The 244,804-nt window shown below is 41.8% G+C and overlaps 3 protein-coding genes across 3 annotated transcripts; all 3 read left to right on the forward strand.

Annotated features, from left to right (window-relative positions):
• Window positions 1-102,699: 102,699 nt before the first annotated feature.
• Window positions 102,700-162,531, forward strand: LPCAT1 (lysophosphatidylcholine acyltransferase 1). The gene is made up of 14 exons (XM_086469313.1): window positions 102,700-102,816; window positions 109,475-109,617; window positions 111,116-111,330; window positions 120,999-121,111; window positions 122,658-122,718; window positions 125,201-125,259; window positions 129,766-129,800; window positions 131,970-132,024; window positions 135,491-135,573; window positions 145,708-145,833; window positions 152,818-152,971; window positions 153,873-153,971; window positions 157,114-157,252; window positions 162,347-162,531. Exons 1-14 carry the CDS (start codon window positions 102,700-102,702, stop codon window positions 162,529-162,531), a joined length of 1,584 nt encoding a protein of 527 aa, XP_086325439.1.
• A 12,146-nt stretch (window positions 162,532-174,677) lies between these two features.
• CLPTM1L (CLPTM1 like) lies at window positions 174,678-203,047 on the forward strand. The gene is made up of 17 exons (XM_086469300.1): window positions 174,678-174,863; window positions 175,665-175,765; window positions 177,892-178,081; window positions 179,281-179,423; window positions 181,394-181,472; window positions 185,405-185,522; window positions 188,209-188,303; window positions 189,790-189,874; window positions 191,597-191,700; window positions 194,268-194,333; window positions 195,495-195,545; window positions 196,172-196,254; window positions 198,077-198,111; window positions 198,407-198,462; window positions 198,544-198,588; window positions 201,889-202,004; window positions 202,812-203,047. The coding sequence occupies exons 1-17, from the start codon at window positions 174,678-174,680 to the stop codon at window positions 202,894-202,896; spliced, it is 1,638 nt and encodes a 545-aa protein (XP_086325426.1). The 3' UTR covers window positions 202,897-203,047.
• An 8,841-nt stretch (window positions 203,048-211,888) lies between these two features.
• TERT (telomerase reverse transcriptase) lies at window positions 211,889-243,537 on the forward strand. Its single transcript, XM_086469588.1, has 16 exons — window positions 211,889-212,116; window positions 213,333-215,232; window positions 217,921-218,116; window positions 222,401-222,590; window positions 225,945-226,127; window positions 227,465-227,626; window positions 228,009-228,104; window positions 230,160-230,245; window positions 232,998-233,111; window positions 234,873-234,944; window positions 236,816-237,001; window positions 237,830-237,956; window positions 238,282-238,343; window positions 240,077-240,201; window positions 240,537-240,674; window positions 243,434-243,537. Exons 1-16 carry the CDS (start codon window positions 211,889-211,891, stop codon window positions 243,535-243,537), a joined length of 3,969 nt encoding a protein of 1,322 aa, XP_086325714.1.
• Window positions 243,538-244,804: the final 1,267 nt, after the last annotated feature.

Raw genomic sequence — 244,804 nt, forward strand, 5'->3', positions numbered from 1 at the left:
ATTAATATTTGAAAATGAGTATTGCACAGCATTTTTTTTTTTTTTTTAAGTTTTTAGAATTTCAGTAAAATAGCCCGGGCCTGATCTAAACCCCACTGAAGTCAGTGGGAAGAAGCTGAGTGACTTGGAGGAGCAAGGTGCCATGTATACGTGTCCGCAGAGCACACCCTGTCAGAGGTCTCTCCCCAGAAGAAGGGATAAAGTAGGAGCTGGGATGTGTGAAGCCTGTCCAGTGATTCATGCCTGTGGAAAAGAGCTGATCTAAGGGTCTAGAGAGTCCCTCAAGGGCAAGCAAGCTGCATTTCTAATACCATTTTGAGTGAAGAGGGTTTCCTTTCCAAAAGTCTTCTTATTCTTAGCTCCAAATAATAGATGATCCTGCCAAAATTATATAAAAATTAGATGTCTTATAAAGATGAAAGGTATGCTTTGTAGGATATCAAGTGTACTCCTCTTAAACAGTCATATTTTTAGTGATTCCCTCAGAAATTTTATGCATGTTTGTATATGTGAAGGTTTGACTGGACTCACCAATCTTCCTTTTTTTTTAATAAACCAGCATAAAGTAGAATTTATTTACATAATGCAATGATCCATGAAGGTTACCATAACATCAAGGGACCATATTAACCGCTTGAGTGGAATTCATTAGAAATTAACTACCACTTAAATTAATTTTCCCACATTCACAAGGCTGTAATGGTGGAAAAAGGAACCGTCCATCAGCATGTACTGACAGGAGAGCTGTCACTGCTTTTATTTATAGGTGAATACATTAACCCGTGAAGCAGCCTTTTCAGACCAAATCTTGAGCTTCTGTATGAATAAGCTCCTTCAGAGGACTTTTCTTTTAATAAGTAATCCAGCCTCAGTTAAACAGGAACACATACTGCCGAACGCTTTTACCACTGGCTATATATATTGTAGTCTTTTCATAAGAACAGTAGACAAATCTGCTCCTAAAAACCCAAATTTGACACTGTACGTAGTTTATTTTCAATGGATAATATTATTGATTAGATCTAGTTACAGTGACACTGTGTCATCAGTATTGGTAAAACAGTGCAAACAGATTCTTCTTTAGTAGTTTGTTACATCGTTTGAATTTTTTAACTCTCTTACGAGTGAGTATATGTGCAAGTCTCCAAACCGTAGGATGAAAATGAATGAGGCTGGTACCCATCTGTGATCTAGGTATGCTTTGGGCAGATTTAGTGTAGCACATTGCGGAAATCAATTTGAATAAGCTACGGTGGGACGGAGCTTTGTGGCACCTGTTAGATGACCATAGTTGTCACAAACCAATACAGCATGGGGGGTGGGGTGGGGTGTGTCTTTTACCTGTGTAAACCTCATAGCTGAAATGATCTGTGCAGTTTAATCCAAACAAATTTTTTCATGAATAATTATAGCTCAGAGCAAAAAGCTGGCCCTTACCAATTAGTAACGTCTTTCGTTTTCTTTTTAACAGAGAAAGTTGAGCAAGACACTTACGGGATTGTTAGTTTTTAAGAAATGCCCCCTACCTATGACCGTTAATATTAAAATAACTAAATAAAATCAATTTTACATATTTTTCTTTTGGATGCTACCATACGTTATAAACAGTGGTAACACAACAACATCAAATGCGCCCGTGTGCCAGCAATATTCCTCACTGAAATGTTTCATCTCATTGCTGTCCAGAAAGAGAAAATACAGACGTTACAGGGAGTCTCCTAGTGTCGTGAACACTTTCTCTTCATGTTTTCCATACCAGTGTCAAAGGAAGGTTCACCACACAGTTTCTCATGTGAGGACTTTGGAGGGTGAGTGGCCTTCTCAGGTGTGTCTGTGAGTTTGCTGCTGTGTTCAGACACTTGGCAGGCATAGCAAATACATGAGCTTTTCCTGGGTTCCCCACAAGTCCCTGTATTCCAAGGGAACTAAAAGCTGTCCTGTTACTCCAGCGATAAAATTGCATGTTGTTATCTTTTTTGTTGTCCCCTCCGAACAGATTCTTTTCAACAGCTTCTCAGGGCTAAAAATATGAACTCAGTAAGTGAAGAGAAAATCTTTTACAAGCTTGCCCCCGATAATATATGTTGTTTTCCATTTCAGTTATTTAAATAAGGCTATGTTATGTTATTCAACTATGCTGAATTAAAAACTCAGTGTCAGTGTTACCTAAAAAGACTGTTGTTGCAGTTATGTCAGTCTCAGCCCGGTGTCACACATTTTAACATGTTTGTGTTCACTTTTCTTATTTTTCATAGTTACACTTTAAATAGTTAAACTGAAAATCCGTAAAAACTTCTACCAGTGGCTTGGGATGCTATTTGTTTAGAATACAGGCAAGTGATTCTCTGATGTTCTCATGGCAGCCTAAGGAAAGCTTGTAGCTGGGAGCAGACTAGCTACTCTCCTTCAAAAGTAGCAACTGTCACCAGTACCAAGTATGATTTATTTATTGTTTAATGGATTTAGAGCATTTAAAATCCTTACAAACACTATTTTGTCTGATTCTTCCACATTTTATGTGGCACTGCCTTTTAGTTTGTCTGTATACACTAATGTACACACATAATGTATAATGTGAGTGAGTCAGACAAACTAGAAAATTATGCCGTTCTACTTAGTTCTCATCAGGGACTACGGTTAATTTGGTTAATTGATACAATATTGACTAAGTAATGACTCTCATTTCTGTCAACATTTTTACATTTGTTAAATTCCCCTGCCTGATTCTGCCTTTTCTGCTTTATTTCCTTTTAAAATTTAAACATCTTAAAAAAGCATCTTCTCAATTAATGCATTTCATGATTGAGGAACACTGAAATTAACTTTTAGCCAATTAAATTTTTACGAGTATTTGCTATTGTCGACAGTAGTAAAAACTTCTGTTTCAGCCACATCAATAATTAATTTAGAAGCACATGCCTGAAATACTTCCCCACATGCAAAGGAGTTGTTGTTCTCCCACAGCTTCCCTCACAGTCGTCCTGGTGACTCCCTTGGCACTAGTACGCCATTATTTTGTTGGCAGCATTTTGATTTCTGCATGGTTATGATTAACCTGTACAATGTGTTCCTCTTAATGCAAAGCTGTTTTCTTATCCCTTCAATTCTACAAACTGGAAAAAGCATATAGCCGGAGGCCACACAGAATAATACCAGTGTCAAGCTTTAAAAACATATTTGTTTTGTGTCCTCTAAGGACAAATGATAGACATGTAAAAATGTTTTCTCTGCTTCTCTTTCAGGGAATACTTACTTTAGAATTAACTTCTGTCACAGAAAACATAATTTGAAGCATCTACTATATATTATTTCTGAGCATTTCTGCTATAAAGAGGGAAAATAGTACATTGTGTATGACATGTGTGATTACAAGGTTATAGAAACTCTTTATGTTTCTCTTGTTGTTATGGTTTCTCCTTAAGAAAGCTTGTCACTGGAAACAGAAGACCATCCTTCCTTCAAAAGATGCAAGTATATAATACTATCAAACAGCGTAGTGTAATGAATGTAATTTTTAATTGCTTTATAATACTTTAAATTCCTACACCTCTGAAGCACTCCATGTTCTTCATGCAATCCAGTCATGTATCACTTCTGAAATATTTCAGGCGAGAAAAGAGATTTTTATGTTACATCCTTAAGTGTTCTGATGATTACACATGCTGTGACCTATTTCTTCATAAACACGCTCCCTCTTTAATTTTGTCCTCTTCAAGATACAATCATCCTAGTGTCCTTTTATTCATAAAGATTGTTCTTTTACATACTTTCTCTGTCTTACCTATTTGTTAATTCTGTTTCTCTGTGATATCAAGCATACTTCATTTCATGCTTCATTGTCCAGGTTTTAGTTTCAGCTCCAGTATATTAAATGTTCCCACCCTTTTGCTCCATATTTTATAGTTGACAGTACAGAAGTGTTAAAAGCCTTTCTCAAGCAAAGAGAAAGATGAGTGTTCTTACTGTGGAATTCTTTTCCTTCAGAAACTTGATTGACCCCAAATCTTATGACTCCACAGCCAAGAAAAATAAAACTCATTCAAGGCAAAAAGTATCTCAGCAACACTTCTCTCAAGTTAAAATATTGGAAATTTTCTTTTTATTTCCCACCCCTTCCCCTTAAAATGAATCCAAAACCTAGATATTTGTCTTGGTTTGAAAAGACAGGTGTCTGTGGAGGAAGGCAGGAGCCTCCCTTGAAATGGAAAGTGCAACCCCCTTCCCTCCAAATTATTATAATTTTGAAATTAACGGGCCTTCAGGCAAAGATATGGGGAATAGGACTAACAGTTCTTTACTAATATATATATATATAACACAAGGCAGGGAAAAACAAACAACCCACTGGTTTACACTGACAGAGTCAGGAATACAACCTGACACCCTGTTAGGGTGGCAGTAGCAGTCCGATAAGATGCTGGCTGCAGTCCTCCTGAAGTGATGGATGTAGTTCTGTGGAAGCAGCGATCAGGTAAAAGAGTCTGGTCTTCCTCCGAAGGTCCAGTGGTAGGTAGGTAGCTCTTGTCCTCTGGAACTCCAGTGGGGGGAAAAGCTCCTCTGGGAATCCAGTGGAAGAAAGGCTGCTAGGGTGTTGGAGATCTCAGTTTTTATTTGGCATGGACTGCTTGGCTCCTTCCCCCCGGGCGGAGCATCTCACCATGGGATGGGGAGTGGTGAGGCCGTTCCTTGATGGGCCATTAACAGGAGATAGCCCAGGAGCGAGTTATCGATGGGTCAGGCGATAAGGCATTGTTGTGCCCAGTAACAGGAGATAGTCCAGAGGGGGGAGGCAGGGAGCACCGCCCCACCTGGTCTCAACAGCTCCTGAAGATGGTAATAGAATATTTTTTTTTTCCTTTTGGCACATTTTACACTGTAACCCAGGACAATATTAAAATGGAAAAAAACCCCAAACCCTAAAGGATTAGCTGTATAATTTTTGTCTAAGTCTACATATTATTGGGAATTTTATACACCCTTGTTTCTGATGCCAAAATGTTCTACTTCATTACATTGAAAACTTTACTTTTTGTTTGAAATCCTTAATTTCCTGGCTCAGTTGTAGTGGACCTGACCACAGAAAAGGATCTCCAGGATCTGAGGAAGTCCTGATAAAAGGGGGGCAGCTTGGAAAGGTCTCTTAGAAAACCCTGTGGGGGATGTAAAAGAGATCTTAATTATAGCAGAGCCCTTGGAGGCTGAGGAGATGGTCATAAAATAGTCATGATTCAGCCTGTCCATCACTTCCTCTTGCTCCAGGGCTAGATGGCCGCATGAAAAATGATCCTGATAAGTCAATTAGAGAAGATCTTGGAAGCAGCACAGATCATCAAAACAGGTGTGATCTGAGAAAGTACAGGTTTGAATGGATCACATTCCCCAAACTGGATCCATGCTGCAGTGAAATGACTTCCCTATGCTTTTGAAAATCATGGTGCGAAGTCGTAGGTGGCACCCGGTCAGCTCATGAAGGCTGGCCTTCAACTGCGGAGTGAGCCCAGCCCGCCTCCCTTAGAGAAGGAGCATGCAGTTTCTTGAGGGCTTGGTCAGGAACATGAGGTGCCCTGCACTGAAGATCCATGGTCAGTACCCAGGGATTTACTAGCGAGCACCCAAGAGAGCACCTCCAAGGGTTTGGCCTGAGAGAGAAGTAGTCCCTTCAGCTAGTCCTGGTCACACTGAGTCACTGGGCAACCAAGAGCCAGCAGTGAGAGTCCTTCTTCAAAGTCTCCTCTTCACAGGACTCAAGCGGGGGAACTACAGCAATGGCTTGGCCAGCTTGGCCTGGTGGATCTCATCAAGGTGTGTGGCCCAGTAGCAGCCTCAGCTGTTGTGCAGGGTGATTCACTCTCCAAAACGGAGGGAGGCCGAGCCCTGGTTTGTGCTTTCCTTCCTTTGCCTGGAAGATGAAGTCTCTGCATTTGTTATCAGAGGGTCTGGAAGCAGTCAGCCAGGGTGCAGCATGCAGGGTAAGTGGTCTCTCCCTTCAGACTGCCTGCTCTCAGAATTCCTTACAGCCTCTTCCAGCCATCGCTGGCACCCTCATGTCAGTAGGGTGAGCATCTGTGGGCTAATGCCCTCCTGCACGTTTTGGGAGCCAAGCGCTCCTCTGCTGGCCCTAGCTAAGGACTGGTGGTATCTGCATGGACCTGCCTCCAGGGGGGGAAACCCCTGCAGCTGAGCTAAAGGCGACTGGAAGAGGAGCTCATGAGGGCAGTACTGGGAAGGAGGAGTCGGGCAGAGGTGAGACTTCTCTTGCTGTTTGCACCACAGAATGGTTTCTGTAGCTGTGGTTCCCTATTCCCTCTCTAATGTCTGTTATATGATGTGCTGGCGCTTCTCCAGAGCAGAGGATAAAATACACAGAGGATGCTTTTGTCTGTTTTGTCTCCTTTGCCTGGTCCGTAACATCTTTTTTCCCTATAACAATTGAATTATCCTCATCTTTCTCTCTTCAGTTGCCAAATATCCTCCAGATTTTCTGCCTAGAGTGGAATTGCGAGAAATTTCTGAATGTATTTGACACAGATATATTTTAATGACATGTAAAATTCCAGCAGTTATTATTGAAATATTGTCTAAGTCTTGGTTTCAACTGGGTTTTGGAGAACACACTGGAAAACAATGGCAAAGAGCAGTTAAACAAAAATGAAACACCAAGAATCCCAACAAGTAACAAAAAAATAGAGAAAAGGTGATAGTAACAGAAGCGAAGCTAAAAATATCATCAGCATTAAACACTTAAAATAAAATAATTTTAGTACAGCAGAATGGAAAAAGCAAACTAACCAGCTATATAGATCTTAGTTGTCAGTTGAAATGCTTCAAACAAGACTGTAGAAAATGTAGATTTTATCTTTATTTTGCCCTGTGAACTAATTGCTTCAGAATTAAAAGAAGATGATATCGTACTGATGGAACCATGATAGAACAGAAAGAAGCACATGTGTTCTCCCTGATCACTATCCCATAGTAGTAATTAAAAACAAAGAGGAAAGGAAAGAATTTTCTGCCTATAATAGTTGGCCTCATTAACATATCAGCTACTCCTTCTTTGATTTAATGGAATATCAAACAGGTTGTGCTCCCACTTACCGTCATTAGGCTTGAACTGCTGACTGCTGCATGTTCGAGGCCTCCGGCTTCTCTGCGGCACCGTCACGAGGAATACCCACAGGTGTCTTTCTTTACTGTTCAACAGTCGTGTTGGAATGTGCTTTTAAAATCTGATGAATTTGTCAATGAACAAAGCTGATTTCTGGGCAGGTTCAAAAAATTTTATTTTTATATATATACACACACATACAAGTATAGACTTTTAAAAATTCCTAGGTCAGAACTTCTCCGTATAATATATTAATGATTTAAAGCCACACTTAACACTTTTTAGCATTCTTTCTTTCCTATACACATCCTTGAAAATTCTTATAGATAAAGAATTTATTTAGGTTGACAATGCTTTTTAATTATTTTGGGACAGCAACTACGAAATTGTGGTAAATTGTTACTTGTAATTATGGCTGCTCTTAGAAAAATAGAATTTATCAACGGAATTTCTTCACAGATCAACTGTTTTGTATGGGCTACACTGCTGTCTGCTGACCAGACATTTTAGTTCACTTTGATGGGAAATATGTCACCCATTTCGGTGACAAAATAAGAGTTACTTCTCTTTAATAAAAGGGCTGTGAGCCTTGTTTCTGCTGTTTGTAAGGTGAACTAAATGGTACGCTTACCTGTTTCTGCTTGGACCACCATGCTAAGGTGTGGCACAGAGTTTAGAGCAGTGAGGTCACAGATAAACACCTTCTGACGAGCGTCATCTGTAGGTGGCTCTAAAAATCCCCCTTTGTTTGGAGGCACAGTGGTCTCTGTCAAGGAGCCACAGAGTTCAGAACCCAAAAATACCTTGAGCCCTAATTCATGCATCTGTTGAATGCACCAGCAAAAGAAAATTGTGGAAGCGCTTGGGTGGTGTTTTCATTTGGCTTTTATGTGATTGTAGTGTGGCAATTAGTAATTTTAGAGAATAAACAAGATGACAACTGCTTAGCAGCAGAAGGCAAGAAAGAACTCATCAGTGCCGCCATACTCCCACTCCTGTTGCCCCATCCACATTATCTCAGTCACACACCGTAATTGGAAGTTAAGGCAGCAGCTCTTTTTTGCACAGCATAAAGATATACAAATAACAAGCATTAAATAAGAAACATCGCACCACATCGAGATTAACAAAAGTAATAATGCTGACCTTGCTAGCACTCAAGTCTTTTCAACCGCGAATAATCTTCCATCCTGACAGGGAAGAGCAAGACACCTTATCCTCTAGCGTGTTCGTGACAGAAGAATTGCCACTCCTTCCCAATTAATCATTATCTGAGACAGTTGCCTTATACTTGAAAAGATTATTCCTCAGCCCTTTTCCAGCTAAGGTTCCCCTTGTACAGCGAAGAGCCAGCTAGAGGTCTCAGCTTTGCTCCAGCGATAACCCTTGCATTTCAGATCCAGCATGTTGTATTTGCCCAGGCCCAAATGCCCCTTAAATGGCTGTCGGGTGCCCTTGCCCCAGTATCTTAAAGAAAAGCGTATCTAAGTATTTCGGGGGTTTTTTACAGAGCCAAACTAATGTCTGTTTGCAGTTTTTGTAAACACGCTTTGGGCAGACCTTTAGCGTGGTATGAAGATTAATGACCCATAAGAGGAGTCCTGCAGGTTTCATTTGTATTCTCTGCGCTATGTTTTCACACTTTCAGAGAGCAGCGCTGAACTTCTGAACCACTTTGTCAACCTTGTTAATTTGACAGTGATTTACATCTCTCTTAATTCATACTGGAATATCTTCAGCTGTAGCTATTTGTTAGTTATTCCACTCAGGAGGGGAAATCCTGGACTCATTGCCACAGCACAAGGTCTCAGCACACCCAGCTGTGCAAATGACCTTGACTAAAAGCACCCATTTTTTCAGCCCAGGTTAGTATCCAAGTGTGGGTGTAATAGAAGTCAGGTGCATTGCGTATTCTGTTTCCATTTCTCACTCAGGACCTAGGTGTCTAAAATCTTCCTCTTCCTCCCCAGAGGAGAAGAAACAGGACCCCCCTTCCTAGAGAAGTAAAGAGGTACAGGCAGATGAGAGAGTCAGCAGTGTTTATCTTCATGTGATACATCCGAGGGCTGCAAACTTGGTTGAACTGTGTTTCATGGTGGAGAAAAGGGTAAAGCAGGGGCTGGCTGCCTCACAGGGCACCACTGATTTTACAGAAGCGATGTTTGAGGAGATTTCTGTTATTAGGCTTGTCAACATACCTGTTGAGACCATGGAGCACTAGAACGCAGTGGCTGTCAGCTGGAGGGTGGTCTCAATATTGCACCTCCTTAAACTCACTGAGTATCTCTTCCTTTTTTACATGTGTTGAAAAAGTAAATCTCTCCCTCCAGGATCAGATTAGCTGTCCGTAGGATACCATCACATTCTAATTTTTTAGGCAAGGATGAGCAAGCTCAGCTCCACTTTCCAATGCACCTTGTGGCCGTGTAGCTCTAGTTAGTGCTTTGTTAAGAGCAGACAAAAAGCCTTGAGCAAGGCAAAATGTATTGACTTTGTCTCAGAAGTGCATTAATGCTGCTAACTGATTTTTGCTTGGTTTGGAACATGGGCTAAGTGATATGGGTGATACCCGTCTGTGAAGGACTATAAAGATATGCTCTTAGCCTCAGCGTTGGGCAGGAGGGTTCAAGTTCAATTGGTTATTCATAGCGGAATAGAAATGCTTCTCAGCTGCTGCTTCCTAATACCCAGTGTTTTCCTTTCCCTTAAAATGACACTGTACCCTCCCTGTCATATTGTATGTGATAAGTGATGTACTTCTCTGAATCAAAACATATAATGATAATTTGCACCCAAATTTGTAAGAAATCCAGTTGTTCTATGCAGACACCTTAATATTTGCAGTTCCACCAATATTGAGGTAACCTGTGTTACGGAGAATATATCCGTTTGATTATGTATTGTCACTTACAATTACCATTTGAGATCAACAGACTGTAATCAATTCTTTTACTACTGTTATATTGATATTAACCTTACCAGAAATCGTGTCCAGCTGCTGCTACAAACATTAACTTGTCTTAAAAAGGTTTGGGATGCAGCACTAAAAAATCCCCTGAAATTTATCACGTCATCTGCTGCTTTAGGATGAGGTAGCCAAACCCTCTCGTGTCTTTAACGTGATTTTATTCTAAGCAATCTGAAGCTTGTTAGATGATGTGATCTACTATGATATTGAAAACTTTCAAGAAATTCTGCTATTAGTTCAAATATGATTAAGATCTTTCATTTTTATCCTTAACCCAGTGTATGTAAATGGAAATTTTTTTCACTTTAAGGGTCTATTGGTAGATATGCTTTCCCTTTCCGCATACTTTGACAGGTGATAGAACTCCTGGAGAGGCCCAAGCTGCGGATGATACGGATTTAGGCATTTCAGTTTCCATCTATAGGAATTTATGGCACCTAGAGCCTTGTAGACTTCCATGAAGTTTGTCCTTAGAAATTAGTGTGTCCTACCAAACCCTTGCAAGGACAAGAACTGAGGATGCATCCGGGTGAAATAATTTTATGAACTTCTTTGTCGTGTGTATATCTAAGGCAAACAACATGTGTGTCTAGGGGTTTTTTTGGATGTCTAAGTTGCTGGTATAGATCTACCACCAAGACCAGTAAAGAAAGGTGATCTGTCTTCACAGACCAGCTGAAATGGTTGGAGACAACTGACATCTTCCGTCTCAAACCCTTTAGCCAGGTGCGACGAGAAGGAACAAAGCCCCAACAGGCTCCGGGGGAGAGACAATTGCTGTTCTGCTCTGGTGCCTCCACTGGAAGTGTCCAGCGGTGGTACTGGCTTCGGGACCTTCTCCTCTTCTCTCCCTTGCCGGATGCTGTCCTGCTGTCTCATTTGGGTGGTGCTAGCCCAGCTGGGTTTGTTTATGGTACGAGAGCTCCCTTTGACGGGGAAGGATCAACAGGAACCTTGTGAGAGGCAACCATAGTCTATAGTTCTAAGCCTACAGACTTAGATGATAAATGCAGTCATTTTGTTGTGTTGACAGCTTCCCCACAAAAGGAAAGAAAATAACTTCTGAATTTTATATTTTTTCCACTTGAATTTTCACAACAGTGAAATTCTGATAGCACTACTACTGACACTGACAGGTAAAAATTCATAGGGTGGTTCACAAAAATGGTGTGTGAACTGAGAATAAGGCAAAGAGCTCTGGTTTGGATAAAGGTGTCACCTTAAAAAGAATAATTTTTATTCTTTGAAAGAAGTTGCTCTGCGTTAACATTCCTTAGAAGTGTGGACTTACATAATGAGAATGTAGTGTTTGTTTAAAGGAAACTGCTTTCCATATACTCTACTGTCTGTTACATTTCTCTAGAATAAGCATTGTTTCTAGTGTTCAACTATTTAAATTTCTGTGAGAGTTAGGGTTATTAGCACTAGTAGTAATTATACGAATTTGTAACAGAAAAGTAAATTTTCACGAAATACACATTATTTTCCTGGATTGTATGGGGTTTTTTTAAATTTAATTGTCTTAGTGGAAATTATAAATATTCCTGCAGATCTTTTTCTTTATTTGCTGGAGGGGATTTGCACATAAAAGGCTTACTTACATCATTATTTTTTAAATCATTATATTTTAAAAGAACTCAGTCTTTAATAAGCACCTCTCCCTTTAAAACAACAAAATCAACAAAAGTATTATTTGCTTCGTGTGATATATGTGTTTCAAAACCGTAAGTGTATATGAAGTTGCTTACACTTACAGTTTATGCTTTAGCAAACTTTGCAGGAAACAGAGAACAGAGAAGACTCTGCAGGTTTGTTTTTATTTTAAACATTACGCTATTTTGTATTAATCTTAATCAAGCATTACACAAAATCAATGACAATTTGAATTAAGAAATTGGATATCAGAAGAAAATCTCTGTAAGGGCCCTTTTCATCAATAGGAGTCTGAAGGCATTGTTAGTAGGCAAAGAATGGCATAGTTGGTTGGTTGGTTGGTTGGTTGGTTTTTCATACATTTTTAATCTATGAGAGAAAGAATCCTAGTTTCAGAGAGACTGCAAATCAGCATAAGCACTGATCACCAGGAACTGTGGATCCAATTTTGAAATTCAAGTACCAAACCAAAAATACCCATAACTTGAGAAAGCTTCTCTACGTGCTTTCAGAGAGAGGTGAAAGACACATCCACAAGCAGAAAAAGAGTAGGTGTTCCAATATACCAAATCATTATTACCTTTATTTTAATGCATTGCATCACCACGGGCCAAGGATAGATTTACAGCGTTGAGAGTGGTAATAACACCGTAGAAAAGGCAGAATCGTTCAGCAAATACTTCTTATCTGGTCTAACAGGTAGGGCATCCCAGCCTGCCTATGGTTAGCATGGAGATCCCTACTGCCATCCTTCTTCAAGCTCCTCCCTACTTCTCCCACAAGCCCTCTGAATCTTTTTTTTTTTTTTTCTTCCCGAGTACAGGTTGACATCCCACTAAAATAGGAAGAACAAACTTGTGCAAAATGCTGGTTTAAAGCCTCCTGGGCTGGGGAGGGAACTGAATCCAACTTCCTTGTACTGGGTGAATGCTGTGTTTGCCAGATTAAAAAAAAGCTCATAACCAGGTGATAATTTTTCTTAAATGCGGCTTCTTTTTTGTCTGACTGCGTTTCAAATGGATGCGGCTATGGTTTTGGCTACTGAATCCAGGCTGTAGAGAGGCCCTGAGACTACAGCTGATCAACGTCCCATGTGACATGGGCAGAGAAGCAGATCGTTTCACCGTCCAGCTCAAGCATGAGCATAAACAAGCAGAGCTGGAGCAGGAAAGTCCCTCCTGCTTGAAGAATCGGCAGAAGTAAGGCTTTGCTCCTCAAAATTTTCAAGGTCAAAGACCTTGGGGGCATCTAGGAAGATTAATTACTTCGGGAAGGAAGGATTGCTGAGCAGAAGTTTATGGGATTGCAGCTTGGCTTGTTGTCTATCTAGCACCTCTTCCAATCGTTCATCCTCCTTCTGTGCGTGACCCAAACCAGCTGAGCTACGGTCGCTCGACTCACCTTGTTACGCTGACCGGTTTGCAGTGTGACTGCTGTAGCCAACAGAGAAAGCAATGCCCCTCTGTAAAACGGGAATAGTGATTCTCTTTTCCCTTCTAGAGGTTTTGAAATATACAGATGAAAGTCTTACATGGGAAGCAAGTTCCTGTTTGAGAACAAGCCTGCAATATTGTTTGCCTGCAAAGAAACAAAGGTTACATGTTTCAAAAGTTTGCACAGTAAGTACTTACAAGCTGCACATTGTTTTTCATTACCAATGATTTGTTTTCTTGCAGAACAACTTCTTCTAAAATATTAAACATAGTCGAAGTGACTAATGCATTTTTTTAATCTAAGAATTGCTCAATTAAAAATTTACGAGGCACGCAATTTTGATTTCTGCCGACAATAGTCAAAACTTGTGTATAAAGATTAATTACTTATAAAGTAAAACGCATCTTTTTAAAACTGACATTAAATTTGCATCTGCAGTGTATGTTGGATTTTATTCTACTCTCCTTAAGCAAAGGACTTTTGGTGGACTTTTGGTAGCGTTCTAAACTGCTGATGGAAATGCATTGTATGAATTGACTACTGCTTGAACCAGGTAAAACCGAGAGGCAAATCGTATTTTGTACTTTTGGTTCTGATGCGTTCATTACACCCAATGGATATCCTACTTAATAATATAAAAAATACACCGATTTTTTAATTACATTATATTATTACGAATTATTATCTTACGTCAAAAGTCTTTCATATGTAATATAAAATCAAATAACTTTGTTAAAATCTTCTTTAAAAATAGTTGCACTTTTTAAACTATATTTTGTACTGACTCTACACGATTGAGGTTTCCAATGACGGAAAATATCTATTTCTTTTACTATACCAAGACTGCCCTCTAGAGTCTCATTGGGCCAAATTAATCTCTGGTGTAACTTCTCTCCCTCCAGGTTAGCTTTGAAATGTGCACATCTTCGCAGGCCCCATTATGCAGTGCTCCCATTTGAATGATACAGTGCTTGCCTGGAAAAGTAAGTAATACAATTTCCAGACAAAGATGGGGATTTTTTTCATTTACCGTGAGCTCTGGTAAGTCATCGCAAAAAAATTACTTGTAGCCTCTTTACTGCACGTTCCAACTGAGTTGTAAAATCTTAGGAAAATGATGAAGAAGAGAATAGTTTTAATCTCTTCCTACAAACCACATGAGAGCTGTGTCTGTCTATAGAAGACGACAGAGGGAATGCATGCAGGAAAACTGAATTAGGCTGGTACTTGTGCTTTCCTTACAAGTGTTAAAAAGCAGCACTTCTCCCCTCTGAGGGTTGGATGAAGCTTCCACTGAAGCCAATGGCAAACCTTAAGTAATCAAGGAAACAGAATTATTGCACTGATTGCCAGGAGCGTTTGTATTCAGTTGTTAAATTAATAATGGGTATCTGGTTCAATAAACAGTTGTGTTTCCCATTAAATTGTAGCTGCAGCGCTGCTTCTTATTACTTACCAATATATTATGCAAAAAAGGCAAGGCAAAGAGGACAAATGTGAAGTAAACAGACTCACACAATATGGTTTTAAAATATACGATGCAATGAAACGGACTCGTGGCGCAAACTTTAAACCATGCACCATCCTTGAAAGAGAGACTCATTTTCAGAGTAAAATAATGTAATTCTTAATTACAACTCTACAATTTAAATGAAAGAATACAATAAAATAGTAAGATCTTCTTTTTCTTCCCTCAAAGAACTGAATTTTCACATTTTTCCTGTTTCCCAGGAGGGGAATGGCTCATTCAAATCAGGTTGCACTTTGCATTTGTTATACATTGTGAGGCGACTCTGGGATGCGCAGCCCCAGCAAGCTACCTGAAATTGGCTTTGCTTAGATCAAGTCAGAAGGATTTGGCCCTACATTGATATTTACAGCAAATGTGCATGAGACTGAAATATGACTTAGTGAATTATTTACTGGAATCTGCATTTAGTCAATAAACTTTTGCTTTATTCTGATCTTTCTGTAGGAAGTAACAACAAAGAAAATCAATGTGGATCACAATGAATGGTGCAGAACCAGTAACTGATTTTTTTTCGCTATAATTTTGTTGAGAATAAACCGCAATTACTTCGTGACTCTGTAATGTATAATCCCAAGTTCTGCTAATGTAACTGCAGCAGTACCTGTCTTACCAGGGAGATCCGAGGCCGTTCTCTCGCGAGCAGCAGTGTGTGGTTATTCTGGGTCACTGCGAGTGCCACGTGAATAGTTACAGTCGGTCATTTTGGACATCTAGGAGCAATTTCACACACTGAGGGCAGGGCATGCAGGAGAAACACTATCCACACAGAATACACAAGAGTCTGTTTGGGTAGTTTGCAGGAGCCCTGGGAAATATTTCATTAGTATAACAATGCAAAAAACTAAAAACTTTGTGTTATACCTTACAAACCTAAACTGACAAAAACACTTAGCAAATAAACTATTTTTTTGGCATCTAAAAGAAATTTTTGGAGTTTAATCTGAAGGCCACTGCAGCCAGTGGAGGTGAGTTGACTTTTAACCTATTTCTTCTTATCCTCTGTGTACTTGAGATGGCAGGAATCAATTTAGACCATCTCCTAAACACATCTACACAGTCTAATGATCACAGGACACTGGATGAAGAATACAAAAGCCTCACCTGCTGTTTGGGAAACCAGTTTTGATATCACTTTCTTCAGTACTTCCCGTGGCAATAATGGGAAAATATTCTACGTTACTGATTATCTCTTTTAAATTGGAATAGGTTTCCTATCATTCTTTGTAGTTTGGATCCTCTTTCTGACTATGCCTTGGAAATACTTGCAGTCATTCCCAACATAAAGATATGCTTTTATCTTTTAGGGAGTATTGATTTTTTTAATCTTCTAATTTTGTAGCCTTCAAGGTGATCATTTTTCACTATTAGGCCACTTTTTCACTAAAGCAGAAACACAGAGCAAAAAAAAGAGGCATTTTAAGGAAAAAAGCTCACGACTGATTTTGTTGAAAATCGCATCAAACATTTTCCCCAACCTAGCCCTATTACAACCATGATTTCACAAATAATGGGGAGTTCATGGGATTTGAGTGCTAAACAAAAGAGTTGTTATATTTGCACTGTTTAGAAAGGTGAGAGGCATTTTATATAACCACCTGCTGTAATACACGCATGAAGGATGTCAGCTAGAGTTTTGTACTCGACTGAAGAGCATCCTAACCACTAGCCTACAGCTCACTTTGCGGCACTGCTTTCCCAGTGTCCCCAGTTGGAGCAGTTTCACTTTGTCTGAAATCACTGTGATAAAGAGCAAGCTTGTGAGAATGACTCCACTGCTTCGTCTCAAGGGTGCTTGTCTGTATAGCGGGAGTACATACAGTGTTCATAGCGTTCTCGTCTGCTTTTAAAAACATTTGATTATGCTAGAAAAGGAAATGCTGTGAAGAGAAGAAGTCAAGAATTTGTCCTGTCTCCTTTTTCCAAATATTCCTTCTCTTAGTGATTAGGCCAGTGTTTTAAGATTTGTCTGTACTCCCCACAGTAACAGATGGGAATTGTGTGAACGTGACCCGTTGCTGAAGTGAATCACGGAACCACTGCAGACGGGTGTCCGTGGACATTTCATCTGACCTGGTGCTGATGCAGAACCCAGAGCACATTTCTGCTCTGTGCCTTGCACTGGCACTAACGCAAACAGGCGAATAGCCAGTTCCAGCCGAAACCTTACAAGAACAGTGATTCAGTTTTGGGCAGATCACCTTGCAGGAAAGGATCACTGCTGCATGTGCAAAGGAGTGGGAGGGAATGCACGGTGTACAGCTGAGGTGGAGGGAGGTACAGTAGCCCTGAGAGATGGCAGCTTTGGTAGAATAGTGCCCCAAATATTTTGAGCAGAATCAATAGCCTGTGGTTGGTATGAGAAGAGGTCGTCTTCTTCATAATATTTGCCCACAGGTAATTTTCTAATCCCATGTTTCAATACTGAAATAAGTAACTTGCCTTTAAAAGTGCTGATGATTCAGATGTCCTCAAAGCCATGCTTGGATTACATTAGCAATTTAACCAGAAATTTCAGCTAGAAATTAAACTACAAACGTGGTATCTGTGGAGGAACAACACCAAAAAGGTTTTCAAATGGGAAAATCACACATTCCCCCCCACGTTCACTGGAACTAGGACCTTCCTTGAGTCCTAGACCTTGATATCACAAACAACTGTATCCTAAAACTGATTTAATGAATATATTTGGTTTCATTTCAAAGTTAGGTCTTTTTAACGGCAATGACTTCTCTGGAAGAACTAGGATAATGCTTAGGAACCTTCTCCTAATTTCAGGTCTAAATGCGTTTATAGTATTTTTATGTCTCCTTTTTCTTATGCCAACATTGTCTTTTAATTTAAAAAGTTATTTCCCCTCACTGTGTTTACACCCTTGATATATTTACAGATCACAATCATAACCTCCTCCGCACTACAATCTACTTAGATAAACAAGTCAGCCTTCTGCAGTGTCCTTTCCATAAAGATGGGTTCTCTGTTTTTCTACTCTTCTCAGTAGCCTCTCGGTGCACCTGATCCAGTTCCAGTTCATTGCATCTGGGCATAGGTGAGAAGAATCGCCTGCAGCACGCTAGGTAAAGCCTTGCAATGTCAACGTGCGATGTCCACATGTGATGTCACTAGCCCTTCTCCATCTCTACTCCCCATCCCTGTAGTATTCCAGAAGTCTTCAGGATTGACGGAGCTTTCGACTTTATACCAGTGTCATCAGACTAACTCCAACACAATTTGATGTCCAATCATGAAAATATTAAATAAGGTTGACTCCAAAGTTCATGAGCCTAACTAGTAACATCTCAGCCTGTTATCCCAACCTGCCCTTTTCAGCACTATCCATTCCACTCTTTGCTCACCTGTTTTCCTTGCTTCCTACCTCTCTTACACTTTCTCCAATAACCCCCATTTACTCAAATTTGCTTGAGGTTTCCCACATGGCACTTCTTCAGGTCCGCTAATGCAAACCAAACTGACAAAATCTACCCCCTCTGTTTGTTTATATATCAGTCGCAACAGGCCAGTCCCACAAGGCTTTGTTTTGATTTGTTCTTATTGCACTTCGTATCATTTTCTCTTTTCTTTCTGTATTTTTTCACCTGTTCTTTCAGAAATTCTTGTAAAGTATAATATACCCTTGAGATGAGGTTTCCAGGCCTGCGTCACATTTTTTTCATTCTATAAAACAAGCATTACATTTGCTATTTTTGATCATATTCTCAGTCATGCCAACAGCAGTTCGTACCCCAATATCCTTCTGCTCATCTGATTGCAAGACCATTTAAAAATCTCTCTTGTGATGCTTTAACTGGAGATTCCTTTGCCAGTTCTTCAAGATTATTTAATCTCCTCCAGGTTGAATGCAATAACGTTTCTTCAGCGTTACTCCTGTCTCAGTTGAAGCTATTTATGTTTCAATAATCTTATTAACATTTTCCATCTTCCTTTTGCTCCCACTAAAACATCACATTATTTGAAACTGAATCAAAATATTCACTTAGTTTTGGGGCTAAGCTGAAAACGCCTTCCATCTAGGGGCTGAGTAGCCACCGTGCAGCAGCTTTACTTCTCCTTTAGTCCTTTGTCATTTGTTTTACTGTACTTTGCAAGGTCTGCTTCATGCCGAATCTCTGCTTGTTCTTAGCATCCTTCTTGAAAGGACTATTCATCCAGTTAGCTCTGGAGTCCTTTCCCATGACTTTTTTCCCATTTATTTGAGACAAATTTAAATAACATCGGCACCCTGGGTTTGATGTTCAAGGCCCTGACACTTCATCCTACCTGGATTCACTATCCAGTTCCCTTTGTTTATTCAGGTTTACCTTCTTACTTAGCCACAGGTCTGTTCCTGTTCAGCCTCACATTTAGCTAAAACTGAATTGACTTGTGATCACTAAGTTTTCTTTCCATTTTCTATTTCGCTTAAATGTCCTTACACTACTCAAAATGAAGCCAAAATGGTATTGACTCCTGGTTTAGCAGTGACACTTTGGTGGAAGAGATTGTTTGTTTCCATGTAACATGGAATATCTGTATCATGCCAATTTATTACTGTTTATTTAGCTATATCTATGTTTTTGTTGTTCATCTTCTGCAGAACTGCTCAAACCACTGTTTCATCTCAATCACTGTTGCAGTAGGATTTAGCACCACTGTAGCAGATGCACGTAGATACTGTGGTTCAGTAAGAAAATCTTATTAAAATGTAAGCACATTTTAATTTACTGTTTTATTAAAATGCAAGCACGTGTTTAATTTACAAGTGTGACCAGTAATGTTTTTTAAGATTCCCACTTCAGTTGCACAGGAATAACTGAGCTCCTCATCAACTATCTCAACTCTACCAAGCTCAGAAGTGTTAAGACTATAGAGGACTACGTAATGGTCATTGTTCCCCCTCCACCTGTAACATAAGGTGCTGAAATTTAATCCACTTAACTCTCTCCCAAGATGTCTCCTGTGTAACAACAGAATATTTTTAAGGAATCCGTAAGTTTTGGATGTGAAGATGGAGAACCTATTGCTTCCCATGGTAATGTGAATTTGCCTATTTTTAACTCCCATTTTTTATTACATGATGATACACTGAATTTTACAAAATCCTTTATTATTGGATATTTTCTCCCTTTAATCGTACTGCCTTCATATCACTTCTCAGTCTTCTTTCCGATCAACTAATTGAACCCTTCACATTTCATATTTTACAGTATTTTTTCCCGCACTTGAGTTTGATTGTTTTCTCCAGTTTCCCCACATCCTTTCGATAATATGGACGGTGTGAACGGAGATAGTAATTTGGTGTGAGTCTTAGTGCCACTTCCATTTCTAGTGCAACTTGCTCTCCTCCCATTCATTTTTACTGAACAACCTTATTAGGTGTTTTTTTCCTGGAAGATTCATAGGAGGTGAGCAAGTCATTACCACTATTGGCATGGGTGTGAGAGGGGAGCACTAGAGCTGTCAGCATGCCCAGATAAAGAGAGTGACTTTATTTTGGCCTTGTCCCCCTGCAAAGTGCAAAATACCAGTCACAACTGGTGCTGATGTGTGGTGTCTCCCCGCTGATCCCGACTCTCTGAGGTTTATTTTCAAACTGCGCGTGCACACGCGTGTCATTTCACACGTACACACACGCACGGACACTGCTGCTGCCTTGGGGGAAGAAGGAGCAGAGTGGGAGTCAGAGGAGGATCAGGAGGGATTGTCTCTCTCTTGTGCAATCTGAGAGCAAAGTTAGGAATCAGATTTAGGAATCAGGCACCGCACCACCCTGCTGCTTGGCTGCACTACTGACTATCATATTCTTGGAAGAGAAACGTTAATGTGGTCCCTGATAGGTGACTCACCTGAATGAAGGAAAAATACTGTGACAGTAACAGCTAGTGAGTGTGAGTCAAAATTAATATTGCAGGATGAGATGTCTACTTTCTTGAATTTATAATTACTTAGCAATGGAAATATGAGATTATAACTGTCAGATACTCTGCTTTTCCTGGCTCGGTCTTCCTATAATTTTTAGTCCTCACAATTTGTTTGACATTGAAATTCAAGAATTGCAAACCTGAAATATCAATGAAGTTTTAAACTGTCCTGTAACTAAAACTACATAAACTGTGATTTTAAGAAAGCACAATAAAAAGAACAACAGAATAATCCTGGAACAGAAAACCATTTGTCTGATGATTCTGTCTAACAGAATGTTACTTCTGGACACACCAGTTTCTATCAAATAGAAACTCTTTAAAAAAACAACTACCGTTTTATGAGAAGGTAGCACTCTGGTCCTCTCTAATAGGTTTAACAGGGTAAAATTATCAATATATGCAATAGTGTTTAAAGCCTTCTGCAAGAAAACTTTGTTTGCCACATGGATTTTTTTATTGACCCATGTCTTTTGTTTCAAAGCCCACAAGCTTGATACACCTTTTAGTACTTAAAACATTGTGTTTGCATGTTCTGGGCACTACAGAAAGCTGTCGCCACACGGAAAATGCCCGATCACAAACAAAACCCTTAACCCTCCCTAACCCCTTCTAGTGGAAATGGGGGGGGGGGGGGCTCATCACAAGAGCTACGTGTCACTTCCTTACCGCTACATGTGCCCGTGCCAGTACTCAAAACAGGGCAGAATGATTTTCACCAGCCCTCTCTAGGGGCTTCGTTTTAGTCTCTAAATGCACCCACGCAGCCTCCAGTTTTTCTGGGTGAAAGAGGTGAAGTTCTGTGAAGCGTCTTTTGAAGTTTAGGTAGGATATCGCTGTTTTAACAGTTAAGCGATGTACGGCACCTTCTTCATTCTGCAGCTGTTGGAAAATCTCAGAAACAATAATGTTTTTGTCCACTGCACTTTTCTATGTTTTCAAAGAAGCAACATGACTTACCTTATGTTTAACTGCGAAGTATAAGTGCAGTCTGTAACAAATAAATGTAAGCGGTGTAGGCTGGAGCCCTGGGACACATATTACTTATACATCTCTTGTTGGTAGCAGAACATAAATACTTCACTAAAGTCTCCATTTGTAATTTGTGCTGAACGTTTCTGAACATATGAAATATGAATTACATTTTGTAATGGCCCTTTGTGTTGAGGTCTAGCGGGAAAATATTGTTCTCCATGAGACAAAGTAAATTGCAATGATTCCTGAAGGGACTTGACTTTTGTACAAGAAAATACATTTAATCTGACATAGTTACTCTAATGATCTCTCATGTTATCTTTTATTGAACACAAAATGAGGTACAGCCATCAAAATTTAGCATGCTACTGAGTGCACCATCATTAGATTACCAATATGGGGCTAAAGGGAATTTACTTAGCTCCACACACTTTTAGGGGCTCACAAGTTTAGTAGAATGGTCTGCACCACCTGCTGTCTAAAGGAGGAAGGCTTGCAAAACGCAGTTTTAGAAACGTGTACACTTGAAAGAAGTTAGAAACAGGCTCTCTTCACATGTATGAGGCATCAAGGGATCTCTTAAGAAGAGAGGGCTAAGAGGGGAACTGTTGCTGCCTTCAACTACCTACTGGGATGTTACAGAGGCAGCAGAGCCAGACTCTTTTCAGAGGTGGACACCAGAAGGGCAATGGGTGACAGGCTTGACTTGAAAGAAGGAAAAGTCCAATTTGATATTAGGAAAACAATTTCACAGTGAGGTGATCAGACATCAGAAGAGGTTGCCCAGGGAGGCCATGGAATTTCCTTCTTTGGGGGCTGCTCCAAACTCAACCAGAATAGGCCATAGGCAACCTAATCAAACTTCAGAGCTAGATCTCACTTCAAAGTCAACCCTGCTCTGAGCAGGGGTTTGGGCCAGATGACATCAGAGGCCCTTTCTGACCTTCGTTATTGCATGATTCTATGATCTTAATCTAGGTTTTATCATAATTATAATGTATCTATATGTGAAACCTTATTTCAGCTGTAAAACAGAGTATATTCATCTGTGACATGTTCTGAAGAATACAAATATGGTAGAGTACCGTACGAAGAATACAAAATTACTATTGTCTTGTACTATAAATATGACTAATAATACTTCTTTATGCTTCCAGAATCTGCTTCCAGTTATTTATATAAGAATGAATCAGCTTCAGCAGAGAGTTTTATTAGCTTTTAACAGAATAACTGGCAGCATAATCAGACTTTTTATTATTTTGATATTCCTAATATACAAATGATTGTTGTACATGAACTTCATAACTATTTGGCTATGTCCATGATTTCCCTTTTTCATCTGATCACTGTTCCTAATCTCAGCACTGGATGAGACAGCACTGTGGGGAAAAGGTGGGGTGGGGGGAAAATTATAACTTATATAAATGAAGCCTCTGAAGCTACACTTTAGAGTCTTTTGTTTACTTTGTTCAGTTTGGTTTGGTCTATCTTTCACCTTTAAGAGAGATCAGATATTTTTCTTTTTTAATATTCTCATTTGCAAAGCTTTTGCAAACAACATTTAAAAAAAAAAAACACAACAAAACCCCAGAAATGTCTGCTCCAACATCAAAGCAAGCTCAGAGGAAACAGCTGCACCCTGTGCATTGATTTTAGTTAAACTAGCACAGAGAAAAAGTGTTCCTGATATTTGCAAATGCCTTTTGCAAAACACAGCATTGCACGTTCGATAGTATAGTTTCTTTCTAGGTTTTTGATGCTTTGAAAAAGATTCTGTGAAATTATATAGCATGTAGTGCTGTTCACCACAACATTAAAGATTAATCTCATTTCTATCATGATACTGTAATGCAGAGCCCAGCAAAGGTTTGTGGCATTGGTGTATGTTTCGATGCCTTCACACAGCTGACTTTATTTCACATACAATAGTGGTGATTAAGTGGTTTAATCTTATAATCCTTGTTTTCATTATTATATCCTTTTAATGTGTTAACTATACTCCCAACTTTAACTTTTCATGAATGTGGTTTTGGGGTGGAATTGGTTTGGGACCTTTATTTTCATTCTAGGAGATAAGGAAATGCCTAAAGTAAAAGTTTTCAAGCATAGAAAAGCTGTTTCTGGTGCAAGCCTTTGTCTTATTCAGCCTGGACCTTTTGAGAAGTTGGGAGTAGTTAAAATCTTGTTCTTTGTAGCTTGATGTAGCTTTTTGCAGTAGCTGCTTTTCCTCAGTTACTTTTCAAGACACTAAGGAATTTCAAGGGTTAGAATGAACACTGAAAGAAAAGAGAGAGAGGCAGGAAGCAGGTGTCTCGGTCGAAGAAATGTAATTAATTGAGGAGATGGACAACTTACTTAATCCTGGTTTTTAATATAAATATAATACTCCGGAGAAGATTAAGGAGAGGGAGAAACCTTTCTATTCACATTGCAGTCTGTTTCCATAATAAAGCTGTATGTAGGCTTCTTTGTAATATTGTCTTTGACTACTTATTTTAGTTCAATGTTGTTATTTCTTAATCTGAAGGCGAAAGTAAGGAGTTTTGCATGTTTAAAAAAGAAATTAAAACATGATATCCTGGTCTTTTTTAAATTAAGCTGATTTTAAAGCTTCAGCTATCTATATTTTTCTTGGAGGGATTTTACTCAGAAAATTGCTCATTAATAATTTTCTGAACTTTTAATATAAATTACAGTAACAGCTTTTTTTCATGTTTCCTCCAAATTTCATATGCCAATGGCATGCAGAAGAGGTTCTAGTTAAAAAAAGTATAGTGTTATTTAGAGATAATTTCAAGGCCCACTCTGCTGGTACTGAAATGTTACTTGGAATTTTGTGTCGGTATTCCAGCAAGATGAATCTGAGCTGGATCAGGTGCGTGCTGGGTTGTTTCAGGAAGCGTAAAACCAACAGAATGGGCTATAAGCCACCGAGTGATCCCTGCCTCTTAGGCCAAGTGACACAGCATGACCTGCATCACTCTGCAGACTGTTCCTGTCCACGTGCCGTAGCCCTTGGACCATTGTCCACCGGGGTACATATCCCATGTTTCTCCAGTGTGGAGCATCACTCGATGAAGTTATGCATCTGTGAAGTAGGACCATTGGCCTAAGACCTCTGGGACACAGAGTGCTCCTGCCAGAGACTTGGGAGGCCAGAGGCTGCAGCCTTCTGGTTTCTGTGTGCCCAGTCTGGCACCATCACCAGTACAGGATCAGGAAGGGAAGATGTCAAACAAGTGCATGAGGCCAGCAAGTGCCAAAAGAGCACCAGAGCAGAATTTCAGCAGACGCTTGCCCCTACGAAAGTCGAAGAAGATGTGATTTACATCTGCTTTTCTCCCCTTTCCCTGCGCTCACTTCACACAGGTAATGACAGTCTCACCTTCTTTCCCTGCACATTATCCAGGCAGGCAGTGTCTGTCCATAGAAAAACCACCAGTAACGAAAGATATATGTAGGTTGCCCCTAATCAAGAGGCTCATCGCACTCCCAGGGTAGGACTGTGGACATTGACCATGCACCTCCAAGAGTCTACATCTGCACTCCTTTCTCCTCACTCCTGCCTTCCTCCCACCATAGATCTCGGAGCTGCCCTGCCTGGGGTGTTCCTGGTTTTGGCACTGGTTTTCCTGCCACCTGACTCATGTCTCTATGAGAGTACCACTGCCTCACCCCAAAAGGGATCCCGGGAGGAAAGAGGGCAGTACGGATGACGGTGGAAGCAGACCTGGTGAGTGAAACGGGGAGTGAGCCAAGCTCACAGCACTGAATCGCCCGACAGCAGTTTCTGCGTGGATGCACATGGTGAGTCCTGCAGCCACGGAGTCACATTAATGTGGTATCCAGCTAGTGGCTGCCTGCCCAATTTAGTGATGATTCCCCTGAATATTTCCCTGATATCTTAGCATTTGCAGCTCAGAACTTTCATGAGCCAGAGGTGATAATTTTTTTACTTAATGGCTCCCTTGAGATTTTTCCTCCATGACTTTGACTAAAAACTTTTTGAACCTGTGCAAAATTTTGGCATTTACAACATACATCCATTCACACCATGTGGCAATCTGTTCAACAGTTTAAGGGACTTCAGCATCTGCCAAGTAGTTGTTTGGAAACTGGAGAGTTTCTCTACCTACATCATGATCGTGACCTGTTTACTCCCATAGCCAGCTCAAAAAATGTTCTTCTTTTTATATTTAATTAAATAAAATTTTTTAAAAGTAAATTGGTAGTTTAATAAGTATTTAATCTTATTTGACAGTATTGACAGAACAATACTACTTAAACCCAATTTATACTTTACTGTAACCCTGACAGCCTAGCAACACAGGCAGGACAAGGTTTGTAGAACCGATACAAACCAACTAATCTAGACTCCCTGTTCTAATAAACGATATTACTTAAAAATCTTATCCTGCCAACTAAACTAAGTATAATTTAAAATTTTATGGCTTAGGTCACTTCTAGAGTTGTTCTTGTAGCATCATGTTTGTCTCTTATTCTAAAACCTGACAGACTTTTCTGCCAATAAAGTATGATAGAGAAGGCAATATATATAAAAGAGTATTTTTCTTTTACCAAGAGTAAAATGAAGCTTAACTGCTTTCTGAATACCCAAAAGGCAATCCAGAAGGGTGCAGGCCTTTTTCACCACGCATTTCTGAGATGGAGATAACAAGAAACAGAAAGTTTGTGGTTCATCATATACCATGCAGCAAAAACCTCACAGATCTTGAAGAGCCATCTTGCCAGAAGATACTAATTATCCACAAGAGAATTCACGAGACTAACTCGTATTTCTCAGCTTGGTCCAATTCAGCAGCCCCTCGTCTTGTCCACAAAGCACATATACACTCAACTTCACTCACATGTCATATTATGTAATTCAAATTAAGCACATGTCTAAATCACTTGGGACTTTAATTAGGCAAAAAGTAATAAAACCCAGCTATTTAATTAATAATGTAGGTTATATACTAAGAAACTTAACTGCCAAGGAATACAGGTAGACTAAGAACGTATCAATGAAGTTTTTATTACGATCTGGTTTCAGGATAAAACCTTACAATTTTAACTATCCATCAGTAGCAAAAGAAATCACATTCACCATTACAAATCCATTTCTGTCAGGTGACAGAATTTGGAAATGTCGATGAATAGTCAGAAGTGTACCACTTAGGGGCTTTGTTTTAAAGGCAGAAGAAAAATACAAATTTTTCAGTTCCTGTCCTTATTTTTAATATTATCTAAAGACAACATTAAAAAACAGTATCTACTGAGCTTAAGTATTAAATCAGCAGCTCTGTATAATTTTCACGTAGCTTTTCAAGGCATTGCCTGGAGAGCAACAGCTGACACTATTTTTATTAACTTCTGAAACTGTAACGAAAGTGCTGGGAACAGAGGGAAATCCACCTTTGTGTGCTTATTTTCAAAGGGAAAGTGTAATGATCTTAATAAACACAGACTAATAAGTCTGATGTTGACACCAGGCACAATGACACAGCCATTGGCGTGGGAGTATTATCAACAAGGAACAATAACAAGACATACAGTGGGGAAACATCTCTGATACGGCACCGGTCTGCGTCACTGGTCGGCAGCACTGCACGATTATGCCAACATGAGCTCAACTTTCTTCACTTTGTAAAGGTTTCTGTCACAGAAGGGTGATCAAAGCCCACCAGCAATCAAACAAAATAACCCTGAAATAAAGCAACCTGGAAGGAGCCAGTGGCTCCATACGGTTTGGGAAAAGCAATCTGACCTGGGGGGGGTCCCAGTGACCCTGCACAAGTGCGTGTCGTGCACCGTGGGATGCTGAAGCCGTGCATAACCGCGGCTGGTGGTTGGTCCATGGAGGAGTGGCGACAAGATAAAGCAAATTAAATACCAAAATAAGCAAAAAGATTTCATCTGCAAGTTCATAAAAACATCTTTTTTTTTTTTTTTCTTTTTACCTCTATTAAAGTACTAGAAACCAAAGTGTCTGATCTAAAATACCACAGGCACAGGGAACTTTGTTACAGAACATAGTCAGGTCCCCAGCTATTTGGTAATATCTGACAGTTCCACAAAGGTTCTGTGCTTTTCCCCCTGGGCTAACAACTGCCGCATGGTAGCTGTTCTTACAGAAGGAAGGACTTTGGCTGTAAACACTTCCAGAGACGCTCTTCTTTCAAATAGGCAAAAGCCAATGCAAAGTGATGCATGGGGTGCCACATCTCAATTTGACTCATTTCTGCAGCTGCGATGCTTATACATAAAATCTGCTTTCAAAAATAATGAGATTAATACTGTTCTCTTGCAACACTTCATCTAGTTTGGGTTGCTTTTTTTTTTTTATTTGAGCTAGAAGAAATGTTAAGCTGGTTTAAAAATGTAATCAAATTATTTGGAGGCAGTGGGAAATGCTTTCTTTTGTGGTGGAAAACTTAATATTTTACAGAATGATTAGGTTACAGAAATAACAACAAAAAAAAGACAACAATTGTAAGAATTTCATCCGTGTGCTGCCACTGGTACCAGGGTTACTTTAGGCAGGCATCTTTTGTGCACTCTACCTGGAGAGTTATGCTTTGGAATCCAAAAGGTTTGACCATCACTTTTCATTAGTACTAACAGAAACTTTAAAACAATGTTACAAATATGATCAGAAAGAGAATTTGTCTCAATAAACCAATCTGATTTTTTCAACAAGATATTTGCAATGTCTACCTGCACAGCAATCAAATTAGGCATGTGGCTCACGGGGTTCAGTTCAGCTACAGGAGGGCTCAACAGAGCAAGAATTTGCATTTCCTTAGTGATAAATACGTATTCTGACCCTCTGTTGTCTAGCAAAACGCACAGAGGATGGATAACATTGCATGTAAATGCCTAATGACAAGTGCCAGGATTAATGTGACTAAGCCTGGCAGTGAGATAGACCTACTGGCTGCACATTCTGCTAATGGATCAAAAGAAGAATTGTACTTGCGCAGCGAGTTGCAGCAGAGGTTAATGCATCTTGTAGAGAAAGGGAAGATCCCAATCTCCTAACAACAGCTCATAGGAAAAACTCCCTCTTTGACTCTTCCTAGGACAATTATATCTACAATCTAATTGTTGGGGTTTGCTTTAGTTCAAAATATAACATGGCTATCTACATTGTCTGCAAGCAGATTGTTGTTCAACAGATATATCACTTGTTTTATTAATTTTATCTCATCAAAAACAATTATCACTGTAGCTGTGCATTTAAGGGTACCACGAAGTTTGGGTTTATGGTTTGACTTGTTTATAGGCAGCCTTCAAATGCTATGTGTGAAAGAGGTAGGTGGTTTTCGTTTTGTCATTTTTGTTTGCTGAAGAGTTGTTCCTCAGTCTTTTAGTACAAATGAATATTCAATTTTTTTCAGCCTAACTTTTTATTCAGGACATGATCCATCTCAGTGAGAGAGAACATTTGTTACATTTAAAATTTATTGCCACGTTCTTTGTGGGAAATGCAGCCCTGCTAAGAACAAACCATTCTGAGCACCGTGCCAGATCTTTCTGCACTTTCTTACCCTTCTCGATGCAGAGGAAGGCTGTGAAAGTATGGCATCCTACCACAGCCATGTGCAGTGGTCTCAGGAGGGGCAGCCAGATTGTATTACCTTCCTGAGTGGAGACAGAGGCCGAAGGTCTGTGAGGATGGAGATGAGCTCTGCAGGGATGAGGATGCTAGTGTGGGTTTGGGGACCTTTACTGACCCCAAACATGCCCACGCCTTCTCGCTCCTGTGCTCAGTGCCCCACAGCTCTGCCCAACAGCCTGCTTTGCCCACATGCCCTGCCCCAGGCTGAGAGACCCAGGAAGGTACTCGCTGACACTCCGTCCTTCATCTTGACCCGTCACAGGGGGCACACTCTCACAGAAATGGCTCTGAAGATGATCTTCTATGAGTTTTTTATGTCACTTGACCTCAGCCAGAGGGAAGATTCATCGGGAAAGCTGGCAGCCTCCTGTCAGGGAAGGCCTGTCTCCCTGAAGGGAGAGGACCTTGCAGTGTGTACTGCAGGGATATGCTGCATTTCCAAATGTGGGACTGCCCCCCATAGACAGGAGCCTGGCTTCATGAACCAGCTAACAGAGCAAGAGAGAGATGGGTAGGCTGAGACACCATGCCTCCGAGAGTCAGCTCTACATGACCTAGACACTTTTGGCTATGGCAATTCAATTTCCCTTCTTTGTCCCTTAGAGTACGACATCTTTCTGGACTCATACCTCTGACTTTCCCAGACTAAAACTTCTCAGTCGATGCTGATGTTAACTGCTGTTTATTTGATCTCTCTACTCTGTTCCCTTCAATTCCAAGCCCACCCGTGGCTCACAGCCCTCTAGCCAGACACTGCTCTGTCCTGGCATCTGGCAGCCAGTCAAGCTCACTGCTGGCATTTGCTGGCACGAATGTACTTCAACGTTTTCCCAGGACAAATGCCACTGTTTCAGGGCCACGCAGGAGCTCATACGGCTAAAGAAAGATCGCGTTTTCTTGTGGTTTGGTAATGTTTTAATATTGCTGGAGCCCTCTGACAGGCAGCATCTGCCTTCTCCACAGCTGACTAATGGCAGCTCTGCTTTCCGGAGGAGTGCCAGCTATTGCTTTCAGTTTCTTTGGTCTCTTTCAAACCGCACATACCTAAAACCCAGCCAGCAGAGGGGGTAGGGGAAAGAACCCCGCATTAGGTACCTGAGGTTGCCAGTCGCAATACAGTGTAAACAGTTCTGCAAGCCCCAGTGCTAGCAGTTTCGTATGCTGCTTCCCTATACGGAGCAGGATGCACAGACAAATGGCTGCACATGGGCAGCTTTATGAAAATCAGTCCTGGAAGGAGGCCCAGTGGCATTGCTCACAGTATCTGCAAGAGCTACCAAATACTCAGCATTTGCAGAAAGATTTTCCAGTTGCTACCACTGAACATTCCCCTTTCAGAGCATGTATACTTTGATCTGATCTCTTACATTACCTGAACACACACATGTTTCTCCCCATGGGTGAGAAAGGCTGTGCAAGGAGACTTTCTGCTCCTAAGAACATCTTCAGAGCTTCAGACCAAAGGCCTGTTTCACTCTGTATGGTGCCTCTAACTGTGTCCATGAATGGGTGCTTAGAGAGAAAGCATCAAAGAAAAGCATGGGGTAGTATCTCCCTGCACTGTCTCACCCAGCTTCCAACAATTTGCAGAACAAGGTGATTTAATCTCTTCTTGTATAGAAATCATTCCTTACTTCAGATCCCATTCCTATCACTGTTCTCTGCACATTTTCTAGTATTTTTTTTTCTAGCTCTCTGTAGATTTTCTAATATCCTTTTTTTTTATGATGAAGAGGGCCAGAACTGCACACAATATCCCTGGGCACACCAGTTTTTTATATAATGACATGGTAACGCTTTCTATGTTGTGGTCTATTTCTGTCCCAACGGTTCCTACCATTCTGCTTGCCTTTTGCTAACAACTAAGTACTGAACAGATGTTTCCAGAAATTTTCCACAAAATCCTTTTCTCACTCATATTCAAAAAATAAGCAACAACCCCCCCAAAAGGCCACAGGCAAAACAGGAGAGTTATTTGTGTGTAATTATAAAGATGTAAATTTTCTTTGTCCAAAGAATAAAAGGAAAATCTTGCACAGTACAGTCCTTAAAATACAAATGAGTTCATATTCTTTCTGGAATATTTTTTCTGGCTATTCACTAAGGTTGGATGAATTCATTATATCCATCTACCAACCTCTAAGTCTTGAGCATTGAAGCTGTCATTCTAGATTTCATGTGCACTGTCCTCTGTGTGCTTCCTGCTCACACTGTGAACTTACTGAAGTGAAACAGTCCAATTAAGCAAGAAAGCCTCTTACGTTCCCTGCACATGTATTATTAGGGGTGTTGGTATTAACTTCATACTTACAACTTTCCATTAAAGAAATACTTGAAACCTTTCCTTGAGAACTCCAACATTTCTAATGTTTGTAAGAGACCTTCTTTGTAACTGAGTAATTGAGGTGGAGAAGATGCTTTTGAAATAAGTTAATGTAATTAAATCCAGCTTTGACTGGCTATGAAATATTGAGAAATTACCTGTCACTGGCTTTGAACAGCTTGACAGCATCAACAAGGTAAATACATATATATGTACATACACACATATATAAAAATATATTGTTACTCAAAGGAGTGTGACTGGGAAAACAGGTAGTGGAGGTTCATCCTTGTAACTCCGGGTGACTTCAGAACATCGCCTCTCCTCCCGTCTGGATTTTGGTGGTGTCGTGGGAGGTGGGTTGAGGAGCAGCCTTGAAACTCAAATGAAGATGACAGCTTTCATCAGGGTTTTCAGGCTCAGTTTGACTAAACCTCCAAAATCATGCAGCATCCGGAGGAGCCCCGCTAAGCAGAGAACAACCACAAAACAGCTGCCTAGAACAGGTGAGATGTTCCTTATCATATGTTATTCTGGTCAACGAGGAGAACTCAACTCTGTAAACTAGATGTATAAGGTGTCACATTAGATGTCAGTTAGTAAGTTTAATAGGGTTAGGGATACAAGTTGTCTTGATGGGGTGTTCCACCTCCACTAGCACAGACCAGACACAGAGATTGCTGTCATCATGATCTTCTACTCCATGCTGAAGAACAAGGCAGAGGACCAACTCCTAAGGTTGCAACACTCTGCAATTCTTTGTCAACCAGACATGCAAGACCAATGAACCTCTGTGCCTCTTGGACACATTGGCCTATTAGCATGGACAGTTTAGGCGAGTCCTTGGCCAGATTTCCAGCACAATATAACTCCCTGTCCATCTCAGCAATTGTGTGATATTTATCCAGTATGAGCTTTTGAAGTCCTCAGTCAGAGAAGATGGTGACCACACAGCCTGTGGTATCATGTTCATTTTATGAGACCTTGAGACATGACTGGCGACTCTTTCTGAAGAGAACAGGTCTTACTCCTTCCTCCATCAAGTCCTCATTTTTCTAAACAACCAGTCACTCTTGCTTGCTGTTTGGATGCTTTGCCAATTAAAAAAAAATAATAAAAGAATATACTTAATCTACCTTCTGTTAAACAGCAACACCTAATCAAATGCTATATATATTTTGCTACATAATTCCATTTGTCTCTTTTCAAGGTCCAGAAAAAGCAAATCCATATTTCTGCCTAGACAAATAAGATTGTTCTGGACTAGAAATGCCTTCCTGAACAGCTTATTTCACATAGAAAGTATCCTATTAGGACCTCCACCTACAGTACACAAAGGGGAAACAAACAGTAATAACTTCAGCAAAGTATTTATGAAGAAAAATAAAGCCTCTTAGGCTAGGCTAAAAAGTCGAAAAGACTCTAAAAGGGTCAATATCAAAAATTTGTAAGCTACTTGGAAGCCATAAGGAAATACTGAAGGCCCCTGAACATCATGTAACTTCTCCAAATAGCTGTCCCAGTACTTATGTAATGTTTGGGTCCAAATTAACATAATCAAGGTGTGTGTTACAGGGATTTGAGCTGACATACTTAACTTCACAAGTAAAGAGGAGAGGAACACTCAGCAGTCACAGAAAGCTAGAAGGTGGTATGCCTTACTTTCGTGTTCTTTTTCTGACCTTCGTGTTGAATTTCTGCATAACTTACTGTCATCATGTCCACCCGGCATACAGAAGTGTGAACAGATCAGAAGAGAAGGTGGCCCAGGAATCTGTTTTTTCTTGAGGCCTCATCCCCAGTGCAGAGGCACCATAGTCCAGATTTGGGCACCTGGATGTATGAGGCCATATGAGAATCTCAGCCTTAACTTTAAACGAGCACATTTCCATGCCTCATACTATGGGGAATTAATCAAATGTGTCCTCAGTTCACCCTAATGTTTCCAAAATTAGAGTTTAGGTAACCCCCAAATTCTTTCATCCAGCCCCTTACTTTTTAAGCCAAAGTCATTGTTTCTGAGCAAGCTAACTCATTATTTTGGATTTCTATTGCTAATGCCATGCCACAACAAACAGCTTAGGGCTTGGTAACAAGGCTTTAGGAGCTGAGCAGAAACCTTCCCCAAAACAACAGCAGCAAGGACAGGAGGACTCAAAGCAGTTCCACAGAAATAAGTGGAGGGCAAATACTTGTCTTTTTCTCCTTCTGTACCAGGCTGTTCCTACAAGTGGGATCACAAAAAACAGTTTTACCCATGGAACTCAGGGCACCTTCTTCAGAGATCGTGAATGGACTCTGTCTCAGTATTCAGGGTGACAATTCACAGTGTCACTGACTGCAACTTCTTAAAGCTCTGAAACTACAACCAAAAAAAACCCCTCACTAAAATGCTAAAATGTCAATTATATGTTTGTGACTCAATTCAAGATCAATAATTGTTTAATAAAAGCAAAGAAAACTCAATTTTCCACCCAGGAAAATGAGAACCTTTTGAAACTTCCTTAATTTCTTTTTTTTTTTTTTTTTTTGGAAGTAATTTTTTTTCATTTATTTGACTGGCAAAATTTACTTTGTCAGAATTCGACTACTTTTGCCAAACTTTTCACTTTAAATGCAATTTTTTTACCAAAATCATATTGAAATATTTCAGCCAGGTCCAATAATTTGTTTTTATGTCTGTGATGGTGCTTGTTGGCTCTAATTACATTGCTCTAGGCATTGTACACACTCATAAATAACAGTCCTTTCCCCATGTCTGGTCTCCACCTTCTATGTTCACCCCCAGTGACGACCACCCCTGTGATGAACACAGCAAGACAACATACCAAGGCTGTCTAGCACTGTCATCCTGTAAGACTGGGTGATGAAAGAAGTAAAATATCCAGGCTTTTCCTTACCATTCAGCTTCCAACAAAGAGAGTTCTTAGAAACTTTAAAAGAAGGGACAAAAAATATTCCTAGGGAAAACTTGGTATCAAGAGTCTCTAGATTTTTTTCTGAAGTAGAGAATGACTTCATAAACATAAAATGCATGAAGCCAACTCAGCTCTTTAGAAGAGAAGATTTAAAAACTCACTCAGGCCTGACCCAGCCCAGCAGAGAGGAAAAAAGCATTGAGAAAACCACACCATGAAAACCGTAGCCACCACACAGACGACTGGGCCCAGCAGAACTAAGAAGTAAAGCTGAAGTTAAGGTTTCAAGACTCATCAGTCCTTGTGGAGGCCAGATACCAACCCAACTGGGTGATCCTCTGTGAAGTTGTTTAAGGTATATAACTGGGTTTTACGACAATATTGGAATGACACCCACCCACTGATGGAGAGACCGGCAAGGCCCAGAGCCTTGCTCCTTTGTTCATGATCTTCTCCACCTTGATTTTCCCAAGTAAGAAGAGGACGTGGTTTTATTGGTAATGTGTAGGTCGGGGAAAAAAAGCAAAACTACTGGACAAGGAAACCAGGAGGATTTATCTGCAAAGAGGTGTTACCTCAAAGGAGAGAGTAGCCCTCAGCGAGTTTAAAGACTACATTTGGATTGTGAACAAAACAGTCTGTATTTGGAGAAAGATAATAGGAAGCAAAAGTTGGGGAAGAATTACTTACTCATAGTTTTATTGCTATTATTTAGATACTTTTATTCAGAGACATTAGACAAAGCAGCATGTTCTAGCCTGCAGTATTATGAATAAACAAATAATTTTTGACAAACTGAGCAATCTCTTTATAAAGCAGGGAAGACTGAAGGAAAATTGTCCCAACTGAAGGAAATGGCACAATTAGGGAAATTTGATGTGAATTTTAGAAGCTTTCTGAGTCCTGAGAGGCCTTTCAGAGATTAAAACAAATTGCCTTGGCATACAATATGCACTTTATTAAATTCAGATGACTGGAGGGAGAAAATCTGGTTTTTGATACCTGCATTCACCCAAAGAAATGTCTTAGAAAAGGGATAGCAGTCAGCTTTAAAGGAAACAAAGTAAAAGCAGCCATCCTATGTATGTAAAATACTCATAAGCCTGCCAAAAAAAAAAAAAAAATAAGCCACATATTCCCTTGAATTTGTTTAGTTGGAAGCAAATTCCCTAAGCATAGCTTGAAAATGTGAAATGGTTAAGAACTCCATTATCATTCATGCTTCAGCAACTTCATTATGTACACAGGCCCAGTCTTTTACAGGCTAAAAGAGCAATCCTGATCCATGCTGCAAGCCATCTATAACGTAGCCTGCTGAAATACCCATACCACTAACATCTGTCTTGTGCAATGTTAAAAGAAAAAAAAAAAGGGGGAAAGATTCCCATAGATAAAATGCACATGAAGATGACAAAAAAAGAAAATACAGAAACCTATGACAGACAAATTTTATTAATGGCTCGACCATATGCATCCAGGGCATAATTAACTATTCACAGGTGAAATTAGCAGATAGGAGTGTCTGTCGTGAGCAAATTGAATAGACCCTGATTATATCAATAGTTTTCAACCAGTGTCCCCTGGTTATCAAACTATCAAATAAATTTGTCCACTCTCTCCTTTTCTGGGAGGAGGGGGTTAGGAGGGAGGGAGAACTTTAATTATCCGGCCACGGTATATGGCAGGTCATTAATAAAACCTAGTTATCTGCCTGCAGGTTTTATAGTTTTACTGTTATCTACTTTTTATCTAAATAAACATTTGGAAAATGTCCTTAAAATTACTGGAGATACTTTGCCCCTTCTCCACCAGATATTTGAAAAGGAAACTTTGCTGGATTTTACTATACAATACATGGCGTCACCTCAAAGGCTGCCACCTTCTTCCTCCTACCACTGTAATGGAATTATAGAGTTTGCCAGTACATACATTGATGGATCTAACCAACCTGCAAATGCAGATAAGGGTAAAATCACTTGATGGGTTAGTTCTCCTTAATGTATATTTACTCAGCCTTTATGTTATGTATGCATTTTTTACTTTCATGCCACATATATCAATGACAAATGTAAGAATTGAAAAGCCAATAATAACATAAAAAAACCAGCATTTTTTTTCTCTATGGTGCAATTGCCAGAGACAGTATCTTTTCATTTGAATAAAGAATAGTAGGAAATTAACATTTTGGGGGTCTTGGTCCTGATTCTGTTCCAAGTAAATCCAATTTCTAAACTCAAACTGAGTTCTACGGTACAACAGAGGTTTCCAATAATAAAAGCTTTACACTTAATTTACACCATATTTTCCAATAAGGAGTATTATAATGACGCTTTTCATAAAGGAATATGACTGTTTATTCTACATACATTTATACAAGCTCAGTATAGAAATGGCCCACGTAAAAATGTTTCTTTTGAGGATAACCAATTTATAGATAAACTTTCCATCTGACAGTTTTCAGTATTTTCTCTTCTGTCTACCAGATAGAATATATATTTTCTGATTTTTAATATTACCTATTTCCTTTTCCTATTGGCCTTCAGAAACATGAAAATCGTAGCTTTCTATTAATTAAGTAAGATCTTAGTTACCCAATAATTTAGGTGGGCATATATATTCCAGTGTATTTTTTTTTTTTTTTTGCATATATATTCTTTCATAATTCTGGGAACATTTTTCTACAGCTTTTAAGTTTAAAAAAAAAAAAAAGAATCTAAATCATATGGCAAGTTGGTGAAAGCAACTTAATTCCCATTTTTAAAAACTGTAAGCCTCAAGCACTTATATTGCAGGTTTCATTAGCAGAATTATTAACTCTGATGAGTACTCCCCATGTGACCAGGAGCAAACTGACATAGGGCACACTATTGGGATGGGAAATGAAAGGAAAGCTGATGTACTGAAGTCCCTTTAGAAGTAAATCAGGGTTACAGAAAACCCCTATGCTAATGCTCTATTAGCTAGAAGAGGAAAAAACATAGTGAGACCTTTTTATCATTTTACATTTACAGCACTACAATCCCTTTCAATACAGAAGGATTACTCCTGATTTAAAGAGTAAAAACATTGATGAAAGAGTGGAAAGTCTCTATTCCTGATAAATCTCTGCAGTGAAAAGAGCTTGTGCTCACAGCAAGTCCAAATGGCCTTGGTAAGAGCAGAAGAAGGGGTCTAGTTGGAGGAGTCACACTCCTTTTTTGGAGTGGAATGTGGAAGAGGGTTTATATGCTTTTCCCAGCTGCCATATGATGGTTCATATCTAACATCAAAGCTACAGGCAAATGTAAGTAATAAATACTTCAGAATTAATGTAGTTTCACTGAAGTCAAAGGAACTGCCAACTTGTTGAAGACTCAGCCTTTTGGGAGCTTGTAATCTACATAGTATAGAAATGCAGAAATTTGAAAAAGTACGTGAATGTCACAAAATAATAGGAAAAAACATCCACCAGTAAAGTGGTATTTAAAAAAAAACCCACACAAAACCAACAAACCAAACAAAAACCAATACATTATTTACAGTTTCTAAAGACTAAGTAAACCCCTTAGTCTGCTCCTTTCTGATCAGATGTAATAATCTTGTAATTCTTTGTCGGCTCAGGTAAGTTCATCACATCCCTTTACTTTTTGAAAGAGATCAATCTGAAACACATCTTTAAATAGTGATTATATCAGGGAATTCACCCTTATATCAGTTTTTCCAATTATATCTTGGCATTACTTTTATATTTTCTGCATTAACTGTATATTATAAGCAAAGATTTTCTTCCTTTGCAATTACAGTTGCTCCATTTTCCATACATTGGGCTTTGGTGGTGATATAATTAAAAAGTGGTGCTTTGCACAGGCAGTATTGCACATGGTGAAAAATGGCAGCTATTTCCACACTTCATAGATCCAGCTGCTATGAGCATTAAAAATTACTTAAAACACAAATTTATCGCATTGTGATTACAATGGATTGTGTTGTTATATATTAATTGAATTGTAAATTGCTGTTTTAAATTAAAATGCAGCTTATTAGGAATGGCAAGAGAATAATAGAGGATGAAGTAATATTTCATGTAATTGCCAAAATAAAATAAAAAATACGAAGAGAGAGAGGAAAAAGGTATGTTCCAGACAACTACCTCTGGTGAAAAATTGCCCTGGAGCTACTGATGGACTGTATGTTTCAGTTTCTTCAGCGAGTAATAACAGCCTTTAGTCTCAGAACTTAAGGAACTTTCTGTGGCAAAAGAATAATATTAGCAATAATAATAAGCCTGGAGATGAACTATCTGCAGATAAAACACCATATTACAAACATGTTATTTTCCCATGTAAGTTCCACCTCTATAACAAAACAGAACCACTAAGTTACAATTACGTAAGCAGTCAGGAAGATTATAGGAAAGTGAGGGGAAAATACCAGCAGATGCAAAAGAAAACACTTTCAGGATGACATATCCTCTGCAAGTGATGTTATCCACGAAGAGGATGACAAGATTGTCCAAAGAAGGGCAACGAAACTGGTGAAGGGTCTGGAGAACAGGTCTTATGGGGAGCAGCTGAGGGAACTGGGGTTGTTCAGCCTGGAGAAAAGAAGGTTGAGGGGAGACCTTATCGCTCTCTACAAATGCCTCAAAGGAGGTTGTAGTGAGATGGGGGTCGGTCTCTTCTCCCAAGTAACAAGCAACAGGACAAGAGGAAACGGCCTCGAGTTGCACCAGATCAGGTAAAATTTCTTCACTGAATCATCATCCCTGGAGGTATTTAAAAGACATGTAAGTGTGGTGCTTAGGGATTTGGTGCATGGTTTAGTGGCGGATGTGCCAGTGCCAGGTTTATGGTTGGACTTGATCTTAAAGGTCTTTTCCCACCTAAAGGATTCTATGATTCTATATACACTCTGTAAATGTGAAAAAAAGGTGAATCTCAGTCAGTAAAATTCAGGAACTGTATCAATAAATAAAGTTCCTTTTTATTAGAAAACATAAAAACAGGACACTAGACTAGGCCTGAATATTATATATTTCTGTACAATTCTAAGGAAAATGAGGGAGATGAACCAGGATTGCCAGATTTTAAACAACCTAGTAGAGGAAATATCAGTAGGCTATTGTAATTAATTGGATGCAGATCAAGCTAGCTTGTGAAGGAGTGGCTTTCTAGGTGTAAAGTGTAGAGTTAAATAAGGCAAAAACATTAAATATATAATTAAATATTATATACATAAGGATTTGAATTCCATGTCTGTCTAAAAAAAAAATATTTGGACTATATTACAGACAATCTGCGAGGATGTTCATTAAAGGTGATGTGCTACGGAAGATTAGGGAAGTTTTAAAGAGAGAAAACTTGGAAATAATGGATGAGTTCACTTACCCTTCTGTAAATCAGATGAATTGTGCACGGTGTGATGTGTACTGGATTTTGGACACAAAGGGATGACTGGTTCTTGGTGCAGTTAGTCAGAGAATGCACAAGACAAAAAAAGGCCATGGAGTAATAGTAACCATAATACATTCAAATTCAACATCCCATGGGAGAGAACAAGCCCAGAATTTCAGTATATGAAAACAGAAGAGGCTTTTCAAACAAAAGCTTCTAAAGCAGAAATGTTTGCAAGAGGCAGGTGTATTGTTTTGAAGACATCATATTAGAATTCTAGTGTAAAAAGGAAAATATCACATAACTTAAAAACCGTTAACAAAAAGCTAAAGCTAGCAGGGCTACCAGCCTAGTGGTTGTGCATGAAGGTGTCCAAGCAAGAGCCATTCTTTGGCAGATTGCCTTCTAGAAAGACTATTTGGACAAAAACTGAGAAGAGACAATGAAGAAAGGTTTAATATGTATATACACACATCTATGGATGCATTTAGATAGTGAAAGAGCTAAAGTAAAAGAGTTAGCTATAAATGACAGAAAGGCTCCAGGTCTGCAACTCACAGATTAGTTTTGCTTGAAGGAGAAAGGAAAAAGATGATGAAAAGACTTGGTCACATCACCTGTATGAGATGTGCTAGACTTTGACTCAGTATTTCGAGCAGTGAATGATCAAAACCCTTGTGCTGTTTTCAGTGCCCCTCCCTGGCATGTTTGGGATGAGCAGAGAGCTGAGCCGCTGCTGATGGCCATCCAGTTCCTCAGCCATACCTAGGAGTGTGTTGCTTGGTGAGCTACCAGCACAGGTCAGATAGACACGGACTGCTCCTACTGCTGCACACTAACCTAGAGCACTTACCACTAGCAAAGTAAGAGTATTTCCTATTCCAGGCAGGTCTGCATTTGAGTTGCCATGGTCAGAGTGTCTCAAATTCAGAGTCCAAAAAGCCTTGAGAAAGGGTAGAGGAAAAGGTTTCATGTTTTCTGCTATGCCATACCTAATGCCAGTCCTGGGTCTGCAGCTGGCTCTATACGAGGAAGCAGCAAAAGATTCTTTTGTCTCTGACTATAATGACATGTATATTGTGACCTTGATGGGTCATATGCTAGAACCTACTAGGAAACCAGCCTTCTGTTGATGAGGGAAGCCACCAGAGCATGTGGACATTTTCCAGGACTGGATAAGGAAGGTGGAAAAAAGTGAGTGGAATGGAAATAGGTCACAAAATACAAGGGGAGTGTTGAGAGCACAGTGACATGAACACTTACTTCAGCTCGGTCACTAAACTTCCATCACTCTAGCTACAAATGATGATGCTAACAACATGTCTGTCAAGTTGTATTCCTAGCAAGCATGGGCAATCTCATTGTACCACATAGCTGAGAAAAAAGTCTGGCTACAGAAGTTTCTCAGAGCTGACTTTTGCTTGAGAAGCATTTATGCATTCCTTAGTGTTATAGTCATGCATCCCAGTAGTGTCTACCCACAAGTCAGTCTGAAGCACTACCAGTTGGCATGTGAGCTCATAGAATCACAGAATGGTTTGGGTTGGAAGGGACCTTAAGGATCACCTAGTTCCAACCCCCCTGCCATGGGCAGGGACACCTTCCACCAGACCAGGTTGCTCCCAGCCCCATCCAACCTGGCCTTGAACACTGCCAGGGAGGGGGCAGCCACAGCTTCTCTGGGCAACCTGTGCCAGAGTCTGATCATCGTCACAGTAAAGAATTTCTTTCTCATATCTAATCTAAATCTACTCTCTTTCAGTTGAAAACAGTTGCCCCTTGTCCTGTCATTACAGGAAGTGACTTGTGCTGAGCTGTCAGTGAGCAGAGCATGAATGCCCTCGTGCTTGAAGAGCCATTCTCTTTGTGTGTGGGTGGTGCTTGGCAAGGAGACACAAGTTGGCATGGTCATGGAACCGCCTTCAGACTGCCAGGACCTTGTTATCCCCAGATTCAGGCTGCCAATGGCTTCCCACGTTACGTAGCTCATGTCCCCCAACACAGATGTGTTTGTCCCATCTCAGTAAGTGTAAAAAAATAAGATACTCAGGTGAAGGTCAGCTCCTATTGCCTGCTAGGGAGTTTTCCTTCAGAGGCCCTTAGAGTGTTGAAATACAGTTGCAGAGAGAAGGTAAAGTGATGGTGTGGCTTTGTGGGGGTGGACTTTCCCAGCACAGGTACCCACGATTCAGTATATTAGAGGAACTGAAAGTCAATGCCAACATTCTAGAGGTGGGAAATGCTCTTCTATAGGGACACAGAGCAGCCTACACCTCCAACAGATGCAGGGCTGTTACGAGGTCATACCTTTTAATATGTCAGTGCTCATCACTGTACCTCACTTCTGTGATGATGAAGCCCACTCAGGAATGGCATTTCAACTTCCTTCTCACAGATTCGAGTTTGCCATGGTGGATGTTTATCTTGGCTGGGAAGCTACTCAGTTGCCTTTTGGGCAGGGTCCTAGGAAGATATAGAGTGGTACAGATGACACAGAGTGATGACCTTCTCCCTCCAGGCCAAATAAAACAATCTTGTCTCTTCTGTGAAGAGCCATGGTGACTGCTTGTCCATTTCAGCACAGAAATGTGGATCCAGATGGCTATCAACCACCGAACATCACTCCATAACATGAGGCGGGATATTCTTTATTATTGGAGGGATTTCATGACACTCTGTTAATGAGGTAGACCTGTTTTAAAATAAGATCTTTTCACCCTGAAGTGGAGTTTCCTCAATTCCAAAGGTTACCTCTCCATTCAATTTCCCATGCTGTAATCTCAGCCAGTCTTCTGCCAGTCAGTAGCTTTTGGAATACAGAATTAAAGTGATTCAAACAGTGACAGACTTTGTTCTCCGGTCCTGTTTAAACATACTGCTCAGGATTCTGGTAGGACTCTTATGTGAGTCTTTGAAGACTTGCTGTCTGGGTTATCTTTCCATTTAAGATGGCTTTTCGAGTGGGCAGTACCTCAGGACAGCAGGGAAAATCCTTCCTACTGTTTTCTCACTGACTTCATATTCAGAGCTGCTGCTGAGTTTCATTTATGGCAGATGATCAGTGCCCTCACATGTTTTATAAGTAGACCTGAGGTGTCAAGCAGTGCATATGGAAAAAAGTCTCTCTTTGCACAGACTCAAGAAACATCCATTTATATAACCTCCCGCGTCTTATTCATCATTAGCTAAAACCTCCCAGAGCCCCACATTCTCTACGTGAGAGGAGTCTAGCAGGAAACTATCTCAGCATACACAAAGACACCTGACAACGTGGGCTCACTCTGTCTCAGCTCAGCCTTTAGTAGTGAGATCATGAAGAACAGCTCAAGACCAGATGTGTCTAAGGAGGTATTTGTAAAACTTGTCATTCATACATATTTCAAGCATTAGACTTTCACAAGGGTGCCTAGGTTTGATGCTGTATTTGATCAATCACCTGAAGACTTTAAAATCCATTTACAGATAAAGGAGGGATTATTTGGATTCCCTATAAAGTGATTGTGCATCTGTTGAAAAATAAATTAAAAAAACCCCAACACCCCCCAAAAAACCCCCAAACCAACCAAAATCAACGTCTAAAAATAAAAGCTGGCTTTGAAAAGAAAGTGATGCTATCTGAGATGTGGTTGTCCTTACGGATATTCATCAGCTATCCTCATTCCCTCTCCCTCAGTGTCCTTGTACACTAAGGGGAGGTGCTTTTTTACAGGCTATACATGAGTTTCCTTAAGCACACGAAAGATTTGAACCTTAGTCCCTTACAGTTTGAGTGCTTTAAGACACCTACAATCTAAATCTAAAAAAGGAGGACAGCCCCTTCTTGACAGCACAAGGCAAATGGAAACCCATATCCTAAGTGGTTGGTACCTCCTGCTACAGAAGGGAGGTGAGTGGAAGGGGCCAATATGCACATCTGTTTTCAACTGTTTTTCACGTTCTGCTGTATTTGAAGAGGCTTCTCCAATAGCATAAACATACTTCAGGAAGTTGAAATGGCAATGGCAGTAATGTATGAAAAGCACAGGCAATAAAACTATACCTGGACTTACCTCTGATGGGCAATCACCCTAACTCATGCAAGAGTTCACACCCTGGGATGCCCTGGTGAGACCCTCCATAAATTATTATACACATTTCTGGCCACTCATTGCAAAAAAAAAGGAATGATTTAAATAGGAATAGGAACAAAAAAGGTTAAGAAAGATGGCTACGTGAGCAGACAGACTAGAGTGCAAGAGGAAATATAAAAGAAGTTGCCTTGTTTAGGCTAGAAAAAATGAAAGGTAAGAGGAGTTAAGACTGTACTGTATAAATTCAGCAGGTGGCTATACGCCATAGAAGGAAATGAGCTATTTAAGAAAAAGATAATGTTAGCAAAGAACAAATTAGTATAAACCAGTCATGAATAAAATTAGACTGGAAATTAGAAAAAGGTTTCTAAGTACCAGAGAAGCAAGGTTCTGGAACAGCCCTCTAATAGCAGCTGTGGAGGGCAAAACACCTATATAATGTTAAAACAGAGTCTGAAATAAGTGTTAATAAGGGTATCCGATGTACTTGTCTACAGCGTGGAGGACTCTCTCAGTGACCTGTCAGTTTTCTGCCAGCTTTTGACCCCATGTGGCTAAATTATTTGCTGAACTCGGTTCTCCTAGGTCAAAGCTCAGTACTGCAAATTTGTGATTTTCCTTTATATTCCATTATGGTTTTAATTTAAAATAGTCACCTTACAGAGACTGCAAATGTATAAGAAATCTTCCTTTCTAGGAGAAAGGAAAAAAAAAAAAAAAAAAAGTGGTTGTTTCTAGCCTTTCTGGCTGCAGAAGAGTTTAAAACCTCAGTGTACCTTAAAAGCTTAATAAAACAGGAATATATAATCTAACAATTCGTGCCTATAAATAAGTTCTCATTCAATTCCAGCTTCCTTCACTGAACCATTACTTTCCTCAGTACTTTATAGCATGCTATGAACTTCTTCTCCCCCTACCCCCCCAAAAAAAACCCACCTCTGTGCACCACTCAAACCATGGCCCTGAGCCTTTCTCATCCCCTCCAAATGACAGACTTGAGCTCTAGACTTATTTTGCTGGTACGTGTGTCACCTGTACCACCACGTGCATCCTCTCAGATAGTTCATTGACAGTTTAAACCAAAGAAAAAGAAGCTTTAGAACCAGTCTGTGATAAAGTGTTGCCACTTGTTGTTCCTATTTGGTCACTTGGTAGGGACGGATGTGATAGCACTTCACCAGCACCCACCTGGCAGCACTGTCTCTTACCTGTGGGCACCACACTGCAAAGAGTCAAGTGTCACTGGAAGCCACCAGCCTTGTGGCTGCACTGAACAAGTCAGTGATGCTTCTGCTTGGTTTGCTGGGTTGGCCAGCTTTCAGCCAGTCTCCTGAGCTCCGGCTGTTACTGAAGTCAAAACCAGTGGAGTCATAGTCACCTTTGGCCACCTATCTCAGACAGGTGCCTTCTTGACAATGTATCTGGAACCGGTGGTTTTTACAAAGGAGTTTTTTTACTGCAGTTCTTCAACCATATGAATCTTCTCAGGTTAAAATTGTTTCTAATCAATAGTGAGGCAGAATTTGAGGTAAGGCACACCAGGATATGCATGTCAACTGCTTTCCTCCATAGCATCCACCACACACCACATTCTTAGCAGGTTAGACACTCAGTGACTTACACTATATCAAACCTTCTATGGCTGTGTCGTCTTGCTAATCTGAAAGGCTGACTATAATCTTGGGATAACTGTCACTGTTAGGATATGTCAGGTACTGCCTACATGAATAGCAGAACCCCACCATGTGTCTTGTCTAGCTACAGTGATTGCTTTCAGCTATATTTTTGACCCAGTGCTCTCACACCGCAGACCCTCTATTGTCTCAGCATGCCAGCCACTGGTGGAGCTTCGCTATGACTTGCAGTACATCTGCAGTACGACTCACAGCTCCATGGTAAATTCTTCAACAGGGTCACTCTCGGCATTCTGAGAAAATATGTATATTTCATAAATAAAGTTTCAGAAGATCAAGTATTTAGCGGACTTTTAGCAATTCCATTGTATGGTTTTGTTTCTTTAGTCACCTGGTTTAAAGCACAATCCCATCCCTCAAACACAGAAAAGTGCCAATGTGTTCCTCTCCCAGGCTGCTCCCAGGCAGCAAGCCTGAAAAAAATAATCTCAGCTACTGCATTCCTTTGCAGTTCAAACAGGAGTCTTTCCAGTTGTTCACAAAGCTTTGTCATCTCTGTGATCCCCATGCCATGCTGTCATCCTTTGAAAAACAAATAAAACTTCTCTGCACAGCTCTGTCTGTGAAAGTAGCATCCACTCACCTCTGAGTCACAGGGAGAAGATGGTGAAAAAAATTGCTTTCATGGAAAAGGAACAGGTATAAATAGAAATAAAGCATTGTCAACCATATATGTTATCAGGATGAATATACAGTAAAGGTTTTCTCACTCCAGAGTAGGAAAAAGTCTGAGTCATCCTATATTTGTAATTAATGCCCAAGAACCCATTAAAGGTATAGCAGTATCTCCAATGATCCAGGACAGCCTGTGTGGATTTTAGCTAAGTTTCCCATGAAAATCAGGCTTCTATGATCTGTCCGTCCATCAGGTTGTCCCTCCTCTCACAGGACACGTTATTGACTCATAACTTCCATTCTGCTGTCTGCAAATCAGCAGATGCCACATAAGGAAAAAAAGCCCTGATGATTTGATGTAAGAAAAGATGCCTTTCTTGCACAAAATGTAACAGTAACCTAAATACTTCTACAATATCATTTCTACCTGAGCCGCCAACTCTCTTGTTAAAATATTCATATTCACAAATCAGCTCACTAATCTTGATAGTGTGTTTCTGAATTCAATTTTTATCTTCTACAATCCCCTACAGCGATGCATTCTAAAATTTAATTACGTGTTATGAAAAAAACCTTTACTTTCCTCTGAATTCTTCCCGATAACTTAGTTTGGTTGTCATTGGGTTCTCTGGATACGATAAACCAATAATTTTTCCCTGCTATGTTATATCTTCTGCTGTCCAAGCTGAAGATTCCTAGTCTATTTTTGTCTCCCTTCACGTAAAAGCTGTTCTAAACCACTGATTCACCTTGTCAATTTTCTCTGGAGTATTTCTGGGTCTCCTGGATTGGCCCCAGCACACTTCTGTTGCCACTTTCCTGCTCTTGGGAACCAGTGCTCTTAGGAGCAAGAGGCAGATGATGTACTCATCTCATACAATCACGGTGAAAAACGTTCTCTTTATCCATTAATCCCAGGGGATTCTAACAGCAACTTTAAAAATACCCACAGATTCAGCAAGTCTGCAGCACGCGGCTTCCAGGAGTTGTGCATGGCAAAGCTAAGGAACCCCCTGGGTCATTCTCAGCAGCAGCTGGAAGGCAGTTTCCTCCCAGCCCTCCAGCATTCCCAGCACTGTGCTGCTGCTTAAAAATGGGAATCCAGATAAATCAGTTAACAGGCCTGTTAGTCTGACTTTATCCCAAGGAAAATAGAGTGATTGAAAATGGTCCTTTGATAAAGATTTTTCAAAGCATGCTGCTCTGGATAAATTTGCTTCAGTTCCTGGTGCCCTTCTTGCATCTCCTTGTTTAAAATGGTATCCGCAATTTTTAAACCTCAGTTGTTGCTATGCGCTGTCTTTGTGAGTTCTGTTAGATCGTTGTAGGTGAGACAAAATGAAGCTGCATAACGTCCCGTTCTCGGTACCTTTTCCTATTCAGAACTCGTCCAATTCAAGAACGAGGAGTCAGCTCTGAAATCTGATGACAGCCCCAAACATTCAATGGTGTTTGGGACACAGCTTTGGTCTGGACTCCTCTCTCATATGAAAAATGGTCTGGGGAGTGCCAGTCTATAGAAAACCATGTTTGGCAGAGGAATGGCAAGGAGTCTTCAACCATCAGAGTTCCTGGAAAGCCATCCCTCAGCGGTTTGAAACCACAGAGGTGATGACATCTTCCTGAGCTCCAGGCTCGGCATGTGCCAGGGATCTCTCGGTCACCGTACCTTTAGCAGCTGCAGTATTCACACAAGGTAACTCACTAACCAGTGGTTAGGCCCAGTGGCAGATACTAATAGCAGCAGCCTCTTTCCATTTCTCAAGTCCATTTTAAATTAATAAGAATGTTCCCCTTCTGTTTTTCATCCACAAAGAGACCCCCTTCGCATATTAATTTAATGTTAAATTGATGGATTAAATTATACCAAGCTCAAAATCAATTCTGCACATATTCATTAGAATGGACTAAATCCCTTAGTAAGGATAAAGCACAGAAAATGCATTTAGAAACACTGATAAGTCCAGGTCCATTATATGTCATTTTAAACAAAGAGCAAAAAAAAGCCCCTTTGGAGACGCTCTATCAGCTATTAAACAGAGACATTGCATGCACAGGGAGATTGATGATTAGCATTTCCATTCTCAGAACGGCTCTCCCTGGGCTGATGATAACAAGTAAATGCCTCTTCATGTCTTTGTCACAGTTCACAGAGAAGCAGATGCCTAGACTAAGCTTTTCTCCTTTGTCTTTCCTCTTGTGCAATCAGTTAACAAGTGCAAAAGCACAACACTTTCCACTGTTTGCTGGAATTCTTTGATCTCTGGTAGGATCAGGTGGCAATTTTACCTCTCTTTCGTTTTTCCTGCACTGGCTATTTCTTTTCTGTAAGCCTCCCTGATTGTAAGCTCATTACATTACTCATTAGCACAGGAGGTCCCTCAGCTGATAACGTGGGACAGACCATCTTTCACACGGCTGCTGGCCAGGAGAACCTTCTCAGTCTACAGAAACCCAAGCCCAAGCCGCACGCCTCTCTTCAGCTTTCAGCGTTGCAACCAACACTCAGCTTCGAACCTGAATCCAGGTTTCGTAGATGGGTCCCCTTTCTAAAAATGAATTCTCTAAATCCGAATTCTCTAAAACCAAGAATTTCAGAAACTTGTACACATCTACATTCGCACCGAAGGTCTCCTACCTACTTCAGTTTTAACAAGGTTGGGATTTTTCTTGAGATTTTGGCTCATCCTGCGGTCAATGTCTACCACGAAAGAAATGCTATCCTTCTGATGAATATTGGGCTTGATTTTGATGAACGTTAGGCTTGTCTGAGGACAGGCACTTTCCGGGTGCCTGTCTTCTGGACAGAAGCAGTTATCTAGGCTGCTTAGGGAGCAGGCAGGGCAGTTCTGCTTGGCAACTGGAAGTGCTCTCAAAGAGTCAAAGAAAGGAAGAGGAGCAGCACCCCAGTGTTCACTGCTGTCTGGAGTTGTGCATTTCCCACACACGGCCCCAGCAGACTGCCCTCCTTGGACTGAGCTATGGAGGCGGAGAATGGAGCCATGTTAGAGCAGATCTGTTAGGTACAGGTAAATCTCAAAAGGAGGCAGGACTACCTTACGCAGAGAAGAGGGCAGGGAAACAAGGTAAAATAATACTAAGAAATTACCTAAGATGATTCCTCAAGGGTTTTTACATCTTTCTGGTTTAGAGACAACAACTTTTTATCTTTTTTTCTTTTTTTCTCTGTTATGCTCAGATTCACAACATTTGATGTCATGAAACCGGCAATACTTTACCTCTAGTCCAACTCATTACTTTAGTCCCTGCAGCCTCTCCACAACAGAAGACTGAGGGTCATTATCACAGTGTAATAAACGCTCTATATTCATTGCTTTAGTTTAACCTGCAATGATTTCCAGTACAAAGGGGAAGAAAGGAGACTATAACTACATACAAACTGACTTAATAATGATAGTCAGTGGATAGAAATGTTTCTAAAATCTTGGATGTTTTCAGAATGTGTGTAAATTCAAAGGGTTTGATCCCATTTTACAGGTATGGAAGTTCATAGTGATCACTCCTACAGCTCTTTATGTGTGAAAACAGATTTGATAGGAAGAGAAAAGGCATAGACTATTGTGTGCCTTACATCAAATCATGAAGTAGTTACAGAGATCTTCCTTTTATGCACAACATTTGAAATTTGTGTAAGGAAAGGCACAATTACTTTTTGACTAATGGGCCACTTCTTGGAAAATTGTGTGGTATGCCCAGAATTGGTCAGTACGTAAGGCAAAATATCAAAATTGCTGACTCAGTTTTATGCCTAATCCCTGCTGTGGGAAGTGAAATTGTGACAGATGGTTGCCATACTCATTACCCCTTTATTCACTCTGGGCAATGATTTAGCATTAAATCCCACTAAAGAGAACATATCTATTCACGTAACAAGGTTTATTCCACGTAACCAAAGAATTTGGTCTTTATTTTGTCAAGGGCCTTATATTTCAAATCCATAAGACTGAGCTAACAGTATTCATTTACCTATAAGCCCAAGGCTGCAGACAACCTGGATCCAATACATTTTTACCTGTGGTAAACATAATCGCCTGTCTTTTATACAGAAAAAAATGAGAGCATTAAGTATGGTCTTAGGCAACGAAGGTCTCTCTTCTAGACCTGGCTCTAATGATAACTTGCTACGAAATAGGATGGAAGTCTCTAAACTTGACCTCAGTGAAAGAAAAAGGTGAACTTCTATCTTATAACTAAAAATGACTGGGACATTCTAGTTCAAAACACTACTTATGATAAAGGTGGGAAAAGTAACCTTAGTTCCATAAATAATCCAATAGACCATGGGGTTTCATGGCATGTTTGGTCTTATTGAATTGCAATGCTAATGGAGAAAAAAAGCATTCTGATTTTCTCCATTGAGAAAACTCCACTGTTTCTACTATGCAAAGCATATTTTGTACTTTCCAATTTTTTATTTTGAGAACTGGCAAAATTAATCCATATAATGCATACTGTGTCACCACAATATTTAATACTTCTATTAATTATTTTTATCGATTGAAATATAGTGGAAAAGCAATTACTTTTGCTAGACAGTTAAATTTTGATTTAAAAGAAATACCTAATCATGATTTTATGTCTTGCTATAAATATTTCAGTGTTTATTCTAAGTGAGTAAATATAATCTTTTTCTAAACATACAATCTTTGTTGCTACATTGTAAGGGCTGTTAATCACTCAGGACTGGGCTTGGTTAAACAATTGCTGTTAAAACAGATTGAGTTGAAAGAAAATCAGTTGTTCAAAGAAACAAACTAAAAGCAGAAACATCAAATCTTAAATGGTGTATTTCATCAGAAACTTTAGCAGCTGATGATTGGAGGAAGAACTAGAGGAGGGCTGTTCTTTGATCTCCAAAAAAAGGAATGCATTGTCCTGAAACCTTACTGCTTCATTTCTCAGGTCTAGTAATTTGGTGTCACGCTCCTGTTTTCCTCTTCCTCATACACCACCTCCCGTGAGGTACCACAACAGACACAGAGCTGCCTACTGTTTACCTCCCATGTGAAACAGATAGCACTGTAGAGCACAGGGTGTGAACTTTTGCAAGCAAAACCTCAGCTATGAAGGAATTGAAAAGGCAGGAAATACTCAATGTATAATGCCCATCAAGCAATACCTCAGCAGCAAATTTTCATGGAATTTTTCTGAGTTTCAGTGAAAAGATGATAGACAAGCTTTTCCTGACTTACCTCCTCACAGAATATTACTTAGTGTTAGGATTATTAGCAAGTGCCTTGTTCTGTTTTCAGCGAGATCTTTTCATTTAAAATTTAGTGTCTACTTAGTAAAGAAGTAAATTGATAAATCACAAAAATTAAAGAAACAAACCCCCTCCTCTTGCAAACTTAGTGTTTAAAGAAAATGTGCCAGTCCATTTATTTAGGTGCACAGGAAAAGCAGTATTTCATGACCAGCTTTTTCTTCTGAAAAGAACAGGTTGTGCATCTTTAATTTCAGAAATCAGATCAATATTCAATGTGTACAAAGGAGTGTATCTTCTGGTTTTGTATTCAAAGACGATCATTCTGGCTTGGTCCGTGAGGGTCCTCGGACTCTCAGTGCTGCAGCATTCAGCTTCCAGGCAGTTTTGGCTAGCGAAGCTCACAGCTGTGAATTAGGCAGAAGGAGGTTCTTTGTAGAAAACAGAGTGAGACCCAAGTGTCTGGGAATGGGATTTGCAGAAAAGAGCACACCAAACAAGAAGCTAGAGATGCTGAGGAAGGCAGTGCTGATAGGAAGGCTGTGGGTTATGTCCTGTTCCTCACAGGATTCTTGATGGTTTTCTCCATTTGGTGTTCATAACCATGGCCTTTCTCCTGGCATTCGGCATTGAGGCTTTCTTCCAAGCAATATGGATAGTGTAGTCCCTTCTTTCCCAACAAACCAAGAAGTGGTAGAGCCAATACTGCAGAATCTCTTTCTCCTCTGCTCCCTTTCCCCTCCTTCTGTCCCCCTATTTCTGTTTAACTCAGTATCCCTGTGGTTAGATCATCTTCCAGGGTCAGTGTAAGCCAGCTGAAGCCTCTGCACAAGGATAAGCCTGAGTCCAGGTTTCTTGCTTTATATGAGTCAGGCTAGCACATGGTAGGAGCAGAGGAAGACACACTTCTAAATCTTAGTGGGACCCTGAGCTACGCACTACGCAATTTCACAGCCCCATGGCTTGTTTAGTTGTGCGCATCACTCATGAAGTTTCTGCTGATAACAGAATCTGCTGTTCAGCCTGAGCTGGTAGTGTGACTTAACCTGTCTGGTTTTCACTGTGAGCTGAGTTAATTCCAATTGTCTTTCATCTACCTGAAGGTAAGAGTAAACGTGAATGGTTACAGATATTTGGATAGGTCTACATTGAGCCATACCCAGGGCTAAACTGTAACAGTCACTCTACCACGCAATGAACCCTCAGCAGCCAGGAAGGGGATTTGGGAAAAGGAGAGGAGACCCATGGGCTGAGGTAAAAACAGATTTAAGGAAAGAGCACCAATACCAACAAAGGTGTGCAAAGTTATGCTCAGCCAAATGAACATGCAGCAGTCACAATTGACAGGAGAGAAGTCCTCAGGAGCTGGGAGAAGCCAGAGGAGGAACCCTCCCAGAGCTCCTTCTCCTCATCACTCCTTCCCCTTTTATAATGTCCATGACATGATGGGATGGGCTACCTCTGTGGCTCACTCAGGTCAGCTGCCCTGGCTGACTCACAACTGCTAACAGCCTGCCTGGCATGGCTGGGCTGGGGTTCTGTCCTAGCCACACCAGGACAGGCTAACGTGATAACTTGATCATGGTTTAAAGCAGTAAGTCCCCAGATATTTGTTAGTGAAAGCAGGGGTTTTTTTTGTTTTCATGCTGTGGATTGCAGAAGGGTGGTTGCCTTCCTACACTCAGTGGTGAAACACTATATCAATAAAACCCTGACTCTCTTGTATATATCTTGTACAACACCAACTAATGCTTTCATGTATTTGAGGGGTTTTGGTAGAAAGTTCAGCATTAACACTACTAAGGCAACTGTATTTGCATCCTCTGTTGAAATGGATGCTGCTTCTACTTTTAGTTCTTAATGTAAAGAGATCATCTGCATCTTTGAATTACTTCTGAACAATTTAGCACTGAAAGAAATAAGCATTTCTTTTGTAATATTCTCCTTTTTAAGTTGTGATTTTCCTGCAGGTTTGTCATGTAACGCTTGTTGTTTTTTATGACGATTTATCGATCAACACTTATGTCCAGCAAGACCTTGGGCACACAGTTACTTTGAGACACTGACTGGAGTCAGCAGCACTGCCTGCAGTGAGGAGAGCTCTTTGCAAAACTGGTGTCCTACATGTGATTTGCCAATGCTTATCTTCTTTCTGCATTGCTCTTAATTTTTTCCTCTTATAATTTATCTAATAATCCGCATGACAAATCGGTCCCATTTTACCAGCTATATGCAAACCAGTCATTGCATCAGAGTTGCTATGAGTATTCATAAATAAGAGCTGAAGAACTTGGCCGAACGCATATAATTTTTACAGCAGCAGCAAACAAGCTTCTAAGGAATAATTTTGAGTATCAGATTACTTGGAAAGTCGTCTAAATCAAGATTTGGGAACAAAACATTAAGCTGCTGCTTTTCAAAACATTAGTCTCATTAAAAGTCCTCCAGTCTCGTAAACATTTTATACCACTAGAATACAGGGAAATGCGCAGAAAGAGCCCTATACACTCTAATACAATTAGGACTTAGCTCTGTTGTGATGATCAGCGAATCCTATTGCAATGTTATTTCATTTTGTCTTTTGAAATGCCCACTAACAGCTGTTTCCCTCTACCCAAACCTCTCAGTCATGACTCAAAGCTGGGAAACTCGCTAACAGTAAATATATTCACCAATATTTTACTTTTGCATTGGATTTGTCCATGTTTTATAAGTAACTTGATTCTGCAAGCGGTGGTAGAGGCAATATCCTTCAGGCACATTAGTGCTGAATTGCTTTCCCAACAGTTGATATATTGCCCCCAATACATAGTCTTTGATATCTGTATGTTAGTTTTGCTGATTTTTTTCTGATATTCTAAGGTCTATGGATACTAAACTGTGTAACACTGCTTAACACAGCCATAAACTGGCAGATTCATGATGCTAGCACTGAAAAGTTCAAATTCCTGGCAATATTTTAATTCTTCGGCTATTACATAGACCTTTGGCAAGTACCTGAGTACTTAGACTGTAACAGGAATAGGGTTTGGGATGATTAGACACTACATTGGGAAGAAGCATTGAACCCGTCTCCATTTCTGCTGATGCCAGAAGCACAATCTATCGATTTTTTGCTGTTTCTTTTCCCATTTCTACGCTTGTGATTTAGGTGATGGATTTATGAATCTTAAAAACAGGTTAAAAACCAGCTTATACTGAAGTAAAGCATACACTATTTCTGAGGTTGTGTTTGGTTTCAGATCTGTGATATTTTGTCTTCAGCAGCTCATATGCATTTATTGGCCTACTCTCTCAAGTCCATTTGTGACTGATGCAACTACAAATTTCCAAAAGCAGGATAACCGTCAATTGATTCTGACAGTTAATTTCCTGATTCAATCCTGACTGTAATCATACTGATTTGATGCATCACTTGTTGGCAGGAACATGAATCAGTATTCAATCGTACTGCAACGTTTTGATGAAAAGTTCTCCATACAGTAAAATATAATTGTAGTACAATGTATTTAACTGCCCATTGCTGTTCCAAGCATATGTTGTCCTAGGATTTCTCCTAGGAAAACTACTTAGTCAGACATACGGAATGATAATAACCGCTGCTAAATCAAGACAGAGTTAACATCATTGTCACTTAATGTGGATTAATTTAACCAGTGCTAATGCATGTAAAAAATAATTAACCAGAGGTTCAATATGTATAAACTGTATGCTTTAGCCTTTACAACAGAAGCAGCTAAGTAAAGTTAAATCCTGTAAAGTTCAGTCATTGTTCAATAGACCTTAATGAAAAGTAAAGGATTTCTGAGGTTCATTATTCAAGGACACTTTGAATATATGAGCATCAGCTAAAGATTTTTTGTCCATCTTTGGAATGGCCACATTTGTAACATTCTTTACTTGCATAAACAAATTCCTTGCCTTATATTTTCAGTATCTATGAATATTTATTTGCAATACACCTTATGAGAAACCAGAGTAAAAAAAGAGCGCTCTGGGGTGTTGGTTACAAAGACATTGGGTACCTGAGAGTGTGAAAATAGCAACTACTATTTACACAATCACATTCTGTTTCTCCAGTATAGCCTGTACAATAACAACGTATTCAGCAGTGCAGTGTGGAAGTTTATACAGTCCATGCGGAACTTTTTGCTGTTTTCTGAGTTTGAAGGTCTTAATTTGTGTTAACTCTTTTTTTCAGCACACAAAGAGAAAATAGACTAGATATATGTGCAAGCCTATTTATAGCTTATCAGTGTTGGTACTGCATGTAGAAGTCTTTGCAAACTAATCTCCTCTTCGAGCGTTTATAGGGCTGCATTTTCAGCTGGAGCACACTATCCACTTTGCATCAGTGTAAGATCAAGCCCTATATATTTTACTTAGGAAAAAAAATTATGAAGTGAATTATCTTAATAAATGTTGAAGAGACTAGAGAAAGATGTATCATGGGTTGAAAAGGCATAGCTAATGAGGTTTGACAGCTTAACTTTCCCAGAATATGCCTAGGGTATTCCCTCAAGAAGTAGATGATTTCAAAATCAACATCCTTGAGTGAGCTTTTGCATAAGCTTTACCTTTCTCCTCCTAAGTGTTACAGGGGAAAAAAGTTAAGTGTCTGTAAAAGCAAATAAAGAGAAATTTTAAGGGCAGATGAAGAGATCCAACAGCACGGTCCCAGAGGAAATATGAAAGGAGAGCACAAATGAATCTTTCTGTAGGCAAATGGAAATGAAATTTTGTCTGGTTTAACTAGCAGTGGGTATAGCTGGTACTCGTAAGAGTAGCATGGTGCCAGCTTGTCTCTAGCTATCAGTGCGTATATATTGCAGTTAGCATGAATGTGACAGCCAGAGAGTGCCCTGTGGTAGAAAGAAACCTAAGCCAGAATCAAACTAGTTAGCTTAGTACCAGTAGCCTTCTATCATGGCAGAACAGACATGAATGGAGTCTACAAAACCAACATAACAGGAAGGGAAAATTCCCCCAAAATCAGAAATAATTGTCCAAATTAAACAGAAAACTAAAAGGAAATTGTTTCTCCTCTTCAGGAGAACTGAGCAATTCAATGTAGCTTTTGGTCTCAAGCTTCTGTGGACCCTAACAGCTGATAAATGGCTTGGTCCTGGCTGCCAGCCATCAGCAGATCGATCTTGCTAAGAATTCCTACCTGAGAACTATGTGAAGATATTTGCAGAGATACTGGTCTGGCAAAAGTTGAACAGTTCTCACGTCCGTTTGCTCTGCTTTGTAGCACTGCAGCGTCAAAGTAAGTTAACCAGCTATTTCCCATCTCTCAATCATTTCCATCCATTGTAAAAAGTGAGTTAATATGCAGAATACTGTTAAAATAATTCATCAACCTGAAACCAAAGGCTCAAGCGCAGCCTCAGAAATAATAAGATATACTTCAGTTTAATATAAATTACACTTAGCTGCATTGAAAACTTCATAATCATCTAATTTAAAGCACAGCACCACAGGGGGAAAATCTTTCTAGACGGCTATTTAGACTGGTTTTCTCTGACATTAGCAGCAATGGAAACTGATGGAATGGATCTAAATGCCTCCTTCCAAGCCACTGACTCTAATGAAGATCCCAAATCCACTTCCAACTAAGCACCTTCCAGTTATAATGTCGAATTACATTTCAGTCATTTTTTATAAAAGATGAGAAATTTAATTGAGGCATTTTATCACTACAATATAGTATCTTATCAAAAGGAGTTATTAAAATCATGGTGCAGTCTGCTCTAGTAGAACATTTTGAAAAATTAGAAACTTCAGAGCATCTGAAATCCAGAGGCGCCTTGAGAGCGAGCCCTCTCTCCAGCACGGTGCCTGCTGCTCCTAAGACCAGACTGCAAGTGCTACCTGGGAATTCTGCTGTAGCATTAGGTTTGCAAACATCAGTCTTCTTTGCAGAAGAGAAGTTTAAATGCTTTCCGAATGGATTTTGTTTATGAGATACGAATTGAAGGCTTTGTCACTAGTTCAGTTTAAGAGTGGCAGAATCCTCCTGATATCTACCCAGGTCTTTAGAAAGGATTCAGCAGTAATTTTCAAGTTCTACACGTGTCTATGCAGCTTTCTGGCACCGTCTGCTCACTTTTTAAATCCTGCCACACCACTTATAAAAAGTTTTCTCCCCCTTTGCTTCAGCAAGCAGTCACAAAAGTGACAAATAGTGTGCACTGATTGATAGAAGCTGTTTTGTGGCAAGTCACTCAGAGACTCAAACTAAACCAAGTATTGAAGTTAACCTATTCCAATCAGCTTCAGGACGGCACTTGAGCTGAATCGCCGAGGTCATCGCCTCTAGGGGTACACACTGTGTGGGAAGTGTTACCTGGCTGGCACAGTGCTACAAACCCTGCAGCCTCTTTAACAATGACCCTTTAAAAAACCCCCACGCCTGTAGTTACGACTGCAGTAAGACTAAAGCACAAATCACATGCTGCTTCAAAGATAATGGCCTTTCAGGAAGTTATAGAGGTAGATCCTTTAGGGTCTGAGAAGACCCAATGCTAAAGCCCCATCCATTACTCTTGCCGAGGAGTAACGGAGGCAGGCCGTCACTCCCACCCAAAGAAAAACAGAATGGCAAAGGGAGAAACGGAGAGGGAAAGCTTCCATGCAGCTGCTCAAAACCAAATCACACTGAAATGCTTCACGTTGTTTGGAGTTTCCTTCTAAGTTGGAAGGCTGGATTTGAGGGCGTGTGGAGTTTCTATCTTGTTGTGGGTTTCTGCTGTGTGGAACAATCACCAGTCAAATTATCAAGAACCTTGTGCAATGGAAAGGCCAGGACATACTAGTTAATCTGCCACATAACTAGCATCTTACTAACTATTGCATGGTGGTAGTATACCCCAAGCATAACTTACAGGCAGATGAGGGATCACTCAGATCTTTTGGCCCCAAATCTCTAAGACTGTCAGGAGCTGGGGTGGAACCAGCTGGTACTGAGGCTGTGGCATCGGCAGCGTAACAAGGTTTGTGCTTTTGTATATGTACTGCAATGGCGGGGGGAAAGGCTGATCTGGGGTTTTTCCTGCTCTAGGCACACGTAGCTGGGTAGATATGTAGACCTGCACACACACATATATTTCCCACAAATGTATATATTAGCATGATTATGTGTAAGGATCTAAAAAAATAAATAGCACTAGTTGTGCACAATTTTATTCCCTATGTTCCAAAACGGTGTCTGCATGGGATAAATTACTTTTGACTCTTTTAACCCTGTCATTAGTGTCTCATCTGAAATGAAAAAAATGCATAATTATTAGGAACAGATCTCTGAAAAGTATTCAAATAAACATTTGTACAAAAGCAACTCTAGGAAATGTCACTGAAATTCTGTTTTGAATGATAGAATAGTCTTATAAAAGCATTTATTTTTACACTTCCTTTTCTGACATAGTTTTGTAAAGTTCTATGAGTGAGCTGAACTGCTTTGTTGAAAACATCTCAAAAACTGAGTGCATTAGAAAATCCACAGCCTACTTTTTCTTCTAAGAATTAATATTAAAATACAAAAGTGATTTTTGTTGTCTTTACAAAATTAAAACATTCTTTTCTACACATGAACAGAATTTTTAAATTAAAACAAACAAAACAAAACAAAACACGAATGACCTATGTTTAACTCTAGTTTATGCCAATTTCAGAAAACGAAGGTTATAGAATCAGGAGCATACTTTAGCCATCCTTTTTGATGTCTTAAAAATAAATAAATTGCCCTTTTAGCTCTAATGCATTTCTATTCTCTGCTGGCATCTGTCTAACAGACAGAACTGTTCCTTCAGCAGTCCTACAGTGCACAACAGACCTGTGCCTTGCCAGCTCCTCTTCCCGCCTCAGTTTGGGAGCAGTGACTGATCATCCCCATTCCTCAAAGCAACAGCTCCACCATTTGTTGGCCAGGAGCAGTGCATCCTACCCAAGGAGAGACACACAACTGAAGCCGGAGAGTTTTACTAAAAGACAGGGTCACATTTCGGAGGCGATGTGTATAGTGTTTCCCAGATTTAACTTTGCAATAGAGAGCTGTAGCATTGCTGCTCCCAAAACAGTGACTCACAGCACCATAACGTCTCATTTTTTTTCCACAATGCTAAGGAACAGGGGGTGAAAAGGCTGAGGAAGGCAAGCAGGGCACTGAGACTTCCATGTCACTAAGCAGCACATGCAGCAAGAAAGAGTCAGGAGCATCCTTGCCTGGCACCAAGTGACCGGGACCACGGTGGCACACAGGGAGAGGGATGCTGGCACTGCCATGCTCCGGGTAGTAGTAGCACGGAGCATGTGTATACCAGTGGCAATGGGAATTTCCCAGTTCTATGGCACTTTGAAATGTATGCACAGAACAAAACTGAAAGGCCAGCAGCCAGTTCTGGAGGTTTTTTTTCTGTAAATCCATTCACATTTCAGCAAAAGGTACAGGTTGCAGAAACTGAAGAGCATGAAGTTTTAAGCAGCGATCAGAGCAAATACAGTGTTGTGGAAAACACTGTTTCAAAGGAAGAGTGAACTCAGGACAGCACCATATAATGTACACTGCGTCTGCCTTGGATAGTAAATGCAATTGAAAAACGACACACAAATGCTAGAGGATGTTTTGAGCAGTTTTCCATTGTCCTGACAACATTAATATTACAAAAATACAGACTTTGTAAATTAAACAATTGGGTTTGGTGCTTAAGGAAGAATTGCAGTTTCTCCAAGAATAAAGGACCCAAAGTGCACCTTCTGCCTGTTCACAGTTTCCAAGTTATGCATGCCTGTATTGCAGGATCCTACTTTTATAACCTCACATTTTCATCAAAGAGCAGGAACGGATGCAGTGATCTCCTCAGGCAGCTCCAAAGCTGTAACCTCAGTTTCTCAGGAATCCAGTTCAGGTATTTGAAGGACTGAAGAAACTGTGATGATCACCACGCCTGACCCACACAACTCGAGCCACAGAACTTCCCTCAGTAACTTCTCCTGTCTCCTACAAAACATTTTCCTATCTATCTGAGACACCCTGTGCTTGTACAGTGGTACAGGCTGAACTTCACGTGTTACGGCGCGAACTTTTACGGGCTGTGGGGCGGGGAGAGAGACACTGACAGACAGACACAGGGGCAGCAGGAGCATATGCCCACTTCTGCCTTTTCTGCCTTTGCAGGAGTGACCTGTGTCCCTTCCTGAAGTCTTCACACGGTCTTCTGATGGACACCAGTTGATGACTACTGCTTGTTTTTGTAGCCACGTGTAGGTACAGACATGGCTGTGTGCACACAGCCAGGCACGTGTGCGTACAGCTCTGTGTACCTCATGATGTAAGTACGGACATTGTAATCTACCTGTGGATCATGCCTTACATTACGTACTACATATTACATACAACATGGAGTATTGTACAAGTCAATGTTCATTTAAAGCTTACAAGTGGTTTGGGCATGTCTATTCTGAAAGCCACAGATTTATTTACGTTTATTTACAAGAGTAAGGGTCTGTTGGAGGCCCAGCAGCACTGGTCGCTGCTGCACCCAGACTCCAACAGCTTGTGGTGCCTCTGAGGCCATAGTGCCATAGGACTCCTCGCTCTGGCCAGGATCATGTCCTTTCCCAGGTGACAGTCTCCCGTGAAGCATGAGTAAGCATATAGTGCATTCATTCTTCTTATGGCGTAATTGAAAGCATATCTGAAGCCCTGTACATCAGCAATTCAGAAAGGATGTTTTCAAATTCAGTGTGATGCAGAATAAAGGTACAGAAGTTGCCCTACTTCTGGAAATCTTTTACTCCAGTGAGAAGCTGAAGAAACTGCAAAGAATTGCAAAAGCTTTTACAAGAAAATTAATGAGAAAATTCTTACTGAACTATCTATTCCATAATTAAAGAAATGATAAATGTTTTCTTTGGGCATTGTCTAATTAAACAAAATTTAAAATTCTGTAAAATCACAAAAGATTGTAATACAAATACATTAGTAATTAAGAAACCTTAATAATACTTTACAAAGGAGACAAGCGTGATCAGCTTAAGAGTACTTACATGTTTCTAAATGTTTAAAATAATAGTAATGGCTGTAATAGGAACAACAACAAAAAATCATTCTCTTTTATGGACATGCCATGATATTCTGGTATCCTGGAAAGACTTCTAGAAGCCAACAACTTTGAGCAGATGGTGAATCTATGTGAGGACATCTAGATTGTTTTGCCGTTCTAGTGCAGGAAATATACAGCACCATGATCTTATACTTCTCATTTGCACCTTCAAGCCAGTCTTCTGGTTTTGTGATACACAGCAAGGATTCAGAATTGTTCTCACAAGACTGGCAGGTCACTTAAACTTGCATAATACAATATAAGAACAATGCATTTATTACCATAACTTACTAATAAATAAATCAGAATATTTCTAGAGTCAAATTCTGTTCTGCTTTTTTTTTCCTCTTGAGAGAAGGAGAAGGGTGGAATGTCACACTGTTGTGACAAATGAAGATGACCTGAGCCCTTCTGCATTTATGATCTGTCAATATCTTTCTGTTAATAAGATGCCCATAACTGAACACAGCATTGCAAGAGCATGTTGTGCATCCTAAAACCACATAAAGACAGACTATTAGCTTCCTGCTCCAATATATGATGGTAGGTGCCTGGTGAATGCAACCCAAACCCACATTGACCTTTTTTTCATAGGCACAACGTGCTGGAAGCTCATGTCTAATTTGTTACTTAATATCCCTTGGGATTTTTAAAATTGGACTGGAAAAAAATACAAGGAAAGCTATGAGTCTCACTTCAGCAAATGGATGGAATTTTTGTTTTAAAAGATCCTTTCCGTTCTGGTTTCTATTATCTTTTATTATTGTTTCAAAACAGTAATTTTACAAATATGTATCCACACCGACTGACTGACTGTTGTCTTTCCAGTGGACTGCTTTATATGACCCAAATCCTGATTGCTTTGGTAATATGAGGTGAGCCTTAAAATCAAAGTTGCCAGTTCAGTGCGTTAGGTAATCAGGAGCTGACTGGAGACTCGCAACAAATACAGAGGTAAGATACAAGCAGAGAGTAAATAATTTTTTCAGAAATTACGATTTCTATTAAATGTGTTTGAAAAAAAAAATCACAAATTAATTAAAGGGACAAGCAACATAATTAAAGTGACTTCATTTTTTCTAAATTTAGCCAGCTGGAAGTTTATATCCAAGTTGAGCGTTCATCTCTATTAACTGCTATTGCTGAACTCTGAGTGTTCAACAGAAGTCAGTCACCTTGTTTAATGTTAGGAGAGCCTGGTGCCCTAACATTGTTTCCCTAAAGAGAGGGTGTAATGCAGCTGGAATGCTAATGGGTGACATGTTGCAGGAAAGAGGAAGCAGGTTATCATATTCAGGACATTGACAACTCAAAGTGTTGGGTGATATTAAACAATACTCACTTGACTAGCGTGATAGCATTAGAAAAGCCAAGTCCTGACCTGTAACTAAGATATGTCATGCTCAGAAAGTGGATTAAGTTCAAAATGAAATCTTCTGAATACAAAAAGAAAACCTCCCAAACAAGAAGATTCAGGGTCGGTACTACAAATACAGAATAATAAACCAGAGGATGCATCTTATCTCTGCAGTTGCAAATGCAGCCCTGCAACAGCCATTCCATCTACTTTCTTACTGGTATCTTTGTTGATACCTTCCTCTTAGGGAACAGAAAATAAAAGACACAGTTCTATAAGATACATAAAACTGTGAGATGTTAGTTTTAAGCTTTCACACGCAGACACAGCAGGAGAGCCAAAGCAGTTGTAAGGCTCCATGAGCAGCACCCAGCACGGCACAAGCGTGCTGTGACACAGACAGGGCAGCGCAGCCAGGGAGATCTCAGTGCCCTTCGTCTCGGAGCTCCAACCGCCCTCGGAGCAGCAATCCCCCAGCGGAGGGGCTGCAGAAAGCTTCCTGCCTCCGGGAGGGAAAGAGCTGCTGTGGCCGATCTGCACCTTGGTGCACCTGGTGGTTTAGACCTTTGTGACCACCTTGTGAAGATGTCTACAGTGCACAAGCATCTCCTAGACACACCATAGGTTGTGATTGGCTTCTCGGTACCGTTCACGCATGAAGAAACTGCGCAAGAGTTGGGACAAAACAGAATATTTATTTTAACAGAACAAAACACTGGTTTGGGGTATTTTTTGAGGCTTATGTACTTTTTCGGTGAGAGGATTCCTTCTTCTCCCACAAAGTCAGACCAGTGTGTGTCTCCCTGCTTTTTTCTTGGTTATGTTTTAATCTTCTAATTACATAATTAATATAAGGAAAGGAACAGGACACAGATAATATGAGCAAAGCTCTGTCAGGAACCTGTGATTTCAAGGCCTGTGCACAGTAGTCTGATATTGCCTTAAGCTTTCATGTTTGAAAAGCTAGGTCACCCACTTCAGAAGGACATTTTGAGGTTTAATCCATTGCATTGCTTCATATTCTGTGAATTCTAAAAATATACATATGGGAGTTATTTTTGCTCTAGTCTAATGTACTTCATATGTATCATATGGATACAACAGTTCCTTTTTCACGAGACAGTAGTCCAGATTTTTATGTTGTTCTACAATAAAAGCTTTTACTTCATCATGGGACATGTGCCCTTCTTTTTATGCTACCTACACTTGCATCAATCCAAACTTCAACCACACTTGCACCTTCTTCACATGTCTGTCTCATGAACCCGAAATGTACAGCAACAATGACTAATTTGGATGATTATGAATTATCATTAGACCTCAAGTGTCATTAATGGGAAAATATTATAGCATATGTTGTTTTCCCAGTAAAGTAAGAGAAGGATCAGTGCTATGTCTGATACTATTTAATATCGTCATATGATTAAAAACCAGACTCGGCAATGACAAAGGTATGGTGACTACAGACAGCTTGGCAGTGTGATAGGTGACACAAAGGACCAGTCAGTTGCACAGTAATTGAGATTGCCTGGCAAGATCATAAAACTCAGGACCGGAAAGGTTTTCAAGAGGTCATCTAGTTTGTTCCCCACTCCCAAACCAAGATCAGGGATGCCTGTGTCACCCTCATAGAAGCCTGTACAATCTGAATTTAAACACCTCCCAAGAGGGAGGCTTTCTAGCATGATGAGGGAATCTCTTCCAGGTCTCACCATCCTTACAGCGCAGAAGCTTTTCCTGGTATCTAAGCTGAGTCTGCTGACATGCAATCTGAACCACCGATTCTCATGCAGTTCTCCATGCATTTGCTATCTATCTCCCCTGTAGCCATCTTTAGCTTATTTAAAGGCTGCCAGCAAAGCTTAATGCTGCCTTCTTTTCTTTAGGCTACCCCTGTTTGTTCAAACTTCCCTCACAGGGGATGTTTTCCAGACAACTGATCATTTCCAGTTCCTTTCTCCAGTTTGTTAGGACCCTTATGATCTCAAACTGTGCCTTCCTTCATCATCCTCTCCTCTTTATACCCTCTGTGACCTTCAGAGACAACTTTTTTATCTCATCTTCTAGGTCATCTGTAAAAATCCTGAGTAGTTTTGGGCACAAGGTGGACCCTGTCCATTTTGACAGTGGTATCAGCCATAAACCATCTTTGAGCATAGTTTTTCAAACAATCTCTACCATTTTATTGCAGTTTGTCTGGCGTGTGCTTCCCTATCTCAGCTGTTGGTGTCACACAAGGCAGTGACAAACACCACCGACCACTTCTCATCCACCCAGGAGATTCATCATCTTGCTGCAGAAGTTTAACACAATGACAACAACTTCTTTCTGACAAATCTGCGCTGTTTGTAACTCATTTTATTGCTTTCATAGAGGTGCTCACACATATTGGTGCCCATTTTTTGGGGGGTAAATCATTGCCCTGGGGAAGGGCAGGGCTGTGCGGAGCTGGAGACTGGGGTCTCTTCTGACATTGCCTGCCTTGTTTTCCTCAACAGAACAGTTTGTGCAGGTGCCATTAGTACTGCTTCTAATACAGCCACTGCCATCTCCAAAACTACTCTTCCTGAAGCCACTGTTTGTGTTCTGTGGATCTTCCTCCATCCCTTTCAGGGGATTGTGAATCCCCCTGCTCTCGATGAAGTTGTCTTCCACCATCGCATCCTCAGCCAGCTTCTCCCTGTGAGTGAGGATCAGCCCTTGGAGACACTCCCCTGGCTGCTTGCTTTTGCTGGCTCTCAAACCGAGACATCTCCTGCTTCCAAAGGAGAGCTGGGTGCTCTGAGTCCTCTCCTAGTCCTCCCTCGGCAGCTGTCTGGCTTGCTGAAAACCCCTGTTATCTTCAGATTGCCTGCTTGGCTTGAATCTGCTCATCCAGTTGTTGTCATTCCTGGTTTTGTTGCTTGTAGCAGATTTCCTCCGTGAAAGTAGACATGTGCTTGTCCCTTCTGCCACTAGGCAGCGATTTCTTACCGCGGGTCAGTGTCAGGGTAAGGGCTTCAAAGTGTTCCTCTTCAGTAAGTCTTTCTCTTACCTGTTCTCACAGGACAAGCCTTTCGTATTAGTAGGCTAATTGATGCCACTGCAAGACAGAGACAGCAATGTGAGGTGATCCAATACAGCCACTGCTTTTCACCCTGTTCTCTCCAAGCAGCTGCTTGGATGTCAAAGAGGACTCCTGCCTATGTCCTGGCAATGCCATCGCTGAGGCTTTATACTCAGTTACTGCCAGACCCTTCCTTGCCCTCCTCCCCACTCCCACAGCCAGTCCCCGGCCCCTCTGCACCCCTCCTTCCTGCAGAGGAGCCCTCCTCCTCTTTCACCCCTTCTCCAACTGCTGCTCCAAAACCCATCCTTGACCAGGACAGAGCCCTCTGCTCATTGCTGCTAACAGGAGCATCAGAGAAGGAGGCAGGTTGGGCCATGGCCAAGCCAAGTGCACTCAAAGCTGGGCTGTCTGTCAGGCATCTTGCTGCTCAGGGAAGACAGTGTCAGAGAAACCTGGTCTGATGTTCTTGTAAAATTGATTTTTGTTAACTCTCCATGAACAAGGAAAAAATAAGTTACTTCGTATCGACCTTGCAAACAGCAAAATAAGATTTGGTCTATGCTACAGAGGAGTCAGCTGGAGCCAGTTCTCTATGAATTATTCCAGCGACTCTCTCACACCAAGTAAATCATACTTTTGGGTGTTTATTAAAATTTTCCGCTATTTTTATTTACTCTTCAGATGTCTTGCACTAGTTTACAAGTATCTTAAGATGACCCGCTGTCATTTTACTTGTTCCTTCCAGTATTCTATTAAAATAAATGCGTGCTTAACAGTTTTACACACTTGTCTAGCTCACTTGTAATCTCACTTCCTAATAGGCTTATTGCACCTGTGCCTTATCCCGGGTTAAAGCTCTTCCCACTAGATTAGCAAGCTGATATGTAAAATTCTCTACTTCTTCTGTGTGTGTTTGGGTGTGAGGTCGTCTCTTATCTTTGCCCCTCAGCTTTTGGAACAACATCCCACCGCTGACAAAATCCAAAATCCTGCTGCCAACACCAGATACGAAACCGTGTGCTTCTCTCTAGGATGCTTCCCTCCATGCCAGTGCCTTGACTGCAAAGACTGGCAGGAACGACATTTGTGCCACTACATCTGCGCCCTGCTCCGGCCAGAGACATTGTGGCTCTGCCAACCAGCACCGCCACGCATCCACGCAGGGATGTGCAGCATGGGCTCCTGATCCGGTGGGGGCTGAGCCTCGGTTACTGCTCAGCAACATCTCTGCTACCTCCTCCTGTGACCTTTCAGCAGCCTCTGCCCAGTGCTTACACCCATTCCTCTGGGAACCCATCTGTCACTAGAAGCCGGTAGGACCCATCCACCGCCATTGCCCTTATTTACCTTCAGGGAATGCTCATCATCACATTGTGGTCCTCAAGACGTGTACTTTCTCCCTTTCTTTCTAACTGGGTCTGGAAACTCACCACCTCGCTCACTGCAGTGTGCTTAGTTTCAGCAGGAGACAATCATGGGTGAATGTGGAAGCCACTTGGCCTCATCTGCTGAAATGGTGACAGAAGTATTTTGCCATGATGGCCAATAGCCACAACTTCCTAAGAAACTTCTGCTTTTCTAAAGCAGTTCTGGTTTTTCTCAGCTGGTAGCTGTGAGTAATCCCAGCCAAGCTTCACGTTGCTTCATGTGATTTTTCAGCTCCATCGTTCAAAAAAAAAAAAAATTACAAATGCAAAACAGCTCATTCAGTTTTTGAAAAGCAAAATAGTTCTAAGAAGCAGAGGAGATGCACAGGCTTAGATAAATCTCATTTATCTTTCTAAAGAGAAAGGATGAAAGTCCATGAAACTGAAAAAAAAACCCCTAAAATGTGAAAAAAAGAGGTAACAATAACTTTTGGATTTTAATTTTTACATTTTTTGTGTGCGCCATTGAATGCAATATAAATTTATTGAACTGTTAGGTTTTTTGACAAGGCTTATATTTCAGGCCATTTTGTAATGCAGCAAGTTACTGCAGAGCAACTAAGTATGGTGGTGAAAAGTCATGTCTTTGGTGACTGCAGTAATCAGCCTTATGCCCAATAAATCTAAGATAACAGACGAACTCATGGTGCTCCGTTACAGCAAGAGATTAGCCCCGTGCTCCGGAGGTACCACATCCCGCCCAGCCGCCCGGGTCCAGCCCTGCTTCCCAGCTCGCAGTCACGCTGGGCTCTGTCATTCGGTCATGATTTATTTAGCCAGGCTGTTCAGTTGTTCTGGCGTCGCCACAAGAACTTGTAACGGATACGTAGCTGGCAGAGGGCACGTGTACCCAGCGCAACGCGGCGCGGCGGCAGAGATACCCATCTGGCTGGGAGGGAGCCAGCACGCCTGCGTGGCACAGCGGAGCACACTGCAACAATACACACCTGAAATCCCCAGCCAGGTTCAAGCACATGAGGGAGTGGGCTTGGCTCAGCTCTGGACACGCATGGCTTGTGTCCCCCAGCCCAGCAGGACCAGGGCCAGCAGAGAGATCTTTGTGGCGATCGCTGCTGGGCAAGGCTGGCGCTCCCGCAGGGGTGGCTGCGCTGCCTTCTCCCAGGGGCAGAGAGAGCTCTTCTCTCAGCCTCTTCTGTGCAGCAAATGCAGAAACACCATCTGCTCTTGCCTCCTCCTTCTCACTGAGCACTGGCTACAACCAAGATGACCTCTGTCAGAATATACTTATGATACTATTTAAGTCTTGAATTGTTGACATACCTTGTCAAATAATGGATTTACATCCCGCCTGGTTGATGTATGAAGTCTAAACCTGATTTATAAGTCATGCCACTTTGTACGCTATTGCACTCATTTAAGAGTCATTGATCTGATTTATGGCTTGAGCTTTTGAATTGTAAATCACACTTTTATTCTACATTTCCTGTAATTTATTTGTAATCCAGCACTTTTTACTTTGGTTATAATCTTTGCTTTACTAATTTGTCTACACAAACAGCAAAATGGTGCCATGCTTAATGAGCTAAAGCTCCAGGGTACACTCTGCAATGCACAGGGCACCTTTAGCACCACCGGCCTCATCATCCCAGGCAAAACTGTTCTAGCCCTTGTATAACCCCACCACACACAATCCCACAAACCATTCTGCAGCCCTGCAAAGGTCACTGCCTAACTCAAACCACTACCTTTGAGGCTGGCCTGCTCTGAACCAGTTTCCCTAGGTCTGTGCTTGTGCCTGACAACCCACATGGGACAATCAGCCAGCATCCATTCGTGCAGGCTCAGCACACCTGAGCGGAGCCCTGCATGCCTTTTGTCAGGATGAGCTGAATCGCTTTCTGTACAGATTAGGTTTCATTGACCATTTTTGAAGCTTATTTTTAATCTCATACTTTTCACTTCAGACTCTGGGGTTCCTCCACTGTATCAAGGGTGAATCCTTGCGATGCTGAGGAAAGCTTAAGTGCCACATTAATGTCCTGATCATCCCCACCTAAACTCTGAATTTTCTCGCCCCCAAGCACCATGTATCTATCAGCTTTCAGCCCACAAAACCATGCAGTATGGCCATTGGCATTATTTCTCGAAGCCGTGCCCTGTAGCCCTACACACAGGGCGGTGGAGGATACAGCAGAAGAATGCCCTTGCAGCGGATGAGTCCCCCCTTTAGGACAAAGAGCACCTCAGCATTCTTTTCTTGGCCTTTTGCTCTGTTGCTTATGTGTGCCCACCCACTGCTAGCCCCAAACTTTCATCTTACCATGGAAGCAGGGAGATGAGGCCACTCTCAGCTTTGGGGTTACACCACAAAGAGGTTGGGAAAGCAGGAGAGCGTGGGCTGGCAGGGCAGCTTGGGCTGAGTACGGAGAGATGCTCCAGCAAGGCAGGTCTCACAGAGCAAGGCTACCAAGCTCAGCTGGGTACAGAAGGGGAGGGCTAGCACAATCCTAGAAAAGTGGGTAAGCCACTTAAACTAGAGGTTTTTCATGAGGGGGGCATCAGACAACTAATACTGCCTATATTGCACACTTCAAATGTTAAATTGTGAGTTACCATCTGAGTATTTCTGTTGTTACTTCCGCTTACGAGTACCCCACGCTCTTCACTGACACAGGATAGGTAATAGTCTTAAAGAGAAAATAAAAGGAGTGCTCACAGCCAATTCAGGTACAATTATCTTCCCTAAATTTTCTGTTTACAACAGTAGTAAAGCTCAGCAGGTTACTGAAGGTGAAGGCGTCTCTGCATGTTTGATAGTACAGTATCTCTTGGGAGCTAGGATGGGAAACTCAGGCATGCATTTGTATACTATATATTAACTATACATATATTAACAGAGATGTCTTCTGCTGATGTACCCTGAGTCTTTATAGTGGTTAGGCGTTTCCTTTCAGGAAAAATAGCTTGTGGCACTCATTTGTGGCTTTGCCAATTATATTCCAGAAAAAGTTGGAAGATTTTGACACTAGCAGATTACAAAAGCGGGTTCAGCTACAACTCATGTGCAAAGAAATGAAAAGGAATCCTCTGTCATCAGTTTCAGTAACAATCAGCTATTTCTTTATACAAAGCAACAAAATTGTTCCTGTGCATGAGAACTGCCAAAGCCCTAACGTAGGTGCCTGCTCCCTTTGCTCCCTCTGTACTCGGTGCAGCACAGAGCCCTTGGCTGTCCTTTTACAGCAGCTCAAGATTTGTGACTGTGCACTGGGGATGGAGCAAGCACAGTAGGCAAAGTCACAGCAAAGCCTTTAAAGAAGAATATCTATTCAGCTCTTTACTTGGATCCTGTGACTAAACCAGACGTGGGAGCACTGACCAAAAAAATAAGAATTGCCAAAACTTCTGTTCCAAAGAACAAAGTGATGGCTGAGAGATCATTTTTGTCACCGCTTTGTGATTGACATTTCCACTCCTGCAGAGTGCTTCTGTGAATGCTTAACCCACGTGTTGAGTATCACAAGCTTGGAAGTGGGCAGTTTGTGTGTGACACAAAATAGCCTTCCACATGTCCCCACGACACACACGAGTAAAATAAGCAAATTGTTTTAAGAGTACTGCCAGGAGCAAAGGACAGGCTGCAGAAGTTCAAGTCACGGTACTTTGTGTAACAATAAAATTTCCAGTCTATATTTTCCACCCTCCGCTAACTCTGCAGAGAGCTAAGAAGGAGCCATTCTCGCTGTGGTGTTGTCAATACCATCCCCTTAACACACACAGGTGCCCTGTGCTTGGAGCCACTGCTCTGGAGTGCCCTGAAAAGGCTGCAACAGCAGACTGTTTCATACAGATGGCAAGGAAAGTCTGTCTTTACAGCAGACCGATGATTCTGGCAATGAAAAGTAATGACCTTGGTGTATACGTCAGCCCTGTTGGTACCAAGTAGCTTACGGTGTGTTCTGCACAAGAGAGATGTACCACGTACCGTGTCTGTCTCAACCCATATGCTACTCCAGGGCACCATACTGGAGCTCTTCAGCAGGAACCAACTGGTGGATTCAAAAATGGGCAGAGGACGCAAGGGACTTCAATACACATAAAAGCTACGTGTATAGCACGTTTCTAAAAGGGAGGCCTTACCTAAGGCAAACAGTTACCAAGGAGGGGATTTCTAGGAGAGAGAAAGTAGATAAAGCAGAAGCAGCACAGACGTGGGCAATTCCCCAGACTGTAGCGGACACAGTGCTTTACAGTTCTCTTTTTCTGCAACAGTGTCTGGGGGTGGGTGCTGCTTTGGGGAGTTTTCTGGTAGGTATGGCCAAAAGGCTGAACGGTCTGAATGAGGAAAGGATTTCAAAGAAACCTTCCTCCCGTTCCTTTCTCAGCTAATGTTTCAGACTCCTTTTATTGAGGTGCAGATGGCAGCACTGTTAGACGAGGAACAGTACTGACATAAGAGCAAAGGTCGTGAGAGGCTTGTGACTTGTTGGAGCAGATGCCTGAAGTCTTTTAAGAGAAATTATTCTGCCAGAAGAAACATATTCTTTAATGATTACACTGATACATTTCATTCTCCATTCTCCATTTATGCAAGTACTGGTTTAGAATCACAGTTTGCGAAGTTCCAACTAGAAAAGTGAGTTGTTACATACTCAGGGCCAGCAATGTTTCTCTTCTGTGCAGGTGTCCCATTTTCCCTGGGATGCTAGTGAATTTGGCCTGGTGTTTGCTAAGATTAAAGGAATATGCTGAAATGGTGTTTATACAGTCTAGCCTTTCTTTTTTTAACTGGTAACTAGTTCAGGCTTGGTATAATGTTTGGCAGCTAGCTTTGACTGTACAAACTCTTTAAGAAACTAGAAATAAGACTGTTTTGCCTGCTTTGGCCTCTTAAGGAGGAGTTGTTGCCTGGGAACTATACATTCATATGGATCTAAGATTTCTGAAAGAAAGCATTATCCAACATGCTATTTAGTCACAACCAGTCCTCAGCTGGTGCTTATGGTTAAGTAAATCAAGCTGCATACAAGTTTGCACACCCTTTTTTCTACTTTGGGCAGCTGCCTGCAAGGACTCTTGTTGGGTGCCAACCTCGCACAGGAGCAAACCCAGAATTTTTAGGTGATTTTCCTTGTCCCTAAAAATTCATTAGAGGAAAAACAGTGAACAAAAGTTTGAAACCAAATAAATTGCAGCCATACATATTTTCAAATAAACATTTTAAAATTACTCATTGTATTACATTCATTCTGTGCTACTTGCAGCTGCTGTGACCTACAGGCTGAAGGTCAGCTCTTTTCTCAGATCTGTGACAAGCAGCAGAGGAGAATTGGGTCTTCTCCATGTTTTGACCCAAATTTTTTCTGCTATGCCCTGAAATAAACCTGCTGGAGGTGTTCCGCTGGAGATATTTACCTCTCAATATGCAGAGACAATGACCACTTACATCACTGCATAGAGTAAAAGCTGGTCCCTAGACCAGAGAAACGGGCACACATCCCAGTAACACCCACAGCTCGTTTCCTTGGCAAGCCAGGCTGGCGTCCTTGTTTGGTGCAAGCACTAGGCAGCACTCAAAAAGGAAAATCAGGGCCCATCTGTTGACTAATGAAAATAAAAATATATTTAAAGAGCAGCTTTAGTCAGCTAGAGCTATCACTTTTGTGGGGGAGATGAGGCAGAAGCCCTGTGGGAAAAAAGAAAGTGTGATTGTAAACTGTGTCATAAATCATTGTGCTAGGCACCCAAATTCAGCCTGCATTGCAAATAAATAAAACCACAAGCCCTACACACAGTACTTCTTAACACACTTAAGAGAAACATTTTGCTGTTTGTTTCATTAGAAATTACTTGTTTCATCCGTAGCAGACTTCTTATGTTCATGTGAGAGCCTTTAGGCCAAAGGAGTGCCCTTCCATTGCCTCGTTACATTTCCTTTACCTCTAATAAGATACAAACTGTTAAATATCACCATACCTACTAGTCATCTTTTTGTTGCCATGATAATTTTGACATTATCAGGCAGTGGTGACGGAACACCAAACCCTTCCAAGGAAGAATCTATGTCAGTGTATGTTTCATGGCATGATCTTTGATTACAGCTACAGTTGTATGATTCGAAAAGGATTGGGAAATTTAGCTTTCTACCCACAAGTGATTAATTTTCAGAAATTATCAATTTTAAACATTCTGGAGGTGATGTTTTATGAAATCCAAAGTTCTTTTGTATTTCTAATGATCTCAAAGCTGTCATTAAGGAGTGTAAATTTTACAGAATAAATGTTTAATGTACAATGTTATAATACAAAATCTGCATTCTTACGTGTGCTCATCACCAGAATACAAGATAATAGCACAAAATGAAAGATTTGACAGGCTGTGCCTTGCTGAGCCAAGAAAAGCTGAAAAGTACCCCGTGTTTACAAGCATCAGTTTGCTTGGCTGTCACAACTGCCATTCTTCTGTTTTGCTGGACTGCTGCAAACATATTCCCATCAGAAGCACTAATTCAACAAGCAATGAAATGCTTATTGATGTAACAACCTGGTTTAAGAGTTGGTACTTAATTCTCAGAGCTGCACATAAAATCTTTCTGTGATATTTCATCCTCTTTGGTGAATCCAGCAGGATGCAAACTGTTGGCAGTCATGCTTGCACCAAACTCCAAGTTTCCTTTTTGGGTTAGTTTGCCTGCCAAAGCTGGAACATCTCACTTAAAACATGCTTCACCGTTGCTGGCTGACAAGATCTTCCTTCCCAGCAAACAGCAGCTGTCCCTGCCTACTGGCTGTACTGTGAGGTGATAAGAAAAAAAATTCAAGCACTAACATTTGCCATAAAAGTTACATCGTTAACCCCAGTGACACTTTCACCTCCCGAGAGGGCATCTGAGCATCTGAGCGTCAGACAAACACCCTGCAGCCAGCACTGCCAGTCTGGGTCTTTTTATTTCCAGTGTAAGAGATGGGCAGGCACTTAGATTTTCCTTTTTCCAAGTGCAAATCCTTTCCTCTACAGATCCCAAATTGTTTCCATTCATCAGCTCAACCCAGATGGGCAGTCTTGCTTCGCAGTTTCACCCAGTGCAGTCCGAGGTGGTTTGCCGTGCTCAGTACCGACGGTGGGACCAAATCATGAATCAACCAGAGCCTTGAGGTGGACCTGCTCCACATATCTCTGAAGTGAGTAAACAAGAAGATACCATCTGCCTCCAGCTTTTAAAGCAGGATTTATTAGAACTCAGCACAAATTATTGGTCCAAAGTAACTTGTCAGGTAGAAAAATTTTATTAACTGAATCACATAAATTCTGAGATGCAAGTATTTAAACAGGTCTCTTGCTCCCTGCAGCCTTGTAGGGAAGGTCCCTCCTTCGGGACTGCTGCCTCCCTCACCCTGCCTATCTCTCCACCTGCTCAGGCTCACTGCCCGTGGGGCAGCAGCCCTCTCCCTTCCCTGTTCAGCAGAACATACATAGGAAACACAGGCCGCCCCAGACCGCCCCAAACTGCAACCACACAAGTCAAACAACAAACGCTATGAGCAGTACTGTGTTCCTCATCTCTCAGTGACAGCTTACTATTAGGTGGCATTCTATAAACAAGACCTGTCTTCTTCTCAGCACAAGATAGACATGGACCTGCTGGAGCGGGTCCAGAGGAGGCCATGAAGATGATCAGAGGGCTGGAGCAGCTCCCCTGTGGGGACAGGCTGAGAGTTGGGGAAGAGGAAGAGAAGGCTGGGGAGACCTTATTGCGGCCTTCCAGTACTCAAAGGCGGCCTATAAGAAACATGGGAGCAATCGTTTTAGCAGGGCTTGTTGCAAAAGGACAAGGCATAATGGTTTTAAACTAAAAGAGGGCAGATTTAGACTAGATAGAAGGAAGAAATTTTTTACAATGAGGGTGGTGAAACACTGGCACAGGCTTCCCAGAGAGGTGGCAGCAGCCCCATCCCTGGAAACATTCAAGGTCAGGCTGGACGGGGCTCTGAGCAACCTGATCCAGCTGAAGATGCCCCTGCTCACTGCAGGGGGGCTGGACTAGATGGCTTTTAGAGGTCCCTTCCAACCCAAATTATTCTGTGATTCTCTGCACTGTAAATGTTCCCAAGGTTGGATTCATGGAGGACTGAAAGCAACATTTCCAACCTTGAAGCTCCTCCTCCAGCACTGCCTTGAGCTCACCAGGGTCTTGCTTCAGCAAAGATTCATCTGCTGCAGTGAAAGCCCAAGGTGCCAGGAGGAGGACAAGGAGCCTCACTGGCAGACTGGGCCAGCCTGAACAGGCTTTGCCAAACTCCTAAATAAGCACGTCTCCACGTGATGGCTCAGTGCCACATGCATTTTTTTCCAGTTAGCTCAAAATGTTGTTTGGTTTTGCACCAAGCATAGCATCAGGATGCTTTCCTGACTTCTCAGCAGACCACTAAAGGACATGTTCAGCACACTAGATTCTTTCATATATCAGATTGCTTATCTGTAGGTATCTCCTGTTCAGCTTCCAATTTCTTGCTCAGTGCAAGACTCAGATAAGCCTTTCCACTCATCATTACTGCTGTTAAAAGATTAAGTCTTTAGCTCGTATCAGCCCCACTGACTGCTTGCCATCTGACTTAAGGCGGCCACTGACACGAGGGCTTTAAATCCACAACATGTCTGCAGCCTGTAACCCAGTGTTTAAGCTGACATATTGGTCTTTTAACAACCAAGGATTCACTGGGAGGAAATTCCGCTGTGATTTCGTATGTGTGCACATTTGTAATGACAAGTTCTTCTTTAACAAATAACCAATAATCCAAAGTCTCTTATGTACAAATCAGAAAGGTTGTGGCAGAGTGTCTCTCTACCAAAGAATAAGGCAATAATGGAGAATTATCCCAGAGACAAATAAACCAGATTTACTATATGTGAGTATGTGCAACTTCTCCTGAATGACTCCCATGTCATATACTGTACAGGTCAGAAGTGCAAGAGAGCTGACACGAAAGCTAAACAGTAACAGTAAAACGGGCATTTCCTGACTTGTGCACGGCAAGCCACAACTATCCTTTTAATCATTTTGGCATGTGAATTTATTGATTTAGCCTGACATCCTGCATCATCCTTGGGGAAAGCAAGCTAGGTAAAATTCTGGTTTGCACCACTTCATATCGCTGCCAAATCTGAGCGGAGTTTGGTAAGACAAAAAGAAATGGCTGAAGTTCGTGACTTGAGCAGTGCAGGAGCTCTCAGCACACATCTACACTCTGCCTGTATGAGTTTGTAGTCTTACTGCAAGAATGAAAGTAGTGCTCAGGCATCTGGTCTGTGTTGGGAGACTGAGGTCAGGAGGCGTGTGTGTTTGTGTGCAGTGGCACATGGCTGACCATCTGGGTCTGTCTGGGAAGGGAGTGACTTCTTAATAAGCTTCTTGATTAGCAAAAACCTGAGCGATGAAGTAGCTAGTGGTGATGTGGAAGTGTTTTTCTGATGATTCAGGGTGTCGCAGTGCAGGAGGCTACATCAAAGCTTTCTTCATTCCCCGGGTGGGCATGAGTGGGGATGAATGGGGAGAAAGGGTCTTCTGTAAGCGTGAATGAAGTGTTGACAAAGGAGAATATGAACCAGAGGCACTGCCTCATTCCAAGTGTCCCTCTAATCCCTTCAGACATGATGGCAGGAAAGGCAGGTTGAAAGGCATCCCCAGAAGGCGGCTTTTCTTCTCCATCACCATTTCCTCCTTCAGGGGTGAAGAGGATCGAAATATAGGTCAGGCTGCTCCAAAGCTTAGTACAGAGCACTGGCTCCAAACCTGTAAGACTGTGAAGCATGAAGTACTCCTTCCTGTACCTGACTTGGCCACTTTAGCAGATGACTGTGATAGTCCTGATTTCTTTAGATGACCCCATGAGCCCAGGTGTTGTTTCACGGGTTTATCACAAAGGCAGAAACTGAAAATGAGCCAGGTACCTGAAATCATACGAAGTTAGTGACGCGCTAACTTGGTCGCATCCTTATACCAGGTGGTGGAAAGTATGTCAGAAATATGTTGGGACGTGTTTGTGAGGTTGTATGGGAGTCTGTCAAAGCGAGATGCAAGCGATTAAAGCACCTTGTTTTCTCTTTAAGGGTATGAAGGATCAGGTGTATCTTTCAAATACAAGTCCTTCCTGGGGTGGGGAAGAGTAGATCACAGGTGACTCATGGGACTGTTATTTCTGTGTCTAGAGAAATAACCTTGCCAAAGTAAAACAAGTCTCATAAAATAGAAAGGAAAGAAAGAGATAAAATATAACTTAGAGCAAAGATGTGGTGGATGTGGTGTTGTTAAAAGGAGAGGGGGAATATGGGTGTCTGAAAAGGACTTGGAAAGTGATTTGATAGAAAAATCATTTTCCTAGGAAAAGTGGACACGGTACAGAATTTATCTGGGTAAAAGATGTGTCTTTTGTGAAAAAGACATATTTATAAAAATAATACACTAGGGAATATCATATTTATACCACTGTGTTGGATAATCGTCTGTATCTGCTTTTTACTTTATGTACTGTCAAGCAGGGGAGACTGAACTGGGAACTGATGATGTATTCAGTGTCTGAAAGTCCATCAAGCAATACAGAAATCCCAAGTTGAACTTTCATAACTTTTTCCCAAAATGACTGAATAAAGGTACTCAATAAGACTCTGGGTGTATGTAGGAGTGTATTTTCAAACAGTTGTTTCTGGAAAGTTGGTTGGAGATCTGGAAGCGTGGTTGCAGACACATAACAGCTATTCATGTTGTTAATGCAGAGAATATCACAGATTCATGAGGAAACCCTGGAGCAAAACAGTTAATAATATCGTGTAAACATTTTCCATACAGAGGTCACATATGACTGACACACAGCACTACCGATTTGATAAAACACTTCTGTAGACTAAAACAACATAAACCAGGCTGTCACTCATTTGAGCCTTAGCCTCAAGGCTTATTTAAGATATAGAAATGAAAACGAAGTGTGTTTTACTGATACTTTCTCCTGTTTCTCTTCCACTGGTGCTGGAAGGACCGGTAGGAGTTCAGTACATGTTGGAGAAAATTGTGGTACCTATTGGTGAATGACACTGCTATTTGTACTCTGTGCCCTACATGACCCAATCAATTCTCAGTTGCAATAAACACCAGTGCCTGACTAAAGAATTTAACCTGAGAAATACTGAACCCAAAACAAATGTCATTTGACCCAGATTGGATTTTTTTGTTTGTTTGTTCATTAAAATTGTTCATAAGGTTCCATTTCCTGAGGCAAACCAAGGGCAACAGAAGCAGAGACACGTAACTAAACATAATCCTTGATGATCTTACATTGAAACATCAGTGCTCAGCTACTGCCATACAGCTTAACTATCCTGCTCTACTCAAACATTCAAATTAACCAGGAATTCATAAATATCAAACCTTATTAAAAAAGCCTATCTTCTGAGTTTATCTCCGTTGTATTACTGTATATCAGGCACTCTGCCCCAGCTCAGGATTTAGAAATGATGGGATTGCATCTAAACTCAAGAGTTTCGTTTGATATGACAGCAGGCTATTCCTGTCTCCTCATGCCCTTCTTGTAACAAAGACCTGTTCCCAGAGGGAAACATGCAGTGCTATCACAGTTAGCTGTCCGAGTGAAGAGTTTCCTTGCTGTGTCTGTTACAATCAGCTTCTCAGGATACTTCTGCTCATCTAAGATAAGAACAAAGTATTAGTAAACTTGAGCTAGGCAGAGACTAAAACAAGGGTAATTTTTTCAGTCCTTGCTAATGTAGGTATCTAGAAAGGTTCAGGAATACTGCCCTTGATATCAGCTTGCAGACTAGATGTTTAACCTCCCTTGTTGAAGGGAGAGCTGGCTGACTGACCTATGAGCAAAACTAAGTATTTTGTCAACCTACTCCAGCAGTCTGAGGGACCATAAGCCCTAAAAAGAAACCCATATATGTTCTAGAAGGCCAGAAGGGTGCCAAAACCTTCCCAGGGAGACTGAAGCACATAATGAAAACTAACAGAAAATTACAGTTGTAGCTGAGTAGTGCAGGGGACCACACCTCCCTGGGCCTACTTCTGGAATAACAGCAGCACTCCCAGTCACGCCAGAGGGATGGACATGGGCTTTCCATACTGACACCACTAAGAAGGGAGCAATGCCTACACCAGAAAAAGACTGTGAAATTTATATGGTTGTAAGTTGAGTCAACTCCCTTTCCAGACAAACCCTCAGCAATATTTGTGTCATCTGCCAGCAGTGGAGGGAATCCCATCGTGGTACTGAAAGAAATATGCTGAACCTACAACAATTACTGAAAATATTAGATTACATCGATGCAGATGAATTAGTCCTTGAAGAGAGAAGGTACGTGCCACAACTGATATGCACAATGATTTTCCTTCTTTACTGAAAACTTCTGGAGAAACTGCCATTGTATTATCCATCAGGAGGCCATTTGTTCCAAAGATAGTGTTTTATTGTATGTTTCAATCTATGCTAATTGCCTCATCATCTGTTTCATTAAACCTTGAAGACTTTCACAATTTATTTAATGAAAATTTAGAGTAAAGATCAAGAAGTTCTATTGCAGGCCTCACTGATTATCAGAGAGAAACGTCATTAAAAAGGCTTGAGAGTTGAGAAAACTGGTGTTTAGGTGGTGTGCAAAAATGGGCTACATTTGCTGATGATTGCCAGCTACCAAAAGACAAAGGCTGGCTATATAACCTTTCTTTACAGATAGCACACACACAGTATTTTGATGTTATGGTAGCTCTGATTGTCTAAGGACGTAAGCATGGCAAGATCTGTAACCTTCCCTTATTCGATCAACTCTTATTTGGAAAAAAATGTTTGATTTCTGGGCACAGAGGCTCTCATGTACATAAAAGCTTGTCTTCATTTACCATAGCATAATAATGCTGGTGATATACCCTATGAAAAACACAACAATGCACTTTCTTCAATTTTAGAGTTCTTTTGCCAACCTCATCACTGTTACAACCACTGCGACTGATTCTGGTTGTCAGCTCATTTTGATCTTGGGGGTAAATCCAAATGAGTGACACGAGTCCACTTTGGATCAGGACTTGACACCATTGTGAAGATTTGTCACGAAAACGGATTAGCCTTCACTTTAATCTTTGGCATGAATGATGAAATGATATTTGTACATACAGCAGAGCAATTCTGAGCGGGGACTTTCTTACAAAAAGACAGAATCCCATGGTCACAAATTTTGTATCTTGGTGACTCCCTCTAGGGTCAACAAATCTGTCTTCAGGGACTGATGACTTCATGACAAAAAGGATAATGAGGAATTCCCTTAGATTGTCATCACAACAAAATGATTATGTCCAGTTTCAATTTGCATTGTTGTGGTGGGAGTTTTTTTCACAGAATGTTAGGGGTAGGAAGGGAGCTTGAAAGATCATCTAGTCCAACCCCCCTGCCAGAGCAGAACCACCCAGAGCAGGTCACACAGGAACGCATCCAGGCGGGTTTTGAATGTCTCCAGAGAAGGAGACTCCACAACCTCTCTGGGCAGCCTGTTCCAGGGCTCTGCCACACTCACAGTGAAAAAGTTTTTCCTTATGTTAATGTGGAACCTCCTATGCTCCAGCTTGGACCTGTTGGCCCTTGTCCTGTCATTGGCCATCACTGAGAAGAGCCCGGCTCCATCCTCCTGACACTTGCCCTTTACGTACTTATAAACATTAATGAGGTGACCCCGCAGTCTCCTCTTCTCCAAGCTAAAGAGACCCAGCTCCCTCAGCCTTTCGTCAGAAGGGAGATTTCCACCCCCTTAACCATCTTTGTGGCTCTGCACTGGACCCTTTCCAGAAGTTCCCTGTCCTTCTTGACCTGAGAGGTCCAGAACTGGACACACTATTCCAGATGCGGTCTCACCAGGGCAGAGTAGAGGGGGAGGAGAACCTCTCTCGACCTACTGTACTAGTATTAAGCATAGCTATAAAAGCAAGCTTTGCCCATGAAGATTTCTGTTTAGTAATGCACAGCATTTTAAGAAAAAATCACTACAGAAATCATTATTCATATTAGACTGGTTGCCCAAATATAATTATTAATGAGACCTCATTGATAATGAGGGTTTTCCTAATAAAATCTCTCAGGGATCAGCTGTATGGATATTCCTCAATATTTCCATGTCAGCTCTGAAGGAAAATACAGGAAGATTATGTCTGTGCAAGGAGCCCAAAGATCAATCAGCAGTGAGAAGGAACGGCCATTTACACAGCAGGGACCATTACTCGGTCCGATGGTGGAATGTGGCCAAGGAGAAAAGGGTTATGTATAAATTGTGAATGTTTTTTCTGGCTCTGGGTTTGTATGTGTCCTTCAGCAGCAATAGCATGTCTGTCTGGTTCGAGCTCTCCCAAGCAGAAGGCAGGGAGAGGCATGGGCTTCTTGCTGCCAAGCGATCTGCAGTGATCGCTGGATCGCTGTCATGGTCAGCCTGGAGGACTGGTGTAGGCGAATGGGGAAAGGGTAGCAGCTTCAAGAGTGGCCCTGGCTACACACAGAAGGGACTGGTGGAACGAAAAAGGCTGCTGCTGAGGATGAGAACAACTGCTGCCTTTTTTTTCTTCTTTATTATCACCCTCATCTCAAACTCAAGGCCTGATGTTTCTGGGAGGACCAAAATCAGTAACATTTTTCCTTGTCAGAGGACTCAGTTCTCAAAGAAGGGTGTTCGGATGAAGAGGACAGACATTGCTTCTGGCTTATAGTAAGAAATTAGGAAGTCTCACAAACAAGACAGAGCTATCAGTAACGAAAGGACGGTAAAGCAGCAAAACTCAAGTGCACTTTGAAAGAACAATAAGCCTTTCAAATCCTTACCTTGTAATATTATAGTATATTGTGGTTATATCACAGTGATTTAAAATGTTAGAAATATTTGTAATTATGCCATACAAAGTTGTACTAATAAAGATATATTCTTTCTAAAAGGAAAAAAACCACAAAAGCAAAACAAAAACTTGCAATATTTTTAAGATTGAGTTATAGTTTTGTTACCCAAATTTTATAAGACATTTTGGGAAAAAAAAAAAAAAAAGTTGATTTTTACTCATGCAAAGAACAAAGTCCTACAATAGCTTTCCGGAAAAAACAAACCTATAAACAAATAGAAGTTCAAATTTGAAAGAAACAACTAATAGTCTAAGGCAGTAACGAAAGTAGATACAGTATAATTTTCTGTTTGTTGTTGTTAATCAGAAAAGATCGCCACTTCACACAAAGTCATTTGGAACCGGGCAGTGGGGCTCTGAGGAGCAATTGAAGTCAAGTATGCTTCACTAGCAGTAATTAACAGCAGGCGAGCTGCAGTATGCTGCTGCAGTGAGACAGGATTAAGCAGGATGAAGGAACTCATTACAGTACTTTGAGAAAGATTCCACTTTCTTTTAATGCTGATGTAAATCTGCAGTAGCTTCAATCTCTTTAGCGTAGTCACTGATGTTAGACAATAGCAGAGAACAAAATTTAGGCCATTGTCCTTTATCAGAATTCACATTTCATGGATATGAATCCGAATGCTCATTTTCAAAACTACTGATATCAAAATAAGCAGTAACTGCCTGCATACAAGAAGTTTTTGTGCATGTGATTATTCCATATAATTTTTTCCAACATATAACTGAAATTACAACCCAGAGAAAGAAGGCTTCTTTAGTCACTTATTTACAGTTGTTATTAAATGCCTCCCAATGCCAGACAACTATTTATTTCTGAGAAAACGCAAGGTCTATATCCAACGGAAATATGTTTGCTAACAGACCACATGGAACAGGATAAACATTTAATTATGTCATTTTGAAACTCCAAGAGGATCAGCTAAGCTGTAATTTGTCATGTTAGTTTGGTTTTGAATACTTTGCTGTAAACTATCTGAATATATAAATTCATGTTGGCTCTCATGTTAAAGGCATTTGTGCTTTTGAGCAATACAGGTCAGAAAAAGATTTTCTCTCTAGAGATTGGGGGGTGGGAATTTTTCTATGGAAGCAATCCTGCTTTGCAAAAAACCATCAGTTTTCAAAACACTGCAGGTGACTCTACTGTGAACTAGTTTTCTTTGCCAAAAGACTCAAGTATTCCCCTCTGCTTGCAGCCGTTCAGAAATTATCCTATGATTTTATTTTTTTTTTTATCAGTGGGTGAAATGGAAATGATAGAACTGTTTGCTAAGGAACATATAACCTATAATTGATTTTACTTCCCTTAGTTTGAATAATACTTTCCTTTATCTAAAATGCATGAGCCCATTTACATCTGTGGTTCCTTGTGGCACAAAACTACATTAAAGCTTCTCTCTGAGAAGGAACTGATTTCTGCCCACATTGTTTACTGTCCTCTCATCCTTCTTCAAATATTAAATCAGGACCACAATCAGTTTCAAACTACTAAGTTACAGACTTTGGTATTCTTGATGGATGGTTAGGTCATCCTGCTCAAAAGTGACATACAAAACCAAAAAACCAAATAGATGTGATGAGCAAACGTGTTGCAATATATTGATGCAAACATGCTGGTGGGAAATCTGCTCAGTTATCAACGTTCATTAGGCTTTTTGAAGTCCGTAATCACGGCTGACATATGTAAAGTCAAAGGAAGCTTTAAAGAAGACTGCCTTTTAGATTATATACACTAGTTTTCTGGAATTGCTGTAACATTGTTGGAATACTGATCTAATAAATTTTTAAACTTTCACATTCAGCACTTGAAAGCCTTGACTTCACTACAGGGCAGAACTGATTTTTTTACAAAAGGAGATCTCCTGGTGATTTTGTGTACTCCCTTTGAGTCCCCAGCCTGCACCCTACCCAAAAAAGAAGATGCATGAAGGCCATTTGTGGAAAGAAGACTGATGTTTCTGTGTTTCCTGTATTCTTACTCCATCTTCCTGTCTTTGCAGAGTCTGGTTCATAAATACTGTGTTCACACATGTTCAGAAAATTATTTTATTATTACACTACCAAAACGATTAAAAATTAAAATATTTAAAAAAAAAAAAAAAAAAGGCAAAAAAAAAGCTAAAACCCAAACACATCAGCTTTGTCCTGGAGTTTTTAATAAAACATTGTATGTCTTGACCAAATGGCTCAGTCCAGAGCTCTGAATGCATACAGGCTGTCAGAGAGCAATGGGTCTAACCCAGACGAGAGATGCATCTACAGCGTGCATGGAAGTACCGGACCTCGCAGAAAAGGCAAGATGTTCATGTTGGTGCTGATGAAGACCAGAGAGATCCATCATTTGGGGGGAACTGATCTCAAACTCAAGTGAGAGTAGAAAATATTTCAGAATATATTGATCCAATGGATAGTAAAAAAATCACAAGGACTACCTTTCCTTTTAAATAAATCAGTGCAGTGAAAGCATTGCCCTGACACTTGCAGTGCATTATTTGGAGATGGTTTAAAGGCTCAAAAAATATTTCAAAACTGCAAAAAAAGCCTCTAAGAGTGAGAGACTTTAAGACCTCAATCTCTTTAACCTATCAAAGAGAAGACCAAGAGGAGAAATTATTACATTATTATTATCTCCATAAGGGAAAAATACAAATACAGGTATTAGGTAGCTTTTCAAAAGTGCAAAAAGAACTAAAGGCTGAAAGCTAAAGCCTGACATATTCACATTATTAAACAGGCAGAGTATTTTGAAGGGAGGGTAGTTTACCTCTGAAACACGGTAACAGAGGAAGCAGCAGATTACCTCTCTCTCATGGTCTTCAAATTAACTATCCTGCACTAAAACACGAAGGAACTACGGCTTTTTAATGAAGCAATTATAAAGAAAATGTTAACAGGTACAAAACAGGCTTCTTCTTGTAATCTCACCCTGGGAAATGACCGGACTGTTTCAGGTGAAAATCAAACATGCACAAACACAGAATCAGCTTGAAGCAGGCTCCTTAAAGGGGAATTTTTTTGCAAGGCTGTAGACAAATTAAATTAAGTCTTAATTATAAGAAGTAGTACCAGCTCATTCTTTTCAACCCACCTTTGGGTTTTATCGGTCTTCTGTACAGAAGGTCAGGCAGAAACAATTTCCGCAGCCCAAAGTGCTAAGCAAAATTATTGACAGCATCTAGTCATTGCAAAAGTGATCACCTTCAAATATACACAAAATTACTGTAGCCTCATAGCTACAGCACACATTTCTAATAGTGTCAATTAAAATTTCAAATAAAAAATTAGATTTTAGATTCAGAAAAAAAGATTTTATTCTTTTTTTGAGGACACTAACCATTTCAAAATGCAATGTAATATTAAGACAATTATCTAGTGTATTGCTTAAACCAGAAACAATCGGAAATACAATGCAATTGTAGGGAATGAGTAGGTATTTTTAGCGAAAATACATCCAGTTTTGAGAGCTTCCAAGTTTTTGAAAACTTTCTTTTTCAAATTTTTTTCATCAGTGCAGTACTAGGGGTAAAGTGCGCTGTAGCCTTCAACTATAAAATACAGAGCTAGTTCTGTACCAAAGCCAGACACACCGACATGCATACAGTAATGTGCACTCATACACACGGGTCGGATGCAAGTAACAGAGTTTGGCTTCATGTTTGCAAATTACATTTTTTCTCCCCCTCCCCTAAACTTCAACTGTTGTAATGTAAGCCTTATTAGATTTTCTACTTATTATTAACCTGGAGGCCCTCCAGCCTCCTCCCTACTCTCTTTCTTATTCGTTTTTATACTTCTGACCCGATGCAATCTGCCTGCAGGGGCAAATACAGTTATCTCCTTCTAAATTAAAATTGTAACTCATTTGGTACAGTTTACACAAGGCCTCAGCTTTGACACATGCAATTACTATGAACATAGGAGGAACATGATTGCTGAGAGCCACCAGAAATAGAGTTTAATCAGAAAACATGGAGTTGTTCCAACAGATTTATAATTTCACCACTTGCTATTCTTTTATGTTCCTGAGTGTTCAGATAATTAGAAACACTGGTTTTTTGCTTCCCAAGAGGCCAGGGAAAGCAAAAAATCCTACTTTTACATTAACAAGATGAAATTATAATACAAACAATCCATAACTTTTTTGTTGAAATGACAAATTCATACAACATTAATTTGAGTACTTACAAAATGTTACAAATAATTTGTTCTGCAGTATCAGTGTGTATCTCATACTGTAGACTTACGTAAATTAATTACCCATTCAGACGGATTGCCCAGTCTGCCAGCTTTTACTCACATAAGAACCCCTAGGTAGCTCACCCCACCTGTCTTAAAAGGCAGATTTTTTTAAGTAGGTCACTAAAAAAAGTAAGGTTCACATTTTGTGCCACTGTGAGGGAATGATCCTCCAGTGTAGTGGATCAGACTGCAGATCTAAAAAAAAATGGAGATGTTACAAAGCCAGATTCATAGCCCTGCCTGATCTCTGTGCCTCAAGCTCATCTCTGAAAAAAAAGGAATTTTAAATGTATTTGATCAAGTTCAGTGAAACATAGAGTTGAATCAACAAAGAGACATCACTCACCATAATTAGAAAGGAAGATGCAGACTTCAACTATATGCTGCCTGGCATGATGGCATTATATTCTGCCGAGGATAGGGGTGTTCATGACTCGATTGCTTTTACAAATAAAAGCATCTGAACAGTAAATATAAATGAACAGACATGTGCAACATTGCAGGGTTTTGCAGTCTTTTTACCGAGGTCTGAATGCATTCATTTTAATATCAAGTTTCCCAGGCTGATGGATGGGCCTCTGGGAGGACTGTGGGTCAAATAAGGAGTAAGGTTACAGAAAAAGGTTACAGAAAATACTTCGGGTAAAGAAAATGCATAGCTGATGATGTGCTCTGTAGTACAAATGTGGTCCTGGAGCTCTGGCTGCTTTTTCAAGAGGCCACCTGCTTTCTATTTCTCCTTTTATGTTAGCCATTAATTTTGCTGCCACAGGCACAATTCATACTTACAAGGTTGGAGGCTCAGACAGGAGCAGCTGCTGTTTCAAATGGCACTACTCCATTCTCAAGACAGCCAGCTCAGCTGCAACACCAGTGACCTGGATACACCAAATTCACCAAAAGATAGACTTTCCCGTCCTTGATGTACTCTTTTCTACTGAGCACGTAACAGCAAGGTGAATCCATAAGGCTGGAAGGAAACAAATTGCAAGTATGACAAAGTTATGGAAGGAAAGAGTCTGGAAGAGCAACAAAGCGAAGCAAAGGGAAAAAATAAAAGGGGAAAAAAAAGATTACATAAATATTAGCACTGAGGCTGCCAATCTGTCTCAAGCAAACTGGTCTAAAAGCTCTTCTGTGTTAGTAAAAACCTAACAACTCAGGTAACAGGACTGGTTATCAAATTTATAAAGAGATGGCAAAACAGAGACTTGCAGTACCATCTTGTTTGCTTAAGTCTGGGATGGCCGAGTCCAGCTCCAAAGGCAGATTTATTTCATTTGGCTCCAGGAAGGTGCTCTGAGCCATTGGGATATGCTGCTGTTCCGGCAGCTTGTGCACCCCCAGCCCTCTCCCCAGGACCTCACACTCAGCGGGCTCAGGTCTTAGAGAGTTTATGAGCTGAGACATGGTCCTGGGCAACCTGTGCTTGATTTTTTGTTTGGGGTTTTTTTTTTTTTTTGTCCCCCAAGCCCATTTGGTTTCATCTCAGCCCATTCTGGGAAAATCCAGCCCAGGGATCCCTGCACCACAGTTCCAGAATTGGAAATACAAGTAGTACAGCTCAAAGCAGCCCAATGCTATTACAGGCACAGCTCTTAAATTGCACCAATGCTGGTACAAGGACACAAGCAGGCAGGGTCCTGCGGCCAGGAGCAGGGTCAGGGAAGAGGTGGGGGAGAGAAAAGGACCACAGCAGCCCCAAGCAGCCTGCCTTATGTCGTAGTGGAAACACTCCCTAAATCAGCTGAAATTTCATCATGCCCCAGTGCACCAGGGAGAGTTAGAGCTGAGGAGCAGTGTTCCAGTAACATACGGGGACAGCAAGGGCTCACAGTGAGCGATTTTGCAACATCCTGAATGGAGAAGAGGCTGACCGTTCCCTGTACCGTCCAGTACAAGCAGCAAAAGCCATCCAATTAATTTAGTAGCAGCCACGTTCAAAAGAAACAAAGGGAAGCAGCTCACTGCACCACAGATACGAGAGCTGAGAAACTCCTTACCTAAGAAACCGTGGCTGCAAGAAGTCCGGTGGGGCTCAAACGGAGGCTGCAGAGAGCTTAAAAGATCCTGAGTGTTGTAAAAGAGACCACAGCAGACTCAAGAAATACCCTTGGCCGCGGAAGTTTTAAAAGGGAAATATTTTATACATTTGCTTTTACTGTTCCCAAGCCATCTCCTTTTGGATACCGTTGGAGACAGGATAATGGATTAGTCAGCCCATGATCTGTACCAGTCCAGCCACTACTTCTCCTCTTAGGACTGATAAATCCTACCAGCTTCCAGTCAGCAGCAGCTGGGAGATTTCCAGGGCTGCAGCCAAACGGCTGTGTTCAACAGCCACATTAGGCCTATCCTCCAAAAATATGCCTAATCCCATTTTTTAAGATGTTTCTGGTGTCTACAATGAACAATGAATTCTAAACGTTATCATATTCTTTCTCACACATTCATACAGCCCTTCTCTAGACATAAGCAGTTCATTTACTTATTTATATTTATTTATGACTCAGCACAAAATTTTTCTCACGAAATGTTAGAAAATACATATTTTAGGAGGTAACTTTAAGAGTTTAATGTCAAAATCAGCTACAGATAAAGCATAGGAATTCAAAGGATAAACACTTATTTCTATAGACTATTTGCAATTCCTATTATGGTCTTCTGTTGTGCTGATTTTTCACTGAATATAGACTTCACACTCGTAGACTCTTGTGTACCTCTGTATCCTAGTTCAGACATTCACAAGCAAATAAATTGAGTCTACGGGAGTTGGTTAGGACACCGAGTACTGTGATATGAACGTGAAGACACCAAATGTTGAGTATAGCAGTGGCAAATCCACACCACTTGAAAAGACTGTGTAAATGGATATGTTGTATTTTTACGACGGCTGTGAAGATCGATAGTAACGGTGGCTAGCTAGGAATGAGGATAGAATAAAAACACTTTTGCAATTCATTTGATTTGTGATGTTGGACTTAAACTATTGGCCTGTGTTTGCAAATAGAGACAAAAGCAAGAGACTTCTAGTGTAAAGACAGAATCTGTTACCCTCTAGGAACAGTTCGAACCATTTGCTGGACCAGCAGAGCTTTCCACTAGATGGTGCTCCTAGCTTTGGAAAAGCCATAAACGGATTAACCTGCTGCGATGCAAGGGGAGGAACAAGTTGTTTATTGGGCTGGTGAAACAACGAACGGGAAGCGGCTTCTTGCAGACCTCTAACCCACCTTCCTAGATCCCCAGGCTGCATTGATTTTGCTCTTTCCTCATGTCCCCTAAGAACTCGCAAGCATAATACTTTCAATTTTATTCTCCTTTTCCTACAACTTCTCCTCCTGGTAACCCTCAGCTCCTTGCTATGAGCTGGCAGCGTGCCTTCGCCAAGCTGCGTGAGTGCCCACCGCCCTCGGACGCCAGGCACAAGCCCACTGAGCCCATGCTCCGGCCCTCCACAGCAGAGACTGGCCTTCCTGCCTCACGCTTTTCTTCAGCTGCAGAATTTCGCAACGTCTGTAAGATGTCTCCAAAACATCTCCTCTGAAGCAGCCTCCTGTAGAAACACCATCTCTCATAAAGCCACTGTAGGAAAAAATACATATATATGCATATATTGTTCAGCTTCTTCATCTGGTCATCTTTACTCTTGCTGCAGTTCTTTTTACCTCCTCCACTAGTGCCATAAGGATTACCATCATCTTCATTTTTGACAGGTACGCACACAAAAAAAACCCCATGTTTCCTAAATAATGCTCCACACAGACACTCACTTTTGCTATTCCATTTACAGACATTGTAGTGTAGATTGAACTCCAAAAAAAACATTAATTACTTTGACTTCTTGGGGAACACCTGCCAATAGCTTCCCCTGTACGCTACGCCATCTAAGTAGCAGAGCACCTTTTTCATCAGTCCACCCGGTATCAGCAACGTACGTAAGAAGGATGTTGAAATACTGGAGAGATTTCAGAGGTGAGCTGCAAAAATGACTGAAGACACAAAAAAGTATGAGAGATTCAAAGAGTTTGAATCTGCCCACTTTAAAAGTGCTTAAGCACCATCAAGTCCCAAGATGGGAAAAGAAAGGTAAGAGTTCGTGCAGAACAAAAAGATATAGTTAAATCCAACACAGTGGGTTCACGTGCCTTTGGGGATACCTCATGCTGACTGGGTGCACAAAGAACAACGCAGCCAGCTCCTGGGAACAGTGCACTTGCCGGGCTGACACAGAGCAAGCCGGCATTGCAGACAGACTAGGTGGTAACTGAAAGCACCAGATATACCTTGTGTTTTGTACGGCCACCGTGCACATGTGCCACAATCCTACCGAGGCTTTCAGACACACACAAGCCTGGTCAGAGCTGCTGTTGTGCAATTATCTGAAGGGCTGACAGCATAGATTTGTGAGGTGGAAGAAGTTAAAACTGAGCAGAGAGGTCTATATGAAATCTTCCCAACGAGCCTTTTTTCGCAAGAATTGCCTGTATCTGGCTCAAAACAGCCACCACTGGTTAGTGGAAAAGACCCATAGCTGGCAGCACCAGCAAAACTTCTGTCTTAAAAGTGTGTTGCTACAGCTCACTAAACCGAGATTTCTCTTTGGCATGTAAGATTTTCCTCTTACATCTGGAAGACCAGCATTTACAATTGCTGTAAGTGGAGTATGGTTGATAAACCAGTTGTTGTGACGGCAGTACACGCTGCCATCATGAAGGAGCACTACCCAGTGTTGCAATGCATCTGGAAACAACACATACTCATGGGCTGCTGGTGAGATTCATGTACCAAATACACTGAGTTTATTTACAGAAAGAATACTTCTCTGCTGTTTGTCAGAGTTACAGAGAAATCTGTAGTTACAATAAGACTGGTTTATCACTCTTAATAGGGAAAGGCAGTTTGTTTCGTTCTCTAGGCTTCAAATCCCTTTAATAATTACTTTGCTAGAAGAGAGGAATGGCTGAACTCGGCCCTAGGCTGTCTAACTGAAATCTGCACTGACAGACAAATGAAGAAACCTGAGGTTGAGGCTGACAGATCTATTTAGCCAGTTCTGGCTGAGCACGACGTATAGAAGAAAGGGACAGACAGAGCTGCTAGAAGTTTGAACTGTGGGTGTCCCTTCTATGGAACTCTGTGACTGACGGGGGTAGCCCAATTTGCCCCGCCGCCAAGCCTCAACTCCATGCTACAGATCGCACGCCTGCGCGCCTAGTAAAACGGTGTCCTTAAAGGGAAGCTCCATGGACATTGAGTGCTCAGAACATCGCCCAAAAATAAAATAGCTACACCACCTCTCCCAGATTTATGGCTCGCACTACTGAGTCTCCTCCTGTGCCAGTCTTTTCCCCTGCCCCATACCCTGGTGCTACCTTGTAGAGCACCTACTAGGGGAATGGACAGGTGGTAGCAGTGGTCAGAGTGGTCCTGATGTCCTCTCAAGCCCATGTCCCTCACAGCAGCAGTCAGGCTGCATTCTCCTGTCCCACAGAACAGAAGAGGTGTTGAAGCCGCTGTTGCCATGATGTATTTCTGGCTGCAGAGATGGCAGCCAAATACCTTTCATTGCAGCCAACAGTGGGCAGTCTTATGCTCAGCCTCTCTTCACCAGGGATTTGAGAAGGTGTTGGTCTCTATTCCACAGCAGAAGACCTTGAGCTCACTCCATTACCTCCAAAGCCATCAGGCTCTCCAACATATCCTCTTCCACCAGATAGCTACCTGGTGTATTACCCTGGTCTGAGGAAATTACTCCTCAGTGGAGCAGTCACCCTGTGCTGAAAACACGGCACAAACTCATCAAGCTTTCCTGAATTTGAAGGCCCTCCCAAGGGCCAGGCAGCCTCCCCCTTGACTGCTAGGTCAATGTAAATAGGTTTGTAGCCTCTTCAGTGACTGCTGACAGCTAATCCGAATTGCTAGCTACCTGAAATCCACCAAAGGACAGATACACACTTCCTGGCATCTCCTCCTTTCAGAAGCTGCCACGTGCAGATGGAGAATTCAGCTCCTTTGTTTGTTGCTGCAGAACAACCCTGCCCCAACTTAAACGGTAGTAGGTGAAAACTGTTGTGATTTAGCTGTCTGTCTGGGCTACCTGTATATAGCCACTCTGCCTGGAAATCACACAGAAACAAGGAGATAAACCAAGAAATATAAAGAATTTTGAAATTTATTGAACTTGGTGCAACAAAAATGAAATTCTATCCATCCTACCAACAGATTTGTGTCTGTAAAAAATTCAGCCTCCAAAGAAAAAAGCTTGAAACCAAAAGCTGCACACTCCATGACTTATGATTAAACGTGGCAGAATATAGATCGGCTAAAAAAGATACACCAATAAAACTAATGCCTATTGTACAATTTGTCAATGCATCTTTACTTCAAAATCCAAAGAAGTTGATAGTCTTCGGGTTCTTTTCTATGAGGAAAGAGCACTATGCAGCAGCCCCATGTGATGAAGAGCAACACACCAGTGTAACAGAAGTTTGGGGGGATTCACAGAAGAACACAAGGCATTGTAGGTTAACTGACCTGTGTCTTTTGCAGAAGGATATAAAAATACAATTTTTGTATGTGGTCTGTGGCAACAAATTACCTGCGTGTCCCCAGTTCCTACATGGTAAATGATTCAAGACCAAGAACTGAAAGTATGATGTATACAGCTGTGTGCATGAATATATATAAATTATTATTACATATTATAATTTTATAAATATGATGCAGTTGCAAAGCTTCTGCTGGACTAGGAGACTACTAAGCTATATTTCTGGCAAGTGGGAGAATAAACGGATGACTATGAATTCATCACAAGGGAGAGGGACAAGTTAAGTCAGTGTTCCTCACGCACTGGATTCTGGCATGGTTCATTTTTGGAAATGCGGTATAGAAGATTATCTTCATCGTGTCAGACATCAGAAGGCAGTGAGTCGATGGCACAAGAGAGGCAAAGTTATGGGAATAAAGTTATCCTGTGCTTTCTGAAGGATCCCAATGAGCAGTTAAAAAGGAGGAAAAAAAATCTTTACACCATAGCAGCAGTTCACCTGAAGAACAAGCTGTCTTCTGAGAAACCTCCTTTTCATTGTTATTCCCCAACTTTTTACAAACACTTCACGCGACCACAACGGCCTCACCGATGCTACAGATACAGAACTTGAGATTTTAGGGCAGTTGAGCCCTGAAAGATATTTCAGCTTGGCTACCTGTCACACTTTGCTTTTTCTCTCTGATGCTGACCGCAACCATTGCCCGAGTCCCTGGCTGCTGGTGGATCTCCTGCACAGTTCATTCGTTCAACCTCCTAGCCAAAGAGGCGAAGTCCACCACTTCTGGAGCACTGGCCATTCAAGCAGAACAGCACATGACCACCTAAGTTGATCTCTACAACTTCTGCCCCAAATCCCAGACAGTAACTTTTGCATTAATTCTTCTATTAAGGCAGACATCAGATCCTTGCTAAAGGCGTCTAGTGGGAGAGATATAAGCATCTGAGAGGAAGCCTTTGAATGTTTAATTATTTTCTTCTCACTAGCCCTTCCCCAAATCTCCTCTTCTCCAATTTAATTTGAATCTGGATGCTTTTAGCTTCTACTTGCAGTCATTGAACCTTGTTATGATATTGTTTTCTGCAGGGTTTGAGTAATCTACAACCAGAAATCTCCTTAAGTGCATGTAATTATGAATCCCATGGGGTACATCAGACTCCAAATTTCTCAGTAGCTGTTTGGGTTTTTTTTTTCCAGACCATGGAATACTCTTTTGTGCTCTGGCTGAAACCTCACTTAAAGGCTGTGTCATTAATGAAGGGAGGATGCGATACTCTGGTAGCAACTTCACTCATGCCACAAGCAAAGGACTGCCGGGGCAGAGACATGTTTGATCCAAGCAGGACAGCCATATAATTGCATGCTTATGACATGAGCGGGAGCCTGAACATTGGGTTGGAAGGATCAGCTAATTCTGGGCTGATGATCCCCTTGTCCTTTTAATAATTCATCATCTCCGAATATCGTTTCCCTTCTCTCTGGCTCACTGTGATGTGAGTCAGAGAACCACAGCACGTGAATTAATGGATACAGATAGGGCTGCTGCACTGAGGGGCTGCAACCACCGTGCAGGCATGCAACTACCGCTGCTTCCCAGGTACAGCACGTGAGTAGCTCCGTATTGCCAGCAACACGCAGGGGCAATAATCTCCCTTGCTCCCTTAGCAAATCCTCTGCTGGCTGACCTGTGATTACTGGTGGTTGTGGGTGGAGTTCTGTGAAGTCACACAGATGAGCTTAAACCTCATGTAAGACATTTTGTTTAACAGGCGCTGTTCTGTGGACCATCAGTATGACTATTCCTCTCTGCCGCTGAGCAGATTTTCTAAGATCTATCCATCCTTGTCAAAGCTTTGGGAAAACAATCTGACCTAGCCAGCAATAGCATACTATGAACGAAGCAAGAGTCACTAGCAGCGAGTTCCTGCTAACTAACAATTGGATACCTAGTACTATCTTTTTCCACCTTACACAAGTGACATTAAAAAAAATCAGCTACCTTTTGGCAAGAGCCAATGAAAAAGTGCTAAAGTCTGAGCACAAGATTAGTATAGAACAGGGCTGTGCAATTTACAACTGAATCATTTCAAGTGATAATTACTACTTGACAGAGTTTTAAACTTTCACATTAAACAAACACATTCACTTTCACCTTCTTATTGTTTGTCATCATGGCTCACTGTTGTAAAATATTCCCACTGAAATTTTACTAACACAAAATGTTCTATTTTTATTGGCAAGATGATCCTGAATTTAAGAAAAGCTATAGAAAAGTTACATACAATCAGTCATAACTAACCACTCTGTTCTCCAGCGCCTAGAAGTCATTCACAGCATGAAGATCAGCCAAGTGATACTCAGCTCACCCAAGAGCCTATCTAAATTTAACTGCTGTATCACGTTAATGAGAGATAAAATGCCCTGCGTCCACAAACAGATGGTGTTAGCCCACATTAATAAACTCACTGGAGAACTTAATATGCTTAGATTTAGATGGGTTATTCCACAGGATGACGCAGTCGATGACGCATCCTGAAGCAACGCATCTGTATGTGGCAGTTCTTTATCGTCTTACTGGGTTCTACTGGCTACGCCGTCTGCTCTCCCTGTGCCCTGTCCTGCCTCTGGGTTACCCTGACTGGCACATATGCAGGTGCAGCCCTTTGTGGTTCTTATTTGTGGAAGCCAAATGCAGTCAGAATAAACCACGTACTGTTGCAGAGCCAGATTCTGCATTTTCACACAATCCCGGGATATTACTGACCCCAGGGAAGACCTGAGCAGTCAGCGTATCCCTGCCCTCCCCACCAACACACACACACGTACGCTTTTTCTTCCCCCAGCAGAGCGGGGCAGGGTACACAGGTAAGAAAGATATGACTGCCTGTTTCTGCCTTGCCCTGTCTCATTTGAGGGCTGCAGCTGCCAGGGAGCTGGCACGGGTAGGGGCATGAGCTGGGCATAAAGCCACGGGCACCACTGCGAGTCCCATATGGGCTCTTTTTCACTACAGCCTGTGATTTTGCCTCCCTATAATCTGCCTCCCAAGGCAACAGATTGAATCTGGACATTCTTGCCCAGGGATCTTTTGGCAGTTCATCTTATTTGCACTTCCAAAAGCATAAAATGTTTGTATGTTCCATTCTGCATATTTAACGAGTGTTACTGGCTTATAGCAAATAAATATTTAAACCATATTAAATAGTAGACTTCTTTACTTCAGAAAAATTAAATGAAGTATTTCATGTGACTGACAAGTGGTATTGGATGTGATTGGATCATGGTATTAATTTCACAAAGGCTGCTCCTGGTGAATTCATTTATATGAATTTGAGCCACCTTACCAGCAATCTCCATGATATTTTGTTATATGAATAATGCACAACGCTTCCTAAAATAAAACTTTTGGATTTCGCTTTACTCATCTTCTGAATAACGTTAATTTAGTGCTCTTTAAACAAAGGTTGCCTAACACAATACCTCTGTAAACACGTTCAGTAACTTAGAAATGCGAAATCATAGGAAGAGGGTGGAAGGGAACATGTGCAAACTGAAAGTTCAAATATGCTGGAATTCAAAAGGTATTTCCATAAGTTATTGTAATATTTGCACAAAGATACAAACATGGAGTCTGCAGAAAGCTTAAGATGTTCTTATCTAGTTTACAGAATGTGATCTGGAAAATGGAAAATGTTGGCTCGGTAGCTAGTATTCCGACTTGCAGAAATTACCACGACAGTCACACAGAGCTTTAGCTGCTGTACACCCGGGCAGGGGCTTTACATATCGGTAGAGAAAAATTGCTTCTTTTGAGTGTAAGTACATCTGTAGAATTTGATAAGGCTGCATATTCTACTTGCAAACCACAGATGTACCTGAAAAGTCACATAAAAGAATTCGAGGATTTCATTCCCTACCTTCCGAGATTATCTTATGTCAGGGAGAGACTGTTTAATTTCCTTACAGTTGCTTTTTCCTGTTCGGACTAGAAACATGAATTTCTAGCTAAGACATTCAGAGAAAGGAAAGGAAGGAGGTGTATATAGATGGAACACAAATTAACACAGATACAGAGGGCTACAAGCAGAGCAAAGCATTGAAAACATTTGCTACTTTATTTCGCACCTAGTCCCCTTTATCTGTGCTCTATTTTCATCTTCATACACCTTGTGTGTGTGGCCATTGACAAGGATGTGGTTTTCCAAATAAGCACTGAGAGGAGTTTAGTCTGGACCTGAACCATCTCTAAGAACCAACACATTTAAAAGCCAGTAAGATATTCCAGAATCACTGTGGCCTCTTTCTTCTGGGTTTCAGTCTAAGAACAGTAAGGGAGAAATAAAATACATCAGACAAATTGGGATACTCTTGAGCAAGTGATCAAGTATGAGGCAGATCTCAGATACCAGAGCAATTAGTTCCACAGTCTTGGATCATTTTTGAAAGAGTTGAGCAAGAGCCCAGCTGCCCAAAATTTCTTTTCATGAACTGGGGAAGGATGGAATCAGCACACACTCCTCTTAAGTTCACCCACCCTCCTAATCCCGAATATTTCCAGTGGTGTGCAGGGGCAGGGTTTGTGCGAAAAGTGAGGACTGCTCAGAAGCTGCCAAAGACTCTGTGACACCGAACACACGTGCCTTCTCCTGCTCCAGTAGTGAGAGGCCATTATCAGATGGGAACTGATGAGTTTCACAGAATCATAGAACAGTTTGGGTTGGAAGGAACCTTAAAGACCATCCAGTTCCAAACCCCCTGCCATGAGCAGGGACATCTTCCACTAGACCAGGTTGCTCAAAGTTTGTTTGCAACTGCTGAAGCCAAAGTCATGTATGAATTATAACACTGGGAATTCTGAGGTGAAAAATACATATTAAGTGAACATTTATTTCTTGAAAACCCTGAATTACGTTCCTTAATAATTCCTGAATGAGAGAGGTCTAATCATTTTTTTTTTTTTTTTTTTTGCCACAAGGGCCTCTTATTTCCTCACACATCCAAGATAATACAGCACTATCAAAACAAGAAACTGCTATCCCGCCCACAGACCTGTCGCTAATTCCAGACATTCCTTTCCTGATTGAAGAAAGTCAGATGGATTTTGCATTTCCTCACAAATCAGAAGAAAAACGTGAACACATTTTCATTGCAAAATCGGTACTACTGCTAGTAATTCAACTTGATTTTTCTCTTCACAGAATATTTTTTTTCCCAAATATTTTTAAAACCTATCCTAGTTTAAACACTGAATAGATGTGCAATGGGAGTCATGAGGGGAAAAATAAGGAAAAAAACCCTACAAAACCAGAAAAACCCCCCCTTTCCCTACGGAACATGTGAAATTAACTACGGCAAAGTTGTTTTAAGGGTGGAGGCGTATCTGAATTGTGCTTGAATAGGTATCAGCTGATTCTACCTGTCAAGGTAGAGCCTAAATTCTAGCCTGTCAAGGTCAAGAACCATCATAAAAATCAAAGCAAGGACTTTTCCTAGGCAAGAAATATTTTTTTTTGTTTAAATAAAGTTCAGTGCTGCGGTCAACATATTTGCTTTTCATGAACATGTATTTGATTTGTTTTAGAGAAAACCACTTCAGTTTAGCTGTTAAATATTGAATACTCCTTTTCCTACTTCAAGGCTCACAGAAGCGTATTTCATAATTAATATCTGTACGCTTTTTATATGAGTCCTCTTATTTGTACAGCTCCCTTAAATCGTATAAACGAACGACAAAAAGGACCAATTAGAGCTTTTGCACACCAGGGTAGAATGGCACTTACATGTTTGTGCAGTCGCATTTAATGGTTTCAAGTTCCACGGTTTCCCTGAGGAGATTATTTGAGAGCTTACTGCAATTTATTCTCAGGATAGTCAGCTTCAACGTTCCCTTTTCCAGTCGTATCCTAATACACTTTCATTCAACATAAAGTGTCACACATTTGCTCCTCTGGTGAAGCAAGGTAGACTCCGTAACTCCTGCAATAAATTCATCACCTCTTCTTGTGACCTTGTAAGCCCTTCTTAGATGAGCTATGTAGCACATGCAGCCTTGACAGCAACATCATAGTTGCGGCTCTTTTGTGATTTACACAAAAAAGTAGCAATCAAACCCCAATACTACAGATGTACTTTATTCAATCTCCAAATCAATTCACAAAAATGGTACTTGCTTTTAAACAATTACATGGTACTTGCTTTTAAACAGTTACATTATGCTACATATTTAAGTATAAAACACTGCCTTTTTTGAATGCACATTTTCAGAGCCTTACCCCCATCTTCTCACAGCTGTATAATAACGTTCCAGGAGCAAGTTTCATCATGTGTCTCTGAAAAGATCCAAATAAACTTTCCCATTCACTGCATGGAAAGCAGTAGCGTCATGTAAGCGTGGCTTATTCTGCTCTGCCACGGGGGCTGGTCCCTTCGCCCCTCTCTTTATCACATGCCAAACTGGTTTGCTTGCAGACTCCCAGTCTGCCTTTCCCGTTCAAGCCCTGCCATGGGATTGCCCCTGTTCCAGGGCTCACGCTCAGCTCCTTCACTGGGCAAATTTTCTTCCACAAGAAACAGGGCTTAGACCCATCTTTTTACAATTGCAGATTAAAGGAATACAGAGATGGGGAAACACATTCCTGCTAATTTAAGAAAGCTAGGCTGTACATTTCAAGTTATCTGTCTTAAGTCATACTGATCACAGCAGAATTTTAAAGAAAACAAATGAGAAAACAAAATCCAGCACCTTTTAACCTCCTAATAGTTCACGTACGTTCATACAGACTCTAAAACAACCTAGAAGGTTGCCATCAAATCACAACTCATGGAACATTATTCCTATCCAACAAATGAGTTCTGTAAAGCCACAAAGTCACCTGGAAACTCTTGCAGGCGGTACAGATGTGGTCATTAGAAAACAATAGACTAAACCCATGACAGTGGGTTCGAACACTGCTTGTGCACTCAGCAGTACAGGAGGGGTTCTCTCACAGTGAAGGTTTAAGAGCTAAAGGAACCAGCAGGCGTCTAATACTCCACTAGATTTTACAATTGTGGAAGACTTGGTTTTGGAATACTGAAACATCTGATACAACTAATAATAATAATATTATAATATTAGATCATTTTTGGAAGCTGGCTTTAGAAAACTAATCAACTACAGCTAGCAGAACCAAAGAAGCCTGCTTGCATCGCAAAGCTGAAGCTGTTCCAACACCCTCACCGCATCTTGTGGTTCACGGCCACCGGGCAGGAACGACTGCACGCATTGGACCCCTCCGATGGGCTGCGTCCTGGGTAGCCGGTGGCCACCACCTCCTGCCTGCTGACCCGCCAGGGCAGCTCCACCGGCTGGCAAGCCGGGCAGATGCCTGGGGGGAGCTGCAATGAACTCCTCCCTGCCCACGTTAGAGGGAGTCTCTGCTTCATCCTTCAAGAAATCTGTCGTTTATTATTGAAATCAGCCCCGTCCCGCTGGACTAATCACTGGCTTGAAGGCACTGGAGAGGGAGAAAAGGAGAGGGCAGCCAAACCGCTTGGAATGCAGCTAAAATACTTTAGAGAGTTTAAGTTTAAAAGGGATCATTGGATCACACACTCTGACCACGGGCCAGTTAAGCCCTATCACTAGTCCCAAACTGAACCAAGGAGCTTGTTTATGATTAAACCCGCTACCTTCGCGTTAGGTTATCTCAGCTCCCGACCACTCGTTCTTCTTCTGCACTTTTTCCACCGCTTCAAAAAGCTGTAGCACACAGTGCTATATCCTCGTCAAGGTACCTGAACACTGCAGCAAAGCCAGCTCTTGCAGATCTTTTTGACAGATTAAATCGATGTAGCTTTTGCAATGTATTGTTGTTAAGAGAGTCCCTCCAGTACCGTGCTATTTCGGCAGGTCTTTTCTGCACCACCTGATCTTTAATGTCAGAGCTACACCCTTTGTTCTAGTATCAGTCTTATTAAGAGAGACACAGGAATTGATTTCCTCTTCACTAATCCTGGTAGTACATCCAACAGTCATACTGGACACACTGCATTGGGACCTTATCTCTAATAGTTTGCTTCAAATTGGTTTTAGACCATCTTTTCCAAGCCACAAGCTCTCATTCCAGAGGTATGGCTTGTATTCTTGGAAAATATACACACATTTGGCTGTAAAAGCCTGTTTGAAAGTGTTAATTTTACTAAGCAGGCCAGATGACATTGCAGTTGCTCTCACAGTAGTTTACCAAGTTACCATTTAGCACATCCACAGATTTAATTAACAGCGAGTTTGTTTTGGGTCTTTGGTAGAAATTTTGAAAGGCGTCGAGCCTGTAGAACCTTGCAAACCCCAATATCATGAAGACTAACCTCTGAAAATTTTTCTGATCTTTCAAAAGTCAAAACCTATTTATCTGTTTAACATATTAATAGCACTAGCCATTATAAGTATATAGACTATTAACCACAGGACTCAGAGACCATTTTGCAGTTCTAAGCCTAATAATTAGGAACTGTAGAGTCATGATGGCTTTGCAGTTACTTTTATTGGTTTACCTTTAAATCTCATGAAACAAGGCTATCAAAATTGCTTTTTAAGAGCTGTGAGATGACTGATATTAAGGGTATCTTATGTATTTCTTTATCAAACAGTTTATCTTTTCTACTCTTTCACCTGTGGTTGATGTTAAAGTCAAAAATTGCCCAGGTTATGCTGCGTGGTCTTTTGAAAACGGGCAGAATACGAGTGCTTGTTTATTTCTCAAGAACTTATTTTAAAGATTTATTGAGCCCCACACTTAATACTTCCTCAGCCAACTCTGTCAAGATCCCAGGGTGCAAATCACCTAGACTCTTCATTAAAGAATGTCTGGGTTTGCTTGCACCAGAGGGTTCCCCCCCCGAGCTGGCCAACACCTCGCCCCATGATGCGAGCACAGCACCCTCCTCCTCCTCCTCCCCGGCAGGGCAGAGATGGCCGTTCCGCACCGGCCATCACCCGTGTCCTTGCTGCTACGGCACCCCACCCCCACCTCGGAAAGCCTCCCCTCAACCCGTTTTATTTCTCCGTCTGGTTAATTCCCAGCAGTACCCCCGCTCTGCGGCCCGAGCCAAGGCGCCAGCCCCGGGGCTCACCTGAGGCGCCGGCAGCAGCAGCAGGTCCCCGCCGCCACCCCGGCCGCCGGTGCCCCCTTCACCCGCCCCCCCCGCCACACCCCACCCCGGTCCTCCCCACGACCCGCCGCCAGCGCGGCCGCGGAGCCCCCCGCGTCCCCTCCCCATCCCCGCCGAGGGGGGGGGGGGGGGGGGGTCCGAGCGGCGCCCCCAGCGCCCGCCGGCAGCGGGGCCGCGCTCCCGCCATGCCCCGAGGGGAACGGGACGGCGGCGGGTGGGCGCGCGGGCGGCGGCACGCGGCGAACGGAGGGAGGGAGGCTGCGCGCGCCCCCCCCCCCCCCCCCCCCCCCCCAACCGACGCGGAAACCGGCGCCCAGGCGAACCGCTGTAGCCGGCGCGCAGGGCGCATGCGCAGGCCCCCAGGAGGGCGGGGGCCGGCGTCTAGTGGCGAGCGAGCCCGGCCGCCGGTGCCCGCCGCCGCTGCCGCTACCCGGGGACGGAGCGGTCCCTGCGCAGCGTCCGCGCCTTCTCCCGTGCTGGGCCGCGCCTAGTCCTACCCCGCCATGAAGTTGAGCAGCCGCGGCCGGGGATGCTGCGTGGCCGGCAGCCGGGAGCGCGGGCCGCCGCCGCGGAGCCCCTTCGTGCACCAGCTGCGCCTCAGCCCCCTGGAGAAAGCCAAGGTAGGGGCGCGCAGGGCCCGGCGACACCCCCCTCACCCACACCCCCCTTCCACCGCTTCCCGCCGCCGACTCCTTCCGCGCGTCCCCCGCGGCGGGCCGCGTCCTGCGGCGGGTGGGGACACCGCTTTGTGAGCCGCCGGGGGCGGCGGGACCGGGGAAAGCGGAGGGGGGGGGGGGGGCGTGCGTTGCGGGTGGGCGGCGGCGGCGGCGCGGTGCCTGGGGCGGGCGGGGGGCTGGGGGCCGCCCTGGGGCGGGCGGGGGGCTGGGGGCCGCCCTGAGGCGCGGGGGTCGCGGGGCCGAGGGCTGCTGTAGCGCCCGCCGCCCGGAGGGCGTGTTCCTTAACTTCTTCACCGCTGCTTTCTTTAAAAAAAAAATTTATTTTTTTTTTAAATGGCTTTGTGTTGCTTTTTTTAAACGGGGGGCAGGGGAGCAGCCCTGCGGAGGCACTCTTTTCCAGCGTCGAGTTAAGGTATGCCTGGGCCGAGGCATCCCGTGCGGCTGAAGTTTGGCCCCTGGGTAAATAATCCCTGTGGCATCATTTGCGCGATGTACAGGTAGCGTGAGATGACAGGAATCGGTATTAAAATGCAAATTTGCAGTCGCATGGCTTCTTATTTGTGCTTTTTGGTTCCTTTTGTTTTTTTAATCATCCGTGCCCCTGCCTCGCTCGCCTCACACAGCGAGCAATAGGTGGTTGGTTGGCTGGCTGTTCAGATATTCAGAGCGCATAGCCCTTGTCTCAGGCTTTTGGCAAGATCTGGGTCACTTGCTGGATGAAGAAATTCCATCAAAGGCTCACCTGATAAGGGGTTGGCCATTTCTGGTAGTTTCATCTCTGTGATGCTTCAGTTCCTTAAAGCTGTTGTTTTGGGGGCCTAACAACCTGCAGTACCTATCAACGTGGAAGTTAAGATCCACCGATATTGAGCCTCTTCGATCAAGGTGCTTTAGATCCAGCTTTAATTTACGTGCTCAGTGAAGTTCAGTAGTGCATTGCCCCGTTGCTGTCCATGTAGTTGACACAAGACATGTATGGCCTGACTTAACTAAACATCAGGATGTGCCTCATGTTAAGCATCTGGCGGCCAAGGCACTCGTAGTAGGCTCCACTGGAAGAGGTTTTTATTTTTTTTAATCAAGTTTCCAAGTTTATAGTCGGTGGTTACTGAGAAGTTGTTATTCGAATGGGAGAAGGGAGAAAAGGTTTGCGTCATTTGTTCATTCAGTTTATACATAGAGCTTCCTCAATAAATCATGTAGTTGTAATGATTTCTTTTCCATGTAACCTTACTTTGTTCCTTAAGTCGTGTCTTCTATGTAATTAATGAGGTGGAAGCCTTTCAGGGAGCAGAGGAGCAAAGATAGCACGTGTTCATATGGACTAGGATTGTATCTAATCATAACAATAACAATGCTTTATTTTGCAGTGTTAATGTATCCCTTTAATGTTGCTTTCTACCTGGGTGTGTATAGGGAATTTTAAAAATACTATTGGGAGGGCAGAGGACCAGTTTCACAGATTTTGCAGTATTGAGTCTCGTAGGAGCTACTACCATAGGAGCTACCAGCTGCTTCAACAGAGAAGTGGCTGCTCATAGAACATACTCAGCTTCTGTGTGGACTGCCCTCTACGTCTGTACAAGGCATCAGCTTTGCCACTGGATTTCAAGGATTTGTTATTTTCAGTGAAAACTCTAAAATGTGTTAAAGCTCTAGTTTTTCACAGCGCTCAGACCAAAGGAATAGCCTCACCAAAGAGCGTGGCTCTGTCTTGCTTTTTTAAGCGAGCAATCTTTTATTGATGTACAGCGGCACAGAGCCGTGTAAGCCAGCCTTTCTTGCAGTCTTGTGCGAGCAAAAAGCACACAAGCTGACACGAGGAACTGTGGCAGATTTTCTTCTTTGCTTTAATCATGCTCTCCTCACCTCTTTGCTGATTAAAAGAGGAGTTGTGCTTGAGTGAAAGGCTGTTAAAGAAGAGCTGTGGGACTGTTCCACCTATGAGAAATGCTGCCCCCCCCTAGAAAGGGAGGCTTCTTGAACAGGGAGGCTGCTTTACAGTGAGTTACAGCAGCGTGTGTTCCCCTCTGTACAGCCCTGGCCTGTTACTGGGGGTTCGGTGTGAAGTATTACAGCTGAACTCGCTTCCTGTGCAGCTGTAGGCGCGTATTGTGTCACAGGTTTTTCTCTCTGCCCTGTGAATCTAAAGGGTGAGTTCCTGGATTGCAAAGCCTATAGAGGAAGGTTAGGAACTAGAGATACGTGAAGTTGGTGAGCACAGGGGACTGGGAGACAAGACTGCTTTGTCTGTTGCTGATGGTCTGCCAGATAGCCCCATTATCTCCACTACCACCTCATCCCTCTCTCATCCTGCACTCTTCAAGAGTTAGATTAGCTTTTTGGCTCATTAGTGTGACTCAGAGTAAATGTGTTTTAGACCATTTCAGCCTGAGACTGTGGGAGTGAAAAAAAAAAATAATAGAAAGTAAGAGGACAAAACAACTGCAAAGAGGAATAACAACAGCAAAAAGAAATCCATTTGAGTGCTGAGGAATTGTTCACATCATCTTTTATTAGCTTTATAAAAACTGGGAGCTAACAGGAGTGTAAAAGCAGTAAGGCTATTTGAGAACTAAGTCTCATGCTTCCTGTAGAAATGGTGGTTATTTTACTCTGATCTGAGGGTGACAGTGGGGGTCATTCTTGAAGCTACCTTTTTTTTTTTCAGTGCTGTAATAAAAAGATCCTTTCTGCAAGAGAGGCAGACATGATTTCATTAACCGTGAATTTTGTTCATCTTAACATCTTCTGGGCAGCTATCACATAAGTCAAAGCTCTTGATTCTAGTTACCTCTGCAGAACAGGCAGAAGCATTACTGGAGCTGTCACAAAGTGTTCGTGGCTTTGTTTCCCTGCCACATAAAAACACAGTAAGATTCCATTTTCCTTGCTTTCAGTGTTTCTGGCCCTTTTATTGCACCAATGCTGGTGTTCCTTTGGTGCCTTAGTGAGCTGATTTGGCTCATTAAACCAGGATGTTATTGTGTTTTTCTGTATTCTGATTGTTTTCTTTTGCTGGGATTGCTTTTCTTCACTCTAATGAGCTGTATTGGCTCATTGCAAGCTCAGATAAGTGCTAGAGCTGACTCAAGGGGAGGGTTGAGGGGAGAGTGAACGGGAGCACCCTCTTTAACTGCAATGTTCTGTTAGACTGGCTTAGTTGAAAATTTCTACTCCTGTATTTATCTCCAGTTGTGTCAATCGGGAAACTTGCAGAATGGGAAGGCAGGTAGTAAGAGGATTGCTGAGGGATGAATTCCTAGCTCCTTCAGTGCCTTCTTCGGTGAATTGAGGCATAGGGATGATAATAGTGGAAGCGTGGGGCAAGATGTTGTCTCTGATACGTTTAAAAGAAAAATCCTCTACCATGTTAAATATGCAGTTCATTATTCTGTTTTCTTTGTTCAGTATGTGACCATTAATTTGTAATGTCATGGGAATTTTGTGGTGAAAAAAGGGTTTTTAATGATGTTTCTGTGTATAGCTGATGTCAAAGATGCGGTTTTTCAGCTTCTCTGTGCATGAGAGGTACAATACTGACTTTCAAGAAAGGAAATGGAAACGTACAGGAGGAAAAGCAAGGGTACTCTGTGATTCTCTTGCTCAGTGCTTAGATATATAGGACCTGATGTTTTGGAGAACTTAAAAAGAACTTATGTTTGTATTTTACCTTCATTGTAAGCTCATACTCAAATCCAAATGCAGAGTCTCTAAATGAGGAGATCATATCTATTTAGTTTTAAGTGCCTTACATCAGATTGACGACCTTCCGATGGAAGAGTGGAGTACCACTTCCCAAGGCAGCCTTCTGTTACAAGCTGTAAGACCATCCTCTCCCTTCCTGCAGTCCATAGGTCTTTCACAGCATACACTGCACTTCTGAAAAACTAAGCAGGAGCCTGTAGACCAGCAAGTGTTAAATGAGTAGTCAAACCCCTCTTGAGAAAATTGGTCATGAGCTGAACCCCCCAAGGTGTAGCTCCAGGTAGATCTTTAGGGGTTTTTAAGTGTATCTCAGAACACAGGTATTTACATAGGACTGACTTACCAGTCTGAGTGAATGTCCTAAATATGTAGAAATACGATCACAAAATAAGATGTCTGTACTAGGACAGACCAGAAGCATATGTCTCATCTTTCTGATCTCTGACAGGGGCCAGTGAGGACAGGATCTTCTCCCTTTTTCTGTCTGACACTGCTGCTGTACGTACGTTTTACAGGACGGAAGCTTTCTTACCCAGGAAGGTGTCTGAATGTAGATGTAAGCTGAACTACTTTTTGAATGTTAGTGTCTTTGTTGATTCCTAACCTTCTTCAGGGGCCAAACATACTTCTCTCTCTTACCAAATTTCTTGCGTGGACAGGCACTGTGCTACCACTTGCTAAAAAAGAGGCTGGCGTCACAGCCAGAGTCCGTACTCCTGTGTGCTTGGAACTGCTTCTTGCTGGCCACTTCCACCGCTGCTGTCTCTGGACACAGAAGACCGAGAAGCTTTTTCTACACGTTTATGCCATCTTTCCTGACCTTATGGATGCAGCTATTGCTTCCGTTCTGTGATGTGGCTCTAAAGTGATCGTGATCCAAAGGATTGCTGTAGAGAGACAAAGGACTGAACAGCTCCCCCGCCACCTGCCATTCAGCTTTGCTTTGGTATAGGAGGAGACTTGGAGGAGTGGGAGGGAGAGGGTGTGAATCCCAGAGGACTATGTCCTCACCTGCATTTTGTTTCCCTTTTTTCTTGATGGCTGGTCCTTCTCATTTTACGAACTTAGAAGGCAGCTGCTCTCTCTTCTCCAGTTTGCAGGTGAATGCTGCCCTGTTTGCTACCAGATGTAGTGGTCTTGTTTATGGATGTGGAGTTGCACAAGTTGGTATGACTTCAGAGCTCATCTGACCATTGCAGTTTAGGAAGTTGTACTCCTTAATCTGGGAAACCAACCTATCTTAAAAAAAAAAAAAAAAAAATAATTAAAAATTCCTTTTTCTTTTGGTTCTGCAAACTGAAGCAGTCTACCCAGGGACTGGAACCAGGTTTTGGGGAGTGGGACCACGGTTGTTCTGAGATGATGGTGCCAGCCTGAACCATCATTGTAATATGTGGCATTGCAGTGGGCTGGTAGCTTAGGCTTTTCTCCGGCTGCGTGTTCCCTGCCCTTACCCTAGATTTGCAAATTTGTGTGGCTACAGAGCGAGTTGGTGATTGAGCTGTTTTGGGAAGTGAGAGGAAGCAGGAACTGATCAATGGAAAACTGAGCTGCATGTTGACTAGATCTGCATCAGGGAAGAGAAGAAGAATATGAATAATGTTTTCCACAGCAGCCTGGAGATGCATCAGATTAAGCACAACATGAGACAGCACCTTATGCCTCATTACTCATCCTTGCCCAGCCATTTTGATGCTGAAAAGTGCGTTTCTACCTCATCTGGTACACCTGTGAATATGTAGCATATTTCCTTTTGAATTACCTTTCTTTACATGGCACTTCTATTTCATAGTGTCTACTTCATCTTCTGCTTGCCTCCATTGTGCAGCCTGAGGAGTGTTGGTGCTACCCCAGTCAGCTTCAAAGAGTTTTCAGTTCCCTCTCTCTCCCTTGGCCAGTCATCTGAACCTGTACCCTCTTCCACTTTAAGACCTTTTTTTCTTTCTTCCTGTCCTTTGAGTGGGAAAGATGGGATTCTTGTCTCCTGGAGGTGTATCCTGGAGAAAAAAAACTATCTACCTGCACAGATAGTTGCCAAGTTATGTTTTCTGGAGGACACGTAACAACTCCAGGCAGCTCAGGAAAGGCCCTACGTTTGGGAGAATGCTTCAAAAGACTGTGGGAGAAGTTCCAGTGTGACGTGTTTTTCAGCAGAGTTGAAGGCAGAGGGCTGACTGGCTGGGAATGGGCTCTCTGAGAACTAGAGTGCTGGGCGGAGGCACAGAAGCAGCTAGGTTCATGGTGGCTTCCCAGGGGAGGATAACTTCTTGAAAACCTCTGCTTTCCAGGGGGCTGTGCCTGTTAGCAGAGACCTGGAACTTAAACTGATATGTGTGTCTGGATGTTTGTCCAGAGGTCTCTGCACAGTGTTCCCCACTGTGGTTCTGCACAACCTCTGGTTCCAAGAACATTCGACAGAGGAGCTGGTGCCTGCCCAGTCCTGGAAGAGCTTTCCAGGTTGGGTGCTGTATTGCCATGTGAATGCACCGCACCCTGCTGAAGAGGTACACGTCACTGACGGGGAGCTGCTGTGATGGACTGACTTCTCCGTAGGGCAGTAAGATTTACAGCACACCCATGCTAAATATTTGCTTAATGTGAGGCTGAGGAAGGGAAGAGAGCACGTGGATGTATTCACTGACAAACGTACTGTCTGAAGTGTGGAAAGCTAAGACTGCATTAGCTTTAAAGAGTGTGCTATATTTCAGCTATGATTAAGATTGGTGAATACATAAGTTATGCGTACACCACGATTATTTGTTTGGAATTGAACCATATTCTGCTGGTTTTAACATTGGATATTAAGTTAAGACTTCAGATCGGTTTCTAGGAATCGCTGACCTTTTCAGTCCAAGATTGTGTTAAAGTAATGCATTTGTTTTGGATTTTTCAGATTGCCTTCATGACCTTGACTCTGTTTCCTATCCGACTCTTTTTTGCTGCTTTTATGATGTTGCTGGCCTGGCCTTTTGCATTCATTGCTTCAATGGGATCTGACGAGCAAGAGCTTGAAAAACCACTCTCCTGGTGGCGAAAGTGAGTCACTGATGTGGTGAAATACTGAGAGTATCATTATTTAGTTCAGCAGTATGAAATAGAGAAGATTGGAAATACCCGATGACTGCCCCACAGACCTTCTTTTCTCTTCAAAAGAAAAATACAAAAATTATTACTTAAACGCTTTCCTCAGATGGGAAACTAAAAAAATACCTCAACCACTTGATTTACCAGGTGACCCAAGAGTTAAAGGGAGAAAACTTGATCATCTCTGGCCTCTTTTCTTTGTTGAGGATGTAGTGTGAAGCTTCATTGTGACATCCTTCAATTTCAATTATTCCCCTAATGTCAACTTCTTGTTATGAAGATTGACATGACGGAATGTGCCCAGGTTTCATATTCTAAATTGTTGTTTTAAACTGCTTCACCCCATTGTTTGCTACCCTGTGATGAATTGACAGAACTTCTGTTGATTGTCTGAGGGCTTGCCCCATGCTTTGGTGCTTATTAATAAGTCTGTGCTTGCTTTGATATTGAAATGCTAATGAAGGTAGAACATAAGACAGTGTTCACCCATCCGTGAAAACTGCTGTTGGAGAAGCAAGAGAGGAGGAGTGTATCACCTCTTCTGTAGAGAAATTTAAAATTAGGAGTGGGCGCTGGCATGAGGGAAGTTGATTGCATTTTGCATCACAGGAGGGCGGGAGGTTGAGAACCAGAGAGGTGTGTCCCTTTACATTTCATTTGGAATGATAACAGTATAATAACGAAAGGAATAATGGAGTGCCTTCAATCTTGCATACAGTTATTTTGAAGCTTTTTAGTTTGTCCCCTGTTTCGTCCAGTTTTCAGTGTCACCCTGCTCTCCAGCCTCCAATCCCTGTGAGTGTAACAATGTGTGGTGTTTGGTTTTTGCACTCTGTTGGTTCAAAGTAAGCGTTTCTCTTTTCATGACTGTCACACGGATTCAAGCAAACGAAACGCCACAAAAACCAAAACACTTTAGGAGGAGATGGGGAAAAGGGAAGAAAGCAAAATATTTCCAAAGCTCCCAGATGTGTTCTGTAGGCATCCCCATGTTTGGGAATCTCTGTCCTGCGTTTCTCCCCTGTTTTCTTTGGGTAACTCAAACCCCAGAACCAGGATTGTTGCATTCTAGCAATATCCTAATGACATTTTTCAGGACTGGGTTTCTTAGAGCTTTTTTGGTGTTACTAGAAAGCATTATAGAAGAAACTCAACAGTTATAGTCTGAATCAAAATTAATTTAGTGACAAATTAAATGCCAATCTTACTGTGATTAAAAACCACTTATATTCAGGCATGAAATGAAATCGAATGGCATCTTACCTTGAAAGTGGTCTTAAGTCTGCTGGGAAAGAGGAAACAAAAGGTCTATGCGGTGTTCCTGCTCCGTTTAAGCAGCAGATCCTATCTGTACTTTTGTCATGCTTATAAAGTTTTTATGTAACGTTTTCGTTTTCATCATTTTAAGGTATTCCTGCGGCAGCATAACTGTTTTCTCAACTCTTTACAGGATAGTGGATATTTTGCTGAAAGCAATCATGAGAATGATGTGGCTCGCTGGTGGATTCCACTGGATCAATGTGAAAGGCAGACGGGCGTTGCCAACGGAAGCAGCAATATTAACTGTGGCTCCACATTCTTCCTACTTTGATGCCATTCCAGTAACTATGACCTTCGCCTCCATTGTGATGAAAGCAGAAAGCAAAGATATTCCTATTTGGGGAAGTAAGTTGGTAGATACTTAATTTTTCAAGAGCAATTAAAAAATGGTTACTTGAGAGGTTCACTGGTTGTTTATGAGAAGGCCTGAAACACAAAGAAAATTTTGCTATAATATATGGTGAGGTTTTTTCTTTTACTGGTCTACTTTGATTGTCAACAGAAAAAATTGGGTGGGATGTTGTGGGGTTTTTTCCCTTTCTACAAAATTGAATCATTGTACAAAGTCAAAACAATCCTGCAGAGCTCATGGTTAAATTTGCAGTGAAATTGCAACATTTTAAGACCCAATAAATAGAAAAGCAAGTTAGGATGGGGCTGTAGGGGAAGTCCACCAAAACTTCTTGGTGCTAGTTGGTGTGCCATCCCAGAAATACGTTTCAGGAGTGTTGTCTGCTCTGAACGGTACCCTGCCTTGAGGGATTGCTGCTAATCCTTCACGCGTCCATGAGTTTGTTTCAGGCAGGGTGTGGGAGATGAGCAAGAGCAGATTGTTGTGCACGCAGGTTTAGTCGTAAGAAATGCAGATGCCCCACTCAGTAGTGTTTGAATACTGTCTTTGAAATTATCCGTGTAGATTCTCAAAGGCTTCAGAGAGACCCGTGATTTTTGGAGGTTTGACTTCTAGCCAGTCAGTGTGGGAGCATTTTGGAGAAACCCACCATGTTGTGTCTAGGGACCAGTGAAGTTCAAAGAATCTTCCTGGGTCTCATTGTGTAGATTTTTAGGGTAGTATGAAATGGACAACAGATTTTACTTTGGCAGTGGGTAGGGTCTGTTTAATTTAAAAGTCTAACCAAACGCTTTGAGTTCCTTTGCAACAAAGTGGAATCAGGCTGTTGAGGTTGATGTCCTCCTAAAATTTCATTGCACAATGTGGTTTTAAGGACATATTCAAAACCAGAAGCTGAGGCATGGCCACAAGTGGTAAGTGATTAAATCTGGAGGCTTTGTGTAGGACATCCCTTGGTATAGAGGTCTCTCTGTATCAGGTGAAGCTCAGGCCAGAACTGTAGCTCTATCTTGATTTAATTGAATATCTGACTAATGGAGTTTAGTAAAAGTTTATGGCAATGGAAAATCTGTGTAAAAATGAATAAGTGCTTTGAACAAAAAGGGTGTAGGCAAGTGTTTTTAAAAACAAACGTATATAAGTAAGTATAGTGTGAAAACAGAGAAATGGAACTCCCTTGTCCCATACTGAAAGAAGATGCTGTTGCGAGAGGGTGTGTTGACACTGGTGTGCATTGTAGGTGTGTCCAGGCCAGCTTGGGCTTTAGGAGCAGTCCAGCCTATGGCAGGGCAGATTTATCTTCTTCCTCAGCTGACTCAATTGACTGTGTAATAGTTGCTAGCTCAGCAAAATCAAGTAGTCCATGTGGAAGCTCTCCTTTACTTGCAATTGGGCTGCTTGGAGCACCCAAACTAGATGAGGTAACTCCAGGCCATAGTGTGTTACTGAAATGTGATGGAATGGCAGAACGGCATTTACAGAATTCTGGAGTAGCTGCTTAACTACCCCGTGTAGTAGATTCAGTGGGGACTAGTAGGAAAGCCTGAGGAGAATCTGCAGGGATGTGGAGGTTGTAGTTACACTGAATATAGCACAAATAATGCACATGGAGTAGTTCAAACTATTTCCTATATATCTAATTTAATTTTAAGGTCACTTTTAAAGGATTCTATTGAAAGTCTAGACTTACTACAATAAATTTTACAAATGATTCACTTGTTTGGTTTTTTTTTTCATGTGTGAGCAAAACCAGTTACAGAAAACCCAGAAAACTACATATAGTGACTTGATGGAATGTTACTGGAACATAAAGTGCAGTCAAGTAAATTAATATTTTGTCCTGTATAGCTGCATTTGCCTTATGTCATGCAGCCACAAAAATTGTGTAGTCCCTTATGAAGTGTTCAGAAAAATGCCACGGAAATGAGGCATGGCAAAGGTCGTAACTGGGATTTAGAGTTCAGAAACCTTTTTTGATTTTAGAGGAACACTTTCATATAAGCAACATTAATTACAGCAGTTTGTGTTATTAAAGTAAATGGACCTTAGCAGAGAGGTAAGTAATCGCTGTGATGATTAGTTTGGCTTGAAATTTAGTGAAACCTTTCCAGTGGAGTGAAGTTGTGATTTTTTTTTTTTTAATTTTTTTTTTCTTTTACTGCTTGGAAGAGGTCTTCTGTGAAGCAGATGGTACTGACTATCCTCTCGTCCTTTGATCTAGTATTTTAATGCCGATGTTATTTACACTTCTCTACATACACACGCAAAAATGTATTTCATCTTATTGGACCACTGGTTTTATTTCTTTTATGCTAATTGTGAAAAGGCAGTCAGTTTCTTTTTTGATTGCATGGTGAATTGTCAACATTCTAGACATTCTTCTAGAATTTATCCCAAAGAGGTCAGAATTGGTTTTTATGTTCTTCGCTTTTGTAAATCTTGCAAACTTATACCATCTCCAGTGAAGTTTCGGAGCCGGGCATTTTGATAATCCTAACCTTGCTATCTCTTAATTGAGTCTTTTTAGTGGTCTTTCAGAATCTTCTGGGAAGTTTTGAACAAAGCACATTCATTTAACTCTGTGAGTAGACCTCAGCATGTAGAAAATGAAGCAGCAGAGGAAATTCAAAGATAATTTCCAAGGATGAAGACCTTGGGTGAAGAGTAGACCTTCACCCAGAATATCAAATATGAGACAAGTTGGCTTTTTGATGTAATGACAGCATTTATCAGGACGTTGTACACTGTGTACCGGTGGGATCTTTAGCAGGCACAGAGACATTGGATTGCTAGCTGTTACCGAGATTGGTTCCGAAAGTATTTTAATAAATTTCTGGAGCAGCTGCCTGTATTATTGTACCCTTAGTTTGCCAGTCGTGGAAGATTAAGCTTTTGATCCACTTTTAAGTCCAGATGATTAAAAGCCTGTTCTTCCACAAGTGTCTTTGTGTATGAGTGCTTTATTACTTTCTAACTTGAAGGCAGCTCTCCTGGACCACAAAGTCCAATTTCAGAAGCAGACTTAAGTCTTGTGACTTTCAGGTAACTTCCTTCTTTTTAGGAAAACAAAGAAAAGAAAAATTAAATTTAAAAAAATGCTCTTTTTGCTCTGACAGAAGAGTTACCACCTCTTCAGTTAGTGGTCAGTAGTGAAGAAAATTACCCGCTTGGCGCATGTGCTAGGTTAACAAGCTCTGGAGAGGAACTGCTTGGCCAAATACAAACGACATTTCAATGATCATCAAAAAAAACAGTATCTGGCAAGTAGAGAATGCCAGAACAGACAGAGCACATCAACACGGTGCTGAAGAAGGATGTGTATATTTGCACAGTGGCTTTCCAGAGTTTTGGTAGGTTGGAGATGTGAAGTTTGCTGGACCACTTTAGCATAAAGTGTGCAGGCAAGGAAAGATGACATCTAGGAATCTGTTGAATGTCATGTTGGCCGAAGAAATTAATGGGTTCATTCATCAGCACAGGTTCCTAAACTTTGCAGTTTTGTCTACTGGATGCTACTTCAAGTCAGGACAAGCTCTGTGTGTACATTCTGGATAGTTATGCTTCACTGCCTGACTTTTGGCTGGTAAAGCAACCTGGATAAGAGTTGGTTTTCATTGCTGAAGTGGTTGGTGCTGCTGCAGAAACACTTCAATAAGAAGAAGGATTTGTCAGTAAATAGGATTTGGTGGGGATTTTGTTGGACAGCTTTTGTGATTTGAAGTTCTTCTGTCATTTGAACTTTTAAAAACTAAATTTAAGGTGATAAGCCAATTTAAACTTTAAGCAAGTTCTCAGTGTCCGTAACCTCACCCTCTGAATAAGAGAGGAAGTTGGTACCTGTGAAATGAATAGGGGGTATGTTAGCTTAAGTTTAAAAAGGAGAAGGAGGTCATTTGTGCTTGGCAGAATACAGCAGAGCTACAGAGGAAGCAAGAATCATACTGTGCTGTAAAAACTATCAATTCTATTGTGGGCATTTTTTCCACATCTTGTAAACATATGATTTTTTTTTTTTTTAATTCAAGCTCATTTTTTGAAAGTGCTTTATAGGCATTTTGTGAGCATCATGACTAAAAGACAAGAAATAAGTAATTCAGTGGGAAATATTTTATGCTGTGGTAGCTGGCTATGTTTTCATCTTGGAACTTAAACATCCTGTGCTATGTTGGCATTATAGCCTGCCTTGAGTACACAAATGAGCTCCCAAGTACTGAGTAGCATCTTGAACTTATTGCCAAGCTTATTAATTTCATCCTCTCCTTTAAAAACTTCCATTTCAAAATTCAGTGCTTCCTTCAGGCACCCAGATGGTCCTGCAATATTTCAGTCCTCACAGGACCTTTCTTGGGGAGACTTAAAATAGTTGCACTGTCACCTGTGTATTATAGGTATGCCTTTAGTGTTTGGGTTGGAATCCTGGACTCATTGACTCATTGGAAGTTTTTGGATGTTCCCCCCCCCCCCCCCCCATAAATTCAGTAATAATTACTTCTCATTTAAACTGCTGCTGGAATGCCGAAACAATCATCACTTTTTTTTTTTTTTTTTAAGCATCCCAGTGAATATAATTTATGGAAGTTACAAACTACAGTGTATAGGAAGCCTGCTAAACAAACAACTGCCTTCGTAAAATACTGGCGGCAGAAAGCTAAAACATACAGCCATGCCCTCATACAGGTACTGCAGGGGTGAGAGCGAACGGCAATCTTTGTGCTATGAAAGAGGTTCTTAAAAGGAAATAATCACATCTTGAAAGACCAGCCCAAATACAATGGAATTTACTCCTGCTAAAGCTAAAGAGAGCACTGATTATTTACGTCCCACTACTGACCTCTCCTTGTCCTACAGACTGTGTGATTCCTACCTTTCATTTTGGAAACACGGAGAACTTCATTCCCGTTAACGCTGCCTCTGTATCAGGAATGTTTGGTGTCTGATCTGTCAGGGGGTCCATCTGCTAAGCATTTAGTCAGACTCAGAGAAGTTGTTCTTGACACGTATGTAGCTTTAGTGATTGCTTCAGGCTTGGGTCAAAGAAGTGTATCTTTCTCTGTGTGATTGTTGCTCTAATAAGATACTACCACTAATTTTACAAGTCTTGTGTAGAGTGCCATAGAGTACAACAACACTATTTCTGTAAGAACAATATGACTCCAAGTGGAAAAGATCCTAATTTGGGTTGACTTCAGTTTTCTGCGTTGTGTATTTGTTATGTGTGGGTTTGAGGTTTTTTCCGTTTTTAATGTCTCTGTGTCCATGTACACAGGAAGCCATTTTATTCTGGCACCTTAATGGGGTTTTTTTCCCATAACCTTCTTTTCTTCTTTTCTTTCCAGAAAAGAGCAGTTTTCATATCAGATATTACTTCATTAGAAAAGGTGTGAGTTCAGAACTTCATGAGCATGTTCATTTGAGCAAAACAGCTTTTAAAAACTAAGCCCAAGACAGCACTTTTCAACCGTCAACTGTCAGGTTTTTCTAAGCCCTAAATGCAGAATGCACAAGAGGGCAAATGCTATTAGAAAAATAACCTGTGTTTTTTCCCGTAGTAGGAAAAATCAAGGAGTAAATACTATAAATAGGTATCCCACTGCAAGTCTACCTGTATTGCACAGCCTACCTCCAGGTTAAATGCAAGCAGAGCCAGATGCAGCGGGTCTGTAGGCTGCCGTCTCAGCGTATCAGAGGAACGTACGTGATGGGATTTTGTGTTGTTCGGGGGAGAGGCCAAGTGAAAGCCTCCTGTTCAGCATTCTCTACTTTTGCAGCAGATCTGTCACTCTATTTGATGCTGTTTCTGCAGTGGTAAAAGTGTAACTGCCTACTCAAAAATGTGTGTGCGGATACATTTTAGAACAGTATTTAGTGCCACACTGCCATTCGGTCACTTTGGGTGTTCTCTGATGCCTTGTAGACCAGTGGTGATGCTGCCAGTATAGCTTTATCTGCTGTATGGTTGTATCGAGCATGATTTAAATGGTTTGTTAAAATACTTTCTTCTATTATATGTTGGATAGCACTTCATGTCTGAATTTGAAACCAGGTTTCCTCAGCCATATTTGCCTGGAAATAGAGAGGTGAAATACCTTTTTTATTTTTATTTTTTTTCCCCTATTAGCCTGGAAAGTTCATTGACACCAATTGTGTGTGTTCAGCTCATCAGAAAAACTTGTTTTTGCTTATGCATCAGCTGACACTTGAAATGATTGCATGGGAATTACGGTTCTGAAATCAGTTGGAGCTGCCACCCTGAAATCAATTAAAGCAATACTGACTTTTTGCAGGCTTCCTTAAAAAAGGCTGTTTCATGCTAGAGCAAGTTTCCATCGGTTAACCCCTCTGTGGCATTCTGGCTGCCCTGCAAGGCAGAGGTTTTGATGACTTACTGGCAGTACTGCTTAAAGGCACCTACCTAAGAAGGTGGAGTACAGCGTGTGTCTTCAGGACTACTTGGAATGAGCTGAAATTGGGGATAAGACTGACTACATCAAGTAGGACTGATGCTGCTGGAGAAAAAGCTGGAATAATGATGCTGGCGAGGTCAATTTTGTGAGTTGAGGGATTGTCCACTCTCACCCACTAGAATTTATAATTTAAGGGGCGGTTTAATGGAGTGGGAAGAGATGAGCAAGCACATCTTTCAGCGTCTCTGAATACTTGAGCTGTGGTTTTCACTACCTGATTACAATTGGTCTCGCACAAATTGATGAGCAGAGAAGGTTAAGATTATGTTCTGTTTGTTAAGCATATTGCACAGTTCTGCTTGTTTCCTTCAGCTGCTCAGTACGCCAGCTGTCTGAAGCATTTTCACGCATGCTGCTTCTTGCTCCTGCCCTGACTTTGCTCTAGTCCTGCCTATTCCTTGCCTCACAGACTACCTTACAGTACTGTTTCCAGGCTTCCCTATGTTTCGACTTGACTTCTGACCACAGTCTCATCTTGTCCACCTCTTTGGTATGTTTCTCAGCTTCTCTTTACAGACCTTTGGCCTCGCTCCTGACTGTTTCTTGCACACATTGAGTTGGTACAGCCTTTGAATTTTCAGATTCCTGTCTGTTTACTGAACATGAAAATATGTGGTGAGAGTAAAGGTCTGTGTAGGTTTGTGCTCTTTAAAAGTGGTTGTGGAAAGAGTATAGAGGAAAGGCAAATACAAAGCTAGCCTTCCCTTGGTACATGCTTGCTGATGACTGAGAGTTTCAATTTCACTTAAATTGTTGGACTTGGCCTGGTAGTTCATGTCTTACAGGATCTGTTGCTGTTTAAAGTTAAAACAAGAATTCTGTTAGCTTTTTAGTCAGATCCCTAGGGAAGTAAGACTTTATATGATCACCCTGTCTATTAGGGTAAGAGTTGATGTGATGGGTTGAAGTAGTGATGGCTTCACGCATCTTTGAAAGCAAACTGATGGTTTAAGAGATACCAAGTTCTGCAAGCTGCGTGACAATAGTGTCTGAACCATGAGAAATGAACTTACCTTGCGGTGTTTTGTATACCTCACCTATTTTGTCTCATATAATTTAACAGGCAGGACAAATCCATAGGACACCGGACTTTCAGTTGTCTCTGTTCTTTGTCGGCATACCGTAGTAGTTTTTCTTTGCACATGAGTGTGTTGCTGTTTATGGTGGTGTCCATTTGTAAGATAACTTGCAGTGTTTTATTTCAGAGGTTGGTAACGTTGCAGTAGCTTACTTTCGGAAAGGTTGTAATAGTAAGGCTCCCAGGTTAACACTGCTTGCCTGTCCAGTCTTCAGATTTAGATGACATTAGTGGTTAGAGACTCAAATTTGGTAAGTTGTCTATAGACTGATGTCTTTGTCATACCGCCCTAAGTAAAAGCTATCTGCTTGCTTGATTTCATGTGTTACAAAGAAGACCTTGCTTGCAGCATACCCTCAGATAATTCCCAATCTCTGAGGCTCTTATCTTGTTCATTCCTTGGCCTGAAGTAACCTGAATTCCATCATTTGGGCCTAATGTAAAAGAAACTTCAGGGTGAAGGCTGAGGATGTTTGAGTCTTTTGCTTTCTTTTACTTGATAATGTTGTTTTTGCTACAGAATAGTAATTTGAAGCGGTAGGGGAAGGTCAGGGCTAGCATCACTAAGAAACAAAACAGAGAGAGTTGTGAAACCAGTTATGGTTTCTTTTGCATTTTTTGTTGCTTGTTCTTTTTTTTCGTTGTTGGGTTTTTTTTCTAATTTCTGTGCATAGTTGTTTTGTGGCTTGTTTTTCTTGTTTTACCTTCCCACAGCCATAACCCCAGCTGGGCTATGATGATCTTTGCTCCCCTGGAAAGCGTTGTTCCATGGATATTGTCTAAGAGCAGGCATGTAGGAAAAAGTGCAAGAGTATAGTAACTCTTCTCTGATACTCCTAAGCTTCATCAGTTCGTGGGGTAAAAGCAGTATTTCAGAGGCTGGCTGAATAGTTGGGAATTTGCTGTAAGGAGTGATGGATCAGCTTCACAGAACCATAGAAGAATTTTGGTGAGTTGCTGGCTCAACACCCAGTGGGGTAGCACCAGAACCAGCAGCTGTTGTTGAGTACAGGATTGTAATTCCTTACAGTGGTTGTTTTTTCTTCACACTTTAAGCACTGGCAGATCTGTTAATGCAGCAAGTCGGTCCTTGACAAAAGAAGATTATACAACTAGCATCAACAAGCTTATATCGTGGTGTTTGGAAATACGAAAACTGTATTTTATATTTGTATTTTAGGGAAATAGAAGAGCGAGTGATTTAGTGACTCTTGAACCTTCAAATAAGATTACAAGATAGGGAAATGATAAAAAGGTAGTTGAAGACAACCTGCTTAAATGAAAGCATGAAGTAGTGTATTTGCAGATGCTTCTCTTGTAGTGCTTTTTGACACTGCAGAAGAGTTCTGTGCTACTCTTTATTTTGTGAGTGAGCCTTGGTGTCCTTGTGACAGACATGAATGGAGAGGATATTTTGGATTGATTTCTGATTCTTGCTCAGGCTCATTTTGGGCCTGGCTATGTATAAGAGCTGTCCCACTGAGCCAGGAAGAGGATGCCTAAGACCCGATTCATCTAGGACGAGGAACAGGCAAACAGGTGACAGCTCAGAAAATAAGTATGCTTTTTATTTTGATGATGCTGATTCCCCAGAAAAGGTACCGTAATCCATATATGGCATATCTTTGGTGGTGTACCTTCAGTGAAGCTGAGCTGTCATGGAAAACAGAAGCTCTAAAGAGAGTCATGGTTGGACCCACAGGATGTCTTTTGGAAGCACTTGTATAGTGAGATTCCTGTTACTTTGGGTTGGGGGTGGCTATAGATTTTGTGATTTTTTTTGTGGTAGGAGGAAATGGCCTATAGTCAGCCATGGCTATGTACAATCATGTTTCAAATTATCTGTGATGTATGTGTATTGGTCTATTAAAAATTGAACAAGTACAAAGTGCCAAAGTTGCGAAAATAATTTTCCTCACAGGAATTAATGAATATGTTTCAATAAAACTGCAATAATTCAGCTGATTATTTACGTTTGCAGAGTAATATAGTAGTTACATACTTGTACCAAAATTTTTGTCCAGAGGACTATTGGCAGGGGGGAAGGAGAGGGGACTCTTTTTCAAACAAGGGAGAAATAAAGGCTGGTTTGCTTGTTTTTGTTTTCCCTTCTCTTCAGCTCTAATCAAATACATCCGACCAGTATTTGTCTCTCGATCAGACCAGGATTCTCGCAGGAAAACTGTTGAAGAGATAAAGAGGCGTGCTCAGTCTGATGGTAAATGGCCGCAGGTACTGTATACTACTACTGGGTGACAGGTGGCATTTGGTGTTTCCAGGCTTTGGATCTGCAGTTTACTTTTTTCCTTGTGGGATGCTTTAGATGGTTTGTGGGGCGTGGGATTCCCCACCCCCCAATTCCAGAAGATGCAATGTAAGAATCTTACCTATACACAGCACTAGCTTTTCATTACGGTGTGTTTCACGGGGAGAGTGGGTAAGTACGTGGGAAGACAGCTCTATTAAGTGATGCTAAGTGGACAGACCACAGCAGGTTTAGAAAATCCTCTAAGAAGAAAGCAATCAGGTGCTTAGCAGGATACTTGGGGGAGTATTGTGTGTTCTTGCCCTTCTTGAGATTTTGCCATGCTGTCATTGTTGGAGATGCGATACTGGCCAAGACATTCAGATGTTCCAATCACCGGAGTTACTGGACCACACGATGAAAACATTGCTAAATTAAGTGGCTCATGGTTTTTATCTGCACCTGAAAGGTGACTGTTTATAATGTGCCTTGGAAGAGGGTAATGGGAAGGAAGGGGTGACTGCCTAAGGTCTCAATTTTCTAGAAGCATGTGATTATTTTGAAAATGTGAAGCTGCCTCCTTGGGAATTTCTGAGATTAAGATACAGCATGTCTTTCATGGCATTGTTACTGCTACAGTGGTTGTGTCTGCATACAGGACTACAGAAGCATTATAAACAGTTATAAACAATGTGACAGGAAGGTAATACAAAGCTTTCGCATCATGATTTTCATCAATAGATTTTGAAACCCTTTAAAAAGTAAACATTCTTACTTTCAGATGAAGAAACTGAGTTGCAGAGCTGAAGTGATTTCCAGAATGCCTAGTGAGCTAGTAGCAGAGTGGGCAATAAAACTAGTAATGTTAATTCTAGTCCATTGCTTTGTCCCCTTACGATATGTATTTATTTCCTTTAAATGTCTTGTTCTGTAGCTCAACAAAATTTCTGCAGTTCTTGACTTTTTGCTGTCTGAAACGCATTTATTTTTTTTTTACAATCTAACCTCTTCCTCTGAGTTCAGTTCAACTTGAGCATTTTTTCCCATGTTAGAATTCAGTTTAGATATTTTCAGCCTCTGTCATTCTGACATCTGTGCACATGCCAAGTAATAAATGCAGAAGGAAAGTAACAGTCTTCCTTTTCTTAGCCTGTAAGCAGGTGGCTTGGGAGCAGGTATTTTGTTTTGGTGCGAAACAGAATGTGGTTGTTTACCAGCACCAAAACTGTTTCTGAAAATTCTCTTGTGCTCATAAGTGTTTCTGGTCACTGTCAGTGTTCCAGTCGAATAGAATTATTATCAGAGGTCAAGAAAGAGGCAAATTCACAGATAAAGAAAAAATATTTATACTATTAAGACAGAACTTTACTTGACTTCTTTATTGAGCACTATTTTTTTTTTACTCTAACTGAACTGTTTTTCCCTGAAAACTTTTTTTAGTGTAATCAGTTAATGTTAGCTTTGAAAAGATGTGTTTATAAATAAATCCACATTGAAATAGTTCTTAAAAGTCAACTTTTTTTTTACTTCAAGATAATGATATTCCCAGAGGGCACTTGCACAAACCGATCCTGTCTAATTACATTCAAGCCTGGTAGGTATGATGCTCATTTCTCTGTTCTCTACAGAATGTTCTTATATCTTCGTTTTCTGAAATACCACTTGCATTGTAATTTACTTGCTGTTGCTGTAGTTGAGTGAAAAATCTTACAGTAGGGTGGAATTGGAAAAGAAATTTTCTGATGCTACAAAAGGATTGTAGTTCCACTGTTGAGCAAAGCATTTTAGATAGTTCAGATTTTTTTCTTGGCTTCTGAGATGCATGTGAGCTGGAGGACTAATGTTTCTTACTGGGTTTTTGTTTGTGGTTGTCTTTTCCTTTATTTTTCTTGCCCCTTCCATTTCCTATTTTGGGTCTGTCACGCAGCATTTAGATACACTATAAAGCTTAAGGTGTCAGCGTGTATCTATTTCGGGCTGCTGCAGCATTTGTTGCTGTGTTGTCTGTGTTTGATTCCTCTCCAACTCTTCTGTTGAGTTGTGTTCTGGTGAAGATGGCACAAGAATCTTGCCAGTATAGCACTGTTACAGAGGCTGTTGCTTTTTTGTACTATTTTTTTATTTAACATCCACATTCTAAGCTCTCTTCAGTTAGCATCACCCTTTTAACATGTTAAATTAGCAGAGGGTATAACACTGAACATTGCAGCTGTGAACTGCAGTTACAAGTAGGAGAAATGCCAATACTGCAGTGAACCACCAATGTTTAATGTAAACTTGCCTTTATGATGTAGGTGAATAAGGAGGCTGCAGTGAGCAAGGCGGTTGTGGATGCATGTTTTTGATTCTTCCTAGGTTTCTGCCCAGCTCATTGTGTTCTGGTCTTACTGTGTGTCTTATATTTCATGTGGCTTACAACTTTCGTATCGCTGTTGGAATACCATGCAATGAGTCAGCATTGTGATTCCTTGCACTGATTCATTTGGCTGAAGGAATCTGAGTATCGTCTCCTGAACAAACCTTCCAAAAGCTTTTCTTCCTCCCCTCTAAACTCTTTACCTTTTTAGATGAATGAGTGGTGGTTAGGAGAACATTCACTTCTCTTGCTCTTTACTTCCCCTCTCTCTCCACCTGAATCCTGGCCATGCTTTGAAAACCAGCCTGAATCCTTCATTAAAGCCCTGATTTCCTGCCCTCCCTCTGTGCCATAGACATTCCAGGCACCATATACTTTCTGCCTCAAATCCCCATTCTATCTTCTTCTCCTCTGGTCTAGTACATGCTGCTGTCTCCCTCTTGATTGTCTCACTTTTCCTACTGGAACCTGCTTCTGTATCCATCCAGCCTCCCAGAAATCCTTTGCCTCAAAATTCCTCACTTTACATCAAATTACTTTAGGTCTCTGTTCAGGTAGCTGCTTTCAGGATGCTTTCCCCCGTTCCACTCGTGTGGCCTACACTCCTTGCTCTTACTACACAGTGTTTTGGTTTTGTGTTTGTGCAAGCTAGTGGTAACAGGGCCAGCTAGTCTAGTTTTGTGTGAATGGTGATGTTGTCATTACCACTCGGGTTTTGTCTTCTTCGGATTCTTTCATAAGCTGCATAGACTGTTGTTCTTGAAGAATGAATAGAAAGTACCACTGGGCCAAGAACCAAATCTCTGCAGGATCCCATTCAGACAGCCTTCATTTAAAGATGTTTGTATTCCAATGACAATTACTACTTTTACATCTGGACAATTATTCTGTAAAGCAGATATAATGCTAAGAATACAGTATGCTTCCATTGTTCAGTTCTTAATTTTAATTGAAATATTAGACAGAGCTTAGTAAATTGCTAAAAGTAACATAGTTTGAGTGAAGCTGTCTTTATTAATTTTTTTTACAACTGAAGTTGTCTAGAGAAAGCTTGAGCAAGATAGTTATCATGCTTACCCAACCTCTGTGCTGGAAATCAAGAAAATGATTAGCAAATGACACTTACAGATCTTATTTATCAAACTGTAATTTTCATATGAAATGAAGTGATACTTCTGTACAGTAGCTCTAGTACAATACTTTTCTATTACATTTTTCCATAGCTACAAAATAGAAGTTAACATTAATTCTGTTATTTCAGAGATGATATATTTCCTATAAATTGATGTTGCTCAGCTAAAAATAGAAAGCCTCTTTTGCATAAGAAAGCTTATGTTCTTCACCAAAAAATTACTGTTGACCACAGGGAATATATTGACTTAACTATCCTGCACGTACTCACATTTTTTTGATCATTTATCAAGCTGAATTTCGTACTGGGCTTTGATTTATGTAGGTGGTAGAGGATAATTTAGTGAATGTAAGCAAGCATTCTTAATTATTTAGCGGCTGAAAAGTTGGGTTATACATTGTCATTCTCCAGTGCTTGCTTTTTAGATTACTTTTGAGGCTACTTTCTGATCTTACTTTTTTCCACTATCAACTGATTCCTATGCATATCAGCCCACGAGTTGTATAATTTTTTTTTCTTTGCTGCAATAAATTTTTTTCTGTACCACAATGCACTGTAAAGTAATTGTGTGTCATATGTGCTTTCTAGGAGCATTTATTCCTGGAGTTCCTGTACAGCCAGTGGTTCTACGTTATCCAAACAAACTGGTAAGTTCAGCTTGCGGTGTAGTTGGAAATATGGGGCTTTTTCCTCTAAATACATTGGCACTTCTGTAATCTTTCAGGTTAAATAATTAGGCTTAGAAATTTGGAAAGCATTAACAAATGCTTATTGGCCAAGTATATATTCATTTAGCTTCTAGCAATATAAATCAATCTTAACTGAGACTGCTTTTATTAGGCTAGTCCTGAACAGTGCTCTGAGAGTTACTCAGGTTGTTACAAGAAGTACTTCACAAATGGCAGTGTCTGTCTAGGATCCGTGTTCCCATGTGCTCCCTGTTACTGCAGCGTGTGCTGGAGGGTTTTCTTTGTATTTTATTGCTGTAAGATGCTTCTGCACCTCCTGTGGGGGTGTCTGTCACAAATTAATGCAGCTGGCCAAACAATAAGAGTAATGTGTTGATGACCTCGCTACCTTTATAAGGTGTCTTGTCCGTGTTCTACATTGACTGTGCGCTTGGCTAAGGAGTGCTAGACACTGGCTAGTTTGAGTAGTCCTTCAATATAAATCAGATTCAGATAAAATGCAAATTATAGTGTTTATTTGCAGTATCTAAATTAAACGATTTTTACAAATGCTTGTAAAGATACAGGCAAACAAATTAAGACAAACCTCACTTTATCTATCCAAGCCTGCAGGAAAGCAGAGGGATTCATTTTTTTAATTAATCTTATTATTATTCAGTTTACCTGACGTTGTTACTTTCCTGTCCACCTCCAGCCAGAATCCTGTCTGTCTGCATTCTTCGGTTAACTAGAAGATGCTTCCTAGTGAACTTTGCTAGTTTTTATACTTGAAGTTTCTTTTCAAGCCCTCTGGGACTGTTTTCAGGTCCAGTCTCTCCCCTTCTAAAATAGCAGGGTTTTTTAGGGGAGGGTGGGAGGAGTGTCAGAAGTAAAATAAGGACTACCATCCCTCTTTGCTGCTGCGTGTCACATCAGAAGATTTCATGTCATCTCTATTTGACTAGCCCATTAACAACCCCTTGATCTAAGGAAGGATTTCATTTCCTCTTAATACCTGAGTGCTTGTGTTTTAGAAGTGTTTCCATCCATTGTTCAGTCTGTCAATTTAAAGGTTGATGTAAAACACATGCCTAATTAAAAAAAAAAAAAAGAACCTAAGCAAAGTTAGTATATGTAGACCACCATTTGCTCTTGACTGAGACAGCGTGTGATGGCAGTCAACTAGTTTGCAGTAACAAACCCAAAAATTATCTTTGCAGATGCTGTGACAAGTATAGCAGACTGTTATGCTTGCATAATATTAAAGTGCATCATAGCAGGTTGCCTGGGACTTTTCATTACATAATTGTTTTATTTTCAGGAAGAAAGATTATTTTCTAAAAATATTTTTAAACTTGTATTGCACTGCCAGTTTAAATTGCAAATATGCACGTCTTATGTCATACTTAATATGTCGTATTACTTTTAGTTACTTTATATTGTTATAAGTAAGTTTTATATTATCAAATGTTAATTTGCAAATATCTTTAAAAATCCATTTTCATACTAAAATATCCTTACTGCCTGTAGTACCTAATATGCAATGTTTGTAAACTAATATTAAATGTTCCTAATACTCTATTAACAGAAATTGTGAGCTTTTTACATTGAAGTAAATCAGTATAATTTTTTTTTTATATTGCTGCAAAATGTCATAAAAGAAACTGTGAATATTTTATATATACCCATTGGAGTTGGCCTGAATCTGTGTATGGAATTTTACTTTTTCCTGCTGCTTTTGATTGCTGTAAAACAGTGTCTGAGTCATTTAAACTGCTGAGGTCTTCTTGCAGGAAGCCTTAATGAGGGGGGTGATAATTGCTATTACTGTGTGATTTTTAGATTAGCTTGGGGGCTGAAGAAGAGTTGCAGCAAAGTTAGAATGAGGAGAGGAAGGAGGGGTATGATGTGATATGTGAAGGTGAGGTTTATTTTGGTTAGGGTGCAGTTAAGAGTTAGGTAGCAAGTAAGAACAACAGAGCAGGGAGAGAGCATTGGTTTTCATACGCTTAAGACAGCATTTCTAGCAAACTTCAATTGTCTCTGGCTTCCTATTTGTTGTCGTTTGACCACTGCATATTATAATTTTAGGTTTAGAAAGGAATTTCTTAAGATCTTTGCTTAGCCAGCGAATTCCAGATATGCATTGTGTGCAGTCACCCAGTCACCCCACTGCTTTTAGCTAGAACTGCCAGCTCTTACCTGCCTTCAGAGCTCTGAGTTCCACAGTCCAAACGAGACAGTCTTGGACTTGAGTGCAGCTGACTGTTGTGGGAGGCTTTCCGAGGTCAGAGCCTGGGGTGAATGCAGTAGGTGTGTGCACTCTTACGTGATTATTTCCTTGTACCCCATTCAAGAACTAGGGAAAGCGCTACTGTTCTGCAGCGGACTGAAACGTGTGGCAAAAGTGATGATGTAACTTCAGGTCTTTGCTAACAAATAAATCTAGTTCTGCATGCCATGAAGAGCTCTCTAGTCAGGGTTGCCCCCTGAATTCTGTTCTTCTTTGGTTTTGTGATTGTTTGCCTCTGGTCCTCTATCAATGTTGCTTTAGGAGTAGTAAGTTAGTATGTTGCTCCTCTTGATGCATGAGCAGAAAGAAATTGTAAGGCTTAAAGTGTGGTTTGGGCCTGAAATTCAAAATTTTCTTCTGTTTATCTAGTTTAGTAGTCTTTTGCCTATTGGATGCTTGACAGCTATTACCTATAATCTAATTAAAATAAATGCTCTGATGTCTCCATAGGTTCTACAGCCGTTCTTTTTGCATTTCAATTTTATACTAATATTCTTTGTGTATACAGCTCTTCCTTCATTTGAATTTTCTGTCAGGGTGCTGGTAATTATGGAAGGCTGTATACCTGTTTAAATGTCACAGAGCCACTTTGAATTTATATTTATGTCCAAGTGTCTTCCACAGGTAACTGTGCTATTTGATAAGAGGTTTGGCAGCATCTCTTGGACAGCTTTGGTGTGTCAGGGTTGACTGAGCATGTGAAAACACAGCCAATCTGCTGTTTGAACCTTGGCGTGATTCTCCGTATTTTCGTGTGTCAAATACAAATCATATGGAAGATATGCTTCCACACAGTTCGAAGGATTCATTGTCTGGATACAAAAGTTTCGAAGTGTGCTCAGAATGCAGATGTTGACTGTTAAGGGATACAGTCATTCTTTATCATAATTTGTTTGATTTGGAATAATTGTTGAAAGTCAAGATTTAAATTTTTACTAGTCCTTCGTGACATATTGGCCTTACTCCAAGCTGTTGATCTATCACATTAATCACGTTTTTCACCTTTTGTGGATGTGTTGCTTGCTTTCATTTTTACTTGTGACAGACTTTTGCTCTAAATGGTAATTAAAACATGAATTTGACTTGATTTTTCAGGGTGATGGCTTGTGTGATCACCTAAACTCTCTAAAAGGGTTTTGGATGGTAGCGTAGAACTGAACTGGAACATTTTTCAGTAGGTTGATAGAAATATCTTTCTGATCCAATCTTGTAGAAACCTGAATTTAGAGAGGCCTCTCGTCTTTCCATTAATGACTTGCACTTTTTTTTTTCCCGGTTGGTCAGACAGTAGCTTGGAACTCATTTTCAGGTTTTTGGATTCTTTCTTCTATGCTTAAATCTCATCTCCAAGTACTGCAGTTTTTCCCTACGCTGTTTCTTAATCTTGCAGTTAAAAATGGGATGACCTTTACTGTCATATTCCTTCTTGTCATCTGTTATATACTCCTTTCCAGTTCTCTGTTCCCTTTTTGCTATTAGCAGTGAAAGAAGTGAACAAGATGCAATTTGTCCTCTCTTAGTGTTTTACACACTGTTCCTCTCAGCCATCTAAAAATGCTGCTGATCTTGCCCAAGAGGAGATTGGTGGGTTTAGATGTCTTACAACGTACCTTTTGATTCTTGGATCAGGCAGGTGGATGTATGCAGTCTGTGAGTAAAGACAACTGGAAAAATACTGTTTTGAGATAAGATGTAAGGTCTGTCTTGTCCTACTGCCTCATGTCAGCTGAGCAGGCTTCCTTTCAGTCATCTCCACAGGTCCCAAACGCTTCGGAAGTGTTACAGAGTGTTCGTATCCAGTGCTGGGACGTCTGAGTACAGTGTAGGGACACTTGAGAGACACCCTGTCAAGCAGGATGGGTTAGGAAAATAGACATGGACTATGGATATCGGGGAACATCAGCTTACAGTAAATAACTTTCTTTTCCAAGGCTAACAGCATTTGAAGAATCCCTGGATCTTAAAATGTTTTCTGAATGTAGATATTCTGCAATTTAAGAGCTGGGTTACTGGCTATTTTCTAGCTGCATAAAAGGCAGGCTGATTCCTACTGGGGCTAAGGACTTTTGCAAAGAGGGCCCTGGAGTTTCTATGAAAACCTTTTAGTCGTGTGTTGTCAGTTATACTGTTTATAATGTAACAAAAGTTTAAAGTACAATAATTAATTGCAACTGTCGTGCCTCTTTCCTTAGGATACGATTACATGGACATGGCAAGGGCCAGGAGCGTAAGTTTTATTGCTTATATCATGATTGCTTTCCTTTGTTAATTTTTTGTTTACATGTGTTATAGGTGTGTATGGTCAAGTAGTAATTGCTGGTTATTGGATTGTTCTCTGGGATTAATTTGTCTTTTATCTGTTATTCCCTGATTATGATAATACTCAGTTAGAGGAATCCAGGTATAAACAGTGTAATTCTGCTGCTATGATTTTGGTGATTTGCAGAATGGATTTTAGGGTTTTATTTCAAAGTTTTGGGTTTTGTTTTTTTTTTTTTTTAGCCAAATACCTGAATTAAAAAAACTTGCTTTTGCTCTATGTGTCTTATTGCCTGTAAATCAATTTGGTGTGTTTCTGTATGGCTGTTGTTTGAAATTGGTCTAGTCCCACGGAAACAGTCAACCCACTCAGGGAATTTGGAGATACATTCAGGCAAGATAAAGGAAACAGTAACTTCAATTTCTTTTTTTTTTTTTTTTTGAAAAACCAAGATGTTATGCTAGAGGTTTCTTAGCAAATTCATGTAATGTAAAATACTAAATGAAGCAGCTCTTGAGTTCGTACCTCTTCCCTTGCATTTGCACTGCAGTTCGTCTAGCAAATTAGCTCAGCCAGGGGGGAGAAAGTGAAGTAGCTTACTTCCTCCTTCTATGTGTGCTTGACTCCTCAGGCAGGACACTTAAGCTGGAAGAAGAGGGGAGGAACTTGTAGGTGTGTTGCCTCAGATCAGTTTAATGTGTACAAATCCCTTATTCAGAAATGCTGACCTCTGCTAATAAAGTTAAATTAAATTAAAGCTGAGGTAGTGTGTGATGTTATGCAAATTCACTGGGTCAATTTAAATTACAGCTTTACTTAGTTAGGATTAATTCTCCTGAGTGACCTAGAATGTATTTCTGGTGTTTTAGCAGAAAACACTGTTAAGACTGATACAGTCATCGCTTTCTCAGCAAATGTCTCTTCTTCTGTCACAGTGTTAGCTAAAACTTAATCTGGAAATACTGATATATCCAGGAGTGTTCTGTTTGTTTGAAGTTGTTATAGCCTATAAAATAGATTGAAAACTTATCACGTGGAAACTATACACTTTCTTCCACTTATGGAAAGTAATGTTTTTACTAGTTAGACAGTATTCAGAGCAAATCAACTGACTGCCTTGATGACAAAGGCTGACTATAGCATACAACTTACGTTTTCTCTACATCAGACTTGAGAGAGATACAGGTTCTATCAGGTTTTTTTTAATTGATACTTATAATTTAAGGTTTCGTCTTTGAGGATTACAGAGAGTTGGCAGAGAGAAAAGTTTCCTTGTACTTATTAGGGTTTTTTAATGCTCTTGTTAAGGACCTAGGAACCAGACACTCCGTTTCCTGTCAGTGACGTAAACTTCAAATCACAAGTTCCACTGTTGTTCTTGCTCCTTTTCTTGGCTTTAATATGTTGGAAGTTCAGTAGGAAAGAAGGAGGGGGGGGAAGTATTGCAGCCCTGAACAAGTATAGCAAAGTCAGTAGGGTGTTGCTTCTAGGAACTGCACTTTATCTGCCTAAGAGGATTTTGAGCAGCCCTTCCCTCCCCTCACAGTGATTGACTGCTCTAACTACCTGATTCTGTATAAAATGTGGCTGCTGACTCTGCTCCCTAATTTAGGTTTACTAAGTCCTTTCCCAGATTTGAATCTTACTGCTTTCTAAGGTCAAGTTCATTCCAGTATCTTAGGCTACTAAAACACATGTACTGAATTTCATTAACAGACTTCTGAAGTATAATGAACTTTGATTCCAAACCAAGGTAATGATAAAATCTTTGTGGTGATAATTAATTTTGCCAACCTTGTGCTGAATACAGCATTTTCCCGAAACACGCTTACTCTTTCTGTACACGCTATGCATACATCAAGTCTTATTGTATTAACACCTGTATATCGTATTATTGCTTGTCTTCCCGCTTTTGGGTATCTTTTAAGATGCCACTTCAGTGTAAATTGCTTTTGTTCCACCTTACAGAATGTAATGAAGTACTCTCAAAGACCTTTTCTGTTAATTTTGTATCTGAATATGATCATACCTACAAGTAGGAATGTTACTTGAAGACTTTGGAGCATAATGTACTGCTGTTTCACTATGTGTAAATTTTTTTCCTCCATCCTTTTCCTTTTTTTTTTCCCCTTTTAGGTTAGAAATTCTGTGGCTTACTTTGTGTCAGTTTCACAATTCTGTGGAAATTGAGGTCAGTAAAAAAAACCCAGTGTATTCTGAGCAGTATCAGAATACATAATACTGTACTTAATTCTGCAGTAGAAGTTTGTATTCAAACTTTTTATGTTAACACAGTCTGTAAAAACAGGTTAAAGTACCACTTACTTTTTAGACAAATGGCTTCTGTATCGGAAAATGTAGCCTAAAAATGGAATAACAAAATACAGTTTTCCACTTGACTTGAGAGTTTACTTTCTTATTCATTTGAATTGAGTAGATAGATTTCTGACTCTGTTTAAATAGTGTTTTGTGAACAAATTTATTGTCTTTTAATGGCCTGTTTGCCACACACACAACTTGTGTGTGTTAGATATCCAAGTGTGTGAATGCTGATGTACGAACTAAGGACTGTCATCCAGAGAAAAATCATTGTAGGTGGTTTCTTAGAGCATATTTAATATGTCTGGCTGATATTTTTTTTATTAGGCTGCACTGTTCAGAATGTGAAATCAGGAAACACAAAGAAAATCTATGTATTCTTAGCTTTGAGGAAAACACTGTGATCCTAAGGCTGAAGACTATTGTAGTGCAAATGAGAAAACAATTAAAATTTTTCCTTTTAAATTGCTGTCCTTATGCATTTTACGGAGAGTAATAACATTTTCATGGAGAAGTACAGTATTTTAAGGGGTTTATATGGGTTATTTGACAGATGTTCTGCAATTCTTTTCCTTATTTTTTTTTAATAATGAGGCAGCTATTTGTCTCTGGAACTGATGGCAGAGTAGATTAGTAGGAAGAACTATTATGCATTTACATACACAGATATGTTACTATTGTAACCTGTAACATGCTAATCGCAGTATTTGTCATTGCTGTGCTCTGTGTTTACTCACACTATAAATTCTTCTCAAAAATAATGAACACACCAAATACCGGCCACTGAACAGTTGGTCTGTTGTAGGAATTTGTGGTTTGTGTTACCACTTCAGTTGCGTGTTTTCATCTATTAATAGTAGATATACAAAGAAAATTTTAGAAGTCCTATTTCCAACATAGCGGCCTCTTTTCGATAGAAGGGCCAGGGAGCAACAGCCTCATGGTTTGTAAGACAAACCAGCTGTTTGGCAGGGTTGTTACTCTGTCTCAGGAACATGGTTCTCTGCCCTAGGCAAGTAAAATGGATTCTTTCTCACAGAAGTGAACCCTGCTGAGCCTTCTTGATTTTTGAGGATCTGCTGAGTTTCTGTAGCTCATACAGCTCTTGCACAAGGACAAGTTATGTCTTTGGTTGTCTACAAACAAACAAAGCTAGTGACTTTCTGAAGTACCCATGCTGAAGCAGGAGCTGGCAGAGGGTAGAGGAGCAAAGCTGTTTGCAAGGCTGCTCGCAAGTATGAGGCAGAGCCCTTGAGAGCTACTTGTTGAATCTATTTTTGTAGGGAAGTGCGGCAGATCTAGGAACGCAGAGGAAAAATTGGTTATTCTAGTTGTTCAGAGTCATGTTTTTCCCCTGGTCTCCAAAGTTTGGCTTTTATTCCTGCTTTGTTCTGTCAGCACCAGGATACTGTCAAATACCAACCAGCCTTGATACTAGAATTTCTGCTGAAGATCCAATAACTCAGGGAGATGTACAGCAAAACAACACAACTTCAGTATCTTTTTGATTAAATGATAGCTCGTAAGGTCTAACAGCCAGCAATGAGGATCTGACGTTCGTTAGTCTGGGCTTCTCTGCATATAATGTGTGTTCTGGCATACCATACATGTCAAGCAGCATGTATATTGAGAAGCAAGCATCTATGTAGATTTTATAATAGGTTCCTGTAAATACTGGCCCATCTATCCATCCATCCTGTACTTGGAACTGACATGCAAGCAGTCGTGCGAAGAAAAAGTGGTATGTGAGCACCTGCACATGATAGTTTGTTTTGGCTCATGTCAGTTTGTTTTGCTGGCCTGTCAGCTTCAGTGTTCCTACATCCATCACAGGCTGCAGCAGCTGAGAGTTCTTCTCTTAGTTTTGTTAGTGGTGCTGAAATGATTGTGCTATTTCTGTCCCTGTAGGACACCTGAAATCGCCTCATAGTCAAACTTGTCCTGTGTTTGGATGATTGACTTGGTAGCAATTTGCAGCTCAAAATAAAAGAGATAGAATTGGGCTTGGAACTTGGAGGAACAATCTTTCTGTCTGTTAGCTTCACAGTCTTTGTCCTTTTGTAGATGACATCACATCAGACTGGCATACCTGCTTGTAAACCCAGAAGACAAGCGTTGTTTTCAATTGCAGTGGGGCGTATAGGGAAACCTGTAACAAAACACAAAATAAATTAAAGATTTGGCCATTGCTGAATACTTCTAACATAGACGAACATCTAATGGCAGCATTTTGGATTCTGCTAATCATACCATTACGCCATTCTGAAAATACAGCTAACTTCATTGTTACTGAGAAGTATTTGCTTAAATGATAAACTTTTATATTTATTCCCCAATTCTTACTTTCTTTTTTAAAGACCAGTGTGAAATTTCTGGATTATAATTCCCATTTTGTATTACCAGTAGGTAGTGAAATGAAATACAGCTAAGCTTATTACAAATTTGGTTCACTTAGTGCGTAAGTTATCTCATTGCATTGCACTGCTAAGGGAATTGTCTGTCTGGTGCGGAGCAGGGGTGGGAACTGGAGTGATGCCTTCTTGTTCTTTCTATCTGAGAAGGTAATTACTTGGCAGAAATTGAATGTTTTGAGGGTTTTTGTAGGTGAGACTGGACATGATCTTGGGGCTTCCATCATATTTCAATGAACTCTTAAAAACATAGCTAAAAGCTGGAAGGTCTTTTAATATAGCCCATCCCAATCTGAAAGCTGCGCAGGTTTCCTGCAGTTCTGGTTTACTTTTCCGCTTCCAGCCTCAGCTGTTCTGTAGTTCTGATGTGCATTTATTTAGATTTTTTTTTTTTTCAATTGAGTGTTAATATCCACTGTTTAATTTGAGGGAGAAGTTTTTCAAAACCTCCAGCAACAGAAGATAAAAACACTTCTGATGTGTACATTAAACAGTCATATGTGTTTTCAGAATGTGCAGGGGAGAACAGTAAATACTTAATCCTGAGAATTTACACTCTTAATATGTGAGCTATAGAACAGTGTTCATGTAGGAGGTGCTTTTCTTGGTTATCTGCAAAGAGCTGAACAATACAGGATATAAGAGAAAAGTTTGTGCAAGAAAATGCTGATACTTTTAAATGATTTAAAAATTCGTGGTCCCACTTATGAAAGGAAGATAAAGCTCTACTTGGGTTCCATGAGGTAAGAAATGAGCAGAGTCACTGTTACACAGATTTCTAGAAGCACGGTGCAGCCTTCAGCATTTAAAAGTGCGATGTAATTTTGTGAGTAGCAACAAACTGTATACACTTTTCACTATAGTGCTATAATAGAGATTGTTTAGAGTGTTAAATATCCTTGGTATAATTCAGTTCTCTTTATGCAGTTTCTACCCGTGTATATTCCTTCAGAAGAAGAAAGAAAAAATCCAGTGTTATATGCCAATAACGTCAGACGTGTAATGGCAGAGTAAGTATGTTGTAATATGGAATAAAAATAGATGTGTGATTTTAATTTCAGGATCAAGAAAATGTCGTGAAATCAAGTCACTGTAGTTGCCTGCTTGCAAAGAAGCTTGTAGTCTGCGGTAGTGTATACGCAACTTTTTATATAGCAGTTGCCTTCCTCTCTGAGGAGGCCAGGGAGCCACAAATACAGCAGCAACTGTAGGAGTTGGTGGGTTTTGGTTTTGTGTTTTTCTTTTTTTTTTTTTTTTGTCTTCATATAACAGGCCAGTTCTGCTTGGTGCTGTGGGTATTTGGTCTTCTGGGGAGAAAAGTGTAGTTGAATTTTACAAAAGTTAATGTAACTGAATTTCATGCTATTAAGGTTGCATTTTAAGCTATGACTTTTTAAATGAGGTTAAGAACAGTTTTGTGTATTCTTTGTTAGCCTGTGGTTACTTCCAATAGTAAAGCACAGGAAAGCTGCTTCTGTTGGAAATGGAGCAGTGATACAATGCAAGCTAATTGAAGTTAGATGTGAATGTGAAGACACAGCACTTGTCTGTAGTGTGTAATAAAGCGAACATTGAATGCACAGACCTTCATTCTCTTCTGTGTTTTTGATTAACCTCTTCTTAATTGATTTTTTTTTTTTTTGTCCTTTCAGTAAATCTTCCTTTACTCAGTAGATGTTTTCTTCAGTATTTACAGAGAACCCTCAGGTCTATGATCATTAATAACTCCTGAAGGATTTATGAATCTTTCTACTCCTAAATTTGAAAACTTGTGAAATCTTAATTTCCTTTGTGTAGCTTTCCTTCCGTTTCTAAGTTCCCGGTTTCAGTCAAAGGACAGTTTGTAGATAGATGTTGGTAATTCTTCTCTGGTTTATAAGCAGAACCCAGCTCTGAGTTTTCTTAAGGATGTTGCGCCTATAATACAACGATAGATCAATGCTCGATCTGTTGTATGAAAGGACATTTCTCACGAAAGAAAAAACAAAAGGATCTGCATGAATCAACCTGTCTTAGAGCGGCAGTGGCCTCAAAGACTTTTGAAGGGAAGTGAAGACAGTCAGCTGGCACTTCATGAAAGTGTTGTCCTCAGACTTTGGGTAGAAGGATGTGTTATGAAATCTTAAATCTGAACTTGACTGCAATCAGATAACAGGGATTGTGTGGTATGAGAAATTTTGAAAGACTACAGAAGTTTACAACAACCTGCATGTTGAAAGCCTTCCCTTCTATGTGTGTGTAAGAAGAGACACATGATTTCCCTCTTCCTTTGGTTTCTCCCTCCCACCTCTGAAGAATTAATCATTTGGGGCAACAGAACTGGGATGCAGATCTAAAGGGAGGACTGTCAGAATGGGGGATAGCAAATGTGGCTTGCTTTGAGGTGAAGAAAGGGCTGCAGATGCTGTGTTGATGTGAAGGAAACATAAATGTGTCTGGGTATCAAAGTTCTGAAGTTAAAATGCAGATGGGAATAAAACAGAATGCTGACTTCTGGGTACTGTGGATTGCTGTAGACCAGTTAAAATAACCTCATCATAGTCAAAATTGATTTACTTCTGACCACTTCTAGTGGCAGTTCTCCAGACCCTCCCAGTTCATTCGTGTGGCTTTTGGTGTAGGAGATACGAGCTCAGCTACTGTCAGTCTGTCCTGGAGCTGCAGCAGTTACAGCTCTAGCACCTCAAGTGCTATTTGGTGCTGGCATTGAACCTGTATTGCTGAATAAAGGACAGTATTACTGCTTCATCTAGATTCGTTTCTTTTTCTTGAAGGCTGAATTGGTGACAGTGTACCATTTTGATGTCAAGAGGTCAATTCAGGATCTGTTTAGATGTCAGGTTTTCCCCTTCATCCCCATCATATTTTTCTGGAAGAAGAGTCTAATCTTACTGGGCATTTTACAGCAGCAGAGGTGGCAGTCCCAGACAACAATGCATTTGTGAGTCTAGAACCAGCGTTACAGCAAAACCATGTCTCTTGCCCCTGATTTCAAGGGGAATTGATAGAACTTGCGGAGTGCAACAGTAGGTATGATTTCCAGCCCTGAAGTCTCTTTGCCTTCATCATAATCTTGCCTTGTGAACAGCTTCTGTTAAGTGTTGAACGAAGGACTTGACAGGGTGTCTGATTCTTATGCTGCTTCTGCTTGTTGACTCTGTGGAGAATTTTTGGCTCAGCCTTATTTGTTTAGATTTTCTGTGGGCAGCCACAGATGTGAGTAATGGGCGTCTCTAGAGAGTTCCTGTTCACTTGTATATAAATTGAATATTTGACAAAGGAGGTGGTGGCAGCCACAGAGGTTTGCTTCCTTAGGACGTTCATTTCTTGCAGGACAGATGAATTTACTCACCCAAAAAGTGAAACCCAAAGTGAGCCTGGCCTTTTGGCTCTCTGTTTCAGGCCAGGGGCTTCAAGCATGACTGTTCTCCCGTGCTTCAGGTCCCTCAGGCAGCCACGCTAGTAACAAAGGAAATGTCATTTTTTTAACTGCTGTAGTGCTCTACATGCCTTTATTGTATTCCTTCTCATCTGGGATGACAAGGATCATATACTTTTGAAGATACATTCAGGTGTTTGTAACATTCATCTTTGCTGCTGCCATATACCATCCATTTGAGTACGAACACACTGGTTTATTTTTCCTGGACCATGTCGGGGATGATCATGTCAGTGATGTGAACGTTGTGACCAGGAGTTACTCGGCCCAGATGACTATTCTGTGAGCACCCTTTCCTGCTGCTTTTCAGGACCTCATTGCGCAGACTTTTTTTTCTAAACTAAACCTAGTTTATGTTTTTAATTAATTCAAATGTATTATGAGCTCATCTCTTCTTGATTGATGGTGTTTCAGTATTTGTCCACTGATCTCTCACCAAATTCCGCAAGAATCCAGGTGATACATTTCCATATTTTAAAAGACACTATCATGGTAGAAAAGGATATAAGGGTCACAGCTTCTACAGACCTTTCAGTTGTGCCTGTGGCTATTTGCTTTCTGCAGTGCTACCTTGTCGTGCTACCATTCATTGCAGTCGTCCTCATCAGGAGGATGAGCAAGAGCCAAGCCTGAGTTGCTGATTGCTTTACAGCATCTGTAAAAACCCAAAATTTCTTTCTAAAAGTTTCTTAATCTCACCTGTGCGATTGCCAGGTTTTTTAAATGTCCGTGGTCTTCAAACTTCTTTCTCACTGACAGATATTTGTTCAATAACATTCGGCCAAAATCTAGAATCACGTGCAGTTTCGTTACAGCCACTCAGCTCGCTGTTCCGGGGATTATCTCTGTAATCAGAACTGGAATCACTCATGCAGGATAGCTGCTGCTGCTGAATAGTTACTCCATGCTTGTCTTCCTTAGGATCATTTTCTTATTCTGCACAAAAGGTTTGTGCAGATAAGATGAATCTACTGTTTAAAGTATGGGCCCTGCTTCTTCCCTGTCAATGTGCTTTGGATTTGATTTTTTTTCACATAACCTGTTTCATCTGAGTGAGTCTGTCTTGTTTGGTCTTTCTGGCCTTGTGCTGACTGCTGCTCTGTTTGGTCGATGTCCACCTCACCCACAACATGCTATCAGGAAGGGTGTTTAGAGTCACTTTCAAATCACTGAAAATGTTGAGTGCTTTCAGGTATAGCAACAGACCATGCAGGTTCTCTCTTTAAAATAAATAGATAAAATTTTGACTTTTAATTCACTTCATATGTTCTTTATTGCTCTAATACAGTTCTGAAACCACCGTGCTAGTGAGTCATGCTGTGTTTCTTCTGTATATTTGCTAGCTGAGTGTCAAGCTTTCTGGCCTGTTGCTACTTTTGTATTAACTCATGAATTACTGGAACTACGGTAGTGTTGTAAAATTGTCGGTGTGTAGACTTCAGGCTTCAATCCCAGCTGTCGTAGAATTATTAGGAACAAGTCGTCTGACCTTGCCATCACAAAAATTTTCTCAGGTAGAGGAAACATCTCTACCACTGTTAAAGCTTTGGAAAGGACTTCATTTTATTTGTAAGATATGTCATCTTAATCGTTTCCTAATATAAAGTATTTACTGCATATGACAGCTTTTTTTGCCTCCTGGCAATTTTACTATCCTCGGCTAGTAATAAGTTATGTCACTGTTTATATTTTTTTCTTATGCTTTAAAAACAGTCTTATGCTTCTTAGCTGCATCAATTGCAACTTTTTCTGTCTTTACCTTTCCATATTGTTTTTATGCATCATAGTTTCTAATTTACAGATACCTGTTTAAAGTTCATTTGTTTTGTGGTTGGTTTGGGGGTTTTTTTCACATAAAAAGAAATGCTAGTTGTCTCTTTTTATTGTGAGATTGTAGTCTTTTACCTGTTGAATAGATTCTTGAACACCTAATTTTCATTAACAGTTTTATTCTGGAAGACATCCGATGGTTGTAAAGTAGTCAAAGTACTGTTTAGGGTACGGAAATACTGCTTTAAAGAAAAAGCAGGTAACTTCTCCACTACAACTTTGCAAAACAAAATTTGTTAGTTTGTTACCTTCCTATCTATTAGGGCTGAAATATATTTAAAAGGAGTGTGTAGTAGCTCAGCTTCTAGTTAGCTGCGTGTCCTCAGCACTAGGCATTTTGTACACAAATAAGCGAAGGGTAGTGCAGGCAGCTAATTGTGAAAATCTGCCCTGCAGGCTTTTTGTGCAAGTCTAAAGTAACCTCACCCCTAATTACAGGTCTAAGCTGATTAGATAATTATGCACAGACCTATTGGTCACTTACTGACATATAAACACGATTTGATTTGCTTTAGTTTGTTGGTTTCTCTTACAGAGACTATTCTGAAATTCAAAATAAGGAAGAATATGGTTTAGATAGTACTATGTGGAACAAAATGCGAGTTAAAATATTGCAACTGTTAATTTTTTTATGCATGTGGCAGATGTTTAGGCTGGAACCTTGTGGAAACTGGACACCTTTGCCCCTTCGCTTTTCAAAACTGTAAGCACCTCAGAACTGAAGTTCTGTCAGCGTTCCTGATTTGAGCACTTCATTTTTCTCATTTTTTTGGTGTTAGAACTCAGCATTGTAACTACATGCATGAGTAGCCAGGAGTTTTGAAGTTTCTTTTGTGGCAAGCCCAGAAAGGCAGACTTCCTGTAGAAATACAAAAATGTCATAGTCTGGTTTGCATTTGTCCGATAACTTTGTTTTTCTTCTCCACTTACACAAACACTTAAGGACATGTTTTTATATTTACAGTAGATGCTCAAGTCCATTAAAGTGCAGAGTGTTAGACATGGAACTTGAAAACATCTGTCTTCCTTATGTTTTCTCTGTCAAGTCTTTGCCAGGATCATTTCCCCGTGTTGGAGCATGTCATACTGTTAAAGCAGTAACTCTTATCAGCTTGACATGTGAGGATTATGTTTCTGCTTTTGAGAAATGGATCCTTTTTTCCAGTATGCTGGTGTAGGCAAAAGATATTACAGATAGTCTCCTGTGTCCGTTTCACCTTTTGTCATCTTCTACATAGCTGAAATCGGATTTTTTTTTTTCTCGCAGGCTTTGACAGTATCAGAATGTGATCTCTGCCACTGTATGTGATAGGGTAATGCTAATTGCTGCAGAACAGCCTTGAGGATGTGGGTTTACAGTAGCTTACTGGTCTGTCTCGCGGCTTTTTGTTGTATTTTCAGTGGCCAATTAAATCTAACTTTGGAAAGTGCTTTGTGCCTGTGCTGTCTGAAGTTTTATATGTGATTCCACAGAAGCACTAGTTGGATGCTCAGCACTCAACTTTGAAATTCAAGACTCTTTTTTTGGCCATTTTTATGCCATCAAAGGCATGAGGATCAGTGTAAGTGGAATTACTAAAGTGTTGGAGTTAACAAGCATCCATTTGTTTAGGTTTCAGGCCATATACAAAAATAGAGATGAGAACTACATTGTGCATTCTGTTTATTTCTGTGGATGCTCTAAGTGTGGCAGTTAGGCAAATGCAGTTACTGAACAGGGTTAACTATGCAGATTCTTGCCAAGTTTATTTTCTCACGGAAGAAATAATTTTTTTAAAAAGTTAAGTGATATTTTCCAACAGTCTAGTTTGGACTAGATTTTTGAATGTTAACACAGAGAGAACCTACTTCATTTTTCACCCCTTGAAGATTTGTGATCTACAAGCCCAACAATTGACAGGACCAAATTCCTTAACAAAAGGCATAAATGCAGCTGTTAGCAGGTTCTTCCTAAGTCTGAAAATTAAACCAGCACGAGATACTGTATTCTTCATGTGGACTCCAGACTCATGACTGGACCTTCATTTGCTTGGAGAGTATCACAAAGTAGGAGTTGTCCAGGGAGAGAAAAGGGGCTGTCTGCCCTGGCTTTCCAAAACTGAACAGGTGAAAGCTCTTCAGCTTGGAAAAGAAAGAAAAAGGAAAAAAAAAGGGGGACGGTGGGGAAGTGGAGGGTTGTTTTGAAGGTGAATAAAATTATGAGCGTTCTGGAAATGTGTAGTAAGGACAATCTGTTACTGTCCACAGCAGAAGAGAGAGAAAGCAGTAGATCAGCTGAAAGTAAATATAAATACTCATTAAAACACGTACAAAATTGTGGCATTCACTACGAGATGCATAACATGAATTCATCAGAGCTCAGATATACTGTAAATCATTTGGTCCATCAGTGATTCTAAAACAGAGTGGTACAAATAGCCTCTGGTTCAGGAAGTTCCTGTACAAATGGCTACTGGAAGCTGGGGTAGTTTGTCCGCCGTGTTTTGTATGTCTTTGTCCTAAACATCTGATAGTGAAGTAAAAATTTCATACCCTTTTAAGTGTTTTTTAAAGTTTTCAGTACCCTAAAGATCATAGCTGCTTTAAAGGAGTTTTTTTTAAGCAGCCTGTGGAATATTTTCTAGATTAGTTCACAGTTGCCTATTAACAATGTGAAATATTTTGAAAATGTTTTTGTTGAAGCGTAGATTCAGAATGTCACAATATTGCCTGTGCTGTTTTCTCTCACTTTGCTTAGTATTACAGCAGTCGCATTCTGTTTTATGTTCAGAATTTTCCGTGTGTAGTGGATTGGTATGCAGAAAATGAGAAAGTTGGTAATTTATTTTTATATTATGACTGCACAAGTGTTAGACATAGGAGCTGTTTGGTGTGAGAAGTCAGGATATAACAAGTACAACTGTTGTGTGTAGCAGATTGAGTTTGCAGGAAGGCTTTTGGGGTTTTGTGTGGCTTTGGTTTGGTTCGATTTTTTTTTTTTTTTTTTTTTTTAGTGACTTGCTGACTTCAGAATTTCATGTAGTGTGATATCATGAAAGGTAAATAGCCAGCGTTTCAGGGAAGGTAGGGAGGGAAAAAGCCTCCAGGTATGTCAAGCCTGACGTGTATGTCTGGCCATATGAAACTACTGACTATTAAAAAGGCCAGGCTCAGGTTAACTGACTGTGAAAGCAGAAATAGTATGAAGAAAAGGGGAAAACAAAAAAATGCTTCCAGGTGAACATATGGGAAAAGCTGTTATATTCCTAGTTTATTAAAAACATCGGGTTGCGCTTGCAATTTACATCTCAAATTGAATTTTTTTTTTTTTTCCTAGCAGTTGCATTGAAGTAGAGAAAGATTGCCCTGGAGATAAGTTGGAATATTTTGGTAACTGGTTCTGTAGAAAATCCTGTGATTTGCGGTTGCACCCAGGCTTTACAGTCAACTCTAGTATGCCAGTCTTTATTCTAAGAAATTCAAAAATTCACAAGTCTTAGCACAAAAAATGAATTTATATGTGTCACAGCTTCAGTTTCTTCAACATTCTGAGCTGAAATCAAGGTCCTTTTGTGTTGAACTGCTAGTCCTAGACAGTGTGTGATTTATCCTCTGCACTCAAGAGCCCCTTCAACTCTGGCCTTGGTTGATCGTATGACTGCACTTCACTGTGAGAAGAGTTGTTTATTCCCCTTCTTTACTGCTGATTTTTGTAATCCAGATAGTCTGGATGTATATGTAAACACACTGTTTCTGTTCATTTTGCTTTTTTTATTTTTGGAAGTCCAAAGGCTGGAAAATTGCTGACAGGTGAGCAAGAGAAGATACTTTTATTCTTCTCAGTCCTGGTTTGTGTACGTGTTGACACTGGGCATACATGCAGGCATTAACTGTAGTGAGGATTTTCCTGTGCTGTAAGTCTGGCCCAAATACCGCTCCGTCTGTAAGGGGTGCACGCAGCTATAAAAAGATGCAGGTTGTATTTTCCCCTTACGGTTTGGCTGAGTCTGAGATGATCCCTGCTTTTGATTGGAATTTACACTGTACCAGAAGTTTGGTTTTGGTTGTTTATTGTCTGTTGGGTTTTGTGGATTTGTTTTAATTCCTCTTTGGCTAGGCTCCTTCCACGTGTTCAGGGACCATTATTTAGAAGTTATTTAAACTGGCATTGGTTCTGGGATGGCCGTCAGTCAGGCTTCTACTCTCCCCTCGGGTCGAGTGGCCTAATCTTTCTTAATCATCTTCCTTTTGATGTGTTTGGAAAGCTTCTAGCTTTTAGTTCTAACAAGTTATTGTTTCTTTCTTTGATTTGCCACCTTATAGTTATGTTTTAACCTATCTGTCCTCTCTGTTTTCCTTGAGAGAACATGGGGGTTTTTTAAAAAAACTTTTCATTTTGATTGCCACCTTTAGTGAGTTGCTGGGTCATACTGGATTTTGTCTGCTGAGAATCTTTTTTGTGTCTTGTCACTTCTCCTCATTCCCTAATATGGTATGTCATTCTGTTCCACAAAGGAACACACTTTACCCTTTCAGTTTCTTTTAACTTATTTTTAGCCAGGTTCCCCTTTTCTGCATAGTTGCCCTGTGCTTGAGCTGATTGCCCTTAAGTTCCCATCAGGAACTTTAATGTTAAGTGCATGTCTACTAATGTATTAGAATTCCTGAAGTTTGACAATTAATTGCTGATAAAAGAGAACCGGCTTACCTTATTTACACTGGCATTCAAAGGCCTCGTAACGAGATTCTGGGGAAGAGGCTACTTAACAGAAATTAAGTGGTTATTGCATGAGGGGTAACTGCCATTACAGATCAAACTGTCCGTAATAAAGTGTAGAATCGAATGCAGAGCTTTCAGCAGAGCCAAAAGGACCGTGCCATGCCTCGGGGTTTTGTATCGATCTTGCCATTACTGTGTATTAACTTCACAGACGAAAAAGGTGGTTAATAGTAAGGTAGAAAAACATGTAGATGAAAAGAATGAAGGTAAGTCAAGAAAAAAAATTTGTGAAGACTTCATCAAACTAGGCAAGGCTGCACAAAGGAGAGAGTGTTCTGTACTAGTGTAAGTAGAATCAAGGAGAGTGGAAAGCACGGCAGATGAGTAACTCATATGGAGCAGTGTTTCCTTTCCAAATAGCCTCTTGTGTTTGTACGCTGAATTCTTAAAGGCCTCTTCCCAACTGAAGTGCCTTTTTCTCAACTTCAGCACAGCAAATGCAGGGCAACTACAATATCTAGATTTTCTTGAAGTATCTTTTGGTGCTGCTGTTACCTCAGAGCATCAAGTTAGAAGTAAAGCAAAAACGAGTACTTAATTGTTTGGCATATAAAAACTTGAGAGTATTTTTTCTTCTACCTTTGTGTCATACACTTACAAATAACTCGTGTTTGCTTGGACTTTAACTCAACTTGCTTTTATACTTTGTTCTAGCCATTCCTAGAGAAATGTTGCCTGTTGTATAATTTTAATATTACCTGAAGGTAATAGTGTTCTGCTGAGGTGATTATTATTATGCTACCATATTAAAAAATTGTTAGTATAAATACTTAATTTTTAATAAATATGTATTTTTGTTCTAGGTATTAATCTAGAATATAACCCTTATTATTCACTTCTATGAAAATATTAAGGAATTTGAAAGTCTATGCACTGTCTAATTTTTCCCTTGTCGTCTTTTATATTTCCACGTACTTGTAAAGTCAAAATAGATGTTCTGCAATGGGTTGAGCACCAGATTTCATTCTTTGCATGCGAACGTTCTTTTAAGGGCTCTTCCCTATAGCTCTTCAGAATAGAGAGCATAATTGTTACAGGATTTCCAGATATTTAGAAAAAAGTCTGCTCAGTTATCTCAGTTTCTCTTGCGTACTGTGTTTCTCTTGTTTATTCAAGGGCGTTGGGAGTTTCAGTGACAGACTACACGTTTGAAGACTGTCAGCTAGCTTTGGCTGAAGGACAACTTCGTCTGCCTTCAGACACGTGTCTTTTAGAATTTGCAAAGCTTGTGAGAAGCCTTGGGTGAGTACATACTATATTTATATGCAAGGTGCATCGTTGTTATATATCTATGTTTTTATATAGTTTTCCCTTCATATAATGATACTGCATTTATGAACATGGAATGTTGTCTTGTTACAACACTAACATAAAATTAAACGAATACAGTTCTCTACTTGCAAGCAGCATCCCTAGATCCTAATGAGTAGGTTGTAAAATTCATCTTTTCAGTCTGACAAGTGAGCAGAGTGTGTCTGAAGAGTTCATTCCCACACAAAACTAGAAGACACCTCCTGAAGAGGGTCAGGAATACTGTGGGATTCCTAATATTTGATACAGTTAAGAGTCAATTGCCCGTTCCTGTGACATCTACGAAGGGAGAGCAGTGCTGCCACAGCAGCCTTGTGACTGGATTAACATTAGAATAGTGAGGGCAGAGGGGTCACCCTTTCCCAAGAAGCACAAAGAAGTGGTTGACCTTTTGAGTAGCTTACTGCTAGATGGACTTTCTTCTGAAACAGTAGCTTGTGCAGTGTGGCTCTGCTCTCTTATAGCTTCAGCTCCCTCTGGCTTTACCTTTCAGAAAAGCTTCAGCAAACAGTGAAAAAAAAAATCACGTAAACCAAGTAGCAGAACTTGTTGCTGCTGTCTTCCAATTTTTCTCCTGTTTCTCCTCTCACCCTTTTGAACAACCGCAAACTAAATTTACAGCCTCATTCTGTTAACTGCTTTGATATACAAACACCCTTTTCCATTTTTTGTCTCTTCACCTAAAAGTTTACAGCATGGGTTCATGTTTCCATTCTGTGCTTTATTTCCTTTCACTGATTTTTCCTTTATCTTCCAACTTGTGTTCATAACTGAAAAAAGGAAGAGAATAAGGAATGTAGGACAGCATATATTAATTCCTTGTCGGGACCTCCACCTGAAAAGACTTCCAGTAGGATAGGAGAGGTTTCTGAAGGGAAACAAAGATTCTTGCTTTGTTCCAAAGCCTTTGAATTTGCAGTACAAAGGGGGGAAAAAAAAAAAAGAAAACAAAACAAAGAAAAAAAAAAAAAAAAACAACCCAAAAAACCCCACCCATGTCTCTTACTACGCAGCTGATGATCCCATGATTCAATATAGTCCTTTTGTTAAATTGTCTGGCTTCTGCTCGATTTAAAGCTGTTCTTTCAAGTTACGTGTTTCTGGGTTTTTGTTTTGGCCTCTGAAACAATTATGTGCATCTGTGAGTGAGGTTTCTCACAACCCAAAAGTTTTCTGACTACTTTGAGCAATTGTGCATTGGTGGAATATTATCCTGTCTTGATTTGGATGTGTGCTAGCAAGAAGGCTATTACAGTGGTGTTTTTCTGGCACAATTGGATGAAGGTTGTAATACGACTTCATCTCTAATGTATGTTTGATGGCGATGCAGTCATTTTGCTGTTTATTCAAAGGTTTTGAGGCCAGGGAGGCATTAAGATCATCCAGTCGCATCCCTAAATAACTGGAACAGTAAATTTTATCCAGTGGATTTTTACATCCAGTCTTAATACTTGGTTTTGTGCAATAACAGACCCTCAAGGTAATATCCAGTTTTAAATGCAAGATTTTCATAGTAAGGCAAGTCCAGGTTTGGTTTTGGTTTCGATTCTTTGGAATTGAGTTATACCTCAGTTTGCTGCAATGGAGGGTTATTTCTGTTTGCATTATGTACCTACAGGATTCATTTACGTTGTCTGTAAAATTTACTCTGTGCTCACCTGGGTGGGATCCAATGCAGAAGCCGAGCAGCCACAGCAACGAGTTCTTATGCTTTATCTAATGAAGAGCTCGGGCTCTGTTACTGCAGCTATACAGCTGCCAGGTCACAGCTGGCTGAAGCTCAGCTGCCTTGTCCTGAACTCTGGGGTAAAATGACTGCTGTATCAATGAGATCGATGGATCTTAGTCTCATCTCCTCAAATTCAGCATTCATTAGTCCTCAAGCAGTTACGCTTCTGTTGAGCCTGATAAGCTGTGTCTGAGCAATGAGCTGATTACTCAGCTATGTGTAATCTTTATTGTAGCTTTCATACGTTGTAAATCCCTGCTTTGTTTGATGATTTATTCCACAATTAATTACCGCCCTGTTGAAAGTGATTCTCTATTTGTACTTTGACTGGATCTATTACCATGTTCTGGATATTGCAGCTTGTTTGGATTTTGTGCCTTATTAAAGACCCCTTTGCTCCTTCAGAAAGTGTTAATACAGTATAATTAAGTCTTATCTCCATCTTTTTATGAGATACTTGTTAGGAGCTGCTTTAGGGTAGTTGCCTGCAAGGAAATCCTCAAGTTCTGATTTGAGTTTATTTGTTCCTATTGTATCAAACTTCTGTTCATTCTAATTCCTGCATTCACTTTGTGCACTAACTAGAAGGACCGTCTAACCTTAATTGTTGTTCCCCATTCTTATGGAACCGTGACCTTTAGGCCATCAGTAGCTCCTTAGAGAATTCCCAGTTTTCAGTCAAATGACTTTGTAATTTTTTTAGTTGTGATCATTCTCAGTTTTAATTGTTTTATTTTCTGAAAATTAGAGATATGTCTCCTCTCAGGGGGTTGGGGGGTGGAACAAGCCAAACCAAAACCAAATGTAGCACATACTGCAGTCCAAAGTAGAATTTTTTTAGTGACACTGTTCTGCTTGCTGTTAGATGAGGCTTCTGAAGTCAGATCTTGATCTGAAATTTTGCTCAAGTAATTCTAGCGGTCCTTTTGCATATTTTTGGGAAAGAAAAAAAAATAAAGCACTTTGATAGCCTCACCAAACTTTGAGCCAGATTAAGGATCATCTGTTTTGCTTATCCTGTGCTTGATATTTTTTTAACTGATCTCTTCTCTCTTGCTTTCTGTCTACCTTTCTATTTGTTAACACTCAGTACTGCGCCTTTGCATTATTTACTTAATTGCTTCCTCATTGGGTTTTTTTTTTTCCCATATCTTTCACTTTTAAAACCCCAGGTATGATTTAGAACATTTAGCAAGGCTGGATGTGTCTCAGATCCTTCTGGTTTAGTCACTGTTTTCTACTTCCTGTTTTTTCTTATTTGCTTGAAGTCTTTTTGGCAAATACTCTTTAAAAATTAAAGAGTTTTTCATCTGTTTCTTCTAATTTTTTTTTGGAGGCTAGGCAGCACTGATACTTGTACAAGATGGCACCTTTTCTCTTCCAGTATGGTAGCTGGCTTCCACTTTGCACATCAAAAAGCGATAAGTATAGAAAGTACAGCGAGAACATAACGTGGTATCGTGGTGAATGTGCCTTATTGGTATCTGTGTGGCACAAGACCTTTTGGTTTGGCAGGTTCTTGATCTGGTGTATGCATTTCGTACACAGACTGAGGTTCTTTGTACATTCACTGAAGACAGTATGGCTTTGCTGATTGCGTCCAATTTTGAAAGGTTTGGTTTCCAGCAAATCATCTTTTCCAGGTCAGATTTCAGAAAAATCCCCTGTTCTTGCCTTCTAGATTTTGTCGCTTTCTCAGTAGGATTACTCTTAGTAGTTTTTATCTTTAACAGTGGGTAGCAATTTGTTTTGGAATTCTTTTTTGGATCCTTAGCTATGTCCTTTGCTTTCCTGAGCCTGCGTGTTATTGGTGTCTTGTACTCGTGTGACGGGTACTAGTGATGCCTGCCCTGGAAGAATGTGCTGCAGCCTTAGCAAGCCTGCCAGGCTTCCCTCCTTATACACTCCCTGGCCCTGGTGAAATTCAGTGTTAGTTAAACCTACTTGTGTTGAATCAATTCTGCTGTCTCTTAAAAGCCATAGGATTTTGGTAAGAATTAACCAGCAGTTCCATTTTGACCACTGCTCTGCAATATTATCTTACCAGTTGACTGTGAGGATCCTACTAGGCAATGCCCCTGTAGGCTCCTAAGATCTGCAAGGAGGAGATCATTACCTCATAGGCCTGGTGCCTGTCTGTTCGTGCTCAACAGCCTTTACCATCCAGACTACGTGTGTGCCTGAAATGGTGGTCCAGACTGTAGGTGGAGCTTTGCATCCCCAAGGCAATAACCCCTCACAGCTAACTCACAGTGCCATGACTTCAGAGTGTTCAAAGATCATCTATAACATGAAAAAAAACCTCTGGAGGATGTTGTCCATCTGCATTCATGATAAAAGCAGTACTGTCCATTACAGGTGATCGTGGATCAGGCTTAGCATAGCTAATACCAACCACGATAGCCCCTGCCTTGTGGATCAAGGCAGAGTGTGCCAGAGTATTCAGAAGGTCAGTTATGCATCTGTTCAGTATCCTTTCTCCATTGTGACAAGAAGTTGCACAGAAGTACATCAGCAGACATAAACCAGAATGTATTGCACTTTTCTAGCTTAGGGCATGTGTCTCTGAGCTTGCCGTTTACAGTAGCTGGCGACAAGATCCGGCTGTTCTTATGCAACTTCCAGCTCTGTGAGACACTAGAAGGTTTCTGGCAGGTTCCCAGCATGCAAGAAAGGAGTTTGTTTTCAAATAGTCAAATGCAGCTGAATCTGGTTTTAAGGAGGTAAGACATGTCACTTGCTAAAAATAGTGGTAATTATGCTGAAAATATCCTACCTTCAGGGATCTGGTTTTCCTTGTGAAGTCTGCTGTGAAGGATTTAATGCTCAGAGCTGTTATCCTCAAAAAACATATTTTCCATCTTCAGGGACTCAGGAATGACATTTTCTTCTCTTTAGTGTGTGCTGGCCTAAAAAAATGAAGCACACCACCACAACAGCAAATAATGTTGCGTATCGTAAGGCCTGGATCCTGCATGGAATTGGGCAAGCAAATGTCATTTAAGGAGCAAAGGCATCCACTGTTGGCTTTCTAGCTTTTATAGCCTCCGTTGGGATAAAAATAACAATTTTAAAGGCATTGAGACATTCAAACCATTCATTTCACATTAGTTCAGAACCTATTGTGGGATTTGGAACGCTTGGCTTCAGAAGACTTCAGTAAGTTCACCTCGCTGATCCACACACTTTTTTTGACATTGGCTGACGTCTCTTTCCATATTTACAAAACCCAAACAACAAGACCCAAACAACAAGATGTCTGTACGATTTGTGGTAAGCTGTGCTACTTCCCTTATAAGGTTTTGCCTTCAAACTTTATAGCTTTTGGGGCTTAAGTGACTGGTGAAGAGGAGATCTCACAAGTCTCAAATACTACTCACCAAATGACTACTCCCTCAGTTCTAGACGGTGACTTTTGAGTCAATTTATTGCAAATCAGGCCTCTCTGATTTAGAGGCAGATGTTAGACTGCTTATTCTGTGTCAGTGGTGGCTTATCTCAAGGGAGGATTCGGATGCCAGCTGTCCTCATCCTGCGGTTAAAATCCATTTCAGCTGCTACAGTGGGGATGTGTTATCTGTGGACGCTTCTTGTACGCAGTCCTGCATGTGAGGAGCTGAGTTCTGTATGCGTCTCAAAGCCTCCACCAATTCCTTTATCATTGCTCCTGCTACTTTTCTACTGGGTTATGGAAAATGCATGTCTGCAGAGGAGAGTTTTGCTGCTCTTTTTATACAATCTAGAACCAAACTTGAATGTTTTCGTGCCGGGATGGAGATGTATGAATGTTCTGTAGGGGCCATTGGTTTCTGGAAGAATTCTTGCATGTCCAGGTCTTGTAATTTAGAAATACAGGGCTTGGCGTTGTTCAGTTAGTGCATTTTCGGTAAGTCAGTGTAGGTAGTGGCAGACAGCATGCTAGTTGTGTTTTTACTTAAAAGCAGTGATTGTTAGGAAGGGTCACTTTAGCAAGTGGTCAAGGTCTGGAGCTGACATACCAGATAATCTTCCTATCAGAAATGCTCTTATCTTTTTTTTCAGAAGCTCCTGAGAATGCTGATGTTAAGTATTTTATTCATTCTTGTCACTGAGAGGAAGCTGCAGAGGAGTCCCAGGTGTGGTCTGGGAACAATTCTGGTGTGAGCTCTTACGAGTTTTGTAAATAACTGCTTTTCCTTGTCTGCAGCAGTGAACAGCAGAGCAGACAACTGCAGAAGGATGTTGTAGAAGACTCTTGTTTTGTCTTCAGTGGAAAGTTTGGATGCCTGCATTACCTTAAGTCAGTTCAGAGGAAACCTGCTGATCAAGATTTGGTTGATGTTGTATTAGGGAGGGAATTTACTTTTCCCCACATACCTGCAGCACTCTTTATTGTGTTCATAGCAAAATGGGGTTTTCTGTAAAGCGAAAGCAGGAAGCTTGACTTAGGGGAAAGAAAACCCAATGCACACACACAAACAAACAAACAAACAAAAAAAACCCAAAAAACAAAAAAAAACCAGAAAAACCACAAACCAACCAAAAACACACCATGCAGTATGTATCTGCGTAAATAGAAAGCTCTTCATTCGTCAGTCAAAATCTGGTTTTGCAACAGAAGGACCGGGGGAATTTCTGTAGCTGTATTAACTGCTATAACTTTGCGTAAGGGTGTCCGGCTCCAGACTGAATGTGAAAAATGGGGACTGACAGACAGGATTAACAGTATAATCGCTGTTATGTAATCCCTGGTTTCTTTTAGGCGAGGTGCATCAGGTCTTTCCTGTTCAGTGACATTAGTAAATTTGGAAACGTAATTGGTTTATGTTACTGTCCTACAATACAGACATATTCAGGTGACCTAAATCCCACCTAGTTCTCCATGCCTGGTATTTGTTAGCTAGTTCTAGACTGTGTGTCTTGTTCATGTTGAACTGCTTACACACACAGCTTATAATCAAGGTAGAATAAAGGGCACAAGTTTATGACCTAGGGTTCCTAAGCCCTTGCAGTAATTTCTAATACATTTCGAGAACCAATGGGAGCCTTAAAATTACAGGAATACATTACTTTATTATGAAGTTGCTTAATAATTCTGATTCCAGATTTTGTAATGTTTGATACCATTGCCTTATTTGGTATATTGAAATTTGTATTGTTAAAACTGGGTTTATTTTTAAAAGGTGCAAAAATAATCTGCTTTCTAGGCTGAAGCCAGAAACACTTGAAGATGATCTTGATAAATATGCTGCAAGTGCCATGAAAATGAAAAAAGAAAAGGTTGATCTTGAAGAATTTTCAGCATACTTGGAATTTCCCGTTTCTCACACGTTAGAAAGTATGTTTGCGCTTTTTGATGAGGTAAGAAACGACAGCATGTTGAAACATTGTACTGCTTTTGGTAAACTCTGCTTGAGCCTGATTCTGTTCCAGCTGAATTCACTGAGGTCTGATTTGAGCCAGTGCTAAGTGCTTTTGAGCACCTCACCACAGTGTTTGCCTACTGCATTTCCCTTTCAGCAAGTCAGAGCACCTATCATCAACTAAATAAAGCATCCATTCAGGTAGAACTTAAAGGGAGTATCAGTTGGACAAAACTGATTTTCTTCCTAGATGGAAAATGTGAAGAAGAAGAAAGATGGATTCAGGCTACACCTCTGCTGCTGCTTGTTGCAACTGGATGCCGTGCCTCTTAGCTGATATGTCACTTATCTTGCAAATAAATCACTTGTTCTTCTAGGAAGCCTGAAACCCGAAGGACCTAGGAACTTGGCAGATGAGCCAGCTGTTTGGTCCTCTGGGAATCAGTCAGAATGGGGAAATGGCAATTACCTTTGCCTGGATGATGTGCTGTTTGGATTGGGAGGTGGATATGTCCACAGTGTTCTCTCTTAGACCAAAGAGCAGATGACGTGTATTCAGGGCTTAAATGAGGCTACCTTGCCCTCTGGTTCTCCAATTTTAATTTCAACCCGGTAATTCCGATGGTTTAATGTAAAAAGCTTAAATATGCAAGTGAGGGGTGACAGTGGCAGCACTGTCTTCCGAGAGCATTTGAATTACGACTTCTGAGACTGAGACTCTGAAAAGCTTTGGTGACCCAGGCTCTTGCCCTGACATAATGCTATTTCAGTGAGACCTTTTCTTTGCAGTGGCATATGTAATGATCTTTCTGAATATCCTGCATCTTTAGCAACTGTTAGTTATTTATGACAGTTCTCAGACAAATTGCAGTGTTTTGAGGTGAGGTTTTCCTTCACAGAATGAAGATGGCGTAATTGACATTCGGGAATTTGTCATTGCTCTGTCAGTGGTCTGTAAGCCATCCAAAACTCTGGAAACAATGCAGTTGGCATTTCAGGTAAGCAGCATTTCCGTCCTCTATGTAGTTTACTCATTTTTAGAAATTATTAATACTGACATTAGACTTAACAGAAGCTTGTTTCACATTCCTTTTTAATACTTAATTACATTTTAAAATAACATTAATGGGAAGTCAGATTAAGAGGACATGTTCAGAGGGAATGCATTGCAAGTTTAAGTTGTGTAAAATTACAGAAGTTTGCAGTTTAACGTTGTTCTCTGTGGAACTCTGGTAGAATCCTTTTCAGCACGTTGTCTCAAACCTGAAGTTCTTTGTATTGAGTCCTCTCAATGCTAATGAGTTGTGCTTACTACTTTTAAAATGTTTCAATCAAATCTTATTTTTCAAGTCAATAAAATATTTAAAAGCTTTTCCTACATGTTAATAGAGTTTTTTTGTGGGGTTTTTTACCCCCTTTCATCTTCTTGGTAAGATTTTCTTCCCTCTTAGTCCTACCATATTCCTGTGTTGGCCTTTCAGTCTCTGCCCAGACTTTATGCTTCTCAGCAGTGCTCCTGATCTTGTTCTAGCCTCAGTGGTTTGTTGCAGCATCGGCATAGATGACACCTTGATTTATTACTTTTTAATTGATTCCTTTAATATTGCTATTTCAACACGTAAACTCTGCTGCATCCTGCTTCATTTTTTTTCCTTTGCCTTGAACTCGCATGGTCTTTAGTATTACTGAAGCTGCGAAGTGCTAACTGTTGATGCTGTCTTCACTAGTGAATGCACGGAGTTGAGAACATTCAGTTGCATGGTACTGCCGTCAGCTTTATTTTATGAGTAGTTCAGGTTCTTCAGCATACCTTGTATCAATCTCTTAACTATGTTTTGACAAAGAAATGAGGCGCCTGTGAATATTTAGTGTCCACATCCATCATTCTTACCTTTTGGCCAGTATCAAACAAGTTTGACAAAGGAGGAAGGAACAAAAATATTTGGTTCCTGCAAATATGGGGGGAAATCTGCCTCTAATAGCTGCTGTTACTTGGAGCTACTTCTGAGGGAAAAGCAGGAAGATCCCTGCCCTTGCTTATTCCATTTGATCTATATAATGGCATAGAGGGATGGTCAGGTGCTGTTTGGTCAGCTCTGTGTCTTCATACTGAAATGAACAAGCTTAAAGTAAACTTGAAGGTGGCTTTTGGGCAGTATTTCAGTGCAAATTAGCTGTGATGATACATAGTGCGCAATATACTTTCACCGTTTCAGAGAAAGAAAAAAGCTCAGCTTGGGCGGTTATTTTCTTTTTTGGAAGCATCTAAATTTAAGTTAATAACTGTTTCTTCACTGTCTGCTCTATTCTTCAATTCATAATACATAATTTTGAGTTTCCTGGCTAATTGCAAAGTATTAAGTTAACGGTGGAACTGGAAAGAAGGTCTAGGCATGTATTAAGAAGGGGAGGCAGGTGTGGCTCATTTTATCCTGCTAGTGAAGATCGAAAGGGTTAAAAAAAAGTCTCCAGCTGAGGAAATTTTGCTCACAGTATTGCAGAAAAAACAGAAAGAGAAGCTTTTTTAATGCTTTCTTCCCCCCTGTCCTGGTTTCATGTACAGGACGATATTCCCAGAGCTTAGGGGGAGCTGTTGAAGGATCTAGCTGGTTCATGAATGTGTGGCTTGGAACGGGTACTGTCCTCTGCCACGTGCTGCTTTTTTGCAAAGCACTTTGTCATCTGTTTTCAGGGATAAGGGGCAACATTTCACATAGCTGAACAAGTTTTCAGAGTGGAAGTGTTTAGTATATGGCTGAAGAACTTGAAAAATAGGAGTTACTGAGCCACTGGAGTTGTAAAGCAGTGGGCAATTACAAGAGAAGGAGGGGTTATGGCAGTCAAGTCGAAGAGCAGCACTCCACTGTAAGTGCTACGCCTCCTCCCTGATTGCTAAGGAAACGAAAGGGTGTTGGAAATCTTACCAATATGATGCTCGTGAGCCTTACCATCAGGTATCACCTTCTGACTACTTGAACTGTGCAAATATAGCAGGTTTTATTAAACAAGTGCCTTGTCCTTGCCCCTGCTCCTTGTGAAATGGTGTGCAGGTTAGGTGCTAGGGAGGAAAAGGCAAGATTCCCGACTTGAGCATGAATGTTGTCTTCCACGGAACTTCAACTTTTTTTATTCCACCGAGGTGTGGTGTCTCGTGACAGCAGCTTGGGCTTGTGTGAAAAATACATCCTTATGCCTGTTTTGCTCAATCTCATCAGTTCCTACCTACTCAATGATGTAAAGAAACGAAAATGAAGTTTCTAAAACTTCAACATCATTCAATGTTTGCAGTGTTGTCATGCTGGAAAATGAGACAAGGGAGTTTCAAAAACCCTTCTGTCCCAATTTCCATTGCACAGGCAAATTGAGTTATTGTAGGAAGCTCAATGAAGCTGTATTTGGTACAGATGTTTTGAAATACTCAGGTCCTTTTTTTTCAGGGGAAAACACTGTACATGGATAGAATGAGACTCCAAACAATTATTTTTAGTTATCACTGTCCTGTCAGTAGTAAAGCTGACTCTTTCTGTGAGGAAGCTCCTCAGGACCTAAGAATATGCAAGTGGTTATTTTCTAGAATAGGTATTTGTAGAAAATTACAGGCCCATCACTGCATGGGCTAGGACTCTCCTGATCAGTACAATGCCATTTAGACGCAGGCACTTATGCAAATTGGATGTCGAATCAGTTGGATTTTGGTCAAAGGACTCTTGAGTTTTACATCTGACCAAGTGGAAACGATATCTGCTTTACGCTGACCTAAATATATCCCTGATTTCACAGACACTTTTGGAGTTTGGACGTGTAGCTCAATGGACTAAAAATTGCTCTGTTCATACATGCAAAACATGTTAGCATTAAACAGTTTTGTGAATATCACTGAAATTCCAGTGGTTAGGCGTGTAAACGTAGGGTTTATTTCTGAATATAGCAAGCCTTACTTTCTAAGCAGGCACAAGTGAACTAGTATCAATGCTCTCTTTTACCCAGACTAACCAGAAATCCTTAGTAGATCCCAGCAACCTGAGGCTGAAAGAATTTCCAGTATCAAATTTTAATTTTGCATAACTTCTCAGTGTGGTGCTGTTTATAGGAGTTAACATTCAGCTTTGCAATGGTTTATCTTGCTGTCTTGATTCATAGCTGTACCAGTCAAAAAATGGAACTATAACAGAAGAGGATTTAGCTCATATTCTGAAGACTGCCATGGGTGTGTCACAGATTAATGTTACGCATCTCTTCAGAGCTGTAGATGAAGAAGGAAAAGGAGAGATTACTTATGGTAAGTATTTTAAGTGGATCTGAACTGTCACACAGTGCCAAAGGTGTCTGAACTCATGTTGATAGACAAACCACTTAGATTTTTATTAAACTTTACCTTTTTTAGTTGACTTTTTGACTTTAATAATGATAAAAGCGCTCGCTGCGGCCAAAGTAAATTTCCATTTTAAAAAAAAATTTGAATTTCACCTTCAATGCTAACTGCCATGTTTACATGTTTTCAGAGGTTTTCCCTTCCACATTAAGTCAGGCAATACCTGGATTAGCTCTTTCTGCATATTCTGTTTTGTGACTTCCATGTATGTGAATACTGATTTTTTTTAAGAAAGCTATCTTAGCTTTGTCCTGTTGTTTTGTCTCTTGTATCCGTTCCCCACTGCCCTCCCAGAATACAGGGGGATATCAGACCTTCTGCTCCTAGAATCATTTCTCAGCCTGTTTGAAAATAAGTCAGGGGTGTGGGGGGTTGGGAAGTGAGGGGGTATTAACCAGGCTGCTCCATACGTAGCCTGTAACGCGGGTGATACGGAGGCGAGAAAGTTGCATTTCAGAATTGTGAGATCTGGGTGAATACATTATGCTGGAATCAAAGCACTTGTGTGTTACTTCAAATTCTTCATCTCTTATGCAGTAAGGTTCTAAATTTAGTTGAATCATTTAAGTATGAGCTGAGCTGTTGATAACCAGCGTATCACGTATCTCCAGTAGAAGTGCTGCTGACATGCCTTGTTTTAGTGGTTTTCCTTCAGGATGCATTTAATTTGTAAAAATCTTACAAGTAAGACATCAGTATTAGCAAATCACAATTTCTACACTAGTAATTCCTGTTTTTCAGTCAAATGTATGTAAAGCTTCAACTACAGAACTATTTTGGAGTTACTGGAATGAGAACCGTTGCCACTACCCTCCCTTTTTTTTTTTTTTTCCTGACTGCTGTGTCTTGCTCCTTGATTCCTGCTGTACTAACCCTTTCCCTTCTGCACCTCTCACCTACCCGTCACATCCCCAGCATTTCCTTGTCCACTCTACATTACTGCCTTTTTCCTGCCTGTCTCTGTTGCTCCTTGTTGTCTCCCAGCTCACTTGGGCAGTGACTCAACTCTGCTCCCCTCCTCCCTGCCCTCCCCCCCCATCACCAGATTCAAAAATACCAGCACAGAATCTGAGCTGGTAAGCCTAGCAGAACTCTAATTTTGGCGCACTTCATTGTTTAAGAATAGCTAAATTTGAAGTAGTGTGCAAGTGAATTCGGACCAGTTCATGTCAGTTACCAAATGATTCATATTTTAATATCCATCTTTAGTAGTTCTTAGTTGCATTTAAATCTGCACTTTACCCCTGAGCGGTCACGGTATGTTCCCATCGCAAGAACATCTGGACCACTGAGCCACAGCAGTGGCCACTGAAGTGCTTAGCTCTCATTTTTCTCTCTTTTATTTCCTGAAGTCAAGAGTAGACTTTTGTGAGGCTACACAAAGTAGGATGGTGTTCACATCACTTCTTTGAAACTCTGCTTGGATCCTTTTCTGAGAGAAGTGCTCATTTTCGAATGTAAATATTGCATGGAGATTTTTAAGCTGAAAGCTTAGTAGTAAGAATAAATGTCCAATTTATTGTGGTAGAGAATTGGAAGATGAAAATAAGCATTTGGTATTGTGTTTCTATCTTGAAAGTTCTTGCCATAAACACTCAAATCTCTTGTCTTTCCTGCGCATATGCGCAGCTTGCCACGTACTCAATTTATTGCACTTAAATACTGAGAAAGGAGAGGTGGAAGGTTGGCATTTTACATCTTTTACGAAAGCATTGTCCAGCCAAGTTCTGAGAAATCAAAACTTTGTATCTGGTGGAAGAGTACTGACGTGACTTTGGATACACACAGCAGAGGGGTCTGCTGACAAGCTCCTCCTTTTTGTGGTGTTAGAATGTGAAGCAGGAATATTAAGTCTTCAGTCTTGTAAGAACAAAAAATAAAATGTCCAAAGTATCAAACTAAATTGCTGCACATATAGCAGAGTCCCTGAAGCCAGAGATCTCGTCCCAAAGGAGAAGCTGAGGTTGCAGGTAAACAGAATAACTAATAGCAAAATTGAGATTTTATAACTACGTTGATAATGTTGGATCTGAATTGTTAGAAGACTGGATTTTTGTCGCATGTTAAAAATACACTAGTTGCCAGAAATCTGTGTATTGTTTCAGTTCTCTCAAGCAGTGAGCTGTTGGCTTCACTGTTCAGATCCACCTGGATTCCAAAGCTCATCCCTTCACTGTCATCTAGAGAGGGGCAAGATTTCTTCATCTTAAGACATGATTCAGGGGAATTTGAATAGGTCCTTTAGGTGGGCATTGCAAATTCCAGGAAATGTCCACTTGGTAGACAAATGATGACTGAAGGTGTTCTGGAGACTCTGCCGTGCTGGCTGGTAACGAGAAGAAAGGGGGGGATTGGCAGTATTGTGAATATCCGCGTGGGTGAACGTTCAGAGAAGGAAGAATTGTTTGCTCTTTAAAAATGTAGGGTCCTTACCTAGATCAACCACAGACTCATCCTGTTAAGTTCCCCTACGCTAATTTGTAGCTGAGGGGGAACAAAACTCAAGGAGATTCGTGAACATGCAGCTTCCATCAGGAGCATCAAGCAGCGGGAGGGCATTGCAAAGGCAGGAGAAAAACCTCTTGAAGTTCTTGTGGTACGTATGCATGCTTGATGCAGAAGTCTGATCAGCAGTCTTAAAGAACTTCACTTTGGGGTCTTTCCTCCTTTTTGTCCCCCCTTAGTAGGGGCAGGAAGGAAAATTACTTTTTCTCCAAGTGAATGACTCGGGTGATCTTTTCTTCCAGTCTAACGCTTTGCAGTTGCTTGAAGCTTGAGCTCGAAGCTGAGAGCTGTGATGAGAAGTAATGCTGGAATAGCTCGTTCTTCCTGCATCACCTTGTCTCTTGTTTCTGATGAATGGGGCAAACGGGATCCCAAGCACTTTTCTTTGGGCTCTGCTGTGTACAACTTCGATAAATATTCCTTAATGTCTTCAGGATTTGTTTCAGCGAGACCAAAAATGCCTACTTACTGAAATCTATCAGAAACATTGTTCTGTTCAATTCAGTCCTCCCTGGAATTGAGGATCCCATTCGGATCCAGTACTGATAAAACATTGAGGGTTGGATCCTGGTAGTGTTGTCAGGATGCTGATCTGGATATAGACTATCATACTTGTGTGAACAACCGCTTCAAGGGATTTTTCTGAATTTATTTTCTGAAAAAATACAGTAGCTATTTTTTCATGGTCATTAATACGGTGCACACGTTGTATGTGTTGTTACAAAAAGGACTAGATCCTTGGGGTGGGCTTAAAGCGTCCATGTGAAAAAAGGGAAGGCTTTCGTGGTCCTGCTGCAGGCCAGCCCCAGGCAGGGCTGACAGCTGATTGCTCTCGCCTTGTTAGCTGCAGGAAAATACCGTACTCGGCTGGGCTCGCTGAAGGTGCTTAGTTGTTCTGATTCCGATGAATCGGTTTGCACTCAAGTGTTTCTAATGTATTCTTGCAACTGCTACCACTGTTAAATATTTTAAATATAAATGTTCTACATTTCCTCACTGAAAAAGGTCAGGTGCGTTGCATTCTTTGCCATGAAAGTGATTTTTAAAAATGAGCTTGCATTAAATATCATTGAAAGAAAAACTTTTGCTCTGTGCATTTTCAAACATTTAAGATATTTCCCTGTCCCCCCCCCCACCCTCAAAGACTTTTTATCATTTACGTGATCATTTACGTGATCAAGCCTGTGGTACGTACAGGCTTTTCAACACAAATGATAGTGTTGGTTTTCATGGCCCGAGCATCATCAGCTTTTGTTGAAGTTACAGGATACTCTAGATCCATACAAACTGTGGCTAAAGGATACCCGCTGCGATGTTTGTGGACGGATGAAGTTACGTTTGTTGCTTTCCCCCCACCTATCCCTTGCAGCAGTTTGGGGGCAGGGCTGACCTACAGCTTCGGTGCCCCTGGGAGCCAAAGGACATCCTCTTGCCTTTGGCAATATTGAGAAAAACACGCCGTTGCCAACAGAGAAGGGTGGTGGAGAGGGAGAGCTGCGGTAGTTCCCTTCTTCCACACCAGCCCAGTTGTACCGGGAGGAACTGGGCTTCGCTCCTCCGAAAGGCTTCTTCAGCTGTCCTCTGCGCTGCGCTCCGGGGAGCTCACAGCGTCATCCGATCATGAGCTCTTCTGGGATGACACAGTGAATTTGGGTGGGCTGGGTGGGACACACTGTGGGTGACTGAGTTGGCGATAATGTTCACATCCAGCTCTTTCCAGTGTCAGTTTACGGTATAAGAATAGCTTTTTATGACTTGGATCCTGTAGGGTACCTTGAGTTCAAACCCTGCCAGCCGTATGGGCAAACTGCGACAAGGCTTCAATGTCTGATGTGTAACACAGCGTTACTTCTTGGTGCTAAGGATTCCCTGCTCCTCCAAGAACTTTTCTTGCTGTTTTTATAGCCTTATTAGCATCCAACATTAAAATTGTTTGTTTTCATAATGTGTTACAAATTAATTCTCGCAATATTATTCTTTAAAGTATGGGGACCTTTGAAACGCTGAAATCTTGAAAGCGGAAGGCGGCAATGACGGCTGCTGTTAGGTTGAGGAGAATGGCGGGTGCAAAGCATTAAAGGGCACGTTTGCAAAAGACTTCCCAGGCTTTGAGAAACGACTGCTCTTGCTGTTCGTTGTTCCTCGGTCGGAGGGCTTCTGCCCTCCCCGCAGTGAACAGGGAGATGCTGTGTGTCCCTCCTCATGCATTTTAATGCAAATCTGAGCCTGTTTACCCCGTCACCCTACAAGCTGAGCTCTGGGCTGAAGTGTTTTAAGAGGGCTTAGATAACTCTGCGGCATCCTGGCTCTGGGAACGTGGTAAACTTCTGCTGGGAAGCTAAAACAAGCCATGGGGAGAGCATGGAGTTAACCGCTGCTATTTTTCTCCACAGTGATCGTGTGATTGTTATATGTGTAAGCATTCAAATTTAGCGTCCTTCTGTTTCAAAGAGCTGATTCTGTGTAACAACAGTTTGTGGGTTTTTTTTTTTTTAGATGACTTCTGCAGATTTGCTGAGTTGCACCCACACTTTGCAGAAGACTATCTCTATGCTGATCAGATGGGAGCTGAGAGTGGCTTGGAGACTTCATCCCTTTCTGCTCCTAATGGTATCTGTACTGACTTCAGCCCTGAAAGCGCTGAAGACAAAAACAAGCCCCTGCAGAAGAAACTGAATTGACACTACAACTGTTTTCTTCCTCTCCTGGTGAGAGGATTGTCTTTTCTTGGGATTTTCATAAGTCACTCCAACTATACAGCAAATACCAGTTTTGTGTGTGAAAGTTCTTCTACCTTAATGCCGTTCTTTGAATCATACGTGCTATATTTAACAACATGTTCCAGGTTACTTTGGGGAAGGTGATTTTTTTTTTTTTTTTTCAAAAAGGTCTTTGAAAGGCAAAAAATGTGAATGTGCTTCATTGTTAATGTTCATATTTAAAAGGAGGCGGCACACTTATTTATATTCCATTGGCTAGTTTCCTGTACAAAGTGTCGCACAAACTGTGCATGTATAAAGAAACTGTAGCTACTCTGGTGTTAAGTGCACTTTGGTGATTAGTGTTTTCCCTAGTTACGGGGACGTTTATTTGGGGCCAAACTTTGCTGTCCATATTTGCATAGTCAGTCTTGTTGATTTCAGTGGGATTATTCCCTTGAGCAAGGCAAGCGTATTTTGGCCCTTTGTTTTGGTTTGAGTGAGCGGTTTGGAAACAGTAACTCAGAAGCTTGCTAAGGATTCCTTTTTATTTTAATCGTTGAATGACAACATTGTTTCTCTGTCAGTCTATTCCATGGTAGAATGAAAAGGAAAGGCTCCTTACCCCTCACCCCAACACTTTTCTACTGTAATCTTCCAGATGCAATTAAACATGAGGTTTTTTCCAAACTGACATGCCACGTACTGTTTGCAAATACGTGACAAATCTGCTTGTGCTTTTCTCTTCTAATCAAATCAAACCATGTCCACCCAACATTGAAATGGGAGATGTTTACACAATTCTATTTAATCCAGATTTATCAGGAATCACAGGTTTCTTTTGTGGCAAGCCTGTGTGTACAGCTAACCTAGCATGGAACGCGTTATGAGCGCTTTTTTGTATCGGCACAAGTTTGGAAAGGCTGCAGTTACTTCAGAGGCCAAGCCAGCCACCAGTTGCAGAACATCCTGAAGAAATGCTAGTTAAATCTCTAGAGCAACATCACATAGACTGCATATAATGTATATGAAGCTTAAAATATTTAAAACTGTTTAAGAAAATAACCAAACCAACGTAAAATACTTGTATCAGTAACATTTCTTATCTTTCCATTTCTAAAGCCAGGTGCCTTAATTACCAATGGAGGTCTCAGAGAAAAATTTAGGTTATGATAAAACCACAGAGCTTCACTGATCAGGAAATGTGATAAAAGCCTCAAGGAGTAGGAAGGAGGACTCTGTCACAAAGTCACTCTGATGGCAACTCTACTTCCAAACAAACAAAATGTACTTTTAGATCATTTCTATGACTAATTTTGTAGGGATGAGCTAAAATATGATGGGTTTGTGGTTGGAAAACTGTTGAGGTTTGAATCTTCCATGTGTTAGAGTAATGTAAAACTAGATTTGAAAGGGAGGAGTTTTAGCAGAAGGAAATCTGTTTGTACCAAATGCTTTTAGTACTATTTTTTAAATAGCAGGAGGTGTTTCAAAGCTCATTAGGGTATTGGAAGGTGTCCTTAGAAATCCCTAGCTGTAAGTGGCAAGTCTCCAAACTGAAACTGGCTTTAATAGAAAGCGTATTGGGGGGGAATGTAAGAAATTAATGCTTTCTGTGGGATATGTGGAGGTAGGTCCTCATTCGGAGGTAATAATTATTTTTTTATTTATCTAGGCAATACATGCAAAGCTGACAGGGCTGCAGCAGACTGGCAGACAAAATCTGAATTAAAAGTGATGATGAAAAATAGGAGAAATGGTTTGGAAAAATAAGGCATGTGAGGAACTACACTTAGGTAGGAGGAGTCAGCTGCAGAAACAGCGGAGGGTGTGGGTATTGCTGCTTAAAACACTTTGGGGCAGGGGTGGTATAGAGTACGACAAACTGAGCACTGTTAACTCGTTGTTGCGGAGAAGATACTCATCGTAGTGGGATGCATCACCAGTCTGGCCTGTGAGAAGCGTGGTGGTATTTCTGGGTTAGCAAGGTGTGCCAAGGTCTTGCCTGAAGTAGCTGCCCATGTTGGGGCACTTGAGGAAGATGGGGAGTAGCTGGATAGAGTCTGGAGGACAGAAAGTAGTTGGAAAAAGAGATCAAAAGTGTTCTTTAATCCAAAGAAGAGGAGACTGAAGGAAGAGGAGAGTCATCAAACATGGAAAAAGTTGCTGTAGGGAGGACAGGAACGGTCTTTTCTCCACGTTGATACAGGCTGTTCCTTCAAAAGGCAAGTTGAGCGTTAGGAAACGCCCTGACAACACACCCGGTTAAGGCAGGGGGAGTGGGCGGTTCCAGGTGGGGTGAGAGCCTTCCTTCACTGCAGGCTTTGAAAACAGAACAGACAGCTCAGGTGGAGACACGTGGGTTTGTGGATCGTGCCCCAGGGTCACCGGGGTACGTCCCGGGGTCTGCTTTCGCTGAGTGCGCGGGGCCTCTCTGAGGCGGTACGTCAGGGAGGCACATGGACTGCGCCCTGGGCATGTTGCACCTCCTCTGCCGGGCTTCTTGTGGCACGAGGCTCGAGCTGGCTGGCTAAGGGAGTTTTCTCTTGCTTGGTGTGTGTGCTTGGGAATTTGAGAGTTTCAGACTGCAGGGCATGAGAGAGTTCCCTGAGACACGTGTCTGAAAGGAAGAAAAAGGCCAGGTTAGTATCCCATGGGCAGCTTCGAGGTGAGTGAAGCTTCAGAGGAGGAGATGCTCTTCTCCGTCCACACCTGCGAAGGAGCAAAGTTGATGGAAGTTGGCCCGATATGAGTGTGCCTCATTTGGGTGTATGGGGGGTGTAACTTGGGCTTCTGCCTTCTGAACACCAAAGGGTTCCTTTGGCTTCACGTTTGTTTTGGCGAGGGAGATGTCTACAGTAGAGAGGCCCTTAAACAAACACCACACTGCGTGGTGAAGCGGCACGCAGCCGTGTGCGTCACTGATTCGGTCCAGAGGGGCTGCTGAAGAAGGCTGGTGACCAGCGTGGTGTTTGCTTGGTAAGCGAGTACTCTGGGTGGGGAAATAAACACAAAAACAACAGCAAAAAAAACCCCAAACCACAGAACAACACTTAGATTCTGGAACGAATTGCAATGCTCCCGCTTTTGGAGATTGTTGAACGAGGTAGAGACACAATAGGATGGACGATAGGACGAAGTCCTGACCAGCCTCCGTGGAAGCATTGTTAGATCACACACAATGTCACAAAAGCTGAGACTAATGAACACAGTTCAGGTGATTTTAGCATCTGAGGAGTATCAGGCTGTGATGTCAGACAGCTTTGTAGTGACAGAGAAGCCACGTTAAGGTAGGGTGGTGAACTCAGACTCCGTTGAGGGCTGAGCTGTGCCACACACGCTGCTCTGCTGCAGCAAGGTCCCTTACAGCTTGGCTGTCGAACTGCTGAAACGCTGTAGCGGTTCCACGTCAGCAGCCTTTTCGGAAGGCACCCGGCGGTGGGACAGCGGGGCTGGGACAGCCCGGTCTTGGGACACGCTGCAGTGTTGGGGTAGAAGTGAAAGCTTCCTCTCCCCTTCACCAAACATCGGTGTGTAGGTGCTCAAAACGTTACAGGCGTTACAAACGCATTGCTGTAACTGGGGATAGCAACAGCCCCTGAGTGCTTAAAAGGAGGCATAGGAAGAAATTACTTCAGTTCTTTGCAATAATTTAACTTAATAAATGATCCTGACACAAAAAAACGCAGGGCTGTGAAGGCATTTGACATTTTTGATGAGCATTTTACTACTTTTAGGTAATGCTGCTATTCTGACATAGCTGAACAAATCTACTCTGCGTTTTGAAGGTGTTTTAAAGTAACACCGAAAACAAGGAAATCCGAGAGCTCTAGAAAGAACCTTTTTTTTTTTTCTTTTTGCTCCATTTCTATTTCTTTAACCATCATAAACCCCACTAAACCCACACAAACGTTCAGGAGGTGCAAGGCATGTTGAAACCACTGTCTCTCCCGCAGTGAGGCACGTGCTAGTGCAGGGTTCTCGGGAGCCCGCTGCTGTGAGCAGATACTCTTACGAGGCGTTACAGGCAATTTGGAAGCCTTACGGAGAAACGAGGTGGAACACTTAATTTCATACCAGTTAATTACACGGTTTCAATGCATTTACTGCAGCTGGAATGACCTCACTGTGATGAAAGCAACAAGGCGTGTGTGTGTGTGTGTGCACTAATCCCACTCGGAAGGCACAAATCCGTAGGTCACCGAGGTTGAAGGGGGGACACGTGTGCAGCGGGGAAGCGACGCAGCCGCAGCGGTGGCAGAGCTGCTGAAGGAAATAGTGTAAAAGTTCTGAGCGTAGCTCTTTGTTAACACTTTCGTGCAAACCAAAGAGGTTTGTTGGCTACTTTAAGCATTGGGCTGGTTGGAAATTTTTTTAAATAATTTTTTTCATAAATTTCATAATTTTTTCATTTTTTATCATAAAATATAGTAAACATTTTTCTGGAAAAGGGATTGTCGCGCTTCCACACCTGCATAGCTTGATAAATGTTCTAAAGCAGCCGTGTTTTTATTAATTTATGAGTCCCCTTACAAGGTCTTGCCATTAAATTATTCTTCCTACTTCTCCATTACGATGCAGTAAGTACAGCTTTTCACGTGAACTGTTTTAATCACATTCTGCTCTCCGCTCCTTCAAAAATGGTATTCTTGTTTTTAAAGAAAAAAAGGAAAACGTAAAGAGTACAAGTTGCAGAACTTGAGCAGCGTGTGCTGTAGGTCCCATGATCTCAGAAAAACACCGTAAGCCCAGCTTCGCATGTGTTATGGGACTGAACCGGGGTGGAGAGGAAAAAAAAATAGATTTCTGATTAAAAACTCTGACCAAGTCAGATTACTTTTCCTTTAGGTCAGAGTGTGGGTCATAAGATTTTCTGAAATGCTGGATTCTGCTTCATGGGAAGCCTCTGGGTTTTTTAGCAGCACTTTCATGAATGGGCTGGAATTAAGACCTGACAAATACGTTGGCCAAGAGTTTTATGTGAGGAAAAGTGAAGTTTGGCTCCTGAACTCCTGTTGAAACACAGAAATTCCCTGTGAACCAGGCACTTGAGATGGTTTGTTACTTTTCAGGTATCTGAACTTCGGCTAACTTGGAAAACTTAAATTACATAATTAATACAGCTAGATGCTTTACAAAAAAGAAGGAAGAGTATGTCCAACAGTTTCGAAATGGAAAGAATTTGTCATCAGTGCCATTGATAATTAGTTATTAATTAATTATTAATTCATCAGTCCAGCAAAACTGCAAGATCTGTTTTGCAGATGAGCAGGAAGACTGAGATTGTCAGTCAGGTAGTTCTGCAGTCCCGGCTAGGTGCGAATTAAGCCAGCGGCTCTTCAGACAGAGGGTGATTTCTGCAGCATCGGGTACCAAGTACCGTCTCGGTCGCTGGCAGCGCAGCCAGTGAGGTTTCCTCTGCCCTCCCTGCCTTTTCCCTTTGAAAACTGGAAAAAAGTCTTCGGACCGTGGCAGGAACCTTAAGGTATGGCCTCCTTAAAGGTAAAATCCTCCAGCACCACCTCGGAGGAAGAAGCACAATCGTTCTGTGCTGTAGCCGAGGCAGCGAAGGGGGCGTACGCGTGAGTCACCAACGCGTTGGGATCAAAACGTGCACAGATTGTGTCGTGGGGAGCTAATACTGCAGAGAGAAGGTGGCAGCAAACAGGTTGCCCATTAGATGTGCCGGGGCTTGTGCGTGTGACTGTTTCGTGCATCCCACAGTGATTTCAGTTTAGGCAGTTTGTTTCTCTAGGAATCCTTTCAGGTTTATTTCAAGGTGATAATTACTTTGACTTTTAGAAGTGGAAGAGTGATTCGTTTTGTAGAAAACAGCTTCTTTTTCCCCAGATGGCGTGATGTGCTTTACCACGTGTAATGGGCTTAAACTGAAGTGGGTGATACCAAGAGAGCAGAGGACTTAAGAGGCTTATAAAGTGAAGGGAGTTTGTTTCTGGGAAATACGCCGAGACCTTTTTTGCAGCACTTGACGCTCTGCCTAGATCCTCTTCCAAGTTCATGAGGCAAAATAATTTTACTAGTTGTGTAACTTCACTAGTTTTCTTTAGTGAAGTGGCAGAGCAGAGCACTGCGGTGCAGGCTGACTTCAGGAGGCCCTCTGTGACCGGGAGAGACGCACTTGCAGTTTGCAAATGGATCAGGCTCCAGGGACGGGAACAGCGGAGTCGCCTTAGCACAGACTGTGCCCGCGTAAGGTATTCCCGTCGGTTAACTTACTTGGAGGGGTGTTCTGCCAACATAGCTGTCAGGCTTCCGTATCCTGAGCTAAATTGCACGGGGCCGTGTGAACATGGGAGCTCATTCGGGGTCAGCTTGGGGATCCTGGAAAAGGTGCTGTAGGACGATCTGTCGATACGGTGTTGAGTTTCAGTTGTTTCACTTTGACCGAAAGTGTTAGAAGTAAGACAAAAGTCATAGTGAACTCTTGTAACGTTCTCTTTTGATCTTACGGATGGGGTGTTACCTGAGAGTGCCAGTTCTGAGCCGAAAAGTCAGCTGGAGAAAAGCCAGACTGAACGCCTGGCACTGAAGCAGTAGAGAAGCCCCCGGAGGCGGGGGCAGCAGCAGAGCCCGCGCTGCGCAGCTGGCCGCTCCCCACGGCGAGGAAGGATCTTTGCTGCCTCTTGGGCTGCTCAGTTCCCTTTCTGTCTCTAGCTCTGGCTTGTGCTGGCCGCTCTTTGTAGGTGTGTGGCAGCCTGAGGGAGACCTCGCTGCCTCTTAAGCGACACCCGCGGACTTTTCTCCCTGAGCCGTAGGCGGCAGGTGAATATTAAAGCCTTGAAGCCCTGTTCTAGTAACACCACCCCAAAACCAGGGGCCCATGTGCTGCTTCAGCTTGTGCCTGCCGCTGGGTAAAGGATTGCTTTTGCTTTTCCCGTGCTTAAACCATTGCCGGTGCATCCAGGTGACAGCAGGTCTGAAAGAGCTTACGGCTTCTCCTTGTTCCTATGGACAGGAAGAAATTAAATTTAGAAATGTCGTAGTCCAATGAAACCTCAAATTGGATTGACTCCTACTCGCTATGTCGCTTTCAGTGTGTGCCTGTGTGCTTCCGAGTTCCGAGTGCAGCATCTGTAAATGGGACAGCAAAGTCTCCTCATGGATACTGAAGAAAGCCGAAGCTCTGGCACTTTTCATCCTACCATGGTATTGGCAATGAAATTCAGCTGACAATAGGTTATTTCTCAGTTCGTATGGGGAAACCCCAAATACGTGTCTTTTATTCACTATCCAGCATGAAGGCAATTTTGTATTTTAAATGCTAAAGAAATAAACTTGTAAAGATCTTGTATGCCCTTGTATGTATATATTTTTGTCCTATGTTTTCTTTTATAATGCAGTTCAAGCAAAATAATTTCAGAAGGGAGGTTTAGGTTAGCCAGTGCTGTCCTTTCCAGACCACAAAAGCAGTTTTTAAGTTCACATCTAAAAATTAAATTGTCTCTTTAAAATGTGTGGATTAGAGTTCCCGAAGTTAAACATCTCTCCTTAGCAATTTTACGTACTTGGGTAAAAAGCGAAACCGTTGCAGCTGCTTGTCGATGGGGTTGGTTGTGTTTGGTGATTTCTTTACATTGCTTTCTTGAATGCTCTGGGGGAATTAAGAGCTCCACGTAAATCAGTGATGTTAGAAGTCAGGAGTAAATTTCTTCAGAAGTGATAGATTCAGTTTCCTGGAGGAACTAAGCGTCTGCTAGCCTTGTGTTACGTACTGTACCGCTTCAGTGTTGCGGCGTTGCGCTGGAAGTATTTGGCATCTGCTCAACAGGACCACTTCCTAAACCTTTTTGTAATTCCCAGCGTCTCTCCAGGAGTGCGAGACGTTTCTAGTTTGATCGCAGGTGCTAGGTCATCTTTTTGGAAGGATAAGATTGAGTTGTCGCAAGCTGAGAAATAATTCAGGAAAAAAAAAAAAAAAGGGTTTGATCTCTTGAATTACTGTTAAACTTGCATTGAGGATATCATTGATATGTTTTGGAAAAAATATTGCTGCTTTTGAACACGCTTGAGATTGTAAATGCAAAAGCAGAAAAGCTAACCTTTTAAATGATCAAGTTTTGGGAATTTTCTCTTACTGCTACCCAACCCAAGTTAGGCACTGCCCTGAAGGGGATGCTTTTAGCTGAAATCCTGTGCGGCCAGAGCAGGAGGCCGTTCGGTAAGAACTCACTCGCACGTGCTCGTTCCGTCAGAAGGTCCAACGCCTCCTGTTGCCTCCGAGGCTGCTCAGGCAGACCTGGCGCGTGTAACGGCGCGTGTTGGCGGCAGGCTTTCCGCTGCACCAGCCCTCTGCAACGATACACCTAGTGCTGCTGGAGAATCGTCACCCGAAGGCGTGTTCCTGCTGTGCGTTTCCCTCCTCTGGCTCCCGTGGTGTGTGCGCGGAGACTGTTCCCTCCGCGCGGAGCTGGCTCGGCTGCGGGACGGAAAGGCGGAGACGAGCGGCGCGCTGAAGGCGGCTGGAGCTTGTGGTCCCAGTGGTGGAGGTGCTTGCGCAGGACGAGAAGTATAGCTTCCGCGCTACAAATTTGGGGTTTATATTTTTTATTAACGTGCATGGAAGACTGAGGGTGATCTTTTTTTAAAAATGAACTTGGTTTTGTACATTTCTCAACGTTTAAAACTCTATGATTTAACATTACCTCGGAATACCAGTGATCAGTCGGTTCTTAAAGGAAATACCTCAATTTGAACATTCTTTTCTCGGTAGTTGTCTGCGAGGTTGGAATGGACTGTGGCGTGTGATGAACTAAGCCAAATGATGCAGGCGCTTAAACGATGCTCTGGGAGTCGGGCGACGCTTCACCGAACTGGAACCAGGCGATGCGCCGCGAGCGGGGATGTGCGGTGCGCCATCGCGGCTCCTTGTGCCCCGCGGGACGTTGTCCTGACGAATGGCTTGTAAATGGAGCTTTCAGCGTGAAGCCAGATTAAAAATGAAACAAAACCCGTTTGGTTTCCTCTGGATTTTTTTGTTTAGATTTCAGGGTTTTATAAACAAAAAGGTTTACAACAAGGGAAAGGAAACAAGTCGTAACTGTGGCTGAGACTGAGTCCGTCTGCGTCTAGGCGTGCTTTGTTGATGTATGTTCTCTGTGGCAGCGCCTGTAGGAGAACAGTGTTTGTTTACCTGACAACTGGGAGTATAAAATAGAGGGGCTTAAGGGTGTTTGGTTTGGGTTTGGGGTTTCCTGTGTGGGTTTTGGTTTGTTACTGGTGTTTTGTTTTGTTTTGTTTCCCCTATGGATGGCAGGGGTATTGACTCCTGTTCTGTTTTCTGTGCTTAAAGAAGAATATCCGAAGATCAAAAACGATGCAGAAAAGGGGCTCCAGAAGTCTGGAGAACAGGTCTGTCTAAATTGGACTGAAGCAGCTCTGGCTCCTTTTATTGATCCCGAGAAGTGATCCAGCGCTCCAGGTACCGACATACGAGAGAAATTCGTGACGGAGGGTGGAAAAGGCACGGTGAGGCCCAGCGGATAGAAGCTGAACCATTAATGTGAACATTTTTAAGAATCCAAGTGAAGCACTGGGGAAGTTTACCAGAGAAATGACAGACATTCACCATGACATGAAGAATTCAAGAGAAGACATGCCAGTGGTTATCTTGACGTTAGTCTCTTAATTTCAAGTTATGGGGTGGAGGCAGGTTTTGAGTATGTGCTTCAGCCCAAGTCAGGTTAGTCATGCAGGGGTTTGGGTGAAAGAACAGACATCTGTAGGCAACGTTTATTCTATGTAAGAAAAAAGACTGAACACTGTCCAAAACAAAATTTAATCTAGTTATTTCTTCTTTCAGTGAAATCCTACTAGTCATGCAGCAGTGTGGCACGCTTTCTTCTGAAGAAAAGCTTTAAAACCTGAACCTTTTTCTGCTTAAATACATTTTTTTCTTCTTGTTCTGCTCTAAGATGCAGATAACTTCTCAGCTCTGTCCTTAGGCAAGTACACTACACTAGACAATGTTTTAGTAACGCCAGAGGATGCTATCAGAATGGGGTATGCTTTCACAAACACTTAGTCACTACAAAATGGAAGTAATCGACTATTAATGAAATATTACAGCTGTGTAAGTGCACAAAATGCATGCATTTTTTTTCACTGTGAGGGTGGCAGAGCCCTGGAACAGGCTGCCCAGGGAGGTTGTGGAGTCTCCTTCTCTGGAGACATTCAAAACCTGCCTGGACACGTTCCTGTGTGACCTACTCTAGGTGGTCCTGCTCTGGCAGGGGGGTTGGACTAGATGATCCTTCGAGTCCCTTCCAACCCCTGACATTCTGTGATTCTGTGAAGATTTCTTTCTTCCAGGGGTAAAGATTCCCCCACTTGACACCATCTGGTTTTAACCCCGTTTCTCCCTGCTGCTTGCCAGGGTAGCGTGAGGGCTGCCGGAGGAGACGGGCCGTAGCCCTGGCTTTGCCCTGCTCCACCCTGTGCTGCTGGGTTTGACAGGGAGCCGGCGCGGTCCCGATCTGCAGCCCGCCCTTCCTCGCTGCTCTCGTGTGTCGGGGTCTTTCCAGGTGACGTGGTCTCTGCTCAGGTTGCACCCTGAGCCATGAACCCTCACGTCATGCCGCCTCCTCCTTCCCCACCCTTGTCTTCCCATCTTTCTCCTGTTACTCTCCACCGCTTTCTTCTCTGAAAGAAGATACCCATCTTCACCTTCCACCAGTATCTCCAAGCTCCACGCATCCTGAAACGTGCTTACGGTGACGCTGCGAACTGCCTGGGCCCTTCCCTGCCCCTGTGCCCCTTTCCTTGCTGGTCCATGTTGCAGGGAAGCTCCGCGCTGGGCCGCCGGGGCAGCTCTCTCCAACCCACACTCTCGGCTAAGGTGTACCCGAGGTACATGCCCCTGTCACCGCTCTCTTCTGGTGTCACCACGCCAAGTGGACAAGTGAGGACCCCAGGAAAAGCTCCTATCGCTATTCCTTCTTATGACGTCCCAAGGTGTGGCTGCTGTTCTCTTGAGAGCTGGGCCCTGGCGGAGGGAGGGGTGGGGGCACAATGCTGCACGGGAGCCTCCTCTTGCCCCTTCCTACCCCTCTACCATGCCTCACGTCACGGGCCCTTCCTTGACCCGTCATTGTGAGGGGGCCAAAAAACAGGCTGCTGTCCCCTCCCAGAGAGCCGCTGCCAGGGCTGCATGGGCATGCTGAAAGTCCCCTGGGCAGGGGCTGGCGTGGGCTTCACCCGACCTGCCCCTCACCCAGCACGAATCAGAATCACAGAGTAGTTTGGGTTGGAAGGGACCTCTAAAGGCCATCTAGTCCAGCCCCCCTGCAGTGAGCAGGGGCATCTTCAGCTGGATCAGGTTGGTCAGAGCCCCGTCCAGCCTGACCTGGAATGTTTCCAGGGATGGGGCTGCTGCCACCTCTCTGGGCAGCCTGTACCAGTGCTTCACCATCCGCATTGTAAAAAATTTCTTCCTTATATCTCGTCTAAATCTGCCCTCTTTTAGTATAAAACCATTGCACCTCTTATCACCACCCTCCCTGATCCAGAGTCCCTCCCCACCTCTCCTGCAGCCCCCTTTCCGCACTAAAGGCCGCTGTAAGGTCTCCCCGGAGCCTTCTCTTCTCCAGCCCCCGATCATCTTTGTGACCCTCCTCTGGACCCGCTCGAGCAGCCCAGGATCCCCCCAGCCTCAGTTGACACCGGGGTTGCCCGACCCGTTCGCAGGGCCTCGCCCTCGGCCTTGTCGCGCCTCACGGGGCCCACACGGCCCCCGCTCCGGAGCTCGCCGGGGCCCCGCCCCGCCCCGCCCCGCCCGGCTCGGTGCGGCTCGCAGCCGCGCTCGCCCCGTGTCACCGTGCGGGTCCCGGACACCGCTGTCCCCAGCCCGGACCGGCCCTTCCGCCCCGCGCCCCCTAGCGGCAGCGGCGGGACGGGCCGTCCCCGCGGGGCGGTCGCCTTCACCGAGCGCGTTGCGCGGCGGCGTCGCGTCTCCGTCCGCCGGAAGTGACGGCACTGGCGGCGGGGCGGGGCGGGGCGGGGCGGTTGGCCGGGTGGGGGATGCGCGAGCGGCGGCGGCGGAGCGGCCCGGGTCGGCCCGGCTGATCCCGAGCGGGGCTGGGGCGGGCGCCGGGGCGGGCGCCGCCGCCGCCATGCTGAGCCGCAGCTCGTTCACCAGCCTGGTGGTGGGGGTGTTCGCCGTGTACGTGGCGCACACGTGCTGGGTCATGTACGGCATCGTCTACACGCGGCCCTGCCCGGCGGCGGGGGGCGGCGGTGGCGGTGGCGGCGCGGCGGGGTGCGTCTGGCCCTACCTGGCGCGGAGGCCCAAGCTGCAGGTGAGGCGGGGGGGGCCCTGTCTATCTGTCTGTCTGCCCACCCGGGGGGTGGGCCCTGTCTGTCTGTCTGTCTGTCTGCCTTCCCGGGAGGGCCCTATCCGCCTGGGGGGTAGCCCTGTCTGTCTGTCTGCCCTCCCGGGAGGGCCCTATCCGCCTGGGGGGTAGCCCTGTCTGTCTGTCTGCCCTTCCAGGAGGGCCCTATCCGCCTGGGGGGTAGCCCTGTCTGTCTGTCTGCCCTCCCGGGAGGGCCCTATCCGCCTGGGGGGTAGCCCTGTCTGTCTGTCTGCCCTTCCAGGAGGGCCCTATCCGCCCGGGGGGGGTAGCCCTGTCTGCCCGGGGCCGTCTCCTCCGCCGGGGCGCGGCCGGTGGTGGGTGTCGCGGCGGGTGGGCCTGGCCGCTACCCGAGCGGGCCCGGGGGGGGGAAGGGCAGGACAGGACAGGGCACGGGTCAGACGAAAGTGCGTGTCGCTGCGCGGTTCCGTGGATCTGCTGGGACACCCGCGGAGGTGGAGAGGTGGCTCGGCGTCCCTGGGGGTCTCTGGCTTCGAGTGTGGGTCGTCCTGTACAGGCGCGTGGTTAGTGGCGGTGTGACAACGCGTTTCTGTCCCCAGAGGGAGGGAGGGGACAGCTGGAAGCTGCGCCAGGCTGGCCTTGGGGACATCGGCTTCGTTCCAGATGTGCAGAACCGTCATGTGTTGGGGGAAAGCGGTGAAGCTGGGGCACAGCTCTGCGCGGAGTGTGCCAGTGCCCGAACCCCGTATTTCCGTGCTCTGATTGCTCTGTGCTGTGCTCTGGTTTCAGTTAAGCGTGTACACTACCACACGGTCAAACATTGGTGCTGAGAGCAACGTAGATCTGGTCCTGAACGTGGAGGATTTTGATATTGAGTCCAAATTTGAGAGGTAGGTATCCAAGCTATGAGCTCTCGCTTTAATTTTGAAGTGTGTATCCTAGCCAAGAGCTATTGCATGCACAAAGAAAAGTAGAGTGTTCATGATGGTTGCATTAGAAGAGCAGAGTTATTCCTACATTCTCTGTTTTGAGGTTAAAGCTATTTTTGCATACTCTGCAGGCTCTTCAGTTCACGCTTGTTTTCGTAAAGTAACAACCATTTTTGCTGTGTTAAGGCAGGAAAGGTGTTAGATGGATTTCAGCCTTAGAGTTGAGGACATAGTGCTGCCCTTAATAAAACGGTGGGTTTTTTCCTTAATTAAAGGTCCCTTCATGAGGTAAAGCGCCTGCCTTGATGGAAATGGTGTGCTAAGTTCACCTGGCACTGAGGAACAGGCTCCTGGACAAACTTTTCTTGCATTGAAAATCGTGTTGGACTTGCAAGAAACAAAGCTAGCGAAAGAAGGCTGCGCTAGTAAATACAGAATGCTTGTTTCTGTCATGTAGATTCTGCAGATCCTGAATGCTGTCCTGTGTTGTCGGTTGTAATTTTGCTTTGGATCAGCATCCTGTTTTCAGCCATGACAGCAAGTGTTTTACAAAAGTGTGCTTTGCTTATAATAGTAAAAACTTATTTCCGTTGTGAAAATCTAAGTTAGAGTGCCTGGAAATGCTTGAGGCTTTCCTCTAACAACATGTGTGGCCAGTGTACTAGCTATGTGATGTAACAGCCGTGGCTTCAGACCTGGACTAGAACTTGTAAGTCAAACAGTGTTCTCTTGTGTTTTAGCCACATGCTGTTCCATAACTGTTTCAGTGCTAATAATCGTAAAATAAACCACCTTTGTCTGGTAGTTTGGGGTTTCAAGATCTTCTGAAGGGATGTTGGTGCTAAGATGGAATGAGATTGTGCCCTTAGACAAATTTCCGAGTATAACACCGCACTCGATGTGTGCCTCTCCACAGTTAAAATTATTAGAACTATTAGTTTTGTGCTTCATATTTGCTTTCTCGCTTTTTTTTGTTTAAAATAGTCGCCTTGTTCTTGACTCCCTTGTCACCAAATCTCCCAGGTTCTTTCACATTCTGCATTTTCCATAATTAAAGAACATGTTGGTCTGCACTTTAGATGATACTAAACTTCATCTCTGGCAGACTTGAAAATACAAGAATCGTTTTACTGACACAGTCTGCTAAGCCTTTGAAAGCGTTCAGAGAAAAAGAACCTAGGACAAGGAATAACAGTTTCAAACTAAAAGTGGGGAGATTTAGATGAGATATTAGGAAGAAATTCTTTGCTGTGAGGGTGGTGAGGCACTGGCACAGGCTGCCCAGAGAGGCTGTGGCTGCCCCCTCCCTGACAGTGCTCAAGGCCAGGCTGGACGGGGTTTGGAGAAACCTGGTCTGGTGGAAGGTGTCCCTGCCCACGGCAGGGGGTTGGACTAGATGGTCTTTAAGGTTCTTTCCAACCCAAACCAGTCTGTGATTCTGTGAGCTTGAGCAAATTTACAGGAATAGTGGAGGCATTTTACAAGGTTGCAAGTAGGACGAGTTCTTGGCTAGCACAAGGGGAGTGACTTCGTGGTTTGGGGCTCTGGAGCTCTGTGCTTGGCAGGCCGCAGCTGAGGAGATATTTTATTAATGCAAAGCGCTTGGCAAAACTCGGTCATTTTCTTTTAAAACTTTTTGTCGTGTATGCAGTCTGTGACACGCGTTCAGCACACGGAAGGCTGTTTTCTGCAAGTGCTGTGGTCATTTTGGCCCTATGACCTGTTGGCAGGGGAAGACAACAAAAGAACTGGTGATGCAATCCTGTGTTACCTGGGGTAATAAAGGATGACTTGGACAAAGATTAAAGCATCTTGAGATAACAGTAAAACTTTGGAAATGCAAGTATTATGATACATACTGGAGTATGTAAATTGGTCCCATCCCGCCACAGCTCGTTAGGACATATTTGCCACAACTAATTGTTGCGTGCCAGGCAACCCAAATGGCTTTTTATTTTATATAAATTTTTTTATGCCCCCAACCTTTTCTTGCTTGCTTCCAGAGCATCTTCAGTGATCCTTATGTGTAATAGCTAAATTTCAGCGTGTGCTATGCCATCTCATAATGTATTTATTTTGTATTTTAGGACAGTGAATGTTTCTGTACCAAAGAAAACCCGAAATAATGGCACATTATATGCATATATATTTCTTCATCATGCTGGCATTTTGCCTTGGCATGACAGTAAGCAGGTGCATATAGTAAGCCCTCTGACCACGTACATGGTCCCTAAACCAGAAGAGATAAATTTGCTCACTGGAGAATCGGCCACACAGGTAGGTGGATTTTCCGTCTGTAGATGAACAACTGCAAAAAAAAGTAATTTTTTTTAATAGACACTTACAGTGTTAGCGTCTGCTGTGCTTGCATCTTTACACTAATGATGATTTTAGAAAAAATAAAATCAAAAATAGTAGACCACTCAGCACAGCAGAGGTAGAGCCCTCTATAGCACTGGCTGCTATTAAAGCACTTCCCTAGTTAACATTAATTATTTCTTCAAGGATTCACTGCTTTTGGTAGAAATACACGTCTGTTCTGTAACAGCATGATGCTTTCTATAGTGAATTGGTTTCGTGTGAGTAATATGCTTTGCTTTTATGAAACAGAGATGTTAACTTGATTTTGACATTGGTGAGTGACCGGTGTCAAATTGCTGTTTTCCCTTTAGGCTGTTCTTACTGTCCACTTCAACTCAAGAGAATGAGATAACACCCTTTGACAAATGATGTGATTGCTCACCGGCGTGGGGGGGTGGAACTGTAGTGTTGTTTAATGACATACTTGTGAGCGGCTGCTGTGCGTCATGTTGAGTGGAGCTTGAGCATTTCACTCTGTTCTTCTTTGGAATCTGAAATACACCTGTAGCCAGCGCTGCTGTTTCTAAATTGTGTCAGAATAAAGTTGAAAATGAGTGGAGGCTAGAGTCTACGCTAGAAGTCGGAACAGGTGGTGTCCATCCACAGAAAAGCGAGTGGAATGCCCTGGGGGCGAGCATCTGCTGAAAGCTAAGGTCATACTCGGTCTCAGCACTGCTTTACGCAGCATTTGGAAGCTCAGAACTTCCAGGCAAATGGTCTGAGCTTTTTACTCCCAAAAACTGACTGCGGTTAATCATCCACATCCTTTTGACTGTTTTGAAGTGACACCTGATTGCTCTACAGTCCTTATTTCAAAGCGACTTCTTCTAACTGGTATCCACATTCCGAAGGTATTGAGATTAATTAGCTGAATGTTCATTCCTGATGAACGAGGCTGTGTGAATGAACACTGAAGGTTATGGTGGGCCTTTACAGTCTGTTCTGTCGTATTTGAGCAAAACACTAGATCCGGTCAAAATTAAGGTAAAGTGTTTCTTAGTGGTCTTCTATTTTGTGATATAGTTAATGGCTCTGGAGTTTCTGCGAGTTAGAGTATTATTCCATTCGGAATTCTGTGGTGTTTAGCCGTGTGGATGTTTATTGTATTTTTAAAGCAAATTGAAGCAGAAAAACAGACCAATGCTCTAGATGAACCCGTCTCTCACTGGAGGTCAAGGTTAACCTTAAACGTCATGGTAGAAGATTTTGTGTTTGATGGATCATCCCTCCCTGCTGACGTTCACCGCTACATGAAGATGTAAGTCAGTGACTTAATTTTGCTAGATTTGTTATTATGAACTTACTGCAGACTTCTTCAGAAATCCTCCCTGGCCTCCTTTAGTATTTTGTGTTTAAATTGGAGGAGACAAGAACAGATACTCTTAATGCTTGCATTTCAGTAGTGACAATTAGTAAGGTGCTATGCGCTAGAAAACCTTATTGGAGATACCTTGTTCCTGGGCAGCTCAGAATTTAGAATACTTTTTTGTACGGAGTTACCACAGTAAGGCAAAGCAGCACTACAAAGACACAAGTAAAATGCTACAGCAGCTTCGTACCCCCTTGTTCTGAGATCATACTTCTGGCCTTTAAAGCAATTACTGTCCCTTGACCTTTCCAGTTACTCTTCATCTGCAAATTATCTGTACAAACTGCAAGTGCTGAAGGGGCACAGCTGATCTTCTACGACATCTCTTTTTTCCCCTTGATGATTGGCTTTATTTTACTTTTGACAATGTGTGTTGCTACGTTATGTCATTTTCTCAAGAAAATACCAAAAAGCAGGGCTAGGTTTTTAGGACACTTAAGTGCAGGCAGCAGCTTCTGTTCCCAGCTTGCTTACAGTACTTCCAGTGTTAACCATATAAATAGTGCTGTATTGGCTTGTGCTGCTGTATGTTGGCGCCTTTCTCTACAAGTATCCTGTTAAATCCAGAAGTAGTTGCTTCGTCAGCAGACCCTGGGGTTCTGGGACAGCTTCCCAGCCAGAACAGATAAACTCAGTAACTCCGAAGATAGGCCCGTAACAAGCAGGGGTTGGACTGGGGTTGATGAACGAGGATATTTTTCCTGGCCCTGTTTAGATACACATCAGTGCTGTTTTGTTATTGCATTATCCAGGAAATAGTTTGGTTATGAAGTAACCTGCTGCAATTCCACTAGCAGTAGCTTGAATTGTAGTTATTATATAGAAATCCAAACCTCTTCAGTTAAACAACCGAGCAGTATTTCTGAACCTTGATTTAGTACCTTTGTGTATGACTGCTGCCCATTGTATGTTTAGTATGCAGTCTTTCCTAGCCTGTGTAGAGACTTCTTTGTTTTGTCAACGACTAAAATTCAACTTTGGGGCTTTAAACAGCTCCTTTATGCTGGTTCCATGGGCTTTTACCGAGAACATTGCAGTGTAGATCACTAGAAAGGCAGTTAAGACCTTTAAGAATTTGTCTCTCAGGGCGTTAGGGTCAATACTTCTCGAAGATACCGGCAAAGCAATTGCGTGTCAGTCGTAATTTGCTAAATAACTTCCCAGTGGTCGGTTTTGTCGAGGGCTCAGACGCTGGGAAGTTCCTGTTGGTTTTGTGCAGGTTGGCGAGGTGGTAGAGCAACCCAAACGAGAGCTTCTGTTGAGGAGGAGACAGAGGAGGTTTCGGCTCCTCGTGCGCTCTCTCCGGCGGTCTCTAGCCTTCCTGTGTGCACACCGGCCGTTGCCTTCAGTCCCGTGCTTGCTGGAGCGCGTGCTGTCGCTGACCGGATAGATGTCATCGGGGGCGCAGCGGGGTGGGGAGGTGGTGGAGGGTTGTTGCGGTAGGAGAGAGATACTTGAGACAAAGGATACAACCATATGGTAGTGAACTTCAGCACGTTTCTCTTCAACAAACTTTAATTTCCTCTACCCTTGATCATGCAACAGCTTCAGCATCATCGCAACCAATTTCAATGGTCTTTTTTGTTGTTGTTGTTGTTAATTCTATCTTTGTACAAAAAAGTAAAAACAAACTAAAAGAAGTATGACATGCCTGGTGGTTTTTATGCAGACATCTCTCAATGAAAGACTCTAGGCTAGTGGGTTCGTTTTTAATGTGTGTTAACTGTGCCTGAAAAGATGGTGAGAAATACCTACATTACACGGGTAGATCTGAAAGTGATGAATGAGTGCTAATTTGAATTAAAGTAGTTTTCTTTTTAGATCACCACAGTCATAAAATCCATGTTTAAACATCCTAGGGTTCAGCTGGGGAAGACTGTGCATTACCTTCCAATACTATTTATTGATCAGCTAAGCAACAGAGTGAAAGATTTGATGGTGAGTAATAGAATACCTTGAATTACCTGTAACAGTTTTAACAGTAATCTTCAATGGTGTTTTAATTAAGATTTTGTCATAGGTTGTTTGCTGTAATGAAAAAGTATGAATTCACAAAAGGACTCCATCAATGACTGTTTAACTCAATGTGGTCAACTGCGGTAACTGCAGTTTTTCTCAACTGGGTTTTGAGACTCCCCTCTGGCAGAATTACCTGCCAAGCACCCCCTTCTATTCCACCAAAAGGTATTTGGAGTCCGTTGCTTCTGCCTTTTGGGTGGGTATGGAGGACATCACTGCAGCACCAGCTGTGGTGGGAGCAGTCTTAGGAGCAGTTTGCTTCCCTAAGCTGAAGAAGTTGTGTTAGTGTCCCAGAGCAGCTTCTGAGCGTACTGAATATGGCTGAGCCGGGAGCTACCCGGAGATGAGTCAAGCTATTCTCTGATCTCCAGAAGATTCACACGTGGTTAAGTTTTCATGCATCGTGTTAGAGTCACGTGAGCACCTGAAAGCTTGGTGTTGCAGTACCTCCAATGATTTTGTGCACTCAAACCGATCAGGACTTAGAAACTTCAATAATGGAATTACAGAAGGATGAGGCTGGACGAGATTTCTGGGGGTTGCTAGTCCAGTGCTCCTGCTCTAGGGTCACCTAGAGCAGGTTGCTCAGGACCTTCTGTGGTTGGATTTTGGATATATCGGAGGATGGAGATGCCATAGCCTCTCTGGGCAACCTGTTCTAGTGTTCAGTCACTCCTGCAGGTAAAAAAAAAAAAAAAAAAAAAAGGTGTTTTTTTAATGCATTTAAATAGAAGTTTCTGTATTTGGTTTTTGTCCAACTCTCCTCTTGGGGGAAATCACGCCGTTCCTTTACTACAAGTTACACATGGCAGTCCCCTGCATCTAAACCACGTTCATCTTGGCAGCTCTTAATTAAGCCCTGTCGTTCTTTTCGGTTGCACTGGCTGGAATTTAGCAATCGGTTACTGAGAACAAAAGTCTGGGGGAATGTCTCAAAACTGTTAAATGAGTATGTCTGGATTCAGCATCTTCCAGATGGAAGTCTTGGTAGGTGTAAACTTTCCATAGACCTTTTAAATTGTCTTTCCAATTCATTAACTTTAGCTCAGACAAAGAATTTTGTTACTCAGTGTTGGGGAGAATCTTCTTTAAGAACTTGTATCCCCTCCAGCCCAAGCTTGTTCGGCAAAATAAACTCCTGAGCATTTGTTACAAAACGTGGTAGCAGGTAGTTTTGTCCAGTATTTCTTTAGATCGGCTTTTGTGATGTCTTTATCAGTGGTCGTTGTCCTTTGTTTTAAGTTTCTTACCACAGCTCGTTCAGTTTAGTACATTCATATGAGCTTCTAACTGGTCAGGTCGTGTACCCTGTTTACAAATAAACTCAGCATTTGTCGACTTATCAGTATTATCAGTAACATCCCTGCAGCTGTCATGCACTGCACAGTTCATGCCGTTGTAACTCACTGCCTTGAAGTCTTGGAAGACCCTGAGAAGTGCCTCAAAGACTGTTCCATCAAAACTAGCGACCTTTCCCTTCAGCACTGGCTTATGTGACTTCTCAGCAGTGCCTTGCCAGGCTGCTCCCAAGCCCTGCAGAACAAGTGGTCCGATAGGATGCATGCTGTGAGATAGTGAGGGGGGATCGATGAGCAGGAAAGAGTAAGGGAAGGAGGTGATAGGGCTTTTGTGGAGCGAGGTTGGCTTTGACCATCAGCAGGGGCACAGACGCTGTCTGTCTGCGTGCCCGACAGCGGAGCCGAAGATGCATATCCCTGCTCGTGCCGGGCTGTGTGGGTTTTGAACTGGCTGGTGGTTTGACCCAGGTGTAAGTCTTCGGTGGTTAAGTGCTGTCGCCTAGACGTTGTGTGTTCCTCACGTCTTGTGTGTTCCTCACGTCCTGGCCATGCTGAGGGTTTGGGGAGTGCGCGTGATTCTGAATTAATAAAGAGAGAACGTCAAAATTGGTACCGCTGAATTTAATTTGCTTTGTTTGCACAGCTTTGTAGTACTGATAAAGTAGAGTGATAGAAGTAATGTGTGATGTCCTGAGGCCGTACTACAAGAGTAGGTTGTATTGCAGAGATTTGGTAACTTCCTAGTTTTCAGAGGCTTAGCAACCGTCACGCTCAACTAGGCTGTGAGGCAGCACTTGTGGACTTTTAATTACTCATTGAGAAGGAGTTCATTCTTCTAATCTTTATACTTCATTTAATTTGCTTCTGGTGTTGAAGAATTCCTGTCTCTGCCTTGTATTGCAATCCAGTTTCCTCCCTGCACTACCCTTAACTCCTTAGTGGCACTCTGTCTGTGTAGAGTGCGCTGGCCGCGCGTTACTTACCCGCGCGTGTGCAAAGTTTGTGTTCCCTGTCTGTCCCACACAGATCAAATTTCTTTTCCTTTTCTCCCAGAAATGTTGATGCTGTTAATTTGGAGTTGTCAAAATGGGAATGAGAATGGGTGGATGACAGGCGTCCTTTAAAAAGGAGGAGCAGCCTGGAAGATATTTATGTACCTTTTGGTAAACAGCTGTAGAATCTGGCCAGCGTTCCCTGCTGTCAGCTCTAACCACCTTGGGGTTTTTTTTTTTCCCTTTTTTCCAGGCAGTTCAGAGATCCCTGGCACCATTCTAGTTTCTCAGGCTTTCTCCCTGCTGTGTTTATAAAAACCTCTCAGCTTCACTTTCTCTCCTTTGCATGCGTGCGTCCTCTGCTGCTGTCTGAAAAGCTTCCAGGGCCTTGGGAGGGTGGTGAGGTCGAGCATCGTGTGTGCTCGCTGGAGGGAAGAGTGAGTGACTGGGAGAGTGGACGTAATCCCCAGTTCACGCCTGACTGGTACGTGGGGAGATTAAAACCGTGTTCTGTAACGTGAGAGTCGGAAGCAGCCTGTTCATGTCAGATAGGCGTGAGCTAACTAATTACTGCCGAAACAGGTAGAGTGTGGAGATGGGAATTACGATTGGGCAGGAATTAGTAGCCGGGAGCAACAGCTCATGAACTGTTGCAATCCAGAGAGCCTGCCCGTCTGTAGTCTTGAGCTATCCTTAAATGTTTGACACGTGCTGCCTGAACTTGTACCTCAGAGGATTCTAACATCTGTGAGGACAATTTTTTTTAAGTTGTTTTAAACTCATTTGAGAGAGTCGCCTATCATGCAGAAGGAGCCGAGGCAATTTAAGACTTCCCCCAGCCCTGCAGCTTAAGGGGGGCCCAGGTCATTGCCATCACAGCTGAAGTGTAGGTGATACAGGAGGATTAGCTGAAATGTGTTTCTCTTGGAGCAGGAAGATTTCTGTGACAGCCCGTATCCCCAGTTGCGCAGGCAGGGTGGCTTGCCGAGCTTTAGTGGCGGTGCGTTCGCCCGTCCGAGCAAGCAGGACCACCTTGCTTCCCCACCTTTTGTCTGCGTGTGAGCTGTTGTAACTTTAATTTCTCTCAAAACCAGCCTCAGTTTAGTAAAGTTCTGAAGGTGCCCTTGAGGAGATGACTTTTTTTTTTCTTTAGTCTTCTAGCTTAGGTAATCTCAGCCTGTACATTCAGAGAAGAACTGTCAAAAGAGATAATTACCTTAAGCACACTTTTCCCCCTTAGGCCGAGACCAGCAAAGGGAACTTTATGTAAATGCCTCGGAGACATTTGTATACAGTGACAGTGAGGTTGCTGTGAGAACTGGGACAAACAAACTGCTAACTTACCATTTCTTGGGGAAAAAAAAAACCAAAACCAAAAACGCAAAGACTTCAAGCGTAGTGTAGAAGTCTAAGATCTTATTCCCTTTCAAAAAACAAACTGACCTCTTAAAATTGTGTGATTAAATCGTAGTGTGATATAATCACTGTCCTTTATTTTTAAAAAGTAATTTTTGCAACTTTTCTGCTCTTAAAATTGAAACTGTATCTTTTTGAAATACAGGTTATAAATCGTTCAACAACAGAGCTACCTCTTACAGTGTCGTATGACAAAATATCTCTTGGAAAACTCCGATTTTGGATCCACATGCAGGATGCTGTGTACTCCTTACAACAATTTGGTATGTTTTTAATCTTCAATGACTTCAGACCAAAAAAAAAGAAACCCCAACCCCTCAATTTTTTTTTCTTGTAAGTACATAAATGATACTTAAGTCTCTTCTTTTTTTTTTTCTGATTAGCTGGTGAAAAGGTTTACTGCTACAAATCTTACGTTGTTTTACCTTAAGGTAAAGGTGGAAATAAAATGTTGACATGTGGTAGTAAACAAGAGTACAGAGGTGAAATAACCATTTTTAAAGTAAATTTTATTTGGATAGTACTGCTATAAAAGCATAAGAGGCCAAAATAGAGGAGAGAATTTTCACCCCGTCTCTCCCCTGCCATCCACGGAACAGAAGAGCTGGATCAGTGTTACACAAGCTTTGCTATAAGCTCTGTACAGCTGGTCACTGCACCGTGCACCCGCAGCGAAATACAGGCAGGCACAGCGAGGTCTTTGGGCTCAAGCTTAGCATGAAGAAGGAACATGGGTTCTGATCATGCTGCTTCTGACCTTTAGAGCTGGCTGGTCTCTCAGTCCCAGTTACACATTTATAAGGTAATTGAGATAAGCTGGAGGCTTTGCATACACGAAACTGTTAAACTTTGTGTTTTGCTTAAATGCAACGGAGCAAGTGTGCGCTTTCACTGTGAAGGGCCTGTGCTCTGTGTCGGTGATGGTAACTGTCTTTAACTGTATGTTCCACTCACACACACCTTTCTGAGTCGAATCCTCTTAAAAATCTGCATCTTATTTTCAGGCTTATCTTTGCTGACTTAGTTTTCTCTCACTGGACTGCTGTCGGCTTCTTTATGCTAGAGTAAGGAGGTAACGTTGTAGCTGAACGCACCTTGATGCAGATGAATGTGGGATTCTTTCTGATTCTCTCTTTTTAAGCTCTACAGACAGCAATTTGAACTTTTCAGGCCAAGAGATCTGAAAAGCTTCTGTGCTGTATTATTGTAATGATTCTTAAATCCTTCCGTTTCCTTTTTTTTTTTTTTTTTTAATGCAGATGGGAAACTAGTAGAATACTGCATCCAGAGACATATGCAGGGGTAATGCTGCTTCCACACTACTCAGTGGTGTTCTTTGTTCACCACAATTTAGTCAGTAAGAGGGAGAGGGTTTGGTTATTCACTGCCATCTCTGAATTAGTACTTTGTGATGGACAACTTAGCATTTAAGACATTAGTTCCCCTGAAAGAAAGAAAAACAACCAAAACTGGTTTTGTTCAGCACTGGTTTCGGAGGGTAGTATTGTACCTGTATACAGCATAACTTAACTGAGAGTCTAGACTTTCTCCATTTCTTTTGCAACCTAAGCTTTTCTCATGTTTTGTTGGGGGAGCGAGGGTGGGTCAGGAATAAGATCCTAGGTAGAATCCAGCTGCTTCTCCTCAGCTCAGGCTAATGTATGTCAAAGCTACAAGTATGTCCGCTTCAAATAACTGTCTTAAAAGAATCAAGTAACCACTTGCTTACAGTTTTTGTGGGGCATTTGACCACCGTTTCTCCATAAACTTTTGTGAGCCTCTTCAGAACGGCATCATTGGAAGTTTTCGTGTTCCATGTCTCAGCTGTCCTGTGATGGACCCATAATCAAGACTGCTCATCCTAGGATTACCTCCTCTGCCTGGATAAAAAGCTTAGCTAAGGTGCTGCTTGTTCTCTCTAAGTGTGCAGATAGTGAAACGTAAGGTTTAAAATTCCCTTTTGGAATAACTTACGAAAAGGTCACCTTAGGTCAGTAGCAAAACTCCAGAATCACTTGAACATGGGCAAGTTCACATTTTTCTTGCTGTGATGCAGGACAGCTGATATGACAAAGTACATTGGTGCTGAACCCACCGGTGTCGTAACTAGCACCAGTGCCGTAAAGGCAGCATTGGGGGTTTTCTGGGAACGGTAGACTTCGGTCCCAGTGGCTGGAAGTTTCTGCTTCGTGAAGAACACGTCTTGACACTGGCTGAAGGAGTTCAAAGGGGTGGTGTATCTTCTGGAAAACACACTTCTTGATGCTGGCAACCATATTTATCATGGACAGGCTCAAACTTTTTTTTGAATTAATGGTTGTCCACTCTATGACACGGTAGCAACATTCCTCATTTAGGCGATTGGATGAGACGGTAGAGAATATGTATTCAGCTTACAGGGTGTGCTTTGTGGAAGGTGCTTTGCCTTTTTTCCGTTCGTCAAAGAGAAGCTTCCAAGTTAATTCTGGAAGGACCATCAAAAGAGTTGACGCCTGGTCCGTGATCTGGGGTCTGTACTGTTGCATATATGACCTCTGACCTTTGTTGTCTGCTGCAGTGTAGTCCTCCTCTTATTTTTCAGTTTTAACGCAAAGCTCACGTTTCTTATGGATCAAATTCAGAGACCAAGCTGAATAATCCTTTTTCTTCCCGCTCAGGCCAGAGTGACTTCCCATGTCTTGCCATTTGTGTCTCTGGTGTCCAGCTTAGGTTGTAGTTATGCCACGTTAAAGGCACATCTGTCTGCTTGTAACTGATGGGGGTTGGTCAAGGCAAGTCGAATAACTCACCAAAACCTAGGTAGACTTGGGTTTTACTAATAAAGCTGCCATCATGTCTTGGATTTATGATTCCTTAACAAAATACGTGCAGGTGACCCAAGATGCCTTTCGTACTGGACTCTAGCATAACAGCAATTAACTGTCTGGTGGTGCTTGTTCTTTCTCTTAGGGTTTTCGGAAAAGGATGCAGATGAAGTAAAAGGAATTTTTGTTGATACTAACCTGTACTTTCTGGCTTTGACGTTCTTCGTAGCAGCATTCCATGTAAGTGGAGAAATGTTGGTTTTTAGGAATTACAGCATATGAAATAAAACAAAAAAGAGAGGGGCTGAATTTCAACACTTTCATTTATTTAGAACTATTCTTGGGAATAGTAATTTCAGTAGAGCAATGGAAGTGTTTCCTGCTACAAGTCAGCTGTATTTCCAATACAGAGTTAATAGAAGAACCTCAACAGGAATCTGGGATAACTAGGTAGAAACTAACAGTCCTAACTGAAATATAAAACATTTAACTTTGTTACCACTGGTTTTTCAGTTGTAGTTGAACCAAAGCCCCTAGAATTAATATGCCTGTCAACAGTGGTTCAGATTTTGTTGTCACAAGGTTTACCACTGCAGTGGCATAGCTGGGGCACCAACACTGGAGTCTGAGTCTCTGACTTCTGATTCCTGGAGAAATCTGGATCTAAACTGCTTCAAAAAATGTTTGCTGTAAAGTGCAGAGCTTAGGGTTCTGGTCGTGTTTATTTGTTGTTGTGTCTCTCTCCGCATTGTGTGTGTCTTGGTTTAAATATGGATCTTTGTTTTAATGAACAGGGTTTTTTAAGACTTCGTTGTTCTACTGTGTGCATTTTTGTAATCTGCAATTTACACTTGATACAATTCCTATATTCTAGGGGAGATAAGAGCTTGCTGGGCTATTGTGTTTCTTTATACTTACATTACATACAGTTAATTTGGTTGGAAAGCCTTAGACTTCCCAGCTATATTGATTTATTTTTTCCATTCTGTTTATCAGGTTTAAGGAATCTGTAGACTGGGACTAGCTCTTCTGATACTTTTTGCTTTTGTGCAGCATTTGTCCAAATTAAAATCATACACACTTTTTCATTAAAAGTCTTCGACCCAAGAATTTCTTGAGTCTGTGCTGCTTTTAAGACAGTTAATTCTTTAAAGGAAATACTGAAAAATATCCTGAATGAAAATACTGAAAAAAAATTCTCACTACAAATAAATTTTATGCCAGAGTGTCTTGAAGTTTAGGTCAACTTCTTAGTCATGAAATAGAGAGGAAACCTGACTTGCTGTGTTGTAGAATTTTTTTAAAAAAGCTTTGGTACTATCCAAGCCTAAATTGACTTATCAGTCCACTACAAAGCACTTTGAATCTAATTAAGTGTGGCTTCCCCTGGTCTGTCAAGGAGGTGAGCAATTCCTCAGGGTCCTCATTCTTCATCCTCCACCATGTGTTACCCTGTGTTGGGTCACTAACTTTCTTCACAGGACACTGCAATGTGCAGCATTTTTATTCTGCAGTATTTTAATTCATCCTGTCACTTTTCACTGCTTTTAGAGCTTGGGCTTCTGAAACAGTTTTTCTTTTTAGCTTTTATTTGCGATACTTAATTTTTGTTTCCGAACCTTCTGAAACAGGTTTTCCTTGAATTCCATCTTAAATGCGTTTTTAACAGTTCAGCTCTAATCAGTGCGTATTTCAAGGAAATGAGTGTGTTTCTTGCTATTTGCAGCTTCTCTTTGATTTCCTTGCATTCAAAAATGACATCAGTTTTTGGAAGAAAAAGAGGAGCATGATTGGGATGTCTACAAAAGCAGGTATGGGCCAGAATGCGAAGTGTTGTGCATGTGCCGTGTGATATATACTGTGTGTTTTCTCTCCTGCTCCAAGCTGACGCTTTGTAGATTCACCAAGGTGGCAAAACGAGATGGTTTTGTGGGTGAAGAGAAGACGGCAAACAGGCTGGTTCTAACTTTGTGAGCGTTGTGCTCAAGTATCACTTGCTCTTAAACACTTGTGTCGCTTCCGAGGTTGGACTGTCTTGCAATTGAGAGTTAGTTTAATATTAAGCCCATTACCGTATTACCCTTGCTGGAGGACCAGAGAAATACTTTGAGAGAAGAATGAGGACCAGAAAAAATCCAGTGGGTGGAGAGAACGTGCTGTCATGGGTAATGCTGTCCTGCGAGTCCCACGTGTTCCTGCAGATTCCAAAATATCTGGGGGAGGGGGAATGCTGTAGTGTAATGCTCTTTGATTTGGGCTTTGGTGTCAGCAGGAGCAGTAGAAGCTCCTGGGGCAGGGGAAGGGAGAGCATGGGAGGGTTGAGTTGACTTGGATGTAGGAAAGATGAAACGTAGTGGTCTGACATCTTGTCAAGCCTTCCTAGAGACAGATGAAGGTGGTAGCCAGCCCTGGGTGCTTGAAGTTTAACACACCGCTCCCCAGCCTTGTCTCTTGTGCTCGTACTTAATGCTTGTTTTTCTAATGGATTTTTCCATTCTGATTATAAACCAAAATGGTAAACCTGGAGTCACTTGACCTCTGAGCGTATCCCTAATTCTATAATATTTACAGAGTGATTAAAACATGTGAGGAATATCAATACCAGGAAAAAAAATTAGGCATTCTAAATTACGATGAACAGCAATATGTTTTCCTGATGTGGAGAATCTCTTTATTGTCTTTATCAGAGCACATTTGTTTTTGTAAGGCACTTACACTGCTGTTGGCATATGTATGCCAGAAAGTTAGTAAAAGTTCAAAGTGGTCCGTGGAATTTCACAGTTAATTGCCAGTTCAAAAAGTGAGTAAAGTCAAATTGGAAAGACTGAGTGACAGAGGGTTTATTGACCTTACTATCAAAGTGTCAATCTCCAGTAACTGATGGTTCCATCCTCTGTTTAACAAGCCTTAGTCACCTTTCTGCTGGCATCTCCTCCTTGCCTTGAGGGACAAGTGCAACAGGCGCTGCAGTGGTACAGTGTAATTGCTGATGTCTGAGTGTAGTGTAGCTCTTCTCTCTTTCTGTCCCGGCTTGGGGGGATGGATATTCGAATCTAAGCATCAGTTGGTAGACACTTACAAGCATCCAAGGTTTTGAAAAACCTGAAAAATAACCCTAAAACATACTTCTTAGCGTTTACAGACGTTAAGTGAGTTGCGTGAGTTTCAAAGACTGATGTTACATTACCTCACAGCCTTTCAGCTTCCTCAAGACAAGAATCATGAACATAGTTCCTAACAGTACTGGTACGTTGCTGAGTTGCTGCAGTACAGAAGTCTTCCTTAAACATTTCCATTTCCTGTCCTCTTTTGTGATAAGGATTTCATAAAATGTTTCTGTTCCTTATTTGCCTGGAGGTATATAGATCACTGGCTGTGTATAGGACTGGTTGATATATCAAGATGTATATAGGAGAAGTTCAGGCTTAAACAGCATAAAGACAGAATTATAGTAAACAGGCCAACAGTCTTCTGTCATCTCAGCTGTTCATTTAAATATTAATAAGCTTTCATTTTCATTTTTTTCTGTCTAGTGCTTTGGCGGTGCTTCAGTACTGTGGTAATATTTCTTTTCCTTCTGGATGAACAAACAAGTTTATTGGTACTGATCCCAGCAGGCATTGGCGCAGTGATTGAGGTGAGTCCTTCAAGCTCTAGAGCCAAATGCCAGTATTCGATGAACATCCGTGGTTTATTGTGGAAAAGGAACGCTAAACTGGTTACTGCTGCTGTAGTGTGCTGTCTTAGCAGCAGGGTTTAACTGGCTTTCAGTGGTAGAGGAGTCTGTGTCCCTTTATCAGATAACCAAACTGGAAGGATCAGTGTTTCCTGGGCTGGGCCAGCTGGTATGGTGGAAACCAAACATAGAGCTACGCTGAGGTTCCTTCCTGTCACATCACGTGGTCGGCATCATTCCTGACCAGGCATGTATAACCGTGTCAGCAAGCCTTCTCGGAAACATTCACCAAGGGCAGGCTGCGTGCCGTCAGACCGTGCCGCAGGGCTGCAGCTTTCTCCCTGCCCGTGACGGAGGTGCGTGGGGAAGGAGGGAAAGGAGGAGGCTGCTGGCTGGCTCCATTGTTCCGGGAGACCCCGTGCAGGCAGTGGGTTGCAGGTGCTGCTGGGAAGCCTGCTTTATGTGTATTAAAGCACAAAGCCAGCAGTAATGGGAAGGGGAGATCTCTCTGCCCAGCATTGCTTGCAGATTTATTTACTTCTCAGTATTTAAATATAAGTTCAGGGCTCTCGTGTGGAATTTTTGAGTACTCGTATGTTATAGTTGCAGATAATCCCTGTGGAAACAAAACGGCTCAGGAATTTTAGTGGTTAGATTGTTGAATGCAAAGTCACAAAGCAATCCTTAAATTTCAGTTTATTGGATAAAACAGATTAAGCTCTTGTGAAAACTATGAACAGTGATGTCCTAAATAGTCCCATTTCATTGACTGTAATGTTATTTTTCTGTAAGTTGAGATTTTTTAAGTCTGATGTATTTCTGTGTGTTAAGTTTTCTGTATCAGATTTTCTGATGCTTTTGTTGCTATAAATAGCAGTTTAGTCTTATATTTCAAACTTTCTTTAGCTGTCTGAAATTTTGACTAAGTTTCAGGGATAAATATATATCCCTATAGATATGCTGCTGCTTTTGTGGAATATCTTATTTTGATCCTTGAAATCTAAATAACTAAATTCAAAAAAATCTGAAGACTTCAGAAATTTGAAAGTGTCAAATGATTTAAAAGTGAATCGGGTCAAGAAGAGTGGTGCTTTTGTTTGTGTGTAGTGGGGAAGAAGAAACAGCCCTGGTCTCTAGGTCACATTTTAGTAGAAAACAGATCAGGTGGTAGGGTAACAGGACTGGTCAGGTATGCTACAGGATTTATGTGCAATTAAAACTGTTAAGATTTTACATTTCTCTTTCATAATGAAGATGGATTTCTCAGTTGCTGCTACCCAAGAGCAGGCAGATTCAGATCTCATTTGGTCGTTGTGCCTATCTGAGATTCTTCTTGGAGCTGCCCCCAGATCTGTTAAACAGATCTCGCTGAGGGCTGTAGTTCCCACGGCTGTTTGGCTCCTATCGTCTTTCTTGCGCACCTTATTTCCCAGTACGTTGCTTTTGGATTGCAGGCTGGGGGAACTGGGTTGAAAGGATTATGTAGGGACACTGTGTGGGACATGTAAACTGAGGGGAAACGTTCTGTAGGTTCTGTCGAAGTGATACATCTCTCCTCTCAAGTGATGGTGAGATAACGTGATTGTCTCAAGGTGAGAATGAGCATATGGACTGTACATCTCAAAGGGATCCGAAGGCTGGGAAGAGCTTTTCCACAGCTCGTTCTTAACACGTGTTTCTCATACAGTACTAACAGTGACGTTGCTTCTGTAGTGAGTTATTTTCTCACTTGCATGAAAGGTGACAGTAAAGGGTTGTCTTTACCATATTGCCCTTTTTTGTTCAGAAGATGCGATGGGCGAGAAGAGAAGATTGGTGTACCTAAAGTTAAACAAGTAAACCTTGTCCACAAGAAGCTTCATGGAGAGTAGCTGTCCTGCATGAGAGTAGCTCTCTGCTGCATTGCCCAAGTTGCTCAATCTGTTTAGTTTGGTGTAAATTTTCAGGGGAACTGAACCTTTGGTTGCATTAGGGTCAGGCTGTTGCAGCTCTACAGTAAGTAGCCAAGTGATTCGGTGGATTCGCTGACTTCTGCTCGTAGCTCACTACTGAAATGCGATGACCATGTAAGCGCCCACGTCTCATCACTGTTAGTGATTCTGAGGCACCTTCAGCTCGCAGATCCGGCTGACCTCAAAGGCACGTAAAGCCTTGCTTGGCAGGTGGTTACTGGAGAATTCTCTCGGTGCCTGCCCTGGGGCACGTGCTGGTGCTGAGAGCAGCTAACCTCTACCCAAGCCCTGCAATCCAGATGTCCTGGAAGGACGACGTTGTTTCACTTGTGGTACATCATCCGACAGGGAGACTTAATAGCGCAGGCTCCCGGAGTTGTACTTGTCTGGTGACACGGCGCTGGTTGGTACAGAGAGGCAGGCAGTGGGCTGCAACCAGGCTGAGCTGCTGTATGTGAGGGGTGCTTCAAAGAGATGTTCTGGGGTCTTGATTCTGATTACCTGAATCCTGCATAAAACATTCAGCGTTCCTTTGGATAATCTTTGATGTGCACGTTTTGGTTTTGCTAATTGCAGCTCTGGAAAGTGAAGAAAGCTTTGAAAATGACAATCAAGTGGCAAGGCTTGAGACCCAAGATTCAGGTACAGTAGACATTGGCCTGTTGATGATTACACTCTTGAGTTGTCCATCTGTTTCCAGGGTAGAGTGCCACTTGGCTTTTAGTGAAATGAAGATTTTTTTAATTTCTTTTTTTTTTTTTTAAAAAGAACAACCTATAAAAATTTCTTATGTATATCTTCTCTTTATGGATGGCTTAATCCAAAAGCTGGATGAGCATTTTCAAACTTAGGAATTTCTTTGAGTTCTGTAGAAGCAGCAGCTATTTGTATGTACTTATGGTAAGAGAAAATTCAGAACTCCTCTGTCAGTCCTACTAAATCTTAACAGGTGGGACTGTGCTTCTGCCACTGTGTTGGAAAGGTGCTCTTAACTGACATGATTTGAACTAAGAAACTGAGTTTTTCATGAAGCTGTAGGTATAACTTCTCCGTTGTAGAACTAGTAAATGATGTGACACGTTCTGGGGACAGGACAATCTTTGACAAATCCTCAGGGTAAAAATTAAGTCCCAAGACTGTTTGCAGGACATGCAGTGGCAGCAGGAATTCAAATTAACTTTATTTTTTTGACATGAGTGTAATCTTTTTAAAGTACAATCTACATTGGAAGTTTCTCTCGTTGATAGGAGAAGCAGTTGCCTGTCTTCAGTGTTTACTTCAACAAGAAGTACTGGGGTTTTGTGCTGCTGGAAGTCTGTGCATCCTGAATGGCTGATGGCTCTGGCTGTTCCTTTGTCAGTAGTCAAGGATCTGTGTTTAAGCAGTCACAGTTTCTGGAGAGGTGGAGATAATCCATAACCGACCTCTTCGTGCATGAAAATGGTGGTGGTTTTTAATAACAGCTCCCTGTATCTGCCAGATTCTTAGCTACTTGACTTTGCCTTTGCCTTTGCTTTGTGAAATCTGCTGTCTCAGCAGCGTTTTCCTAAGCAAAGAAGTCCTGGATGTTTGGTGTAAAACATGAAGGGAAAAATTAAACTTTTTGCCTACCCCATATTTAGCAGGCTGCACAGGACGTTTGTGTGACTCTCCTGTATAGAAGCTTATAAGAACTTGGAACTGTTGCCCAGCTCAATGTCGAAGCGGTTTAGTTTGCAGTTTATGTCTCTGTTTAGGGAGTTGGACAGCCAGTGCTTCTCCCCCCCAGTTCTGACTTGATTATACTTTTTATATGTATTGCAGTTTGGTACATACAGTGACTCTGAAAAGAAAACTGAGGAGTATGATGCGCAGGTAAGAAGGGATCCCGTGACTTCTGATCTGGAAAGTCTGCATGTGTGCCCTGCCGATTGACTTGCTTCACTCTTCTTATTGCTACAAGTGTATTTTCCGTGTTCTCATAGTTGTCAAGGGGATGAGCAGATAGTGAAGATTCATTCTGATAAGTTATGAAAAGAAACAGTGAAAGAGTTGTTTTGTTAGCTGAATCTGGTTGAAACATTTCTTTGAGAGGCAGAATTGCAAGCGACTTACGTGAAGAGAAATATCTCAAAGGGGTTACCATTCACAGATTTGAAAATTGATACTTGTCCTTGTTATTTATACCGGAGGAATGTTCACGTGCTTCCTGATTTCTGAAAGGAGTTGAACATAGGTGCCAACATTAGTGTAAAGTAGAGAGCTCTGATCTCTGTGCTGCCTCTTGGTGCCTGTGCTCTAAGGTGCTTTGTTTGTCTGAACTGGGCATCAGAATTTTCACCACCTGAATTTTCACTGGAAGCACAGTAGAAATAATAGCAGACGTTTGGGAATAGGAAAAGATTTTCAGGAAAAAAAGGAAGTGGCTGTCTTCTAGCATGCCATGAAAAGTCTGCTGTATATGGAATGTGAACTAACAAACTGTTCTCCGTGTCTGTTAGGCTATGAAATACTTGTCCTATTTGCTTTATCCACTGTGTATTGGAGGTGCAGGTTACTCCTTGCTGAATGTCAAATACAAAAGGTACTGTAAATCTATAAATGATCTTGTACAGAATTGAAACATTCCCCATTTTTTCAATATTAATTAATTGGAGATGATGGATTATGGAAATCAGTTATTTTAGTTTGTTTGATTCATAAGCCGGGAACTGGAAACTTCCTTGTTCTATAGGCTCTAAAGCTGAAGAGTGTTGCTGGTTTTTTAACATCCTGCAAGCTCCAGGCTGTTGTATTTTGCAAGTAACCTGATGTTGCTGTAGTATAGAATTCAGTAGCTTGCATACACGAGTCAGCTGTCAATCAGAAGAGGAATAAAGCTGCCATTGATGTTCAGAGAACTGATAAGGTGACAGGAGGGATGAGGGGGATTCAGCGGTCGAACCCATCCAACAACAGAGAGAAGCCAGAACTGTCCCCAGATTATTTGCTCCGTTCCTAGATACGATAGCTAGGATGGCGAGCAAGCAAAAGCATTTTTAAGAAAGGACTCCGTATTCCTTTAGAGCCGTGGACTTACCGCAACAGACTGGTACTTCAGCCGGAGCTGAAGACTCAATATTTCATGAAAGGGTGAAACTCTTGTCCACTTCCACTCCAAGTAATACAGCTAGTTCATTTTGGCTTGGAGAGATGCAAGCAGGTGGGCAGCCGTGAGACTTTGTTGTAGGAAAAAACCTGCAAACACCAGCACGGTGACAGCCAGGTAGACAGATTTTTTAAATAGTCTTGAGGCCCAGAGGAGATGGGAGGGAGAGCAAGCAGTAGCTGAAAATAACATCGGAAAGAACTACTGTTGCTGCATACATGAGCCGTAGCACTTGTACTAGAAACTGGGGCAATTTCTGGGCTATTAGAAAATTAGTTTTTTCAGAAGGTTCTTGCCTCGGTAAGGAGCTAACAAATATGCAGCATGTAAAGATTCTGATTTTCTCACAAAATTGTTGAATTCATTCAGTACTGCAAAATAGTATGTGTCAGGTGTTCTGTGAGTTGTAGCTTAAGAAAGTGAAAACAATTCATAGCGTAGAATTTTCATCATTGTTAAATCCGTTTGTCAGGAAATGTGACGGAACAAGTCATCTTAACAGTGGATTATCCTCTAATCTTGCAGGCGTTTTCTGGTGCATTTTTTAGATGCTTGTGGATTAGTGAAGTGCTGCTGCAGCTGTAATGTTGCTGTTAACGTGTCACTAACACGGCAGTGTGAGTTTCAGTTTAAAGGAGGTAACCTGAGCATCAGTTACTAGCTGTTCCTGCTACGGCAAGCAGAGGTGTGGAATTTGACCGCTGTCTGTAGCGCTGCTGTTTATTTTGCTAAGATTGCGCTCCGTTGAACATCTGGGACAGGTTTGCAGATGTGAGGAGGGGAAAAATGTAGATTCCTTGTATTTACTTCTCTCCTTAAGTGCCTACTCTAGCAGTTTTCACTGAATGGTATTTGTTGTTGGAAATTTGGTAGGTCCTCACAGTGCCATGTGAAGTGTCTCTTTGGAATAGAGCGTTACCTTTGGAAGCCGTAACGCAGCCAGCAGGGTTCAGTGCACGGTGTGATCTGATGTCACCTTGGGTGCAGAAGTCTTAGAATGTTCTGGAAAAGTATAAAAGCGGTTGATAAAGCTCTGCAAACTTGTCGTGTGGACTGATAAGCATCCTTTCCTTAAACTGCCTTCTCTGGAGCCCTTCCTAAGCACAGCAAGATGCGAGGTATTGAGTTCTTGCATAAAGTCATTCTCAACGCAGCCGTTTCTTGGAGTAGTTGGCCTACAGTCAGGTAGAGGGGGTGTTACAGGTGTATATTTTTGGCTGAGGTGAAAAAATAACTGGGCTGTCTTTTTTCTTTGTAGCTGGTACTCCTGGTTGATTAACAGTTTTGTCAACGGTGAGTCCCTTATGGTTTTTTCCTATTCATATTTCTTCATGTGGAGGCCGGGACTCAAAAGTAGCCGATCAACTGCTGTCAGCTGGATGAGGGTAGTATAGGGCAATAACTTGACTGTAGGTTCCCAAATTATCCCAGTGAGTGAGAAAGGCGGAAGAATCAACCCAAAGTGAACAAAAGGATTAGAGGCACCTTCTCTTTGTAGGAGAGTGTAAATCTTTAATTGTGAAAGTATAGTTGTGTGATGTACTGCTGTTGCGCATCTCTTTGTAAGTTTTCCATGTTTTATCTTCAGGAGTATATGCTTTTGGGTTCCTGTTTATGCTGCCCCAGTTGTTTGTAAACTACAAGGTAAGATTGAAAAGTGATAAAAGACTACTTTTCTAGTCTCTTCCTCCAGACTTTATTACAAATTGATACTTTTATTCCTAGATGAAATCTGTTGCACACTTACCATGGAAGGCTTTCACATACAAAGTAAGTAAAGCTCTAATTTAAAGATTGGTGCAGTCGTTTTGGAATAATTTTCTGTAAGAAACATCTTAGTAATATATAGCTTAAGGCTGACAGTGCTTCTTTTGTTTAATAACTGAACTTGTTTGCAGCTGCCCTTTAAAAAAACCCAAAACATTGATTTCCATTTCCCATAACGACTTCCATATAATGAGAACGCTTGCCTCCTAGTTTTGATGCTACTGCTGCTTTTAGTACTGTCGACTGTCTTGCGTGGGTGCAGATGTTGGTCCTGCAAAAAATTAATCAGTCTTAATGCATTATTTTAGGAAGAGAGAGATTATATTAACAAAGGATAGTTCTCGAGAAACAGATGGGTCCACTAAGACGCCTTAATGTGGCACTTCCAGGAGCCACCAGAGACTGAAGTAATGTACGCACCGGTTTGTGCTGGGGTGGTAATTCTGAGCTTCTGGGCAGTGTAGTGGCCAGTGCATGGTGGGTTGTTCCCTGGTGGAAGAGGGGCTGCGCTGTGGTGTCCCCACTGCCTAGACTGCCCTGGTAGGAGATAATGCAGGGTGGTAGCAAAGCTTAACACCAGACCTGGGAGGAGGGGAAGGTGAGTTTATTTCAAAACAAAATCAACTTACTAGTGCTTTGATACCCGCACACCCCCAAGCAGCCACTTGTGTGTCCAGGTGGTTTGTATAGTATTCAGGCACCAGGAGGGATGTACCCAAGTATCCCAGTCAGGATTCCTTGCGCTGATATGGAGGACAAGGGACACCCACTGTGGAGTTCCTGTGTCTCCCACGTTCTTGGCAGCTACGTGCTGGTTTTGTTCTTGTACCCCTAAAGGGCTGACAGTGCTTTGACTCCATCCTTTCCCACCACTGTGAGTCATTAGGATGTTTGTACTGTCCTTTGTTTCCCTGATCATTGTGTCCTGAGAAACCCTGTCTGGGTGTGCTGGGATCATCCAGACCCTGATGTCATCAACACCTGCCCTTTTTTCTTCTGCTTCTACTCCTCAACGCTTTCCTTTAGTCTTCCTCTGTCCCGATATGTTACAGTTCTCCAGAACATCAGTTCTTTAAAAGACACAGTGTTACAAACTGCTTAAGACATGGTGTCCGATTCTGAACAGATGGCCTGTGAGAAAAGGACTAAAATCTTGACATTTGAAGTGCCTTTCGTAGCTTTTTAATTTCTGTGAGCCCACAGCAGTAGCCCGGCTTTCTGCTCCCTTAACATTTTTAAGGAATCAGGGGGCATCTAGGAAAAGAGACTGAGATACGGCCGACAGCAGAATAGCAACTAAACAGTGTTTGATATGGAAATGTAGCCAAAAATAAAAAGAAACGTCTAGTGCTTCAGACATATACTAGGCAAATCAGCATGTTTCTTAATAGAGGGGAGTGAAAGGTATATTAGTGAAGTGATTTCACAGTTTTACTTCAGCAACAAAATACAGTAACTGAGCAGAGACATCAGCAGTTAAATAGACGACAAAGGGAGAGTATTCAAGCAAGTAACTTGCGAAGCAGTAGAACTCTCTTGCTTTTCTTACAGAGCACTTATGGTTCCTGTTAAGATGCCAGAGGCTACCCACAACAAAGGCTTGTGTGTTTGTAAAAAGAAGTATATGATGTTTTCAATTATGTTTAACTTACTGGGCTTTGGAGGGGATCATTTACTTTTTCCCAGCGGATATTTAAAGTTGCTTGCTCTGTTCTGCACTTCGACAAGAGGAAAGCATAGTCTGGGTCCTCATCTGTGGTTCTCATTTTAGAGAGCTTCGGTTTTTCCCTTAATTTGAATTCTTTCCTGTTTTGGAAGACCTTGGCAAAAATGAAGATTATTCTAATTTTCCACTTTCTGTAGTCTTTACGTTTATGCCTTCATACTTTTATGAGGAGTACCTTCCAGTGAGGTTATCTCAAAAGAAAACTAGCTGGACTAAATACGATTAGATGGGCTGCCTTGACGCACTCAGTTGCAGTGGCTTATGAGGACTGCCTGAGTGCCTGAAGGATGGAGCATTTAGCTTTTCCTTCCTTTCGTCATTGTAGGCACACTCGTTTGGGTGTTGACTTGGAAAGGCCGCCTTTTCCAGCTTGCCAAGGTGGTTTTTGTTCCATGACAAATCTTTGCTCAGGCTTGAGAAGCGCCGTCCATATTCTTTGATCACTTTGGATTGACGGATTTGTTTTGACTTGCCAGAAGGAGCTTTCCTGTTGTAACTAATCAGAACTCTTTCCTGTCCAACACCCCCATCTTCTGCCGACGCTTTATTTCATTATATAAACGTTGGTTTATTTTGAAGAGCGAGTCCTGTGCTTAGAGAATACAGCATTTTTCCCCTCCTTATGGTATGGATTAATGTAGAGCTTGCTAACATTGAAAGGAGCAGCCCTGTGACTGTTTCAGTTTGTAAACCCAACACTGAATATTCTTTGCTGGATTCGTTTCCTGCTGAATTTAGTGAGTGGAAACAGTTTATTGCACCATAGGCGAGTACTAGAGCTGGTGCACTCTTAAGACTTGATCTCTAGTCCTCCCTGTAGGCTAGAGCCAGAGGAGTTGCCCTTCTGTTCAGTTTACCTTCTCCGACAAAATATTGCTGCCTTTGCATGCCTGGAGCCTGTTTGCATTGCTTTCCCTGCAGATACTTGGGAATGTAAACTTTTTCACTCACAAAGAGGAATTGAGAAAGTATTTCATTATTGCTTCAGAAACAGGAGCTTTAGTGTGCCTCGTTAGTGGAAACGGTGTAGAAAATTGCGTCTTGGATAAAGGATGGATGAGTACTTCCAGCAGAGCACTGAAAATATTTTAAAATCTCGCCAAGGCTGTCAAGTTAATGTTGTTAAGAGCAGTAAATTAACAGGGTTTTACACAAACTTCAAATTCCCACAGAAAACAAAAGTGAACTGATGTTTTGTAAATCTTAAATCATTTGAGTAATGAATGAGTAATTTTTTTTTCCCAGTTTTTAAAGATTTCACTGAAGTTGAATCCATGTTTTTCCCCTCGGGTGACAGTACCTCTCTCTTACCTGAAGTAGTCCTACTTCCTTTCCACTTATAACTGTAACAGTGTCATCTGTAGTAGACAGTATGGTCTCCACTAAAAGAAAGCACTTTAAAGTTTGCATTAATTAGTTTTTCAGCATAACCCTCAAGTATTGTTATAAATGTGGAAGTAGTCTGTGTTCCTACTGAAAAATGCAGTTCTAGGAAGCCTGTTTCCTGTAGCTTGGTGTGACAGATGACTTCCTTTCTTCACAGCAACTAAGTATACTCTTTCTTCTTTTATTCATAGGCATTCAACACTTTTATTGATGATATATTTGCTTTTATCATCACTATGCCAACGTCTCATAGGCTGGCGTGCTTTAGAGATGATGTTGTGTTCCTGGTCTATCTTTACCAAAGATGGTATGTGTGCCTTTCTGTAACATTCCTCAGGGATTTTACAGGGCTGTGGATGGGTGCAGTCGTGTCCCTGTAAAGAACTATAAAATAGTCTGGGACAGAGTTCAAGCGGAATTCTTAGACCATGGTAATACATTGTATGGCCTGGGGGATGGTGGTTGTGTAAGTGCCCAGTGAAGGGACTGGTGAGCAGGGGGCCCTGAAAAGAGGATCTCAGTACAGATAAGAGGAGCAAAGGCGCTTTCCCATAACTGACAGTATTTTCAGCTGAATGACCCATAAACGTGACCCTTTTTAGCGTGCCAAGGGAGCGGTCAAGAAATTCCTCTTCTCCCAGCGCTGACAGAATTTTTGTCAGTTACCCCTTCTCCCTCCCCAAACCACCAGTCCTCCTCTTCAGCGGGTTGTTGCACGTTTGCAAGCTACAAAAAAAATTAACCTGAAGTAAGGTGAAGGAGAGCAACTCTTAAGCTTGTATTCACAAACCCACTTAGGAGTTCTGATAGGGGCTGGGCGCTGGTTTTGAGTTTGAGAGGTACCCTGGATTTCTTGAGAAGTACTCCAGCCAAGCTTTAGGGGAGCGAATACATCTCTCAGGAGGCCCTGTTACGAGACAGCTGGTTGAGCCTTAATGTGAAGTAGCTGATCTTTAAAACCGCTGTATTTTTTGCCACAAATGGGAATAGAGAATATGATGAGAGACAAATTCCCTTTTAAAATTAAGTAGCACAGAACTGCTTCATTCCTCCAGGTAGCAGACAATATTGTAACTGATCTTTTTTTTTTTTTTTTTTTTTTTTTCCCTGCCAGGCTTTATCCTGTGGATAAGAGCAGAGTGAATGAATATGGAGAATCTTATGAAGAAAAGCCCCCAAAAAAGGCTCATAGAGAATGACTAAGAATTGAAGAAGTTCTGACCCCTGGACTCTTAACTGGCTTCATGTATTATCTGGTCTTAAGAAAGGAAAAACTTATTTAATAAGAGTATTTTTAAAGCTTGTGACAGATCTACATGGACAATACATCTTCTATATTGCCAAAATCTAGTTTTGATATCCTCCTCTTTCAAGACCCTCTTTTTGTCCTCACAAGGTCCACAGTCTGCCAGATGTCATTGAACAAACTTCCTGCGTCTAAACTTCTCTTCGAGTGTCCTGACCACTGTAATTAACATCCAAATCTGTGTTTTTAAGACAACTCACTAACTGAAAGCGTGGTGCCTGTGTCACCAGGCTACGAGAAGTGAAAAAACAGGCCAGTGTGTTACAGCAGAATGGAGCATTATTGTCACACTGGAGGCTGTCAAAAGTAAAATGTGTAATATTGGGTTATATGCTAATTACAAATCATTCTCGTCTGATAATGGAGATAATGGAAAGTCTAGAAATTGTGATTGAAGCTGTAAGTTGTATGTGGGCATTTAAGTTCATAGCTTAAAAAAAAATGTGTTGGAAACATAGGGTGAGACAGATAGGGTTGTTAAAATTCAAATTCTGCCACATTCTTAGCCCACAACATGGCAGAGGGTTTCAGTTGTCTTAAACTGAATGAAGATGTGAAAAACCTGTGACATGGTTTCTTTCAATATGTGTCCCAAGTTTGTATAAATCCTTCTGCATTGTTGACAAACCTTCTGATTTCTTGGCAGAGCAGGTTTTCATATAAAGCAAATCATTGTTACGTGCTGGGAAAGTCTCTTAACACATCTTAAATTCTTAATCATGTGACATCCTAGGCCAATTCTGTCGTGTTTCAAAGGGAATAATTCCTTGGTCTTTCCCCTCTCCTTCCCCGCCCTGGTCTGTTTATAAGATGAAACACGTGTCATTCAAGTGGAATGATTTTGCTCAAATGCAATACAGGTTCGACACACCACCTGGATACAGAGGAAAAAAACCCAGCCTGGTGAAGAACAGGCATCTTACTTTTGTACAATTTAAAATCCGTATTCCATGGGATTCCACAGTTCATTAAGGGAAGTACTTTGATCTGTTTCTTTCAAATTAGTAAAAATGATCAGGTTGAATTATCATACCAAAATTCAAACTTCACAGCTATGTCTACAAACCATGGTTCTAGATTTTTAAAAGGAAGTTTCTTAGTAAGTGAAATACAGAGTGCATTCCTTTCAGCAGCAAATAAAATGCAATGAAAAAAAAAAATCTAAAAGGCAGAATTCTAGTTTCGCTTTGGTCAGTAAGTTTACAAATTAACCCTAATGATTTTTAAGTTTCTTTATGGCTGTTTGTGCAAGGCTGTATAGCTTCAATTTGTCATTGACTGAAAATATTAACTGAAAAACCTTGAAGAACACAGATCTACTGCTATAGTCTGTAATTACTTTGTGAAGTGAATTTTAATCCAGTTCTGATACTGCAGAAGTGTGAACGTCTAAATACTTGGGTCCCAAAAGGATACAGAACTGTGCCTAACTTCTTTTGTCACAGGCTGTAGTCTTTATTATACTGAAGTCCTCCTTACATGCTGCTGGCAATGGAAAGGCGTCCTGAAGTGAATATTTAACTCATGTTCATGTTAAGGTATCTTTACACTGTTAGTTGTAACTAAGGAGTACTGTTGATTTTACCACTAAACACACGTAAATAAGTCTATGCAAAACTGGGGTTGCATTTGCTGTGTCTTGTACCTGTTCTGGATTTGTCTGGAAGGAGCTCTCTGCTGTTAAGCAAACTAATTTGGGACTCTTATTTCACAATAATAGTTAAATGTAAGAGTTAAAATTTTTCCTGATATAAATAATGCACCTAGCACACTTCCTTTTCGTGCCATTTCAAAACAGTCAAGTCATTGGTTCTTCTAGAGTAGCATCTGAAAGTCCAGAATACCTTATACAGGTATTTCTAATGTTTCACCACTCATTTTTATACATGGCTGTTGAAAAATCACTCTTGCACCTTTACATATTGTAAGTTTATTGGTCTTCTGTCTTGAATTTCTTATGACAATGGCCTCATAATATCCTATACAGTAGTCATAAAGAATAAAAAAATTAGAATATTTTAAGTCTTTAAAATGAGTGAGACTTTCCTGTTCGAGTCATTGGTTTATGCATTCCATTTCCAAATAAAAGACTTGGCAAACGGGACAGAGTTACCTGTTGTTGTTGGAAAGAAAGGTGGTGAAAAACTATGTAAGTAGTGTAACTTTGGAGATGTTAAATGAAATGTTTTAACTTTCTATTGTGGAAATGACATCAGCTTCTGGGTGCGGTTAATGCAGAAGAAAAACGTCTTACGTGTAAAACTTCACCGAATGTACTGCAGCTCCTGCTGGATTACGGGTATCTGACCTATGTAAGAGTTCACGAGTAACTTAACCCTGCTAGAAGCAAGGAAGTTGTTAACTGTGGTAAGCAACTAGGTGACCATCTCACCTTCTCGTCTTCGTTAGGCTTGTAGTGGCTTTGGAAGTTAACGGATGGCAGTGATCTGTGGTGAGGGGTGGGGCTGTTTCGGAGGTAACAGGGAAAAGGATCCTGTGCTTCTGGAAGAGGGTTTGGCACGGTACCGATGAGCGCGCAGTAAGGTAGCAGTCCCCAAGGGGGGCTCCAAGGGCAGGGGTGCAAAAGGCACCTGACAACACTTTCCGTGGGTGTCCACAACCCGTGGCTCGGTCCCTCTCGGCTGTGTTACGGAGATCCCGCTGTACTCCCGCGCGGTCCTTCCAGCTCCGTCCCGTGCGATTTCCTACTCGTCTTCCCCTGCCGCTGCCTGTTCTCAGAGAGGTGACCTCCTGCCCTTATAGCTGTTGTCCCGGGAGCCCCAGGGCTAGCTGCGTTGCCCAACGGGCAGCAGCACAGACAGTTCTGTCAGCAGGGCTCAAGAACTCTGCTCTGCTGCTGTTGCTGCTCAGCACGTCTGTATTCCCTTCTAATTCGGCACTACGCTCCAGTAATTGCCAGCCACAGCATCCACAGCTTGGCACCAGAAGCGTTAACACAGATAGTTCTGTAGTTTGTCTGCAAGCATCACGTTTTCCAGTTTTTCCATGAAAACTTCACGTTGAAGAAGTGAAACATGATAATTTGTTAGTAATGCTGGTTGTCTTCACATTGCAGCTTTCAGTATCATCAGATCTAAACCAGTGCAGGTGGGAAGGGACCTCAGGAGGCTCGCCAGTACCAGCACAGCGTGTTCCCTTACAGACTAATCCTGCTTTTCTGATAATCCTGTGTAAAAACCCTCTGAGTGAACAGATTTAGCTATAGGAGTTGAGAAATAAAGCCAGAAAGAGCCCAGCTTTCCCAGATGCCCAATGGCAATCTCTGACTGCTTCCTCTCTTACACTAGGAGAGGTTTGGTCCTGTATCTGTGAGGATCCATGTACTTTTCTTTTCCAGTGGCTGCAGACATACTTACGAATTTCCTCTTGGTACAGAGGGTAAAACTGTGATGTCTCCCACGTTTTCTTTCATCCCTCTGTCTCAAATACCACTGCTCCTTCTTAAGGATATCTGGAGCTAATCAGTTTGCTCCAGCTTTTCCCTTATGCAATTTTATTTCTTACTGCTACTTTTAATCACCAAAAATCCTGTGTTGGCTTTTTTTTTTTTTTTTTCATCCTGCTCCCCAACCCTGATGAGCATTCCTGCATCAAAAGGGACAAAATAGATTCAAAAGACAAATGCTTTAACACCAGGGAATTCTGGCCTACGTTGTCTGCTTGTGTTTGGTTAAAAGAACAGGATAGCTTTTCCTCCCAGCTTTCTGTTGGCAGTACTCTGTCCTTATAGTCCTTGCCATATGGTACTCATGAAACTTCTTTCAAGCTGTTTTGGGTATAGTAAGTACTACCCTCTCAGTTTCTGGCCCCTAGCGTTCTTAAGTCATCCGCAGCTCCATAATCCTTATTAACTTAAGACAGAGCTCTTTGATGGTTGCCTTTATGATTTGTCCTCCTAGTCTTGCACGCCTGCAGAGGCTCATGGGCTACCTTACTGTTGTTTTGGACTTTGAGGGGTTCGCTCTGAGCGTTTTTATTAGGTATTAATTGCCTCTAGCAGTCTCTAGCCCCAGGTTAGTCTGTGTCAAGCAGCCTAAAGCCAGGTAGATGTTTCATTGCTGTGGTTCATCTGCACGCTCTGGTCCAGCTTACCACCTGGCCCCTGAAGGAAGAGCCTTTGAGCACACACTTGGGAGTCACAGCTACGCTCTTCTCTCCGCTCCGTTCAGAGCACCAGGCCTGGCAGAGCTCCAGCTTAGCGCCACGTAGCGCTGATGGCCGGGCTGGTGGCCAGCCAGCAGCGGCCAGCTGGGACACTTCTCCTCCTTACTGCCCTGCAACCTCGCACCTGCATCGCTTGCAAGCTTCAGCTCAAAGATAGCCATAGATACCTAGTTTGGACGGACTTCCACAGGAGCTACTGGAGTATAGCCTCTACTTTTCCAACTGGACTGAGCAGCTTACATTTCCTATACTAAAATTCTCAACTTTAGCTACATCTGCTGTCTAGTCTCCATCATAAGTGGGCGTTTCATTTGCCTAGTGCTGACAGAACAGAAAGGAGCACGCAGTGTTTCCTCCACAGTTATCAATGCGTCCACTAACTCTGTTCTCTGTTACAGAGTTAGTCAGCTTGGCAGCAGAGTCCTCAGACTTACTGCTAGGCAGTCCCCGTGATCTCCCTTGGGATCCTTGGTGTCACGTTATGTATTTCCATGGCTTGTGGTATTAAAACATTCTGGTGTGGTACAGGTAGTTGTTCAGTCACTGAGTTCCTTTAAACTCACTGGTAACCACCATCTGATCCCAGAGACTCACTGATTTTTGAACACGTTTTTCCTCTCTGTTGAACAACATAATGCATAGCACTTGAGCCTGAGACAGATCATGCTGTGTGCAGAGGTTTGACACAGGACCCCCCTCAAGTTCCTCAAGTAATTCCCTCAGCATTGCCACGATTGCCCTAAGTGTTCCTTCTCTGCTTTTACATTATGGACTTCCTCGCAAGCCGCCCCACTTCTGATGTTTGGTGTTTCTTTCAGCTTTGGAAAGTTATTCATCAAGCTATTCTGATACTGTTTTATTAGTTTTTTACTTTTCTGTTTGAGCACAGCTTCAGGTTTTTGAAAGACACCTTACTTTCTTCTGCTTCCTGTGACACTTCTCATAACAGTTTCCTTTCAGCCTTTTCAAAGGGAGCTTTAAAAAGAGACGCACATTTGCAGTAAGCTTGCATCTTTAGACAGTCACTACCAAAGCTACACTTAAACACACCATCTTATTTTCTTTCACTTCACTGTTGGACTTTTCAATGGCTCTTTATTTTTATCGCTGCACTATCATCATCCATTCCCTGGGTAACTCCCTTTCACGAAACTGGTTGCAAAGCAGGATGTGGATAAGATTAAGCCTGCCTTGAAGGATACATTTCGTTGAGGAGAACTGTGATGTCATTATTCATCCAGATCTGGGTTCCCAGTGCAAGAATGACGTGGATATACTGTGGTGAGCCGAATGAACTTGCCACTGAGGGCCACTAAGATGGCTGAGGAGCTGGAGCATCCGACATACGAGGAGGTGCTGAGGCAGCTGGGATTGTTTAGCCCCAAGAAGGAAAGGCTCAGTGGGGATCATATCAAAGTATATAAACAGCTGATGTAAATAAGATGGAGGCAAACTCTTCCCAATGGTATCTGGTGACACGACAAGAAGCACTGAGCGATCTGCTTTAAGTGACCCTGCTTTGAGCAGCAGGGGTGGACTCCATTGTGGCAGTCCGGCGTTGGGTTGTCATTTTCAAGATTAATTAACTGTTTTCTCTTCCTCCTCCTCTTTCTTCTTCCTGAAGGTGTTCCTCACAGGAAGTGGTGAACCTTGGCGTTTGCCCCGTGCCAAGCTGCACTAGACATCATGTTGGATTCCACCTTGAGGGTGCCGTCACCCTTGGAGCAATGGAGAGAGGGAAGAAATACATGCAAAATAGCTTCATCAGAGATCAGGCCAAGAGCATCAACCTTACTTTTCCCCAGGTGCAGATGCTGATGAATCCAGCCCCATCTCCAAATCCCCATCCCTTCTGTATGCCGTGGCAGTGCAATATTTCAGTTACAGCATGGCTGAGGTCCCAAGAAGCTTTCTGGTGTTATCACTCTCCCTCCTCTGGGAGTGCCAGGTGGTGCCTACCCCTGCCAAGGGATAAAGAAGTCTGGCAAGCAGGCAATGCAGAACTGGGAGTGAAGTAGGAATGCCTCAACTTGAATGCCATAAGGTGCCAAGGAGTCAACTCCTCAGCCATGCTGATGTCAGGAGACAAGCTGGTTTGCTCCCTGGAAGAGATTCATTGTTTCAGAAGGAAAGTACGCCAGTCCTCAATGAGCAGTAGGATGCTGACCTCACTCCCTAGTCTGTAAAGGCATCACATGAGGAAGGGATGGTACACCTTGCTCTGTCTCAGCAGACTCACAACTTCTACACCTCTGTCCCTGCCACTGGTAAGAATTAGTTGCTGCCTCGCACCACCGCTACCAGGGACAGGACTGTCCCTGGCCACAGGGCCACTAATGTCTCCCTTCACTTAGTGACGTACCTAAAAAAAAAAAACCCTCCATGATGGGAGCTGTTGGATGATTCCTCAAAAAGAGGAGGTACTCCCTAATCTCCAGGAAGGAGAGAACTCTGTCACATTCCTGCACAAGACTCACAGCAATCCAACTAGGAAGCCTAGCTAGAAGACAGTCACCTCACCAACATCCCTAGTAGAGTGCTGACTCCATCTTGCCTGGATCTTTACTTAAAAGTCCTGGTTTTGTTGAATGTATGCCATGTGGTGTGCCACACCCTTCTCTGTTCTTAATCTTTAACACCTACAGCCCCCTGGGCCAGGCGGCAGCCCTACCAGCAGACATGTCTTGGTAGTCAGAGCCTGAGTCTTTTGCTGTGACTGCATGTGAGACAGGACAGAGCAGCTGGAGCAGGACAGTTTGATTTGGAGAAGAACTTGATGATCCATGCCTTTGCAGTATGTTTTGAGTGACCTGTAAGACTGCCAGGCCCCAGGGCACATATCCAGCTGCTTCAGGAGACGGGTCATGGCATGCAGCATTTGCCCTTCCCCACCAAGTTATCCCTTCTCCAGTTCCATCCTACCACAACGTTGCTGATACGGGACTGTACCGTACATTTGATCATCCCTCTCTGAATCTTTTCTAATTCTAGTACATCCTTTTTGAGATGCAGAGACCAGAACTGCGCTCAAGGCATAGGCAAACCATGAATTTATGCAATGGCAAAATGACATCCTCTTTATTCCTTCCCCAATCATTCCTAACATGGGATTTGCTTTTTCGACTGCTGCTGAGCACAATCCTATTTGTTTCTTGTAACCTTGGGGTCTCACTCCCGAGTGGTACTAACCAGCTCAGAGCCCATCATTTGGTATATTGAAGCTAGGAATGTGTTTCACCTCTGTGTCATACTTGATTTATCAGCATAAAATTCCATCTGCCATGTAATTGCTCAATCATTCAGTCTTGTAAAGTTCCTCTGCAATTTTCTAGTCTGCTTGTGCCCTTGGTGCTTTGAATAACTTCATCCCATCAGCAAATCTGGCCCCTTACTGCTTATTTACAGTACTTCTGGGTCATTTATGAAAGTTACACAGTGCTGACTAATGTGGAACTCTGGTGGGGACCTTCCTCAGTTGAAAGGACTGACCATTTATCCCTACCTCTCTCTCTTATCTTTAAACAATAATGTATCTGTATCAGCACCTTCCATTTTATTTATTTTCTATTGTTATTATTTATTGATAACATTTCATTGCAAATGTTTTTGGAAAGTCAAGTAGAATATATCAACCAGATCACCATAACATTCATGTCTTCCCAATCCTTCACAGAACTCAAAGAGTTCTCTAAGGCAGGACTCCTTTTTACAGGAGCAATGTTGACTAAGCAACTTGTATTTCTCCCAGCATCTACTGGTCCTACCTCCTGTTATTTCTCCGCATTTACCTGGAATAAACATCAGGCTTAGAGACCTACAGTTCCCCAGAACTCCACTTCAATCCCTTTCACAGTCTGGCATCAAGTTTGCTACCATGAGGTCTCCAGATACCAAGAACAAATTTGAGCAGGACGTTATGCACTACCATAAGCGATTTGTCTTCCGCATTGATGAGTTTGATGAGAAACCCAGGACCAGCCAGTTGGTTATTTTTAGGGTTTACTCTGCCCACCTCCACCATGACCCCTTCTACAGGTGCTCTTATTTCAGGCAGATCCTCTACGGAGCGCTGATCCTACAACGGGTTCCTTGGAAGCGAACCTTCCCGGTTTCTTCCAGAGGAAACCTACCTTAATAAACGAACAAGACTCACCTAAAAACTTCTTCAACACCTTCACCATTTTCTTCAACGCCTTTCTGGACTGTAGCTCACGCCATCCCAAGCATCCCGAAAAGACACGGGCGCGAATTATCCACCGCGAAGCTGTTTGAAAATAAAAGCCCGCTCGGAAGCGTTTGTGGCAGCCGCCGCTCGTTCTCAGCCTCACAGACGCCCCCGCCGGACCCTCGCCCCCCGGGCCGGGCCGGTCCGGTCCCGCCGCCTCACCGGGGGCCGCCGGAGGAGGGAAGGAGCGGCGGAGCTGGACAGCGGCCTCCCGCCCCGCCCCGCCCCGCCCCGCCTCACCGCGGCCACCGCCCCGCCGCGGCCACGTTGGGGCCCCTTGCGGCGCAGCATCCGCGGGACCGATTTGCGAGGGGGTTTTCCTCATTATTTTATTTATTTTAAAATTCTAACTTTTGTTTCTGAAACAGCAGCTCCCTGTTGCCCGTCGGCGGGGGCGCGGAGCGCTGCGGGAGGGGAGGGGAGGGGAGGGGAGCGCGGGGCCGCCCCAGGTGGCGGCGTGCTCCGTCTCCACAACATGGCGGGCGCGGAGCCCTTCGCGGCGGTGCTGGCCGCGCTGCGCGGCTGCTACGCCGAAGCCGCTCCGCTGGAGACCTTCATCCGGCGGCTGCGGGAGAACGGCGCCGGGGAGGCCGAGGTGCTGCGGGGCGACGACGCCCCCTGCTACCGGACCTTCGTGGGGCAGTGCGTGGTGTGCGTCCCCCGCGGGGCCCGCGCCATCCCCCGGCCCTTCACCTTCCAGCAGGTAGGAGGCAGGGCGCGGGGTGGCGGCCCGCTCGCACCTGCGGCGGGCCCCGGGGGCGGCGGCGGCAGCGCAGCCCGAGGAGCCGAGGAGCGAGCCCTGCCGGGGGCCCGGGCGAAGCCCCCCCAGCGCCGTGGCTGGCGGCGAGGGGCTTCCCCGGCGGGTAGTGCGAGCGGTGGGGGCGGCGGCCGGCCCTGGGGGGCCGGGGAGAGGGCGCTGGGCGCCGCTCCCGCGCTGGCGGGGTGGCAGGGCGCTTCCTGTCCTCCATGCGGCCGCGGGGGCGGCGGCCCTTCGCCCCTCGTGGTCGCCCCGCCGGGCCTCGGCTGCCCCCTCCAGCCTGCTCGGCGGCGGGCCCTGGCCGGCGGGGAGCGGTGGGGGCTCACCCACCTCCCCTCCGCTGCTGGGGCGGTGGGCGAGCGAAGTCCCGATGCCCGCGGGAGGGTGGTTGGGGCGAGCAAACGGTCGACCTGCCTGGGACTCCCCGACTCCCTGCTTGCCCTGTGGGGTAGGAGGGAACAAACCGAATGCGGCCGGGGAGCGACTGGAAATGAGAAATGCCGCTTTCCCACTCTTGAGAGGGTAGAGAGGAGGGGGGGAAATCCGCTTGCAGGTCGGTGTTTAAGCAGAAGAAACTTTTCGGAGAGGAAAGACTTGCTTTTTCTCTCGGAACTACTGCGTGCGTGAGTAGAAGTGCGCTACGGTAGGAAACAAACTTTGCAAGCTTGTTGAGCGGGTTTTAGTATCGTGAACTGAGTCCTTTGGTTGAATTTTTCTTTACGTAAAAGGAAATGGAGGCCTCGAGAAAATCAGTGTTGGTTCCCTGGAGGTTAGAGCCTGCGTGAGCACGTATCTGCGAGCACCTATCTACGGGCAGAGTGACCTGAAGGCCTTGGAGCCTGGGTTGCCGAGGGAGCCAGGGGAGTAGCGAGGGAGCCAGGGGAGTAGCGTAGGGTGTTTCCTGGGCACGAAAACCAGGATCAAAAGGGCAAACGTTAAAAAGACTTCCTTAAAGTCGTAGGCCCATGTTGCTGCACGTAAATGTCTTGTGGTACACTTGAAAAATCTTTCTTTTTGGGTATGGCACTTGTGAATCATTAATATTGCCTTGAAGCCGATGGCCTGGGACTGTGTATCTTGCATGTCTGTTTAAGGCGTATATTGTGGCTTATGGAAGAGTCAGTGATAAAAGCTAATTTTCTTTTTTGCTTTCTTCCTTCAGTTATCTACGCAGAGTGAAGTCATCACAAGAGTCGTTCAGAGACTGTGTGAAAAAAGAAAGAAGAATGTCCTCGCGTATGGATACTCCTTACTGGACGAAAACAGTTCTCGCTTTCAAATCATGCCATCTTCAAGTATATACAGCTACCTACCCAACACTGCGACAGAAACGATTCGTATCAGCGGCCTGTGGGAAACGCTGCTGAGCAGGATAGGGGATGATGTGATGATGTATTTATTGGAACACTGTGCAATCTTTATGCTGGTTCCCCCTAGTAATTGTTACCAAGTTTGTGGGCAACCGGTTTATGAACTTATTTCACATAATCTAGACTCATCCCCAGTGTTTGTTAAACAAAGGTTTTCAAAGCATAAACGTAGCAGCTTGCTTGACTATATGCAAAAAAGGCTTTTGTTTCATAGGCAGTATCTTTCAAAATCGCGTTGGTGGAAATGCAGACAGAGACTTGAAGCTAATGTCTCCGGCTTGGGAAATAAAAAAAATGGCAAGATGCAAAGCTTAGTGTCCACTGACTGGTATTCTGCAAAAGCTGTTTCTAAAGCAAGCAAGCAGAGCAGAATGGTTACTGAACATCTGGAAAACCAGACTAGCTCCAGTTTGTATTTGTCAGCTACGGCACCGTCTTTAAAAAGGAAGCTTGGTAGGGAACAACTAGAAATTCCAGCTAAGAGAGCAAAAGTAGAGGAGAGAGAGGAGAAGGCTTGTGATCTCACTCCTGTTGTAAACCAAAGTAGTTCCAAGAGGTGTGGAACTGGGTATGTAGCATCGCATTCTGTAAGTCTCATTAAAAAACCCCACGTTTCTCAAAGAAGTAACAGTGATATGTCTGGTCCTTCTTTAGTTCACACATCTTGTGACGGGAAGAAGTTTGTGGCAGGTGAAGGCTCTTTCCTGCAAGGAGTTCAGACTAACAAACCTGTAAAGTCCAGCACTGAAATGCAAGCAGAATCCTGTAGGAAAGAAGTAGACATGCATATGTGTGAATCTCAGTTGGATTCTGTACAAATCAAACCCATGGAGGGTGTTTCTTCAAAATGCACAAGGCGGGAAAGTCCCCTAGCTCGTTTGGCAAAGAAGCTACCGAATACACTCTTGCGTTCTGCAGTATACATTGACAGGAAGTTTCTTCTGTATTCTCACAGGAGTTTCCAGGAATGTTTTCCTAAATCGTTCTTACTGAATCGCTTGCAGGGCTGTCAGGCAGGTGGAAGACGGCTTATAGAAACTATATTCTTAAGCCAAAATCTGGTGGAGCAAAAGCACAACCAAAGTCTGCCACATCACAACTGGAGAAAGAAGAGGTTGCCCAAACGCTACTGGCAAATGAGACAGACATTTCAGAAACTGTTAAAGAACCATGGAAAGTGCCCTTATGTAGTTCTCTTGAAAAAAAATTGCCCTGTCTGGATATGTGAAACCAGTGTGAGAAAAACTGAGCTGCCTTCTCAGGCAGCCTTGCCTGGGGAAGCAGAGGTTCACGAGCAAGCAGAACAGTTTGGGAAAGAGCCTGCTAAGTGTGTGACCAGCAGCAGGCGTGAATCTGGTCACGCTGATGTGCCAGACAGCTTCTGCGCTCCTCCTGCAAAGTCTGTGCGTGGGGAGTCGCAGAGCGAGGAGCAAAGCCCAGGAGAGGTGTGCGATTCAGCCCTCGGGGAGCTCCTCAAGCAGCACAGCAGCCACTGGCAGGTGTATGTCTTTGTGAGGGAGTGCCTGGAGCGGGTCGTCCCCGCTGAGCTTTGGGGTTCAAACCATAACAAGTGCCGGTTCTTAAAAAACGTGAAAGCGTTTATTTCCATGGGGAAGTTTGCTAAGCTTTCCTTGCAGGAGTTGATGTGGAAGATGAGAGTGAATGACTGCGTGTGGCTTCGTCTGGTCAAAGGTACTTCTTATGTTAAAGAACGGAGTGGTGGGGGTGTCAGATGGCTGGCGTTCATGTTTGAGGTGGGAAGGGGAGGGAGTTGCCTCTGGGTTCAGAGTTGTTGGGTTCATTGGTAATAACCACAGGCGAGAGAGGAAACCTCGTAGCGTTTGTAATTGGTGGTGGAAGAACACTTAGGCCTGTCTTCCTTCCAAAACTTCAGTTTTCATCGTTTTCATTCACGCTTTTTGTGTTTAATAGGATGATGTTTTCACAAACATGAATTCAGAACCTGGGTCTTTGAACAAAACACTTTCCCTTCCACCCCTACCCTCCAAATTGCAGTAACTCTGAAAATTCGTTGAAGTATGACCTAGGCACTTACGGAACAAATGCAGTCTGCCTGTTGGTGACCCTAAGCCTTCAGAAAGAGCTAAAGGCAAATCCAGACACTCGTAGTGGCGTGTGTTCCTCTGCAACGGGAGTGGACCTTCATCCCGCAGAGAGTTTTTTTTCCCATTCACATCAGTCTTGTAAGAAAGATGTGAGTATGGGACCCATGCAGTACAGGGGTTGCCCACCATCCGTCACCTTTCTAGAGTCCTTCTCCAGGGACGAGACACCCATACTGAGCGCTGCTTCAGGCTGGGTCGTTGATGGTGCAGAGGTCACCAGACCGAGTGGTCCCTGGCTGAAAGCTGTCGTGAGGGCATCGGCTGATGGCACCAAATTCTGTACGAAACTCTTCTGTTTAGTCCTGTTTTTCAGATGATGACAGGTAAATCTTGCTTCCCTGGAGCAGTCTTTCTTCAGGCGCTGTCCTAGGACTTAAATCTAGGCTGAAGCTGTGGTCGGTTGCTGTAGGATCTAATGCATATTGACGTGTTTCTGTGCTTCCATTCTCCATCTCTACAATGTGGTTTGCACTTCCTCAGCTGGTGCGTTTGCAGTGTTTATTCTTACCTGGTAATGTACTTGGATCCTACAGTAATGTGAGCTGAAAATGGTGTTCCTTTTTAAAAGGTGTGACAAGGTTCTGAAATTAATACAGGTTCTTTGTAACGTGGGAGGAAAAGAAAAAGTCTGATGTTTGAGAACATAGGGGAGGTTACACCTCCATAAGAAACTTAATTCTAGCAAACCCATTGATTCTTTATTCAGAAACTAGGGCTCAAACCCATGCTTTTTCAAAAAGCCGAGTTAAATATTTTTAAAGGTTTTTACTGTAAAATATACGTTTGGTTCATAGTAATTTGGAACATCTTATCTTAAAAACTGTAATACCCTCCTGTTCTTTGGCCTTATTCCAGGAGAAGCAACTCATAGGCTTGATTTTGATGTTCATGAAACGACTCCCTTGTGTATGAAGTTTAAACACACATTTAATTGCTTTGCTGCACTGTAGGTGTGGGGTGTTTTTTTTTCTCCAAAAGTAGTAGTAGTGGTTTTTTGTCAGTTCCCTGAATTGTACGCCTCATTTACATCTGTTGTCAAGAACTTTTTAAAACAAATGATCTAGTTCCAGGACAGCTACTTCGCATCCCGGTTTAATTTGTGTATCACAACTGCATATCACAACTCTTCAGTTAGAGAACTTTCTAACAATCACTGCATTTTTTTCCTTGATGTTACCTGGCTTCTGTTGAAGTAAACACTGTTTTATCTCTTTATTGTAGTCTTTTCATAGGTGCTGTAACTACATGGAAATGTCTCCACCCTGAAGCACACAAAACCAAAACAGGGTAGAGAACTGGAAACTTGGTTCCCTTTTATAAGTTTCAGTTTTAAGCCTCAGTTCTGTGGTATCAAAATTAAGCTGTTTTTAACACATTTGTGCCACAGTTGTGATTTGTGCTATGCAGCTTAACTAATATATCTCTTTAATTTCTCTAAATTATCCTGTTAACATTTTGCTAAATTCTGCTCTTTAATTAGTAGAAGTATTATTGGAAGTTGGCAAAAATTCGGTGTTGTAGGACAGGGCTTTATTCCCTACTCACCCATATTTAGACATCACTACAAACCTGTGTGGCCTTAAATTTGTCGGTAGCTGTGCTCTGGGTTCGTAAATTTTGTGCTGTCTAAATATTGTAAGTGCTGATGGACTTGGGGTGATTTATTTTTTTTTTTAATTTTTTTTTTGCTTTGACTGCAGCAATGTGTTTTATACAGGAAGTCTGCAGGAAAGCCTAACCCTGAAATTAATTTTTGTGAACTGGGAAGTCTGAGTGTCATTCTCATCCCCAAGTCAGCCCAGTTCAATACTGTTATTTTTACAGTATACCTAAGCATGTTCATTCTTTGGTTTATTTTTTGAAAGCGTTACATTGTAGTAGGCTTATTTCTGTTTTACCTTGCCCTTCACAATGATCTTGCCGTTGTGCATTACTGACCTTGCACAGTCAACACTGGGGAAGGAGAGTAAGTCTTCGGGCTACTAACGGCGTGCATTTGTATCCTGTGTGTCCGTTCGTCACTGCAAATTAGCTTCTGTGTTTGTACTTGGAGCTTGGGTCAGTCACATTGTTTAATGCCAGTGAAAATCTGGAGCGGCATCTGTGCAGTTGTTTGTATTTGCTTTTTTTCTTTCCATTAACCTCAAACTGAAAAAAGAGTGTTAAGTGTGGGGGTTTTGTTTGTATGTTCTGTTTCTTTACTAATACGGATAGTTGATATTTACTATAACCACCTTTGAATTGTTTATTGAAGGTGATCACTTTGTTCCTGCCTATGAACATTGTTTCCGTGAAGAACTTTTGGCTAAATTCCTATACTGGCTGATGGATACCTATGTTGTTGAGTTGCTCAGATCATTTTTCTATATCACCGAGACCATGTTCCAGAAAAACATGCTTTTCTACTACCGAAAGCTTATTTGGGGCAAGTTACAGAACATTGGAATTAGGTAACATTAGAAAACTAATCAAACATTAACGGAATATGTGGAAATCTCGTGTTTTATAGTGTAAAGTTATAATTGTGTTTTTGTTTATTGCCCATTTAGCCTTCTTTTATTTGCTTAATTTCCCAAAAGAAAATTGAACCTGTGATATTTGGTATACACAGCTTGTAAATTCAGAAATATTTTGTGTGAGAAAACTGATTCAAATTTAGAATTCTTTGGTAGAAGAGAAACCTTTGCAATAATAAAATCCATTATGAAGAGGATTTTCTTTTGATAAGTCCATTTTTTTACACCTTTTAACAATGAGAAAGCATAGTGACAGAATCCAAAGTAACCTTGGGAAAGTTAGTTATAAAAATACTCGATTTGCTTCAATGGCTTTAATTTAAAAAAAAAAAAATAATCCCCAAACCAAACAACCAACTAAAAAAACAAACCTGTGCCGAAATGCTGTAATACTCTATTCATAAATTCAGAGAGTAGCCTTGTGGTTTTATGTTTTTTTGAAGGTTCAGGGATTTGAAAACTGCAGCTTTTTTTTAAGTGTGGCTGTGCAATTCCGTGCTGCTTTTTTGGTCTTAAAAATGCAGGTGTATACTTAAGGCATTATTTAAGATCAAATTTTAAGCAATTAAGTGAGAAAACAGGAAAGACCTGAAGGCAATTTTAATGAACAGTGTTGGGCACATATCTCCATAGTTGACATCTTTTGGGTTTTCCTTCTAAATTGTTGGTGTCTGAGAGCTTTAGAACTGTGCAGAATAAGCTTACTTGGTGTCTTGTGTTTTAACAGCTGTTTTATATGGTGAAGCTTTTGCTCTCACACTGTTCTGTTGGTGTACAGTGTGACATTTGTGGGTTTTCCCCTCCTGCCCTGCCGCTCCCTGATTTCAACATTGGTATCTCCAGTGCAGCCCTTCTGCATATGTGTTTACACTTCACATGTGGGGCCTCGATCTTGTTGTAGCACGGTATATGCAGTTTAAATAGTAGTAGTAGAATATAATTTTCAGTCCCACGTATTATGTTTGTCTTGTCTTTAAACTAAAAGCCTTAGTGTTGCAGTTAGTGTTTTGTGTAGTTTTAATGTACTTCAAAGGCTATTTCTTGGCATAAAGTATCATCAAGTACTAACTTCTACACATTAGATATAATGCTGGTTTTAGTGGGGTATGTGATTAAAAGGAAACAAATATTTTGGGGTTTAGCCCTTTTGTCCCTTTTCCCAGTTTCCCAGAAAAACCCAGTGTGTAAGGACAAGGTGCTCTGAACTCAAAAGACCCTGATCTGGGCTGAGCCTGTTACTTCTGATTTCCTCCCCACATATTTCCCCACCGTGCAGGAAGCCCCTTCTCGCCTTTGGCTGAGTCCCTGAACTGGGGATTACTGGAAGCATCCCAAGGAAGCGCTGCTGCCTGCTTGCCGGGGGCGTGCTGTAAGGACAGGGTGTTTGCTGTGGGCTGCAGGAGACGTAGCGACGTGGACTGCTGGTGTGATCCCAGCAGCTGCGCTTCGGCTTCGCTCACAAGGCTGGGGCTTTCAGCGCTGCGCTGTCGAGTGTGCAGTGTAGCGTGAGGTTTCCTGCTCATCCAGCCTGCTGCACGCGTACAGGTGGCAAGCTGCCTGCTGCACACGGGAGGAGAGAAGTTGGGGTTTGGAGATAAAGCTGTTCCGGGTTGCCTCGGCCGTTTTGAGGCTCCGCAGGCATCACCCTCTCTTAACCGGCCGTTTTCAGGCACTGTTGGTGAATTGGTGCCAAAGGCTGTTCAGCTGCTTCCATCTTCCTTGGAGGCAGAGTATCTGGTGGCCTCAGTTGTTGCCCTAATGGCTGTTCTGTGGTTATCCTGGTTCTTCTCCTTAGCTGGAGCTGCTTGTGATGATTGCTCTGAGCTGGCTCGCAGGAAGGCCTTCACAGCCAAGCGTAGCCACTGATGGCTTTCCAGTTCTTTTGCATCCTCCTTTGGGAGGAAGAGAAAGGATGGAGCAGGTTGGACTGAGTGGACCTGGACTTTACGCATGAGCTTGCCTTTGCCCTGCATTGTTGTTAGGGAGTAAATCCCCTTCCTGAAGGACAGTCCGTATGAGTAGATCTTCCTGTGCAGAATCCCACTCAACAGTCCAGAGCACAGTTCTGAGAGGGGACTTGAACCTGTATGTTTGTCTTGCTGTACGGGTGGAGGTGAGAGTGTGCTGGTCTTCACACACGGACAATTTTTTATTCATTTTTGAACCTGTACCAACTTCATACCCCAAATTAAAACCAGTAATTATTATGAAAAAATCAGTATTTTGTGATAACAGTTGCTTCAAGTTACGTGCCCCACAGAACGCAAAGTTACATTTTAAGAGTGTACCCAGTGTTGTGACGACAGCACCTGTTTTCCTTAGGAACGCTCCCTTGCCACACACAGTGGCTGCTGAGGATTGAAAATGCTGCAGAAGTTCTGAATCTCCCCTGTAGGTTGTGGTGAGATGTCAAAAGACAGCGGGACCATCCAATGTCCTCCTAGTTCCAATGCTTAACAGTGTTGTGAGTGTGCAAAGGACGGTTCAGCGACCACTAGATTAGTGCGTATTCAGAATCATTAGCACTGCTGTCAGTGCCGTGAAATAAGCAATGGATGTTGCTGCAGGCAAAATGACATCCAGTTCTACAGCTGGCCAGAGGTAGTAATGATGAAGGTAATTGGCCTTTTTCTTCACTTTCAAAGTCAGTCATATTTTCTTATACAGTGGTTGAGTTTTTTCCTCTCGTCTTAAATATGAAGTGTAAAGGGATGGAGATTTGATCATTCAGTTGTTTCTGTTAAGCTGGAGTTCTTTGTTTTGCCTTGCTCTACCTAATACTGTAGTACATGATGAAGTTTTATCGGTTCAGGAAAGAATTTAAGTCATAATAACAGTGATCTCTAGCTATGGAAAAGGGATCTCCTGTCCTTTCTGCTTTACTTTGGGCAGCATCTGTACCAGGAATTTAATTCCAAAGCTTGAATACAAATCCTACAAAGCACTCGCTCAGTAATAGCTCAGCTTGCCAGCCCTGGATGCCTCCATACGTTCTGGGTGTCACGCACTGTATCACTTGGACCCCGACAGTCCCAAGCGGCTGAATCGCTAGCCTGTAGGCGAGTTGTGCTGGCCTACAGAAGTATTTCCGTGCCTCTCCTACCCGCATGCTTGGCTTCTCGGGTGTCTCCTAGGGCATGCTTGCCGGGCGTCCCCCGTCCATCCCTGCCCTTTGTGCTAGTGTGGCCTCCTTTCGCTAAACGAGCCTGTTGGTCTGTGCGGGATCTGAAAAACCTGCTTGCACGTTTAGGTTCGTGTCCTTTTTGTGGGGATTTGAATTGCCTTGCTTGCCTTCCCAGGGGAGTATCCTGACCACTAGGCCGCGGGGCTTTTTGGAATGGCGTGTTTTGTCCATCCCAACAATACAGTCCGTGCAGGAGATTGATCCAGGTCTTTTACATGGCAGTTAGGGCACTTTCACAATACATCTTAAGTAGAAGCAAGGGCTCTTGCTCCACCTCCTTTTCCTGCCTCATTGCATGGGAAGGTATTGATTTGGACTAAGCTACACCGAAGTGTGAATCCTGAGCAGGTGTCTGAGGGGGAAACATGTTCCCTGGTGAGATGAACTTACAGAGCTCAGAACCTGTGACTTGGAAGCCCTCTGTTCTTCATCATTTTCTGCTGGTCACTTTAGCTGATGCCTGCTCATCAGATCAGTTCTTTTGAATTGTGTTACTGGATACCTAAATGCCCTTATGTTGTATATGTATCCTAGTATCTCAGTTCACTATAACTTAATAAGTAGTAGGTCCCCTAAATAATGGGAGAACAGACCCTTACAGTGTGTAAGTCCTTCTCTGGATCTTTCTTAACACAGTTTTCAGAAGGTTCTGTTCAACTTTCTTAACGTCTTTCAAGCTTCTGAAACCATGAGAAGTATCCAGCTTCCCGTTGTCTTGCATAGAAAATACAATGTTCAAATGTACTCGGCTAAGATGTGCTTAAATTTTCATTTATGTTAATTAAGATATTTTTTTTTAGTTACCTTAATTTGCATCAAGCAGAAATGTGTACTCTTTTCTTATTGTTTTACATTGTCATTAAGATACAGTGAAATTGTTCTGAAGTTCGAATTTCCATGTCACTTTCTGCAGAGGTTAGTATTTGTAATTATCTTCTTAGAAAAATATTTGGCTTCAGTTATCATAAAGAATTTAAATGTTTTAACTTACTGCCTTTCCTGTTGCTTACACTAAATGTGTATTTGTGTTTTAGAAACCATTTTGCCAAAGTACATCTACGCGCTTTATCTTCAGAGGAGATTGAAGCTGTCCGTCAAAAAACCAACGTTCCTGTGGCATCAAAGCTCCGTTTCATTCCCAAGGCAAATGGGTTAAGACCCATAGTAAAAGTGAGCGGTGTTGTTGAAGCACGAGCATTCAGCAGGGAAAGCAGAGAAAAGAAGGTTGTTATTTTCTTTATTGTTTGATGTGGCTTTGATGTAGGCAGCTAATAAAGCGAGTGAGGGGTTTTGTTATATAAAACTATTTTAACGTGGTGAACTGGAACATTCAAATCAGAATGACTGAGTGGATCTACCTGTTGCAACTTAGCTTTTCCCTTACCGCTGCTCAGTTACCATTAGCCTCCAATTCCAGAATCTCCTACCTCTGTCTGCAAGCCTGTCTTAAGGAAATCGAGTCCAACAGAATGGCCTGGCCTGTCAGGTAATCGTGCTTTGTGCCTCTTCTCTTCCCATCCCTTTCCCTCGGGCTTGCTAACGGTGATTGTGGAAGGCGTTGGCTGTCTATGGGAGCAGAAGGATGGCAATCGCAAAGATACTCAGTGTTCTGAACTAACAGGTCCTGTTTGTTTGGCAGGCCCAAGGGTGAGGGATGCACGAGTCTGGGATGTTGGGGTTTACCTGAATACTGGCTGTGCACGCTGACGGGCTGGTGGGCTGTGGTGCTGGGGCGGCCCAGGGGCCGCGCAGTGGTGATAGGGTGTGTTACAGAGGAAGGTCTACGGAGGGCGAGGGGGCTGGATCAAGCCTAGAGGGGAGGCAGGAAGGAAGCTGGGAATTACTGCAGTGTGGGAACAGAGGCAGAACACGCAGTGCACAGAATAATCTGTTTAACAGGCCAGTTAACCACAAGACATAGTGGGAACCCTGTTTTCACTGTCTTGCATGACTGCAGTAATTGTTTTTCCTTAAGGCCGAGCCCCATTTAGTGCACAAGATTAAATGTTCCACAAATGGGTGAGAGGTCAATGGCTTCTTAGTACTTAGTGTTCAGGATGTGATCCCAGACCAGATTTACAGGGCATCAGCTAAAAGCTGTTCTGAAGTGTTATTTCTCCATGGTCTTTCTGTGACAATCGGATCCTTCGATTTGAGAGTATGCACGCAGTTAATTTGGAAATAGCTGCAGTGCTATTGCTCCTTTAACAGGTCTGGCATAAAGGGTGACATGAATATACTGAAGAAGATGAAGGTTCAGTGTCAACTATGGTAGCTGATCAAGTGACTTGAGCTAAGCTGGCTGCCCTGGAGCTGAGAGGGAATATCTGTCTACTGAAAAGTGGGAGCAATAGAATCCAGTTGGAGAGCGCTGACAAATAACTGAGGATGCTGAGGTCTTCAGCTTTTAGACAGACCTCATCTGTCTAAGCTAATCACGAAGCATAGCTAATGATTTTCATAAATCCATGAAACGGAAGGTGGTGGTAGTGTTACCTTTCTTCTCAGATAATAGATTGAGCCAGAGAAAAGTGTCTAGTGCAAAATAATCATCAATTGAGGGTTTCCAACCCAATGGAAGTAGTCTTCTCCCCTGCCAGACCTTCATGGCTACTCAATTTGTTTCTGTCATGGCCTTTATCCCGCACTCTATTCCAGCTTTTCATCCTGTACCAAATCCAGCTTGTCTCTGCTCTCCACTTTCCTCCTAGCATTTAAATTGTAGAAGGAAGACAATTTTCCAGTTCTTTCTGTCTGACGATATTCCAGGTTTTGGAATTTGGAAGTCAGTTTGGAATTGTAGGGGTAGTCTTGGCCAGCTTCTGTAGCTCAGCACTGGAATGTGTCCAGATGAATTGCCAGAGATAATCTCCCAGATACCCAGCAAACCATCTTCTGATTCTTGGGCAGCTCTCAAACTCTGCTGCAAAATACATGGTGGAATGAGTCCAGTTCTGTGAATTTATCCTCAAATCGGTGTAGATCTTGTTTTGTTTCAAATGTTTCACGTATTTGCTTCCTTTTTCATTTGAACTTTTTTTTTTTTTTTTTTTTTTTAATTTTAATGGGAAGCTCAAAGCACTGGGGGGCAGCAGGGTTCTAAAAGATCTGGTTTGTCTGGAAGCTTATAGTCTTTCACTGATTCCAGCAGATCTTTAGGTTTTGCAAAACTGTTAACAACTCTCTGGATCAGAGCTGTTCTGGGGAATTAAGAGGCTCGAGGGAATTCCTTCTAACGTGAAAATGAGGAGCTACTGAGACTACTGCAACTCCAGGTCTCTCAAGTCTGGTTCAAACTGGGTTTGAAACTAGTCTCAATTTTCTGTTATTGACTCACCTGCTAACACCCCCATGGCCATCAGCTTTGTGGAAACGTGAGGGTGTGTTTCTTGTGGAAAAGCAACCATGCTGGGATGTGCTCATTAAGAAGGAAAGGAGGAACTTTTCTGCTGATGATTACTTTGATCTTGCTGCTTCTATTTACCTTTGAGCATCTCTTCCCTTTTGACTGTTTTTCTTAGGAGCTTGGCCTAGAACAGAAAAGATACCACTGCAGTAATTGAGGAAAGCTTCTTAATTTTCAGAAATCTTTGTTTTATAAGCTAGTCAAAACCATTTTGCAAGATCACCCAATGAATGAACGTAGTTATTTACCTTACCTAAAACAGTGCAGTTGGATCAAGTTGTTTTGGAGGCAGTGGCAGTAGTACACTAATCATTTTTGCTGTGCTTTAGTTTTGCCAGCTCTTCACTGAAACCTATAATTGATTTTTTTCAGTGCAAAAATAAATGTTTTCAGATGAATTGGAATGCTTCCATAATTAGTAGTTTCAGTGTATCCATATCATGATCACAATACTGCCATTGAGAGTAAGAACCGGTTTATGTTCTGTGTATACATTTTGGAGGATTTCTCTGAAGTTCTAAGCTGATTTATAGGTATGCTACGTGTGCAGTTTGTTTGTTCTCTTCAGTAGCATGGCTTGCCCTTTCAACATTCATTTGTTGCCAGGTCTGTCAATATTTTTTTTTCCTTAGGGTGTTTGCAGAGCTAATCAGCCTGCACGACTTCACCGCCACTCTGGTGTACGTCACTGTTCCCGCAGCCAGAGTTAAATCTGTGCGAAGTACTCGCACAAAGTACCTCCGGAGGCTGAGCTGACGGTGCGGCTGGAGTCAGCCTCAAGTCTCGGGGCACATGTTCTTTTTACTGTTCTTGTTGTGGTGATCATTTCCAGAAGAGAGAATAAGTGATATGTAAGAATTTACCTTCTAATCGGTGGTGGTTTTGTTTGTTGGAGTTCCACCTATTTATCTCCTTGAGGTCCAAGATCAAATACAGAAAAAAAAAACCATTTTCCATAGGATTTAAATATTTAAAAAAAAAAATCTCTGAGACTGTTTTGTCACTTCCAAGCAGTTACTGCAGCTATATTCAGGCTTTCTGAAACCTGCAGTTGACCAAAATATTATAGTAAATATATAAATTTAATCTCATATTTCATCTCGATGTGAAATCTGTGAATTGTACGGTATTTAATGTTTCAACAGACTTTAAGGTCTCTTTGGTCTCTTTAGATGCATCACTACAACACTCGACTGAAAAACCTGTTTAGTGTGTTAAATTATGAACGGACCATAAACACCAGTTTTATCGGCTCTTCAGTGTTTGGGAAGGATGATATCTACAAGACCTGGAAGAAGTTTGTGACAAAGGTTCTTGAATCGGATGGCGAAATTCCTCATTTCTACTATGTAAAGGTATGTCTTTATGATGACATATTCAAACTAGCTTTTCAAAGTCAGCTTGTGCAGATACTTTTGTAGCTGTAATAGCTGTGATCTGGCTGCATAATTGTTTCTTCTTCAAAATAAACTTTTGTGCATACCTAACACAGACTCTGGTTGTTTATTGGGGTGAGAGGTTGGTTGGTTGTTTTATTTTTTAAGAGGGCATGTCCCTGCAATAGCACTTCCTTTGCTTGGATATTCTTCTGTCCATCCTTCTGTCATGTAGCAGCTCTTGCTGCTGCACGTGCACTGGATTTTTGCAGTTACATTTACGTGGGTATAAAAATGGGACAGAGATATAAACTCAGATATGCTTTTAGGGCCTCTTCCCAAAGGAAAACCAGGAAAAACTTTCTATGTGCATTTGGATAAATTCAGCATCTTTTTAAAAATAGGTCTCTTCTATCTCAGTAGCATTAGTTTATGTTAAAAATGAACGCTGGAACTCTAGTGTCTCTCCAACAAGTTTCTTTTCCTGCTGGAAAAAAAAAGAGTATTTGTACCCCCTCTATTTGAAGGAGTTTCTTCTTAACACTTGTGTTTCAGTTATGTCTAGCAGGCAAAACCTTCTGCGTTTGAGCTCAATTCATAGCTTTGAATTGGGGCCATTTATACAGATGTATGTAGATTACACAGATTTCTGTGTGTTACAGTGGGGCTCCTTCCCCCTGCTCTCCTATGTCAGTTGCCTTTCTGTCCTGAAATTACTTTCAATGGTTGTCTTGTTATCTTTCAAGCGAAAGAATCGTGTCATTGACATAGTTCTCCTAAGATTGTTGCTTCATCAGAAGGTTTTGAATTTTGACGATGACAAATAAAAGCAGAGGTAAGATTGCAGTGTGAGGTTTAGGAAAGGTAAAAAAAAAAAAAAAAAGCTACATCCGGGTTTGCATCTTTCCAAAAGCCTAAGATGTCACCTCCGTGATCATATGGAGAGGAAGGTTTCTTAAAATTTTTAATCATCCAAAAATAACAGCAATAAACCTTAGTTAAATGATTGAAGGTTCAGCATTAGATTTGAGGTTGCATATGGTATCACCTTCTGTTAATGACAAGAATTGTGCTAAAACATGGTTCGGTTATCCCTTGTAAGGGAAAACTCATTGATGAGTGAGGAAAGGTTTTGCAGATAAGCAGTGAGGTTTTTGTTTTGTCACAAATTTGGACCGAATGATGCAATAATTCCACTCCGGTGTGATTTATCCTTCAGCCTTGTTTATATACTACAACAATACTTTTTTCATACTACCATAGTGTTTACGGGGATACTGATGAATGCATAATGGAAGATATTTCTTCTGTTTCAGGCTGATGTGTCCAGGGCTTATGATACCATTCCTCACAATAAACTTGTGGAAGTGATATCACGGATCTTAAACCCTGAGAAAAGAACTGTCTACTGCATACGGCGCTACGCCGTGATTATGATTACCACAAGTGGAAAAGCCAGGAAGTTCTATAGGAGACATGTATGACTTGCTGATTTCTTCTGTTTGCTGCTGTAGATATATTTTGGTCCAAGCAATATTTTTGTTTATAGCTTTTTTTTCTTTAGTCACGATTTGAATTAGGCAATTACTTCATAAACCCTTTTTTAATAGTGTTGGATGTTTTCCAGAGGCAGCAAAGCTTCTTTTACTCTACTTTTTACACTTTTTACTCAATGTTAGTAAGAATAAAGATAAAGCTGTTGTGGAAATAGAGATTCTGTGAGGGAAGTATTTCATTTTAACAATAGCAGAATTCTTGGATTAAAATAATGCAATAAGGCTGGCCCTTTGACCTTCACTGAATAAAAGAGTCTGGTTCTGAATTTTCTATTGCATTTATTTCTTTACACTCAATATCCAGGTTTCTACTTTCAAGGATTTTATGCCAGACATGAAGCAGTTTGTGTCCCAGCTTCAGGAGAACGCCTCATTGCAAAATGCAATAATAGTTGAGCAGGTAAGTAGTGGGAGGCTTCTTTTCAGCTGAAAAAGAAAGCTACGGAAGAATTGGAGGAAGATTAGGATTTTAATTGAATGTACATATTATGTGGTGACACCACCTCTCTTGTAGTCACCCAGCACCTTCCACAGGAAGATTTTTGTCATCTCTTCTTTGATGTTTATAAGGGGCTTTCAGTTTTCAGTGGAAGGAGTGCACCAGGAGAGAAATCTGACAAAACGTCCTTGCAGCTTCTTCCCAGATTTTCTCCTTGTTGTCTCAGACTTTCATTTTAACCATGGTTTTCTTTTTCCTTTCCTAATTCCATTGTTTGTTGCAGCAGTTCTCAAGTGAGAAATTAACTATCTGGTAAAGCAGGGCTTCAGCATTTGCTGTCCCCAAAAGGTGCAGAACTAAGAATGAGCAAAATGTATTCTCAGCTAAGTAGCTAAGGAAATAGTTGTGGCGTCTTGAATAGCAAATGACACAGAATAGAAAAATATTATTCTTTTAAAAAAAGCTTATTTTAATAATTAACTGGCAAATGATAAGAATGAACTCTCCTTTAGAGGAGTTAAAATGCAACACAAATCAAGATCAACTCTGGTATTTTTTTTAAAGAGATTTCTCACTTCCAGTGATTTAAAGTACGGTTAAAAGTTATATGTATTTTAGATTTACCCCAGCTGACGCTCTGTTACAAGAAGCAAGCATCCTTCTCTTGTTTTAATTCTTGTGCTGCAGAGAACTGTACTAATTCCAAATGTTTGTTCTCAAAACTTCCTTCTGTGCAAGGAGGATGACAGAGAATGGCATAGAAGTAGGTGATATGCTCAATCAGTTTCTTAACACATTTTATTGCCCAGCATCACGGTGTTCCATGATAACAACCTCCAAGATTCCTGAGCATCAGATGGCCAGACAGGTATTTTCTCAGAGGCTACTTCCTCTTTAATTTTTTTTTTTCTAAACTTGCCAGTGGAAAATTTTGTCATAGGGTAATTTATGCTTGTAAGAGGCAAGTAAAATGATCTTGTGTATCTATGGACATAGGAGTAGAGTATACAGTGTGGGTGGTGCTCAACTCCAGGATCCTCCAAAGTGCAGAGAGCCTAGTGAGTACATGGATGAAAATGAAAACTGGCTGGATCTCTGATGATGTGTATGTAGGTTTTGGTTTGGTGGGTTTTCCGTTGGACATCTGATTTAGATAACTATGCTAGTTACTACATGAACAGCACCGTCCTGTTTGAAAATATTTTACATTTGAAAATAATTTGTGTGCGTGTGTGTTTCATTACTTTATTAAAAAAAAGTATTCTGAGGAAAGTGCCATGTCAGCCTGGGTGTCTGTACCACAGGTGCTCACGTTAACTTTTCAGTACAAATAGCCATGATCTCATAGGGCTCCGTCAAATGGTGGCTGCATTTGTCTGATGTTTAATCTATGCAAATAGGAAGTAATTTTGCTTTCCTTCACACAAAGTGATGGTTGAAGGGGTTTAAGCTGTTCTAAATGTATTTTTTGTTCCACAATTTTTATCACAAAAAGCTTCATAAATATTGGGTGGACAATCATGCAGGAAATCATTGGTAATATGTGGCAAGGAGTGTGTCGTTGCAGCAGAACTGGCAAGTGAGTGTATCTGTACTTGGGGAATCGTAAAGAACGAGACAGTTGCAGAAATTGTCCTTCAGGATAGAAAGTGGCCAAAGGGGTGAGGTCTCATACATTGTAATAATCCAATGTAGTATACAATATACCAGCAATTAAAAAGTGGTTTCAGATTTTGTATTTGACTTATTTTCCCATGTAAGACCAATCAAAACTGCTTTTCTCCTAAAGCAGAACAAAAGCCCAGAACTGCACCGTTTACTTGTTGGATGTGAACAGCTTTTTAAGTGTGTGTGTTCAGATCTTGGGTTTAGGTGGTTTTTTTCTTTCCTTACAGGTTTGAACTACTACAGTCTAACTTCTCATAAAGGTTTCAGTGTATCTTAAGTGTTTGCTGTATTTTTAGTTTCAGTACATTTCTAAAGTGCAAATCTTGTTTTGTTTTGTCCCATTTCTAGAGCTTAACTTTTAATGAGACAAGTTCCAGTCTGTTTACTTTTTTTCTTCAAATGATACATAACAACATCCTGGAGATTGGGAGCAGGTAAAAAAGATGTTAGTTTTTCTTTGTATAGTGTGTTTGGTGGGTTTTGGTTAGTTGGTTTTTTTCTGTTAAGCAGGATACTTAATTGGCTCAGGGGATTTTTGATAGCTGTCTTTTGAAGGTTTTGATTTCATGTTAGTTTGAAATCTGTTTATCTGTTTAAGCTGCATAAAAGCGTGAGAAGTTTTGAATCAAATGGATATTGAATACAGTTTCTCTTGCCCGCCTGGATGCTGTTAATTACATACGGAATGCATTATTCTACAAATATGTAACCTTCTTCATTTAAAACTGCAGCTGTAGTTCAAAAGAAAAATACTTTAAAATGTTGTGTTCCGTAGTGGTGAACAAAAGCAAGATAACATCCAAGCAATCATGCAAAAGCCTTATTAGTCATTTCCTTGTAGTGCAAAATTAAACCTTTTCTGCATGGCCTTGCTATTTGTCAAGTTACAATAAAAATAAAAGGCAGTAACAACAGGCATTAAAATTATTGGCAACTCCAAAATTAGGAATCAGATGTTATAGAGGGTAATAGTGCGGGTTCTTGTGTTGCTGGAGATACTGATCTGGTATTTACATTTTGCCTCTAGGTACCAAATGTATAGCATGTCTAGAAAGCAAGTACTTACATGATCTTTATTTGTAAATTCAGAGTGAGGTGTATTAGAATGAATAGCTTCTTGCTCTTGAAAAAATGTAGCATGCTTCATCTTACAGGGCTGAGGGAGGGGAGAAAAGCTTTCAAGGAGGCAAACAGAAGGGGTTTTTCTAGCATTGGTACTTATACTCCCTTTGGCAGGATCACGAGAATGCTGACATGGCATGCTGTTAATAAGGACTCACCGACATCAGTATGTTTAATACATTTAATTAATAAATCTAATAAATGTTTTTAAACATTTGGTTTTAAAGAAAGCGCACCCCAACAAAGCCAACTTCACACTTCCTTAAATTCAGCCACAGCTTAGCTGAAGAATAGTTTGTCCTGGAATGAATTTGCCCTTTTTAAGTAGCTCATTCTCATTTGTTCAAAAAAAAAACCCCAAACTGCAAATAAGTGTACTAAATAGATATACACTTTAACTGATGGTTCTCCAGAAGCCATCACAGTTAGTCAACGTTCACTTGATATTTTGAGAAAAATGCTAACGGTTGAGCTGGGGACCTCGAAGGAACCTTTTAATACCATTTGACACATTCAGCAAAAGTCTGGAAAAATGTAAAACTACTGCTAGAAAAATGTGCAGATGACTCAAAACATAGGTAAGGTCACTGTAGTGTGTGGCTCTGGGGTCCAGTTGCATAATTTGATTCTCTTCAGTTTCGCTAAGCCATTCATGTAGTAATGGTGAAATGAACGTTGTAATAGCTCACCACTTCAGAGGAGTGTTGTGAAAATAATTCCCTCGGGTTTTGTGAGGCGTACTCATTCTGTTGCTGCCAGCATAGAATAATCCACGAGGTAACGGGGAACTCTGTCTTCAGTAGCTTCTCTAGATGCGGTACGTCACTGTTACTGTGTGTGGTCTTGCTGGCTTTGTACAGGTAACAAGATGAGGGAGGTATTAGTGAACATCCCCCTGGCCATGTCTCTGTGAATTCTTTGAAGCCACGAGAAACAAATCAAGATTTACTTTTGCAAAATGACAACCGATAACTTCAGTGAACTTTTCCAGCCGGGTGGGGGGGAAATTGAGTGTAATTACAGATAATAAAGGTTAGTATTTCACAGGGCGTAGTGGGTTTTCCTAATTAGAAGTAAGATAGCTTCATGCCTGAGCAGTTAAATGAGGAAATAAATGTGATTTACAGTATAGCTGGGATGTATAAAATTAGATCACATGCTCTATTGGGCTAAGCCATCAGAAATTTCCCTAAAATGAAAGTGATACTTATTGGGGGGGGGGGGAGAAACCAAAACAAACAATAAAACAAAAGCCCAAGACAATATTTTCCTTGGCCAGCTCGTGCTGTGCAAGTATAAACAAAAAATAAACACCTCAATGTAAATTATTGATTTAAATTATTTCATACTTAAACATTTTTACTGTGACTTGTGCTGCTGAAAGAGCTTTTTTTTTTTTCCAGAAAACTTTTCAAGATTTGATAGCTTTGAACATTTATATTTGAATTTGATGTGGATGCCTGCTGTTTCTGAGAAAAGTTGGAAGTGTTCCATCTCAAAATCCACCTGAATTTAATTCCTGATGGAGATGTACAGTACGAGATTCAGCCTGTGGATTTTTATTGGGCACCTGCTAGGAGCTATTTGGATAATAATTAAAAATAAATTATAGTTTGAAAGATTTGTCCAGTGCACTTTGTTTCTTGTACAAGAACATTTGTTTTGAAGCTGTGCAACGTGTAACATAAAGAATTACAAAGCTTAAATGAAGGGTGGCTCTGCAGCTGAAGGAGGAAGGAGGCATTGTGGTTTGAGATCAGTTATACAATTTCTTTTGTTTAATGGCAGTTGTCTGCTGGGGTTTGCTAATAAGAAAGGAATAGATGTATTAGTGGTCTTCTTCACTGTTTAACTTAAAACTTCTGGAGCCGTATGTAGATTCTTGTAGAGGCAAGAACAACAAATCTAAGTAAGGCTACTTAGCAAGCATGTAGCATTTTTCTTATTGAAATGTATATGTTATACTTGAAAAAGATAAGTAAATGTTTAATGGCCATTGCAATCTTCTTGTTGCATGTTTTGATTTTTGTTAAAATATTTTTTTTTTCTGTCATTCTTTACTAGGTACTACTTGCAGTGCTGTGGGATTCCACAGGGCTCCATTTTGTCGACCTTACTTTGCAGTTTATGCTATGGAGACATGGAAAACAGATTGCTCTGTGGAGTACAGCAGGATGGGTAGGGATGCTTTGGTCTGTGCTCCGTTACAGTAATGCATAATGTCTGCTATATGTGTTGGACATTTTCTCTGAAGTTTAATTTTGAATTTCCAGCTCTCCGTTAGGATTGTTGGTACACACAAACATCTCTGTACCTTCAGTGTCACTGTGGTTGTTTTGAATTTCTCTGTTTGTCATAAGATTGGGAAGAAAAGTGCTGAAAACAAGCTTTCCCAGATTGGGTAGGAGACCTGTCCTTACCACGAGCGCAGTATTCGGGGGTAATGTGAAGAGTCTGACAAGCTGTTCTTGTACTTCTAAGAGTTTTATGGTTCTCCTCACTCCTTCCCACAACACTTGTGGTCTTTTGTCCTCAAACACAATGGGACGCTTGTTACAGGCTTTCTGATACTCCAGGCTTCTGCCTGAGGGCTTTCCGATCCACCATCTATAAATCTTAGCGTTTTGTCAAGGTCACAGCTTTACTGCAGATTTTTTGCAAGGTGTGTTGGCTCTTGTTTGAAGCCCAGTGTGGCTCTTGGTGTATCTTCTAGGTCTTTGTGCTTGCTTTTTAGGAGCTTGACAGAAAGCTACCCTGATAAAAGCTCTACCCCTTTATTAGCTGTAAAAACTTTGGGGTCCCTTTTACCTCCATATGAACTGATACCCAGCTGGATCCCAGAATAGGGTCTTCAGGCATGAGCTGGACCCTGCAGCTTGTCTGAGTTCACACATCTGTCTCCCTCCGTTTCTATGAATTCTGCCCTAAGGAAGAAAAAAATCTGAAGAAGTGTGTAGGAGTACTGCCGATAAGTGCATCTGTCTGGTCTCTCTTCTTGGGAGGCTCACTGGGTCATGGAAAGTCTCATAATTTTAAACATTTCTTTACACAAGTAGTGGAGTTCTTCTTATAGGCTTTAGGATGCTGTGATGATATGAGTCCAAACAGCTATCTCTTGCTTTCAGAGGATGTTGTTTATACATACTGAAATTATGAAACTGATTCAGAAGAATGCAGTCTTTAGTGCAGCAGCTGTTTTTATACAGAGCAGATTTTAGAATGTTACTTAGGTGGCTGTTGAATGATTTGGATAGTTTCTTTTGGCCTTTTAAGTTAAAAAAATAACCTTGGCTATTGACTTGGCTAGGCAGAGGTGCAGCTAATCTGATCATAGTGACGGCAGTATTCCTGCTTTGAAGAGGAGACTGGATAAGATCATCTCCAGAGCTTCCTCTTTGTGATCTGCTAGGCAGGATTTATCAGAAAAATGTGAGCGTGCTTGGGGCTGAATTCTGTTGAAAAAGAAAATTCCAGCCTTTACAGTGGTAGACAGTAGTCTGGTTTACATTCAAGTTATAACTTCACAAACAAGTTGTTATATAGTAAATGAAGATAAAGTGTTAAAGCACATCAAGACTCTGATATCTGCTTGTGTACTTGGTATTACACCACGTTTTGTCTTGTGGATTAAGATACTGCAAATTCTCCCTCGGAAAATGTAAAAACCTACATCCAGGAAGCTACTGTGGAATAGCTTGTGTGCTGTAAATTCCTGTCATGCTTCGTGTAGCCAGCCCCTTTGCTTTCTTTTTTTTTTTTTCCATTCAGTTTTAGGAAAGAAGCAGAACTGAGAATTTCTTCACAAGACTCGATTTGGAGATCATGTTGGCCCCTACTGTCTTGTGAATTAAACTGGGCACATTGTTGCTCTGAAGAGTGACAAAAATTTGAAAGGATTACCTATAAAAACATCTAACATCAATTTCTTCTTGGTTACAGAGTCTTAATACGTCTCATTGATGACTTTTTGCTGGTTACGCCACATTTAATGCAGGCAAGAACTTTTCTAAGGTATGCTATTAAAGACATAGACTTCAAAGTAATAAGCATTAACACCTTTTAGGTCATTCTTTTTCATCTTTGTACATGCTTGTACATATAAGTATATTTGTTTTATGGGTTGATAATCAAGGGCTGTATTGGCGTCCTTACTGGTAGCCTGTGCTTGTGAAGAATCCTGATAGCTACATTCTTGACGGCCAGCTAACAATCTGTTGCAGTCCAGATGGTGGGGGATTCCTGCTGAAGTTTGAATTAGGGACCTAGCTGGTGACCTTGATGGAGCTTCTACCAGCAATTAGTAGTGCAAACTAACCAAAGCAGCTGACAGATGTCTTTTAAGACCATTTCCCTCAAATTTTAAAGAAATTTTAGTTACATTCTTAAAAAGTTTTTATTGGGCAGGCGTGCTGCTACCTTTTATTCCTGGGAAAGAATGCAACTTTTCTCTGATCCAATATTGCTGAAAATTTTCTGGTCATTAGTATTCTGGGGTGAGTATTTGAAGATACTGATAACATGGCAGCACGCAGCTCGCCTGGAAGTTTTCAAACAGTAATTCTTTAGTGTGCTTCAGAAGTACCTTTTTTAAAAAATTTGGCCCCAAAAGAGGTTCCTGGTTACGGTGGATATGAATGTACAGTCAGTATCCAAAAGGAATTCTGCTGATGCCAAAGCCGCTTTTAAAGATCCAGCGGAGAGGTCTTGCAGAACAGCTTAGCATCTGCAATGCGGTCGGTTGCATCATGCTTTTTCAATAATCAGAAAGAAGCAGCTCTGTGGTGAGCCTGAGAGGTGATGGCAAAATCAGTTAAGTAAAGTTTGAAGCATAAATTATATTAAATAGTGGATCGTGTACTTTGAAGACTTCATTTGTCCTCATTTCCTTATCAGAACCGAAAGAAATTTCCAGGGATGTGCAGATTTACAGTTCTGGGAATGATAAGTCAAACTAAGAGGCTGGCGATGCCTCAAGCTATTTCTCTAACATCTTTCCAGCGTAATGTCACTTGCAGTAGCGTTGCAGGTATTGGCCTACTTGCCCCGTGAAGTTATCTGCATCTTTGTTCTGTATTGACTTCTGCATCAGCTGTGTTTGATTTTCTGTAGGCAAGTAGCCTCTTCTGGGCGAGCTTTCCAGAACTGCTTACAGACACTATGAACTCTCTGCCACAAATACAGTAGTAACAGGGTTTTCTAATGTAGAATTAGAACTTGGGGACTCAAGAAAATAATTTTGAGGAGACAGCGTTATGACTGTTACTCCCCAACAAGAAGAGCCTACCTCTTCTTCTCACTCTTTAAAAGGATGAAGCCTGCACATGGACACATTGCCAAGTAAGACAAACTGCTGCTTGCCCGTGAGATGACACTGCTGATCCACTGTGTAGTAGGTAGTCAGCAGGCATTCTTAGGGAATGAACACATCCTTAGGGAAAGCTTTGTGGAGAAAGTTCAAAACTTTTCATCAGATAAATGAGGTTCTTGTTGTGTGGATTTTCCTTGTTCTTGTTAACTTTCAAAACCAGTAACTCTTCACCTGTCTTTTTCCAGTTGTTTTGATCTCAGTGGTTTCTGTGAGTGGTTTATGCAGCTTGTCTCAAATGTTTCATGACTTAAGTTCTTCATTTGCATTAATCTGTGAAAGTTTTTCTCCATTGTCCTCATATCCTTAAGCTTGTTTATTTTATGTACTTATTTACCTCTAATATCTTCCCTTTTGTTTATTTCTAGCTGCGGTCGTTAACCTAAAGAGTTGGCCGTGGTTCCCTTTATTCTTTGCTTTCTATCCTTTTTTGTGATCATGCGTGCCTCGCAGCGTAGTGGGGTTTTTTTGTTTGCTTTTGTGGGGAAGTTAGGCTAACTGTTTGTATCTGTTTTAGGACTCTAGCAACAGGTATTCCTGAGTATGGCTTTTTAATAAACCCCAATAAGACAGTCGTGAATTTTCCTGTTGATGATATCCCAGGATGTTCCAAATTTAAACAGCTGCCAGAGTGTCGTTTGATCCCATGGTGTGGTTTATTATTAGATATACAGACACTTGAGGTTTACTGCGATTACTCCAGGTAAATAGAGTTGTGTACTCCAGCGTCAGCTTTACAGTATATTGTACATAGTGAGAGGCACAAGGGTGTTTTGTGAGCGGTGTAGTTGACTGAACTGCAAAATAGAGTTTACAATTCTGTTTCTTCTGCAGTAATCTAAACATTTTGTTCTGCTGCGCAGCCTGCTGTTTTCTTCGTTCCATCTTGGTGCAATGTAGGTGCCGTTAACACCGTTGAATGTGGCACAGGTCACTAGTGACCAGAAGTCACGTATCGTACGGTGGCTACCTGGTTCTGAGAAAGTTACTCAACTCCAGCATTCTACAAGATGTTTACCTTGATGAGGGTGTTGGTGCTACTAATCTGGGAGGCACTAATCAGAATGCCAAGGGTGTTTAAGGGCCACCTTGGCTTTTGATAAGCTTGACTTGAGTAACTGGAATGCCAGGGTGAACTGAGGTGGCTTCCAGCCTAAGCTCCTGCATTGCAGAGATCACGGAGTATAACCGGGTTGTCCCTGGATGTTCATAATGGTCTGGCAAAACCATGTGTTTCAGAAAAACATCTGGTTTTTGGTTTAAGGTTATTAGTTTGTTTTTTTTTTTTAGCAGGGTAAATTATTCAGCCCTGAGGTGTTGAAGTCGTTCCTTAGCTAATAGCCTTAATACCACAATATCTAGTCTTTTTCTAAGTTTAATGTAATTAGTCATCTTCTAGCTACTGGCTCATTGATTAGCAGGCAATCTCTGTAACATGAGAAGTTAAATGATGCTTACTTTACAGAATTTAATTTGGTCTATTAGCCCATGGAGTTTGTTTAACTGCTTCTTTTTTCTTTCTTTGTTGTAGTTACACCTGTACTTCTATCAGATCAAGTCTTTCCTTCAATTCAAGTAGAACAGCCGGGAAAAACATGAAATACAAATTGATTACAGTCCTCAAACTGAAATGCCATTGTTTATTTCTTGATTTACAGGTGGGAATATGGAAATGGATGTTTGGAAATATTGTGATTAGTGATAAAGAGCACTAAAACTGCTTTGGGTTCTAATAAAGAGTTGATTTTGAGAGGTAATCCACGTAATTTGGAAATGTTGACATCAGCTAAAATGTGGGGTCTCAGCACCTTCCAGAACTGAGTCTTCACAACATTATTAACTTCGGTACATAAAAGAAATCTTTAAAGTTTAGCATAAAATGTTTTTGCTCTAGTTCTCTAAATCATCTTATGCTGTGGAACTTGAACGAATTGTATCATGACAGTAAACTATTTCTATAGCTCTGTTTCTGATCTGTTCTAGATCAACAGCCTTAGAACAGTTTTCATTAACATCTACAAGATATTTTTACTCCAGGCTTACAGGTAAGTCACTGTCTTCTGCAGTAACTATGAATATTTCATTACTCTTTCTTGCCACTTGGAGGAGCTACGGATTAGGAAAAAGTGTGCCGTATAAATGTGCAGTGGTAAATGTCAGTAGTAAGTCACGTTATTCTTGCGTGTTCCATAATATTACTGGTTTCAGGATACCGGATTATATTGATGTCTGGGTTTAAGTGACACTTCACTAAATGGATTTTCGGTGTCTCTTGGTATTGACAGCTGGCATAAAGAAAAGCATTCTGTTTTGCTGTCAGGAGGATGACGAGAAGCCTTATCACTCACATACTGTTAGGGGTTGATATTTAGAACTTTGTATCTATTAAAATCATAGAGAACTTTGACCTGTATGACTTTACCTAAAGCGAAGTTTCATTCTACCAAGTTAATTGCAGTTTCTTAGCTGCTGATAATGTCTTAATTGCTCCTTAGCTGGTGGTATCTTGGGGTTTGTGAGCTGTTCTTGACCAGCAAAGGAAGTGAGTGTTTTAAACAAGGATAAGGGAAGGAAAGCAAAGCTGATAAGCAAGTTTGGAGAAAATACTATTCTCTGTGCATCGAAAACTTTGAGTGATTGGCAGCACCAAGGAATTGTTTGTTTACTGTTTGAATGCAAAAAAGGTTTGCGGTGCTTCCCTCTCTACAGGAATTGGGTGTCGCTCTTTTGCTAGGCTCATACTTGTTAGGAAGTGACATTTTAGTTTCCTTCTTAAATTCAGCTTGGTCCACATTCACCCTGTATCATTCTTGTGTCTAGGAAGTGTATTTGGGCTTGTCTACTACAGCATTGAAGTGTCAAACTCTTAAATTTGTGTTATGAGTGACTTACGGTTTTTCTCTGATGTTGGAGGTGATTACTTGGTTATTTCTGTTAGCTTTTATGGTCACACTCTAACAAAGGTCTTTATGTTAGAATACCTTTAAAAAACTGTCCACCATGCTAACAGCATGTCAGGTTAATTCAGCCAGAGCTCTGTGATGCAGTGTGGTAATTATGTTTATCCTTTAAACATTTTAAAATTTCAGGATTTCTCAAAGTGATTACACTTATGATGGGCTAATTTATTAAAGAAGTATATACATTGTCAAGTAATTAAAAATCACCATTGTAATTGTTGATTATATTCAGCATAAGCAGGTTTATAATGCCAGAGTCTGAAGGGAAAAAAGGAAAAAAAAAAAAAAAACCACAGCAGTTTTAAAATATGTCCAAACAGAAGCGTGAGTAATTTTCATAATTTTGGCTTTCAAATAGACAAAAGAGTGGGGATCCTGGTCTGTGGAACACTATGTCATTTGGAGGTCTGTTTTCCTGAATTCCTGAACAGAATTTGTTGTGGGGCTTTGTTTTGAGGTTTTTTTTTCTTCCTCTCCCAGTCGCTCACGTGGATATTCTCTGGCTGCATGGTCTGTGGTACGGAACTGCTGAGGATGTGTAGTTTAGCTTTCCAAGACAGTTGTTGTCCTCAGAAGAGAGTTCTGTTACTGAGGCAGGCGGCTTCAAGATCTTTCAGCACAAAATTTACGAACAAACATACGTGTCTTACACTCCTGGCACGTGTATATGTAGGAGAGGTGTCGTATGCTAACGGTGTTGCTATAGCTAAAGACTGTTGGGTGCTTTTAAATGTTGTGTAGTGCCTAAGGTGTGTAATCATAGTTTCACTTGAAATTGCAGATGACTTGTAATTAAGTAGGCTGTTTTTTGTGAACAGGTTCCATGCCTGTGTTCTCCAGCTTCCATTCAATCAGCAAGTCAGAAACAATCCCTGTTTCTTCCTAAGAATCATCTCTGAGACTGCATCATGCTGCTATTCTATCCTGAAAGCAAAAAATGCAGGTATAATATGTTAATGGCTATGAAGTAGTGTGTTTGGGTTTGGTTTTTTCTTTTTTTTTTAGACAAATAAAATGTCTTGAGTGTGCAGTCAGATCATGTAATTGCGAGGTAAAGATCAAGAATGAAAAATATGGAGTGCATGATAGGAGTCACAGTGCATTTTTTTTCTTAAACTCAATTTCATGGAAATAATTTTTTGTCCTTGCTGACATGGGAGACTTCGTTGACTGCCTAGGTTTTAGTAACAAATCTTGAGGTGATTTTATAGGAGAGGTCAGACGTACTTCTTAATGCTCATCATTTTCAGTGACGCTGTTTTCTTGTTCTGTCTCTAGGGGTTGCTTTAGGTAACAAAGGTGCATCTGGCATGTTCCCTTCTGAGGCAGCAGAATGGCTCTGCTACCATGCCTTCACTGTCAAACTGGCAAACCACAAAGTTGTTTACAAATGCCTGCTTAAGCCCCTAAAAATCTGTAAGTATTCTATTATTTTTGCAGTTTGAAATATGGCTAATTGTAATAAAACTTGGAATCTAATGGATTTTTTAAAGATTTTAAAAGATTTTAAATCCATTTAAAAATGGATTTTTTCTTAGCATAAAGTGTTGTTCTAAAATGTACATTAACAAGCTTTCTGATTTTAATAAAATTTTGTATCAAAAGTTTAATCAAACCTTTAAGATGGAAGCTTTCGCTATGATCAATAGATCACTGGGGCCCAAACAACTCGAGCGCCGTATGTGAGAGACCTCCATCTCTTATAGCCCTGTGAAATCTCACCTGTACTTCTGCTAGCCCTGTTCCACCTGTGCTGCAAGGGTTGATACAATACTTGGTGGAGCACTTCTGTAGTTGCTGTTTTTATAAAAAGCCCCCAAAACATCTACTGGGTAATTTGGCAGGAGGGTGGCTGTTTGGGGTCATCTTGTCATGCCACGTGAATACTGACCAGCGACTGTAATTTTGGGAGGTGCTTTGACTGGATGTATATTTGTTTCCCACCTGCCTTTCTCCTTCCATTAAGAGTTGGTTGAGGTTTTAAAAGTAATTTCAAACTGTTTTTGAAAAGGAACTGAGAAGGCACCCGATGCCCCACCTCGGGCTCAGCGGGAGGGAAGGTGAGGTGAGGTGCTGGTACTGTAAAGCTGTACAAAGACATCTTGTGATCTGTAGTGACAGGTCCTATGCATACCCTTGGTGTGAACCTGCATCATTATCTCCATGTCTCCAAAATCTCTGATCATAGATAAAGGCTATTTTTCAGTCACCTGATCCTATGTGGTGTTTGTATTTGTATTTTCTTCCAAATTTAGTAAGATACTAAGTCTCCAATCCTGCAGGAATGCACTAAAATCCATTTAGAGAGACACATTTAGACTAGATATAAGTAAGGAATTCTTTACAGTGAGGGTGGTGAAGCACTGGCACAGGCTGCCCAGAGAGGTGGCAGCAGCCCCATCCCTGGAAACATTCCAGGTCAGGCTGGACGGGGCTCTGAGCAACCTGATCCAGCTGAAGATGTCCCTGCTCACTGCAGGGGGGCTGGACTAGATGGCCTTTAGAGGTCCCTTCCAACCCAAACTATTCTGTGATTCTGTGATAGATAATTTTCTCTTCAGTGTGGTGAGTTAGTGTTGTTTGGCCTGCATCAAACTTCTGCCTGGGTGATGTTACTGTAATCAGAACACCAAACTGTAGGGAACGTTGCTACAGAGCTGAGCGTTACGTGGAGACACTGGAGCTAATTTTCAGCACTGTATTTTAAGTTTTGTCTTACTTCTGGCAATCAGATAGCGTATGTGGATGTCAGAGTAGCTGCGACAGTGAAGTCGCTGGTTCTCAGGTGTGTTCCTGTAAAGTGAGCTCAGTATCTTTAGATGGCGCAGCGATCAGTAGCACAGAGATGACCAAGGCTGGTAATAGCGCCTGTGTTGACTTAAGAACTACACTTTTTGTTGTCATTTTCGAGTTAGTATCGGCTGTTTAAAACCTATTACCCCTTTAAGATCATGTTGTTGATAGGAATTGATATAATTTTTTTTTTTTTTCTGGTGTCCCTGCACATGCCTTTCTGTTACTCTCTGGGAATCAGTATCAAGCTCATAGGTTTTGGGTTCTTCCCACTGTTCCAAAACCTGTTAAATATCAACATCAGGGGCTTGTCAGTACGAGTTGTCGTCATTCTTCAGAGTTAGGTATTTAAAACATAGTTACTGTTTAACATCCCTCCTATTATTACCAGTGGGGAAAGGAGCAAGAGTCTTTCCTTATCATGATAAGATATAAATACATCATCTGTCTCCTTTCCAAATACAGAACAAATGTTTATTGAGCACTTCTGCCTTTCTGCACCATTGACAATTTTGCCAACTCTGTTTAGGTAACGGACTTAAACTGTTGCTAGGATTTTACGTGTTCTTCCTAATCTTTAAAAAGTCCTTTTTATCGTCTATAATTCTGTTGACAATAGACTCAGTGACCTTCTGTGTTTCAAAACTGTTATGTCCTCTTATAAAAATTCCATTCCTGGTTTAAGAGCCTCGTTTAGTCTCCAGAATTTTCCACCTTAAGGGTGGCTTTCCAGTTGACCTCTCTTCTTTTACAAGGAGGCACAGCGGGGACAATTGCTGTTGCCAGGGTTATAGCAAAAGGTGCATTTTCCATGTGAATTATTTTTTTTTAATCTTTTTGTATATGTCAGTTCCAAGCATAGGCTACTTTGATGTCATATCTGAAAGCAGAGTGGGAAAAGAACCAGTTTGGGAATAACTTCCTGCTATAGGTAAATATTATCAACCAGATAAGGGCCTGTCCCTTGTCCTGAGCATTGTTTAAAATAGGGTATTTCAAAGTAACTGTGGTTTGACAGGAGGCCTTTTTTGCTGGCTATAGTTATTGGATAAATGGTCTTGTGCTTTTAAAAAAAATTTAAAATTCTTAAATCCAATCAAAGAACTGTTACGAGGACATAGTAGGAGGAATTTGCTGCTTGGTTTTCTCCATTTGTTAATATTTTAACATATGATTTTTAACCTTTTTATTTATTAGCCTGATTTAAAGGCAGAAGAATAGTAGCATATTTCATTACAGCTTTTTTATCCCCGTATTCCAGGTGTTCCAACTTTTTCATTGGATCCAGCTGGTATTGATTTCATTACTTTATTAGCATTTTCCCTAAACCAGAATTGTTAGTTGCTTGCAGTAGTGACAAATTGCTTCTGATGTTTTGGTAGGTAAGATGCAGCTATTCAAGAAGATCCCAAAGGATACTATGGCACTACTGAAGACAGTGACAGAGCCGTCTCTTTGTCAAGATTTCAAAGCTATCCTGGACTAACCGATTGAAGTTTATTTCAGAATTTTTCCAGGTTTGAAAATAAATGCTGTGTCTTTAGATGGCTTTTCTCTGTCGTTTATTTTGGTAGAGTGGACTGAAAGCAACTTCTCTCTCCAGTTTTCCATGTTTGTTTCTCACAAACCGCACAAAGACTGACAAGAGCAGACAATTCTGTTAATACTTCTTGTTTGTGTTTGCCTGTAAATTCACAGGCTATTTGAAATAATTGACTTTGATTCATTCAGTAGTTTCCATCTTCTTGATGAAGGCATCATTAAACTATGTTCTGTATGAACAGATCACTTTCTTCTTTCAGTGTGTTGGTTCGAAAGAACTGTTCTTTGCTTCTCTGTGTTGCAGACTATTTTAAAATAAATTGTCTGGTTAGTTGCAATAACACTTGTCTCCAATATCTTTATTTTATAGGAATCTTTAACATCCTGCCCAGCCAGGTTATGTCCTAAAGGACAGTTACCTGCACAGGGCAAGTGCATTTCGTGGCTCTACCTAGCCAGATGTACAGGTTAGAAGTTTTACACTTTGGAGAACACAACTAATATGTGCCAAAAAAGTTCAGCGTCAAAGCTGGTTATGTTTAGTGTGTTTTATATATTTTAAATACCTGGTGATATTTTTAATAGCGATATACAGAATGATGGTGGTGCATTTATACCTACCAAACAGAAGTTCTTGGTTAGATAATATACTGAGCAGATTACTCGTCTATTTGTATTTCCTGTTCTTTATTTAGGTTTATCTTTGGCTCTGTGATGTTACTGAAGTACTGTCTAGTCCTGCTGCTGGTGTGTTGTGCACAGCTGAATTTTGCCCTGTGGTTGCTCTGATAAACCTGCCCATGTGGGTTTTTTTTTTTTTCCTCTTCCAGGCTTTTGTGTTGAATTTGCATTGCTCTAATGCAGAGTTATTTTATTGGGATTTGTCGGTCTCTGTTGTAGGCTAAATAGCAGCTACTGGGACATTTCCTCAAAGCAGAGGGAGGATATCTTGCTGGAGTGAACCACAGTGTAGGCAGTGTTACTCAGTAAATGTTTTCAACGAATTGACAGACCATCACCACACAGGGATGGGTAACACAGCTCCTAGGAGCCGATCTGCGCTATTGTACTCTGTTCATTAGCATCCTAACTCCGTTCAAACTGTCAAAACGTACAGAGAGTCAGTCATACAGTTGTTGGGGTTTTTTCTTTCTATGAAGTGGCACTGTTAAAATAAAAATAAATTTAAAAAAAAAAGAAAAAAGCCATAG

Source organism: Leptosomus discolor, chromosome 8, assembly GCF_034619465.1.
Source record: "Leptosomus discolor isolate bLepDis1 chromosome 8, bLepDis1.hap2, whole genome shotgun sequence".
Classification (NCBI taxonomy): domain Eukaryota; kingdom Metazoa; phylum Chordata; class Aves; order Leptosomiformes; family Leptosomidae; genus Leptosomus; species Leptosomus discolor.

Excerpts from the sequence above, each read along its gene's own strand:
- LPCAT1 (XM_086469313.1), top strand. The coding sequence starts at position 102,700 with ATGAAGTTGAGCAGCCGCGGCCGGGGATGCTGCGTGGCCGGCAGCCGG. Across the intron at positions 135,574-145,707 it reads GTCAGACGTGTAATGGCAGA|GGCGTTGGGAGTTTCAGTGA; the intron begins GTAAGTATGTTG and ends TGTTTATTCAAG. Across the intron at positions 157,253-162,346 it reads AAAAGGAGAGATTACTTATG|ATGACTTCTGCAGATTTGCT; the intron begins GTAAGTATTTTA and ends TTTTTTTTTTAG.
- TERT (XM_086469588.1), top strand. The coding sequence starts at position 211,889 with ATGGCGGGCGCGGAGCCCTTCGCGGCGGTGCTGGCCGCGCTGCGCGGC. Across the intron at positions 233,112-234,872 it reads TGTGGAGTACAGCAGGATGG|AGTCTTAATACGTCTCATTG; the intron begins GTAGGGATGCTT and ends TCTTGGTTACAG. Across the intron at positions 240,202-240,536 it reads CCTGAAAGCAAAAAATGCAG|GGGTTGCTTTAGGTAACAAA; the intron begins GTATAATATGTT and ends TTCTGTCTCTAG.
- CLPTM1L (XM_086469300.1), top strand. The coding sequence starts at position 174,678 with ATGCTGAGCCGCAGCTCGTTCACCAGCCTGGTGGTGGGGGTGTTCGCC. Across the intron at positions 194,334-195,494 it reads GCTTGAGACCCAAGATTCAG|TTTGGTACATACAGTGACTC; the intron begins GTACAGTAGACA and ends TATGTATTGCAG. Across the intron at positions 202,005-202,811 it reads GTCTATCTTTACCAAAGATG|GCTTTATCCTGTGGATAAGA; the intron begins GTATGTGTGCCT and ends TTTCCCTGCCAG.